General features: G+C 39.7%; 3 protein-coding genes and 14 long non-coding RNA genes across 20 annotated transcripts; 9 read left to right on the top strand and 8 right to left on the bottom strand.

Annotated features, from left to right (window-relative positions):
* Window positions 1-3,355: 3,355 nt before the first annotated feature.
* On the bottom strand, window positions 3,356-43,794 carry LOC124121422 (integrator complex subunit 11-like). The gene is made up of 17 exons (XM_048385180.1): window positions 43,634-43,794; window positions 42,335-42,346; window positions 40,460-40,619; window positions 39,101-39,212; window positions 36,932-37,048; window positions 36,356-36,454; window positions 34,078-34,251; window positions 32,973-33,092; window positions 20,078-20,173; window positions 19,002-19,124; window positions 17,791-17,880; window positions 16,025-16,187; window positions 15,187-15,297; window positions 11,499-11,563; window positions 10,529-10,671; window positions 9,445-9,568; window positions 3,356-4,267 (listed from the first exon to the last, which is right to left on the bottom strand). Exons 1-17 carry the CDS (start codon window positions 43,659-43,661, stop codon window positions 4,208-4,210), a joined length of 1,797 nt encoding a protein of 598 aa, XP_048241137.1. The 5' UTR covers window positions 43,662-43,794; the 3' UTR covers window positions 3,356-4,207.
* A 19,030-nt stretch (window positions 43,795-62,824) lies between these two features.
* Window positions 62,825-70,904, bottom strand: LOC125374362. Its single transcript, XR_007218584.1, has 3 exons — window positions 70,774-70,904; window positions 63,881-64,007; window positions 62,825-63,081 (listed from the first exon to the last, which is right to left on the bottom strand). It is a non-coding gene; the product is annotated as an uncharacterized LOC125374362 (long non-coding RNA).
* A 15,083-nt stretch (window positions 70,905-85,987) lies between these two features.
* LOC124121432 lies at window positions 85,988-180,271 on the top strand. The gene is made up of 35 exons (XM_046484429.2): window positions 85,988-86,137; window positions 102,532-102,850; window positions 106,768-106,973; window positions 109,083-109,294; window positions 110,392-110,695; window positions 113,826-113,974; window positions 116,556-116,748; window positions 122,503-122,637; window positions 126,637-126,725; window positions 128,143-128,280; window positions 134,154-134,249; window positions 134,546-134,629; window positions 135,908-136,053; window positions 137,683-137,779; window positions 138,050-138,208; window positions 139,483-139,602; window positions 143,708-143,830; window positions 144,706-144,863; window positions 145,439-145,645; window positions 148,435-148,569; window positions 149,590-149,763; window positions 150,874-151,036; window positions 152,819-152,971; window positions 155,389-155,569; window positions 156,389-156,458; window positions 158,089-158,178; window positions 160,237-160,369; window positions 167,201-167,302; window positions 169,272-169,391; window positions 169,651-169,832; window positions 171,157-171,296; window positions 172,692-172,844; window positions 174,798-174,896; window positions 176,113-176,204; window positions 178,536-180,271. Exons 1-35 carry the CDS (start codon window positions 86,098-86,100, stop codon window positions 178,641-178,643), a joined length of 5,070 nt encoding a protein of 1,689 aa, XP_046340385.2. The 5' UTR covers window positions 85,988-86,097; the 3' UTR covers window positions 178,644-180,271.
* A 358-nt stretch (window positions 180,272-180,629) lies between these two features.
* On the bottom strand, window positions 180,630-197,075 carry LOC124121424 (phosphatidylinositol N-acetylglucosaminyltransferase subunit A-like). Of its 3 annotated transcripts, XR_006859030.2 has the most exons (13): window positions 196,752-197,075; window positions 194,506-194,662; window positions 193,892-194,014; window positions 191,745-191,920; window positions 189,255-189,370; window positions 186,883-186,990; window positions 186,656-186,762; window positions 186,380-186,462; window positions 183,559-183,644; window positions 183,097-183,280; window positions 182,380-182,479; window positions 180,987-181,159; window positions 180,630-180,956 (listed from the first exon to the last, which is right to left on the bottom strand). XR_006859030.2 is itself a non-coding variant. In XM_046484423.2 (12 exons), exons 1-12 carry the CDS (start codon window positions 196,766-196,768, stop codon window positions 181,100-181,102), a joined length of 1,317 nt encoding a protein of 438 aa, XP_046340379.2. In that variant the 5' UTR covers window positions 196,769-197,075; the 3' UTR covers window positions 180,630-181,099. The 3 variants fall into 3 exon arrangements, 2 of the variants coding, with proteins under 2 accessions (XP_046340379.2, XP_048241148.1); XM_046484423.2 differs by having other exon boundaries at window positions 180,630-181,159; XM_048385191.1 differs by lacking the exons at window positions 180,630-180,956; window positions 180,987-181,159 and adding an exon at window positions 181,828-182,335 and having other exon boundaries at window positions 182,370-182,479.
* A 2,378-nt stretch (window positions 197,076-199,453) lies between these two features.
* Window positions 199,454-204,197, top strand: LOC124121431. Its single transcript, XR_006859033.2, has 3 exons — window positions 199,454-199,547; window positions 202,780-202,968; window positions 204,040-204,197. It is a non-coding gene; the product is annotated as an uncharacterized LOC124121431 (long non-coding RNA).
* A 1,346-nt stretch (window positions 204,198-205,543) lies between these two features.
* Window positions 205,544-206,952, bottom strand: LOC124121417. Its single transcript, XR_006859026.2, has 3 exons — window positions 206,872-206,952; window positions 206,026-206,198; window positions 205,544-205,684 (listed from the first exon to the last, which is right to left on the bottom strand). It is a non-coding gene; the product is annotated as an uncharacterized LOC124121417 (long non-coding RNA).
* A 553-nt stretch (window positions 206,953-207,505) lies between these two features.
* Window positions 207,506-210,956, bottom strand: LOC124121435. The gene is made up of 3 exons (XR_007218580.1): window positions 210,810-210,956; window positions 209,233-209,415; window positions 207,506-207,637 (listed from the first exon to the last, which is right to left on the bottom strand). It is a non-coding gene; the product is annotated as an uncharacterized LOC124121435 (long non-coding RNA).
* Window positions 210,957-212,776: 1,820 nt separating this feature from the next.
* Window positions 212,777-217,699, top strand: LOC124121434. The gene is made up of 3 exons (XR_006859035.2): window positions 212,777-212,951; window positions 214,488-214,664; window positions 217,540-217,699. It is a non-coding gene; the product is annotated as an uncharacterized LOC124121434 (long non-coding RNA).
* Window positions 217,700-220,316: 2,617 nt separating this feature from the next.
* Window positions 220,317-223,133, bottom strand: LOC124121439. 2 transcript variants are annotated; one of them, XR_006859038.2, is made up of 3 exons: window positions 223,065-223,133; window positions 221,760-221,936; window positions 220,317-220,479 (listed from the first exon to the last, which is right to left on the bottom strand). It is a non-coding gene; the product is annotated as an uncharacterized LOC124121439 (long non-coding RNA). The 2 variants fall into 2 exon arrangements; XR_007218578.1 differs by lacking the exon at window positions 223,065-223,133 and adding an exon at window positions 222,539-222,607.
* A 2,593-nt stretch (window positions 223,134-225,726) lies between these two features.
* LOC124121416 lies at window positions 225,727-241,366 on the top strand. Its single transcript, XR_007218576.1, has 4 exons — window positions 225,727-225,843; window positions 238,909-239,054; window positions 239,855-240,027; window positions 241,229-241,366. It is a non-coding gene; the product is annotated as an uncharacterized LOC124121416 (long non-coding RNA).
* On the bottom strand, window positions 228,740-230,385 carry LOC124121428. Its single transcript, XR_006859031.2, has 3 exons — window positions 230,329-230,385; window positions 229,377-229,553; window positions 228,740-228,900 (listed from the first exon to the last, which is right to left on the bottom strand). It is a non-coding gene; the product is annotated as an uncharacterized LOC124121428 (long non-coding RNA).
* Window positions 235,397-237,099, bottom strand: LOC124121429. The gene is made up of 3 exons (XR_007218577.1): window positions 237,041-237,099; window positions 236,092-236,268; window positions 235,397-235,556 (listed from the first exon to the last, which is right to left on the bottom strand). It is a non-coding gene; the product is annotated as an uncharacterized LOC124121429 (long non-coding RNA).
* A 5,175-nt stretch (window positions 241,367-246,541) lies between the features above and the next one.
* On the top strand, window positions 246,542-248,130 carry LOC124121421. Its single transcript, XR_006859029.2, has 3 exons — window positions 246,542-246,618; window positions 247,152-247,328; window positions 247,976-248,130. It is a non-coding gene; the product is annotated as an uncharacterized LOC124121421 (long non-coding RNA).
* Window positions 248,131-252,404: 4,274 nt separating this feature from the next.
* On the top strand, window positions 252,405-254,245 carry LOC124121419. The gene is made up of 3 exons (XR_006859028.2): window positions 252,405-252,476; window positions 253,015-253,187; window positions 254,116-254,245. It is a non-coding gene; the product is annotated as an uncharacterized LOC124121419 (long non-coding RNA).
* A 6,493-nt stretch (window positions 254,246-260,738) lies between these two features.
* Window positions 260,739-263,526, top strand: LOC124121418. The gene is made up of 3 exons (XR_006859027.2): window positions 260,739-260,812; window positions 262,408-262,580; window positions 263,388-263,526. It is a non-coding gene; the product is annotated as an uncharacterized LOC124121418 (long non-coding RNA).
* Window positions 263,527-271,039: 7,513 nt separating this feature from the next.
* On the top strand, window positions 271,040-272,969 carry LOC124121437. Its single transcript, XR_006859037.2, has 3 exons — window positions 271,040-271,122; window positions 271,852-272,024; window positions 272,869-272,969. It is a non-coding gene; the product is annotated as an uncharacterized LOC124121437 (long non-coding RNA).
* A 6,724-nt stretch (window positions 272,970-279,693) lies between these two features.
* Window positions 279,694-281,252, top strand: LOC124121436. The gene is made up of 3 exons (XR_006859036.2): window positions 279,694-279,774; window positions 280,522-280,694; window positions 281,112-281,252. It is a non-coding gene; the product is annotated as an uncharacterized LOC124121436 (long non-coding RNA).
* The last annotated feature ends 7,106 nt before the right edge of the window (window positions 281,253-288,358 follow it).

Below are 288,358 nucleotides of genomic sequence, written 5' to 3'. Positions count from 1 at the left end.
CTGTACAACGAACATGACCCTGTATCAAACGACCTCTACATAACGGACATGGCACTGTGTCCAAGAACCTCTGCATAACGAACAGGACGCATACTATTCATCCATCCGGACATTTGTTAATTAGGGTTTTAGCGAGACAGGCCAGCCTATATGGTTTTAGCGAGACAGGCCATCCATATGGTTATAACAAGACAGGCCGGCCAAAATGGTTATAACAAGACAGGCCATCCATATGATTATAACAAGACAGGCCGGCCAATATGGTTATAACAAGACAGGCCATCCATATGATTATAACAAGACAGGCCGGCCAATATGGTTTTAGCGAGACAGGCCAGCCAACATGATTATAACAAGACAGGCCATCCATATGATTATAACAAGACAGGCCAGCCAATATGGTTTTAGCGAGACAGGCCAGCCAACATGATTATAACAAGACAGGCCATCCATATGATTATAACAAGACAGGCCAGCCAATATGGTTTTAGCGAGACAGGCCATCCATATGGTTATAACAAGACAGGCCGGCCAAAATGGTTATAACAAGACAGGCCATCCATATGGTTATAACAAGACAGGCCGGCCAATATGGTTATAACAAGACAGGCCAGCCAATATGGTTATAACAAGACAGGCCAGCCAATATGGTTATAACAAGACAGGCCGGCCAATATGGTTATAACAAGACAGGCCAGCCAATATGGTTATAACAAGACAGGCCATCCATATGGTTATAACAAGACAGGCCGGCCAATATGGTTATAACAAGACAGGCCAGCCAATATGGTTATAACAAGACAGGCCGGCCAATATGGTTATAACAAGACAGGCCAGCCAATATGGTTATAACAAGACAGGCCAGCCAATATGGTTATAACAAGACAGGCCGGCCAATATGGTTTTTACAAGACAGGCCTGTCCATATGGTTTTGGCAAGACTGGCTGGCCCATATGGTTTTGGCAAGACAGGCTGGCCCATATGGTTTTGGCAAGACAGGCCCGCCAATATGGCTTTAGCAAGACAGGCCAGCCAATATGGTTTTAGCGAGACAGGCCAGCCAATATGGTTTTAGCGAGACAGGCCAGCCAATATGGTAAGAACAAGACAGGCCGGCCAAAATGGTTATAACAATAAAATGTTAAAAGCATTTTAGTATTAGTTATCTGTTAAGTATTTGGGTAAAATAGAGAACAAAGAGAGGCTACAAGGCTCTGAAGATCACCTGAACTATGAGTGAGTGAGTATGGTTTTACGCCGCTTTTAGCAATATTCAAGCACTATCACCAGACACCAGGGGACACGAGAAATTGGCTTCACACATTGTACCCATGTCGGGAATCGAACCCGGGTCTTCGGCATGAGCGAACCCTTTAACCACAAGGCTACCCAACCGCCCCCTGAACTGTGAAGAACTTTAGCTGCCCATAAGTAAAATTGGAACAGAATACTGTGGGGTATTTCTAGAGACAACATATAACTGGGTCATTCATGCTAAGTTTAAGCTTCACAGGCCGTGGTGTTTCAGAGATGTCAAAAATGCTGTAACATTAGATAACCATTTCTTGATCCGAAAATATCAAAATGTGCCAAAAAACGTATTATATGTAATCCTGTATACTACATACTTCCGGCATATCAAATTTCATAATGAGTGAGTGAGTTGGGTTTAACGCCGCTTTTAACATTATTCCAGTTATATCACGGCGTGTCAGCTTAATGTGGGAGGAAAGCCCGAAGTGATGCAGGTCTCAGACGTTTACCACTTCGGTGAAACCCACGAGCACGGGTATGGTGCCGACAAAGCTAGAAACATAATCGGGGCGAACCGGGATTCGAACCCACAATCATAGGTTTCTGGCGTGCCCAAGGGACGCAATTTCATAATGATAAATGCAGAAAGGACAGAGTAATGGGCAAAATGGACATTTCAATATGGCCGCCATGATGGATGACAGACAACATGCCACAACACAAGGTCACTTGTTGCTCAGCATGAAAAACAGAAGGTTCATAAAATTTGAGCTGAGGTGAACTTCAAAATGATTGCATTCAAGATTACCGTATTCGACGTAATAAGCGCCCACGGCCATATTTGCTAATATGTTGGATCGTGAACAATCCCAATTAGCACCCTTTCTGATTGATCAATGTACACAATACTTATTGATTCGCGTATAATACGCACACGTGTGTTATATGCACCCCTAATTATGGGCAATTAAATTCTTGAAAAATATATCTCTCATATATAAACATTTCAGGCTGTCAGCATAAACCACGGAATTTATCTTTCAACTCTGTTTTTTCGACAACATATTATTCTAATAAGAGCCCCCTATTTCTAATTTTGAGAGCGCCCTGGGTGCTTATTACGTCGAATACGGTATTGGACATATTTTGCATGAACGTCTGTGTAGCAACATAGACTGAACTTTTGCTAGTTTTATGGTGCCAGCCCTCTGAGACACTTAACATGGATACCCCACACAGACACAGTATACAGACCCCGAGCCGACCAGTTATCCCTTAACGCTAAATGCCAAGCAAAGTAACATTAAGTCTTTTGTATGATGTGGCCAGGCTACACCGGCCTATTCTCTGGGCAGACGCCCTATCCACTACACCACGAGACAGTCCTCAAAGCATATACATTCCTATTCGTGCCAAGACAATCTCATAAAAATCAGATCTTAGTTCTCGCTATCGCTAAACAAAGATCTGAGGACATCCAATTACAGGTCACGTCAAAGCGACCTTTTATCCGACCAATCAAAGTGTCGCTTACCAGATCAAGAAAGTGACATTCGGAATGTGTTTACTAATCATGCAACCTCGAAAAAGTTAACACGGGGTATTCCGAACGACAGTTACGAGTGATTCCGTCAAAATTATCGTCTATCTCTTGCTTCCGTGGGATAAACATTTGAACGGGGGAGGCATTGCCATACAATCTCAACCATATATTAGACATTCCGGAATGTTCGTTTGTTCAGTTTTCAAATTTTTAATCTAGAACTGTGTCCGTACATTTTTGAAGAGTAGTCTGAAATAGAAGTCGCCAGATTGAAACGAGTGCCGTAAAGCTGCTTTCTAATTGGCTGATGTCGACTTCTTGTTAGTCATTTCCGTGGTCGGTCAAAGTTCGCGAAAGGACGTTCTGACTTGACCCGTAGGGGATGTCCTCAGATCTTTGTTTGGCGGCAGCGAGAACTTAGATCTGATTTGAATGAGATTGGTGCCAAGATGACCTGTTTCTCAATAATTGTACTCCGTGAAAAGGCTGCTTGTAAGTCGATAGCACCATACAGGCGTCGTAATTTTGACACAACATAAAAAAGACAAAGGCAAAAATATGAAAAAATAAGGTTTAATTTTCGATGGCTGTGTTTTTCTCAAATTACAAACTATTTATTTTATTTTTCATTCACAGAAGCATACAAAACCTGCTTTTCATTCAAAATAACCTCTGCAATTCTTGTTTTCAGCTCCTATATTGAGAAACCTGACATTAGAAACATGAGTGAGTGAGTATGGTTTTACGCCGCTTTTAGCAATATTTCAGCAATATCACGGCGGGGGACACCAGAAATGGGCTTCACACATTGTACCCATGTTGGGAATCGAACCCGGGTCTTCGGCGAGACGAGCGAATGCTTTAACCACAAGGCTACCCGACCGCCCCATTAGCAACATGATCTTCATTGAAAACGCATGCTTTTTCTTTGAAAGTTTCTGTCCCCTGACTAACCATTTGAACACCAGGGGAGCCTGTTGCTTTTTTTGCTTTTTCTCCCAGTTTTGGACACACATAATTTCTTTCAACTTATAGGAACCCGGGATAAATAGGTACGAAGACAATGAAGCCAAGCCGCAGATAAATACTGTCAAGCCCTCGAAATAACCCCAGCTGTCAAGAGTCACAAGCTCCGAGTGCAAAAATAGTTTTTCTAGAAGCACTCATAAAAACTCAGAAGTAAGTTCCATGTGACGAGCAGCAGCTGGTTATTAAGAATGTCTTGTTGAAGACAGCTCATTACAAACAGCAACTCGTCATCATATTTGTTATCCTGGTGAACCGCTGACAACAGTTAACTGTGCTGGGTGAGATGCCAGCAGATGTCTTCCAACTGTCTCCTCTCAGCTTGTCCAGGTATGTTTCTTATCATAATCATTTTCATAATCTCAAGAGTTGTCCCCCTTGTTTCATGTCGTCACAAATGTTGTACGTAGTGTCTGTAGTAAGTAACTCCCCAATTCTTCATCCTGCAAAAGGAAGAGTACATTGTCACTTAAAGCTACACATCTCATGGTTTGGCAGGAATATACTGAACAAAATAAATAAGTGACCATGATATTTATAGGGATTTTTTTAATGGAATTTATGCCGAGTCTTACTTATATATACACATAAGCATTAATTGAGCAACACCCACTTTTTCAGATGCGTGCTACATTAATAAATGGCTGCTGGAATTCATTGCTGGAAACACGACAAAAGAGTAGTTACTGACAAACAACGGCTGGCACTACCATCACACAAATAATGAAGCTGACACGAGCAACCAGACCTGATCTATTGGCCTTATGTGAAGTCTAAAAACGTTTATTTCAACTAAGCTGAAAAGCACCCAGCCCACACCACAGATCTGACTGTCACATTCTGCAGTGAATAACACTTATAGTCAATCAGGGGAGGCTCCAAAACATCTGACAGTCTCTCAGGGATGGTTATAAAAACTAATACACATATTTGGTGAAGTTCATGAAAAAAAGGGATATTTAATATTATTTTGCATTTTGTCTTTTCAGGGAGGGTCGTGAAAAAAGTGTTTAACCAATGTAACAGAAACCAACATGTGTTTACCTGATGTAACAGACACCAACATGTGTTTACCTGATGTAACAGACACCAACATGTGTTTACCTGATGTAACAGACACCAACATGTGTTAACCTGATGTAACAGACACCAGCATGTGTTAACCTGATGTAACAGACACCAGCCTGTGTTTACAGACACCAACATGTGTTTGCCTGAAGTGATGGACACCAGCATGTGTTAACCTGATGTGACAGACACCAGCATGTGTTTACCTGATGTGACAGACACCAGCATGTGTTTACCTGATGTAACAGACACCAACATGTGTTTACCTGATGTAACAGACACCAACATGTGTTTACCTGATGTAACAGACACCAGCATGTGTTAACCTGATGTGACAGACACCAACATGTGTTTACCTGATGTGACCAGGACACCAACATGTGTTTACCTGATGTAACAGACACCAACATGTGTTTACCTGATGTAACAGACACCAGCATGTGTTTACCTGATGTGACCAGGACACCAACATGTGTTTACCTGATGTGACGGACACCAGCATGTGTTTACCTGATGTAACAGACACCAGCATGTGTTTACCTGATGTGACCAGGACACCAACATGTGTTTACCTGATGTGACCAGGACACCAGCATGTGTTTACCTGATGTAACAAACACCAGCATGTGTTTACCTGATGTGACAGACACCAACATGTGTTAACCTGATGTAACAGACACCAACATGTGTTTACCTGATGTAATGGACACCAACATGTGTTTACCTGATGTGACAGAGACCAGCATGTGTTTACCTGATGTAACAGACACCAACATGTGTTTACCTGATGTGACAAACACCAACATGTGTTTACCTGATGTAACAGACACCAACATGTGTTTACCTGATGTAACAGACACCAACATGTGTTTACCTGATGTAACGGACACCAACATGTGTTTACCTGATGTGACAGACACCAACATGTGTTTACCTGATGTAACAGACGTCAACATGTGTTTACCTGATGTGACCAGGACACCAGCATGTGTTTACCTGATGTGACGGACACCAGCATGTGTTTACCTGATGTAACAGACACCAGCATGTGTTTACCTGATGTGACCAGGACACCAGCATGTGTTTACCTGATGTGACCAGGACACCAGCATGTGTTTACCTGATGTAACAAACACCAACATGTGTTTACCTGATGTAACAGACACCAACATGTGTTTACCTGATGTAACAGACACCAACATGTGTTTACCTGATGTAACGGACACCAACATGTGTTTACCTGATGTGACAGATACCAACATGTGTTTACCTGATGTAACAGACACCAACATGTGTTTACCTGATGAAACAGACACCAACATGTGTTTACCTGAAGTGACGGACACCAGCATGTGTTTACCTGATGTAACAGACACCAGCATGTGTTTACCTGATGTGACCAGGACATCAGCATGTGTTTACCTGATGTGACCAGGACATCAGCATGTGTTTACCTGATGAAACAGACACCAACATGTGTTTACCTGATGTGACGGACACCAACATGTGTTTACCTGATGTGACCAGGACTACAGCATGTGTTTACCTGATGTGACCAGGACACCAGCCTGCGTTTACCTGATGTGACCAGGACACGAGCATGTGTTTACCTGATGTGACCAGGACGCCAGCATTTGTTTATCTGATGTGACCAGGTCACCAGTATTTGTGTTTACCTTATGTGACCAGGACACCAGCATGTGTTTATCTGATGTGACCAGGACACCAGCATGTGTTTACCTGATGTGACCAGGACACCAGCATGTGTTTACCTGATGTGTCCAGGACACCAACATGTGTTTACCTCATGTGACAGACACCAGCATGTGTTTACCTGATGTGACGGACACCAGCATGTGTTTACCTGATGTAACAGACACCAGCATGTGTTTACCTGATGTGACCAGGACATCAGCATGTGTTTACCTGATGTGACCAGGACTACAGCATGTGTTTACCTGATGTGACCAGGACACCAGCATGTGTTTACCTGATGTGACCAGGACACCAGCATGTGTTTACCTGATGTGACCAGGACACCAGTATTTGTGTTTACCTGATGTGACCAGGACACCAGCATGTGTTTATCTGATGTGACCAGGACACCAGCATGTGTTTACCTGATGTGACCAGGACACCAGCATGTGTTTACCTGATGTGACAGACACCAGCATGTGTTTACCTGATGTGACAGACACCAGCATGTGTTTACCTGATGTGACAGACACCAGCATGTGTTTACCTGATGTAACAGACACCAGCATGTGTTTACCTGATGTGACCAGGACATCAGCATGTGTTTACCTGATGTGACCAGGACTACAGCATGTGTTTACCTGATGTGACCAGGACACCAGCATGTGTTTACCTGATGTGACCAGGACACCAGCATGTGTTTACCTGATGTGACCAGGACATCAGTATTTGTGTTTACCTTATGTGACCAGGACACCAGCATGTGTTTATCTGATGTGACCAGGACATCAGCATGTGTTTACCTGATGTGACAGACACCAACATGTGTTTACCTGATGTAACAGACACCAACATGTGTTTACCTGATGTAATGGACACCAACATGTGTTTACCTGATGTGACAGAGACCAGCATGTGTTTACCTGATGTAACAGACACCAACATGTGTTTACCTGATGTAACGGACACCAACATGTGTTTACCTGATGTGACAGACACCAACATGTGTTTACCTGATGTAACAGACGTCAACATGTGTTTACCTGATGTGACCAGGACACCAGCATGTGTTTACCTGATGTGACGGACACCAGCATGTGTTTACCTGATGTAACAGACACCAGCATGTGTTTACCTGATGTGACCAGGACACCAGCATGTGTTTACCTGATGTGACCAGGACACCAGCATGTGTTTACCTGATGTAACAAACACCAACATGTGTTTACCTGATGTAACAGACACCAACATGTGTTTACCTGATGTAACAGACACCAACATGTGTTTACCTGATGTAACGGACACCAACATGTGTTTACCTGATGTGACAGATACCAACATGTGTTTACCTGATGTAACAGACACCAACATGTGTTTACCTGATGAAACAGACACCAACATGTGTTTACCTGAAGTGACGGACACCAGCATGTGTTTACCTGATGTAACAGACACCAGCATGTGTTTACCTGATGTGACCAGGACATCAGCATGTGTTTACCTGATGTGACCAGGACATCAGCATGTGTTTACCTGATGAAACAGACACCAACATGTGTTTACCTGATGTGACGGACACCAACATGTGTTTACCTGATGTGACCAGGACTACAGCATGTGTTTACCTGATGTGACCAGGACACCAGCCTGTGTTTACCTGATGTGACCAGGACACGAGCATGTGTTTACCTGATGTGACCAGGACGCCAGCATTTGTTTATCTGATGTGACCAGGTCACCAGTATTTGTGTTTACCTTATGTGACCAGGACACCAGCATGTGTTTATCTGATGTGACCAGGACACCAGCATGTGTTTACCTGATGTGACCAGGACACCAGCATGTGTTTACCTGATGTGTCCAGGACACCAACATGTGTTTACCTCATGTGACAGACACCAGCATGTGTTTACCTGATGTGACGGACACCAGCATGTGTTTACCTGATGTAACAGACACCAGCATGTGTTTACCTGATGTGACCAGGACATCAGCATGTGTTTACCTGATGTGACCAGGACTACAGCATGTGTTTACCTGATGTGACCAGGACACCAGCATGTGTTTACCTGATGTGACCAGGACACCAGCATGTGTTTACCTGATGTGACCAGGACACCAGTATTTGTGTTTACCTGATGTGACCAGGACAACAGCATGTGTTTATCTGATGTGACCAGGACACCAGCATGTGTTTACCTGATGTGACCAGGACACCAGCATGTGTTTACCTGATGTGACAGACACCAGCATGTGTTTACCTGATGTGACAGACACCAGCATGTGTTTACCTGATGTGACAGACACCAGCATGTGTTTACCTGATGTAACAGACACCAGCATGTGTTTACCTGATGTGACCAGGACATCAGCATGTGTTTACCTGATGTGACCAGGACTACAGCATGTGTTTACCTGATGTGACCAGGACACCAGCATGTGTTTACCTGATGTGACCAGGACACCAGCATGTGTTTACCTGATGTGACCAGGACATCAGTATTTGTGTTTACCTTATGTGACCAGGACACCAGCATGTGTTTATCTGATGTGACCAGGACACCAGCATGTGTTTACCTGATGTGACAGACACCAGCATGTGTTTACCTGATGTGTCCAGGACACCAGCATGTGTTTACCTGATGTGACCAGGACACCAGCATGTGTTTACCTGATGTAACAGACACCAACATGTGTTTACCTGATGTGACCAGGACACCAGCATGTGTTTACCTGATGTGACCAGGACACCAGCATGTGTTTACCTGATGTGACAGACACCAGCATGTGTTTACCTGATGTGACCAGGACACCAGCATGTGTTTACCTGATGTGACAGACACCAGCATGTGTTTACCTGATGTGACCAGGACACCAGCATGTCCTTTGTCTCCTCATCCCCTGACACCTTGATAAGCACAGACTCTTGGATGGTGATGGAGCCATCACTGGAGTATTGAATGGAAGAGTCCTTCAGATCACTGCAACACACCAACACATCAATATACCGTATTCGACGTAATAAGCGCCCAGGGGCCAGGGCGCTCTCAAAATTAGAAATAGAGAGCTCTTATTGGAATATTATTTTGGTGAAAAAAACAGAGTTGAAAGATAAATTTCATGGTTTATGCTGACAGCCTGAAATGTTTATATACTACAGATATTTTTTTCCAGAATTTAATTGCCCATAATTAAGGGTGCATGTAACACATAAGTGTGTATGATACACGAATAAATAAGTCTTGTGTACATTGATCAATCGGATGGGGTGCTAATTGGGATTGTTCACTAGCAAATATATTAGCAAATATCGCTGTGGGCACTCATAAGAGCGGGGCGCTTATTACATCGAATACGGTATAACTACATGTCTGAAAGTCCTGATATGTCAGCTTCATGTGTAAAGAAAGTCCAAAGCAATGTGATTGCTAATCCCACAAGTATGATGCTCAAAACTAAGCCCTCGTGAAGAACCGGGTTAGAATGGTCTTCTGCAACCTAGGCTTGTCGTATGAGGCGACTAACAGGATTGGGTGGTAGGTTTCGCTGCTTTTGTTGATGTATGCTATCTTATCCCAATTGCATTGATCGATGCTCATGATGTCAATCACTGGAATATTTACAGACCACTGTCACATAGCTGGAGCTTTGTTGAGTCTGGTGTTAAACAGCATACACACAAGCAAACCAAGGATCATATTTAAGTCTTGGATTTAAAACCCAAATCAGCAAATTCTGACATAGTCATTTATTTTAGGGGAGGGGGAGAGGAATGGAGGCAGTGACATAAAAAAAAGGAAGGGATCGGCAAAATATGATACAGTCCTAAGACCAATCTTACCCCTCCTAACATACATTAATTCAAAAAAGCATCAGAAAAACAATTAGAACTTTGTGTTGAATTTAACACATATTTAAAGATATGACATTCCTTTGCCTACCTCTTCAAGAGATTATAAATCTTGTCCACAGTTTGCATGACGGTTCCCCCTTCATCAACAGATACAGTGCATGTGAACCGGAGCTGATGTTCCTCCAGGCCCAGCTCCCGGAACGCCTGTGCAGGCTCCACCAGCTGCAGCTTCTGAAACACCAGGTGTTCTTGAGGCAATGTGTCTGAGCAGGTGTTTGGTTGATGTTGTGTCGTAACAGGTGCTTGCTTGGGGTTATATCATAACAGGTGCTTGCTGAGGGCCTTGTCATAATAGGTGCTTGCTTGGGGGGGCCATGTCATAACAGGTGCTTGGTTGGTGCCATATACTAACAGGTGCTTGGTTGGGGCCATGTCATAACAGGTGCTTGGTTGGTGCCATATACTAACAGGTGCTCGGTTGGGACCATATACTAACAGGTGCTTGGTTGGGGTTATGTCATAACAGGTGCTTGGTTGGGGCCATGACATAACAGGTGCTTGGTTGAGGTTATATCATAACAGGTGCTTGGTTGGGACCATATACTATCAGGTGCTTGGTTGGTGCCATATCATAACAGGTGCTTGGTTGGGACCATGTCATAACAGGTGCTTGGTTGAGGTCATATCATAACAGGTACTTGGTTGGAGTTATATCATAACAGGTCCTTGGTTGAGGTCATATCATAACAGGTACTTGGTTGGGGTTATGTCATAACAGGTGCTTGGTTGGGACCATATACTAACAGGTACTTGGTTGGGGTTATGTCATAACAGGTGCTTGGTTGGTGCCATATACCAACAGGTGCTTGGTTGGTGCCATGTCATAACAGGTGCCAGTACCTTGACAGTGTCCTGACTGTGAGCGCTCCCCCAAATGACGAGCATCAGGCAGGGTAACAAGAAGTACCATTTTACAATGTCTTATGGTAGGACGCGTCAAGGTGATCTAACCACTGACCTTCCACCCTCTGATGATCACAGAAACCTGCATCACTTACATTGCCTTTCATCATCAGAGCTCCATGCAGGGTTCGGGGCTGTTTCGGATCATGAGGGTCGGAACCTGGAAAAGACATTGTCTGATCAACAACACAGTTTTATCCTCATAACATGAATATTCATAATGCGCCAAATCCACATCCTAAAGCATGCCCAAAGTGCTACATAATCACCCCCATAAATGTGCACTTGATTTTTACTTTCATCTCCCTTGAAAGGCACGAGAAGGTTTAGTCACATTAACATCTCAGCCTACCGGGTACCCATTCACTGCAGGTGAACAAAGAAACTCTCATGAGTGAGTGAGTGAGTTTGATATTACGCTGCTTTTAGCAATATTCCAGCAATATCACAGTGGGGGACACCAGAAATGGGCTTCACACGTTGTACCCATGTGAATCGAACCTGGGTCTTTGGCGTGACAAGCGAACGCTTTAACCACTAGGCTACCCGACCGCTCGAAACTCTCAGGAGTCAATCTGCCGATCAGTCACCCTTTCATCTTATCTTAACGACCAATGGTGTTTTACTTCCACTGATCTGTGACCTGTGCACTGTACACAGGGCCATGCGCCACCAAACCTGTCTCAAAATGATTCTTGCCCCAAGCATTAACCATTGTAAGATGTCAAAAATGGCTGCCATTATTTTGTAACTTGTTTTATCACGGATTCGGCTTAAGTCAGAGGAGAAAATAAATAGTAACTAGCCTGAACAAGGTACATTTGATTTTCAGACTCCATGAGAGTGCAAAATGTTTGTTTATTTGTTGTTTAACGTCACACTCAGCAATATTCTAGCTATATGACGGCGGTCTGTAAATAATCAAGTCTGGACCTGACAATATAGTGATTAATTGACATCATCGATCCATGCATTCGGGATTCGATGACATGCAATTCACCAATTCTGACCACCCGATCCCATTAGTTGCCTCTTACAACAAGCATAATCGCCTTTTGGGTTGCTGAAGACCTATTCTACCCCGGATCTTTATGGGTCGAGTGCAAATGATTCACCAAAGAGCAGAACTCCCAGATATACCATGCATGGAATCTGCTACAACTGATCAATTTGGAATAATATGCATATCAAATTGACTTTATTACTGGTGTTCTTAAATGATCAGACCGCCTCCGTGGTCTTGTGGTAGAGCGTCCGCCCGGAGAGCGGAAGGTCCAGGGTTCGATCCCGGGCCGCGTCATACAAAAAGACGTTAAAAGATTGTACTTGTTGTTACCCTGTCTGGCGCTCGGCATTAAGGGGCTAAAACAAGGACTGGTCGGCTCGGAGTCAGTATACTGTGTCTGAGTGGGGTATTCATGTTAAACTGCGGCATGGTATCTCAGTGAGCTAGCACTATAAATCGGCATCAGTCCGGACTAGTACAAGCAGCCACACACACACATACACGTGCATGCACGTCGCTATATAAGTGCAATAATCTTGGACGCGACGTTAAACCCAATTTCACCTCACCTCACCTCTTAAATGATCTCTAAAAACAGAGCATCCGTTATAATCGCCGACAGAAATGTTAAAAAATACATGTAAAGCAGTGTGTTTTATTGATTTTGCCGTTAAGTAAAATGTTGAAAAAAAACAAAACACAGTTATTGTTGCTATCAATAAAAAAAATATTTAAAATACTATGCCTAAAACCTGTTGAAATTGGATCTTAAAAACTTCCACGGCCCCATTTTTTTCCTACCTACAGAACATTTTGAAGAAATGAAAATAATAAAATATTTTTTTGTTTTTATATTTCTTCAACCTACCAACCTGAATTTTTGGACCAAAAATCTCTATACCCTAAAAAATAATCTGTATACTCATGCTTGTATACATAGACCAAATCCTAAGTAAGTGAGTGAGTATTCTTTTTCGCCGCTTTTAGCAATATTACAGCAATATCACGGCGGGGACACCAGAAATGGGCTTCAAAACCATACTCACTCACTCACTACAGGTATACATCAAAACTTTTTGCAAACTCTGACCAACCAATGAAATGACTAACAATAAGAAGACATTAGCTACTCAGAAAGCAGCTTTTTATGACACAAGTTTCAAACTGGCGACTTCCATTCCAGACTACACTTCAAAACTGTGGGCAGTATTTATTGCGGGCCATGGAAAGTCTCGCCCATTTCAAACGTTTATCCTGATGAAGCGAGAGAGACAACATGATTTTGACAGAATAATTCATGCAGCTCTTAACTGTCGTTCGGAATACCCCATATTAATCTTTTCGAGGTTGCATAATTAGAAAACACATTCCAACTGTCAGTTCCCGGATCTGGTAAGCTGTGCTCCAACTGGTCGGATGAAAGTTCGATCTGACATTGCCCTGCAGTGGGATGTCCTCAGATCTTTGTTTAGTAGTTGCGCGACAAGAACATAGAGGCAGTGAGTGAGTATGGTTTTACGCCGCTTTTAGCAATATTTCAGCAATATCGCGGCGGGGGACACCAGAAATGGGCTTCACACATTGTGCCCGGGAATCGAACCCGGGTCTTCACTGTGACGAGCGAACACTTTAACCACTAGGCTACCCGACCGCTCCCAACAAGAACAGAGAGGCCAAAGGGGGTGCCTTTTCTGTGTAGTCATGGCTGTTAAAATAGAAAAGTTATTTACGAAAGATACTTGTCATTATCGTAATTCTATTTAAAGATTATTATTCTTTGAACACATTTAACCCATTCTGTGCAAAGAACTAACAGATTCATGTCATAATTATATTCTCACAACAGCATTTATATAAAAATAAAATAATGTCAACAAAGAACAGTAAAACAACCAGTGACATATCACAGAAGTACATTCTAAACAGGTGAGAGAATATTAAAAACATTAACTATCACCAATGACACAAGGAAACTTCGGTTTTAGATCGCCAGGAGTGAGTGAGTGAGTGAGTATGGCTTTACGCCGCTTTTAGCAATATTCCAGCAATATCACGGCGGGGGACACCAGAAATGGGCTTCACACATTGTACCCATGTCGGGAATCGAACCCGGGTCTTCGGCGTGATGAGCGAACGCTTTAACCACTAAGCTACCCAACCGCCCTAGATCGCCAGGAACCAAAGTAAGGCAACCATTTCTTTATCTGATGAAATACACAATAATGCTGTCCCACCAAACATTTAAGCTTCATGTGACTCACACCCATCAACAGTAAATATTCAGATATACCTTGAACAGTTTGTTTAAATAAAACAATATGAAAAATAATGCCTTTCTGCCTTACATATTTTATATAATGGGATGAAAATCTAACATTTAATTTGTTGTGACCTAAGTGCTAATTATGTATATCCTTATGCCAGATCAGTTGAACTTGTCTACAGACCAAAGTTTGAAAACCTGTACCCCAAAAGTTTGTCGGAAACTATTTCTAATCATGGATTGCATTTTGATGTATAAAATTTCATGACAATACCGTTCTCTGCAATATTCCAGCTTTTTTATGGTGGCCTGTAAATAATCAAGTCTGGACCAGTGATTGACATCATGAACATTGATCTACACCACCAGGGTACGATGACTAGCCATCAACCAAGAGTCTGACCACTCAATCCATTTGATCGCCTCTAACGACCACCATAGGTTGCTGGAGACCAATTCTAACCCAAAATCCCCACAGGAACATAAAACATATTCAGAAACATCCGCTGATTACCTGTGAATGAGGCTTCTCTCTTCAGCAGGTTGAGAGCAATGTCGACGGGGATGTTGTGTTGCGTGTCTATATTCACAGTCTCCCCATTGGCTGGGTTGAAACAGCCGATGTCTGCAATAAACAGGCTGTGACAGTGACTATAATCATACCAAAATCAACTGTTTATTATGACACGTGAACCCCAACCACGCATTCGCGAGTGAGTGGGGTTAACGCCTCTTTGAACAGTGTTCCAGTTATATCATGGTGTGTGAGCTTAATTTTTGGAGGATCTCTTTAAGATGGGTAAGTCTCAGATGTTTAATCTTTGCCGAAACCCGTGTGCACAATATGGTGCCGAGAACCTAGCATCATAATCGGGTGAACCAGGATTCGAACCCATGACCACAGGATTCTGGCGTGCCCAAGGGACACAACTCTGCACAGCGAATTGCGCTGCCTCAGACAAGTGGGCCACCTGTGTACCCAGACATGCAACAATAGTACCCATGCCGTCCCGAGATGGCCCAGTCAAGCCTGGACCAGAGGTAACAGAGGCTAATTATGAGCGATAAAATAATCGTGTCTTGACCAGACAATCCAGTGATTAATCTCATGAGCATCGATCCACGCAATTGGGATCGATGGCATGCATCAACCAAGTCAGTGAGCCTGACCACCCGATCCCGTTAGTCACCTTTTACGACAAGCACAGTCGCCTTTTACGGCAAGCATGGGTTGCTGAAGACCTAGTCAACCAAGTAACCGCACATTATACATGTGGTCATGACATCGATACAGCCTGACCAGCAGAGTGTATGGGTGTGATGACAATGATGGTCATGATGATATTACGTACCAAACTCCTGCCTTATTTTCTTCTTCAGAAACTCCATCTTAGCAGCCTCTCCGTGGACAAGCATGACATTCCTGGGCTCGCACTGAGAGATCAGCTGCATAATGCCCTTAGCATCGGCGTGCGCACTGAACGACATGTACTGCACCGACATGCGCACATCAATCTGTGAGAAACAGGTACACAGTATTACACAAGAGACCTGATTGCCTGAATGCTACTTTGTAATGATGATAGTAATAATAATGATGATGATGATGATGATGAAAAATGCTATTTAATAATAATAATAATAATAATAATAATAATAATAATAATAACCTATTTGTATGGAGCTTTTCTATACTGGATATGATGCTCAAAGCACACAGAGAATTATTACTTCGGTCGACGGATCTGTGTGCACTCAATTTACATTTTCAGCTTCCTGGGGAGAATACAACCCAAGCTGCCCGTGAGGTGCAAGAAGGTTAACAGTCACATTGCCATCTCATCCTACCATTTCGCACATTTCGAACAAAGTAACTCGCTGAAGGAGAGACCACATGTACTACATGTGCCTAACTGCACCTGATTTGTGAGATTGTTTTAAACCAAAGTTCAGCATTATCGTAGCAGTTCACTGCAGTCTGGACCAGGTGATTCAGTGGCTGACACTATGATTGATGAGATTGTTTGTTTGTTGTTTACTGCCACACTCAACAATATTTAAGTAATATGACGGAGACCTGGAAATAATCAAGTCTGGGCGTATTGTTGCTGAAGACCTATTCTAACCCGGATCTTTATAGTTTATTAGTCTACACACATAGAGGATATTAGATTCGTGTTCATGTCATACTTTGTTTACGAATTTAGGCACGAGTGTTGTAAACATAGTATGACATGAACACAAATGTAATGTTCTATCTACATGTATTACCGAAGATGTCTACATACAGAGACAAATTTTAGTGTTTACCTGTGAGGAGAGCAAGTCGCAACAGCAGCGGAACCACAATTTGTCGAGTGACGTCAACAATCTTCAGCAATGACATTGTTTCGAGTTATTCGAATGACGTCAACAATGCCGTCCGGATGACGGAAACAATACACTGTCGTCTCGTGACGTGATATGACCCTAGGGCACATATGATTTTCATGAACCCTGATATGTTTGCCCTCGTAGGAAATAAAGGGTATTACTTCCGCTGTAAATGTTAATTTACAAAACAAAGTACTTTCCATGAATATGAATTCTTTTGATTATCTTATATGCTCTCATTTGATGCTATTCCTACAACATAACTTTGGCTTCATCGTTAAGCATCCACGGGGACTCCAGGTAAAAAGTGGTCGGCAGAAACCTATTTTGGTCATAAAAGATGTCTTAATGGTTTTGAGTGTTTGGACTTGGTTGATAGTGTGTCAAAGTACCCCAAATGCATTGATTGTTGCTCATAATATCTATCACTGGTACAGACTTGATTACTTACAGGCCACTGTTATAAAGCTGGAATTGTGCTAAGTATGGTGTTAAACAACAAACCAACAAACAATCACAGTGAACCAAATGACTAAATAGGTAAAATTGTTATATATATCTGATACGGTAAAATCATGTCAATCCAAACAAAACTACCAAAAAAAACACATCAGGATGAAATCCCTTCCATTATTTGCAGGTACAAAAAAAACAGCCAACAAAAATATCCATTACCCCTAATTTTTTTTGTTCAGTATATGAAACTGGGGTGGCACAACGACCACCAATATGTGTCTCAACCTACCATCTGTTTATTTTCCATCTCTATCCTCCGAACTCCGTTGAGGATTTTATGTCCCACAGTCCCTGCCACACAATACCCTGGCATGATCACCTGTGTAAAGACAAGACAGCTGTATGGTCACCTGGGAAACAACAGACAGCTTTATGATCACCTGGGAAACAACCACCACACAATACCCTGTCATGATCACCTGTGTAAAGACAAGACAGCTGTATGGTCACCTGTGTAAAGACAAGACAGCTGTATGGTCACCTAGGAAACAACCACCACACAATACCCTGTCATGATCACCTGTGTAAAGACAAGACAGCTGTATGGTCACCTGTGTAAAGACAAGACAGCTGTATGATCACCTGGGAAACAACCGCCACACAATACCCTGGCATGATCACCTGTGTAAAGACAAGACAGCTGTATGATCACCTGGGAAACAACCACCACACAATACCCTGGCATGATCACCTGTGTAAAGACAAGACAGCTGTATGGTCACCTGTGTAAAGACAAGACAGCTGTATGGTCACCTAGGAAACAACCACCACACAATACCCTGTCATGATCACCTGTGTAAAGACAAGACAGCTGTATGGTCACCTGGGAAACTACAGACAGCTTTATGATCACCTGGGAAACAACAGACAGCTTTATGATCACCTGGGAAACAACACACAGCTTTATGATCACCTGGGAAACAACAGACAGCTTTATCATCACCTGGGAAACAACAGACAGCTTTATGATCACCTGGGAAACAACAGACAGCTTTATCATCACCTGGGAAACAACAGACAGCTTTATCATCACCTGGGAAACTACACACAGCTTTATCATCACCTGGGAAACAACACACAGCTTAATGATCACCTGGAAACAACAGACAGCTTAATGATCACCTGGAAACAACAGCAGAATCCTTACTAACACAACATGAGGTGTGATTCACATGCCAATATTTGGATGGAATCAATCTTAAATAGTCCAAACCAAATGAATAACAATATAAAAATGAAATAAATACACTGAAACCATTAATTTTAAAGATCATTTAAGACTGTTAATCTATCTTTCAGGCAAGATCTTTCTCAGCATGGTGGTGGCACTAATATCGACATTTTACTGGTGTAAAATAAAGTAGATATGTTTATGTTTCCAAGGTCTTTGAGTTAACAAATTTTACTGAATTGTCATGATTACATGCAGTAAAATCCTACCATATTGTTTTCATTTGGCGCCCACTTCTTGAAGACCTGCAGAGAGAGACCGGCATGAAGCATCCCTGGAGTGGCAAACACCACCATCGGCCCCGGGTTCTCGATGTACGATCTGTCAAATGGCTGCAAATAATGGGTAGTGAGTGAGTGAGTGAGTGAGTGAGTGAGTGAGTATGGTTTAACGTCGTTTTTAGCAATATTCCAGCAATATCACGGCGGGGGGACACCAGAAATGGGCTTCACACATTGTACCCATGTCGAGAATCGAACCCGGGTCTTCGGCATGACGAGTGAACGCTTTAACCACTAGGCTACCCGCAACCCGCATATAATGCGGAGGACAGCATAGATACAATGACCTTTTATCATATAAAGGCTTGTGTTATCAACGCAATAAACTAATCCAATAAACTTGACACATAATGATCCGATGTATATGCAAATGAGGAACTACTTTCAAGCTCCATATATTAATGCCATTCCTTCTTTCTCAATAAATTATTGTTTGTTTGTTGTTTAATGCTGCACTCAGCCTCATTCCAGCTATATGACGGCGGTCTGTAAATAATCGAGTCTGGACCAGACAATCCAGTGACTGACATCATGAGCATCAATCAACGCAATTGGGATCGATGACATGTTTCAACCAAGTCAGCCAGCCTGACCACCCGATCCCGTTAGTCGCCTCTTACGACAAGCATAGTCGCCTTTTACGGCAAGCATAGGTTGCTGAAGACCTATTCTACTCCGGATCTTCACGGGTCCAATAAATTATTGACTTACGTTTGCAATATGCTTACGTTGGGCTTTTCCAATGTGTCACCATGGCGACAAACATGGCTGCAAGTCATTTATGTGTGCATGTGTGTTTGTTGTTTAATGCCATATTCAGCAATATTTCAGCAATATGACGGCGGTCTGTAAATAATCTAGTGATTAATATAACCAGCAACGATCCACGCCACCATCAAACAAGTCACTGAGCCTGACCACAAGATCCATTAAGTCGCCTTTTATGCATCAGTTGTTTGAGACCAGTTCTTACCCTGAATCAACATGGTTTTCAGAGCAACTACCTTGATGTGTTTGAACTCAAACATGTTCCTCTGAACAAAGGTCTTTTTGATTTTCTGACTGGTCCATGTGATGAACAGCTTGTAGTAGTGGTTTGCCTGTAGGGAAACAGTATCAGTGTTACAAGTAGTGGTTTGCTAGTTGGGAAGTAGTATTATTGTTACAAGCAGTGGTTTGCCTGTAGGGAAACAGTATCATTGTTACAAGTAGTGGTTTGCTAGTAGGGAAGTAGTATTATTGTTACAAGCAGTGGTTTGCCTGTAGGGAAACAGTATCATTGTAACAAGTAGTGGTTTGCTAGTAGGGAAGTAGTATTATTGTTACAAGCAGTGGTTTGCCTGTAGGGAAACAGTATCATTGTTACAAGTAGTGGTTTGCTAGTAGGGAGGTAGTATTATTGTTACAAGCAGTGGTTTGCCTGTAGGGAAACAGTATCATTGTTACAAGTAGTGGTTTGCTAGTAGGGAAGTAGTATTATTGTTACAAGCAGTGGTTTGCCTGTAGGGAAACAGTATCATTGTTACAAGTAGTGGTTTGCAAGTAGGGAAGTAGTATTATTGTTACAAGCAGTGGTTTGCCTGTGGGGAAACAGTATCATTGTTACAAGTAGTGGTTTGCCAGTAGGGAAGTAGTATCATTGTTACAAGTAGTGGTTTGCTAGTAGGGAGGTAGTATTATTGTTACAAGCAGTGGTTTGCCTGTAGGGAAACAGTATCATTGTTACAAGTAGTGGTTTGCTAGTAGGGAGGTAGTATTATTGTTACAAGCAGTGGTTTGCCTGTAGGGAAAAAGTATCATTGTTACAAGTAGTGGTTTGCTAGTAGGGAAGTAGTATTATTGTTACAAGCAGTGGTTTGCCTGTAGGGAAGTAGTATTATTGTTACAAGTAGTGGTTTGCCAGTAGGGAAGTAGTATTATTGTTACAAGCAGTGGTTTGCTAGTAGGGAAGTAGTATTATTGTTACAAGTAGTGGTTTGCCAGTAGGGAAGTAGTATTATTGTTACAAGTAGTGGTTTGCCTGTAGGGAAGTAGTATTATTGTTACAAGTAGTGGTTTGCTAGTAGGGAAGTAGTATTATTGTTACAAGCAGTGGTTTGCCTGTAGGGAAGTAGTATTATTGTTACAAGTAGTGGTTTGCCAGTAGGGAAGTAGTATTATTGTTACAAGCAGTGGTTTGCTAGTAGGGAAGTAGTATTATTGTTACAAGTAGTGGTTTGCCAGTAGGGAAGTAGTATCATTGTTACAAGTAGTGGTTTGCCAGTAGGGAAGTAGTATCATTGTTACAAGTAGTGGTTTGCCAGTAGGGAAGTAGTATCATTGTTACAAGTAGTGGTTTGCTAGTAGGGAAGTAGTATTATTGTTACAAGCAGTGGTTTGCTAGTAGGGAAGTAGTATTATTGTTACAAGTAGTGGTTTGCCAGTAGGGAAGTAGTATCATTGTTACAAGTAGTGGTTTGCCAGTAGGGAAGTAGTATTATTGTTACAAGTAGTGGTTTGCCAGTAGGGAAGTAGTATCATTGTTACAAGTAGTGGTTTGCCAGTAGGGAAGTAGTATTATTGTTACAAGTAGTGGTTTGCCAGTAGGGAAGTAGTATCATTGTTACAAGTAGTGGTTTGCTAGTAGGGAAGTAGTATTATTGTTACAAGTAGTGGTTTGCCTCTAGGGAAATAGTATCATTGTTACAAGTAGTGGTTTGCCAGTAGGGAAGTAGCATCATTGTTACAAGTAGTGGTTTGCCAGTAGGGAAGTAGTATCATTGTTACAAGTAGTGGTTTGCCTCTAGGGAAATAGTATCATTGTTACAAGTAGTGGTTTGCCTCTAGGGAAATAGTATCATTGTTACAAGTAGTGGTTTGCCTCTAGGGAAATAGTATCATTGTTACAAGTAGTGGTTTACCAGTAGGGAAGTAGCATCATTGTTACAAGTAGTGGTTTGCCTCTAGGGAAATAGTATCATTGTTACAAGTAGTGGTTTGCCTCTAGGGAAATAGTATCATTGTTACAAGTAGTGGTTTGCCTCTAGGGAAATAGTATCATTGTTACAAGTAGTGGTTTGCCTCTAGGGAAATAGTATCATTGTTACAAGTAGTGGTTTGCCTCTAGGGAAGTAGCATCATTGTTACAAGTAGTGGTTCGCCTCTAGGGAAATAGTATCATTGTTACAAGTAGTGGTTTGCCTCTAGGGAAGTAGCATCATTGTTACAAGTAGTGGTTTGCCTCTAGGGAAATAGTATCATTGTTACAAGTAGTGGTTTGCCTCTAGGGAAGTAGTATTATTGTTACAAGTAGTGGTTTGCCTCTAGGGAAATAGTATCATTGTTACAAGTAGTGGTTTGCCTCTAGGGAAGTAGTATCATTGTTACAAGTAGTGGTTTGCCTCTAGGGAAGTAGTATCATTGTTACAAGTAGTGGTTTGCCTCTAGGGAAGTAGTATCATTGTTACAAGTAGTGGTTCGCCTCTAGGGAAATAGTATCATTGTTACAAGTAGTGGTTTGCCTCTAGGGAAGTAGCATCATTGTTACAAGTAGTGGTTTGCCTCTAGGGAAATAGTATCATTGTTACAAGTAGTGGTTTGCCTCTAGGGAAGTAGTATTATTGTTACAAGTAGTGGTTTGCCTCTAGGGAAATAGTATCATTGTTACAAGTAGTGGTTTGCCTCTAGGGAAGTAGTATCATTGTTACAAGTAGTGGTTTGCCTCTAGGGAAGTAGTATCATTGTTACAAGTAGTGGTTTGCCTCTAGGGAAGTAGTATCATTGTTACAAGTAGTGGTTTACCAGTAGGGAAGTAGTATCATTGTTACAAGTAGTGGTTTGCTAGTAGGGAAGTAGTATCATTGTTACAAGTAGTGGTTTGCCTGTAGGGAAGTAGTATCATTGTTACAAGTAGTGGTTTACCAGTAGGGAAGTAGTATTATTGTTACAAGTAGTGGTTTACCACTAGGGAAGTAGTATCATTGTTACAAGTAGTGGTTTGCTAGTAGGGAAGTAGTATCATTGTTACAAGTAGTGGTTTGCAAGTAGGGAAGTAGTATCAGTGTTACAAGTAGTGGTTTGCCTCTAGGGAAGTAGCATCATTGTTACAAGTAGTGGTTTGCCTCTAGGGAAGTAGTATCAGTGTTACAAGTAGTGGTTTGCCTCTAGGGAAGTAGTATCATTGTTACAAGTAGTGGTTTGCCTCTAGGGAAGTAGCATCATTGTTACAAAAAGTGGTTTGCCTGTAGGGAAGTAGTATCATTGTTACAAGTAGTGGTTTGCCTCTAGGGAAGTAGCATCATTGTTACAAGTAGTGGTTTGCCTCTAGGAAAGTAGTATCATTGTTACAAGTAGTGGTTTACCAGTAGGGAAGTAGCATCATTGTTACAAAAAGTGGTTTGCCTGTAGTGAAGTAGTATCATTGTTACAAGTAGTGGTTTACCAGTAGGGAAGTAGCATCATTGTTACAAGTAGTGGTTTACCAGTAGGGAAGTAGTATCATTGTTACAAGTAGTGGTTTACCAGTAGGGAAGTAGCATCATTGTTACAAGTAGTGGTTTGCCAGTAGGGAAGTAGCATCATTGTTACAAGTAGTGGTTTACCAGTAGGGAAGTAGCATCATTGTTACAAGTAGTGGTTTACCAGTAGGGAAGTAGCATCATTGTTACAAGTAGTGGTTTACCAGTAGGGAAGTAGTATCATTGTTACAAGTAGTGGTTTGCCTGTAGGGAAGTAGTATCATTGTTACAAGTAGTGGTTTGCCAGTAGGGAAGTAGCATCATTGTTACAAGTAGTGGTTTGCCTCTAGGGAAGTAGTATCATTGTTACAAGTAGTGGTTTACCAGTAGGGAAGTAGCATCATTGTTACAAGTAGTGGTTTGCAAGTAGGGAAGAAGCATCATTGTTACAAGTAGTGGTTTACCAGTAGGGAAGTAGCATCATTGTTACAAGTAGTGGTTTGCCTCTAGGGAAGTAGTATCATTGTTACAAGCAGTGGTTTACCAGTAGGGAAGTAGTATCATTGTTACAAGTAGTGGTTTGCCTCTAGGGAAGTAGTATCATTGTTACAAGCAGTGGTTTACCAGTAGGGAAGTAGTATCATTGTTACAAGTAGTGGTTTGCCTCTAGGGAAGTAGTATCATTGTAACAAGTAGTGGTTTACCAGTAGGGAAGTAGCATCATTGTTACAAGTAGTGGTTTGCCTCTAGGGAAGTAGTATCATTGTTACAAGTAGTGGTTTACCAGTAGGGAAGTAGCATCATTGTTACAAGTAGTGGTTTGCAAGTAGGGAAGAAGCATCATTGTTACAAGTAGTGGTTTACCAGTAGGGAAGTAGTATCATTGTTACAAGTAGTGGTTTGCCTCTAGGGAAGTAGTATCATTGTTACAAGCAGTGGTTTACCAGTAGGGAAGTAGTATCATTGTTACAAGTAGTGGTTTGCCTCTAGGGAAGTAGTATCATTGTTACAAGTAGTGGTTTGCCTCTAGGGAAGTAGCATCATTGTTACAAGTAGTGGTTTGCCTCTAGGGAAGTAGTATCATTGTTACAAGTAGTGGTTTACCAGTAGGGAAGTAGCATCATTGTTACAAGTAGTGGTTTACCAGTAGGGAAGTAGCATCATTGTTACAAGTAGTGGTTTGCCTCTAGGGAAGTAGTATCATTGTTACAAGTAGTGGTTTACCAGTAGGGAAGTAGCATCATTGTTACAAGTAGTGGTTTGCCTCTAGGGAAGTAGTATCATTGTTACAAGTAGTGGTTTACCAGTAGGGAAGTAGCATCATTGTTACAAGTAGTGGTTTGCAAGTAGGGAAGAAGCATCATTGTTACAAGCAGTGGTTTACCAGTAGGGAAGTAGTATCATTGTTACAAGTAGTGGTTTACCAGTAGGGAAGTAGCATCATTGTTACAAGTAGTGGTTTACCAGTAGGGAAGTAGCATCATTGTTACAAGTAGTGGTTTGCAAGTAGGGAAGTAGTATCATTGTTACAAGTAGTGGTTTACCAGTAGGGAAGTAGCATCATTGTTACAAGTAGTGGTTTGCCTCTAGGGAAGTAGTATCATTGTTACAAGTAGTGGTTTACCAGTAGGGAAGTAGCATCATTGTTACAAGTAGTGGTTTGCAAGTAGGGAAGAAGCATCATTGTTACAAGTAGTGGTTTACCAGTAGGGAAGTAGCATCATTGTTACAAGTAGTGGTTTGCCTCTAGGGAAGTAGTATCATTGTTACAAGCAGTGGTTTACCAGTAGGGAAGTAGTATCATTGTTACAAGTAGTGGTTTGCCTCTAGGGAAGTAGTATCATTGTTACAAGCAGTGGTTTACCAGTAGGGAAGTAGTATCATTGTTACAAGTAGTGGTTTGCCTCTAGGGAAGTAGTATCATTGTTACAAGTAGTGGTTTACCAGTAGGGAAGTAGCATCATTGTTACAAGTAGTGGTTTGCCTCTAGGGAAGTAGTATCATTGTTACAAGTAGTGGTTTACCAGTAGGGAAGTAGCATCATTGTTACAAGTAGTGGTTTGCAAGTAGGGAAGAAGCATCATTGTTACAAGTAGTGGTTTACCAGTAGGGAAGTAGCATCATTGTTACAAGTAGTGGTTTGCCTCTAGGGAAGTAGTATCATTGTTACAAGTAGTGGTTTACCAGTAGGGAAGTAGCATCATTGTTACAAGTAGTGGTTTGCCTCTAGGGAAGTAGTATCATTGTTACAAGTAGTGGTTTACCAGTAGGGAAGTAGCATCATTGTTACAAGTAGTGGTTTGCAAGTAGGGAAGAAGCATCATTGTTACAAGTAGTGGTTTACCAGTAGGGAAGTAGCATCATTGTTACAAGTAGTGGTTTGCCTCTAGGGAAGTAGTATCATTGTTACAAGTAGTGGTTTGCCTCTAGGGAAGTAGTATCATTGTTACAAGTAGTGGTTTGCCTGTAGGGAAACAGTATCAGTGTTACAAGCAGTGGTTTACCAGTAGGGAAGTAGCATCATTGTTACAAGTAGTGGTTTGCCTCTAGGGAAGTAGTATCATTGTTACAAGTAGTGGTTTGCCTCTAGGGAAGTAGTATCATTGTTACAAGTAGTGGTTTACCAGTAGGGAAGTAGCATCATTGTTACAAGTAGTGGTTTACCAGTAGGGAAGTAGTATCATTGTTACAAGTAGTGGTTTGCCTCTAGGGAAGAAGCATCATTGTTACAAGTAGTGGTTTACCAGTAGGGAAGTAGCATCATTGTTACAAGTAGTGGTTTGCCTCTAGGGAAGTAGTATCATTGTTACAAGTAGTGGTTTGCCAGTAGGGAAGTAGTATCATTGTTACAAGTAGTGGTTTGCCTCTAGGGAAGTAGTATCATTGTTACAAGTAGTGGTTTACCAGTAGGGAAGTAGTATCATTGTTACAAGTAGTGGTTTGCCTCTAGGGAAGTAGTATCATTGTTACAAGTAGTGGTTTGCCTCTAGGGAAGTAGTATCATTGTTACAAGTAGTGGTTTGCAAGTAGGGAAGTAGCATCATTGTTACAAGTAGTGGTTTACCAGTAGGGAAGTAGTATCATTGTTACAAGTAGTGGTTTGCCTCTAGGGAAGTAGTATCATTGTTACAAGTAGTGGTTTGCAAGTAGGGAAGTAGCATCATTGTTACAAGTAGTGGTTTGCAAGTAGGGAAGTAGCATCATTGTTACAAGTAGTGGTTTGCAAGTAGGGAAGTAGCATCATTGTTACAAGTAGTGGTTTACCAGTAGGGAAGTAGTATCATTGTTACAAGTAGTGGTTTGCCTCTAGGGAAGTAGTATCATTGTTACAAGTAGTGGTTTGCAAGTAGGGAAGTAGTATCATTGTTACAAGTAGTGGTTTGCAAGTAGGGAAGTAGCATCATTGTTACAAGTAGTGGTTTACCAGTAGGGAAGTAGTATCATTGTTACAAGTAGTGGTTTGCCTCTAGGGAAGTAGTATCATTGTTACAAGTAGTGGTTTGCAAGTAGGGAAGTAGCATCATTGTTACAAGTAGTGGTTTGCAAGTAGGGAAGTAGCATCATTGTTACAAGTAGTGGTTTGCAAGTAGGGAAGTAGCATCATTGTTACAAGTAGTGGTTTGCCTCTAGGGAAGTAGTATCATTGTTACAAGTAGTGGTTTACCAGTAGGGAAGTAGCATCATTGTTACAAGTAGTGGTTTGCCTCTAGGGAAGTAGTATCATTGTTACAAGTAGTGGTTTGCAAGTAGGGAAGAAGCATCATTGTTACAAGTAGTGGTTTGCAAGTAGGGAAGTAGCATCATTGTTACAAGTAGTGGTTTACCAGTAGGGAAGTAGTATCATTGTTACAAGTAGTGGTTTACCAGTAGGGAAGTAGCATCATTGTTACAAGTAGTGGTTTGCAAGTAGGGAAGAAGCATCATTGTTACAAGTAGTGGTTTACCAGTAGGGAAGTAGCATCATTGTTACAAGTAGTGGTTTGCCTCTAGGGAAGTAGTATCATTGTTACAAGTAGTGGTTTACCAGTAGGGAAGTAGTATCATTGTTACAAGTAGTGGTTTGCCTCTAGGGAAGTAGTATCATTGTTACAAGTAGTGGTTTGCAAGTAGGGAAGTAGTATCATTGTTACAAGTAGTGGTTTGCCTCTAGGGAAGTAGCATCATTGTTACAAGTAGTGGTTTGCCTCTAGGGAAGAAGCATCATTGTTACAAGTAGTGGTTTACCAGTAGGGAAGTAGCATCATTGTTACAAGTAGTGGTTTGCCTCTAGGGAAGTAGTATCATTGTTACAAGTAGTGGTTTGCCTCTAGGGAAGTAGCATCATTGTTACAAGTAGTGGTTTACCAGTAGGGAAGTAGCATCATTGTTACAAGTAGTGGTTTGCCTCTAGGGAAGTAGCATCATTGTTACAAGTAGTGGTTTGCCTCTAGGGAAGTAGCATCATTGTTACAAGTAGTGGTTTACCAGTAGGGAAGTAGCATCATTGTTAAAAGTAGTGGTTTGCCTCTAGGGAAGTAGTATCATTGTTACAAGTAGTGGTTTGCCAGTAGGGAAGTAGTATCATTGTTACAAGTAGTGGTTTGCCTCTAGGGAAGTAGTATCATTGTTACAAGTAGTGGTTTACCAGTAGGGAAGTAGTATCATTGTTACAAGTAGTGGTTTGCCTCTAGGGAAGTAGCATCATTGTTACAAGCAGTGGTTTACCAGTAGGGAAGTAGCATCATTGTTACAAGTAGTGGTTTGCAAGTAGGGAAGTAGTATCATTGTTACAAGTAGTGGTTTGCAAGTAGGGAAGTAGCATCATTGTTACAAGTAGTGGTTTGCCTCTAGGGAAGTAGTATCATTGTTACAAGTAGTGGTTTGCAAGTAGGGAAGTAGCATCATTGTTACAAGTAGTGGTTTGCCTCTAGGGAAGTAGTATCATTGTTACAAGTAGTGGTTTGCCTCTAGGGAAGTAGTATCATTGTTACAAGTAGTGGTTTGCCAGTAGGGAAGTAGTATCATTGTTACAAGTAGTGGTTTGCCTCTAGGGAAGTAGTATCATTGTTACAAGTAGTGGTTTACCAGTAGGGAAGTAGTATCATTGTTACAAGTAGTGGTTTGCCTCTAGGGAAGTAGCATCATTGTTACAAGCAGTGGTTTACCAGTAGGGAAGTAGCATCATTGTTACAAGTAGTGGTTTGCAAGTAGGGAAGTAGCATCATTGTTACAAGTAGTGGTTTGCCTCTAGGGAAGTAGTATCATTGTTACAAGTAGTGGTTTGCAAGTAGGGAAGTAGCATCATTGTTACAAGTAGTGGTTTGCCTCTAGGGAAGTAGTATCATTGTTACAAGTAGTGGTTTGCCTCTAGGGAAGTAGTATCATTGTTACAAGTAGTGGTTTGCCAGTAGGGAAGTAGTATCATTGTTACAAGTAGTGGTTTGCCTCTAGGGAAGTAGTATCATTGTTACAAGTAGTGGTTTACCAGTAGGGAAGTAGTATCATTGTTACAAGTAGTGGTTTGCCTCTAGGGAAGTAGCATCATTGTTACAAGCAGTGGTTTACCAGTAGGGAAGTAGCATCATTGTTACAAGTAGTGGTTTGCAAGTAGGGAAGTAGTATCATTGTTACAAGTAGTGGTTTGCAAGTAGGGAAGTAGTATCATTGTTACAAGTAGTGGTTTGCCTCTAGGGAAGTAGTATCATTGTTACAAGTAGTGGTTTGCAAGTAGGGAAGTAGCATCATTGTTACAAGTAGTGGTTTGCCAGTAGGGAAGTAGTATCATTGTTACAAGTAGTGGTTTGCCAGTAGGGAAGTAGTATCATTGTTACAAGTAGTGGTTTGCCTCTAGGGAAGTAGTATCATTGTTACAAGTAGTGGTTTGCAAGTAGGGAAGTAGCATCATTGTTACAAGTAGTGGTTTGCCAGTAGGGAAGTAGTATCATTGTTACAAGTAGTGGTTTGCCAGTAGGGAAGTAGTATCATTGTTACAAGTAGTGGTTTGCCTCTAGGGAAGTAGTATCATTGTTACAAGTAGTGGTTTGCAAGTAGGGAAGTAGTATTATTGTTACAAGCAGTGGTTTGCCTCTAGGGAAGTAGTATCATTGTTACAAGCAGTGGTTTGCTAGTAGGGAAGTAGTATCATTGTTACAAGCAGTGGTTTGCAAGTAGGGAAATAGTATCATTGTTACAAGCAGTGGTTTGCCTCTAGGGAAGTAGCATCATTGTTACAAGTAGTGGTTTGCAAGTAGGGAAGTAGTATCATTGTTACAAGTAGTGGTTTGCCAGTAGGGAAGTAGTATCATTGTTACAAGTAGTGGTTTGCCAGTAGGGAAGTAGTATCATTGTTACAAGTAGTGGTTTGCCTCTAGGGAAGTAGTATCATTGTTACAAGTAGTGGTTTGCAAGTAGGGAAGTAGTATTATTGTTACAAGCAGTGGTTTGCCTCTAGGGAAGTAGTATCATTGTTACAAGCAGTGGTTTGCTAGTAGGGAAGTAGTATCATTGTTACAAGCAGTGGTTTGCCAGTAGGGAAGTAGTATCATTGTTACAAGTAGTGGTTTGCCTCTAGGGAAGTAGTATCATTGTTACAAGTAGTGGTTTGCCTGTAGGGAAGTAGTATCATTGTTACAAGTAGTGGTTTGCCAGTAGGGAAGTAGTATCATTGTTACAAGCAGTGGTTTGCTAGTAGGGAAGTAGTATCATTGTTACAAGTAGTGGTTTGCCAGTAGGGAAGTAGTATCATTGTTACAAGTAGTGGTTTGCCAGTAGGGAAGTAGTATCATTGTTACAAGTAGTGGTTTGCCTCTAGGGAAGTAGTATCATTGTTACAAGTAGTGGTTTGCAAGTAGGGAAGTAGTATTATTGTTACAAGCAGTGGTTTGCCTGTAGGGAAGTAGTATCATTGTTACAAGTAGTGGTTTGCAAGTAGGGAAGTAGTATTATTGTTACAAGCAGTGGTTTGCCTCTAGGGAAGTAGTATTGTTGTTACAAGTAGTGGTTTGCCTCTAGGGAAGTAGCATCATTGTTACAAGTAGTGGTTTGCAAGTAGGGAAGTAGTATCATTGTTACAAGTAGTGGTTTGCCTGTAGGGAAGTAGTATCATTGTTACAAGTAGTGGTTTGCAAGTAGGGAAGTAGTATCATTGTTACAAGTAGTGGTTTGCAAGTAGGGAAGTAGTATCAGTGTTACAAGTAGTGGTTTGCTAGTAGGGAAGTAGTATCATTGTTACAAGTAGTGGTTTGCCTCTAGGGAAGTAGCATCATTGTTACAAGTAGTGGTTTGCCTCTAGGGAAATAGTATCATTGTTACAAGCAGTGGTTTGCCTCTAGGGAAGTAGTATCATTGTTACAAGTAGTGGTTTGCAAGTAGGGAAGTAGTATTATTGTTACAAGCAGTGGTTTGCCTGTAGGGAAGTAGTATCATTGTTACAAGTAGTGGTTTGCAAGTAGGGAAGTAGTATTATTGTTACAAGCAGTGGTTTGCCTCTAGGGAAGTAGTATCATTGTTACAAGTAGTGGTTTGCCTCTAGGGAAGTAGTATCATTGTTACAAGTAGTGGTTTGCAAGTAGGGAAGTAGTATTATTGTTACAAGCAGTGGTTTGCAAGTAGGGAAGTAGTATCATTGTTACAAGTAGTGGTTTACCAGTAGGGAAGTAGTATCATTGTTACAAGTAGTGGTTTGCAAGTAGGGAAGTAGTATCATTGTTACAAGTAGTGGTTTGCCTGTAGGGAAGTAGTATCATTGTTACAAGTAGTGGTTTGCAAGTAGGGAAGTAGTATCATTGTTACAAGTAGTGGTTTGCAAGTAGGGAAGTAGTATCAGTGTTACAAGTAGTGGTTTGCTAGTAGGGAAGTAGTATCATTGTTACAAGTAGTGGTTTGCCTCTAGGGAAGTAGCATCATTGTTACAAGTAGTGGTTTGCCTCTAGGGAAATAGTATCATTGTTACAAGCAGTGGTTTGCCTCTAGGGAAGTAGTATCATTGTTACAAGTAGTGGTTTACCAGTAGGGAAGTAGTATCATTGTTACAAGTAGTGGTTTGCCTCTAGGGAAGTAGTATCATTGTTACAAGTAGTGGTTTGCCTCTAGGGAAGTAGCATCATTGTTACAAGTAGTGGTTTACCAGTAGGGAAGTAGCATCATTGTTACAAGTAGTGGTTTACCAGTAGGGAAGTAGTATCATTGTTACAAGTAGTGGTTTGCCTCTAGGGAAATAGTATCATTGTTACAAGTAGTGGTTTGCCTCTAGGGAAGTAGTATCATTGTTACAAGTAGTGGTTTGCCTCTAGGGAAGTAGTATCATTGTTACAAGTAGTGGTTTACCAGTAGGGAAGTAGTATCATTGTTACAAGTAGTGGTTTACCAGTAGGGAAGTAGTATCATTGTTACAAGTAGTGGTTTGCCTCTAGGGAAGTAGCATCATTGTTACAAGTAGTGGTTTACCTCTAGGGAAGTAGCATCATTGTTACAAGTAGTGGTTTGCCTCTAGGGAAGTAGTATCATTGTTACAAGTAGTGGTTTGCCTCTAGGGAAGTAGTATCATTGTTACAAGTAGTGGTTTACCAGTAGGGAAGTAGTATCATTGTTACAAGTAGTGGTTTGCCTCTAGGGAAGTAGTATCATTGTTACAAGCAGTGGTTTACCAGTAGGGAAGTAGTATCATTGTTACAAGCAGTGGTTTACCAGTAGGGAAGTAGTATCATTGTTACAAGTAGTGGTTTACCAGTAGGGAAGTAGCATCATTGTTACAAGTAGTGGTTTGCAAGTAGGGAAGTAGCATCATTGTTACAAGTAGTGGTTTGCCTCTAGGGAAGTAGTATCATTGTTACAAGCAGTGGTTTACCAGTAGGGAAGTAGTATCATTGTTACAAGTAGTGGTTTGCCTCTAGGGAAGTAGTATCATTGTTACAAGTAGTGGTTTGCCTCTAGGGAAGTAGTATCATTGTTACAAGTAGTGGTTTACCAGTAGGGAAGTAGTATCATTGTTACAAGTAGTGGTTTACCAGTAGGGAAGTAGTATCATTGTTACAAGTAGTGGTTTGCAAGTAGGGAAGTAGTATCATTGTTACAAGTAGTGGTTTGCCTCTAGGGAAGTAGTATCATTGTTACAAGTAGTGGTTTGCAAGTAGGGAAGTAGTATCATTGTTACAAGTAGTGGTTTGCAAGTAGGGAAGTAGCATCATTGTTACAAGAGGTAGTTGGCCTGTTGGTAAGTAGTATAACTTTTCAATGAAAACAATGTTACGGAAAACTTGGAGGGGGTTGGGGAGGTGTTTGGGTTATTTGTTTGAGACGGAGTATTTTTTCATTGCCTGAAAACACAAGTTTTCTTTTTTAGAAGGAAGAGCCAAACAATTATGTTACAAACAACCAGTACGTCAAGTGAACAATGTTTGTTTCTTTGTAAAACCTTTGTAAATCAGATCATATATTTTTTTGAAATCCTTGCTACAGAATAGGGCAGCCAGGGACATTAGTTCACCTTCTCGGTGAGTCCCAGGGAGAAGTAGATAGGGGCCTTGAGGTTCATGCGGTCCCAGTAGGTCTCCAGCAGGATACACAGCTCCTGGGCCCGGCCTAAGGCAAACACCGGGATCAGCACCTGGGGGGATCAACATAGGCTTCACTGTACTCAAAGTGTTGAACATGTAAAGAATGAGAATGAATGTACATAATGTGCACAGCATGTCACATAAGACAGAGAAGGATGGCTTCTAATTGTGGGTATTCATGTTAAAGAACTTGTCCTCTAGAATAAACATGAAAATATTTTTTTTCTGCCTACACTAGTTGGTTTACATGAAACAAGTTGTCTGGTAAATGATTTGTGAAATAGCATTGGTTGACAATGTCTTCTAGGCCAACCTGACCCTCAACTTCCCTCCTTTCTCCACACAATCATGAACTCACCTTCCCTCCTTTTTCCACACAATCATGAACTCACTTCCTTCTTTTCTCCACACAATCATGAACTCACCTTCCCTCCTTTCTCCACACAATCATGAACTCACCTTCCCTCCTTTCACCACAATCAAGAACTGACCTTCCCTCATTTTTCCACACAATCATGAACTCACCTTCCCTCCTTTCTCCACACAATCATGAACTCCCCTTCCCTCCTTTCTCCACACAATCATGGACTCACCTTCCCTCCTTTCTCCACACAATCATGAACTCACCTTCCCTCCTTTCACCACATAATCAAGAACTCACCTTCCCTCCTTTCTCCACACAATCATGAACTCACCTTCCCTCCTATCTCCTCACAATCATGAACTCACCTTCCCTCCTTTCTCCTCACAATCATGAACTCACCTTCCCTCCTTTCTCCACACAATCATGAACTCACCTTCCCTCCTTTTCCCACACAATCATGAACTCACCTTCCTTCCTTTCTCAACACAATCATGAACTCACCTTCCCTCCTTTCTCCTCACAATTATGAACTCACCTTCCCTCCTTTCTCCTCACAATCATGAACTCACCTTCCCTCCTTTCTCCACACAATCATGAACTCACCTTCCTTCCTTTCTCCACACAATCACGAACTCACCTTCCCTCCTTTCTCCACACAATCATGAACTCACCTTCCCTCCTTTCTCCACACAATCATGAACCTTCTTCAAGAAATCTCGCTCTCGGCATCGTTTGGAATCTCGTATTGTGGTAGCGTATGTTGACTCACTGATCAGCAGGTCCGGACGACATTTGTCAATCCAGGCCGCACCAAGATGGCGGTCCGGGGTCATGTTGTAGTCGCCCTGCAGCGACACGGAAGAGTGTGACATTAGCAACATGAGTGAGTGAGTATGGTTTTACGCCGCTTTTAGCAATATTCCAGCAATATCATGGCGGGGGACACCAGAAATGGGCTTCACACATTGAACCCATGTCGGGAATCGAACCCGGGTCTTCGACGTGACGAGCGAACGCTTTAACCACTAGGCTACCCGACCGCGCCCACGACAAGAGACAGAGTGAGGAAATTGATGTCTCACATTAGTGTTTGTTTGTTGTTTAACGCTGCAATCAGCAATATTCCAGCCATATGACGGCAGCCTGTAAATAATCGGGTCTGGACCAGACAATCCAGTGATTGATATCATGAGCATCAATCTTACGACAAACATAGTCGCCTCTAAAAACAAGAATGGGTTGCTGAAGACCAGTTCTAACCCAGATCTTCACGGATCCCTTACATTTGGGTCAATAAAATGTGGGGACAAAATAACATCTTAAGTAAAAATGAAATATGGTGAGTGAGAGGGTTTGGATAAATGCTGCGTTGAAGAGCATTTGTGATACCGATGGAGAAGGGTTTGATACTGACACACCAAGGGTCGTAATCAGGGCAAATCTGGGATTCAAACCCATGACCATCGGATCATAGCACATCTAGGGAATGTAACTCTGCAAGGCAATTGCAGTGCCTCAGATGACTTTGCCACCTGTGTGAACATACTAGGGATGAGACGAGTCCATATTTACTGCCCAGGTACCCGACCCCCTATTACCCGACCCTACCCAGGTACCCGACCCCCTATTACCCGACCCTACCTGGGTACCCGACCCCCTATTACCCGACCCTACCTGGGTACCCACTACAGGTCTCAAGTGTGTCTGATTGGGAATTGTTTTACCGCAGCCCTGGCCAAAATTATTTAGATACATGTATCAAACATTCAGATCATTTGACTGAAGCTTTATCTTTACTCAAACATAGACAAGTGTCGCACAAAAGGAATGTGTGCATCGTCAGAGTGAGTGAGTGAGTATGGTTTTACGCCGCTTTTAGCAATATTCCAGCAATATCACGGCGGGGGACACCAGAAAATGGGCTTCACACATTGTACCCATGTCGGGAATCGAACCCGGGTCTTCGGCTTGACGAGCGAATGCTTTAACCACTAGGCTACCAGACCGCCCCTTGTGCATCGTCAGAAGGAAATGGGAACATTAGCGACTTGTAGTGTAACCACTGAGCTATAGTGAGTTATTGTCATTAAACAATATAGCATGTGACTAACCACAGATCCGGGTAGTACTGTGGGTACCCGGGTCCTACTCCTGACCCGCCCGACCCGAGTACCCAAGTTACCTGTCCCAGCCCTTGAACATACAATACTGGGCAAAGAAGAGAAACTGAGTGAGTATGGATTAAGCCACTTCTATCAACACTCAGAGCTCCAGATAAGCTGCGTATCTGCGTAAAATACGCATCAGAAATGCAGAAATACACAGTAAAATAAAATCAAAACGTATCAAATACGCAACGAACATTACAGAAACGCTACAAAAATATAACTTGTGTGTATCATCAAAATATTGTGAAGTAACCCTGCGTATTCGATTAGCAAATCAGCAACTTACTTTGAAATTATAAACTGGCATTCCGTCAACCTTGCCAAATTCCAAGATGACGGTTACATCATGATCATTTGCCATCACACTTTCTTGTGGAAGTATCGTGGTAAAGCTCTCTAACCCACACGACATCTGTTTGCAGGGACTAGATGAATAGTGTTTTTAAATATTTAACTTAAATACCCACATGTGTAAAAACTAGTGGGTAACAGAAATTTGAATACCCAGATAGAATTACTGATACCCAATGATTTTAAAATGCATGGGTAAAATACCCACAACACCAAAAGATTATCTGGAGCTCTGAACACTACAGCAAAATCATGATGGGGACACAATGATGTTATCACATATGTTGTGAATTGAACCCAGGTTTGGCTAGACAGGAAAACATCTCAACCACTGGGCTACCTAAACAACAGAATGGCAAAAAGAAGACAGAATATGATGGCAACTTCATGATTTATACATCAGTCGTCAAGATGTTTGAGATTTACCTACCGTATACACAACTGACTGTTGTCCCACCTTCATGTGGAACATGGCCGCTCCAAGCACATGGCCTGCATAGTAAGCCTTGATCTCCAACTCATCATCCACCTGCAACAGCAATGATGATGATGATGATGATGATGATGATGAGGTGAGGTGAAATTGGGTTTAATGTCGCGTCCAAGATTATTGCACTTATATAGCGACGTGCATGTACGCATGTGTCTTTGGCTGCTTGTACTAGTCCGGACTAATGCCGATTTATAGTGCTAGCCCACTGAGATACCATGCCGCAGTTTAACATGAATACCCCACTCAGACACAGTATACTGACTCCGAGCCGACCAGTCCTTGTTTTAGACCCTTAATGCCGAGCGCCAGACAGGGTAACAAGAAGTACCATCTGTTAACGTCTTTTGGTATGACGCGGCCGGGGATCGAACCCTGGACCTTCCACTCTCCGGGCGGACGCTCTACCACTAGACCACGGAGGCGGTCTGATGTTGATGATGATGATGTTGTTGTTGTAAGGTGTTTTTCTTTAAAACAAGCTTAACCTTAATCCAGCCCATTATCAGACATCACCTGAATTGTCTGGTGTAGGTTGACGGCCACAACTTTCTTCATGCAGGACTTGATCATGTCCGAGGTGAAGAAATTCTGTTCCCCCTTCCTCTCCACTGCTATCTTGCGGAAGTCCTCCTGAAGGAACATATATATTTCAGGGATATATCGAGGATTTCAAACTAAGTGCCTTTGGCAGGAAGACTGGGGAAAAAAAAGTTAGTTTGTTCAAAATTGAGATTTATTTTTTTCATTTCAACCACCAACCAAAAGTTATGAAACAAGAAATCAAACACAACCAATAAAACAAGAAAGGCATCATGCTGTTCTAGAGAACTTTAAATTACCGGTACCCTATAATTGTGAGTATACTAATATTTCCCACGCCACAATAAATATACTATAAAGGCAGCATCGTATTACAACATCTACTCCATTAATAAAGTACAGTGCACTGAACGGACACTCATTTGTTTATGATAAGTTGCCGAAGGTCAGCAACAATCAAAGAAAAAAAAATAAGAATAATAAAAGAAAATACAGTGAAACCCCATTTATCCAGACCCCGATGTATGGGAAACTGAAAACCCAGGGCACTTACTGCTGGGTTTGTCTCCATAACATATGGGAAATTGAGAATGTGGTCCTTCAGTGTCCTAAGTCAGGATTGAATTAATGAAGGCCAAACAATTCGGCTGCAATGATAGCAGGAAGGTCACGATACGATACATATATCGATATTCTGGTCACGACATGATGCATATCTCGATATTCTGCTCACGATACAATAAGTATCTTGACATATCTCAATACGCAACGTTAAAAAAAAATCATATAACAGAACTCCAGCATTTATTTAGTTTCAAGTATTCAAGCATGACAAGATTGGACCTTTCATGATTTTGGAGTGAGTGAGTGAGTATGGTTTTACACTGCTTTTGGAAATATTCCAGCAATATCACGGCTGGGGACACCAGAAATGGGCTTCACGCATTGTAATCATGTCTCACGATTTTGGAACAGTCAAAATTATTTTTATAATAACAAGACTACTGAAGTTGTTATGCTTCAAAATAGAATTTTCTCTAACTTTCCTTCAAAACATTTCAAATTTGACCCGATCCAGATTCTGGCTCAAGTTGAAGGTTAATTTTTTTGGGAGGTAAAGTAAGCCTGTCCGTACTGCGACCTGACGTGACGAAGCCTGACAGACGATCGTCATCGAAAACACAACATTGAAGGCCTAACTTGTCAGCAATCTAAGTGTGCATGTCAGCTTGGTCGACACTATCAAAGCATTCCACGGCAATATTGGTGAATCAAGAGTCTCGGGAGGGCTCTGATCAGACATATCTCCCCAAATAAAAAAACGTCTCCACACCAAGGCGAAAAGAGAGAATGACTAAGCTGAAGATGTCATGTGACCAAGCAGCAGGGGATGCATGAGCATTGCACAGATCGCTGATGGTGATGGTAACCATGGCTACAGCTATGGTGTGTTCGGGTGAGGTGTTTTTTTAAAAGCTTGAAACTTGTTTTAAGATGTGTTACACCAAGATCAAAGAAGGTGAGGTGAGGTGAGGTGAAATGGGGTTTAACGTCACATCCAAGATTATTGCACTTATATAGCGACGTGATCTGATTTAAAAATCTTGACAACGTAAACCAATACTATAAGAAAAGTATTATTGTGCAGGTACCGAGGTTAGGTGAAGTGAAAAAGGGTTTTGTGTTCAAGATTATCATAGCGACGTGCATGCACGCGTGTGTATGTGACTGCTTGTACTAGTCCGGACTGATGCCGATTTATAGTGCTGGCTCACTGAGATACCATGCCACAATTTAACATGAATACCCCACTCAGACACAGTTTACTGACTCCGAGCCGACCAGTCCTTGTTTTAGCCCCTTAATGCCGAGCGCCAGACAGGGTAACAACAAGTAACAACATCTTTTAACGTCTTTTGGTATGACGCGGCCGGGAATGGAAACCCGGACCTACCTCTCTCCAGGCGGACACTTCACAACTAGACCACGGAGGCGGTCCCTCAAAGAAGGAGGATGAAATCCATAGTGTGAGATAGGATAAGTCTTCGAAATTGATAGCTTTGAAGAACCACTAGTCAGAATTGAGCTGCAGACTAATTTTATCTAAATCTTCCCCTTTACCCTTGATTCACTCTTACTTACCAGCAGGATTGGGCAGATGGCCTTTGTTGGGTGGGTCATGTAGATGGGCCCGTCGTACCCCACCATCTCCGACATGAACGGCAGTGCGCCACAGTGGTCAAGGTGGAAATGGCTGTTTTCACCAGAGTTAAAACATCTTAGTATTTCTTTTAATTTTGGTTTATTTGTTGTTGCCACACTCAGCAATATTCCAACTATACGACTGTTATCTGTAAACTGTCAAGTCTGGACCAGACAATCCAGTGATTGACATCATGAGCATCGACCCACGGAATTGGGATCAATGACATGCATCAACCAAGTCAGCGAGCCTGACCACCCAATCACGTTAGTCGCCTCTTACGACAAGCATAGTCGCCTTTTACGGCAAGCATGGATTGCTGAAGACCTATTCTACCCCGATCTTCACAGGTCCAACATACAATGAACTCTACTGCAGTGAATACAACATTACAAAGGTGCCACATCTTGTTTATTGTTAATAAGACATGTATAATCACTGTTGTCAGTTTATGCACATGTCACAGCAAATGAATAGATACAAATTAGAAGTCATCTGAAACTGCATATAAACAGAATAATTTCTAAAAAATGTCTACTGATTGGTGTATAAATACCCAATAACTGGATCCAAAGGAATAAAAACATATCAAAAACCAAACGAAAACTATCAATAACCAATGTGAATGATAATTTGTGAGAAAATACTCAATGCAGGGATTTGTCTAGGATTCCAAACTAAGTACCCTTGCAGTCAATTTGGGAAAAAATCACATGTTTTCTCAAATTGGTCAGGGAAAAAAAAAATACAAGTCGATTCTCCAAAGCTACAACACTACTTATTAATATATATACATGAATTGGGAAATTTATAATTCCAACTTGGGAATTCTTTTTGACATTTTCAACAGACTTGATGCCAAATATCAGCCTCTGAGCAGATCTAGATAAATAGATAAATCCCAACAGTGGCTAAAAAAATTATCTGGAGCCTGCACTCTAACACAGACCAGGGATCCGTTCCACATAGCTATCTTAGCGCTACGACTCGTAGGTCAGCGTTAATTTAACTTAAAGAATGGGAGTTACGACCGACTTATCGCAAAGATCGCTTTGTGGAGTGAGTGAGTGAATATGATTTTACGCCGCTTTTAGCAATATTCCAGCAATATCACGGCAGAGGACACCAGAAATGGGCTTCACACATTGTACCCATGTCGGGGATCGAACTCGGGGCTTGGGCGTGACGAGAGAACGCTTTAACCACTAGGCTACCCGACCGCCCTCCCTTTGTGGAACGGGGCCCAGATTGCACTTCAGTTAGCATGATGCACTGGGGATCTATACAAGTGGCCTCACCTGATAATGACACAGTCGAGATGCTCCGTCAGTTTCTCTGTGCGGGTGATGTAGGTGAAGTCGGGGAAGCGCCTCTCGTCGTTGTACCCCATGTGCATCCCGCAGTCCAGCATGATGTTCTTGCCTCCGATGGTCAACAGAATACAGCTACGACCCACATCTGAGAAGGGGGAATTATCGGCATCAAGTAACAGAGGACCGTGGTCTTATACCATGTAAACATAGAAAACACAGGCCCCCATTAGTTAGTACCAAACTTATTTTGGTGCTGCTTACCCACTATGTTGCTATTATGTTGACATAAATATTAAACTTTTGAAATCTTTTCATGTCAGGTGTGAGGTGAAATTGGGTTTAACGTCGCGTCCAAGATTATTGCACTTATATAGCGACATGCATGTACGTGTGTGTGTTTGTGTGGCTGCTTGTACTAGTCCGGACTGATGCCGATTTATAGTGCTGGCTCACTGAGATACCATGCCACAATTTAACATGAATACCCCACTCAGACACAGTTTACTGACTCCGAGCCGACTAGTCCTTGTTTTAGCCCCTTAATGCCGAGGGCCAGACAGGGTAACAACAAGTACCATCTTTTAACGTCTTTTGGTATGACGCGGCCGGGGATTTACAGCAACTGTCTCAGCCAGCATTAATGTCAACAAGTACAAATTACCATTACCCAATGAATTCTTGCTTCTTGTGTATAAATATGGATGAAGAATTTCTAAAATTCAATAGGACAACACAAGTCTGCGTAATTACCCAATGTATCCTTTTCAAATTTGTATTGAAATATCTTTACAGCGGGACACCGAAAATAAGACGGCGGATTCTTAACAGATGCTGGCATTTGGAGTGAGTGAGTATGGTTTTACGCCTCTGTTAGCAATATTCCAGCAATATCACATGGGGGACACCAGAAATGGGCTTTACACATTGTACCCTGGGGAATCGAACACTGATCTTCAGTGTGATGAGTGAACGCTTTAACCACCAGGCTACCCACTGCCCCTGGTATTTGGAAATCACCTCGATTGTCATAGTTTGATAAAAAAAAAGTACCCCCCCGTGAAACCTTGTGCAGATTTCTGATTGTGTGGAAGATAAGAGGACTGTGATAGACTGATCTTAGGGCTGAATCATATTTTGATATGATTACCTCATAAAGACTATGAAAAATATGCACATGTCAACTGTCATGTCATGACCCTCCTACCTCAGGTGTGTGTTTATTGAGATGATGGTGTCTTGGATATGTAGCAATAACTGGGTTTCACTTAGCATTTCTTGTCTCTGGGATATATCTTCAAACTAAGATTTAGCTATTAATGAAAGTCTATTGCTATTACCAGACTTGCTTTTTTGTTTTTATCAATTTGCTGTAGCAGTGACTGAGTCAATCCAGTTTTCTTTGTGAATTTCTTCCATTTGATTGTTTTCACATGCTTTTCGCTTACAGATATATAAACACAGGAAATAATAAGCAATGCCATGATGAAATCATGGGTTTGAGTTACTAAATCGTAAAAACTTCATCAACATTACTGATGCCTACATCTGATAATGAATTCCATGACAAAGTTTATTTCATTTTTGTTCAACATTGTTCCAAATTACTTCGCCAATTATTTCTTCTTGCTCGCTCCAGTATCTTGTGGAAAACTAACATTACCAAAAACAGACAGGCAATATCATGTTTGTAACACCCGGTGTGTGCACTGCTAAAAAGTGTGAGCATTGTCCATGATGTCATTAGTGAGAATGACACAAAAATCGCTCCGGCTACTGAATCTGTCACAACACATACATCCAGCGTGTTCAGCCCTGATTTGTCATGCTTATACTCTCTTTGGGAATGAAATAGCAGCTCACCTTGGCCAGCCCCTGAAACAGAAAAAATAAAGATAAGAAATAGGAACATTATGATCAAAATATATAGTATACAGTAAACTACGTTTATAACGAACACGCTTATAACGAACACGCTTATAACGAACTGACGGATATAACGCACTTATTTTTAGTCCGGACCATTTGTTGTATATATGCTGTTTGTCTGCATATAACGAACTACGGTTATTACGAACTAAAATTAGTGGTCCCCTCAAGTTCGTTATAACCGTAGTTTACTGTAATGTAAAACATCCACTAGACAGTCTACATTTGATTTCTACTAAGTGATGATTAACATTATTAATGGAGGGAGGGCTTTGTGCACACCATTACATGTTATTTCATGAAATGCAGTGAATTCATCATGTTCATAGACACAACTCGCAGACACAATTTACAAGAAACAAACACAAAACACAACTCGTCAAGAAACTGGGAGTGACTTCGTAGACACCTTTTAAGATGTAACCGATGTTATATTTGGGATAACATTTTCTTAGTAAAGAACAGATTCTCGTACTTTTTGGGGGTTGAGTCCTGTCCGGGATTCGAACCCACACTTGCCAGAGTGAGGCACCTTATCGCCAACAAACAAAGTCAGCGATCTAACCCACTCAGCCACCGAGCTATTCATAGCTTTTGGCCATGGGAGCCATGCCAATTGACACTTGTCAGAGGGGTACTCAAGTACGTGATCTAGACTACCAGTTGTCAGACTGTTTTTTGTGGAAGCCTCGGTGGCTGAGTGGGTTAGATCGCTGACTTTGTGTGCTGGCGATTAGGTGCCTCACTCTGGCAAATGTGGGTTCGAACCCCGGACGGGACTCATAGAGAAACAAATGCACATTATTCAGTTTCAATACAACAATAGTCAATACATTTCCAGTGATATTCTCTTTAGTCAGTTGTCATGCAGTTACATTTGTTTACAGCCCTACTTACTCTGCATGAAAGCGTCATATGGTACCATAATCACAATAATTGGTATAAAAATCACAGTAAGCTACTGAACAATAACATCAACTCTACCACACACGAGTTGTCACTATTAGCAGATAGATACCATCATAAAGAATAATGAAAACTTTAGTTTCAGTGTTGGAACCATTCTCATATTCAAGCACGTTACGTTATTCAACGTGCATATGATATTGTTCAGTATGACTCTGTTTTTTATTGCAATAGTTATCGTCGAAATTAACAACTATGTCCACAGGTCCACTAACTTACTTCTGCAGTGGACAGTTTCTAGGCCCTAGAATTTAAATGAAATCATACCTAGTGGAGTCACTCGGAGTTCAGCCATGATGAACCAATGACGACAAATATATGACAACAAGAGAGACAATAATTATGTCCAGTTTCCAGACACTGGCTCTATTTGTGTTTACAAACACTTTTCAACCTCGCGGCTTCTGGGCGCAGACATATTGGTTATTCAAAATTGCCATTCCTGCTGAAACGAAATAAGGATTTAAACGGTAGTTCATCAACTTGTGAGCATCTGTTGAAATAGCCAAAGACAATATTGTGTGAAGACATGTTTAATGAGCAAAAGTCCGTTGCCATGTGCTACACAATGCCAACAAATAATATGTGGCCAATAAAAAGTCAGATCGCCCTTTAAAATGAAAGTATCTGCCCAAAACTGAAAAGTTAAAAAATCACGAAAACAAATTCATTGTCGAAAAAAAACAACTCAGCAGCGCGTATGTGATCCACGTGATTCGATCACAGCCTTGCACCGCCGTCTCATGCTCCCAATAAGTGACTGGATGGTTGCCAAGGGAAGATTGTTCCACTCTTCAGTGAGAACATTGCCGAGTTCCTTTTAAAGACAGGGGGTCGTGAGAGGGTGATCTGCGGTTCGTTCCATAGGTGTTGGATAGGGTTGAGGTCTGATCACCGGACTGGCCAATCCATGCGGACAATTGTCTCCTGCTCTAAGTATAGGCATAAACGACCCTGGCTCGATGAGGTCGTGAGTTGTGGTCCATGAGGATGAAGCCCGGTCCAAGTGCACCAGGATACGGTCTCACGTACACATTCAGAATGTCATCCCTGTATCGCACACCTGTCATCGGGCCCCGCTGTTGCACATGGAGATCGGTTCTTCCAGCTCCTTCATAGCGGTCATGTTCGGCTACGTTGGAATCCCGAAATTCAGGACGATCTGTGAAATTTAGACAGTATCTCGATTCATCGATGAAAAGTACTACAACCCTCGCCCGGCCTGGCCTCTCCAACTTGGGGGCACGGGTGGCCCAGTCGTCTAAGGCGCCGCGATTCGCTGTGCAGAGTTGCGTCCCTTGGGCACGCCAGAAACCTATGATTGTGGGTTCGAATCCCGGTTCGCTCCAATTATGTTTCTAGGTTTGTCAGCACCATACCCGTGCTCGTGGGTTTCACCGAAGTGGTAAACGTCTGAGACCTGCATCACTTCGGGCTTTCCTCCCACATTAAGCTGACACGTCGCGATATAACTGGAATATTGTTAAAGGCGGCGTTAAACCCAACTCACTCACTCTCCAACTGACGTAATCTTTAGCCCAATTCAAACGTGCCTTCCTGCACGTGATGTCTGGTCAGTGGGATGCAAATGCATGCCCTCCGTGACCGGTACAGCCTCACGGAGACGATTACGCACTGTGTGAGTATAGAAACGCTAACGCCACTGGCGTTCCGCGTGTCATTTCTGAGTGTGGTGGAAGTCATGCACGAAGTGATGACGTCTTGCTACAGTCAGGAGAAATCTGTCTCCCCATTTTGTTGTGGAACACTGTCGACCACCTGCATGTCGCTAGCTATCGATTCCATGCCCTTCTGATCACACTATGGCTGACACCAAGGACGTTTGCAACGTGACGTTGTGTTGACCCAGTTTCAAGCATGCCTATGCATCTGCCTAATTCTTGAGTCTTCAAACGACGTCTTTGACGCTGAGGGGGTATAAGTGTTTTCAGTTGTTGCAATCCTCAGCAGCAAATATTTTGCTCTCTGATAACGATCACTGGATTGTCTGGTCAAGACTCGATTATTAACAGACCGCCGCCATATAGGTGGAATATTGAGTGCGGCGTTTAAACAACAAACAAACAATCATAGAAAGAGCAGAGTCGATTTTTCCTGTATGCCGATTGTACCCAAGCTTATCCTACCATTCGAATGCCATGTGCTTTGAGTCGTAGGCCGAGCAGGCGCGCGGTGCCTCATGGGCGCATGTGTTGGGTTCTGTTGTTCTGCTGGAATATGACATTCCTGCATCTCTATGGTGTTAGTCTCCTGGTGTACCGCTTCATATATTTTATCGCCCTTGTTGGCGCTCCATCGAGAGCAGGGAACAGCTTTGCTGAACCACAATCAATACTACAATGGGGATAAATAAATAAATAAATAAATAAATAAATAAATAAATAAATAAATAAATAAATAAATAAATAAATAAATAAATAAATAAATAAATAAATAAATAAATAAATAAATAAATAAATAAATAAATAAATAAATAAATAAATAAATAAATAAATAAATAAATAAATAAATAAATAAATAAACTCATTCTGAACTTGATTCATCTGATCTTGATTATTTTAGATAACAATGACCATTCAACTGGCCAACCGCCTCCGTGGTCTAGAGGTATAGAGCGTCCGCCCGGAGAGCGGAAGGTCCGGAGTTCCATCCCCGGCCGCGTCATACCAAAAGACGTTAAAAGATGTACTTGTTGTTACCCTGTCTGGCGCTAAAACAAGGACTGGTCGGCTCGGAGTCAGTATACTGTGTCTGAGTGGGGTATTCGTGTTAAACTGCGGCATGGTATCTCAGTGAGCTAGCACTATACTAGTACAAGCATCCACACACACACACGTGCATGTACGTCGCTAATATAAGTACAAAAATCTTGGACGCGACGTTAAACCCAATTTCACCTCACCTCACCTCTTTCAACTTGCCAATACGACATCGTCTTTTGTTGCTTGCCCTGTCGTGTGGGTATGAAGGTAACCCAATGGCTTTTGCTTCTTATCCCATACAGTAAATTCAAACCTGTTTCATATGTTACATCCGAGATCTCATTCAAAAGAAGTGAGACACCCAAGTAGGTATAAATAAGTTACATAAAATCAAACCAAATACCTACTTGGGTTGTCAGTCCAGATTTGAAGAGGTCATTTTACGACGATGTCGTTTAGGCCATAGCAGATATACTGAGAAATATTTATTGAAAGGTGAGGCTTCTCCATTCTGTATCCCTTGTGATGAAAGAATCACGGTCAGGCATGCCCTAAGTGATAACGGTTCCATCACAAGGGATAAATATTTCAAAGCTTCATTCATAAATGATATTTTGAAGCAGATAATCCTTTTTAGTAGTGGGGTCTTTTTTTCCAAGAAATTTGGGTCTTTTTTTCAAGAAATTTAAATTTAATTAATTGATATATTTTATATGTGTTTTATAAATTGCTAGTATATGATTATAAACTGAGATTATTAGCGGCTGTGCCCTTGTTGGGAGTTGAAAGGGCATACAAATATTCTTTCCCTTATAATTGTAAGTCCACGTCATTCAAAGTATTTTTTTTATGTCTACCAGTGTTTTAATCGAAGAATATTTGTTTGTTTTAATCTTTGGCCAAACCTTGTCCACAATCACCAGTAACTAAAGTTATGATGTAAATCCTGCATGAGTACCATGCAGGAAGCAGATGTACTGAGTCCCCATGATCCCAAGTGTGGTGGCCCAACTTGGTTGCTGGTGATCTATAGCCCATTTTTTAAGTATATTGTTATGTTAAGTGATATCGTTTTATGGTTATATTCTAATTTTAATATTAATCTGTAATACTCTGTTTGTTTTACTGTCCTTTGTGGACAGGTTTTTATATGGTCTAAATGTATTTGCTATTCATGTATAAATTGTTCTCGTCACGATATGGCCGAAATATTGCCGATGTGACGTTAACATTTAACTCACTCACTCACTTAAATCTGTTATTATCTCGTTACATTAACCCTCTGGATGCCGAGGTTTTTTTTCTGACGCACATTTGCCTTAGATCGGAAAAGTGAAGGTTGTGCGAGAAGTACGCTCACGCGGCACTGGATCTACCTCTGGCTATAAAATTACGCAGAGATTGAGAATATTAAATTTCCTATTAAATGGTGTAAATTAAACTGCAAATATTAAACCGGTTTTAAAAAAAGACACTTCTACGTGTTGTCCGAGAATTCATTCTGCGTTGAAAAACAGTAAATGTCTCCGCTTTTTATCGTACACCGATAAAAGTACTGTGCGACGATTGTTTTATTTAGAAGCTTTACGGAAACTGTGAGCGAACAAAATACTGCCTAATATCTGAACGACATAACTACATATCAAATGCCAGTGGATGATATCACAGAACAGGGAATTTCCAACCTTATTCAAAACTGTCAAGTGTACCTGTGTGGGTGATGTATTTTGAATTTTATTCGACTTCAAAGTGAGGGTTGTAGAGGAGGGACATATATGTCGCTCTGGCATCCAGGGGGTTAATGTCCATCTATGACAGGTTTTTATTCAATGTAAAAATATTTATTAATAATCTAACTTCTCGTCACGATATGGCTGAAATATGGCCTATGTGACGTTAGCTGTTTACTCACTCACTGAAATGCCAATGCCAATGGTATCAGATCGATATAATGACGACCTGTATCACATCGTTGATCAACGTGTTTTGCTTTATTGTTTCTTACTTCTGAATAATGTATTTATTGGAATTGCAAATGTAAATTCTAGTAAGTATCCGACGTTTTGTGTGTTTTATCTGTTGGAAGTAGCTGGTGCGGTTCAAATGTGTTTCTATAAATGGTCCACGCCCAAAACACAGAACACTAGCCTGTTGATGATATTTCTTCCTGTCATTATGTCTGTTGGGTGACCATTACTAAACTCTTATCACCATGCATGTTTAATAGCAAGCATGAATGATTGACCGGCCTACGCCTGAATATCTATATCTATAAGTGAGTGAGTGAGTGAGTAAGTATGGTTTTACGCCGCTTTTAGCACTATTCCAGCAATATCACGGCGGGGGACACCAGAAATGGGCTTCACACATTGTACCCATGTCGGGAATCGAACCCGGGTCGTCGGCGTGACGAGTTAACGCTTTAACCACTAGGCTACCCGACCGCCCCTATATCTATAAAGATATAGTTAATAGTTTAACGTCGGCATATTTCTAGAGTTTGCTCTCTAACTAACAGGATACCATCTTCCCGAGGCAAGAGAAGAGACTACAAATGTCCAGATTCCACCCTTGCCGATCTAGGCTGGTATTATGGAGTTACATTTTGGCTTGACTAACGAGCCTATGCATAGTCCAATCAAAATCGCGCACCGAAATTGAAATCCGGTTCGTAAACTGTCGTGCAGATTTCGGTCGATTGCAGAACTTGCAAAGCATGTGCACCACCAACTCGTTGTCAGCAGATATTTTCCAATTCTCCTCATGTTTTTAATCACGTGTATTTCGCGATGTAAGACCCGTTTTATCACAATATAGATCTTGATTATCGATCAGATCTTCCTGACCGGGTGCAACCATTTTGTGGGAAGCAAACGCAAGTGATACGAGAGGTGGAATCTGATTGGTCCTTGGGAGAGGCTAAGAAGGGACATAACTGGTAATAGCCACTGCTGGCGCTATGATCGAGCCCAGTAATTCAAGCCTAGTTCGGCAAGGGTGGAAACTGGACTTTTAAAGTCAGTTAACTCTCTTGCCTCGGGAAGATGCATGGGCACTGCTTTAGTGCACATCTTGTTTTATGGTCATGGCCGCAAGAGGAGTTTGTATGGTTGTTTATGTTGGGAGACCCTTTGATGGTACACAATTAACTGTTTATTTGGTTACATACTAGTTACAACAAGCAACAACAAGCGTATAGTCGACGAAGTCATCTATATCCCCCGCCATTTTAACACGTTATGGTCCCAAACCAGGTAACTGACCCAAAATTTCTCTTAGGCCATGTCAAAATAGCTGCAATGGAAATTCTAAAATAAACATTTATAAAACTCCTTAATATCAAATGGCACCAGATCAGTATGTGCCTAGTAGACATGCAAAGTTTTGTAAGAAAGTATTTAATGGTTTTTGAGTTACGCTCCGGAAACGAACACAACCCTTATAGAACCTAAGTCCAACTTGTTGCCATGGAAACGTAAAAAATAAAACTCTCTTGCCTCGGGAAGATGACAGGAGACTGGCTGGTGTTTGAATCACTTTCGACATTTCAAACTTCTGGAAAGTACAATGGACTTCCGTTTGTGCATTACGGATTATATAGATCTGAATGCGCAAATGTTGAAAACGTGTATCCTAACATGTCAATAATGATACAAAGTATACCTTTTGTTAACTACCGTTTTCGACGTAATTAGCGCCCCGCTCTAATAAGCGCCCACGGCGATATTTGCTGATATATTAGAAGTGAACAATCCCAATTAGTACCCCTTCCGATTGATCAATGTACACAAGACTTATTTATTCGTGTATAATGCGCACTCGTGTGTTATATGCACCCGTAATTATGGGCAATACATTTTTGAAAATGTATCTGTCGTGTATAATACGCACAGACTTTTCTTTTGTTTCATTTCAGACTGTTAGCATAAACCATGAAATTTACGATATTTCAACTCTGTTTTTTTTTTTTCACCAAAATGATATTTTAATAAGAGCCCCCTATTTCTAATTTTGAGAGCTCCCGGGCGCTTTTTACGTCGAATACGGTAATCTTTGAATAAAGGCGCATAGCTCTCCTAGTCTCTACAAAGTGCCGCTTTGTCCTTTCCACACATAGCCTTAAAACAGTGGAGGTAATGCCTATGACCAATATCTGTTCACAGGTAATTCAGCCCATCTTTTCACTGTTCACAAGTAATTTTTCCACACATGTCACAATAATTCACATTTTACTGATAATTGTCGTATAAATTAGTTCATAATAATAATCAGGAATAATACATTCTTACTTATCAATCTGACAGTGACTTAAGCCGTATTAAAGGGGCGGTTGGGTAGCCTAGTGGTTAAAGCGTTCGCTCGTCACATGTCGATTCCCGACAAGGGTACAATGTGTGAAACCCATTTCTGGCGTCCCCCGCCGTGAAATTGCTGGAATATGGCTCAAAGCGGCGTCAAATCAAAGTCACTCACTCACTCACTCCGATGCCTGCTTAAGCATGCTACCTGGTTGTGTATCTGGTTCCAATACAGACTGTAAACATGTAAGTGTTTTACTTACCGAATTTCCTCTATTAGACGCTCGGGATTCTTTGACCCAGCGTCAATTAGAGGCCCGGCGTCTATTGGAGGCCCGGCTTCTTTTAATACCCCCATTTCAATATGAAAGGGATCATTAATTGTATCAATTGATCGACCCGGCGTCTATTAGAGGCCCGTCTTCTGTTTTTTGCACTGAACAATTGACGCGGCTTCTGTTTGAGGCCGGCGTCTATTATAGGCCCGGCGTCTATTATAGGTCCGGCGTCTAATAGAGGTAAATACGGTACATGCAAGCTGTTAATGGTGTACTGTACATCCTTCGTAGTTAGCCAAGGAACATTTTGCAAACCCTCGTAGAGTGTACTTATAACATTACCAGCGCAAGTTGCGAAATATCTTTCAATATTGTAATTTGATTATATCTGTTTCTACAGTTTGAAATTTTAGATATGGAATACTCATTAAAATTGCAAGACTATAAAACGTCAATGCTAGATCATACATAACCAGTCTCAATTTTCCAAGGAAACAAATTCGATTGGCCTTAGAACGCAAAATAGAGGCGAAAATTATAGGAATGGAAAGGCAGGTCTTTAATGCTTAAAGACTTATTATATTGGAAATATCTATGATTTGTAGCCAAACGATAATCTATAAGCCTTCTGGTGCCTTGTAACAGTAACATATGTATTTCAATAATATGTGCATGACAGCTGACTTTGTCGTTGTGTGCGGCAAAATACGATTTCTTAATCATTGGTGTTGTCGCTGCAGGCTTATCAAACTCCTCAAGGGCACAATGTGTGAAGCTGGAATAAAGAATGCGTAAAACCATACGCACTCACTTGTGTCATTTTGTGTTCGCTTGCGGCAGTAAATATAGTTAAATATGTGATTAATATAGCCTATAGATTTGAAAAAAATTTAATGATGTAAATTGACATTCCATAATTGATGTACATTCATATATGTAGATATAGTATTGTAGATTTTCATCCTGGTAGAATCATGTGCACTTGATGTATATTCATGACATGTACTTGCTGTATATTCATGACATATCCACCAGTGTCATCAAGAGAGTCTTTGAAGGCGTTTCAATTGAAAATGACATGATGCATGTAAAGAGAATTCACGATTAATGAACGTTTCAAATTCCTGTACCACACACCGTTGGCAGTGTGTGGTATGGTACTCCGGGCCATGGGGCCTCCAATACTGAAATATGTAAATATCTGTGTGTCAATCTCTCTTCATGGTGGTAAGCCTATATAAAAGAATAGGAGTAATTGTTATCATACCGTAGAACCCTTAATGTAGGTCTTCGGTAACCTACACTTGTCGTGGGGCGGTCGGGTAGCCTAGTGGTTAAAGCGTTCGCTCGTCACGCCGAAGACCCGGGTTCGATTCCCGACATGGGTACAATGTGTGAAGCCCATTTCTGGTGTCCCCCGCCGTGATATTGCTGGAATATTGCCAAAAGCGGCGTTAAACCACTCACTCACTACACTTGTCGTAGGAGGCGACTAATTGGATCAGATGACGAGGCCCGGTGACCCGGTTGATTGCATGTCACCGTATGCCAGTTGCATGGATCAATGTTCAATGGATTATATGGTCTAAATTCGATAAATTACAGATCGGCGTTATATAATTGAAATATTGCTGAGTGGGGCGTTAAACAAGACACAATCAATCAATCAAAGGGCTAAGTGCTGACCAATGGTGATTGCAGCATTCAACAACACAAGCATCTTCATCAACCAATGTCTCCCATCAGGAAACCAATACGCGATAGTATGATGAACAACACTAGTTGAAATAACGACTGTGACACAAAGAAGTACATCAAAACGTTAACTCCAAAGTGAGCCATAAGTTGCCCTGCACAAAAAGGCAAGATTGCGAGCCCAAACGTATCTGCAAAGCTGCACATACCTAAGACTAATGGGGTAAGATAGATATGACTTCTTGCCCAACTGAACATAGCTGCAACTAGGGGACCTGAAAACAAAGCAATTAACACTGACTCTACCCATAGACCTATCTCTCCAAGAGAAGGAATACACAACATTATTCCTGAAATCAGTTCTGCCCCTAAGCAAATGTAGATTAATTGTGTCTGAGAAATACATGTACTTGATACAGTGCCCAATATTCGTCCTATGAAATGGTGCAGCCAGTACACTGATGTCATCACTGCCATCCTTTGAACACTGAGCCTCAGAGAACTGTCAACACCATACGTCGTCAAAAGGCTCCCATAAGCGAATGGCAGTCCACAAAACGATACGTACGTTAAAAGTAGGGTACTAAAAAATACCAGGAACTTAGGAGAATTCTTATTTTTATCCACGACTTTAAAACCACCATCTAATGATTCATTCACCGTTTCGTTCTTATTAAGCTTAACGAAAATTATTTGTCCAATAAAAGCTGGTACATTTAACAAACCTAGCAATACATAAAGCATGCGAACGTCCGCCCTAAAGTATGAAGGTCGATGAGTGTCAGTTGTATCCTCCGTACCCCCAGAGGAGGATGAGAGACGACCAGTGACTGTCATCTCGTTGGTGCTAAATGCTGAACTATGATAGCCAGTGGCATTTATTGAAGGTTCATCGGTAATAGACGGCTCGGAGCCATTCAATGGGAATGGATTAATTTTCTCAGGAATTGAATATGAGTGGCCGAGGAATGGTTCCACCAACAGTGGTGTCACATAGGCCCCAAAAGACACTGCAGTCAGTAGAAAGTGGAGGAGGATGGGCGACTTGGGGAATGTGATGTTGCTCTGATGAACGATCACTGAAAGAAAGATGTATGTTGTTTAACGCCACCGTCAGCAATATTCAAACAATATACCAAAAGCATGTAAAATATCGAGTCTGGGCCCCGTTCTACAAAGCAAGTCATTGTATCCCAATTGTGTTGGTCGATGCTCATGATGTCAATCACTGGATTGTCTGGTCCAGACTCGATTATTTACAGACCGCCGTCATATTGTTGAAATATTGCTGAGTGCGGCGTTAAACAACAAACGTACAAATATTATTTTTATTGTAGTTCCATTAAGATATCGTGAATTAAAAACATGCATAAAGACTTTCAAGATTGTCTAAGAGTTCAAAACAATACATTTGGCTTCTTAATTAATGATTAATACATTGTGTGTTTGTAATTAATTATTGGGAATGTTATATAGAAAATAAAATTCGGGAATCCTGGCTAAGATTCATTAGATTGATGGCCTACCGCCCAGCAGATGTGATCATATCATTTCCATTTGTCAACGCCAAGAAATGTCATGATGATTCCCACTATTTCTTACATTTTTGCAAAGTATTTTTAAATCAGAAGGTTGAAATTGACTATTTAACAGAGAAGGTGGTGAGGTGAGGTGAAATAGGGTTTAACGTCGCGTCCAAGATTATTGCACTTATATAGCGACGTGCATGTACGTGTGTGTTTGTGTGGCTGCTTGTACTAGTCCGGACTGATGCCGATTTATAGTGCTAGCTCACTGAGATACCATGCCGCAGTTTAACATGAATACCCCACTCAGACACAGTAGACTGACTCCGAGCCGACCATTGTTTGATTTAGCCCCTTTAATGCCGAGCACCAGACAGGGTAACAACAAGTATCATCTTTTAAAGTATTTTGGTATGACGCGGCCCGGGATCGAACCCCGGACCTTCTGCTCTCCGGGCGGACGCTCTACCATTAGACCACGGAGGCGGTTGTATTTAGTACGGGTACCATTGTTGTGTTTTAGACCTCACGTCTGCAGTGTTTCGGCGACTGTTTTCAGCCTAGTAACGTTTTGATAACGTTTGTAATTGTTTGGTCACATCCAATTTTCAAGTGTATACTTTCTTTGCCTCGCTGATTATACAGTTCCGGAGCAGATCTTGAAAACCGTACAACATTTCTTGCCTTGCACACAATCGGACATGTCATATTGGCTGGGAACATGAGTGAGTGTGAGTGAGTGAGTGTGTTTGGTTTTACGCCGCTTTTAGCAGTATTCCAGCAATATCACGGCGGGGGACACCAGAAATGGGCTTCACACATTGTACCCATGTCGGGAATCGAACCCGGGTCGTCGGCGTGAGTTAACGCTTTAACCACTAGGCTACCCGACCGCCCCTATATCTATAAAGATATAGTTAATAGTTTAAGGTCGGCATATTTCTAAGTTTGCTCTCTAACTAACAGGATACCATCTTCCCGAGGCAAGAGAAGAGACTACAAATGTCCAGATTCCACCCTTGCCGATCTAGGCTGGTATTATGGAGTTACAGTTTGGCTGGACTAACGAGTCTATGCATAGTCCAATCAAAATCGCGCACCGAAATTGAAATCCGGTTCGTAAACTGTCGTGCAGATTTCGGTCGATTGCAGAACTTGCAAAGCATGTGCACCACCAACTCGTTGTCAGCAGATATTTTCCAAATCTTCTCATGTTTTTAATCAAGGTGCCCACGTGATTTGATGCATTTCGCGATGTAAGACCCGTTTTATCACAATATAGATCTTGATTATCGATCAGATCTTCCTGACCGGGCGCAACCATTTTGTGGGAAGCAAACGCAAGTGATACGAGAGGTGGAATCTGATTGGTCCTTGGGAGAGGCTAAGAAGGGACATAACTGGTAATAGCCACTGCTGGCGCTACGATCGAGCCCAGTAATTCAAGCCTAGTTCGGCAAGGGTGGAAACTGGACTTTTAAAGTCAGTTAACTCTCTTGCCTCGGGAAGATGCATGGGCACTGCCTTAGTGCACATCTTGTTTTATGGTCATGGCCGCAAGAGGAGTTTGTATGGTTGTTTATGTTGGGAGACCCTTTGATGGTACACAATTAACTGTTTATTTGGTTACATACTAGTTACAACAAGCAACAACAAGCGTATAGTCGACGAAGTCATCTATATCCCCCGCCATTTTAACACGTTATGGTCCCAAACCAGGTAACTGACCCAACATTTCTCTTAGGCCATGTCAAAATAGCTGCAATGGAAATTCTAAAATAAACATTTATAAAACTCCTTAATATCAAATGGCACCAATTCAGTATGTGTCTGGTAAACATGCAACGTTTTGTAAGAAATTTAACGGTTTTTGAGTTACGCTCCGGAAACGAACAGCACCCTTATAGAACCTAAATCCAACTTGTTGCCATGGAAACGTAAAAAATAAAAAATTTATAAAATTCCTAAATAGCAAAAGGCACCAGTTCAGTATGTGCCTAGTAGACATGCAAAGTTTTGTAAGAAAGTATTTCATGGTTTTTGAGTTACGCTCCGGAAACGAACACCACCCTTCTAGAAGTCCAACTTGTTGCCATGGAAACGTAAAAAATAAAACTCTCTTGCCTCGGGAAGATGACAGGAGACTGGCTGGCGTTTGGATCACTTTCGACATTTCAAACTTCTGGAAAGTACAATGGACACGCGCATGTATATATTATTGTAAAGGACTTCCGTTTGTGCATTACGGATTATATAGATTTGAATGGGCAAATGTTGAAAACGTGTATCCTAACATGTCAATAATGATACAAAGTATACCTTTTGTTAACTACCGTTTTCGACGTAATTAGCGCCCCGCTCTAATAAGCGCCCACGGTGAAATTTGCTGATATATTAGAAGTGAACAATCCCAATTAGTACCCCTTCCGATTGATCAATGTACACACGACTTATTTATTCGTGTGGTTACATCCCATTAGTAAGACATCCCATTAGTGAGACACCCATTGTAAGACAGTGGAGTAGGTGGGATTAGTTAAACAAACACAACCAGTCTACCCACTTAACAATGGTCACAGCCCATGATTAGTTGATTAATTAATAAGAGTAGGCCAGTAATTCTGTTTGAATATTCTCAGGAAATAAATGAGTTAGGAGCTAGTAGGAGCTTACTCAAAAAGTTGAGATGCATGTTTTGTTAAAACTTACTTATTACACATATAAATTCCCCCCTAGTCTGTGAACATTTCATGCACAATCATGGCAGGTTTGCAGGAGGTTGAGTTCATTACCAGTCAAAGAGGTACTCTCTAGGTCCTCTTTCAGGGATATCTCCACTACAAGAACAAAGTAAGACAAACTGGTACTCATTGGCGATGTACCGTTAAGACCTGCATTGGCAAATGTACAACAGTTGGAAATTTTGTCAGAAATTTCACTGTACACAACCACCCACCAGAAGACACCAGCAGAATCCAGTTCCTTGGCAGCTGAAGGAAGAGAGCAAGAGAAAAACCAACCACTCCTATGCCAGCCCTCTACAACGACGAGGTCTTGAGACATGATCCGGAGGCTGCAGCTATATTTCCCTCCTTCAGCTCAGTCGGCAGCGCCATGTACAGACACCGCAGTCACACCATCCCGAAACTCCCTAAAACCAGAGCTGAAGTCGACATTGCAGAACCCTGGAGAGAGACCCATGATGGTGAGCGGTTTCTGCTTTTTGCCGACGGTGAAGAAGACGGTGCTGGTATTTACAACTGATGATCAGCTTAGAGTCCTCCAGTCAGCTTCCATTGTCTACAACGTCTACATGAAGCTAGATTCCCTCTTTCGCTGTGGAACCATCACCAGACATTCGGCCCAAGGACTAACAACAACCTGGAGGGTTTCCACAGTTGCCTCAATGCATCACTGAATCATCGTCATCCTAATCTCTACAGGTTCATCGAGATCATCAAGAAGATTGAGAAATCTGAGAAGACCAAGCTGAAGGATCAGCTATGCCAGGGTGTCAAGACACAACTCCAGTTCTTGGATGCTGTTCGCAAACTTCTGAAGATGGATTAAGGTTGTGTCAGTGTGACAACCTCGATGTGAACTGTGATGTGAACTGTGATATTAACTTTAACTGAACTCTAAGTGGCGAATATGTTAAAACAATGGATTTAAGGGATGGATGAATTAAAATGTTGAATGAAATAAAGTAAAAGAGGGTATCAAGCATCTTGAGTCAATCCTTTTGTCTATAATAAGACAAGTCCATTTTCATGATAGGGGTTAAATACCTGATTAACATGTGCAACCAGGTATGACATTGTTGTTTTAAGGCGTCTCACAACTGGGCTGTCTTACTAATGGGAGGAGACCATTCGGGTATAATGCGCACTCGTGTGTTATATGCACCCGTAATTATGGGTAATTTATTTTTGGAAAATGTATCTGTCGTGTATAATACGCACAGACTTTTCTTTTGTTTCATTTCAGACTGTTAGCATAAACCATGAAATTTACGATATTTCAACTCTGTTGGTTTTTTTCCACCAAAATGATATTTTAATAAGAGCCCCCTATTTCTAATTTTGAGAGCTCCCGGGCGCTTTTTACGTCGAATACGGTAATCTTTGAATAAAGGCGCATAGCTCTCCTAGTCTCTACAAAGTGCCGCTTTGTCCTCACCACACATAGCCTTAAAACAGTGGAGGTAATGCCTATGACCAATATCTGTTCACAGGTAATTCAGACCATCTTTTCACTGTTCACAAGTAATTTTTCCACACATGTCACAATAATTCACATTTTACTGATAATTGTCGTATAAATTAGTTCATAATAATAATTAGGAATAATACATTCTTACTTATCAATCTGACAGTGACTTAAGCCGTATTAAAGGGGCGGTCGGATAGCCTAGTGGTTAAAGCGTTCGCTCGTCACGTGTCGATTCCCGACATGGGTACAATGTGTGAAACCCATTTCTGGCGTCCCCCGCCGTGAAATTGCTGGAATATGGCTCAAAGCGGCGTCAAATCAAAGTCACTTACTCACTCACTCCGATGCCTGCTTAAGCATGCTACCTGGTTGTGTATCTGGTTCCAATACAGACTGTAAACCTGTAAGTATTTTACTTACCGAATTTCCTCTATTAGACGCTCGGGATTCTATTTATTTCGGACAATCCTTTGACCCGGCGTCAATTAGAGGCCCGGCTTCTTTTAATACCCCCATTTCAATATGAAAGGGATCATTAATTGTATCAATTGATCGACCCGGCGTCTATTAGAGGCCCGTCTTCTATTTTTTGCACTGAACAATTGACCCGGCTTCTGTTAGAGGCCGACGTCTATTATAGGCCCGGCGTCTATTATAGGTCCGGCGTCTAATAGAGGTAACTACGGTACATGCAAGCTGTTAATGGTGTACTGTACATCCTTCGTAGTTAGCCAAGGAACAGTTTGCAAACCCTCGTAGTGTGTACTTATAACATTACCAGCGCAAGTTGCGAAATATCTTTCAATATTGTAATTTGATTATATCTGTTTCTACAGTTTGAAATTTTAGATATGGAATACTCATTAAAATTGCAATGACTTTTAGCCAATGCTAGATAATACATAACCAGTCTCAATTTTCCAAGGAAACAAATTCGATTGGCCTTAGAAGGCAAAATAGAGGCGAAAATTATAGGGATGGAAAGGCAGGTCTTTATGCTTAAAGACTTATTATATTGGAAATATCTATGATTTGTAGCCAAACGATAATGTATAAGCCTTCTGATGCCTTGTAACAGCAACATATGTATTTCAATAATATGTGCATGACAGCTGACTTTTTCGTTGTGTGCGGCAAAATACGATTTCTTAATCATTGGTGTTGTCGCTGCAGGCTTATCAAACTCCTCAAGGGCACAATGTGTGAAGCTGGAATAAAGAATGCGTAAAACCATACGCACTCACTTGTGTCATTTTGTGTTCGCTTGCGGCAGTAAATATAGTTAAATATGTGATTAATATTTTTAAATAAAATGTTATTTAAAAAAAAAAAATTAACCATAAGCTGTCACTAATGATGTACGTAATATGAAAATAACACATGTTAATATGTGATCTATGTATTGGTCCCTACACTCACACCATAATGTATTCATGCCTCCCACTATTTTCACTAGCTATGACGTCATATGCTTTATGGCGTCAAAAGCATACCGTTGGCTGTCGCGTTTTGACCGCGGTGGGAAAATTATCATCGCGGTGGAAATAGTTTTCTGTATTTTCATTTTAGTTTTTGACATTTTCGTTTTGTGTTTTTGACATTTTCATTTTAGTTTTTGACATTTTCGTTTCGTTTTTCAGCGATTCAATATCTTCTTTACACATGATTTATCACATATTTGTAAGACAAATCGTGTTAATTTGCAAAAGGTTACGATAAAAGTAAGTGAAATATCAAAATATGGAAAAACAGACTCCATGTCCCTTATGGGCCACCGTATTCATCGTTATCCATCAAGACAGAAGCCTATAGATTTGAAAAAAATTTAATGATGTAAATTGACATTCCATAATTGATGTACATTCATATATGTGGATATAGTATTGTAGATTTTCATCCTGGTAGAATCATGTGCACTTGATGTATATTCATGACATGTACTTGCTGTATATTCATGACATATCCACCAGTGTCATCAAGAGAGTCTTTGAAGGCGTTTCAATTGAAAATGACATGATGCATGTAAAGTGAATTCACGATTAATGAACGTTTCAAATTCCTGTACCACACACCGTTGGCAGTGTGTGGTATGGTACTCCGGGCCATGGGGCCTCCAATACTGAAATATGTAAATATCTGTGTGTCAATCTCTCTTCATGGTGGTAAGCCTATATAAAAGAATAGGAGTAATTGTTATCATACCGTAGAACCTTTAATGTAGGTCTTCGGTAACCTACACTTGTCGTGGGGCGGTCGGGTAGCCTAGTGGTTAAAGCGTTCGCTCGTCACGCCGAAGACCCGGGTTCGATTCCCGACATGGGTACAATGTGTGAAGCCCATTTCTGGTGTCCCCCACCGTGATATTGCTGGAATATTGCCAAAAGCGGCGTTAAACCACTCACTCACTACACTTGTCGTAGGAGGCGACTAATTGGATCAGATGACGAGGCCCGGTGACCCGGTTGATTGCATGTCACCGTATGCCAGTTGCATGGATCAATGTTCAATAGATTATCTGGTCCAGATTCAATTATTTACAGATCGGCGTTATATAATTGAAATATTGCTGAGTGGGGCGTTAAACAAGACACAATCAATCAATCAAAGGGCTAAGTGCTGACCAATGGTGATTGCAGCATTCAACAACACAAGCATCTTCATCAACCAATGTCTCCCATCAGGAAACCAATACGCGATAGTATGATGAACAACACTAGTTGAAATAACGACTGTGACACAAAGAAGTACATCAAAACGTTAACTCCAAAGTGAGCCATAAGTTGCCCTGCACAAAAAGGCAAGATTGCGAGCCCAAACGTATCTGCAAAGCTGCACATACCTAAGACTAATGGGGTAAGATAGATATGACTTCTTGCCCAACTGAACATAGCTGCAACTAGGGGACCTGAAAACAAAGCAATTAACACTGACTCTACCCATAGACCTATCTCTCCTAGAGAAGGAATACACAACATTATTCCTGAAATCAGTTCTGCCCCTAAGCAAATGTAGATTAATTGTGTCTGAGAAATACATGTACTTGATACAGTGCCCAATATTCGTCCTATGAAATGGTGCAGCCAGTACACTGATGTCATCACTGCCATCCTTTGAACACTGAGCCTCAGAGAACTGTCAACACCATACGTCGTCAAAAGGCTCCCATAAGCGAATGGCAGTCCACAAAACGATACGTACGTTAAAAGTAGGGTACTAAAAAATACCAGGAACTTAGGAGAATTCTTATTTTTATCCACGACTTTAAAACCACCATCTAATGATTCATTCACCGTTTCGTTCTTATTAAGCTTAACGAAAATTATTTGTCCAATAAAAGCTGGTACATTTAACAAACCTAGCAATACATAAAGCATGCGAACGTCCGCCCTAAAGTATGAAGGTCGATGAGTGTCAGTTGTATCCTCCGTACCCCCAGAGGAGGATGAGAGACGACCAGTGACTGTCATCTGGTTGGTGCTAAATGCTGAACTATGATAGCCAGTGGCATTTATTGAAGGTTCATCGGTAATAGACGGCTCGGAGCCATTCAATGGGAATGGATTAATTTTCTCAGGAATTGAATATGAGTGGCCGAGGAATGGTTCCACCAACAGTGGTGTCACATAGGCCCCAAAAGACACAGCAGTCAGTAGAAAGTGGAGGAGGATGGGCGACTTGGGGAATGTGATGTTGCTCTGATGAACGATCACTGAAAGAAAGATGTATGTTGTTTAACGCCACCGTCAGCAATATTCAAACAATATACCAAAAGCATGTAAAATATCGAGTCTGGGCCCCGTTCTACAAAGCAAGTCCTTGTATCCCAATTGTGTTGGTCGATGCTCATGATGTCAATCACTGGATTGTCTGGTCAAGACTCGATTATTTACAGACCGCCGTCATGTAGTTGAAATATTGCTGAGTGCGGCGTTAAACAACAAACGTACAAATATTATTTTTATTGTAGTTCCATTAAGATATCGTGAATTAAAAACATGCATAAAGACTTTCAAGATTGTCTAAGAGTTCAAAACAATACATTTGGCTTCTTAATTAATGATTAATACATTGTGTGTTTGTAATTAATTATTGGGAATGTTATATAGAAAATAAAATTCGGGAATCCTGGCTAAGATTCATTAGATTGATGGCCTACCGCCAGGCAGATGTGATCATATCATTTCCATTTGACAATGCCAAGAAATGTCATGATGATTCCCACTATTTCTTACATTTTTGCAAAGTATTTTTAAATCAAAAGGTTGAAATTGACTATTTAACAGAGAAGGTGGTGAGGTGAGGTGAAATGGGGTTTAACGTCGCGTCCAAGATTATTGCACTTATATAGCGACGTGCATGTACGTGTGTGTTTGTGTGGCTGCTTGTACTAGTCCGGACTGATGCCGATTTATAGTGCTAGCTCACTGAGATACCATGCTGCAGTTTAACATGAATACCCCACTCAGACACAGTATACTGACTCCGAGCCGACCAGTCCTTGTTTTAGCCCCTTAATGCCGAGCGCCAGACAGGGTAACAACAAGTATCATCTTTTAACGTCTTTTTGTATGACGCGGCCGGGGATGGAACCCCGGACCTTCCGCTCTCCGGGCGAACGCTCTACCACTAGACCACGGAGGCGGTCTTAACAGAGAAGAATTTGTGATTTTTTTCAATAGACACGAATGAATACTTACTGTTAAAAACACATCCATTGAAGATTCCTGATCCAGCAATTGCGAGACACGCTACCCACAAGTAAGGCGTGATTGTGACTGTGCTTATACACACTCCCTCCAGCAGTAAGCACACTGCAAGCACTTTTGATGGTTCCAGGTACTTCATAAGAACTACAGACACCAAGCACCCAAAGCTAAGAGATAGTCCCAATATGAGAAACAGGCTTGATATGTCATCCAGACTTGTCCTAAAATAGTCCTGAAGGTCAGGCAATGTTGGTCCAAGAATGGTCATAAAGACACCCTGCAGAAAAAGTACCGGAGATAGTACAAACAGTAACATATTGTAAAGTATTTAGTTTGGAATCCTTAAAGTGTACATGGAGGTCCACAGAGAATATTGTATTAAATTGAGTCAGTGTGTTAAATATATGTAAACATATATCTCACACGACGGAAGATTTTTAGGGTCATTTGTTGTTTTCATTTTTTTTGAAATTTGAATATGAATACTAAGTTGAAATTTCAAAATGCTAAGTTGAAATTTCAAGATACTATGTTGACATTTCAAGATACATAAGTTACATCTTTTTCTTGAAATTTGAACTTAACACAACATCTTGAAATTTCAAGTTAGTATCTTGACATTTCAAGTTAGCATCTTGAAATGTCAACTTAGTATCTTGAAATTTCAATTTAGTATTTTGAAATTTAAAGAAAAACAGCAAGAAAAGAAATGGCTCTAAAAGGCTTCCTTATCACACGGAAAAGCAGATAAACAGATAAAAAGATATGAAAAAACGGACAAAAGTAACAGTAACAAAACAGGAAATCGATCTCGGATTCTGCATTTCAATATTACCATTCTATTTTGTAAACAAAATAAAGTGTTTCGCCAATGAATGAATACAGAAATACGATTACACAAAATGGCTAGTTTGTATGAAAATATGTAGAATTATTAAAGTGGAATTTAACTTTTTTCCCACGTGGTTTCTTAGCAACAAGACAAAAGATAGTGTTAGATATATATCTTATGACACTCGGTGACTTTCTCAGTGTGTTAGCAAGCGTGGCACCAACGCCAGAAGTGAGGCACCTACCAACAGAAGAAGCGAATAACACCACAGTGACACTCGCAATATAGTCAGCTTGTTTGGCATGGTGGTCTTGGTACGCAACGATGTCTTCTTGTTGTGCAGGCAGTGTCAGGTTCACAATGAAGTCGATCTAGAAATGACAAGACCATAGATCAGGTATCACTTCTTGAGTTTTGTATGAAGTCTTCAGATTGGAGTTAGCCTCATGTCTTGCAAGCAAAAACATACATACTCAGTCTAATGGGCAACGTAAAAATATAGCAACATGACCCCAATGTCTCAAACAATAGCCAATGACACACGAGGCAACTTATGTCTGGCAACATCGGTCGACAGACCTGGCACACCACGGACAAAAATCCTCTAACTTTCCTGCCATCTGAGTTGTTTCCTAAGAAACGCTACTGACGTCACCCTTCCAAACCAACATGGCGGGAGAGAATGAATATTTGACAAGACTTTTCAGCTCATGTAATGGTATTGACATTAAGACGAAGGAGAGCAAGACAAAGATTACAAAACAGACAAATATCATGTGACGAAAATAAGCGGTGATGGTGAAATGGGTTGAACTTCGCTTTCAAGATTGTTGCACTAATAGCATGCACGCGTGTGCGTGTGCGTGTGCGTGTGCGTGTATGTGTGCCTGCCTTCCTTTTACTTGTCCAGACTGATGCCGATTTATAGTGCTAGCCCACTGAGATACCTGCCGCAGTTTAACATGATTACCCCACTCAGACACAGTAGACTGACTCCGAGCCGACCATTGTTTGATTTAGCCCCTTAATGCCGAGCACTAGACAGGGTAACAACAAGTATCATCTTTTAAAGTCTTTTGGTATGACGCGGCCGGGGATCGAACCCCGGACCTTCTGCTCTCCGGGCGGACGCTCTACCATTAGACCACGGAGGCGGTTGTATTTAGTACGGGTACCATTGTTGTGTTTTAGACCTCACGTCTGCAGTGTTTCGGCGACTGTTTTCAGCCTAGTAACGGTTTAATAACGTTTGTAATTGTTTGGTCACATCCAATTTTCAAGTGTATACTTTCTTTGCCTCGCAGATTATACAGTTCCGGAGCAGATCTTGAAAACCGTACAACATTTCTTGCCTTGCACATAATCGGACATGTCATATTGGCTGGGAACATGGGTGAGTGTGAGTGGGTGAGCGTGTTTGGTTTTACGCCGCTTTTAGCAATATTCCAGCAATATCACGGCGGGGGACACCAGAAATGGGCTTCACACATTGTACCCATGTCGGGATACGAACCCGGGTCTTCGGCGTGACGAGCGAACGCTTTAACCACTAGGCTACCCGACCGCCCCGGTGGGGAACATGACTATGTTATGTAACATGTAATGTAAAGTATTTTGAAAGTTCATTTTGACTATGAAATGTATCAGTAGATTTTACAAGATATATATTTAACAACAATTAGAATCTTGGTCATAAGCTAGAAATTGAAACAGATAATTACAATAACACTGCAAAACATCGTCGATTGTGTGATTAACGTCAGCAACAAAAAGAATTTAAGAACCTGCTACATGGAAGGGGAGACAATTGTATAAACTGGGATTTAAATGTTGGAAAAGGCTTTTGTCAAATTATTCTCAGTCGCCTCAGGCTTTGCTGCAGCGATCTTAACGCAGATCAGCTTCATGGACATATTTTGGATACTAAACTTTGTTCCTGTGGATACCCATCTTCCCGAGGCAAGAGAGTTAACTGACTTTGAAAGTCAAGTTTCCACCCTTGCCGAACTAGGCTGGAATTCCTGGGCTCGATCGTAGCGCCACGAGTGGGTATTACGAGTTATGTCCTTTCTATGCCTCTCCTATTGACCAATCAGATTTAACCTCTCGTATCACTTGCATTTGTTTCAAACAAAACGGTGGCGCCCAGTCAAGACGATCTGATCGATAATCAAGATCTATATTGTGATAAAACGAGTCTTACATCGCGAAGTGCATCAAATCACGTGAGCACCTTGATTCAAAAAATGAAAAGATTTAGAAAATATCTGTTGACGACGAGTTAGCGGTGCACATGCTTTGCAAATCATGCAGTCGACCGAGATCTGCATGACAGTTTACGAACCGGATTTCGATTTCGGTGCGCGATTTTGATTGGACTATGCATAGACTCGTTAGTCCAGCCAAAATGTAACTCCATAATACCAGCCTAGTTCGGCAAGGGTGGAAACTGGACTTTTATAGTCAGTTAACTCACTTGCCTCGGGAAGATGGTGGATATCATACCGGAGATGTTTTACATTTCTTTTTTTGTGTGTACAAATTACTGTATTCTTCGATATGAACTGCAATTATACTCTTCAAAAAAAGATAATTTGGGTCATAAAAGCAACATTAGCGGATCAAGAGGTGCAAAATAAAGAGGTTTAAGGCGTTATGGTGTTATGACAAATTTCCCGGATCAAAATGATCCCAACAAGGACATGCAAACCATTAGTCGGGAAACGCGTACGATTCGGAAAAACGCAACCAGTGCATTAACAAAAGGGCCATGCATGGAGCTGCACGTACTGCACGTTCAGCAGCACTATGAACGGTATTAAAGTGCAGGTTTTTTTATTGCCTGGCATCTGCGTCAATCGAACAGTGACAGTTCAACAACATGCCAAGATTAACACAAATGCAAAGATACAACGTCAAAGGCCGCTTGCAGGCAGGGGAATCCCGATCAGCTGTCGCCAGCGTTTTCAATGCAGCGCCCAACATCATCACAAGGCCATGGGATCGGTTTTAACAGCATGGGTCAACACACGTGATCGGCCAAGGTCGGGACGACCAAGAGTAACCATCCCCGCCCAAGATCGCTGCTTCCGACTGTGCCGCCTGCGAGAAAGGACGACAACAGTCACCTCAACCGCATCCCAAATACCCGGAATCTCCGACCAGACCGTACGAAACCGTTTAAGAGCAACATGTCTTGTTCGACGAGTCATATTGAGTCGACAACATCATCAACAACGACTGTATTGGTGTCGTCAACACAGGATATGGCCTCAACTGCGATGGAGAGATGTCTGGATCAGCGACGAATCAAGATTTCTGCTCCGTCGAGTGAATGGAAGAGCACTGGTCTACAGACGTCGGGGCGAACGTTACTCCGGAAACTGCATACAGGAAGTGGACAGGTTTGGAGGGGGGAGCATATCGAGGGCAATCTTACGACTCAACGACACATCAACGAAATTCTCCTACCACACGTCCTCCCAATTGCTACCAACGGCAACGATGTATTCCAGCAGGACAACGCTCGATCGCATACAGCACAGATCACAAGAGCCTCTCTACATAACAACGTTGATGTTCTCCCCTGGCCCTACAGATCCCCGGATTCGAACCCGATAGAGCACCCGTGGGATGAATTGGATAGACGGCTACGCCGACGTCGACCACAACCCCAGACGTTGCAGCAGTTGGCTTTTGCGTTGCAGGCCGAGTGGGCTACCATTACCCAGGATGTGATTCGTATACTCGTCTCTTCAATGGGCAGGAGATGCCAGGCCGCTATCTATTCCAAAGGGGGACATACGCGTTATTGACGGTAGCTGGACTTTTCCTATGTACCGATAACTGAGATGACTACAATCACCAAGTGATCCACATAAATTTGGATCAATACCTTGTACGGTTCCTCGTATAAATGCATTGTCCTACCTCACACAAATCTGGCTTGCGTTTCTTTTTTTGAAGAGTATATATTAATCATATATATATATATATATATATATATATATATATATATATATATATACGTCTTAGGCGCCGCAATTCGCTATGCAGAGTTGCGTCCCTTGGGCACGTCAGAAACCTATGATTGTGGGTTCGAATCCCGTTTCGACCCGATTATGTTTCTAGGTTTGTCAGCACCATACCCGTGCTCGTGGGTTTCACCGAAATGGTAAAAATCTGAGACCTGCATCACTTCGGGCCCTCCTCCTACATTAAGCTGACACGCTGTGATATAACTGGAATACTGTTAAAAGCGGCGTTAAACCCAACTCATTCACTCACTATTATATATATAGCTTGGCATATATAATTCATTTGTTCCATTCAGGTTGGTGAGGTGAAATGGGGTTTAACGTCGCGTCCAAGATTATTGCACGTATTGAGCACGTGCATGTACGTGTGTGTGTGTTTGTGTGGCTGCCTGTACCAGTCCGTACTGATGCCGATGTATAGTGCTAGCTCACTGAGATACCATGCCGCAGTTTAACATGAATACCCCACTCAGACACAGTATACTGACTCCGAGCCGACCAGTCCTTGTTTTAGCCCCTTAATGCCGAGCGCCAGACAGGGTAACAACAAGTACCATCTTTTAACGTCTTTTTGTTTGACGCGGCCGGGGATCGAACCCCAGACCTACCTCTCTCCGGGCGGACGCTCCACCACTAGACCACGGAGGCGGTCTTGTCCCATTCAACCTTAATGGAGCGGTATTATAAGCGATTCACTTGGTTACTGATCCATTTTCATATTTTTGTGAAAATAAATGTTTAAATCAATAAGTATGCTCTCAACGTAAGGGTGCAGCAATTAAGTGGAATAGCCCGTCAATTAGCTCTGATCGAGGATTTTCAATTTACGTCACAGCTGGCTCAGTCATTACAGATTTGATGTTAAACCCAGCTCCTATGAAGGTTAATCCTAAAATCGATATCTGAAACAGTAATGATAGTAATACCCCCGTGCGTATAAAGTATAGTTTTGGCCTGAATTGACGTCAAAGCACTGGGAAGCAAACGTCTTCGTACTTTAACTATACTAGTTCAATGGTGAGGTGAAATTGGGTTTAACGTCGCGTCCAAGATTATTGCACTTATATAGCGACGTGCATGCACGTGTATGTGTGGCTGCTTGTACTAGTCCGGACTGATGCCGATTAATAGTGCTAGCTCACTGAGATACCATGCGGCAGTTTAACATGAATATTCCACTCAGACACAGTATACTGACTCCGAGCCGACCAGTCCTCCAAGTCCTCCAGTCCTCCATGATTTTTGTACTTATATAGTATGTGTGTGCCTGCCGGTATTAGTCTGGACTAATCCCGATTTTATAGTGCTAGCCCACCGAGATAACATGCAGCAGTTTAACATGAATACCCCATTCAGACACAGTATGCTGACCTGAGTCCTTGTTTGCCGAGCGCCAGACAGGGTAACAACAAGTACCATCTTTTAACGTCTTTTTGTATGTCGCGGCCGGGGATCGAACCCCGGACCTTCCGCCTTCCGGGCGGACGCTCTACCACAAGACCACGGAGGCGGTCCTAGTTCAATGGAAAACTATACTTTATTACACTACACAGAGGGGTGGAGCAAACCTCATTCCTTAAAACACGGGTTTGTCTGCAAATATCATTAATGAAACGGGGGCACGGGTGGCCCAGTCGTCTAAGGCGCCGCGATTCGCTGTGCAGAGTTGCGTTCCTTGGGCACGCCAGAAACCTATGATTGGTTCGAATCCCGGTTCGCCCCGATTATGTTTCTAGGTTTGTCAGCACCATACCCGTGCTCGTGGGTTTCACCGAAGTGGTAAACGTCTGAGACCTGCATCACTTCGGGCTTTCCTCCCACATTAAGCTGACACGCCGCGATACAACTGGAATACTGTTAAAAGCGGTGTTAAACCCAACTCACTCACTCACTCACATTAATGAAACTGACATATGGCGGTGCCTAGGCCCCGTTACACAAAGCGATCGTAGCGTCACGTACGACTTTCTCAATCCTTATTTCACGTACTGAAGAGGCCACAGGCCTATAGTACAATTTGAAGAATATACAATTTTATACAATTTATGTACATATCTCACCAAATCACCTCACGTCATTCCACCTCGCATCTCAACGCAGTCACATAATTTCACACATACAGTACAATACCATACCCTGTAATTTCATAATTTCTATTTTACCATATCACAACTTGTTATATCATACAACATATTCTATAACATCATATCATATTGTATCATTATTTTAAGATCATACGATATAGTATTATTTCATATACCATTATCATATCATAACATACCCTCGTACCATATATCACACCTATATTATATCACATTACAACATGTCATATCACACAACACATTAGCAATGTCATAGCTTGTCCCATCATATCTTATCATATCATACCATATACGACTATCGTAAGTCTATGTCAAAGGATGGGAGTTACGATCGTCTTAGCGCTACGATCGCTTTGTGGAACCGGGCCCTAGTTTCAGATGCGCACACTTTGATCACCACGAAATTGAATTTAAACTAAATTCGCCTTTATGATTAAATTTGCGTATTCAGTTTGTCAAAAGAATAGGAATTCATTGGTTTGATGAATCTTTGAAATTCAATACTATAAAAAGAAGATGTTTATGGTATACATTTCCAAACAAAGTTGTGTGTGTGTATATATATATATACAGTAAACTACGGTTATAGCGAACATGCTTATAACGAACTGACGGTTATAACGAACTTACTTTTTTGGTCCCGACTATTTGCTGTATTTATGCTGTATATATGCTTATAACGAGCTTCGGTTATAACGAACTAAAATAAGTAGTCCCTTTGAGTTCGTTATAACCGTAGTTTACTGTACAGCAAATATTAGTTGAAACTTGATGTTTTGTGTAACACCCTACACTTTTACAGCATGAAATATTTTGTTTCAATTATTCTTTTGAGGTGAGGTTGCCGCGCAATGTTACACCGATCATTGATCCAAATTCTCATCCTTCGCATTTGGTATAGGAAACACGTAATTCCCTTCTTGGAAGAATGGTGTTATTGTAATCCCCCAAACACCACCCATCATAATCAGTATGCTTACAAGCAGAACGGTACTTACGATCTGGTAAGCCTTTTCACATCTGAAAGCCGAAGAAAGCCAATGTAGGTTCACGTTACAGGCTACTTGCAATCTTTGTAATCTGATTTAAACGGGATTCTACGTCCGCTGTAGTTAGGCTACGCCAGTTCCTGTGTATATGCAGAGAAAGTGCAATATACGCCAGCTGGTATCTGCCCTGCGGGAATACGTGTCATGTGACGTATATGACTTGAGGGAAACCAAACGCTCCCTATCCGAAAGGGAATGGTATTTTGAAATTGCAACTTAGTATCTTGAAATTTCAACAAAAAAAATAAATAAAAAAACAAACAAATGGCCCTAAATGGCTTCCGTATAAATGACTAACAGATTCAATAGCTAGCATAATATTATTGTTTCCAAATTGTTTATCATTAATATTGTTAAATCTATGTTATATTTGGGATAACATTTGTCACATTTGACCACTTTCTAAATGGCGTGAAGTGGGGTTTAACGTCGCGTCCAAGATTATTGCACTTATATAGCGACGTGCATGTACGTGTGTGTGTTTGTGTGGATGCTTGTACTAGTCCGGACTGATGCCGATGTATAGTGCTAGCTCACTGAGATACCATGCCGCAGTTTAACATGAATACCCCACTCAGACACAGTATACTGACTCCGAGCCGACCAGTCCTTGTTTTAGCCCCTTTAATGCCGAGCGCCAGACAGGGTAACAACAAGTACCATCTTTTAACGTCTTTTGGTATGACGCGGCCGGGGATGGAACCCCGGACCTTCCGCTCTCCGGGCGGACGCTCTACCACAAGACCACGGAGGCGGTTTCTAAATGGCATTGTGTGTTCGTATGGCTTTCGGCCAGGGGAGCCGTGCCAATTTACACTTGTATCATAGGCAGTTTGGCAGGGTATATAGGTTTTAACAGGGAGTCTATATATTTTAACAGGGAGTGTATATACGTTTTATATATTCCCTTAATGAAGTAAGTTGATTATAATATCTATTTAAATAAACAAAGTGCTGCCAATACAAATTATAACAGCAGCTGGGGTATCATTACCATGGCCAGCAGCACAGAGTCATGTGCGGGTCAGCGGGTTGTAGTTAATGCCAGAGAATGGCCGGTTGGCCACTGAAGCTTAACTTTGTGGATGAGGTGCGGGATACTGCAGGCTGGCCATGTATGTAACGTAACACGATACATTGCAGTCTGAGAGTGAGGGTTAAAGATAGTACGCTTTCTGTAAGTCGGGACTTGACCCTCGGACAGCGGCTAGGCAGGTCGGCTCTCTTACGCCTCAGAGATTCTGCTTGGCCATACTACTATGTAATTATATAGACATATTAAGATCACGAATAAACGTTGTGGACCCACAGACGGACTTGTGTGTTGTCATAAGAGAAATATCCGGTAGAGCAACAACGTCTACCTAGGATATATTGGTGGAGCTTCGATCCTCGGTACCTCAAACCCAATGCAACACGATAAAGAAGTTAGTCAACACAAAGTGAATCGTTATTTCGTCTGGGGTCCACAACAATCACGACAACAACCAACAACCAGCATTCTGGATCGTCTATCCTCAAGCTATTCTGTGCTCATCATTATTGTCATCATTGTTCTTACTCGGAGACATTGTTACCACCCTAAAAGGCCAACCCCTTCAGCCGTCCCGGGGACCAGCAACTTTTCCAGGATACAACAGAAAAAGAACCCAGGATTCCTTGTTTCGTCATACCCCTCCCTCAACCATCAAGAGGTGATTTCGAAGACTGACATTTTCATCGACGACCACTGTGTTAACAACATCAAGTTCCACTTAACCAAAACATTTGTTTCATTCCGGTAATTCCTGTGTGTTTGTGCCAGCCACTATCTCAAAAGAAACAGTCCTCAAAGGCATTGTGATTTGCAGTGAATATTTGTTGTAATTAATGTGCTATAGCCCTTCATATTTGTGACATTCGTAGGAACAGTTTTGGTAAGCATTATTTCATATATTGTATTACAATCAACAAGAATGACTTTTTACGCTCTGAAACGTCTTCCCCTTTCCTCCCCCGAAGTCTTGAGTCCTCCCATAGCATACCAGTCCTTACTGTCTAGAAATGGTTCAACCCAACAAGAAACTCAATGTATGATGGCAAGGATTCCATTGCTGCTGTTTCATGGCTGAAACGCTTTGAAAACTTTGCTTCAGTACAAAAGTATTCTGAAGAAGACCAAACAAAAAAATTCCCCCTTTATTTAACTGATCTCGCAGCTGAATGGTACGATGGTATCAACAATATTTCACTTATGTCTTGGTCTGAGTTGAGACAAGCCTTTTTACGGAGAAATGCACCTTCCGCAGTAGGTCTTGTAACTCGACAAAATGATTTATTGGACAGAAAACAGAGGGAAGGTGAACCTTTCCGATCTTTCCTCCAGTCCATAAGACATGAGGCAGAGCTTCTACAAAGAAATGAAGACATGTACATCAAAGATCTTATTATCCGTAATGCTCTTCTCAATATCCGCGTGTTCATCCTGACACGCCCCCTCACCTCCTTAGAACAGGTCACAGATAGTGCGGAGATAGCCGAGGCCATGTCAGGGTGGATTGACTCCAGATCTGATGAAACCATGACCGCTATAAATGAACTCACAGTTAAAGTCAATACTCTCAACACCCATCATGTCAATGCAATAGGATCAGATACTGGGCCAAAGAAAGAGCATTCATGTCAGTCAGGATCCATTCCATCACCATATCCCCAAGCACAACATGTGAACCACGGGTCTGAGCCCCCAACTCATCATCACAATACCGACCTTGCATGTATAATCAAGGACCCCAAACTGCGCCCTTTAACGACTCCATGGGATTCCAATGTGAAGATAACGCTCGTTCTCTTGACCAGTTCATGTGGTATCATCAAAACCTCTTGCTACGATGTCTTAGTATCGCTCATATTTTCACCACCCTCATTTTGACCATGTACCCTTTTGTAAACCTGGTGCTAACGAAACTCAACCCATACCTATCAACAGTCTATTAACGCTCATAGGATTTAATGTTCTTGTATTAAAGTGTACCCTTGGTGCGAGTGTGTGACAATGATGTCGATTTGTTGAAGTTAATTACATCATTAAAAACAGTGTATTTTATGCAAGATGTCTGATTGTTTACGTAATATATGGATTATGACTGTAAAATAGTGCATCATTTTGTGAGTGTTCAAATATCATTATGTAATGTTCACATGTCTACTAGCCATTAACAGGTGTTCAGACGTATCATCTTTCATTTGGTGTTCCTTAGTAACTGCTCTTACCCATTATAGGCCTTTGCTAGCGGGGGTTGGAAATGAGTAGTTACGATTATCTGTCCCTATGTGATTCTTAATGCATTGAAAATGAATGCATTTATATTCCCTATGTGAGCTGTTGTCTATTTATGAAAAATGTCAATCCTGTTTGAAGTATAAATGTGTGTTGAAAGTAGGTTTAGAATAGGCTTGTCTTATGTACTGTAAAGTGGAGAGAGAGAGTGAAAGAGTAAGATAGCTGCTGATAGGATAAATGAACAAAGAAATGACAGAATACAAAAGAGAGACTGACATGTATGGTAGATAGGGTGGGTCAGAGAGAGAGAGAGAGAGAGAGAGAGAGGGAGGGAGAGAGAGAAAGGAAAGGAGAGAGAGAAACAGAGAGTGAGAGGATATAGCGTGGGTGCGAAACAGAGACAGACAGAGGTGAAGTGTAAGCGCGAGAGAAGGACAGATGTAGAATTGGGTGAATGAAGTGTTTGTCCGCATGGGAATTATGAACTGACAAGAAAAATAGAATGAAAGAAAGTGAGTGAAGCAGAGCATAAGTGAAAGCGTTATTTGTGAGGAGTGGAAATAACGAGAAGAGGGAATAAGAACAAGACAGAGCAACCGCTGTTATAGTCATCAATGTCTTTGTTCATTTTTTTTCATTGTACATATTCATGTAATGGTATATTTGTAACGCGTAACTTCCTTGTCTGTATGGATAGCAATGCATCGATGTAACCACTGTATTCATTGTACGTATGTAGTCATATTGTCGTTACTGGAAATATTTCTGTGTGAAATTGTATCCAGTTCGACAGCAGTGTTTGTAGATAAAAAAAAACGTGGTCCACACACAAAATGCTGTACATTACATCAAATTCTCAGTTTAAATTTTGTCCAGTTAAAAAAAAAGAAAGAAAATTGCTTTCTGTACTTTTTGCTTGTTTATACATTTCATATTGTTTTAAATATGTGGTTATATTGATTGATTGTCCACCGTACCTCATTCTCAAAGCAGAAGAAAGCCAATGTAGGTTCACGTTACAATCCGCTGTAGTTAGGCTACGCCAGTTCCTGTGTATATGCAGAGAAAGTGCAATGTACGCCAGCTGGTATCTGCCCTGCGGGAATACGTGTCATGTGACGTATATGACTTTAGTGAAACCAAACGCTCCCTATCCGAAAGGGAATGGTATCTTGAAATTGCAACTTAGTATCTTGAAATTTCAACTTAGTATCTTCAAATTTCAAGAAAAAAACCAATAAAAAAACAAACAAATGGCCCTAAATGGCTTCCGTATAAATGACTAACAGATTCAATAGTTAGCATCATATCATTGTTTCCAAATTGTTTATTATTAATATTGTTAAATCTATGTTATATTTGGGATAACATTTGTCACATTTGACCACTTTCTAAATGGCGTGAAGTGGGGTTTAACGTCGCGTCCAAGATTATTGCACTTATATAGCGACGTGCATGTACGTGTGTGTGTTTGTGTGGATGCTTGTACTAGTCCGGACTGATGCCGATGTATAGTTCTAGCTCACTGAGATACCATGCCGCAGTTTAACATGAATACTCCACTCAGACACAGTATACTGACTCCGAGCCGACCAGTCCTTGTTTTAGCCCCTTTAATGCCGAGCGCCAGACAGGGTAACAACAAGTACCATCTTTTACCGTCTTTTGGTATGACGCGGCCGGGGATGGAACCCTGGACCTTCCGCTCTCCGGGCGGACGCTCTACCACAAGACCACGGAGGCGGTTTCTAAATGGCATTGTGTGTTCGTATGGCTTTCGGCCAGGGGAGCCGTGCCAATTTACACTTGTATCATAGGCAGTTTGGCAGGGTATATAGGTTTTAATAGGGAGTCTATATAATAGGGAGTCTATGGCCGGTTGGCCACTGAAGCTTAACTTTGTGGATGAGGTGCGGGATACTGCAGGCTGACCATGTATGTAACGTAACACGATACATTGCAGTCTGAGAGTGAGGGTTAAAGATAGTACGCTTTCTGTTAGTCGGGACTTGACCCTCGGACAGCGGCTAGGCAGGTTGGCTCTCTTATGCCTCAGAGATCCTGCTTGGCCATACTACTATGTAATTATATAGACATATTAAGATCACGAATAAACGTTGTGGACCCACAGACGGACTTGTGTGTTGTCATAAGAGAAATATCCGGTAGAGCAACAACGTCTACCTAGGATATATTGGTGGAGCTTCGATCCTCGGTACCTCAAACCCAATGCAACACGATAAAGAAGTTAGTCAACACAAAGTGAATCGTTATTTCGTCTGGGGTCCACAACAATCACGACAACAACCAACAACCAGCATTCTGGATCGTCTATCCTCAAGCTATCTGTGCTCATCATTATTGTCATCATTGTTCTTACTCGGAGACATTGTTACCACCCTAAAAGGCCAACCCCTTCAGCCGTCCCGGGGACTAGCAACTTTTCCAGGATACAACAGAAAAAGAACCCAGGATTCCTTGTTTCATCACACCCCTCCCTCAACCATCAAGAGTTGATTTCGAAGACTGACATTTTCATCGACGACCACTGTGTTAACAACATCAAGTTCCACTTAACCAAGACGTTTGTTTCATTCCGGTAATTCCTGTGTGTTTGTGCCAGCCACTATCTCAAAAGAAACAGTCCTCAAAGGCAAAATGATTTATTGGACAGAAAACAGAGGGAAGGTGAACCTTTCCGATCTTTCCTCCAGTCCATAAGACATGAGGCAGAGCTTCTACAAAGAAATGAAGACATGTACATCAAAGATCTTATTATCCGTAATGCTCTTCTCAATATCCGCGTGTTCATCCTGACACGCCCCCTCACCTCCTTAGAACAGGTCACAGATAGTGCGGAGATAGCCGAGGCCATGTCAGGGTGGATTGACTCCAGATCTGATGAAACCATGACCGCTATAAATGAACTCACAGTTAAAGTCAATACTCTCAACACCCATCATGTCAATGCAATAGGATCAGATACTGGGCCAAAGAAAGAGCACTCATGTCAGTCAGGATCCATTCCATCACCATATCCCCAAGCACAACATGTGAACCACGGGTCTGAGCCCCCAACTCATCATCACAATACCGACCTTGCATGTATAATCAAGGACCCCAAACTGTGCCCTTTAACGACTCCATGGGATTCCAATGTGAAGATAACGCTCGTTCTCTTGACCAGTTCATGTGGTATCATCAAAACCTCTTGCTACGATGTCTTAGTATTGCTCATATTTTCACCACCCTCATTTTGACCATGTACCCTTTTGTAAACCTGGTGCTAACGAAACTCAACCCATACCTATCAACAGTCTATTAACGCTCATAGGATTTAATGTTCTTGTATTAAAGTGTACCCTTGGTGCGAGTGTGTGACAATGATGTCGATTTGTTGAAGTTAATTACATCATTAAAAACCGTGTATTTTATGCAAGATGTCTGATTTTTTTACGTAATATATGGATTATGACTGTGGAATAGTGCATCATTTTGTGAGTGTTCAAATATCATTATGTAATGTTCACATGTCTACTAGCCATTAACAGGTGTTCAGACGTATCATCTTTCATCATCTTTCATTTGGTGTTCCTTAGTAACTGCTCTTACCCATTATAGGCCCTTTGCTAGCGGGGGTTGGAAATGAGTAGTTACGATTATCTGTCCCTATGTGATTCTTAATACATCATTGAAAATGAATGCATATATATTCCCTATGTAAGCTGTTGTCTATTTATGAAAAATGTCAATCCTGTTTGAAGTATAAATGTGTGTTGAAAGTAGGTTTAGAATAGCCTTGTCTTATGTACTGCAAAGTGGAGAGAGAGAGTGAAAGATTAAGATAGCTGCTGATAGGATAAATGAACAAAGAAATGACAGAATACAAAAGAGAGACTGACATGTATGGTAGATAGGGTGGGTCCGAGAGAGAGAGAGAGAGAGAGAGAGAGAGAGAGAGAGAGGTGTAGTGTGGGTGCGAGAGAGAGAGAGGGAGGGAGAGAGAGAAAGGAAAGGAGAGAGAGAGAGAGAAACAGAGAAACAGAGAGTGAGAGGATATAGCGTGGGTGCGAAACAGAGACAGAGAGAGGTGAAGTGTAAGCGCGAGAGAAGGACAGATGTAGAATTGGGTGAATGAAGTGTTTGTCCGCATGGGAATTATGAACTGACAAGAAAAATAGAATGAAAGAAAGTGAGTGAAGCAGAGCATAAGTGAAAGCGTTATTTGTAAGGAGTGGAAATAACGAGAAGAGGGAATAAGAACAAGACAGAGCAACCGCTGTTATAGTCATCAATGTCTTTGTTCATTTTTTTTCATTGTACATATTCATGTAATGGTATATTTGTAACGCGTAACTTCCTTGTCTGTATGGATAGCAATGCATCGATGTAACCACTGTATTCATTGTACGTATGTAGTCATATTGTCGTTACTGGGAATATTTCTGTGTGAAATTGTATCCAGTTCGACAGCAGTGTTTGTAGATAAAAACAAACAAACGTGGTCCACACACAAAATGCTGTACATTACATCAAATTCTCAGTTTAAATTTTGTCCAGTTAAAAAAAAGAAAAGAAAATTGCTTTATGTACTTTTTGCTTGTTTATACATTTCATATTGTTTTAAATATGTGGTTAAATTGATTGATTGTCCACCGTACCTCATTCCCAATTCCTTACAAGGACGTGGGACACGTCCTTCTTTACAGAAATGGCATATATCACAGGCAGTTTGGCAGGGTATATAGGTTTTAACAGGGAGTCTATATATTTTAACAGGGAGTGTATATACGTTTTATATATTCACTTAATTAAGTAAGTTGATTATAATATCTATTTAAATAAACAAAGTGCTGCCAAAGGGCAGCACTTTGTGTACAACCCGCTGACCCGCACATGACTCTGTGCTGCTGGCCATGGCAATGATACCCCAGCTGCTGTTATAATTTGTATTGGCAGCACTTTGTTTATTTAAATAGATATTATAATCAACTTACTTAATAAAGGGAATATATAAAACGTATATACACTCCCTGTTAAAACCTATATACCCTGCCAAACTGCCTATGATACTTGTCAGAGAGGTACACACAAAATACCTGATCTAGACTTTCATTGTTGTGGAAGCATCGGTGCCATGGCTGAGTGGGTTAGACCGCTGACTTTGTGTGCTGGCGATAGGGTGCCTCACTCCGGTAGTGTGGGTTCGAATCTCGGACGGGACTCAACCCCAAAACGTTCGAGAAATCTGTACGTTACTAAGAAAGTGTTATCCCAATTATAGCATTTGTTACATATGACCAATTTCTAAATGGCATTATGTGGTCATAGCACATGGGGGCCGTGCCAGTTGACTTGTCAGAGAGGTAGGCTATACACAAAGTATATACCTGATCTCGACTACCGGTTGTGGAAGCCTCAGTGGCTGAGTGGGTTAGATCGCTGGAGTATGTGTGTGTGTGTGTGTGTGTGTGTGTGTGTGTGTGTGTGTGTGTGTGTATATATACAGTAAACTACGGTTATAGCGAACACGCTTATAACGAACTGACGGTTATAACGAACTTACTTTTTTGGTCCCGACTATTTGCCGTAGGTATGCTGTATATATGCTTATAACGAACTACTGGTTATAACGAACTAAAATAAGTAGTCCCTTTGAGTTCGTTATAACCGTAGTTTACTGTACAGCAAATATTAGTTGAAACTTGATGTTTTGTGTAACCTCCTACACTTTTACAGCATGAAATATTTTGTTTCAATTATTCTTTTGAGGTGAGGTTGCCGCGCAATGATACACCGATCATTGATCAAAATTCTCATCCTTTCGCATTTGGTATAGGAAACACGTAATTCCCTTCTTGGAAGAATGGTGTTATTGTAATCCCCCAAACACCACCCATCATAATCAGTATGCTGAACGGTACTTACGATCTGGTAAGCCTTTTCACATCTGAAAGCAGAAGAAAGCCAATGTAGGTTCACGTTACAGGCTACTTGCAATCTTTGTAATCTGATTTAAACGGGATTCTACATCCGCTGTAGTTAGGCTACGCCAGTTCCTGTGTATATGCAGAGAAAGTGCAATGTACGCCAGCTGGTATCTGCCCTGCGGGAATACGTGTCATGTGACGTATATGACTTTAGTGAAACCAAACGCTCCCTATCCCAAAGGGAATGGTATCTTGAAATTGCAACTTAGTATCTTGAAATTTCAACTTAGTATCTTGAAATTTCAAGAAAAAAACCCAATAAAAAACCAAACAAATGGCCCTAAATGGCTTCCGTATAAATGACTAACAGATTCAATAGTTAGCATTATATCATTGTTTCCAAATTGTTTATCATTAATATTGTTAAATCTATGTTATATTTGGGATAACATTTGTCACATTTGACCACTTTCTAAATGGCGTGAAGTGGGGTTTAACGTCACGTCCAAGATTATTGCACTTATATAGCGACGTGCATGTACGTGTGTGTGTTTGTGTGGCTGCTTGTACTAGTCCGGACTGATGCCGATTTATAGTGCTAGCTCACTGAGATACCATGCCGCAGTTTAACATGAATACCCCACTCAGACACAGGCTTTCGGCCAGGGGAGCCGTGCCAATTTACACTTGTCAGAGAGGTACACACAAAATACCTGATCTAGACTTTCATTGTTGTGGAAGCATCGGTGCCATGGCTGAGTGGGTTAGACCGCTGACTTTGTGTGCTGGCGATAAGGTGCCTCACTCCGGCAGTTTGGGTTCGAATCTCGGACGGGACTCAACCCCAAAACGTTCGAGAAATCTGTACGTTACTAAGAAAGTGTTATCCCAAATATAGCATAGCCCGAACATCTACGAGGTAGTGAAGCTATTTCAGCGAGAGCAGTCACTCAAAGAGGTTGCAGTCCTGAGACTCTCTCACCAGTGGTCAGAACCTTCACGAAGAAAGAAGTACACGGCAAACGATGCACGTATTGCGTCCCTCAAGATCCAGCTCCTGAACCAACACCTGAGTGAGATGGAATATGCTGAGCACGTGGGCGACCTCCTTCATCTGCAGTAATGACATTAAATCCATTATGATATTCATATGCTATTCATATTCAACAATGTAAAGTTTTGATGAATATGTTATCCTTGTTGAATAAAAAATGAGAAAACAAGACTTGTTTTGTTATATACGGTAACCTGTTAGAATCACAAAGCATGTTTTGACAGCATAGCCGCGAGAGCCACATTATACACTCACGCAACCATAACCATTGCCTCGAGAGCCACATCAATTTGGGCTATCTATTTTCGAAATGTGGCTTTGCCGGCCTGTAACCCATAGCACATGGGGGCCGTGCCAGTTGACTTGTCAGAGAGGTAGGCTATACACAAAGTATATACCTGATCTCGACTACCGGTTGTGGAAGCCTCAGTGGCTGAGTGGGTTAGATCGCTGGAGTATGTGTGTGTGTGTGTGTGTGTGTGTGTGTGTGTGTGTGTGTGTGTGTGTATATATACAGTAAACTACGGTTATAGCGAACACGCTTATAACGAACTGACGGTTATAACGAACTTACTTTTTTGGTCCCGACTATTTGCCGTAGGTATGCTGTATATATGCTTATAACGAACTACTGGTTATAACGAACTAAAATAAGTAGTCCCTTTGAGTTCGTTATAACCGTAGTTTACTGTACAGCAAATATTAGTTGAAACTTGATGTTTTGTGTAACCTCCTACACTTTTACAGCATGAAATATTTTGTTTCAATTATTCTTTTGAGGTGAGGTTGCCGCGCAATGATACACCGATCATTGATCAAAATTCTCATCCTTTCGCATTTGGTATAGGAAACACGTAATTCCCTTCTTGGAAGAATGGTGTTATTGTAATCCCCCAAACACCACCCATCATAATCAGTATGCTGAACGGTACTTACGATCTGGTAAGCCTTTTCACATCTGAAAGCAGAAGAAAGCCAATGTAGGTTCACGTTACAGGCTACTTGCAATCTTTGTAATCTGATTTAAACGGGATTCTACATCCGCTGTAGTTAGGCTACGCCAGTTCCTGTGTATATGCAGAGAAAGTGCAATGTACGCCAGCTGGTATCTGCCCTGCGGGAATACGTGTCATGTGACGTATATGACTTTAGTGAAACCAAACGCTCCCTATCCCAAAGGGAATGGTATCTTGAAATTGCAACTTAGTATCTTGAAATTTCAACTTAGTATCTTGAAATTTCAAGAAAAAAACCCAATAAAAAACCAAACAAATGGCCCTAAATGGCTTCCGTATAAATGACTAACAGATTCAATAGTTAGCATTATATCATTGTTTCCAAATTGTTTATCATTAATATTGTTAAATCTATGTTATATTTGGGATAACATTTGTCACATTTGACCACTTTCTAAATGGCGTGAAGTGGGGTTTAACGTCACGTCCAAGATTATTGCACTTATATAGCGACGTGCATGTACGTGTGTGTGTTTGTGTGGCTGCTTGTACTAGTCCGGACTGATGCCGATTTATAGTGCTAGCTCACTGAGATACCATGCCGCAGTTTAACATGAATACCCCACTCAGACACAGGCTTTCGGCCAGGGGAGCCGTGCCAATTTACACTTGTCAGAGAGGTACACACAAAATACCTGATCTAGACTTTCATTGTTGTGGAAGCATCGGTGCCATGGCTGAGTGGGTTAGACCGCTGACTTTGTGTGCTGGCGATAAGGTGCCTCACTCCGGCAGTTTGGGTTCGAATCTCGGACGGGACTCAACCCCAAAACGTTCGAGAAATCTGTACGTTACTAAGAAAGTGTTATCCCAAATATAGCATAGCCCGAACATCTACGAGGTAGTGAAGCTATTTCAGCGAGAGCAGTCACTCAAAGAGGTTGCAGTCCTGAGACTCTCTCACCAGTGGTCAGAACCTTCACGAAGAAAGAAGTACACGGCAAACGATGCACGTATTGCGTCCCTCAAGATCCAGCTCCTGAACCAACACCTGAGTGAGATGGAATATGCTGAGCACGTGGGCGACCTCCTTCATCTGCAGTAATGACATTAAATCCATTATGATATTCATATGCTATTCATATTCAACAATGTAAAGTTTTGATGAATATGTTATCCTTGTTGAATAAAAAATGAGAAAACAAGACTTGTTTTGTTATATACGGTAACCTGTTAGAATCACAAAGCATGTTTTGACAGCATAGCCGCGAGAGCCACATTATACACTCACGCAACCATAACCATTGCCTCGAGAGCCACATCAATTTGGGCTATCTATTTTCGAAATGTGGCTTTGCCGGCCTGTAACCCATAGCACATGGGGGCCGTGCCAGTTGACTTGTCAGAGAGGTAGGCTATACACAAAGTATATACCTGATCTCGACTACCGGTTGTGGAAGCCTCAGTGGCTGAGTGGGTTAGATCGCTGGAGTGTGTGTGTGTGTGTGTGTGTGTGTGTGTGTGTGTGTGTGTGTGTGTGTGTTTCCTCAATCACAGTTTTCACTTTTTAAGAGCAATCACATCTACAAGTTCTCAGAAATATTTCATGATCTCAAAGGCGAATGGTCATAGTCTTCCAATATTTCATCCTGTGAAAGATTTGAGGTCTTGGACCAATGCAGCAATCGTGGAAGTATCAGCATGATATATAGACATGTACAATAAGAATAACATGATTAATGTTACAGGTTCACATTCTTTGATAAGAGAATCCAAAGGTCATGGAGGACACCCCGTCTCAGTCATGTTAAGGAATATAACATAAAACTGAATAATTATCGTTGGGAATTTCCGGAATGAATTATTTCCATCCATGCTTTTCAAATATACAAATACGCACGCACGCACGCACGCACGCACGCACGCACGGGAAAGGGAAATGTGCGTGCGTGCGTTTATGTTTATGGTATACATTTACAAAGTTGTGTGTATGTATGTGTACAACCTTACAAATGCTTTCTTTTAATTAATATTTAATTATTTCACACAAAAGATTGTATTAAAATATATATAGATATATAACCTTACATATGCTTCTTTTAATTAACATTTAATTATTTCACACAAAATATAATGATTTAATATATACACTGTGCCGTATTCGCAAAGCTGCATGCTCAATCCGTTATTTGTAAATCAATATTTGGTGACATTTTTGGCTATTACCATTGTCAGGTTAATATATTATGCAAAAATACAAGGTTTTTTTTTCGGCCAATAAATTATCTTAGTTTACAAATGAAGGAAACATTGTGTAGATCTACTCCTTATTCGTAATAGCTGTGGGTACAACTCATCTCATGTATATAGTGCTTCACAAAACATTTCCTGAAAATCCCAATAAGTTTGATTCATACTGGGGGGTACACAAATATGTATTTTTCTTGTTTTATACATTTTATTTCACCTTTCCCCTGTTACATGAGGAGGATGGCCATCCAGGGCAATGGTCACCCTCACATTCTGAAGACAATGTATGTATACATTTGGGGAAAATTAAATACAAGTATTGGAAATGGTGCCAAGGTGATTTTTAAGAAATATAACAAAACATACACACAGTCAAGCATTCAAAATATTATTCAAACACTGATCCTGGCAAGAAACAAATATGAGAAAGAGATACATATGTTATTGCTGTTCTGCTTCTTCAAACAATATGGGATAAAAGATCCATGATTTATAAAATGTTGCTACATTACCATTTGTAAAGGCTATATTCTTCTCGATTTTGTATCTCAGACAAACATCCTTTTGAAACATTGCGAAGCAAAGATTTTTTGATTTTTTTTGAATCTACAGAAATATATAAAAGATTTAGCTCTTAAAATAAGAAGATCAAAAACTTTGTCAGTAACAATATTTTCTTTAACACCAAATAATACAAGTTCATGTGATGTATATGGTTACATTTATTTATCCAATCTAAGAAGGTTTTCCAAAATACTTGTACAAGTTCACATCCCCAAAAGAGGTGTACAATAGTTTCATCATAACATTTGCAAAAAGAACAAAGCGTGGTATCAGAAATATTCATTTTAAACAACAAAGAATTAGTTGCAAGTATTCTATGTATGATTTGATACTGAAACCAACGCAATTTCACCTCTTGTGTTGCATTAGAAGGCTTAACACAAATAATATTCCAATTCAATTTTTCATAACTGTAACTCCTTCTTTTCCTGGCCTCTTGTTTTCATATCAACAAATACACGAATATTATAAAAATATTTAGTGCCTGTACTTTTAGAGAAGATCTTTTTAACAGCACAGCGATGTTCTTCTACAGGGTCAGTATAGGGAGTTTAGTCCAATTCAAAATGGTCAAATATCTCTTTATACCACAAACAATACCATAAAAAGCCAAGAAAGTTGATTTTATCTTGTACATGTCTTTGAATTCTTCAAAAGATATGAATTCATGATTATGATTTACAATGTCTGCTATTTGGGTGATACCTTTATCAACCCAATCTTTCAAGAATATTGGTAATTTATTAACTTCGATGTTGCGATTGAAAAAAATAGGTTCAGCTAAAAAACAACTGAAAGTATCTGGTACAATCTTCTTATCAAAATCTACAAAAGCTTCATAACAGTTTTTCCAAAATATATTTTAAAACAAACACAGCTTCTTTTCTATAAAACGAGATCCAAACTCTTCGAGTTCATTAACAAAAGGAAATGCAACCTTGTGGATGTCTTTCCACTTTTTGGTATCTCCACATAATAATCGCCTTATCCAAGTAATCTTAATAGATTTTATGGTACACAAATATTTAATCTCATGAACGCCATCAGCGCTGCGATTGCTCCATGGAATTAATATGTACTGGTACAAACTCTTGACAAAATGTGAATATGAGGCTCCATTGTTTCCCGCCACAATGACCGGAAATGACGTAGGTTCAGCACGTGCGACGTTCAGAGGACGTCGCGTCTTGCTTGCCGTCACGGGATATTGATGATAAAAACAACATTTGGCCATGTTGTAAAGATTTAACCAATACAATGATTACTTGGCAAGTCATTATCTTACACCTTGCCTGTGGTAAGTAATTAAGAACATATTTGTGAAAGGATTGGTATGTTTGTCAAAAGTTTGTCAACTTCTCTCCATGTTTTGTCGTCTGCGTGCAAGCTGTAAAGGACAAACCTTGATTTACAAGTTCAGTAGTCGTAAATGTACAATACACAGAGAGTATTGTATGGTTGATGTGTAAAAGCGGTTGTAATTTAACTCTTTCAACACCGTAGGCCGGTTTTCCGGCCAAGAAGCATCGCGTCCCCAGACACCGTAGGCCGGTTCACCGGCCAAGCCGTAGTCACGTCAAAATAGTATATATTTTTATGGCCCTACCTGTAATATCATTCATTTATTAAATCTATCACATTTCATAATGTCTGAAATACATATTCCAATTCAATTTATCATTTTTTATCGATAGATTAAAAACATATTCACTAATTCCCGCGATGTTATTGAAAATTCTCGGACACACATTTCGACAACGGGTCCACATCGAACATGTCAAAGAGCAAAATAAAGAGGTTTTAAACAAATCTTTAAATATATTATACAAAGTAATAAATAAAATCAACAAAATATATCTAAAAGTAATCAAACTTACATCTAAGTTATTATTTCCATCTTTTCGTGCGATAGCGTGTAATGTAAGTCAAATGACATCTCGGCTTTCGTCGCCTTGAATCCACGGCTCGGACACGATGTTTAATGCAAAAATATATGCATGAAAAATCTTTGTCACAGCTCGTAACCTAGCACGATACGTTCACGAAGTTCCATATATTTAATACATATCGTGATTTCCTGCTTAAAACGTTCAGAATAGCACGATTTAACAAAAATCTTTCGCCAACTTCTGAAATTTATCAAAGACGAGCTTGGTATCACAGCTGTAATTTGATTGGCTGCCTTAAGGTCACGTGCTCAAAATTAACCAATCACAAAACGTGTAGCAGATTTCGGCAAGAAAGCGTCATTAGAAACGGGGGTATTTTACTGAGCGGACAGCCGCTGTTATCGGGAAATGGGTGATGACATAATTCTTTTTTTAAAATGATTTTCCATTTACGTAAACAATGAAAATAAAACAGAAATAGGTAAGTGGATTTTATGAAATCTTATATTTGCGGAAAATCGTCAAGTTTTCACTTCCTTGGTCCTTAATCTGGATGTTAACAACGTGTTAGCTTACATTTTTTTATTTACAACGAACTTAATTAAGTTGTAAATGCATTATTTTAAATAATGTGAAAAACATACCTTTCATATATAAAAACCATAGGATCAGACCCTTCAAATGGTGTATAACATGTAGTGGCAAATATGTATTACAAGCAGATATTTTCTTTGATAAATGTTGGCTTCATCTATCACACAAGAGTCTCTGGGAACTAGGTGTCCCAGCAGTAAACAATTCTGGTTGACTGGTGTTGAAAGAGTAAATAACTGACATTAATCCCTACACATTTACAGCGTTAGAAATTGGCACTAGTCCTGTAGTCCTTACCAAACTGCCCAATAGTAAAGGTATCCTAAGGACTAGTAGAAATTTGCCATGTTTAGGGGTTTTGCTATATGTTCTCATTATAAGGACTAGTGGACAAAAACTGTTAGTTTCTAACCCTGATTTACCTGTTTCTGGGACTAGAATACATACATGCTAGTGAGGCTACAGTGTTTGAGTTGTGTTTCTTTCTTCACTTTTCCGTCTCACAACACCCAGTGTCCTCAATGTATAAGTGTCGTTGTATACATAACAAGGGTACACATCACTGATCTTTTCATTCGCCTTCCCTGTCCCCAGTCCCTTACCCCTCCATTCGCCTTTCCGGTACTACTGGTAAATAGATTTTCGACTTCCGGCCCGACACCGCCTACACCTCATCTGGCCTACACTACTATCAAAACAAATTTATGGATGAGTGCACATCACACTTGTACCGTTATCCCTTAAGTAAAATGAACTTTTCCAATAAGATAACAAAGAATGTAAATGACTTTTGATACTGTAATTTCAATTTGTATATGAGATCATCTTCACAACTCAAATGTTTTCACAACATCAAATATCATAAATACACATATATTATCATAGCACTGTACATTTATATCCATCATCTTCATGTTTTAAAACATTAGCACTTCTGAGCATAAATAAATGTGTGGTAAAAATCTTTAAGTGTCAGTAAATGTTAGTCTAGTAAAACATCTTTGCAACTACATGTTATACACCATTTGAAAGGTCTAATCCTACTGTTTATATGTTCATCACTATTTAAATAAAGCATTTTCAACTTAAGTAAGTTGTAAATAAAAACAAATGTAAGCTAACACATTCAAACGACCAGATTGAGGACCAAGGAAGGGAAAATTTGACGATTTTTGTCAAATATAAACAAACATAAAATCCACTTACCCATTTCATTTTTATTTTCATTGTTTACCTGATCGGAAAAGTATTTTATAAATAATTGTAAATAGTATCTGTCATCACCAATTTCTCGATACCAGGGGCTGTCAGTAAAATGAAGAAATACGTTAGTTTTCGATGCTTCGTATTGGAAAGTTTATTTTTTCATCTACGCTAACCTCGCCCAGTCTTTTCGTAGCTGTAACGTGCTTTCTTGCCGATATCTGCTACGAGGGTGGTGATTGGTCAAACTAGAGTACATGACCTAAGGCTGTCAATCAAATTACAGCAATTGCACATGTGTAATGAAAGATTTTGACGAAAGTTTTTAGTTATTCTGAACGTTTCAAGCAGGAAACTCGCGATCTAAATTAAAAACATGGAACTTCGTGTATGTATTGTGCTAGGTTAGGAGCTGTGACAAAGGTTTTTCAGGTATATTGGAAACATCGTATCCGAGCCGAGAAATCGAGGCGACGAAAGCCGAGATGTCATTTGATTTACATTACACGCGATCGCACGAAAAGATTGAAATAATAACTTAGCTGTAAGTTTGACAACTTATAGATTATATATTGCTTGATTTTATTTATAATTTTGTATACTAGATTTAAAAAATTCCTTGAAACGTCTTTATTTTGCTCTTTGACATGGTCGATGTGGACCCGTTGTGGAAGTGTGTCCGAGAATTCTTTTTTTCAATATCATCGCGTGAAATTGTGAATCATTTAATCTATCGATAAAAAATGATAAATTGAAATGGAATACGTATTTCAGACATTGTGAAATGTGATAGATTTAATAAATGAATGATATGACAGGTAGGTTCATAAAATTATATAGATCTACCATTTATTTTGACGTGACTACGACTTGGCCGGTCTGACTCTACCGGCCTGCGGTGTCTTGGGACTCGAGGCTTCTTGGCCAGTGTACCGGCCTACGGTGTTGAAAGAGTATATTGGCTCATCAAGCAAACTTTCTTGAAACCTATTTTTCATTTGACACAGTTTCGGCGATGCCATACGGAACTCTCATATATTTATGCATAACTCCGCCCACTGAATCCAAAACGAGGCTGACCCGGCGCGCGACCGACCAGGAAGAGCGAGTCTAAAATGGCGCGACTTTCGAGTAACTTTCACTGTTGTGTCCCGCAATGCTCAAGCTATTCGCGCTACGAAGCCAATATCATTTTTCACGCGTTCCCCAAGGCAGAAGATCGGCGGAGGAAATGGATTATATCTATTCGAAGAGAAGAGGGTCCGTTTTCCAAGGTACTTTGACAGTGACCTGCATACCTCCTTGACCTACGATTATGTAATTCAATGCGGAAGTGTTTTCTATCGTCCAAATTTAATAACGTGAACGTTGTTGAACGAACTGAATACTGATAAATGATTACATAAATAAGTAATTTATAACATGTATCCAACTATCGAAATAATCACCAAATGTCTTGGGGACATATTAACTACCAACTTTGATGATTAATAGTTTGTGTGTAGCATTGAAATTACATCTTGTGACTATTACTGTGTTCATCGAAGTACATTCTTGATAATGTGGTTGACGTGCATTTATTCCAATTTCAGATATCAAAATGCACTGTCGTTTGTGGTAAACACTTCAGAGAGGAGTAGAAAAAATATATCTGTAAAACACCAGGTATTCTTTTAATGTTAATCTTAATTACCATCTAATTTAATTTATAGGCTAGATTTATGTGTGTGTTATAGTTCCGAAGTTGTGTCTGTTTCAAACATATATATTTTAATGATTTAATCTCATTGAAATTAATGTTTCCTTTTAACATCATGCACATATGAATTTGTTTTATATGTTTGCACTGTATAAGATTTTCGACTGATACTTTATAGGTACTCTGCCCTCTATTTTCGCATGGTCCAACCCCACCCCACAGCGGAAACCACCTGTCCAAAGGTCACACCTGCAATCCAGCCAGTCCAGGAAACGTTTAGCAGAAGTCCTCACAGATGGGTAATTACAATGATTCTCTTTATAAAAAAGTAAAATTGATCACTTTTTGTTGATTTATAATGAATATAATTATATTGATATATATAATATAATCTTCCCATGAAACTCCAAACATCTTCTAAACAGAACTATTGTTGTTCTAATTTAATGGAGAAAACAAAATGCATGTCAGTCATGAGGCGTGTGTTGAAAACATAAATGATATATATGAATAATATTACCAATCATGTTGATATTACAGGCAAAACATACCAATGGGCACAGATGATGCTGACCAGGTTGATCAGCTTGATGAACTACACAGAAAACTCAAGGAAACTGAAGAAGCACTTCGCAAGAAAGAAGAGGAAAGTTGTGAACTTGAAAAAAAACCATGTAGAACTTAAAGATGAGATATATTTTGAAAAGTTTGGAGTTAACCGATTTAGCACTGATAATTCTTTGATACGATTCTACACTGGTTTTCGAACATATGCTCTGTTTTGTGCAAAGTGCATACTATGTTCCAAGTGAAATTGTATCTCTTGCTGGTAGACCAAGGTCAATGCTGCTCATAGATGAGTTTTTTTATGTTTTTTTGTAGACTGAGAGCTGGTCTGCTAGAACTGGATTTATCTGTACGTTTTAACACCCATATCAGTACTGTGAGTAGAAAATTGATTACATGGGCGAATTTTGTGTACATTGTACTGGGTAGCATGCCCAAATGGCCCTTTAGGGTTTTAATTGATAGATATATGTCGTCATGTTTCAAATTAACTTACCCATCTTCACGAGTAATCATTGATTACACAGAAATTAAAACACAGTACCCATCCTCTATGAATCTAAACTTATAAGACTACAAATACATTTAAAGCTCTTTTAGGTATTGCTCCACACAGTGCAGTCACTTTTGTATCTTGTTTATATACTGGATGTATGTCTGATGTTGAAATTGTTCAATTGAGTGGAATATTAGATGTACTAGAGCCTGGTGATAGTGTCATGGCTGACAAGGGATTTACTATAGGCAAAAAGTTAAGTGAAATCAATGTTGGTCTCAAGATCCCACCATTCTTACATTACCATGGTCAGTTTAGTAAGAGCGAGGTTGAACAAACAGTAATGATTGCCTCCCTCCGTATCCATGTTGAGTGAGCCATCCACAGGGTAAAAGAAAATCATATATTTGACAGCATTATTCCCCTTAATCTTGTTGGATCCCTCAACCAACTTTGGACAGTAGCTGCTCTTCTTACCAACTATGAAGGTCCACTTGTACAAGATAGGTTAAAATAGTATCAGTTGCTACTTGAATACAGCACCATAAAACTGTTATATAACTACAAAGTCAGAATGAAAAGAATTTGTTTATTATATTATTATAATATTTCAAAATACATTGTATTGTGTATATAATTGAAGAAAGTTAGTACATGTCTCAAACAGTGTTAGCAGTTAAAATAGCACACTGTTCACCATAATTAAAGATCCATGAAGATCCAGGTTAGAATAGGTCTCCAGCAACCCATGCTTGCTGATTGGGAGGTCAGACTCGCTGACTTGGGTGATGCATGTCATCGTATCCCAATTGCATAGATCGATGCTTATTATTTCAATAACTGTATTGTCTGGGCAAGACTTGATTATTTTCAGACTGCCGTCATATAGCTGGAATATTGCTGAGCGTGGTTTAAACAACAAACGACAAATATGAGGTTACTGTGTTGTACACTCCTGAAATCTGCTTCATTACATTTAATTACTTCAGTAGTTATTGCAAATATTATCATGGTTAGATACAAGTATCTACAATAGATCCGTATCCTTATGTCATTATAAATGTCGACCCGTGAAGATACGTGGTATAAAATAGGTCTTCAGCAACAATGCTTGCCGTAAAAGGTGACTATGCTTGTCGCAAGAGGTGACTAACGGGATAGGGTGGTCAGACTCAATGACTTGGTTGATGCATGTCATCAGTCCCAATTGTGTGGATCACTGGATTGTCTGGTCCAGGCTATTGTCTACAGACCACCATCATATAGCTGGAATATTGCCGAGTGCTGCATTAAACAACAAACAAACATCATAAATGTCAGTACCCCTGTAATTATTAGACCCTTGGGCCGTAATTTTAGACCACAGAAGTGGAGAAAGTTTCTATACAAGTATAACTCTGACAGATACAAAAAAGTCTATATCATTCAACTTGCAACTGTTGATGAACATGTTGAATACATGACAAGTATATATATATATAAAATGAATATTCCACATGAGCTATCAAGAGAAAATCAGATTGGATCATCTGTCTTGGATCCTTATTGTTTTGAATACACACACAAAGTTTGAAAATATTTTCTGCAAAATGCAAATACATAGTGTAAGCCATCCCTCTACATTTTTATGATAATCCTTGGAGGATAATCTGGTCATTATATTAAATTCACTGTGGTCTAATGATCATGATGACAATAAACTTTATGTTGACTGACCTTATCTTGTTCTTTATGTTTCAGTTTTATGGTGATTCTAGTATTACTATGGGAAATTGTAAAATAGCTGCAGAGGAAAGATAATTTATTATTCCTTGTTAATTTTGTATAAATTAATTTAGGTAATACTAAAAAAAGAATGCATCTAAATTAGCTTGAAGTTTACACCACATTTCAGAATTAAATATTACTCTTTCCAAATGGGTTTCCTGCTGAGACCAAACAAAAAAGTCACACCATGTTAAACCTAAAACAGCAAGTCGCATTTGAACCTGAAAATAATGGTTATGATTTTCCTTAAGGGACAACACACCATCCTTCCTCTGCAGGTAAGCTACATTATTTAAATTTGGAGCTACTACACTTTTGATCTCTAAGAGACCAAAAGGAGGGTCAGCACTTGGGTTGTAAACTTTCCTATCAGGGGATGCGGCAAGCCAGTAGCAATGGGGATTCACTATAACACCACATGGCAGGGTATGAAACTCCCAAAAATTTCAGCCAGACCACAGGACTGGCTAGCTGAAATACTTGCCAGCCCTGACCAAAACCTGCCTGCCCACTATAATCATATGTTTCTCAGGATAAGCTAACGGGGTTTCTTTTTGGTTACATTTTATCATTCATCTTTACATGTGAATTAATGCTTATCATCGGGAAATATTTTTAATATTTTCACATATGAAATATAACCCGACCGTCAGGCAGGGGGATTTGAAAATCTGGCAGCCCGAGTTGAAATCAACCCGTCTCGGACGGTCGGGCAGGTAGGTATTTCGAACACTGCACATGGGTAGATATTTATTTCCTTATTCTTGAGAGTACTATAGGCTTGGGCAGCAACAGGCTCATTATCAAGTCCAAACTGAAGATTGGTACCATGTCTAGGTAGGGTAGTCTTCAGGTGCTCAGCAAACGATTCTTGATCTGCAATGGTAATGTTAAAAAATGAATTATCTCACATAGAATGTGAAATCAACTTCATAGTATTGTACAGTTTAACTTCAAACTCTATTGTAGACATTTTCTGTAACTCATTTGAAATGAAACTGTGGCAGAGAAAAATTTGGTCAACAATTGTTTTGTCAATAAAACACAATTAAGGGATACTTTACCTAATTAGATTTATGTGGTACAAATTCACTTTACAAAACTGAACACACCATGCTTTTTGAAGATTTCTCCTGCATGTGAAGCGGTGACTGTGTCTCCTCAGTGCATGCCAATTTGGTTCATCGGACTGGAGGCGGGTGCTCAGTTCAATCTCTGTTGACTCATCCTGTGTCACACTCAAAGCAGATAGAGATACAGACTGACTCTCCAACAGCACCCTGTTATAGGTTGGCATCATGTGGTCAGATAAGGGTAAATCAGGAAAAGGAATAGGGTTGAATATGTTCATAACAAAATCACTGTGAAGTATCTGTTGATAACTCAAAGGACTGCCTTTAGGAAAGGAACCAAGATCTGTCGCTACTGTTGGTTGATGACAAGGAAACTCAGGAAGAACTGTCAATAATGATATAGAACTATCAAGAGAAAGCAACGATGATGCATGCTCTGCAAGGTCCGGGAAAGGTGTTCGCAATGGGTTGTAGAGGGTAGACTTCAATGGCCTTGACTCTTCCTACCTAGTGTGTCCTCTCACCTGCAGGGAATGTACCGTCTGGCCTCTGATCTTGTCGCCTCGTGGGATGTGCCAAGTCTGGGGTAGTGATGTCTTTGCTACATCTACTGGTACTGACTCTCTTCCTAAAATCTTGTAGTTAGCCAGTTGATACATCAGGCCCACAACATGACCACAGGATCCACTGTCAATAGTACAGGAACAGCATGCCTTGAGAACTTTCCCACTGTTGGCATCATCATCAAGGAATACCTGAACAAATATTTAAAAAGTTAGTTTTAAACTGAAGTAAATACATGATTTGCAGAGAAAAACTTAATCTTGCACAGTGTTAGAGACCTAATATAATTCACAGAGGAAAAAAACATACCATAAACATTAGATTATGTATACATGATATGATCCCTGTTTCAATGTGTGGTAAGTAATGATGGTATTTATATTTTAGTTAAGGGGTGCTAATACAGAGCATTACAAATTATCGATCATGAATATGATGATTCAGCACATACCTGGTTTGCCAAATAGAAAATCTGGTGATAATTTTTGTCTTACCTGAAGTAAGTGGGAAGACTCATTCTTCCTCTCAGTGGTAGCATCTGGCAGTGATCCGAGATGATCCATCATCCAGCTTGAAGGCTTAAAAACATACATTTTAATTACTTATGAGGAACATCACTTGAAAGTAGCATGATTTAAATATTATTGCAATCACTTAATAAGATATCTATAGTCCTATATGTACATTTCATATATTTAAAAAGAAATATTTGGCACTAAATTTACACCAATCACAGTCGATGGACTTAAAGGGGCACTGATCTAAAGCAATTCCCCGGGACTGGTTGTTGCCTTTGTTATTGTTTTTTCCCAGTGAGTACCCGGATGTATAGCAGAAATCTAGACTAGTTCGCGACCTCTGCTGCACCATTCGTAAGCGCATTAGTCGCTTTTATGGGTAGTAATAAGGGCGTATGGTCACATTGATGAACAAAATGAAATACAGTTTTCGAGATAATAAGGAAATGTAGGTATCTTTGTGGGTAGCATCGGTAATGGTGACGAAGTTTTGATAAGTCACTTGCTTGGTAATTTTGCGATTTTCGTTTGCACTTTTTTGACTTGCAACACAAAGTACATATTTCACCTGAGCATTGCTTTTTTTATAGTGTGTATTTTTTTTTACTGTCAAATGTGTAACAAATTTATTAAACGTCTAAATATTCAGTTATTTTACAAAGTGACTGAAAAACATTTCCATCTGTATTATTATGATAACGAATTCCAAACATTTGGATGTTTAATGTCATCACCAAGAGACTGAAAATGTTACGTTGAAAAGTACATTTCTGTGTTGTTTGGCTTCTAATCCTACATAATAATCTGTTGTGATGTTTTTAGGCCCTTTTGATCGTCTTAATCAATTTTTAGTCAATCTGGACAGATTTTTCAATCAAAATGACTGAAATATTTACACATTTTATAAATTGCCTGAGAGAATCACATTTTACAAATTGACGGTAATTTATACACGCTTACAAAGGAAAAGACTTGTGAAAACAATGTCTATCGCGCATTGAAGAATTTCCCAACCAAGACATAGAGAAACAAGAACGAATCGGTTCAATGCTACAGCAAATGAAGGAAAACAAAATGCAGATACCATAATTACAACCTACCAAATTTATGTGTATAAATATTAGGCAGCTGCCTTGTTCGAGGAATGTATCTGTGAATATCCACACAAAGGAACAATATCCCAATTGTCTGCAGCTGTACAAAGAAACTTATTCGATGTCACGTGAGAAAGCCCACGTGACAACTATTTTCATAACGTCCACTGTTCCTAAAAAATCCATTGAGTGATAGATAACAATGAGCAATCAAGTATGTTGTTTTTACATCGGCACTTCACGCCATGATATGAGTGTATTCCCTTTGTTTTAGTAAACCTTGACATGTAAACACTCACTTTTGACATATCCACTGTGCAAGATAACAGTGATTAATCAATCAACATATTTTCTGTTAATCCGTTGATGACTAGGAACATTCCGTTGATTTACAAAAAAGTAAATCAACTGATCATTCACCTCTTGCTGAGCTGCCACGTGCATATTACATAACACACATTTCACCTTTCTTCAAACCTGGATTTAGATTGAATAATTAGCCCAGACACAATAAATGCCAAATGGGAACCTTTGTCAGGTAATATAAGTGGTGCTACCACTAATTGTACCTGTAATAAATTCATTAACTGAGCATCAAGTGAATGATGACAAATACACAAGTGTAGGGTTATACCAGAAAACGGAGTAGTAATCGTATTATCGACGCAATCTGAAATCCGAAAATGCTTTCACTGCATGGATACTTTTTTTTAATTATTAAACTATAACCATCTGGGGTATTTCCAAATGACGACATCCGATGAGCTCCGCCGTTCTTTTCGTCTGTTTGTTTAGGCTGAAGAAATTAATTAACATGCGCCCTTTGTCGAAATCTTTATAGTTTTACAGTTAACCAACCAGTGTTCAAAAATGCGTAAAACAAATATTGCCTCCAGCTTCCAAGTTTATTTAGCTGAACAAAGGCAACAACCAGTCCGGGGAATGGCGTTAGATCAGTGCCCCTTTAATTATATGTACATAATCTGGACTGATAACATAAGTGCTATTTTTACCCTCTTATTGCGATAGCGTTTTTTTTTATCTCGGTGTCTGAGATTGTCATGCTTGCATGAACTTTTTCCGGATGGGAACTGACAAGTTGTCTAGGCATATTACGTGCATCTGCCCCCTTCCCTTTCTTTGGCCTATTGATTGTGTTCAAAGTTACTTGTAACCGAGATTTGCCCCTGCCTCTGTGATACACGGGATACATTTCGATGACATCGGTAAACTTTGAACGAAATGATCAGCAGATGACCGGTTAAAATTAATTGAATACACAAATAGCTCAGGGGCATCACTCTGATTTCGTCGTTTACAGTGAACCCAAAGTCGCATATGATGGATCTTTTCATAAAATTCGATGTTCCTAAACGTAGAATATAATTTTAATGATATTTAATCGAATCTAGTGAGTTTGATATAATTTTATAGCTATGTCGATCTGTTTTAAGGTGAAATATAAATAGCTGTCGAATATTGCCTAACCCATACCGTGTCATTCGCGATTTCACAGGTTGATTTCAGAATAATACTCACTGCTCTCACTGTAGTACATAAAACCTTTCTCGAGGTGTCTTTTTCCCGAATTGGTGCTGTTTCTTTCGGCGTATTTCTACACGAAGGAGAACGTCAGCTTTGGAAGATGCCGTAAATCGTTCATGTCCGATTGCGAGCGCGCCATATTTTGAACTATTTACTTCCACGTACCCGCCGGGTCAGCCTCGTTTTCGAATATTAAGACTCCCTTTTTTGGACCTTAGTCCTTGACATTGACAAAATACTGTTAACAAGGTCTGCGATTGGCTTACGTTTCTATTTCCGTTTTGTAAACCTATCAGCGATGCCATTACGGACACGGCATTGAAGAGAAACGTCATCGGATAAGTTTCCCGCGTTCACACCGAAATCTGGCTAGCACCGCGAGAAACGCGAAACAAAACAACAATCAGTTATGCGTGAAGTGAACTTTTTTCAAAAAGAAAAAACGCGTAAGGGGACGTGTGAAGGTTGTTTTTATGGCGTCCTATTTTTTTTCAGTGCATACTTTTGTATAAGGGACGCCGTGAACGCAAACGACCAGGATGACGCCGGTTTAGAGCGAGGTCTGTCGAAAGACGGCGGCAAGACATGTTGTATTCTGTCAATGTTATTGGACATTTGTTTTGTTTTTGATATGAAACTAATAACGATGTGCCACATATTATAGTTATACATATTCAACATATTGTGTTTGAATTTACCAAAAATGATTGCATTTTGTCGTTTGAAATTAGCCGCTAAGTGATCGCAAGAACGTTAGGTATAGTTGTACAAGATCAAAGCTAGGTAAAAAGAAATGTGTTCCACACCTAGGCCTACTACATAAAAGGTCTGACTGTACCGTTTGGTTTAGGAGTGCCTACTGAACATTTGTGTAATCTCAAATAATTGGGCAGGTTAGATAACTTGGCCAAGAGGACTAGGTACCTATTGTAAAAGGTTCATTTAATAATTATATCTGCATGGTGGGACAGAGTTAATTGAGTGACCAACAGAGATTTCTTCTGGTAGATTTTGTTTTAATTAGGCCCATGACAGTCATATTCAAAATGGCCGAAATTTGACAAAATTGCCAATCTAAAAACAGAATGATACATATATGGCTATTTTCAGGGAAATTCGCGTTTTTGAAAAACAGTAGTCCTCGGAAAAAATCATCTTCCGCGTAAAAATTTAATTAAAAAATTAAAAAAAACACTCCGAAAAATATGATCGAAAACCGGACAGTCCTGTTTTCGATCAGGGCTTTCACCAGCATAGGTTTTCGGACATCATACGTTTTCTGTCACGAATACTTGTACTATAACGTGGGGTGTGGCGTCACACAGAAATTGTAAATACTCAGAGTCAGCTGATGGCTTGTTTTTAAGATAAAGTTGTCTTTTAGCCTGTAAGTGAATGAGATGTTTTACAGTTGTTCATGTGATAAGCGAAAAAACTATGAATGCTTCTTCAGCGTCCAAAACCCCATGTCATGGGGATATATGTTGTATTAATGTCTTATGTTTGCAATGTAGTTTTGTTTTTTCCATCAAAAGGTAAGTACAAGGTAAGTTTTTTTCAATATGCTTCAACATGGGGAAAGGGTCAGACATTGCACGCTTGTGACAGTTGTCCTTGTGTCTGGGGATGGGGGTTGAAGTTTATGGCAGTATTGCTCCAAGACATGGCCAGGTGCGCGAAAGATATGCCCGATTTTTTAAAAGTACTGATTTAACTTCGAAATTTTACTGCATCTGCCATCTTGTTTATTTGACTTGTTGACTTTTGCCATTGACTTGTTACATTTCTTGGTGTGAATGTTGTCCAAACTGCACGAAATTGCTTAAAATGCAATCAAATGTTTTAAAAATTTCTGGGGGGGGGGCATGCCCCCAGACCCCCCCTAGACTTTTCCTCTTTTTTTTTCCGGTAAAATCTGCTCACATCCCTGTATTTTAACTAATGATTGCTTTGACGTGTTTCATTCACACATAAAACTGAGCATATATTAGTGGCTTATAATAATTCCTTGATGTTAATCCATTCAATTAAGGATTGAAGTTGTATTTGTTGATGTTCATCAGCTGATGAAGACAGTGTCTCATGTGAGCAAATTCCATGATTGACAGAAATATGAATCATAACAAAACAATCCATTTAAACACCAAACTTTAATTATTTAAAGCGAACTATATTGTTAACACTGAGAGTTTCTTTTGGTGTGATGTCATCTGTCCCAAAAATTCCTAAGCTGGTTTGCCTGTCTGAGAGTGATTGCCCTCATTGCTGCACTACTTTGTGCAGCCATTAGGAGGTGAAGGGTACCAGTCTACAAAAATTCTATTGGAAGTTATGTCCCTTTGGTTTACAGAAGTCACAACATTGAGGCTATGGCAATGTCATTCACTTGAAATGGAAGTTTTACACAGATAGCCAGGATTGCAAAGACATCCCGACCTGATTGATGGTGAAAATCGGATAAATATGAATGTTCTGTGAACTTTGGGTGGGTGCTAGACGTAATCACACATCATACTGAATAGCATTTTGGATAAAAAGCTGCCATGACTGTCATTGGCTTAATTAATACAGTTTCTACATTAGAAGCCTTTGTTGGTCACTCACTCAGAAGCAACTCTTTGCCATGTTAAAAAACAGGGTCCTTCAGGCTTGAAGGTCTGTAATGTTATGGTCCTTTATGAAAAGCCTTGATTATTAGTGTTAACTTTGAAAAGCCTTGAAAATCACCAACTCAGCTTGAAAAGCCTTGAATTTGTACACATGACATATTCTGGTTAATCAAAGTATTAAAACACACATAAAAATGAACCAAGGATGTTTAAGTGAGATTTATCACAGTGAAAGGTTTGTGTGGCAAAGACAATGAAGAATTCATGACAAACTTAATTTAATTTTGTCGGGTGTGAACATAAATCTTGTTGGAAAATGTCTGATTGTCATGCTCCTTTTGATAGTATAATGTAATAGTATAGAATGCTGGATTTAATAAAATTTTGACAGACTAGGGATAATAATCCAACTATAAAAAGTCTCAAAGACTTGAATTTTATAGCGTTAGAAAATAGCACCAGTCCTAAAGTCCTTGCCAAACTGCCCAATAGTTAAGGTATCATAAGGACTAGTAGACATTTGCCATTTTTAGGGGTTCAGCTATATGTTATCATTATAAGGACTAATGGGCTAAAACTGTGGGCTAAAACTGTTAGTTTCTACTGTTGATTTTAGTGTTACATATCTATATGAACCTTGCATAAGTTCATGACTTGTGTAACAATTACTGTATACAAATAATGCCTCTATCTCACCATGCAGATATAATTTTGAAATAAACCTAATTTTTACAACAGGTAACTGGCATTAGACTGCCTCTAGTTTTTTACCTACGCTATAATTTGGGATTATGTAGTCTCAGTATCAAATTTCTTTAAAGCTATGAGTAGATAACTGTGAATCTTTGTACAAGTAATCCTTAGGCTAGATGCTGACCTTTTTGGTGATTTTTTATAGATGGTTGGCACCCTCAGTCTATCATAGGTGTACAGAGCTCCAGATAAGCTGCGTATCTGCGTGAAATACGCATCCGAAATACAGAAATACGCAGTAAAAAATAATCCAAGCGTATCAAATATGCAACGAACATTACAGCTACGCTACAAAAACAGATTTTGTGCGTATCATCAAAATGTTGTGAAGTAACCCTGCGTATTCGATTAGCAAATCAGCAACTTATTTTGAAATTATAAACGGGCATTCCGTCAACCTTGCCAAACTCCACGATGACAGTCACATCATGATCATTTGCCATTACACTTTCTTGTGGAAGTATCGTGGTATTTTTGAGTCCTATAAAGCTCTCGAACCCACACAACACCAGTTTGCAGGGACTAGATGAATAGTGTTTTTAAATATTTAACTTAAATACCCACATGTGTAAAAACTAGTGGGTAACAGAAATTTGAATACGCAGATAGAATTACTGATACCCAGTGATTTTAAAATGCATGGGTAAAATACCCACAACACCAAAAGCTTATCTGGAGCTCTGGGTGTACCAGTGTTAGAAATTACGGTAAGCATGAAACTAAGTGCTCCTTGTCATAAGACGATAAGTTCAAGATTTGGGGGGGTCCAAGATCTAAATATCACAGAATAGATATATTTGTTTTGGATAAACATGTTTAGTCCACTAGTCCTTATATCTATGGCAAAGCCCTTAAGAATGGCAAATTTCTACAAGAACATCAGGAATAGTACTGGAGAGAGCTTTATTAGCTGCTGTTTAACATTGAAGTTGAGGTGAAATTGGGTTTAACGTCGCCGCCAAGTTTTTGCACTTATATAGGTGTGTGTGCCTGCCGGTATTAGTCTGGACTAATCCCGATTTTATAGTGCTAGCCCACTGAGATAACATGCAGCAGTTTAACATGAATACCCCATTCAGACACATTATGCTGACCTGAGTCCTTGTTTTAGCCTCTTTATACTGAGCGCCAGACTTGGTAACAACAAGTAGCATCTTTTAATGTCTTTTGGTATGACGCGGCTGGGAATCGAACCCTGAACCTTCTGCTATCCGGGCGGACGCTCTACCACTAGACCACGGAGGCGGTTGTTTTACATGTGAAACAAATGTTTTTATTTTCCAAAATTGTTCAGAACTAACTGTATCCTGTATATTTCAGTATTTGTTCATGGAAATATGGAAATAAGCTTCCTTACGGACCGGTCCCCACCCAGTACCATCCCATTGGATGCCAACAAGATATACAGTGTACCTCTTAACCAGAGGATAAGTAAGCCAGTAGTAGCTGTCATCAAGAACAGTGGGGTGCAAGTAGAGACAGGAGAATTGGCATCAGCTCTTTGGTATGTGGAGACAATAGATGTAACAACAGCAACGACACCTACCACACCAGATCAGTGGAAAGCCAATGGTGGAAAATTATGTCAGTGGGCATACAATGTTCCTTACCCTTTAAGAATGGATAGAAGATTTTGCACGTAAGTATGCAGATTATCAACACCTCATGACATTAAACCTTAAAGGGCAAGTTCACACGGAAATGAACCTATTTTTCTTGTACTTTTTCCACATTAAAAGTGTTAACCTAGAAGTGTCATAGACAAAAATATAAAAATATCACAATTAATTAACATATTTTTCGCATTAAAACGATTTATATTTTTCACATTTACCAAGTGTTCTATTTCCACAACAAAAACACCATGGCTTATGCCCCTTGCAATATGACGTCATTGGTGCCAATTGATAAACATTATGACGTCATCATGCTTTGTTAGAGCCGCTTCACGTGGTGTAGGTACAGGTGTGTGATTCTAGCGTCTCAGATGCCAGCCAGCATAGTGTTATGCTGAGTCACCACTGCGCCGGAATGTGTCGTAGGCCATGTTGTTTTACCACAAACTGGTACTTGATATCTTTTGCGTTGAGAATAGACAGGGACCCAGTTGAATTGGCACCAATTACGTCATAATCTAAGGGGGATAACACAGGCCTGTTTAGCTCGAAAAACGAAGGCCTCATAACGGCATATCATTTTCCCACTATTGTGAGCTTCCTACTTTCACTGTGAAAAAAATGTGTGTATATTTTCAAACACAGATACTAATTAATTCTAAAATTGCGTTTTGTTTGGAAAAAGATAGAAAGTGATTTTTGCGTGTACACTTCCCCTTTAATAAGTCTTTGCATTTCTGCAATATATTCAATAGGGACGTCATGATACGACTATTTATATGTGGTATGTATTGCAATACCTTGTTGCTGATATGTTACATGTCTTGATACTTTTTTTTAACACAATCTGATTATACACCCATTTACTTAACTGCATCAGGGCTAAACAAAATTCTGTAACCATCTGCAGGGCAAGTAAATATTATTTTGTACTCGTTCTGCAATATTTTCACTTGCCCTCGTAAAGTTTCATATTCTCAGGTTTTATTACTATTCTCTGTAATCAACCTTTAAGTTGAGAAAATTTACCACAGTAAGTACAAAATAATTTAGTCACCCAGTGCCTGCCATCCAGAGCTCCAGATAACCTTTTGAGCAATGGACTTTTTACTCGAAGATTTTTATTTTACCTGGGTTAACAGTTTCGGTCCACTAGTCCTTTTAATGATAGCATATAGCAAAACCTTTAAAAATGGCAAAATTCGACTCGTCCTTGGGAAACCTTTACTATTGGACAGTTTGGCAAAGACTATAGGACTGGTGCCAATTTCTAACCCTGTGTTTTTGGTTGTAAATAGCGGTTCCAAATATAGGCTTGACTTGGAAAATAAATTTATAGCTTGTAATTGTGTTTCGGAAATTAGCTCTGTTGTACACATGCTGTTAAAGCTTCATTGAGCATTTACTTGTGCTGTTTTCAAACAATTGAGTTTTTCATATAATGCATGTGTTTCTGTTCGCAAATTAATTGAAAGTAATTGGGTTTTGAAAAGTTTTGGGGGGTATTTTACGCAAATATGCGGCTTATCTGTATTTGTGGCCATCTATATTCATCTTTGCTCTTTCAAAGTCACTCATCCACAAACATTTCATTTTCAATTTTTACAGTCCTATTTTTTAAAAAATAAATTCATTTTTGGGCCTGTTTGGTAATCAAATCATGTTTTTTTCTCATCAACCCCACCATTCCTGATTAAAAACAGCAATAACCTTTACAAAATCTCTCACTTTCGCTTTGATATTTGAGAATCAGTATTATAAAGAGTGGCTTACAACAAAAATAATGAATATCATTGCCTCCCTAGTCCCTTATCAAAACTAGTTTGCTAGTCAAAACTAGTTTGCTAGTCTGCTCTTTCTTTGAGAACGCACTTTCAGCGGACAGTTGCCAAGTATACCGTCTATTAAGTATGATTATTGATATAAGCAACATTTTTTTCATTATTACTACGAATGTACGAGAAATGAAACCTTTGATATTTTAGGTTTGAAATTATCCTCCATATTGCATTGAAAACGATTAGAAATGAATTGATTCAATTCAAATATATGTACACGCCTGGAAGGACAAGCATTTTTTCACGTCTTTCTCGCTCTGCACAAGCTGCCACTCGTTAATACAAACAGAGGAGTGGATTTTCCAAGCCCTGGTCCTCCAGATGAGAAAAATATATCGGATATCACACTCAACAAAAATATTCCATTAGAACAAATTACCCCAACAAAAATTAGCACACTGTTGCAATAGTCTAACCTTGAAGTGACAAAATGCATGGATATATGCTTTGTCCACCTATATCTACTGATTGGTCTGGTATTCCTTATCTGAATCAGATGGTCTGTGTTTTGGCAGATGTTATTAACATGGTTTCTCAAACTTAATGTTGAATCAGTGATCATGCCTTAGCCTAGATTTCTTGCATGTCTTCTTGCATGTCTTGGGTGAACAATACCTGTTCTCGCTTGATCTCCAAAAATGTGGACCATCCAGTACAAATGGTGGTCATTCAGTCTTTGAATGGCAGATTGCAGGAAGGCAATCACATCGAGATGAAGCCAAACAATTTGGGATGTCCAAAAAAAGGCTATATCCATGCCTTGATACAAGAGTGGCAAAACTTCCCCCAGCAGTGTTAGAAATTGGCACTAGTCCTGTAGTCCTTGCCAAACTGCCCAATAGTTAAGGTATCTGAATCATAAGGACTAGTAGAAATGTTTAAGGGTTTTGCTGTATGTTATTATAAGGACCAGTGGACTAAACACTGTTTCTGCCACTGCCCAGTGCAAGAAAATTTATTTTTAGAGACTTAATACCATATTCAACGTAATAAGCGCCCCACTCTAATAAGCGCCCACGGCGATATTTGCCAATATATTGGCTAGTGAACAATCCCATTAGCACCCTCCCGACTGATCAATGTACACCATACTTATTTATTCGTGTATAAAAATTAATACGCACTCGTGTGTTATATGCACCCTTAATAATGGCCAATTAAATTCTGGATAATATATCTGTCGTGTATAATACGCACAGACTTTTCTTTTGTATCATTTCAGGCTGTCAGCATAAACCACGAAATCTACGATCTTTCAACTTTTTTTCTCACCAAAATTATTTTCTAATAAGAGCCCTTTATTTCTAATTTTGAGATCACCCTGGGTGCTTATTACGTCGAATACGGTAACCAAAATGAAATGTTGAAAGTTATGTTGAAAGAATTGAAACCAGGTTAATTTCATAAGTGTTTTTATTTCTTCAAATTTGGGGTTGACAAAAATTGTAGGGTCCTGGTAATTTTTAAAGTATGAGAAGGTCTGTGGTTTGAATCCTATCACAGGACTTGAAAATTTTGTGGCTGCTTCAGTGGCTACACCCAGAATACTGTTTTGTAGTAACCCAGATAAAACTCTTCTTGTCATTGACTCATTTGGTGACCGCTACTCTTTGTCGATTTAGACCCGTGAAGAATCAGTCTTCAGCAACCCATGCTTGCCGTAAAAGGTGACTATGCTTGTTGTAAAAGGCGACTCACGGGATCGGGTGGTCAGGCTCGCTGACTTGGTTGATGCATGTCATCGATCCCAATTGCGTGGATCGATGCTGATGATGTCAATCACTGGATTGTCTGGTCCAGACTCGATTATTTACAGACTGCCGTCATGTAGCTGGAATATTGCTGAGTGCGGCGTTAAACAACAAAACAACCAAACAAATCTTTGTCGATTTAGTCATGACTGGGTTGTTACAAAGACCACTTGACTTGATTTTTAGTTATAAATGCTTTTAACAGTTGTCTTGACTTTCCTCCTATGTCATTTGCATCTACGGACCCCTAAATCTTTACCTCAAATCAATGACAAGGACCCTGGACTTTCAGGATTAGTTTCCAACACTGGTGGTATCAGGTGATAATTATGTTTTTCTACTTCCTTATAGATTTTCTTGTGGAAATGCAACTGGACTTGGAGCTACAGTTCTTGGTCCTCTGGAAGCACACAGTGGACTCATGGTTGCAGAGGCTCTGTATCATCAACACGATAATGACACAGTAATTCCAGCTACAAACAGAATCTTTCGCTTTTCAATGCGTCTTCCGAATGGATCCATGTTGACCAAGGACACAAAACCATTTCAGATCACAAGTAAGCTTTACTAAAAAAAATTCAAAATCATGACAATCGATAACCCATCTGTACTCATGCCGCCACCACCGGTCCACCGGTCTTGACTATACCACTCACGATCCACCAATGGCAATTAGCTCCACCGGTCCACCGGTCCACCCCTGCCGATAGACTACCCTGGTACTGCATCTGGAACACAAAATGTATATAAGGAGCCCCCCCACCCCATACACAACAGTCTGATGAGAGCATACTCGCTCGAAACTAGTCACATAGATTGCTCTTGGGTTTTAGCCCCAAACCTTTTATTATAAAAAAAATTCAAATTATTTCTTTTGATACATGACTTTCCCCCAAACTATGATCAGTCGTAGGATCATTTTACTGATTGTTACATTGCTAAGTTGCAATAAACAAAATATAGCTTCTTTTTTTTCGTTATTCATTTTTCTTGTACAGTCTTTGACTATAGCCTATAGCATCTGGGATACACATGGCCACAATTTCGTTATTTTGACATTAGTAATAATCTGATTCTGAATCAAAGACCAAAAAACTTCAATCATTAAATCAAACAGTAAATCAGCCATCTCCGCAACTTCCCCAATCACAACATGAACTTGGAAATCCTCTCCAACAACCACCATTCATTTGCCTCAAGTTGATTTACAGTGCAGTATTATGGCAATGATGATGATCAGCGGTAGAAACTAACCTTTTTGGTCCACTGGTCTTTATAATGAAAACATATTCTAAAACTCTTAAAAATGACAAATTTCTACTAGTCCTTATGATTCCTTAACTATTGGGAAGCTTGAAAAGGACTACGGGACTAGTGCCAATTTCTAACCCTGATGATGTAATAGAGGTTGTATTCTTAGAATTATTAACAATGTCTATTGTTCCTTTGTCTGTATGATATACACTACTGATCTCCAGATTCGCGTCAATAAGCTATTCTAGCCGTTAATAAGTTTATCATGAAAATGCCTGCTACATGTCAAACTGGTGCAAAAGAATTTTGTGCAGAATTATCGAAATTTGGTTGCAGAATTTACAAATATTCAGATTTTTTTTAAGAAGAATTCCGCGGGGACTGGTGTATACATGTGATTGCTATATCTGGCTTCATTCACAAGACAAATACACTAGGTGAACTTAATCTCTGCATATAAAACAATGTCTACAGCGTTAGAAATTGGCACTAGTCCTGTAATCTCTCCGAAACTGTCCAATACTTAAGGTATCATAAGGACCAGTAGAAATTAGCCCTTTTTAAAAGGACTAGCAGACTAAAAATGTTAGTTTCTCCTGCTGTGTCGGCATAACACGAAATACAATTGAAATGGTAAATCATCATGTAGTGTGATGTTCTTTCGCATATTTCCCATTTTCATTGTCTACATTTGTTATTTCCTGCATGTTCATTCATCTGAAGCCAGTTGTAGATTTTAACTGCGCACAATACATGGAAATCCTGCGTAATTGGATTGTTGCAGGAGGAATTAAAAATCGAACGAGTTTGCATGAATGAGTACTGTAAGATGTCAACAAATCGGCAGTCCATATGTTTTTGATGATGAAATGAAATTGTGATATGTCTGTCAATGTAAACTGATACAAAAACTACTGTGCTTGAAGGACACTTTTTGAAAGAAATTTAAGTGATAGCCAAAAGTAATCTCATCGTTAATCAGACCAAGGTTGCATATGACTCCCTTATTAACTTATCAATATTTAGGTGAGCAGTCTCTAACTGCCGTATGCATATGTTTTCTGACTTCATCAGATGAAAAGGGTATATAATTTCTCATTACGTTATCTTGAGGGGTCCTTGAAGCCATCTCCTACGACAATTAAGTCTATGGACCCCTGTGATTTTGAACTTTTAATATTAGTGTTATGACACAGGGTTAGATCTTAACACTAGCCTGCTAGCCCGAGGCAAGTACAAATTCCTGTGTACTCCTATTCTTTTAACATTACAAGGGGATTTTATTTTTACCCTGTGACAAAAACCACTTCATGTTGATTTCAAACACTGTGCAATACAACCATTTTTCTTGATCTAAGTTTCTATATTAAAGGGAATTTAGATTATATTCTTTGTTTCCATCTCCATTTTAGCTCCTGCCAAGACCTTAGTCATAACGCAACAACCTCCAACAACCACATCTGCGAATAGTGCATTTGTTGTAAAGGCACAAATTGTTGACTCAAGAGGCAGCGTTGTTTCTACAGGACTTGACTCCACAGCATTTGTTGATCTTCAAATATCATATGAATACAAACAGTTTTATCACTCTGTTGGAAAAGAAATGTTTCTTTACAGCACTGCAGTAAGTAATACTTACCAAATTTAATCAAATTAAGTGATAAACTTAATCAACCAAGATTTCCAAAGGTTACTTTTTTTTAAAAACTATGCTGGAATCTGACTTCAACCTGAAATGAATGAAAAAGGGTTGTTTCCTTCGATCATACTAAAGGAAAATGTATTAAAGTTGTTGCTTTGAATAGATCAAAGGTGCAAATATCCTGATATTGATTAAATCATACGGTTGATAATTGATTGCGTGCTGAAATATTGCCTGCGCACGCTGATGAATATTTGATATACCGTAATCGACGTAATAAGCGCCCGGCTCTAATAAGCGGCGATATTTGCTAATATATTGGCTCGTGAACAATCCTTATTAGCACCCTTTTCGATTGACCAATGTACATAATACTTATTTATTTGCGCTCGTGTGTTATATGCACCCTTATTTATGGGCAATTAAACTCGTATATAAACGTTTTGGGCAGTCAGCATAAACCACAAAATTTATCTTTCAACTCTGTTTTTTTTCGACAAAATAATATTCTAATAAGAGCCCCCTATTTCTAATTTTGAGAGCGCCCGGGGCGCTTATTACGTTGAATACGGTAATTGTATTTTGGTGCATATTACACAACAATCAAAGATGTAATTCCTTGTGAGGCGATGTTAAGTTCTATGTCATCATAATATGAAGTACTATAAGGCTAAAAGAAATAATAGTCTTGGTTCTCAGGCACCACCTGTATCATCATAAAGTCTGCAGCACGTTTTGTTTTTATTTTCATTTAAAAAAAAAAGAAAATTCCTAATTCTTAAAAACAATGCGATCCAATATAGCACACAGTTACTTCCCTTCACATGTGCACTGCTTTACTGCACATCTCGTGTTATGGTTATGGCGGCAATAGGAGTTTGTATAGGGAGGTCCTTTCCCAGATTGATGGTACACAGCTGTTTATTTGTTACATACTAGTTTAAACAAGCAATAAAACCAAATAAAACCAACCGCCCGCCCACCCACACTATATTTTCAAAAGTCATTGCCTGAGAACCAATTCTTTTATTTTTTTAAGCTTAAAACCTGTTTTTACTTTTGATGTGTTTCATTTTCAGGTTCGTATGGAAAGTAGTGAAGCTATTACCCATGCAAGTACTTATGACAGAATAATCCGAAAGAGAGCTGTAGGTGGAAATGTCACTTTCAGTGATATCAAAATCTTAGATGTCCATGCGAGTGTACGATTCAATTTGACAATGACAACAGCGCATGACCCCTGGATCAGAACACCAAATGACTACTCAGATCTCGCAAGCAAGTTCATCACTACTTTACCGAGTGGAGTATTAGTATTTTCAATTAACACATCATACCCATTGAGTGATGCAGTCAAGTTAAGTAACTCTTTTGCTGTTACAGGTAAGTTGAGTTGGTCAAAACATCTAAAATGTTCATATTCTACCCAAGAATTGTTTTCAAATGGACTTTTATTATTCACTCACCTGGTCCTAAGGACCAAGGTGAGCTCCGTCGTCCATCCGTCATTTGTACGTCAACAATATTTGAAAACGACTTCTTCTGAACCACTGATTGGATTATGAAATTTGTCTGGAAGCAGCCCTGGGTGGTGGGGATTAAAAATTGTACAAATGGTAGCACTATATCCCCAGGGGACTGAGGGGCAGTGCCAAATAGTGGTTATTTGGCTATATAGAGAATCTCACCCGAGGGTCTTTTGATATCAAATATATCAACACGAGTTGATAAAAGTGGAAAAATTCCGAGGCTTGCCGAGGATTTTTGCCACTTTTATCAACGAGTGTTGATAAGTATAGAGAATCTCACCCGAGGGTCTTTTGATATCAAATATATCAACACGAGTTGATAAAAGTGGAAAAATTCCGAGGCTTGCCGAGGATTTTTGCCACTTTTATCAACGAGTGTTGATATATTTGATGTCAAAAGACATGAGGGTGAGATTTTATTTATCATCCAACATCATTCTTCCAACTTTTTCAATTTGTAGACAGTAATTAGCAGTGTCTTCAGTGTAAAAAGTACTGAAAACACCTTCAGTAGCAGAGCTGTTAGTGATGTCATTTGATTGTGATGTCATGGTAACCAGTGACGTCACAATGGTCTGCAAAGCATTGTGATGTAATTTCACTGCAGCAATATCTACAGTGTAGATATCGCTTGATCTAATCCAAGCGATATCTCCTGTGGGAGCCAGTTTTGGATGATAAATTGCTTTAAACGACTTCTTCTCTGGAACAAAGGATAGATATCGACCATATATGGTTGGAAGCATTCTCAAGTGGTGAGGATTTAAGATTGTTCAAATAGAGGGGCTGACTCCCAAAGGGGCTGAGGGGCAGGGCCAAATAAGGGTAATTTGGCTATATTGCTTTAAGCGACTTCTTCTCTGGAACTAAGAGATAGATATCAACCATATATGGTTTGAAGCATTCTCCGGTGGTGAGAATTCAAAATTGTACAGATGAAAGGGCTGATCACCCCCCAAGGAGACTGAGGGGCGGGGCTAAAAAGGGTAATTCTGGAGTGATTTTCAGAAACTTAGATCCTGGATCATAACATTGAAACAGTTCAGATCTTTATGCCACATTTGTATCTAGAGAAGTACACGTTCATGCTGTCCGATTTGCCATCCAACCCTTTTAAATGCTGACAGTCAAAATTACGAAATATTTGCAGTATTATATACATGTACAATGCAAATGTATAGTTTGTCATGATTGTGTAAATATCCAGGTGAGCGATACAGGCCTCTTGTTTATTATGTTATCTTGAAACAGATAAAAACGTTTAACTGAATTCTTGTCTCAGTATGTATTGTTAGACTGAGTTACAACTCAAATTGTGACAAGGAAGAGTTATTTGTTGAAAAAATATATAATTTCTTTATTCTAATTATAATGATTATCATCTTGTAACACATTTTACGCTTTCTGTACAAAGAACTACTTATGGCAATAATATATGAATTAGATTTATATTGGGTATAAGATTTTTATCCCTTCCGCCTCACTACCTAACATCCAATCTTGTATCTTTTAATTGTCCCCAGCACTGCAGATGAAGAAAATCTGCATATGTGCTGCTTTTCTTTACTGCATGAGTGAGTGAGTTGGGTTTAACGCCGCTTTTAACAGTATTCCAGTCATATCGCGACGTGTCAGCTTAATGTGGGAGGAAAGCCCGGAGTGATGCAGGTTTTAGACGTTAACCACTTCGGTGAAACCCACGAGCACGGGTATGGTGCTGACAAACCTAGAAACATAATCGGGGCCAACCGGGATTACTTCATGAAATACACCCCATATTTTGTCATGGACTGTCAACAGTTGGTTAAGCTAGCGTACACCAGTACGAATTTTGAGGGGTTGCTGGTGTCCTGCCTCTATAGTATTCAAATCTAGGGACACCCCTCGCCCTAAATCACTTTTGAAATAGACTTTATAGGTTTATGACAAGGACCTCCTGACTCTCATGCTTAGTTCCCTTCCTCACAGTCATGGTATCCCAATTGCGTGGATCGATGCTCTCGATATCAATCACTGGATTGTCAGTTTCGATTATTTGCAGACCGGCGTCATATAGCTGGAATATTGCTGAGTGCGGCGTTAAACAACTAACGAACAAAAGAAACAGTCAAACATAGGTTTGAAACATTCTCAGTATTTTTTCTCTGTGAATAGTTTACAAATGCTGGGAATGTTCACATCTAGGTCTTGTGCATCAGGGCAAGTCCAACTGACCGCTCATCGCCCATTTTGTGTCTGGGATAGGTCTTGCACCGTCTCAATGCAGAGAAACAAACAAATATATCCTTCCTCAAACGTTTCATAACATGGGCCAAGATTCCCTGCTCAAAATTAAGGTTTATTCTGTGGTACTAAAGTTTTTCTGCTGTCATACTTGAATCTGGGACCTTCTAAGGAATAACTTTTAATACTGAGATCATGACATGGACCCCTTGCCTTTCTTGTTTAAGGACCCGTGAAGATCCGGGGTAGAATATGTCTTCAGCAACCCATGCTTGCCCTAAAAGGCGACTTTGTTTGTCGTAAGAGGCGACTAACGAGATCAGGTGGTCAGGCTCGCTGACTTGGTTGACATGTCATCGAATCTCAATTGCGTCGAGTGATGCTCATGATGTCAATCACTGGATTGTCTGGTCCAGACTTGACTTTTTACAGCCTGACGTCATATAGCCAGAATATTGCTGAGTGCGGCGTTAAACAACAAACCAACTTTCTTGTTTAAGTTTGAACAGTGTATTTGATAAGTTTGTACAGGGAGCAACATGAAAGAGCTTTGAAAATATTTCCAAATGGAAAGTTAGTTTTTATTTAGATCTTGAAAATTTATGCATATTGATTAAAATTAAAAAGCTTCATTTATTTTGCACTGGAATTTGTATTTGTCAATATGCAGATACAGTATGACAGTTACCTGTCAAACTTTTTACACATGAATGGAAATTGTTATTGTTTGAGATTGTGGTTATGAATATTCCTGTTCCCAGCACAAGTTGCCAGTACCCTGCAGATGCTGACACAAACTGCAAACATAAAAACCACGGTTGGAGCCAACTTTCCAATTACTGAGGAATTAATAGTTGAAGTCAGGGATGCAAGTGGTGCAAGAATCTACTCAGGACCTGACTCAAGCTTGGTAACTTCATTTGTGTTATGCATGAGCACTTCCATCAGTAGGGGGCACGGGTGGCCCAGTCGCTGTGCAGAGTTGCGTCCCTTGGGCACGCCAGCAACCTATGATTGTGGGTTCGAATCCCGGTTCGCCCCGATTATGTTCCTAGGTTTGTCAGCACCATACCCGTGCTCGTGGGTTTCACTGAAGTATAACGTCTGGGACCTGCATCACTTTGGGCTTTCCTCCCACATTAAGCTGACGCCGCGATATAACTGGAATACTGTTAAAAGCGGCATTAAACCCAACTCACTCACTCACTCACTTCAATCAGTAAGACTGCACGGTATTAACGGCATATTGCAACAGTGTTTGAAATAATTTAAAAACCCAACAAGACAGTCGGGCCGGTTACTCATAAATGTTGCCTGCCCATCTTCAAAGTTACCTGTCCGCATTCAGACATTATAAATATTGAAACATTGCAAAAATAAGAGAAAAATCTTGTCTTGATTCTGTGTTCCTGTATATTGGATGAGTGAGTGAGTGAATAAAACGCCACTTTTAACAGTATTCCAGTTATATCATGGCGTATCAGCTTGATGTGAAAGGAAAGCCCAAAGTGATGCAGGTCTCAGACGTTTACCACTTTAGTGAAACTCACGAGCACGGGAATGGTGCTGACAAACCTAGAATCATAATCATGGCAGACTGTGATTTGTATTGTTTAACCTAAAATCTGCCCAGAAATTCATTCTAAAAAAATGTTTCACTTTGATAAAACCATAGAAACACGGAAGTGACTTTTCTCTCATGTTGTTATCTCCCCTGTATCCATGACTACAAAATGGTGGCGACTGATCATGCTGACTTTAGTATTTACTTAAGTGTGTAGAAAATAGGGTCTGCATGAACAATCAGTGTCGATCACTGTCAAACACTTTGGCTGCCAATTTGCAATACAGATAAAGGTATCGCAATATATTGCAATACACTTTGTTTGCCGATACACAGCCCTTCAGGTGACAAGAACAATTCAGGAAGGACTAGAGAAAATAGGTAAATTGCAACTCTGAAGTGAATTATTCATAAAAAAAATACAAATTAGTTACTTACGCTTATAATTCATAAGCGATCATAGAATACCATTTGAATCTCATATCTAACAGCATTTGAATATTGTTAATATGAAGCAACTAAAAGGCTTGTGGGGTCAGGTTTGGTGCCTTGTTTGATTGCTTGTACCCAAATGGCTTGGGATGCTGCTCATAATATTATTCAGTATGTTTGGTCAAGGTTTGATTGTTTATAGCTGAAATGTTGAGTGTGTCTCTCTCTCCCCCCAGGGGCGGTCGGGTAGCCTATTGGTTAAAGCGTTCGCTCGTCACGCCGAAGACCCGGGTTCGAATCCCGACATGGGTACAATGTGTGAAGCCCATTTCTGGTGTCCCCCGCCGTGATATTGCTGGAATATTGCTAAAAGCGGCGTAAAACCAAACTCACTCACTCACTCACTCTCTCCCCCCAAAAATAAAATAAACAAACAAAACAAAACAACAATCCCCACCCCACCCCAACCCCCAGACCCCACCCCAACCCCCAGACCCCAGACCCCATCCCCATCCCCATCCCCATCCCCAGCCCCACCCCCACCCAAAAAAACAAAAAAAAGCCAACAAAAAACAAAAAAACACAACCAAAAAACAAACAAACAAAACAAAACACAACCACCCCACAAAAAAACCATCTGACATTGTCTGCCTGTTCAAAACAAAACATGCTTTTCAAATCTAATCTGGTAATGTAGCAGGTTCTCTTCAGTTGTCAGTAGAGCTTGTATGATACACATCTAGTAGTGACTTTGCTGGAGACAAATGTCAATAGAACATCTTTATTATTGTAGCATATTTTGAAGGGACAATCTTCTATACCATCATCAAAATTTACAAATGTATTCAGGACATTTTGGATAACAATCTAGTCAATGTCCAAGAAAATGAACCAATCTGAAACCATGCTCAACTGTGGCATAATTAGTCTTGAGTGCACCATGTGTGTTTTAAGAGTGAGGTCATAGCTGACCCAGTACATTAAGGCGCCACTATTTGATATTCAGTTGCCTCTCTTAGCAATGCAATGATAAAAGTATCTGGCCCTTGAAATAAGTTAACGTTCACGGTTTTAAAGGCAGAAATACACTGAATGCTTCTCACGACCTTTCATCACTCTTTGAAAGCAAATTTAAGACTCACAATATGAATCCCCCAATGTGTATTTTTGTCTTTATAACAGTGGTTCAAATAGCCAGTTTAACGGTCTTTGATATGTGACTGTGAATCTGAAGTCTCTGTATAGTTTTCTTACCTTTCGTATTTCCTCCTGCCAAAATTGTGATGGCTCCTGAAATATTGCTTTTGGCGACCACAAACAAAACTTAGGGAACCAAGTGGTTACCTGCTGAGCTGCTGCTAAAAGTGTACAAAATATGCTGCAAGTATTCTGTATGGTACGTTTTTTACACAATGATGCCAAGCACATGTCTGACAAAAAATATGTTTAGAAAGTTGTTTTTGTACTGCAGTGCTCTTTTAACCTTCCTTTGCAGACTGTCACTGCTGTGGCTCATCCATCAACTGCATGTTTATCAACAGATGCAAACTTCGTAACAACGGACGGCCAGGGCACATTTGTTGGATCTATTTGTGAACCCATTGTTTCAGTAACTCTTCGATTTAGGATTGTCTCAGCTGGAGGATTAACCTTGAATTCTGCACCGACTCCAAGTATGGCCATCAATAGTAAGTACTCAGTTTGATGCAAAACATTTAAACGTACACACATGCATTCCTCAGTGAAATTGTCGTGTTACTGGGGTAGAATATTGTTAATGAATTAACTCTTTCAACACCAGTCAACCAGAAGTGTTTACTGCTGGGACACCGAGTTCCCAGAGACTCTTGTATGATAGATGAAGCCAACATTTATCAAAGAAAATACCTGCTTGTAAAATATATTTGCTACTACATGTTATACAACATTGGAAAGGTCTGATCTTATGGTTTATAAATATGAAAGTTATATTTTTCAAATTATTTAAAATAATGCATTTACAACTTAATTAAATTCGTTGTAAATAAAAAATGTACGCTAACACGTTGTTAACATCCAGATTAAGGACCAAGGAAGCGAAAACTTGACGATTTTCGGCAAATATTTATATTTCATAATATCCACGTACCTATTTCTGTTTTATTTTCATTGTTTACGTAATTGGAAAATCATTTTAAAAAGAATTATAAATAGTTTCTGTCATCACCCATTTCCCGATAATAGCGACTGTCCGCTCAGTAAAATGAAGAAATACCCCCGTTTTCGAGGGTTCGTATGAATAACACGTTCGTCGAAGAATGGCATATGACACATCGCTGGAAAGCTTATTCCTTCATCTACACGCTCGTAACATCGACTGGTTTTGTTTCGTAGTTATAACAAGCGATTTCATTGGATTAAAATTGGTTTCTAATGACGCTTTCTTGCTGAAATCTGCTACAAGTTTCGTGATTGGTCAATTATGAGCACGTGACCTAAGGCAGCCAATCAAATTACAGCTGTGATACCAAGCTCGTGTTCGATAAATTACAGAAGTTTACGAAAGAATTTTGTTAAATCGTGTTATTCTGAACGTTTTGAGCAGGAAATCACGATATATATTATAAATATGGAACTTCGTGAATGTATCGTACTAGGTTACGAGCTGTGACAAAGATTTTTCATGCATATATTTTTGCATTAAACATCGTGTCCGAGCCGAGAATTCAAGGCGACGAAAGTCGAGATGTCATTTGACTTACATTACACGTGATCGCACGAAAAGATGGAAATAATAACTTAGATGTAAGTTTGATTACTTTTAGATATATTTTTGTTGATTTTATTCATTACTTTGTAGAATATATTTAAAGATTTGTTTAAAACGTCTTTATTTTCCTCTTTGACGTGTTCGATGTGGACCCGTTGTCGAAATGTGTGTCCGAGAATTTTATTTTCAATAACATCGCGAGAAATAGTGAATAATTTTTTAATTTAACGATAAAAAATGTTAAATTGAAATGGAATATGTATTTCAGACATTGTGAAATGTGATAGATTTAATAAATGAATGACATCACAGGTAGGTCCATAAAAATATATACTATTTTGACGTGACTACGGCTTGGCCGGATAACCGGCCTGCGGTGTCTGGGGACTCGATGCTTCTTGGCCGGATAACCGGCCTACGGTGTTGAAAGAGTTAAAAGGATTGGGTGGTCAGTGGGGATGGATATTGAATGTTTAAAGTGTTTCACAATATTTTGCAATGGACGAGGCCGGATTATTATACATATCATGATATATTGTATAATTAGGAGATAAACATACTGTGTTTTCAATGTTGAGCTAGGTTACCTGTAGATTTAACCCTGCTAAATTGAATTTGGAACCGAACGCGCAGCGTGATGTTTCAAATGTTAAATTTAGCGCGGTTAAATCTACAGGTAACCTAGCTCTACATTGAAAAAACACAGTATGTTTATCTCCATTCTACCATGACTAAATAAAACGCACAGTTTGGTGTTAGCAAATATACTGAGTGAAGCGGCATGTGTTGAGTTCAGTCTTTTGAGTGGGTTATCGATCTGAATTACGGAATCACCGAACAAAATATGGTGCTGTATACACCTTTATACTTCACTCGAACATATGACAGGCATTGAAAGCATATAAGCACGGCAACTTGGTAAGCTAACATGAGGTGGGCATCCCTAAAGAAAACAAAGCAAGCTTTGCAAAGCTTTCGCTCTACATCGCACGTCTATTAGCTTCTGCGGTGATGCGGCCGTCAAACCAGCTGTTTCAATCAGAGGGGGTTTATTGTGATTTAATAGCCTCTGATTGACCAATCAGAATTGAGTAAATTCCAAATTCATGGTAGAATTCTAAATTTAGACCACTGCCACTGACAAACTCCAGAATGCAAACTTGATTTTGGAATTACGGAAACATTTCGAAAGCATTTGGCAAGTGTATGACATTAAGCGATTGATAAAAATGGCTGTTTTGAAATCACCCGATATACCGAGCATTCAAAAATGATATTGTGATACTTGTCATGGAAAGAATGAACTTCAATTTACTGAGATACCAGTCATACCGGACACCATTTGTGGTCAGTTAAAGGGACTTTGTATGTGAATGTGGCCCTGCTGGTGGCACTTTGGCAGGTGTTAGGCTTACACCTGGCAAAGTGCTAGGCCGGTAACCTCCCAAAACCCCGACATCCCATTTCCCCTACCGCTTAAGACAACAAAGTTCACGGTCCATGGCACTGCTAATCCCTAGTCAGTTACCTATATCATACAATGGAACAACCCAAGAAACTCGAATAGATTGAGATAAATATTTAATTACGATTACGATATTATTCAAAATTCATAATACATTATAATAAAATGTTCATTTTTCAAAATTCATAATACATTATAATAAAATGTTCATTTTTCAAAATTCATAATACATTATAACAAAATGTTCATTTTTCATCTCAACTGTAAATCGTCTCATCTCAGTTTCTCAGTGTAATAATTGTTTCTTCCCATTGTTATTTTTGTAATTTCTAAAAATTGTCTTCTCATCATACAGGCATCTTTCATCACACTTACATTAATTCTTTTTTTTTTAAACTTTCCTTTAAGTCCCCTAATCCCCTAGAGCTCTACCCCTTTCATTTCTACTACCTCTACTCCAGACCTTAATCTCTCCTTTAGGTGAGTTCATAATGCCAGACAGGTAAATGCCGCGTGTTGTTTTAACTAATTGTAGGGGAACTGGGTTGTAGGGGAAATGGGATGTAGGGGTTTTGGGAGATAACCGCTAGGCCGCCCCATCATAAATGGAAATCGCACCACAATTGAACTAATAAGCAGCTTCATTGATGGTGGTGTTCTTGCTGTCTTTTGAAACTGCCAGTCCTGGCAACTTTAAAAACTTCAAGTTCCCCCTATTTTTTGCCAGTCCCAACTTTCAACAAATAAAAAAACGTATGAAAATTATTTCGTTTTAACTCTTTCAACATCATCTTAAGTGCAAAGATGTCATCTCAGAAGTAACTTAGATATATATGTCATTCACACAAACTTCAGTCACAATTTTCTCTTTTTAAAAAAAATAAATATTTTAAGACGAAGTCGCTCTAAATGGATATTTAACCTAGAAATAGACAAGAGGAAACCCTGATGGTAACAGACAAGCTGACTTTGTTCGAAAAAATGTACTCACTGGGTCCGAAGGTACGCCTAGTCATCAATGTCAGCAGCGGTAGAAACTAACAGTTTTAGTCCACTAGTCCTCATAATAACATATAGCAAACCCCTTAAAAATGGCAAATGTATACTAGTCCTTATGATACCATAACTATTTGGCAGTTTGGCAAGGACTATAGGACCAGTGCCAGTTTCTAATGCTGGTTAGACATCACATGCCCACATTAAGGACACCAGGGCTTACAAATAAATAACTTTGATCCCATTCCAATGGTCTGTCTTGTATGAGGTCCTCTGACCTAAGGTAGACTCCTTAATCTTAGCTTAATCAACATCCTGCCCCAGCAATATACACCTACAACTGCATCTTAATGCACATGGCCCATAATGACATCTGTGATTACAAACATAACACAAAAACAATCAGTTTAAAGATACAAATTTATTGAAGCGATCTTTGCATCATGATCACCGGAAATTCACCCGTTTTCATCCCGCCTTTGTTACTCTAAGTCCCGCCACTGGTCCATGGGTTCTTAGAACACCACTCACCAGCCCACCGGTAACAGCCAGATCTCCAGCACCCATTCTGGAAACACTTACCACTTGATCACCATTTCACTGGTGAACTCCACAGGTATCGCAGGGAACGCCTGGAACACAAATTGTATATATGGAGCCCTCTAGTATGGCAAGCCGTTTTCACATTTATTACGGAATTACAGATATCTTCAATTGTTTTTAAGATATCGGTATTTTATTTAAAGATATCAATGTTTTTAAGATATCAAAAAATAATTAAAGATATCTTAAATTCATTTCTGATATCCATAATATAATTACTGATATCTTAAAATGTTACGGTGATATCAACAAATTAGTTTGAGATATCTCTAAATGTAGTTACGATATCATTAAACAATTACCATCCTACAGTACATAAATATATTAGAAATAAATTCAAGATACCTTAAATTCAGTTCAAGATATCTTGAAATAAGCTATACATATCCACAAATGCATTACAGATATCTTTAATTCAATTAGAGATATCTTTAATTCAATTAGAGATACCTTTAATTCTGACCGTTACTGATATCAAAAATCCAATTAAAGATATCATTAATAATATTGATGATATCTTTATATCAATTATTGATATCAGTTATCTAATTTAAGTAATATAAATGTAACATCTTTAATAATGGCAACAATTGAAGATATCAATAATTAATTATTGATATCTGTATTTAGTTTCAAGATATCAGGAATTGAATTATTGACATCATAACATAACATGACATTTTGATATCTTTAAATCATATTTTGATATCAATAATCGAATTTAAGATATCAGCAATTATTTTCAAGATATCAGTAATACGCTTCACCATATCCTTAATTCATTTCGTGATATCTTAAATTTTATTGCAGATATCTACAATTATCTGCATTTAAGATATCTTCAATTCGATTCAAGATATCTTTAAAACAATTGAAGATATCTGTAATTCCGTAATAAATGTGAAAACGGCTTGCCATACTCTAGCTTGAAACTAGTCACCAATACTTGAGATTACTCTTGGGTTTTAGCCAAAATCTCTTCTTATCTACTGGGCAAGGTTTGAATGACTGTAACCAGTAACTAGTAACCAAAAGAAAAATACATACTTTGGGCATACTAGGAGTGCTTTTTATATATTTATTGTTGACTTTTAACATTTTTCCATTTTGTGACAAATTATTGTCATCCAATTTTTTTTTAAATATCATTTCTGATATTTTGATGTTGACTTATAAAAATATTTTTCTCTTACTTTTCGGTAAATATGCATTGAATACCTATTGCTGATAACACATTTAGAATTTTACTTGTGCTGTCTTTGCACTTGTCTGGACAAATCACTGATGTCTGGCATGATCATACCAAGTGGTTGGTAGAATTATGTCCTTTTTTTGTCCAATTTGGACCTCCATACACAACTTTTCTCTGTACCGCGATACGATGGAGTTCTCTCCCTTGTCAAACTGAGCGCGAGGCCCGGCTTTTACTCGGAGCTACTAATGTAAATAATGCATTGTTTGATAACATGAATGATATCTGATACAGAGAACACGAATGAACATAAAGGTTAGTGAGTGCATTTTGTTCCGTTTAGCGTACATGACAAGCACCGCGAACCCCGAGGTTGCAGGCTAACTATCAAAATATTTGATATTATGAACTAAACTGTGTAATCTCTTTTGTTTCAGATGAAATCTACATCGCTTCCTATATAGATAACTACCACTCAGGGTCCAGTTCAGATGTGCAACCTCATGTGGAATCTTTCATTCAGTTTGCAGTGAATGACATTAACAGTAATGTCTTCGCAGGAATACTTGAAAGTGAGTTGACAATATGCATTGTCTATTATGCTTCATACTAGTTTCATTTTGGAAAACAATGTCCATATGACTACGCATAATGCATTGTCAGTACTTTGAATACACTGCATATGTGCTTGACTTGTGAATATGTATAAGCTATGTGGTATACACAATTGATGTCAGGGATTGACTTAGGTCGCAATTCCGCAATCGCCTAGTTATCACATTAATGTGATTGAAAATCACGTACATCTTATGGTCAGCATGCTATCTCTTTCTGTGTATAAATGATTCCTTTATCACTGCATGAAGCTTTGCCTCCGCTGACAATGGTGGTGTGCGCAACAAACTCTCTACAGCGAGCAGATATCTGATCACTGACATCTACCACTAATTAGTGACGTGTATAGCGATCTGAGAAATCTCACCCAGTATCAAGTGTCAGGGACAACTGCGGCAAATTAACACAATCGCAGCGAATCGACAGTCACTGGTGACGATTCAACCTTGTTAAACTTGCATTATGTTAATCTTACCTTTACATGTAATTATCCCCCGCCCCAACGAAGTTGGCGGGGGATATAGAAATCGGTTACGTGTGTGTGTGCGTGTGCGTGTGCGTGTGCGTGTACGTGTGCGTGTGCGTGTGTGCATCCCGAAATCAGAAACCGTTAAATATTTCTCTGTGAAACTTTGCATGTCTATCAGACTCATGCTGAACTGGTGCCTTTTGCTATTTAGGAGTTTTATAAACTTTTATTTTTTACGTTTCCATGGCAACAAGTTGGACTTCGGTTCTATAAGGGTGGTGTTTCGTTTCCGGAGCGTAACTCAAAAATCATAAAATACTTTCTTACAAAACTTTGCATGTCTACTAGGCACATACTGAACTGGTGCCTTTTGCTATTTAGGAGTTTTATAAATTTTTATTTTTTACGTTTCCATGGCAACAAGTTGGACTTAGGTTCTATAAGGGTGGTGTTTGTGTCCAGAGCATAACTCAAAACCCATTCAATACTTTCCAACAAAAACTTTGCATGTTTACCAGACACATACTGGACTGGTGCCTCTTGCTATTTAGGAATTTAAGAAATTTTTATTTTTCACGTTTCCATGGCAATAAGTTGGACTTAGGTTCAAGAGGGGTGGTGTTCGTTTCCAGAGCGTAACTCAAAAACCGTTAAATACTTTCTTACAAAACTTTGCATGTCTACCAGGCACATACTGAACTGGTGCCTTTTGATATATAGCACTTTTAGAAATTTTTATTGTTTATGTTTCCATGACAACAAGTTGGATTTAAGTTTTAATATAGGATTGGTTTACTTAAGGAGTATAACAAATAAAATGTTAAATATTTCCTTGCCAAACATTGCATGTCTATATATAAAGCGCATACTGAACTAGTGCCATTTGATATTAAGGAGTTTTAGAACTGTTTATTGTAGAATTTCCATTGCAGCTATTTTGAGATGGGCTCAGAGAAATGTTGTGTCAGTTACCTGGTTTGGGACCATAATGTGTTAAAATGGGCGGGGGATATAGATGACTTTGTCAACTATACCCTTGTTTCAACTAAACTTGTCTGTAAAACAAACATTGCTGATATGTAAAAAATATCTGGCAATAGCAATCACCTGTACCAAAGTGCTGCGCTTATGGTTCTTATAATTATGTCTCCCCCAGAATGGAGGGAGACATATTGTTTTTGGCACGGTTCCCGTCGGCGTCGGCGTCGGCGTCGGCGTCGGCGTTCCCACCGTTTCCGGACCATAACTCAGAAACAGTTTAATATTTTTTCGCGAAACTTTGTATACACATAACCCAGCACTGAAGTGGTGCCTTTTGCTATTTAGAGATTTTTGACATTTTTATTTTTTCTCGTTTCCATGGAGATAACTTGAACATAGACTCTGAATGGGGGTAAGCTTGGTTTCCGGACCATAACTCGGAAACCTTTCAATATTTTTTCGCGAAACTTTGGATACACATTAACCCAGCACTGAAGTGGTGCCTTTTGCTATTTAGAGATTTTTGACATTTTTATTTTTTCTCGTTTCCATGGAGATAACTTGAACATAGACTCTGAATGGGGGTAAGCTTGGTTTCCGGACCATAACTCTGAAACCGTTTAATATTTTTTCGCGAAACTTTGTAAACACATTAACCCAGCACTGAAGTGGTGCCTTTTGTTATTTAGAGATTTTTGACATTTTTATTTTTTCTCGTTTCCATGGAGATAAGTTGAACATAGGCTCTGAATGGGGGTAAGCTTTGTTTCCTGACCATAACTCAGAAACCGTTTAATATTTTTTCGCGAAACTTTGTATACACATTAACCCAGCACTGAAGTGGTACCTTTTGCTATTTAGAGATTTTTGACATTTTTATTTTTTCTCGTTTCAATGGAGATAACTTGAACATAGGCTCTGAATGGGAGTAAGCTTTGTTTCCGGACCATAACTCAGAAACCATTTAATATTTCAACATTGACCTCAATACAAACAAAGCGCAACCTCTTCTGCAGGAACCCTTCACGCAGCTGATTGAAGTGTCCACTACCAGGAAAGAAACTGTTATTGACCATATTTATGTCAAGGATCTTTCACATCAGAGAGCTGGTGTGGTGCCTTGCTATTACAGTTTCCATGACATCACATATGTCATTGTGTAGAGACCTGCAGAGTCAGATACACGGGCAATTACATCACAGAGACTTTCCTTTGTGCCATATAACATTGCTACATCATTTCTGATATGTTGGGGATATTAATATATTTGTGTCCAAACTCTATTAGTACTTTAAGTGGATTTTCTACAAATACTTCAGTAATAAGAAAACTGTGCTACTTAGATGACTACACTGTCAGGTGGGTAAATGATTGAGGGATTAGTGGTGTTGATTAGACGCTGAAGTGGTGCCCATTAGTTGTTTGAAATTTCTAGTTCTATTTTTGTCTCTGTTATTTAGTAATGGAGGGTGGGAATGAAGAGATGGGGTTTAACGTGAAGTAAACCAATGAATGGGGGTTAGGGGGGTTGGGGGGAGACATATGTTTTTACGAGTAAAAACACTTTCTAGTTTTAAATATATATATAGTTAAAGCTGTAACTAAAATAACACGATATTGGAATATATTATTCTGATAAAATAATAATTTCAGATACAATTTCTTCCTTCAAATGGATCAAAATGTTTTGAAGTTGTATCATTGGGAATAGTTCTGGTATTTGACCAAAGCAAGTCAAATACCAGAACTATTCACGAATTTCATAAAATTGGTATTACACGGGAGCTCGTTTAGTATTTTATTTATTACTTGCCACTGTCACGTATGAATAGGCAGACACCTACACAATCCACAACGTAATCCAATTGAGTTTAACAGAATAATACTTCAAACGTCAAACATTGACACATATTAATTTAATACCATACAACGGTCCACCTTTAGAATTCAGGCGTCCGTTCCACAAAGTTATCGTAGCGCTAAGGTTATCAGTAACTCCCATATACCTAGACGTACAAGTGTCGTGGCGTTACAATTGCTTTGTGGAACGGAGCCCTGCACCACAAAGTTTACAATCACGTCACAATACCTGATGACGTAATTTGTGGAATTTTGTAGCAAGATCCATCAGCGAAACAATGCCATGTGATGTCAGCCTAGCAACAAGGTTGCTGGTGCCATCGAGTGTGCATAAACTTCTCTCAGTGATCTATCATCTCCACACGCAATGTCGTTGAATAAGCCAAGGGATGTTGAGAGTTTCATTATTTGTTCGTGAAACTTGTTCCGACAGTACATAAGCACACGTGTTGGTATTACACAATGTGTAATACAGCTGTATGTTTATTAAATGGGTGATCTCTTCATGGGCAAGTTATCATTATTGTTCTTGTATGTGTATCACTTTGATGTAAGAACAATTCCTTTATAAAACTGATGTACTGTACTGTTCTTATCAGCATTAAACTCAGGAACTCACTCACTCACTAACAACTCCCATTTGCAGATCGAACTCTACATCTGCAGACCTATAATACTTGGAATGATATCACCTCTACTGTCAACACGTACAGAAAAATGATTGATGCTGGCAAGGTAACGAAGTGTACCTGTTTTAAATGTCTGTGAGTCGCGTGTGCGTGTGCGTGTGCGTGTGCGTGTGCGTGTGTGCATCCCGAAATCGTTTCCGGAGCATAACTCAGAAACCGTTAAATATTTCTCTATGACACTTTGCATGTCTATCAGACTCATGCTGAACTGGTGCCTTTTGCTATTTAGGAGTTTTATAAATTTTTATTTTTTATGTTTCCATGGCAACAAGTTGGACTTCGGTTCTATAAGGGCGGTGTTCGTTTCCGGAGCGTAACTAAAAAATCATTAAATACTTTCTTACAAAACTTTGCATGTCTACTAGGCACATACTGGACTGGTGCCTCTTGCTATTTATGGAAATTTAGAAATTTTTATTTTTCACGTTTCCATGGCAATAAGTTGGACTTAGGTTCTATTAGGGTGGTGTTCGTTTCCGGTGGCAAGGTAAAGAAGTGTACCTGTTTTAAATGTCTGTGAGTCATTAGAATGTCCAAACACAGTTGATGATAATATACCTTTCTCACTGAAGCCTCTGCTGCCTGTGTAATTTTGAATTTGGCTGTCTAACGGTCCATAAGCATTTATATTAAATTATTGGCAGAATTTTTGTTTGTTTAGTAATTGCAAACAGATGAAAAGTGGTAATTCTTGTGTTGATATCAGGCTTATAGCCAATCTCATTAAAATCAGATCTAAGTTCTCGCTCCTGCAAAACAAAGATGTCGACTTCTAGTTAGTCACTTCAGTGGTCGGTCAAAGTTCGCGAAAGGTCGTTCTGACGTGACCCGTAATGGGATGTCCTCTGATCTTTGTTTAGCAATAGCAAGAACTAAGATCTGATTTCAATGAGATTACCTTATAGCGTGCTCGTAATGGGCTCTAATAACCTTTGAATCACATTGAAAACCAGTATGCTAATTTTCTTTTAATTCAAAGGAGAAAGAATTTTCTTTATGAATATCACAATAATTGAGGTAAAACCTTGTGTAGATAATAATTATTATATGTTCTTTTTGCACCATTGCAGTTGATGTTGCACAAACAAAGAATCTCAGAAACTGATGTGCCAAATGTTGTGATACTGGAGTGTTTGTTACCATAACAAGGCTTTCAAAGATCATACTGTCCTCTCACATCTGAACAGCCAATAAAATGCTTTTCCGTTGGCTAAAGATTTCACTGCATATGACTCCAGGGCCCACTTGCACAAAGCGATCTTAGCGCTACGACTATCGTAAGCCTATGTCAATCATGGGAGTTACGATCATCTTAGCGATAAGATCGCTTTGTGCAAGTGGGCCCAGGTGACTTCCCTGGTGAGCAAAAGTGATGGGCATATCTCTGTGTCTTTCTAGGCTCAAGGTAGTTACCAAAACCAATTTAGAACTTTTGATAATTGTAATGATTTTTTGTTTATCAGGCAGAACCAAGTAAAATGGTGAGAGGAATAATTGGATTTGGACATAACGCACTGACACAGAGTATTACCCCTCTCCTGAATGGTGACAAGATGCCTGTAATATCAACCAGGGAAAACAAGATTGAATTTGGAGACAAGGTAATGTCAAGTTTCTACAGAAATCCTCTCAAATTAACATATTTTCAGCCTCAGAAATTGGCGCTAGTCCTGTAGTCCTTACCAAACTGCCCAATAGTAAAGGTATCTTAAGGACTAGTAGAAATTGGCCCATTTTAAAGGTTTTGCTATATGTTATCATTATAAGGACTAGTGGACAAAAGCTGTCATCTCTAACCCTGATGTTAGGATGGACCCTTAACATATTTCTTGCCTCTGGTCTGTGAACAGTAGGTAATTATTAAAAGTACCTAAGTTATCATGTGAATTTTAGCTCTTGGAATGTCAGGTCAATTAACATTTTAATGTCTTTCCAATGTTTCCTAATTTTAACACTAAAACTTTGCTGTTTGCTGTTTAATGCCACACTTAGCAGTATTGTGGGGGTATGTAAATGATCAAATCAAGTCTGGAACTTACAAACCAGTGATTGATATTATGAACAACAATCAATACATATTGTCAGGTATGATGACATGCTCTCAACAAGGTTACAGAACCTGATCATGCAATACATACGTTGCAGCATATGACAACAATAGGGGGACTGGAATCACAATGGGGTGAACTTATGCTACTGTTAATATCAAACTTAATGATATTGGGAAGTTCATATGACATCATGTGACATGTTTGACAAAGTGGCTGATGTTAAAAACAATGTCATAATGCCATCAAATGCTATATGATACTGTAAAAACAGACATTAATATTGTCATGATTGTCCATGAAGATTTGACTTTTTTATCAGCTTCTCCGAAATGACTTGATGGTTGAAGTGTGTGGATGTTTGTTGCTATAAAGGGGTTCAAGTTTGTTCAAGGCATTCAAAACTTAAAGGGCCAGGAGCCCTTTGTTGGGTTACATCTTGATCGAATATCAAATCTGTCTCCCAGCAGCCTCGGAAAACATAAAAAATCATGAACTGTCCGTTGTGAACATCTTCTCTCCAGTAGCCATTGCAGCGATGAAGCTGAAACTTTAAATGCGTGTGCCCACTAATGGTGACACCTGAATTTGTTCAAGAAGTTTGAATCTGATTTTAAATACTGCATTCGATGTAATAAGCGCCCAGGGCGCTCTCAAAATTAGAAATAAGGGGCTCTTATTAGAATATTATTTTGGTGGAAAAAACAGTTGAACGATAAATTTCGTGGTTTATGTTTATATACGACAGATATATTTTTCGAGAATTTAATTGCCAATAATTAAGGGTGCATATAACACACGAGTGCGTATTATACACTAATTTATAATTCTTGCGTACATTGATCAATCAGAAGGGGTGCTAATTGGGATTGTTCACTTGCCAATATATTAGCAAATATCGCCGTGGGCGCTTATTAGAGCGGGGCGCTTATTACGTCGAATACGGTAGTCACAGCAGCCATAATGAAAGAGCTAATTGTGGCCATGACTCATTCAAATATGACATTTGGTATACTGTATTCGACATAATAATATTATTACGGCGATTTATATTATTACTCAGTGATATTTGCTAATATATTGGCTCGTGAACGATCCCAATTAGCACCAATTAGCACCCTTCCGATTGATCAATGTACACAAGACTTATTTATTCGTGTATAATACGCACTCGTGTGTTATATACACCCTAAATTATGGGCAATTAAATTCTGGAAAAATGTATAATACGCACAGACTTTTCTTTTGTAGCATTTCAGGCTGTCAGCATAAACCACGAAATTTATGATCTTTCAACTCTTTCACCAAAATAATATTCTAATAAGAGCCCCCTATTTCTTATTTTGAGAGCGCCCTGGGCGCTTATTACGTCAAATACGGGATGTGTAGGAACTAGTGGGTGTGAACTATGTTATTCCAGCAAATATCATCTGTTGCCTCATTGCAATAATCCTGTATTTAATCCAGAAGTTCTCTTCACTGTCAGCTGACCCTAATTAGTTGTGTGGGTAATAGTCAGCACACTTTGGTGGTTTGACACTGATAGTTAATCTCTAGTTTTTCAAATTATGTCATAAGATTCTTAAGAATCTCATATTTGGTTGATTAAGTTGAACTTGGTCATGAAAGTGCATTTACTGATGTGTCTTTGGGACGATGGGGACCCTCTCTGTCCACTGGCGACAATGACGTGCATCAATGTGGCAAGTACAAAATCTCTTGAGATCTGCATGCCACCAAACAACTGCTGCAAGAGCAGAGATGCTCTTTGCACATGTGATAAGAGATGTTTGATGTGGTCCTCTCTCTCTGAGGCTTCGTTCAACATGTTGGTAGACACTTGGGATAAAGAAACAGGAGATGAAGAAAGCCAGTGATACTGCTTCTAAGAAAGCCAGCTACTATGTCATGTACCACACCATCAAAGAAACAAGCCAAATTGAGGGGAGTCTTTGACTACTTCGACAGAATCTCAGGCAACACGTCAACCTCAAAGCACCACTAAAATCACATTTGGGGAATTGTATTATTATTTATTTGCCAGATCTACAACCCAAAGCTTAAGAGGAGCCTACATCCCAGAGGCAGGCCTCAAAGTTGCGACTAAATTGGTCGCCATGGCGATCTAGTTTTGTATTTTGCCACTGGTATTTTCATTTCAGTCGCCAACTGGCTCCTTGTCTTTAATTAAGTTTGGTGACTAAGTATCTCTTGTCATAAGATATTAAAAAAGATCGTTTTTAATATAAGTGTGGTAACTTCAGAAAAAAAAATCAATATCAGAACATAATAACATCGACTAGATCACTGCTAGGCTATGTGTACTGTTTTCGCTTTCGATATGAAGCTCCATACCTTGAATGAAGGAAGCGCTTTTCGTTATTAAGCAATGAACTAACGATGTTAAGAGTTTAGTACCCATACATGCACTGTATGACATCCGCCCAGGTGACAGCTATGGCGGTCGTTTCGCCGTTCAAAAACACGAAGTATTTTTCCATATTTGCGCAAGTCAAAACAACAACAAAACGTTGTCAATCGGCAAATGATGACGACTGCGCTCCTCCAAAGGGGAATGCTTTGAATGGCGAAGCTGACACGGAAGTTTAGTCGTCTAGCAATTCTTGTGTTAATTCGTTTGTTGACTCGTTCGATAAACCAAAACCTGCCACTGGCACTGGTAAACGAACATTCAAACAGGACTGGCTGAAATATGGCAAGATGGCACCATCTAAAAACATTATATTTTTAATTGACAGGAAGATAAATTAATTAATTTTAAATGAACTTTGAAATTAAAAATAAATAAATTTCATGAAACCATGCATTAAAATCATTTGATGATCTGATGTAAATAAATTTGGAGAATGAAACATGATGTTATAGATTAGATTTTATTTTGAACATTAAAAAAATGCTGAATTTGTAAGATACACTACATCAGTTGAAATATAACATAATTATCAGTATTGTTATGTCCTGAAGCTTGTCTGATGATGTTACTGACACAATGTTCTAAAGCTTGTTTGTTCATGATTTAAAACTGATTATTCAAACTAATATATTTTGTTATGTATGGCTCCTTACATTTTGCCTTGGCTCCTTGAAAACAAATTAAGGAGCCAAGTGGCTCCTTTGAAAAAAATGTAACTTTGAGGCCTGAGAGGCTAGAATGTCCGAGGTTCTACTGTCCATCATCATCAGATCCACTACAAAATGTCATACCCTTCAATGGCCGAGCTTCACAAAGCAAATCATCAAATGGGCTAATGAGAGCCTTTGATGACGACAGGTTACAGCAAACCCAATTGAAAAAAAATGAATATTCCAGAATCATGATATTTAGTTCCCAAACCTTCCTTCAGTTGATAAGGGTTATGTTAAGTTGGGGAAGTCTCCCAGCAACTAGGCCATGTGCCAGATGTTAAAAGTTAACATATTGGTACCGTCTGGAAGGACCAAGAGATATACTGAGTTGAGATTGCTACACGTTTATAGATATTAAAAAAACATGATGGACTTGTCAGTGGTAGCTTAGTCTCAGAATGAGGCTCAATCCAAGATGGCCACCAAAAACAATACATTTCTTTAGAAAATAACTTCACATTGGTTACAATGACAAATCTACAGCACTTAAATGCTGTGTCACGCAAACATTATTTAAGTTGATAAATACACAAAAATCTGGCTGTACTATTGATGGTTTATTTATATATTTTGATATCATAAACTTGTTGCACTTTTATGTTTTCCACATAATGACAAAGTTCCTCTGAAATTATACTCACATTTATATTGCCATCATTTGTTATATGACATGTTAAATGCATGGATTTTCATAAACAAGATGTCATTGGATTTGGAGTATCGCATGTGATGCCACAGACAGTCTGCTGATAATCTTTCGTTATAAAATATTACAGTAATTTTGGAAATATTACATGTTTCACATCAACAGTAAACACAAATCAATACATGTAGGATTACACGATGTCATACCGCTATTCAGGAATCGTACAATGGCATGCTGATGCATCCTTCTCGATGGGGTTGGACCAAAATGTCTACCCAGATCACAGACATCTTGTCAACACTGCTTTCCTAGAAGAATCTCTCAACCAAAAGGGCAAGTTGGGAGTCAAGGTGTTTTGGGGGTGGACATAGAACTAAGAAGCTCTCTACAATTCCTTGTCTCTCCAGGCATGGAGGTCACGTTAGACCTTTGACCGTGGGTTCCTAAGTAGGAAGATATCCAGTCGTCAGAGAAGAACTTGCTTCTCAATATTTTGAGAAGCCAAGCTTTGACAAACATTGTACGGGGACCAGACGGCACCGGGATAGGTACTTCTAGTCGATACCTAACTGCCTGTGCCATACATGCTAAACTGTACATCACAGGTCTGGGTTCAAGTTTGGAAATTGGAATCCTACGGTCACCGACTTTTTAAGCATCCGGGAATCTTACTGTGACTGGGGTAGTTGGATCTGACATCTATACCCATCATCCAGGACATCATGGGAAGAGACAGATACAAGAGTGGTTCCACTGGCGCTGTACGGTAGCCAGGTAGACTCAAGAGAGTCATGAAAACTAGGACAAACAGCCATTTACTTTGTTGAAAGTACATCATGACCGATCTCTAGTCTTTTTTCCGAGCCATTCTGTAAGATAGAGACCGTAAGCCAGGGCTCGATTTGAGGAATTTGATTTAACCTGCACCGGTCATCATCTGGTCTGTTTATCCATCCATTTTTTGTTTCTGGAGCTTTGCTTGAAAACAGTTATAGATTTTTCATTCAAACTTGTTACATGTTTTAACCAGGGGCTAAAGTGGTACCATTTGCTATTTCGGGATTTTTAAAAAAAAAAAATTTTCCATTTCCGTAGCAACAAGATTGACTTTGGTGTGTTTGTCAGGACCTTATCTCTAAAACTCATGAAACTTTGCACACACAAAGACCAGGGTGACATACAAAACAACCTTAACGCTACGAGTCGTAAGTCTGTGTTAAGGTATGGGAGTTCTGATCACCTTAGCCCTAAGATCGCTTTGTACAACGGCACCCTGGTTGTCAACTGGTGCCTTTTGCTATTTAGGGATTTTTTTCCAAGGCAAAAAGTTTGATATTGACTCTGTTCATATTTGTGTGCACCTGACAGAGAAATTCAAAGTTCCAGTCCTAGTTCCATGGTATTGTTGTGATAGCTCAATAACTACTCATGTATACGAACAGACAGATAAGATGGAAATCAGATGATTTGTTCTTTCGAATTTTAGAGGGACTTGGGGATTTGTCATCTTCTGATAACTCTTGTTGTCTCAAGGCTTCAAAGAATAAAGTGTGTTTAGGGCTAGTTTATTGACAAGTGGTTACACCCATATTTGCAATTTCAATGTCTGAATTCCTGTTTTGTTGCCAACCAGTCACTGTACCCATACTACAACAGACTGGCTTGGAATGAGGGCGCTGCAATTCACAGTGTGTTTCTTGCTGCAAAATCAAGAAAATGGACCCATATAGTAAGTACTGGTATATTAGCTGGTATTGCGTACTGGTATATAAACATCAAAACAGCAGTGTCATGTTTGATCATTGCACAAAATGTAAGTGTATGGATTCTAAAGTGGTGTTTTAACATGAGGTACTATGCCATAGGGCAATGATAGGGTGAGGAGTGTGTGTGTGTGTGTGTGTGTGTGTGTGTGTGTGTGTGTGTGTGTGTGTGTGTGTGTGTACTCATTTTACTGTCTATGCAATCTCCCATTATAGTTGTTTTCATCAAAACTGTTCATCACTTTTCCGTTTTCTGTTACAGTTGATTATACGATCTGCAGGATACGAACTTAACAATATCATCTATGACAAAGCTCAAAGCAATGGAATAAGAATTATGGGAGAGGTAAATATTCAGATGCATGTGTTTTCGCTCTTAGTTACATCGTTCTTATCTTCAGGTAAAATACCTGAGACCAGTTTTCATAACAAAAAGCTTTAGGTGTGATCTGCTTAACTGACATAAGAGTGAGTGAGTTGGGTTCAACACCTCTTTTAACAGTATCATATTTATATCACCATGTGTCAACTTAATGTGGGAGGAAAGCCCGAAGTGATGCAGGTCTCAGACCTTACCACTTTGGTGAAACCCACGAGTAGGGGTATGGTGCTGACAAACCTAAAACATAATTGTGGTTAACCGGGATTCGACCCACAATCATAGGTTTCTCAGGCGTGCCCAAGGGACGCAACTCAGCACAGTGAATTGCGACGCCTTAGAAGACTGGGCCATCCGTGTCCATACATTCTTCCAAACTGTTGTTAAAATAATATAATAATTGTTCAGCAAATACTGAAAATTCACTAGATAAAAATAATCATCTCCTGTTGCCCAAAATTATCCCTTAATTCTGAAAGAGTTGAATTCCTGAGTTCAGTGTCCTTTTTTGTCATGTATTCTCGTGTTTTATCAAAAACGTTCAGAAAGTATACTGTCTGAAGTTTATTTACTAGGTGTTGAAAATCATTTATAGGGTTTTATTTAGATCATCTCTGCCTTTTCACATTGTACTGGAAGGACTTACCTCGATTGCCGGTGACCCCAAAAACACTGCGTCCTGGAAAGACTAGATGTATTTAATGACAACTTCTAACAGTATATGAATGAAAATAAGATAAATGTTTTTTGCTTAGTTCAGTTACTTTATTTTTAAAACAATTTAATCAGTTAAGTTGATTTTGTTGGATAGAAAACTTCAGGGCCATTGAACCCTCAACCCCTAAACTCAAGCAATTAAGATTTTTTATCCAACATCAAACTTTTGAACTGGTCCCTCAGAGTTCACAATCGTTTCTGATTTTTCCTTTGAAATACTTCAATGTGACAATTGATCACCACGACACAATCAGTTTCAAAATGTGAAATGCGAACAGTGTCATTTGTGACAAGCAAGTATGATATATCCGTACAGGCTAACCATACGACTTCCATGGGGTGTTTTTCATGACATTGTATCGCCAGTCAGAGAGCTGGGTTCTTTGTTTATGAAACCCCTGTGTTGTCATGGGCAGGACTGAAATCGTACCTAGTTCTGAGTCAAATTAGGTTGAATTATTCTAAATGTAGTATATTCTTGATTATGGTAATAAAACATTTCATCAATCAATGTTTTTTCATATTCAGGTTGTAATTCCAGAATTAAGACCTGAGGATTGGGTAAGAGGTGATTTAGATTATACAATGGCAAAAATGAAAAACTTGGGAACAAGGATCATCTTTTCGTATGTCACAGCTCCACTCATCTACCATGTCTTGAGAGAAGCTTACAAGTAGGTATAAAGTTGGGAGATGATTATGGATAAATAATTATAAACGAAACAAAAGTTTACATGTGGTTTATGTGCAATCTCATTAAAATCAGATCTAAGTTCTCGCTGCCGCTAAACAAAGATCTGAGGTCATCCCATTACGGGTCACGTCAGAATGACCTTTCACAGACTTTGACCGACCACTAAAATGACGAACAAGAAGTCAACATCAGCCAATTAGAAAGCAGCTTTCTCGAGCTTTACGGCACTCGTTTCAACCTGGCGACTTCTATTTCAGACTACGCTTGAAAAATATGTTGACACAGTTATCAATTAAAATTTTGAAAACTGAACAAACGAACATTCCGGAATGTCTTATGTGGTTGAGATTGTATGGCAGTGCTTCCCACGTACTGTGCAATACCTCCTCCGTTCAAATGTTTATCCCACGGAAGCGAGAGACGGAATCAGTCATACAGGCCGTTACTGTCGTTCGGTATACCCTGTGTTAATGTTTTTGAGGTTGCATGATTAGAAAACACATTCCGACTGTCACTTTCATGATCTGGTAAGCGACGCTTTGATTTGTCGGATGAAAGGCCGTTCTGACGTCACCTGTAATGGGATATCCAGTGATCTTTAGCGATAATGAGAACTAAGATCTGATTTTAATAAGATTGGGTCTATGTGGTATCAGATGGTGACAGAGACTTTTGGACAGTGCTTTGATAAGTCACCTCCTTAGAATAATAGTGTTGTTCAGATTTAGCAGTTTGAGCATTGTCCTTATATTGTTGTGTTTTATTTTATGACATTCTTGGTGACACAATAGCTAGACTCTTAATGATGCTTATGATAATCAGCTTGGATTTTTATAGAATTATTTCCTATACTATATATTAGAAGGGGGTCAGTCCATCCATGTAAGATATCGTTTCTGGAGCAGATCTTGACCATATTCCTTCACCAAACTAGGCACACAGATAATTCTACTGGTGAACTGGTGCTTTTTGATTGTTTGGGATTTACAAAAATTATTTTTTTTAAATTGAGTTTCCATGGCAACAAATTTGACTCAGGCTGTAAAATGGTGGTAGTGCTTGTTTCCGGGGCCGATCTTGATGACCGTACAATATTTCTCCCAAAAAATGGCACAAAGATAGGTCTCGTGGTGAACTTGTGCCTTTTGATAGTTTGGGATTTTCGAACAATATGTACAAACAAACAAACTGATCCATGGCAAAGGGAACAGGTGCTTCAAGATTTCTGTCGCTGGCGGCACCAGCGCCTGGCTCCCCAGCGTGAAAGTCAGGTTGTCACCAAGAGAATCTCAGACTCTCTTGCGACTGCCTTTTGCATTTTGTCTCTTTAGGGGGTGTCATGAAAAGTGATGTTCATGGGGAGGGTCATAAAAAATATGACAAGCATTTGGGAAGGGTAAATAATTTCTGTATATTAGTGCATCAATTACTTCCAATAATCCAATGAATTCCTTCTCGTAAGAAAAATGCACAATTGACATCTAGAATCCAGAGTGCAAGTAATATCACTGGACTTGAAACATTATGTATGAGGATCAATGGGAATCTGATGTAATAGAGGTAAGATATTGGCAGGAATTACATGTGTTCAAACCATCTTGATTTCTAGCTACGGAATGTCTTCCTTACATGGATACCAATGGGTCTTTGTCAGCATCTTTATTTGGCAATTCCCCTGGGGGAACCAGCATGCAGAATGTATGGAGGTATGAAAAAAAGAGGAGTCTTATTTCATAACTTTGATCATCTGTGTTTTGTAATAAAACTGAACTTCTGGACTAACAAATGAATAACAGTACAAATTTTACTGTATATATTTTTCCCAAGCAACCCTATTTTATGGTCATATTTTTTAGAGCCTTTTAGGAGTTAGTCTAATATTAACTGATTAAAATTGCAGTTTTTAAGAACATGTGCAGCAGTCATTGAATGAAGAAACTATATATTTGTGGTTACTTTAAGTCTTTGTTTTTTAGACACCGATCTGTACAGTAGCTTATAGAGGAACACATGGATTTGCGTCAACGTACGATCTAACAGCCTACACGTCTGACGACTGGTTCAGAGTCATGGGTTACCACATGTATAGTGATCGATCAGTTTACCATGGCCGAGTCAAATATGTCATCCATGAGGTAAATTTTCATTTCACAACCCATGCGGAGATTCCAGGTTTGAATTGGTTCCCAGCAACTGATGCTTGGCGAATAAGGCGACTTACTGAATCAGGTTGATAGAGAGTACCCTGAGGGCATGAATTGTTGCTCAACATATCAATCAAGTGGGTTTTTTTCTGGTTCAGAGTCAATTATTTACAGGCCCCTGCCATATAGCATATTACTAAAGCATTTATTGCTGAGCAGTGATACAAAGTAACCTTAAAAGATTAAATATCCATAATAGTGATTTTACTTGCAATGAAGCCAACTGAAAATCCTTACATTCTACTGGCCCCTGGACATCTTCGTCCTCTATGTGTCCAGGGATAGCATTTCGGTAAATGACGTGTGAAGACCTGGGTTGGAATTGGTTTTCAGCAACCCATGCTTGCTGCAAAAGGCGACAATGCTTGTCGTAAGAGGCGACTAACAGAATCGGGTGGTCAGGCTTGCTGACTTAGTTGATGCATGTCATTGTATCCCAAATGCGTGGATCGATGCTCATGATGTCAAACACTGGATTGCCTGGTCCAGACTCGATTATTTACAGACCGCCGTCATATAGCTGGAATATTGCTGAGTGCGATGTTAAACAACAAACAAACAAACATTTCGGTAAACCTAAACTAACCCCTGGATCAATGTCCGTGGTTCTCACAATCTCAAATTACCCACGCTTGATTTCCGTTTAGACAGTTTGATTGGCTACGCTACTAGGTCTAACATACCAATCAGAATGCGAGTTACAGACCAGCCTCAATCTTGGGTTGGCGAAATCAACAACATAGCGGCCAGTCCCATTGATTACGACAGACTTTGTGATAAAGTTCAACGTTTGAAAAACTCACTGATATACAATAGAAAGCCTCAAAAATCTTTTTGATGGAAAGGATGTCTTCATATCCATCAAAACTGGCGGCGGCTTTGGTTTTTTAGGCAATATGAGTTACCTCCCTTAACCGTTTTCTTTTTCCTTATTTGGACGTTTGATTGGTCGGTACAATGTTATTGAAATCAAGGGCAGGTAATTTAAAATCGCTAAAACCTTGTGAATGGACCCGAGGGTTAGTGTAGGTTAACCAAAATGCAAGCCCTGGAGATATAGAGGATGGGGTGCCTTTAACTTTAGACAAAGTGAAGACAAATGAAAGTGTATGTCAGAATGGAGCTGACTTTATTACATGTATGTTAATGCAAAGACAGATTTTCCTGACCAATACCTAAAAATATATTCCATGTTTTCTTTCTAGGTAGGAGCAGAGTTTGCTTTGGGCTATGATGCCGTCAGGGCAATGGCAACAGCAATGAGCGACTTGATTGATCAACGACAGACAATCACTGGAGACAAAATTGCACTGGCAGTGAGAAATGTACGACTTTGAGATAAACTTTTCACTTTTGTTGAGCTGAAAATGTACATGAAACAACTTTGGTTGTGACTTGTGAGAAATGGTTCAGAATAACATTGGGGATACAGGGATAGAAACTAACAGTTATAGTCCACTAGTCCTTACAATGATAACATATAGAAAAACCCTTAAGATTGGTAAATTTCTACTTGTCCTTATGATACCTAAACTATTGGACAGATTGACAAGGACTATAGGACAAGTGCCAATTTCTAACGCTGGGATATTATGTCGTCATTCATTGTCACTCGTGTTGTGTCAGGACATTCATAAATTTCTTTCCTAACTGTACATAACAACTGTACATTACAACACCAGTGAAGATCCGGGGTAGAATAGGTCTTCCGCAACCAATGCTTGCCGTAAAAGGCAACTATGCTTGTCGTAAGAAGCGACTAATGGGATTGGATGGTAAGACTTGCTGACTTGGTTGATGCATGTCATTGTATCCTAGTTGCATGGATCGATGCTTATGACGTCAATCACTGGATTGTCTGGTTCAGACTTAATTACAGACTGCCGTCATATAGCTGGACACGCCGCGATAAATTGGAATACTGTTAAAACCTAACTCACACACACAGATATAGCTGGAATATTGCTGAGTTAGGCTTTTAAACAACAAACAAACAAAGTACATTACAAATGTACTAATTTTCTTTTAGGGAATCAATAAGATTCGTTCAATCATGAAAGCAAGAACTGTTTGAGTGGTGATTACTTTTAGCACATGGGAGTGTATGTTGTTTGAAGTCTCCAATCACTGTTGTCTGTGTTATCCATAATCTTTACATTTTGAACCTCTTTTCCGAAATGGCTTGGATTCAGCTGAAAGTTTTTGTTGACAGATGTTTATTATTTTAAGGGGTTTCAAGTTGGTTCAAGGAATCAAAATTGAAATTTAGCCATTTGGCAGACAGCAATCTTTGATCTATTTTTTAAGATATCCCATTTGTTCATCATGATTGATATACATGTGATGGTTTTTATTTTTTAATGCTTTTTTTTTACTAAAAACAAGCGATGTGTGATGGCAGTCTTGTTCACAACATACTTGATAGTCTCATTGTTTTCTATTTCTCATTGCTGCTACTCTTTTTCAAACTACTTGACTTATATTCAAAAATTCTCTCTTCATTTAAAGGGGAAGTGTACACACAAAAATCACTTTCTTTCTTTTTCTAAACAAAACGCAATTTTAGAATTAGTTAGTATCCGTGTTTGAAAATATACACTCATTTTTTTCACAGTGAAAGTAGGAAGCTCACAATAGTGTGAAAATGATATGCCGTTATGAGGCCTTGTTTTTCGAGCTAAACAGGCCTGAGTTATCCCCCTTAGATTATGACGTAATTGGTGCCAATTCAACTGGGTCCCTGTCTATTCTCAACGCAAAAGATATCAAGTACAAGTTTTCGGTAAAACAACATGGCCTACGACACACTCCGGCGCAGTGGTGACTCAGCATAACACTATGCTGGCTGGCATCTGAGACGCTAGAATCACACACCTGTACCTACACCACGTGAAGCGGCTCTAACAAAGCATGATGACGTCATAATGTTTATCAATTGGCACCAATGACGTCATATTGCAAGGGGCATAAGCCATGGTGTTTTTGTTATGGAAATAGAACACTTGGTAAATGTGAAAAATATAAATCGTTTTAATGCAAAACATATGTTAATTAATTGTGATATTTTTATTTTTTTGTCTATGACACTTCTAGGTTAACACTTTTATTGTGGAAAAAGTACAAGAAAATTAGGTTCATTTCCGTGTGAACTTGCCCTTTAAGGATAAAGTATTTTAGTCTGGAGCTTCTGCACTGTTTGTCAGTGAACACTTTTGGGTAGAAAACACATCCTTCAATGGGAAGTCCATGTGATTATTTGATCTTCTTCCCTGTTTGCCTCACAACCAAACAGTTTCACCCCTCCTCACAGACTTTTTGTCCCTTTCAGTGTTTGAAATAATTTTGATACCCAACAAGACAGTTGTGCAAATGATCCATAAATGTTGCCTGTCCATCTTCAAAGTTACCTGCCCGCATTCAGACATTGTAATAAAATTGGAAAAAATAAGAGACAAATCGTGTCTTGATTCAGTTGATAAAATGCACACAATTAATTGAGAATCTACAAGGAGTTGTAATAAAACTGAATACAGAGCTGTGAATACGCGGTGTTGCCGCGATATCTCAAGAACTAAACCTCTCGATTGTCTTCATATTTGGAACTATGGTGTATATACAGACTCCGCAGACACCAGTCGGTTTTGGTGACCTTGATCCCATTTTCAAGGTCACAGCAGACAAATCTGCTTTTAGAGTTGGAAAACGGTGTTGCCGCGATATCTCAAGAACTAAACACTGGATTGTCTTCATATTTGGAACTATGGTGTATATACAGACACCAGTCGGTTTTGGTGACCTTGACCCCATTTTCAAGGTCACAGCAGGCAAATCTGCTTTTGGAGTTTGAAAACGGTGTTGCCGCGATATCTCAAGAACTAAACACTGGATTGTCTTCATATTTGGAACTATAGTGTATATACAGACTCCGCAGACACCAGTCGGTTTTGGTGACCTTGATCCCATTTTCAAGGTCACAGCAGGCAAATCTGCTTTTAGAGTTGGAAAACGGTGTTGCCGCGATATCTCAAGAACTAAACCTCTCGATTGTCTTCATATTTGGAACTATGGTGTATATACAGACACCGCAGACACCAGTCAGTTTTGGTGACCTTGACCCCATTTTCAAGGTCACAGCAGGCAAATCTGCTTTTGGAGTTAGAAAACGGTGTTGCCGCGATATCTCAAGAACTAATCGCTGGATTGTCTTCATATTTGGAACTATAGTGTATATACAGACACCGCATACACCTGTCAGATTTGGTGACCTTGACCCCATTTTCAAGGTCACAGCAGGCAAATCTGTTTTTGGAGTTGGAAAACGGTGTTGCCACAATATCTCAAGAACTAATCGCTGGATTGTCTTCATATACAGTGTGTATATGGCGGGGGATATTTCGTCACTCTGTGACAAATACTTGTTTAAATCTTAAAATGTTCACAAATTTGGGGAAAAACCCAATAGAGTGATGAATAGATGAGTGAAAAAATGTTGGTTACCCAATTAAAAATGTTGGTTACCCAACTAAAATAGAAACCCTAGAGTTAAAACTCAATTGCTCAAAAAGTTATCTGGAGCTCTGTGAATACATATGTAGTCTTAAAATTATTAGCAAGACAGTCTGGCAGGAGAAGGAAAATTTCATGCAGCCCCATAGAAAAGTTACTAGCCATGGGCAGGCAGTTATTTCTGACAGTGGTCTCTTGACATGAACTTTGACCTATGAATTGGGATACGATGACATGAATAAACCAAGTCTGACCACACAATACCGTTGGTCACCTATTCTCCAAAATGTTGTCCCAAATGTCCTGAAGATATGTTTTTTATCCCCCGCCCAACAAAGTTGGCTGGGGATATAGAAACGGGCTCTGTCCGTCCGTCACGTTTTGTTTCCGGAGCATAACTCATAAACCGTTCAATATTTTTTCATCAAACTTTGCAGGTCTGTCAGGTACATGCTGAACTGGTGCCTTTTGCTATTTAGAAATTTTAGAAATTTTTAATTTTATCTTATCCTTACTCATACTTATTACTCATTTGTATGAGTCAGGATAAGTATAAATGACATTTTTACTCTAAAAATACATTTATTTTACGTTTCCATGGCAGCAAGATGGACTTATGTTCCAAACTCTTCTTTTTTTTACAATTTCCGTGACAAGTTCCACCTCGGTTAAAAAAGATTAGGGTTTGTTTAGATTTAATTATGTCATAAATTCTGCAACAGGGGCGGGGGATATAGCCACGTTAGTGGCAAACTCTTGTTATATTGCTGATCATGGTGATGGTATTGAAAAATGTCCTATGAAAATGTCGTTATAACATTTGTCGCCAGCAAAGTCACTTCTTAGATGGAGCTTGAATAAGCTATTTGCATTTTTATACATTAACAACATGCACTCGCTCAGTCTGATTTGTATTTGTTCCAGGTAACTTTTGCAGGATTAACAGGAGGTGTATCATTTGACGTTCAGGGCAACAGACCTGGTTATCGAGGATTTCTTGTACATTGTAATCCTATTCCACCACTGTTTGGAATCCAGCCAACAAATGCAAGTATTTGTGTTCGCTCGTTGATGTTATAACAATCAATTTTGAGTGCAAATAAGCCTTTCACAATGCGGTGAGCATTTCTCCAAGATATATCAAATACCTTTCCTCCTCACACTTCTAACATCACTGAGGGGGCACGGGTGGCCCAGTCGTCTAAGGCGCCGTGATTCGCTGTGCAGAGTTGCCTATGATTATGGGTTCAAATCCTGGTTCGCCCCTATTATGTTTCTAGGTTTGTCAGCACCATACCCGTGCTCGTGGGTTTCACCGAAGTGGTAAATGTCTGAGACCTGCATCACTTCGGGCTTTCCTTCCACATTAAGCTGACATGTCGCGATATAACTGGAATACTGTTAAAAGCGGCGTTATACCCAACTCACTCACTCTAACCTCACTAAAAGTACCGAGCAATTTGAATTGATTGTTCAACAAATTCTGTATTTACCTCTAATCCAATTATAAATGGTATTCTTTATTGACATAAAAAACATGAGCAGACATGAGTATTAACATCGCGGCACTTTCTGTTTATATCAAAAGGTGCTAATCAAATTCAGCTGCTTAACACTACTCACAATATTCAAGTAACAAATTAACAAGCTTGAGGTGAGAATGACATTTTCGTAATTCAATACGGTTTTGTTAATATTCAGTTTCTGATGACTAATCATGACGAGGTGATGTAGGTAGGTTGACTTATCTACCAGACGTACCATTTGATACAGGTTTCTAGGATGAAGTTAATACCTTGGCTAAACTAGGAGGTCGGCTTATCTACGGTCATATATGGTACATATTGATACATATTGATACATTGGTTGAAAACTTGATCAGTATCACAGAATTTTATGTTTCAAAATGTTCAATGTTTCAGGTAGCCATCTTTGTACGAACTATGATAATGGACAGTGAAGAGGCAACTGAACAATTAGAAGTTGTAATGGAGGCCTTTTATCCTCTCTACTTGCCGCCATATAATTATACGCTTGGACAGACTGCATATCCTAACACAACAAAAATGAACACACGATAGTAAGTACTATATACATTTACATCCTTGCTTCCAATAAAATGGAGTTATTTCAAGTTACCACCCACTTGTCAAAAACTTAGAGCATATGTCCTACTTAGATGTAAATTGTAGAGATTGAACATGACCATTGGGCCATCAGCTCATCCATCCTGTGATAATGATAGATGACCCTGGCACTTGTGCTTCTTCACCTTCTCAATTTTGACTTCATTTGGGCGATTATTCACTCCTATGAGGTCTGTCATTCTCTTTGTTTTTACGTAGCACCATATGACTTTAGCCACAAGTCCAAAGTCAGAGTCTAGTAAATTGTCTTCTGGTCTAGAAAGATCATCTTATACTATTCCATATTAGGCTAAAACATATTAAAAATACCCAAATACCCAAATAGACATCTCACAAGTTCTTGGCACAGACTGAAGTAGTTGCTTGTCATTTAAAGCTGCCAAGCGAGACCAATCCTGATCTGTTTTGTTGCTTGCACATAACCAATCTGTTTGTCTTTTGAGACAATAAAATATTTGGGACCTCCAACATTTGACTAATTTTCATTCAAATTTGATTTAATTTACAGCTACAACTCTACAAGTGGTATGCTTTCTAGAAATACACAGAATATCGTACCAATCCCTCCTTCTACAGCAACACCCGTTCCTATGCTTCGATCAGAACCTGCAGTGGCACCGTTCTTCTGTTCTTCTGGATGTGGGGGACATCTGCTAAATCCCGCAGACATCAATTTCTATACATTTGGAACATGCACAGCCATGGAAACTTGCACGTGCGTTGTCCTTTCCTTTCTTTTTTCCTGTTTATCAATTAAACTTAAGTTAAAGCTGTGTCCTGTGCCCAACCGCCGTCCTGTTGTGGACAATGGTGTCTACTTTGGGGTTTCTAGAGGACATAAACAAATATTGGTATTTATGGGTATGCCCAACCACCATCCTGTTGTGGACAATGATGTCTACTTTGGGGTTTCTAGAGGACATAAACAAATATTGGTATTTATGGGTATGCCCAACCACCATCCTGTTGTGGACAATGATGTCTACTTTGGGGTTTCTAGAGGACATAAACAAATATTGGTATTTATGGGTATGCCCAACCACCATCCTGTTGTGGACAATGATGTCTACTTTGGGGTTTCTAGAGGACATAAATAAATATTGGTATTTATGGGTATGCCCAACCACCATCCTGTTGTGGACAATGATGTCTACTTTGGGGTTTCTAGAGGACATAAACAAATATTGGTATTTATGGGTATGCCCAACCACCATCCTGTTGTGGACAATGATGTCTACTTTGGGTTTCTAGAGGACATAAATAAATATTGGTATTTATGGGTATGCCCAACCACCATCCTGTTGTGGACAATGATGTCTACTTTGGGGTTTCTAGAGGACATAAACAAATAATGGTATTTCGTAGTCAAAGGTGACATCCAATGTCTAGAATGTGCTCGGCAGTAGTATGTTGTTAATCCCTTGAAGTCAACATAATTATGGTCAGTCCCGCGTCCAATGTGAATTCAGAGTCAGTGACGACCACAACACTTTTCCACTACTACCCATAGATAGTCAGATATTTGTGAACAGAAAATTTCATGTTTGTTTTAGTTTTCAACAGATATATATGCTTTGTGTACAAACTAGTAAGAATCCAAATCCGTATATCGATGTGTATAAGGCAAGTTTTTCAAAACTAGAATTAGGAGGCTTTTTTTGGAGTGGGGTGGGGGGTTGGGTGTCATCTTTTACACAGGTTTGAAGAGGTTTTTTTAATTTTCTTTGTCCCCAACACTAACACATTACTGTGAGCACGTAGCACTGGAAATACCAAATCTGTGCTGAAGTACGCAAATTTATCATGTAATTACACTGTCTGGTTGTAAAAAGAGTTCATAATATTTCTGGACTTATATTTGTAATCTATTTTATTAATTTTATTCAACATTTCATTCAATAGTGTTTCAATTCATTTTGGCGAAATCGTATGTGAAGTGATCGGAAGATCACACAAGTCACCGTTATTTACAGCAACCATGGTCATATTACCGCTATTGAGGCCTTGAAACGAACTTTAGTGGATAGAGAATGGATATATATATATATCATAAATGCCATACATTGAACCCCTGAAAGTCTTATTTGTTGTAGTTTGACTATTATATGTCAACATAAAGTTTTCGCAATCGCGGCCGCGGGAGCATTGGCGGTGATTGGTCAAATTCTTTCATACGAAAAATATCAGCCAATAGCGATCAGCTAAACCAAAGTGCTACGCTTATGGTTATTAATTTATTTCACATGTATAAAGTAAAGCTGCAACTAACATGATATTGGAATAAATTATTCCTGATAAAGTAATAGTTTCAGATACAATTCTTCTGCTCATTGTATCAAAATTCTTTAAAGTTATATTATTGGTAATTGTTGACCGAATCACGGGTAGGTTCCGAGAAACGTGTGTACAGCTGATTGCCACTTCCGGCTTAGTTTACGAGACAAGACACACTGTAATCTTAATCTCAGCATATTAACAATGCCAATCAGAACAGGAAATACAATTTAATTGGTAAATCATGTCTAGTGATGTTTTATCTCAAATTTCAAATTTGTATTGACCAAGTTTAATTGTTATGACCTGTTCATTTCCCTGAATTCGCTGAAGGGATAGGATGTAATTTTCTTTCTGCGGAAGACAAACACGTTTTTATTGCAAATGTAGGTATGTGTATGCGCTGGTGGCGTGCTTCTTTCCTATTCGCTCTAAAGACGGGGTATATAAATTAGCATCGATTTCTCGCTTATTTTACGAGACATAAAAATATGTAAATCTTAACCTCTGCGTATGAAACATTGTCCCGGATACAGTACACGGATACCATTGAATTAGTAAATCATCATGTCTAGTGATGTTTTATTGCAAATTTCATATTTTCATTGACCAAATTTGCAAACGGCAAAACAAGTACACTCCTATTGCCACCATGAGATGCGCAGAAAAGCAGTGCGCATGAAAAGGGAAGTAACTGTATGCTATATTGGATCGCATTGTTTTTAAGTATTGTAGCATTTCACTGTAGGGGTCGTATGTCTGAGACGCAAAATATTTAAGGTTTGTTTTTTTATGAAAATGGAAATGAAAACAAAACGTGTGGCGGCGGCCTTTATGATGATGCGGCCTGTGCCTGAGAACCAAGAATATTGTTTTTTAGCCTAAGGGTCAATCTCAGTAGTCACATACGATAGGAACCCGTGAAGATCTGAGTTTGAATAGGTCTTCAGCAACCCATGCTTGCCATAAAAGACTATTATGCTTGTCGTAAGGGGCGACTAATGGCATCGGGTGGTCAGGTTTGCTGACTTGGTTGATGCATGTCATTGTATCCCAATTGCGTAGATCAGTGCTCATGATATCAATCACTGGATTGTCTGGCACAGTGCATTATTTACAGACCACCTTCATATAGCTGGAATAGTGCTGAGTGTGGCGTTAAACAACAAACAAACATACGATAGCTAGATTTAAACACAAATGCAAAAGGATATCTGTGTTTGTTTGCAGATGTGAACCTGGATACTATGGAGATGATTGTAGCAATATGATCTGTTCCTGCAAAAACGGCAGATGTGATATCCCAAGTGTTTGTATCTGTGAAGCTGGTTGGCGTGGTGCTTTTTGTGAGCAGGCTATTTGCAAGTAAGCACCAATTTCAAGTGGACATTTTTTATCAGTATTACGTAATTACAATATAAGCAGCCTAAATTCCTCAGAAGTCCACATTTTCAAATCTAAATCCTGCTACAATGATAGAAATTTGACAGTGACTACAGTCAATATAGTTCCAACTGAAGCTTGCATTTGAGACGGTGCCATAACTATCATGCAGGGTTAGAAATTGGCACTAGTCCTATAATCCTTACCAAACTGTCCAATAGTTAAAGTATCATCAGGACTAGTAGACATTTGCCTTTTTGAAAGGTCTCAATGTAATCATTATAATGACGACTGGACAAAAAGTGTTAGTTTGTTTCGCTGTCCTATTATTTCAGGTCTCTGAAAACTTGTCCCCAAATATTGTAATTTATTACCTTGTCTATGAAACCAGTGTTAAGGACCAGAAACCTCTATATGGCTGTTGTATTCATCAGAATAAATGTATTGATCTACACATCAAAAGTGATGTAATGCAAAATCTATTAAGAATATGTTTGTGTAAGAAGGGCTTCAGAGTAATTCTTTATACAGTTGAACCCTGTTGTCCTGAACTCCTGGGTACCAGAGAAATAGTTCGACTTACCCTGGGTTCAACACATCCGACTTGACCTTATTACCATATGTCCATGTTGGTTTGACAAAACCGTGAATTTGACACATCCATGTACGAGACGAAGGGGGTTCTAAAGTCCATATTACTGTTTGTAGGAAACACTGATGTATGGAAAGAATCTGTTTTTGTTCACACAGAATTAGTGTTGAATGTGTGTATTTGCACAGTTTTCACAATGAATGTGATGTATAGTACTATACAGGGATAGAAACAAAGAGTTTTCGTCCACTAATCCTTATAATGATAACATAGAGAAAAACCCTTTAAAAGGGCAAATTTCTACTAGTCCTTAGGATACCTTTACCATGGGGCAGTTTGGCAAGGACTATAGGACTAGTGCCAGTTTCTAACGCTGCTATACAGGCATTTATACTTATTGTCTTTTGCAGCCCTGGTTGTGGTGCAAATGGGATCTGCAAATCCCCCGACACCTGCCAGTGTAGTGATGGATACACAGGGGGAACATGTGGCACAGTTTTAGCTGTGGCTGTAATTCTGCCATTACTATTTGGAGCAGCTTTGGCTGTTGGACTTTTCTTTCTCATCAGATTTCTCACCAGAAGGTAATGTATTTGATCATTTACGTCAATGGAGCCACTTTTATAAATAATTGTTCATAATTTTATTATTCTGTTAGTCTTGTCTATGTAAAGACCTGGATCCCTCTTGCCCTCGAATCTTTGAAAATTTGTTTAATTCAGCTAACCAATACCTAAACCAAAAATCGTCACGCCGAAAACCCGGGGTCGATTCCCGACATGGGTACAATGTGTGAAGCCCATTTCTGGCGTCCCCCGCCGTGATATTGCTGGAATATTGCTAAAAGCGGCGTAAAACCATACTCACTCACTCACTAAACCCAAAAAACCCAGTTAGCTAATGTATCTTATGGCCCAGTTTATCAGCATACCGTATTCGACGTAATAAGCGCCCAGGGCGCTCTCAAAATTAGAAATAGGGGGCTCTTATTAGAATATTATTTTGGTGAAAAAAAACAGAGTTAAAAGATAAATTTCGTGGTTTATGCTGACAGCCTTATATGTTTATATACGACAGATATATTTTTCCAGAATGTATTTGCCCATAATTAAGGGTGCATATAACACACGAGTGCGTATTATACGCGAATAAATAAGTCTTGTGTACATAGATCAATCGGAAGGGGTGCTTATTGGGTTTGTTCACTAGCCAATATATTAGCAAATATCGCCGTGGGCGCTTATTAGAGCGGGGCGCTTATTACGTCGAATACGGTATATCCTCTTTATTAATGTAACCTTGATTGGTTTAATGGGTTGAGTGAGGCTCAACTGCTGTATTGCACCATATAACCAAGTTTTTTCCAGTGAAATTTCTTCTGGTCTGTCATAAATGGACATCTTCAGTGAGTGAGTATGGTTTTACGCCGCTTTTAGCAATATTCCAGCAATATCACGGCGGGGGACACCAGAAATTGGCTTCACACATTGTACCCATGTCGGAAATCGAACCCGGGTCTTCGACGTGACGAGCGAACGCTTTAACCACTTGGCTACCCGACCGCCCCAAGATAACTCAGAGATTCGTCAGTATTTATGTCATGTTTGGTCTGTTACATAAGGGTGACCATATTATTTGTCATATTTGATGTGTCAGTAATGGATGCCTTCAGTGTTCGTACCATGTTTTGACAGGCATGCTCGTTTGGCGTCTCTGCAAAACCTTGATTGGTTGGTAAAGTGGGATGACATAACAGCAGCTGATCGGGCCATCAGTCTGCTCTCCACAGCCAGTGATACTAATGACAAAGTAACTGGTAATGTCGTTACCTGGAGACATCAGAAATGCCATGCACAGGTAATATCAGTGTTCGAAATACCTGCCTGCCCGACCGTCCGAGACGGGTTGATTTCAACTCGGGCTGCCAGATTTTCAAATCCCCCTGCCCGACGGTGGGGTTATATTTCATATGTGAAAATATTCTAAATATTTCCCGATGATTAGCATTAATTCACATGTAAAGATGAATGATAAAATGTAACCAAAAAGAAACCCCGTTAGCTTATCCTGAGAAACATATGATTATAGTGGGCAGGCAGGTTTTGGTCAGGGCTGGCAAGTATTTCAGCTAGCCAGTCCTGTGGTCTGGCTGAAATTTTGGGGAGTTTCATACCCTGGTAATATATACAGGCATAAGCTACTAAGTCCATTTATCTTCATAAAGATAATATTTTTGATTGATTAAGTATTTAAATAGATGTTATCATACGAATAAACATTGTATTTAGCAAACATTGGTGAGTTAAATACGTAGGTTTATTCCTGATACAGGATATTTACCATCCTAAAACACAAGCGGGATAACCCCTTTATCATATAATGTCATTCTTAAATTCTACCATCAAAATCAGCATCTTGATCTCTCACAAACAGTATCTCCACATTGAAGTTTTCCTGGAATGTACGCATTAATATATGACATCGCAGTGTCAGTGAATTGTCAGTTTGACAGTGACTACAGTCAATATAGTTCCAACTGAAGCTTGCATTTGAGACGGTGGCATAACTATCATACAGGGTTAGAAATTGGCACCAGTCCTATAGTCCTTGCCAAACTGCCCAATTGTTAAGGTATCATAAGGACTAGTAGATATTTGGCATTTTTAAGGGTTTTGCTATATATGATCATTATAAGGACTGGTGGACCAAAAACGTTAGTTTCTACCGCTGTCATGTAATAGTAATAGTAATTTGTCTTGGTCCCTGATTGTCAATTCTGACTCCATCGCTAATAGGCAAGGGTAGCACCATATTTGTTTGTAAACTCTGAAAGTATTACCTACCAATCGAAATGGATACCATTTTTAACCGTTAGCTTTTTGCTGCAAGAAAACATACCCATGATATGATATGAATGTTAGTAGATAGGTTTGGGTTTTTGTACTTGAACTTGACATCTTATAAATATTGATCAATGTTAGAATCTAAGACTAGGTCCTTATCAAAGTCTGTATGTTATGATTGATTATTTTAGGGATCAGGGTATCCCAAAAACTAGCTTAACTCCTTGAGGACCTCGGGAACTTCTTAATTCTTTTCGCTGCTGATGATCCATTTACTCCTCTGTATTTGAAATGATATTTACATATATGAAATCCATGAAATTATGTTCATTTTATGGTTTACTTCAACCTTTCTGAAGGTCAACCCATGAAGTTCCGGGGTAGAATAGGTTTTCAGCAACCAATGTTTGCCATAAAAGGCGACTATGCTTGTGGTAAGAGGCGATTAACAGGATCGGGTGGTCAGGCTCGCTGACTTGGTTGGTGCATGTCACTGTATCCCAATTGCGTGGATCGATGCTCATGAATCAATAAATGACTTGATTATTTACAGACCAACCTCATAAAGTTGGAATATTGCTGAGTCCGGCGTTAACAAACAAACAAAAACAAAACAATCTGAATCACAGTGTTAATATCTTTAAACATTGATGGATCATTGTGTTACAGCATAAATGTAAGTGGTTAAATAGCCATGACCACTTAGCCTGTTTTAGAGAAGCCTTCCTTTGTCACCTTGGAAACATTTATATATGATATGTTGTATGCCAACTCTTTTTGTCTATTTCATCCATAGGACTTCAACATCGACTCGCTTGACATTAACAATGAAATTCTAAGATTAGAGATAGTTTTGATGAAGGAAGTGCGTCACAACAATATCTTGACTTTCGTTGGTGCCTGTTTTGATGCTCCACATGTCTGTCTTCTCACAGAGGTGACACCAAAGGTAAATGTGCTTTTTTATGGAAATCAGCATCAGGTAAAATACTTATTGTTTTCCCTAACAAAACTAGAGTCTATCATCGAAACTCTAGGAGCTGAAGAACGTCACCATAACTTGACATGAGAGAAGCAAAGCTTAAAGTGTTGATATTTCTATGACTTCAATGCTATTTTTGCACAATGATTGGTGTAGAACATGAAGATGGCTTTATGAAATATTAAAGCTGTATTGATAGAAATATCCTGAAACAATTCATAAGTTGATATATGATGGCATAGCACTATTGCATATTAATGTAAACAAACATGGCTTCTGACTATCAGTATGGATCTGTTGACTCTCCTGATTGACTGAGTGCCTCATGAGGCTACAGACAATATTCTGTAAATCTTGAAATTAACGCGAGCGTGAATTAAATGCGAAAAATGCGGGTGGTCTTTGCTCGCATTAATTAACTTCGCATTTATGTCTCCAAATGACTATCCAACAATAAGACGACCTCACTGCACACTTTGGATAGCGGAAATATATACACAAACACGGTTTATTGAGCCGCAGTTGTAACAAGTATATAACAATGTCAGTCAAAAAGTAGGAATTACACAATAGGCATCATGTATCATTCCACTGGAAATGGGGTGGGGCAGTCGTATTTCTGGCTAGGGGTCAGCAGTCATATTAATTTAAAGACGCATTAATTTCCAGAATGCGTCAATGACGTTCTGTACATATATTTAGAAGAAAACAAAAGTGAACACTTGACAATCCAAATCCAACACTACGGCAAAGTGCAACATTTAGGCTGTAGTCTGATACTCTGAATTTCAACTTGCTGGTGCCAGTATCAACCTTGTCCTTTGCACTGTCAATCATTCCATATCAATTCCAATGTCAATGTTCCACAAACGCCAAAAATTGATGTTTGAATAGCTCGCAAAATTGACTCCCAATGTTGACGGAATCGAAGGCCAAGTTCAAATCACATCACAGGACTTGTGGTGATGCAATCCATTGTTGATGACATATGTCTAGGGCTAGTGTCACACTTAACTCTTTAGCATTTCATGTGCATAACTTCTTACCATATATTGATGTTTTTACCTCTTTTTATATTCATGCTGAGCACAAATTCTAGCCCTTTTATATAAAATAACATATTGCTTTTTTCTCAGTGTGTCACCTTTTGCAAAGCCCTCAGTATGTTCAAGTAATGATAGACCTCAGGGTCCTGCAAATGATAATGTCCTGGAAAGTAAACTTTCAAACTCTCAGGGGAAATGTGTGGGAGGATTTCAGTAAAAACACCTGTCCTTAAAAAAAAGTCATCTGCCTGCACAAATCCTCCATGTTCCTTGTATGTTAAATGCCCAGATTTTACTTCCATGCAATGGCAATATCACTCCCAGACTGTAAAGAGATAAAATGATATGTAAGATTTTCAATTATTTACATTCAGTGGGAATTCTGGGTTTAATAACGTCCTGAGTAAACTATGACCAGGTGGTCAAACTTGGATGCTGATTTGGTTGATTGTGTGTCATCATCTCCGATGGTGTGGAACATACTATCACTCACTGTTTTGTTTGGCCAAGGTTAAATTAGTTTCAGGCCATCATTATATATGGAATACCGTATTCGACGTAATAAGCGCCCACTGCGATATTTGCTGATATATTGGCAAGAGAACAATCCCAATTAGCACCCCTTCTGATTGATCATTGTACACAAGACCTATTTATTCGTGTATAATACGCACTCGTGTGTTCTATGCACTCTTAATTATGGGCAATTAAATTCTGGAAAAATATATCTGTCGTATTTAAACAGTCAGGCCGTCAGCATAAACCACAAAATTTATCTTTCAACTCTGTTTTTTCCACCAAAATAATATTCTAATAAGAGCCCCCTATTTCTAATTTTGAGATCGCCCTGGGCGCTTATTACGTCGAATACGTCGGTATTGCTGATTTTGACATAAAGCAACAGAGATGATTTACTGTCAGGGTTTTATCTACACCTGCTCAGAGGTCTGCAGCAAATGTCATTTCCCAAGTTTAAAGTTTTCAGGTTAATATCACTCATAACTAATTTATGGCATTGTAGAAGTAACTGAAAATACGACCATTAAGAGCAAGAGGTTTCAATACTTAGTTTAACATCACTACATTGAATGCAATCACAAAATAGGATGTCAACATTCCTCTGAATAAAAGTAAATAAGAACAAAATAAATGTTTTGTTCTCAGTTTGCCTGCCAAAGGAACTGACTAGATGTTTGACTTGTTGGTGTGACTAGATCAACTGGCTGTGTGCTGACTACTGGCCAAACAAACAGCAGTTGTTCGACCTGTGATATGGATGACAATGCAACATTTCAGAGATATTTGGGAAATTTTAAAACTTTTCCCCTTTTTTTCCAGGGAAGTTTAGAAGACCTACTGTCCAATGAATCTGTTAAACTGGGCTGGGATTTCCGCTTCTCAATACTGAAAGATGTATGTAGAGGAATGGATTTCCTACACAGATCAGAAATAGGATCTCATGGTCGACTTAAATCCACCAACTGCTTGGTTGACAACAGGTGGACTTGCAAAATTGCAGGTAAGGCCTTTAAGATGATTGTGAAACATCACTTTCAACAGTCTAGACTCAACCAGGAACACCCCATGAGTACATAATGGCAATCTTTCCCCTTCTTAGTGCTTTGATTGAGAAGAACAGCTCATAAAAATGAGATCTTTTAATACCCCCATAGGTCATGTCAGGTGCTACTTGAGCGAACGGGGGCACGGGTGGCCCAGTCGTCTAAGGCGCCGCGATTCGCTGTGCAGAGTTGCGTACCTTGGGCACACCAGAAACCTATGATTGTGGGTTCGAATCCCGGTTCGCCCCGATTATGTTTCTAGGTTTGTCAGCACCATACCCGTGCTTGTGGGTTTCACCTAAGTGGTAAATGTCTGAGACCTGCATCACTTCGGGCTTTCCTCCCACATCAAGCTGACACGCCGTGAGATAACTGGAATACTGTTAAAAGCGGCGTTAAACCCAACTCACTCACTCACTTGAGCGAACATTGACTGTCAAGTTAAACACGTTGGTTGTTGAGCCTGTCTCAGTCAGATGTCATCATTAAGTGTTTTGAAGTGGTAAAGCTGGAGTGTGGCGTGGCTTTCATTTCACTTGTACTTTAAAACATTTACTTGCCTCAGACTCACAGACAAGCAGTAATTTCCAATTCTGCCTAATGAATGACATAAGGGATTTAGTCAGGAACATATATTGTTGAAAGTAACCCACTCTGAACAACCTATGAACTATCATATGTTCTTAAATCCATATTCACAGATAGACATAAAGCAAATAGAAGGACATTAGATAATATCAAAAAAATATTTTTAATTCCAATGTTCTGTATTCTAGGGTTTGGAGTCCCAACATTGAGATATGGGGCAAAGAGATTATCTGAGAATGAGGATGCGAGCAAGCCGAGGTATATGTATGGTCTAGTTGAGTGTCCTGGCATATAGACAATTACATTTTTGCTTGTTATGTGTTTTATAAAAAGTTTTTATCATGATAACATCATGTCTGATACCGAAAATTAATAGAAGTAACATTGTTGATTAAAACACTATGGGTACACATGCACATTACACGTATAGTAGGGCTGGGACGATATACCATCTGTGCCATCAAATACGAATCATGATGCTTTGTTCATGACCCGATATGTATAATGATACTTGCATGAGCTCTTTTCTGAGGTGCGCAAGTCATCTTTTTCATAGACAGGATGGGCAAATACTTGCACACTGACAACTTACAGATGGCAGTGTCAAGTATGTAGCAATTGATGAAAATGTTTACGTTTTTACTACCAATTTTAACTACTAGTTAGTGTTTGTTGTAACAGTTATCAAAGCAAACATTTAAGGTAAAAAATAATAATATATATATATATATTAATATAAAAAAAATGTGAGACCCGTGAAGATTCCGGGGTAGAATAGGTCTTCAGCAACCCATGCTTGCCGTAAAAGGTGACCATGCTTGTCGTAAAAGGCGACCAACGGAATCGGGTGGTCAGGCTCGCTGACTTGGTTGATGCATGTCATCGATCCCCATTGCGTGGATCGATGCTCATGATATCAATCACTGGATTGTCTGGTCCAGACTCGATTATTTACAGACCGCCGTCATATAGCTGGAATATTGCTGAGTGCGGCGTTAAACAACAAAGCAACCAACCAACCAATCCTACAATGTGAGGTGTATGTTCCTATTTTTATCCCCCCGGCATATAATGCGGGGGGATATAGCGATCAGCCAGTCTGTCCGTCCGTCTGTCCGTCTGTCCGTCTGTAATCATTTCCTTTTCCGGGGCAGAATTCCAAAACCATTCAGTGTATTTGATCGAAACTTGGCAAATCTATCAGGCACATACTGAAGTGGTGCCTTTTGATATTTTGGGATTTTTCTAATTTTTATTTTTTTAAATTTTTATGGAATGAAGTTGGACATAGACTCAATTGGGGATGGGGTTCGTTTCCGGGGCAGAATTCGAAAACCATTCAGTGTATTTGATCGAAACTTGGCAAAGCTATCAGGCACATACTGAAGTGGTGCCTTTTGATATTTTGGGATTTTTCTAATTTTTATTTTTTAAATTTTTATGGAATGAAGTTTGACATAGACTCAATTGGGGATGGGGTTCGTTTCCGGGGCAGATTTCGAAAACCATTCAGTGTATTTGATCGAAACTTGGCAAAGCTATCAGGCACATACCAAGGTGGTGCCTTTTGATAAAAAAATTTTACGAATTTTTATTTTTTACAATTTTTATGGAATGAAGTTGGACCTAGACTCCATTGGGGAACGGGTTCGATTCCGGGCCAGAATTTGAAAACCATTCAGTGGGTAAACAATGTATGCTTCTTAAAGAACATTCAACTGTTGACTCATTACATACAGAATTGCACATTTACTAGTGGTTACTTTACAGAAAGCTGCCGGGGGGATATGTCATCTTTCTGATGACTCTTGTTTGTTATGGATTTTGTTGTTGTTTTTTGAAGATCTATGACAACTCTCTGCATAAAATTCCCATTCTGTTTTTCTAGTGCCCTATTCTGGACTGCACCAGAGTTTCTGACTACCTGTTCAACCCTTGCTGAAGTTGAGTGTGGATCAAAAGCAGGGGATGTTTATTCGTACGTACATGTAGTAATTTTCTAGGAGTAAGTTAACAGAGAATATATCGTAGGTTGATTGTCACAACTTTTACCAATAACTGACAGTTGGTCTAATAATATTATTGTGCAGAGTGAAATTGCCAAATTTCAGAATAAAACATACACATTTGTAGACCCTTAAATGCAGATACTTCCAAGTTGCACATTGAAACTGGCAATGTATTGGGGAAAATTTGACACACCTATCATGCGAATATTCAGGTTCCTGATTTGGTAACTATAAGATACTTCTTGTAAGTTGTCGCTGTCACATTTTGGCGTCAATGCAGCCTTAGAATTTGGCACTATTACTACAGTCCTTGCCAAACTGCCTTACAGTTAAGGTATCATGAGGACTAGTAGAAACTTGCCCTTTTTAAGAGTTTTGCTATATGTTATCATTATAAGGACTAGTGGGATAAAAAGCTTAGTTTCTAACCCTGCATTGAGAAGGGACGTGGGTGGAAGTTCCTCCTTTTTCAATGGTTTGAGAATCCTTGAACTTGCTTGCTTTGAAAAATGACTGTAAATAGTTCTACTGATTAAGTAGGTGTGCCTGTTTAGTAGGTATTGACATCAAAAGAGTATCACACTATTTTGCGATGCACAAGGCCGTATTGCGATACGTATCACAATATATTGTATCATTCTAAATTTTAAATTCAGAAGCATACATTAAGGTATGAATTGAAGTTCATAAATGAAACAAAACAAGATGCTGGTACAACATGATGTTTACTCGTTCAATAAATACGCAGCCATCTTGCGGCCCTGGATGCATTTGGTATTTGGCTAGTATATAGCATTAAATTCATGATAAAAATCGCTATTTGAAACCACCCGATATATCGAGCATGACAAAAAGATATTGTGATACGTATTGTGGAAAGAATGAACCTCAATTTACCGATATACCGATTATAAATACCGCACACCCTTACTGTTTAGTAATTTCACTGCCTTACCTTGCTATTGGTTTTGACACTTGGAAGTGTTTCATTGCAGAAGTAACTGATGTAACGGTGAATCATAGCACTCCTACCATTAGCTTCTGATTTTGTCTGTCCGAACTTGTTAATTAATATTTAGTAAGGATGGCATTGCTTTTGTATTGATGACTACAACATAAAAGAACATTGACTCACTGTGACTTTCTCTCCTTGCACCAGGTATGGTGTTTTGCCTCGTGGGGATTCCAGGTTAGAATAGGTCCTCAGCAGGGTCATCTTCCTGAGGCAAGGGAGTTAACTGACTATATAGTCCAGTTTCCACCCTTGCCGAACTAGGCTGGAATTCCTGGGCTCGACCGTAGCGCCACCAGTGGTTATTACAAGTTATGTTCCTTCTAAGCCTCTCCTATGGACCAATCAGATTTTACCTCTCGACGTATCACTTGCATTTGTTTCAAACAAAATGGTGGCTATATAAACGGGTCTTACATAGCAAAGTGCATCAAATCACGTGAGCACCTTGATTAAAAACACGAAAAGACTTGGAAAATATCTGCTGACAACGAAATGGCGGTGCACATGCATTGCAAATCCTGCAATCGACCGAAATCTGCACGACATTTTACAAACCGGATTTCGATTTCGACGCGCGATTTTGATTGGACTATGCATAGACTCGTTAGTCCAGCCAAAATGTAACTCCATAATACCAGCCTAGTTCGGCAAGGGTGGAAACTTGACTTTATAGTCAGTTAACTCACTTGCCTCGGGAAGATGCAGCAGAGTATGCTGGTTGTAACAGGCAACCAAATGAATCAGGTGGTGAGGCTCGGGGACTTAGTTTATTGCGTGTCTTTGTACCCTGACAGCATGGATTGTTGCTCTCATTGTCGATCGCTGGATTGGCTGGCCCTGACTGGATTATTTACAGGCCACCATCATAAAGCTGGAATATTGCTGAGTGCGGCAGCAAACAAACTGCTTGAAATGACATGTTTTTAATAGCAAATATATGTAGGAAAAAATATACATTATGTTGAATTTATATAAAACTATATGAAAATTTCTTTAAAATGTTCGTTGGCAGCTTTACTATCATTGTGACTGAAGTATGCACCCGAGAACAACCTTTCACATATGAACTTCAAGTCATGGAGCCCAAACACATCATCCAGATGGTTATTGACAAAGATGATCCACAGAACAGAGAAGCCCAATCAGTAAGTTCAAATTTGTAGTGTGGTTCTCAGCATAAACAGGAATTTATGGCTATGATGTTATAGAGGTAGGGTATTCACAAGAATTATATACTTTCTCTAATAGCTTTTTTAGCCTTTAGATTTGTGTTGCTATGAAGAATAGTTACTTGGCTTGAGTAGAGGTGTAACGGTGCAGTGGGGTCTTGATACGATACATATCCCAATACTATGAGTGTGAGACTGTTCGTATCCCCGATACAGTACCTTTCTTTCATAAGTTGATATTCATCTTTCTGCAGGGGAATCACAACCATGAATCATTTGTTTTTAAATTTTAGAGATTGAAAATGTTGTATTGTAGGGCAGAAAAAACAAACAATGGTTATCATTGTGAATAATTCTAAGAATACCACCTCTATCACATCAGTGCCATAAATTCCTGTTTATGCTGAGAACCACACTATAAATTTTTTTATAAATTTTCAACAGACGTCCACTACACTGCCAACATATCCATAGTTGTGAGGGAAACCCTATCCCTTGCCAGAGGCGCCACTGCGCATGCGCAAGGCGGGAATCTAGTCACTTCTTTCAACCCATACTCTCATCAACTAGATACAGATATTTGGGGAGGTGGGAGGGATTAATTCCTGATGTGATAGAGGTGGTATTCTTAGAATTATTCACAATGATAACTATTGTTTGATAATTCTTGTGAATACCTCACCTCTATCACATCAGTGCTAGTATACACCAGAGGGACCGGCGGGTTCTGGTATCTAGCATCCCATAGATATTTGGCTAGTGAAGTGGTAAAACCAAGGATTATATGCCAAAAGGGGTCTTAAACGGATGTGTCTAATAGTCTACTTACAAGACTTAGACGTATAGAATTTTCAAGGCATCATGTGAAGGGTATATGTATATTCCCTTGTGATACTTAGACTTTTTAGTGACGTCGTTTCCTGTGATGACGTCATCTGTGACGTCACTTCCGGTGTCACTATTCTCCTGTATCACTTATGACGTGGTTTACTGTTATGCCCTTTTGGATAATGATATTTAACGTATCTTAACGTTTCTCCAGTGTGATGACTCCTATGACGTCACTTCCGGTGGTAGTACATTAACCTTCCTATCATGTAGATTACCGTATATCACTTAATCCTTCGATCTCTGATTTCAGTGTTGACATTTGCCCTGTTTTACTAACTCAATAGCGCAGTCCAGTAACAAAGTACAACTTACCCTGAGTTCCTGAGGTACTTCTGAAATCTTCACCCCCCACTTTTTTCCCTTTCCTGGAAGAGGGAGGGAACAGGTTACTTTACTTGGTAACTATCACCTGGGCGGCCACCAAAGGCCCCAGAGTGTATAGTCCATTTAGATCGGTCTGTATGTCTCGTAAGTAAAAGTTTGAAAAAGTGTTGTGGGACTTCCACTGGCAGCTGGCCGCGATTTGTTCGATGGATGCAGTATTCCATGTGGCTAGGCTTGTTGCCAGTGCTCTGATTTCGTGGGGTCTGCAGCTACCCCAAATCGGAGTGGAGATTTGTGCCGTTTTATAGCTATCTGTGATAACTGTTTTTAGCCATCCCCCTACAGTGCCCTTTGCGATGTCCTTTTCTGACGAGGGCTTGCAAGAGATAAATAGGCGTTTTCTCTGCTTTCTGTGGGGTTGAGTCGCTGTGATAAAATATCTCAAGGCTCTTATGGGGCAAAGCAATCTATCCGGGAAGTCCACACTTTTACTTACAGCTGGTATTGTGTATTGCCGATGTCCGAGTGGGCCGAAGGTTGACGACTGTTTTTTGGCAATAAATTCAGGGAGCGATCTGAACGACACTGCTTTCCATTCTTTGGTATGGGTTACAGTGGAGATATCAATAGCTTGTAGTTCTGACACGCGAGCCGCCGTAGCCATGGCTAAGAGAAAAGCAGTTTTCTTGGAGACTGATAGTAATGTCGCACTACTCATGGGTTCATACGGTGCTTTCATCAATGCCGACAATACTATAGATAGATCCCATTTGGGAAAAGTACGTGGTACTTTTATATCTTCCAGGGCAAAAGACTTCATAAGTCGATTTAGTACTGGATGGGTACCTATAGATAGGTCATCGTGTTGTAATACTGATGACAGGGCTGATCTATATCCTTCGATAGTGCCGTGTCGTAATTTCTTGTCGTTTCTGAGATGGATCAAGAATTCGGCTACTATAGGTATCGTTATATCTCCATGTAACTGTTTCCCTCTTCTCCATTCGACGAACTTGTCCCATCTGTTATTATATAAGGCAGATGAGGCTGGTCTCCATGAGCTAGCCACTCTTCGTGCAGCTGATTTAGAGTAACCGGCGGCTTGCATCTTATGCGAGATAATTTCCAAGCGTGAAGATGGAGGTTGTCGAGGCGGCCGTAAAATATGTCCGTCTTTGGTTGTCTCAATAGGTCGTGACGTACTGGGAGTTTCAGAGGTACTTCTAGCTGGAGTTGTAGAAGTCTCGGAAACCAAGCCCTTTTGGGCCAAGCCGGGGCTATGAGGATTATGACACAATCCGTTTCCTCTATTTTCTTCAGTACTCTGTCTAGGAGAGCCCATGGGGGAAATGCATAAGCAAACATTCCCTTCCATTCCATGGAGAGCGCATTGACTTGGAGTGCTAGTGGGTCTGGTACTGGGCTGACGTAGACTGGTAGTTTGTTGTTGAGACATGTGGCGAATAGATCTATGTTTGGAGTGTCCCATACCTGGGTTATCCACTTGAACACCTCGGGATGTAGTGACCATTCTGTGGGTACTATCTCGTTTTTTCGGGATAGGTAATCTGCTAGTATATTTAGCTTCCCCGGAATGTGTCTTACTTCGATCTTGCAACTCACTGAGTCTACCAAGGCATATAAACATGTAACCTCCTTCAGTAAAGGCTGAGACCTTGTGCCTCTGTAGGTTAAATCTTGGATAGATGTGAGCGGGCATAGGCGAGACATCCACCAGCGTCTCGACTTGACGGCCTGATCGAGTGGGCTTTGTTATCATGTGCTCTACTCTTGCATATCTGTCCTCTGGTGGTGCTGCTATGCCCTTGTTGAGTAGAATCTTGCGCCTATGTAGGTGATGCCTGTGTGGGTACTAGCTCTGTTTTAGAGGGTGAACAAGGAAACCTAAGAGTGGAATACTGGGGAGTAGAACCCGTGAGTGGTCTCTGACTCTTTTAAGATGCTGATAGCCCCTTGCTGAACTTGGGTAATCTTGGGTCGATGTCTGTGAGACCGGCTAGTTCGACTGGATTCGATGTGGTCGTATCTTTGATCTTCTGTAGTTCTAAATCGTTGTCCATTGGGCAAGCGATGTCGGTAGGGTCTGAAGGCATTTCCAGTGGTATCCCCTCCTCTGCGAAGTGGGATGATCATCTTTAGCAGGAACTGTGCTTCTTGACGTCAGTCGGGTTGCTGATTGAAGATCTTCCTGCATCTTCAGTATGTGTTCCAGTGAGCTGTGGATGAATCCGGTCTGCTGTAGTGTCATCTCCGTGGGGTGTCTAAGTGTAGGCCTACGTTCTGATTGTTCGGGGTATGACGTTAGTAGAAAAGTTCAACGATGCTCGGCTGTTGTGCGCAGGGGCAACTTGTGTAATCACTCTTATTAATGGCAGGCATACCCAGTCTAACATTAAGTGCCGAATGTAGCATTTAATGAATATTCGATTCTTGATGACGTCATCAATATATGACGAACAGGGAAGGGTAAGGAATTCTAGAATCAACTGACCGGTACCTCCTACCCGTCACGTTCTAACAAGGTCATCTTGGTATTTTGTCCTTGTATCTGTTTTAAAGGGCGGGCATTAGATTTATAGAGTTCTGCAATGATATGTTAATGGCATAATTATTTGGTCTATAATTAACCTCCGTAGTAGAATCCCCACTGTATAAAAAACAGTATTAGCAATAGATCCGCACCCCCTACTCGGGCTGTGCTGAGACTGGGTCATATGGCTGAGGGTAGCGTAATCCCGGTCGTCTGATCTACGGCTGGCCGTGCGGGAATCAAGTGTTCTATAACTGTGTGATAGTGACGTAACATCTCCCTGGCTTCTCCACCCGTGTAACTGGACTGTGTGGCAGTATGAGATGGCGTATGCTTAGGAATTCTATCCTGATTAGCACGAGCTTTTTCAGTTCGTCTATCTTATGGCTAGAGGGTGAATGGTGTGTATTTCTGAGCATACTGCGATGCAATGTCCGTGATTCACGATCTGCCCTATGGTGTACGTGGTAGGGAGGTAATCTATCTCTTTTATGTTCTCCTGTGTCCTCATAATAATCAGATACAGCGTAGGCTTGCATTGTCTGCTGTATGAGGAAGTACTGCCATATTCAGCCTTATATCTCCCTCAATCTCGTGCTTATCAATCCCCGTTTGGTCATGCCGGGTTTGTGCAATCAATTCTTTTAGAGTTTATTCCTGAGCCCTTGATTGCGTGCGCTTTTATCAATTATTACAACATTGAGTTGGTTAATTTCTCCGAATCCCTTTAGTTAAAAACCTGTGAGGTACATCTGCTCCTCAACTTTATTGGGAGATCCTTAGGTCTCTTGAATTTCGTGATCGACCCCTGTTGGCCAAGCCCGGGTTGTGCGACAGATTCTTTTGGATATGAGATTTCCGGAGACATTGATTGCATGTGCTTTTATCAATCTGATTGACCCCTGTATGGCCAAGCCGGGGTTGTGCGACAGATTCTTTAAGATATGAGATTTTCTGAGACATTGATTGCATGCGCTTTTATCAATCTGATCGACCCCTGTATGGCCAAGCCGGGTCATAGATTGCATGCGTGTGTCAATCATCATGATCATAACAGACATTGAATTTGTTATTCTTTCCGTGAACTCATTTAAGTTAAAGGGGGAAAATCGTTAGTTTCTGCCCAAACTCGATGATCGACCGTACCAGATGTTGCCGGATGCAAGTTAGAGGCACTTTCTGTTTGACCGGTAAAATGCATCTGCTCCTCAACATTATTGGGAGAGTGGGATGAGCGACGGGGTCTCTTCTCCTCATAAGGTGAGACGGCGCACTCGCGCGACACTCGCGTTTTTACGCTTTATACATCATTACAGACATTGAATTCCGAACTCAATTAAGTTAAAGGGGGAACGCGGCAGAGGGTGAAAATCGTTAGTTTCTGTCCAAACTCGATGATCGACCGTACCAGACGTTGCCGGATGCAAGTTAGAGGCACTTTCTGTTTGACCGTTAAAATGCATCTGCTCCTCAACTTTTGGGAGAGTGGGATGAGCGACGGGGTCTCTTCTCCTCACAAGGTGAGACGGCGCCCTCGCACGACACTCGCTTGTAACCCACGTGATTAATATGGCCACCAAGAGCTTAATCACTTGTTTTTACTTGATGCGCTAGTAATCTTTGTAATCAGGATTGTTGATACATGCCTTGTAGAGCTTGTCAATTTTCTCCTTTGACAGAGGCTCGCAATAGCTGCACCTTGACTTTTGTGTGCAGTTGCTTGCATGATAGACATCTAGGGTGAGGGTCACCAGGTATCTGGTGTTGCCCACAGCCTGAACAGACGGGTGTCTGTCCTTGAGATGAAGATCTCATCCCACAAAACGTTTCTAACTAATTACTTACTAGAACTTCCGATCTTCTTATACCCCCGTTCTCTGCTTGTAGACTGCTCACTGCTTGTAGCCTATGAAGCTTGAGAAGATCTAATGTGCTTTGTAAGTGTGGAACTCAATCACGTGTACGGATGTGCAACAAAATATTTTCCTTGTTGTCATCTGGACACACAGGAAAGAAGTGACTAGATTCCCGCCTTGTGCATGCGCAGTGGCGCCTCTGGCAAGGGATAGGGTTTCCCTCACAATTATGGATATGTTGGCAGTGTAGTGGACGTCTGTTGAAAATTTATAAAAAAAATTTTAGTGTGGTTCTCAGCATAAACAGGAATTTATGGCACTGATGTGATAGAGGTGAGGTATTCACAAGAATTATACAGCTTAGAGGGCATTGTATATGTTTTAGCAGGATCACTCGAGGTAGTGGGGTTGTATGCGTCCCGTATTAGCTTTTATACCACGAGCAGGAGGCCAGTGGTATAAAACCTAACATGGGATACATAAATCCCAATGTACCCCGAGTGATCCTGCTACTACAAATTTATCTTTCCGACATGTTTTAATATGACATTTTAAATGAATTAAAACAAATTCAAAATTGATAGAAAACAGCTGTTCGATTGAGTGGAGATTAGCTTGTGCTGTGTAACATGACTTTCCATTGACTCGGAAAAAGCGTGCAGCTTTTTTGCTTCGAAGCTGGGTAAAAGGGATTTATTCTGCCTCTCAGAAATCCACGTGCAGCCTGCCTTGCTCGTGGCAGGGTATAAGGGCTTTAATCTCCCGCTGAGAAATTTATTTCCCTCCTAGGCGGGATACATAGTATTTTATCAAGATCATGTGGACCAGTCAGACCTCATCATTCTGATATATCGGAGGTATGATAATGATTGTTACGCTATATATAGCCAAACGACAAATGCTGGAAAATCTCTGTGAGCTGGATGTTGAACAGTTTCTGTTAATATTTACATGTATGTATTTGTGTCCATCAGGCTTGCTAAAGACATAAGATCAAGGGTTCAGTTCGCAGAATCTAACTAATTATGTTTTTAGGTTTTCAGCACAACAATACCTGTGCTTGCACGTTTTACCAAAGTGGTCTTGACTTTTGGCTCATCTCTCACATTAGAGGGTGTGATGTAACTGAAATAATGTTCAAAGTGGCGTTAAGCTAAAATCCCTATTTCACTCTCTCTTTTTCAGTTGTGGAGAGAACTTAAAGCAGATACCATGAAACCGTTCAGACCATATGTTGAAGAAACCTTTTTACCAGAAGACTATGACGCAAAAGCCAATATGACAAAGGTGAGGCCTAAGAAAGAACACATACAAGATGACATAAGCAGTATTGCTTCCAAATTCTGACAAGATAGACACAATTTTATGGATAACAACTTCTTTAATACTGTAAAAGCTATTTCCAAATTCTGTTTTGTCAATGTCGATCCGTGAAGATTCTGGGGTAGAATAGGTCTTCAGCAACCCATGCTTGCCGTAAAAGGTGACTATGCTTGTCGTAAAAGGCGACTAACGGGATCGGTTGGTCAGGCTCGCTGACTTGGTTGATGCATGTCATCGATCCCAATTGCGTGGATCGATGCTCATGACATTAATCACTGGATGGTCCAGACTCGATTATTTACAGACCGCCGTCATGTAGCTGGAATATTGCTGAGTGCGGCGTTAAACAACAAACCAACCAACCAACCAAAACACTCTTGAAATTTATTTTTCTGAAAATTGTGTTCCTCCAAGAAACTTCTTTCAAAGTTTTCATGGGTCATTTGTAGCTCACCAGACTGAAAGTCAGGTGAGCTTATGTCGTGGATTTCCTCCGGAGCACAACTAAAAAAAACATTCAATATCTTTCAACAAAACTGAAGTGGTGCCTTTTGCTATTTGCTGATTTTGGGCATTTACTTTTCTCGATTTCCATGGAAACAATTTGGACTTTGTCTCTAAAGAAAGGTGGATTTCATTTCCGAGGCACAACTAAAAAAACATTTAATATTTTTCAACAAAACTTGACAAAAATATAAAACAGATACTGAAGTGGCGCCTTTTGCTATTTGCAGATTTTTGGCATTTATATTTTTCTCGATTTCCATGGAAACAATTTGTACTTCATCTCTAAAGAGGAGTGGATTTCATTTCCAGGGACAACTCAAACAACGTTCAATATCTTTTGAAAGAATTTAGACTTAGTCTCAAATGGGAGGGGGAGGTTTCGTTTCCGGAGCACAACTTGAAAACTGTGAAAGAGTTTTCATTCAAACCTTTTGCTATTTAGGAATGCAACATGCAACAGTTTGACCCACATACAAAAAACAGTTTGTCAACTGGTGCCTTTTGCTATTTGGAGATTTTTAGAATTCATATTTCTTCTGTTTCCTTGGCAACAAGTTTGATTTTGACTCTGTTTATAGAGGTGTGTACCTGACATAGAAATACAAAGTTCCGAATCCCAATGCCATGGTATTGTTGTGACAGCTCTTGTATACGGACAGACTGATAACATAGAAATTCTCTCATTAAGTCGGACTAAAAGTAACAGTCAGATGATGTGTTCTTTCAAATTGATGGATTTGTCATTGAACAGAAGGAAACAGTTGTTCTTGGTTGGGTTGGTATAGCTCGTCCAAATACACTCGATTTATATGGAAGTGCTCGCCCAAACACACCCGTTGCGCATGTTCTTTTTTTGGGAAAATCTAGTGCGTGTCATGCTGATGTGACGGACCACTACGTTGAACGGGGTAACATGTGGAAGTTGATGTTTATTCGTTGTGGGACGAAGACGTCCTTAGAGCTAAGGTCAGGAGATTGCCTTTGCTAATATTAGAATTAACTTCCATTATCCACTTTGGTCAATTATTCACTTTAGATGAATATATAGACACATTTGATTTTGGGGCGATTTGGTTAGTGTGGCAATGAAGGTTTGTGTTTCTGTCTTCTGTTTCTGTTTAATTAAAATGTCTGACATGATATGTTTGACTTGTTGTTTACTTAACGGGGAATAATGTGCCTCATTCCCAGTCATCTTCTGATGACTCTTGTTATATCTTTGTTGACAACATATCCAGGTAAGCTGCATTGGCATGGCACTATAATTTCTTGTGTTACTTTCTCCCCCCCACCCCTCTCCAGGTTTTGGTCAGGGGTCTTTCTCTTCCCGGTAAACTGGGATTTACCTCAAATTAAATATTTTGAGCACAATGAGGTGAGTTTTGCTATAGGATCAGCAAAATGATGTTTTTATTCTGGGTTTCAGTTGTTGGAAGCTGGGTCACATCCAAATCCAGAATCAAGGCCGGTTTTTAAGGAAATGTTAATGAGGTTAAATGAAATTCATCCTGTCAAGGGTGAACTGATAGACAATCTCGTCAATATGGTAAGTTGATTGCACAACAGGATTAGGCATTACTTTTTTGTTTGCCCGATTTACGGATTCACCAAACCATAATTCCACAAATGTGGAATCTGTTCATTTTGTTAAAACTTGCAGTTTTAAAATCTTCTGAGTAGGCCTAAAGGGGACCGTGGAAAATTCCAACCACAATAAGTAGGCTTGGATGACTCTAACTTACTTCCTGTACAGTTTATGAGACGGCTGATTGAGCGTTTGATAAAATATGAACTGACGTTTTCAGCTAGAGAAATACTCCAGTAACCTGGAGTCAATTGTAGCTGATAGGACAAAGGAGCTACAGGTGGAGAAAGCCAAAACAGAACAACTTGTCAGTCAGATGTTGCCCAAGAAGGTTGTTGAGGATCTTAAGCATGGCAGAAAAGTTGATCCAGAGAGCTTTGAATGTGTCACCATTTTCTTCAGGTATCTCATTATTTCTTTATTTGTGAAGATTCGGGGTAGAATAGGTCTTCAGCAACCCATGCTTGCTGTAAAAGGCGACTATGCTTGTCGTAAGAGGCGACTAATGGGATCGGGTGGTCAGTTTTGCTGACTTGGTTGATGTATGTCATCATATCCCAACTGCGTGGATCGATGCTCATGATGTCAATCACTGGATTGTCTTGGTCCAGACTTGATTATTTACAGACCGCCATCATATAGCTGGAATATTGCTGAGTGCAGCGTTAAACGACAACCAACCAACCATCTTAATTTGTTTATAAATTGATTCTCGTCTCTGTGCATGCCATGTTAATGTAGGTCTCCAGCAACGTATGCTGGTCATGGGAGGCAACTGACTGGATCTTTTGGGATGTTGATCACTGATTTGTCTGGTCCAGTCAAATTTGTGTGCAGGTTGCCGTCATATACCTAGAACATGAGTGGAGCGTTAAAAAACAAACATAATTCTTGCAAGCCTAATTTGGCCTTTTCATTTCATTGATCAAGGAAGGAAATCGTAAATGTTAACCTCTGTGTGGTTTCCTTGTTATCCCCCGCCCCAACAGAGTTGGCAGAGGATATTGAAATAGGTTCTGTCCGTCCATCTGTGCGTGCGTCCCAAAATCTTTTCCGGAGCATAACTCAGAAACCGTTAAATATTTCTCTACGAAACTTTGCATGTCTATCAGACTCATGCTGATCTGGTGCCTTTTGCTATTTAGGAATTTTAGAAATTTTAATTTTTTACCTTTCCATGGCAACAAGTTGGACTTATAGGGTGGTGTTCATTTCCGGAGCATAACTCAAAAACTGTTGAATACTTTCTTACGAAACTTTGCATGTCTACCAGGCACATACTGAACTGGTGCCTTTTGATATTTAGCACTTTTAGAAATTTTTATTTTAGAATTTCCATTGCAGCTATTTTGATATGGGCTTAGAGAAATGTTGAGTCACTTACCTGGTTTGGGACCATAATGTGTTAAAATGGGCGGGGGATGTAGATGACGTCGTCGACCATACGCTTGTTACAATTGGGCCATAGCTACTTCTGCTTTTAATGGGTGATCAGGCACAGTGACTTGGTTGATAAACATGTCAAAGGACCTCTACAGCAGGGATCGTTGCTCACAGTATCAGTCACAGGATTGTCTGGTCCAGACTTTAGTTTATATATAGATCACTATCATATAGCTGGAATAAGGAGGAAAAGCATGCACGCACACACACGGAAGATGATTTGTCTATCGACTGATAGGGTTTGTGTTTGCTTTGACTGGACCATGTTCATTCCATGTTTCAGTGACATCGTGGGTTTCACAGCCATTGCAAGAAATAGTACTCCTCTACAAGTTGTAGATTTGCTAAATGATCTGTACACAACATTTGATGCCATTTTGGACAACTACGATGTATACAAAGTAGAAACAATTGGCGATGCTTGTAAGTTGTCAACTTGATGTCATACAGTATTACTATACCTAACCTTTAACCCACCTTTCATTTCATCCATGATATTGCCATCTGTAATATATACTTCTGTGCAAGGAAATTAAGTGTAAATAACCAACTTTCCAAGAAAGTTGTTTTTTTCAGGCGCTATGGCTATGCTGATTGAGTGTCATCACGTCCTGATGATGTGGATCATTGCTAATGCTCAGAGTCAGAGCTCAGAGCTTTTTTTCCAGCTCAGATTTATATACAGGCTGTTGTGATACAGCTGGAATATTGCTGACTGTGGCGTAGATCATTTACTATCTCATCATATTACTCAATCACATTCACTTCTCAGTTATAAATGTGTCGGTGCCTAATTCAACAAACTGTATGTATGTTTGTTGTGTAAAAATTTGCAAAATGTTCTAAGTTATTTTCATTAAGGACCCCTGTGTGACCGTTATCGTCAAATGGTTTACCTTTAATATTGCAAACATACCAGAGCATTCAGGTGAGCTAGGGCGGTTGGCCATTCAGGTGAGCTATTGCGGTTGGCCATATTTTTACATACAAATATGGACAATGTGTTGACGTCACTCGGGAGAGGGCGAAGTTCACTTTGTAACAAAAGGTATATTACATCATATCTCACCTCAATATTTTGTTTTGTACCTTGTTTCTGATTAATTTCAAAATTCACTGCAGACTTGATCGATATAGTATGTTTCACAGATGTCCAAAAGTCAGAATAGCTCTTCAGCAACCCATGCTTGCTGTAAAAGGCGACTATGCTTGTCGTAAGAGGCAACTAACAGGATCAGGTGGTCAGGCTCGCTGACTTGGTTGATGCAAGTCATCGATCCCAATTGCGTGGATCGATGCTGATGATGTCAATCACTGGATTGTCTGGTCCAGACTCTATTATTTACTGACCGCTCTCATATACCGGTAGCTGGAATATTTCTGAGTGCGGCGTTAAACAACAAACCAAACCAAACTAAAAGGTGACCATGCTTTGTCGTAAGCGGCGACTTACGGGATCGGGTGGTCAGGCTCACTGACTTGGTTGATGCATGTTAATGTATCCCAAATGTGTAGATCGATGCTCATGATGTCAATCACTGGATTGTCTGGTCCTTATAGCTGGAATATTGCTGAGTGCGGCGTTAAACAACAAACAAACAATCAAATATGATAAGCACATGATGATCACACAAATCATGTGATCAAATATGGTGTAGATATAGTTTCTGTGCAGAGCCTGTCATATTAATGAGCTTTGAAATGATACAGCTATATGTTGTACGTTATTTTTGGCCACCTGCTGCCCATTGCACATTGTTTCTGTTGTAACATGTTGTTTAGGATGGCTAAATATAGAATAACTTTTGTTAACTCTAGACATGGTGGTGAGTGGGTTGCCAATCAGGAATGGCAATCTCCATGCAGGAGAAATTGCCACCATGAGCCTTGACCTGCTATCCTCCATGATTGGCTTCAAGATAAGACACATGCCTGAGGAAATTCTACAGCTTCGTGTGGGGATGCACTCTGGTTTGTAGATTCTTTAATTGATAATATTCCCATACATTTTTATACCAAGGACCAGGGTAGAAATATATTTGTTTTTAGGTGTGCCACAGGCTACTCAAAGATGTCTAGAAGTGCCCTGTGGAATTTAAGTGTGCCAACAAGAATAAAACTGATCCATCGTCAACTCTGTGAATGTTTTTTTAGTTTTAGCTACATACAAAGCAGTCATTGACAAAGTTTGCCACCGTAATTCCTTTTCAATGAGGTTAATAAGTGCTTGTGTTAGAGAGGGAAGGGCACTGTTAGAATCGTAATGGCAGAGGTTCCCAATGACTAAAGACACACTTTGAAATAATTCTTTTCATTACCTTGTAGTTATGATTAAGATATGAAGCTATTGATAAATGTTCTTTTAAATGAGTAAATGACAAACACACTGAGAATGAATACATGAACAGAATTATTAATTAATGCACAGATCCTACACAAATTAGACCTGGAAATTCAGAAAAGTTTGAACTCTGAAAGAACTACCGTATTCGACGTAATAAGCGCCCAGAGCGCTCTCAAAATAAGAAATAGGGGGCTCTTATTAGAATATTATTTTGGTGAAAAAAAACAGAGTTGAAAGATAAATTTCGTTGTTTATGCTGTCAGCCTGAAATTTTATGTACGTCAGATATATTTTTCAAAATTAAATGCCAATAAGTAAGGGTGCATATAGCACACAAGTGCGTATTATACGCGAATAAATAAGTCTTGTGTACATTGATCAATCGGAAGGGGTGCCATATTGGGATTGTTCACCAGCCAATATCTTAGCAAATGTCGCCATGGGCGCTTATTAGAGCGGGGCGCTTATTACGTCGAATACGGTATATTTTTATTTCAGCATCATATAAATTAAAGCAGGGTTTTGAATAAATGAACTGAATTGATGATTGTATTGTCAACATACATTTGATGAACAAATGCTGAAATACACTGGGTACAGTAAAGAACAATTTTGTGAAAAAGGTATTTTTGCTTATGTAGCAAGCCGCTAGTGTAGCCCTTCCAATATCTGGTGTATGAAATTAAGGGGAGTCCTGTGGCCCTTGAGGTTTGCTCCTGTAGTATTGGAATCAATCAATCTCCAACAATCAACATTAAAATTATGACAAGGACCCCTTGAGTTTTATGCTTAATTTCGAACACTGAAGGTTTCCAACTTTCACTGCACATGTGAATCCCATGATGGTGATTTATTATCTGGGATTCCAAAGTAAATGACCCTCACAGGCAAATTTGGATTTTTTTTATTTTGTTCAAAATTGGGTTGGTTTTTTTAATACAACTATTTTAAATCTTTTGACTCATCTTTTTACTAAAACATTTGTGCGACCTATAACTTAAAAACTACTACAGTTTACATACTAATAGAAGAGGTGCAGTGCAAAGTTTTGATATGTGGATATTTTCTGACTTTGGGCCTTGGAACATCTGACTCAATGAAAGTCTGGATGAACATGTGATGGCAAATGGCAGTTTTTTTCACTTCCATATGATGATATCCATTATATTGCTTGCACCATTTGCAGAAAATTTCAAAATTTCAAATCACAAATTCACGGATTCATACAGTTTGCACATCGGTTTTTCAATTCATACCTCAATGGGTAAAAAATACAGTCAATCTTAAACTAAATTTGTGCAATATTCTGGGCCATGATAATACTGTCTTTTGCTTTTCTCAATGCTTCAGATCAATATAGAGGTTTGTTATCTGTCAACCGATATCGACATACGCCACATTGGCAAAACTGCAAACTTGTCATGGTTCTCTGAATGATTGGTCCCGACAGGTTCTCATGACGGACCAGTTCTATAAACATTTTACACAAGGACACCATATCCTACATTCGACCATGCAGCAGTATGCTTTAGATCTGACTGTACATGTAACTGGATGTTTGGTTAATTTGAAACCCTCAGGCCCTGCTGTGGCTGGTGTGGTTGGTCTCAAGATGCCCAGATACTGTCTGTTTGGTGACACTGTCAACACAGCATCTAGAATGGAGTCCAGCTCAATAGGTGAGTATGGCAAGAACGATATTTCAAAAGGGTCAAATTTGTTTTTTGTTTTGTGCTTGTATTGAAGGTGGAAGATGTTATGTTTTAAAACATTATTCAGAATGTTTAATTTTAAAAGCTGATATTTACAATAAGTTTTTAGCATTATTATTAATATTATTATACACTATTTATTTACATGCAAATTAATTGTTCGTTGATAACATTTTCAATGTCTTCATGTATAATTCACAAGTTGAGACACCCATGAAGATCCGGGTTAGAATAGGTCTTCAGCAACCCTTGCTTACCGTATGAGGAGTCAGTGGTCAGACTTGCTGACTTGGTTAATGCAAGTCATTGTATCCCAAGTGCGTAGATCTAAGCTCATGATGTCAATGACAGGATTGTCTGGTCCAGACTAGATTATTTACAGACAGCCCTCATATAACTGGAATGCTGCTGAGTGCAGCCGTAAACAAACAAACAAACAAACAAACAAACAAACAAACAAACAAACATAACATAAGTTGAGGATCCCGTCATCACACCTTTTAATCTGTTTATACTGAACAGCGTTTGAAATTGGCACTAGTCCTGTAGTCCTTGCCAAAGTGACCAATTGTTAAGGTATCAGAAGGACTGGTAGAAATTTGCCAATTTTAACGGTTTTTCCATTTGTTATCATTTGAAGGACTAGAGGACTAAAAATGTTAGTTTCTACCACTGCTGAACAGCAAAAAGAAAACAAATGTGTCGGTATCCACACCAAACATTGGGCAAATTTATGCTATTACTGTTTGACATTATTGATGGGGAGGTGAAATGAAGTACTTCAAGATTATTGTGATACAAGTGTGTGTCTGTGTCTGCTTGTAGTTGTACTAGTCTTGACTTATGACGTTTTTATGGTGCTAGCCCACTAAGATACCAACTTGCATTTTAACATGGATACCCCACTCAGACACAGTATACTGACTGAGCTGAGCCAAGCCGATCTGATCTTTTTAGGTCTTTTGGTATGAGCCAGCTGGGATTTGAACCTCCGACCCACTGTCCACTTGACCACAGTGGCAGTCTTTTCATTATTAATGACATATGAATATTATCAAAAAGATAGGGTTTTTCAATATCCAACTCTATTAGCAGCCCCAATATATTACTGATCTCTTGAGATGTGGACGTGTCTGACTGAGAATCAACACATCATTTTTTTCACATTGTATGTTATTTCCAGCCTTGAGGATCCACATGAGTTCGAAGACGGCAGATATCCTCATGGTGCTTGGTGGCTACAAGTTGGATTGTAGAGGAGAGCGAGAAGTCAAGGTACTCTCATGCATAATGTATACCTTAGTTTACTAAATGACTGAAGTTGTATTTGTTGACGTTCATCAGCTAATGAAGACAGTGCCTCACGTGAGCAAATTCCATGATTATTTCAAGACATTGAGGAATTCCCCAAAAGTAGTTCTGTATATCTCCGCTCAGCTGACGTTCAATGAAGCGACAGTCAGCTTGGTAGTTTCATCAAGGCGAGGTCACCTGCTACTGTCAATATATGAAAATCACATCAGCTTAAATAATTATCTGTCATTGGTGCAATGTCTGTTTTCAGTCCATTGGCTTAGAAAGATATATTTTTTTTATCCCCCCGGCATATAATGCGGGGGGATATAGGGATCAGCCAGTCTGTCTGTCCATCCGTCTGTTATCATTTCCTTTTCCGGGGCAGAATTCCAAAACCATTCAGTGTATTTGATCGAAACTTGGCAAATCTATCAGGCACATACTGAAGTGGTGCCTTTTGATATTTTGGGATTTTTCTAATTTTTATTTTTTAAAATTTTTATGGAAAGAAGTTGAACATAGACTCGATTGGGGATGGGGTTTGTTTCCGGGGCAGAATTTGAAAACCATTAAGTGTATGTGATTGAAACTTGGCAAATCTATCAGGCACATACTGAAGTGGTGCCTTTTAATATTTTGGGATTTTTCTAATTTTTATTTTTTTAAATTTTTATGGAATGAAGTTGGACATAGACTCAATTGGGGATGGGGTTTGTTTCCGGGGCAGAATTTGAAAACCATTAAGTGTATGTGATTGAAACTTGGTAAAGCTATCAGGCACATACTGAAGTGGTGCCTTTTGATATTTTGGGATTTTTCTAATTTTATCTTTTTTAATTTTTATGAAATGAAGTTGGACATAGACTCATTTGGGGAAGGGGTTCGTAGACTCAATTGGGGATGGGGTTTGTTTCCGGGGCAGGATCCGAAAACCTTTCAGTGTATTTGATCAAAACTTGGCAAATCTATCAGGCACATTCTGAAGTGGTTCCTTTTGATATTATTTTTTTAAAGATTTTTTTAAAGATTTTTTTATATTTTTAAGAATTTTTATGGAAAGAAGTTGGACCTAGACTCCATTAGGGAACAGGTTCGTTTCCGGGCCAGAATTTGAAAAACCATTCAGTGGGTAAACAATGTATGCTTCTTAAAGAACATTCAACTGTTGACTCATTACATACAGAATTGCATATTTACTAGTGGTAAAAATACTTTACAGACAGCTTTCTGATGACTCTTGTCTATAATGTTGGATTTGGATCATTGCCATATGTAGACACCAGCTTTTTATAGCCAGATTTCAAAAAGTCAATATTGGGTGGTCAGTAAATTGTCATGTGAATTATGGACAGATGATACATGAACACAGGTCAAACTTAGTAGCCAGTCAAAGTTGACTGAGACTGTTTTCAGTGTCAACTAAACATCAAGTGGTTGTAAATGTTTGAGGATACACACTGTATCCTCTCAACTCTTGCGGGACGGGGCGGGGCGGGTAGCCTACTGGTTAAAGCGTTGGTCAAGACCCAGGTTCGATTTCCGACATGGGTACGATGTGTGAAGCCCATTTCTGGTGTCTCCCGCCGTGATATTGCTGGAATATTGCTAAAAAACGGCGTAAAACAATACCCACTCACTCATAACTCTTACTGGTCACAAATCTGAAAGTTTTCCCTTTCTTAGTTAGCTTGTTTCCCACCATCGTTGCATATTCAGTGTTTGTCTACAAGGTTTGAACAGTCTTGAATTTTGCAGTGTGGCCTTAAATATTCCTTAAATCTGAATCTGCCTTTTTTTATGCCTAATATATGACTTAAAAGGTCTTGGATTCAGCAACCCTTGTTGACTTGGTAATAAATAAATGTATGAAATTTATCTTTTTCTTTCATAAAGCATGATATAATTACAGTAAAGTACGGTTATAACGAACTCAAAGGGACTACTAATTTAAGTTCGTTATAACCGTAGTTCTTTATAAGCATATATACAGCATAACTACAGCAAATAGTCGGGACCAAAAAAGTAAGTTTGTTATGTCTGTCAGTTCGCTATAACCGTAGTTTACTGTATGTACCAAAATATTCGTTCTTAACAGCTCCATTTAGATACTGGTATGGTAAATTAATAGTGTATTTGGATGGTCAAATAAGATTCCCCAAATAAATCTGTTTTAAATCACACTTGGATCTTAATTTTTGCTGTGGAAAGTGTGATCATTGCCTTGAAAGTCGTTATAAATGGGGCTCTGTATGAACCATGCTCAACAAGAAAACACACAAGTGTAATTGCTGTTTTATTTCACTCCTTCAGGGCAAGGGAGTGATGACTACCTACTGGCTAATGGGCAAAGACGACTTCACTAAACCTCTCCCTGACATGTCAATGGCTGCTTCACTGTCGAAGCATGAATTCAAATGAACTGATAAGAATCGGATGAACCTGAAGACATTCTTTCTCATGTGCCAGAATTCTCGGTGTAATTCTGATAACGTCATGATTTCCTTGATTTGTTCTCTCATATATTGTTAAGTTGACTAATGTGTCAATGGTTTCGTGAATTCATTGTGAATTCTGTGTCTAAGCAATGACTGTGATGGTGTAAAGGATATTGTTGAATTTCTTGTTGAAAGTTGTTGACATTGTGGTCTGTTGAAGTGGTTCTCATGAAATGTGTATGTCACTTCACATTTAATTCTCCAGACTTCCTGGAAACACAAGAACTTGCTTGAAGCAACATTTGTACCATTACATTTCTTGGCTACTCGTAGTCTCATTCTGTCCGAAGAAAGTTTAAAATCATGTGTAGGTGTAATGCATATATACATATACTGGGGTACTGTATAAAGTGACCTCACCAATAACATAACTCCAGCACACGGCAATGTGTGTTGACATGGTGGGACACCAAACGGGTGACCTTGAAAAAAACCCTCATTTCATTTGAAGTCCGAATATAAGTGAGACAATGGGAGTCTTATTTCTTGTAATTACATTGCATTTTAGCTTTCTAGGCTTAGTCTTTAACTATTAGCCTGTTTATTATATATATATTTTACAGAAATTGGGCGCTTCTGCAGTGGAATCTATATTATATAGGTTTTCCGTAATAACATTTCTGTCATTCACCTTGGGCAGCTTGAGGTTTCAGATGTATAACACAACAAAGGTGAACATGTCAAAATCAATTCAACTTGCACACCATATAAGTTGTGTTTGTAAATCAGACCAAGATTCTTTTGTATTTGTACTTCATGTTACACATGGACTTGGTGAAATGTCATCAGGTTTAGTATCTTCAGTTTGAAGAAGCAGAAGGTTCATCAATATCTTCACTATCATTACAGAATGTGCCTTAAACCACATGCTCTGTGCGTATGTGAAGTAAGTCTTTGTAAGTTGATGCGTGAATAAAATAACTATAGGCTATATAGACTGCTGTCAGAGAATATTGCTCGAATCTGAAGCCCCATTCTGGTAATCATAGCTTTAGACTCGGTCTGACAATCTGCTGAGGTTACATCAACAAAGAATCTCAAAGAACTGCTTCTGGCTGGTAGACACGTAAGGTTTTGGCAGGTGCAGTTCATTTCACCTTTCCGAGAAGACATACTGGGAGTACGACATTTGTAAGCAAGAATCTGACTTGTCACTTCTGCAACTGTTTCATTTTCTCGTCCTTTATATTGTAACTTCCTTATGAATATTGTGTATGTTTTAGGTACTGTTCCTTATTTGGATGTTCTTTTAAATGATATTTTTACTGTGAACATACACAAACTGCAAAAGTTTGGGGCCGTGTATTCAATTGAGACAGATTACTATTAACATTTATAAAATCTATGAACTATTGACCATTAAGGATGTAATCTCTTTCAGATTGAATACATATCCCTGTTTTCATGAGTACCTATATTTATCAATTATTTATTGTGAAGAAACTGTTCTTGTTTATTGCACGAGTTATTTTTGTTGAGGAAATCTATAGTGGATTTGTGATGAACTGCTCATTGGCAAGATATCATGCTGAATAAAAGGTTTAAAATTTGTCAGTGTATCATCATTTATATTAGCTTTAGAAATGTTCACCTTCATGATTGACTTCCTCTGTCACTCGAGCTAGTATTCCTCGATGTGATACCTTTTATGTACAGTTATATTATTATGAACATATTCTATCTGAAACAAATATGATCATCATTTTCATTGTCATTCGATGAGATGAACAAGATAAATACCATTTCTTTCTGATCATATTTTAAAAAGATTAGTCATAAAGGCAGCCTGCTATTCACTCTGTGAAATTATAGTTGTTTTTTTTGTTTTTTTTCAAAAGTTCACCAAGTACATAATTCAAATGTTTCTTTACAACAACAAAAACAGTCAAGAAATGAATATATATATATATATATATAAGAAAATAATAATTTATTGTATGTAACATATATACTGGTTTACATAAAAAAGATAATAGTACTGGGTGATTGCAATAGATATTAAGATAATTATCACTTTATCCATGCATTGCAATCTAGAGGTGACATGGGCAATATAACACCAATAGCCTGCTATCCAATAGCCTGTCATATAGACTCTGAAACAAATATATCCAACACAGCTCATGCAAGTCTATTATAGTGGGCAGGTCTAGAATATTGCAGTTTCTGAAAATGAAGAGTCTCTGGGCTTCTTTTTATTATATTTTATTAAGATAATTTAACAACTTTTTTTCTGAAAAAAGATGTTCATTTCAGAGACTAGATGTAAGTCTATAATGCAACATATGCATATCTTTATGTCTTGTTCGTACCAGTTTGTCAAACACCCTGATGTGATAACTTATATATACTTCAAATTTTACAATGACGGTTGCAATATCATCTTCTTGTCTTCTTCCATGGAACAGGTGTTGAAAATACAGGGGCAGGCTCTATTGTCTTGAGAGAAAAAAAAGGTATCCTGTTTATAACATGACAAACCTTTAGATTAAAGTTTATAAACATGATTCTGAAGGTGCCACAATCATGGCTAGGAACAACTTTCCAGAATTGCAAATATCTCATTCAAAACATCAAAAGTGGCATGTACATAAAGTTAATTTGCACTTTAGTCCTGTCTATCAATTTAAAAGACTTAAACTAAAATAGAGTCGACGTGGAGACTTAACATAAAAAGGGACCCCATGCCTTCCTCCAAAATTACACAACAAATCCGCCCTCCGTTCACAGTCAAAGTCGGCTGCACACTCTTGCAGCAAGTAAACATGGAAACTGACAGATGAAATCGTCCCCCAAATGAAAAAAATCTCTCACTGTCCAATTTCAACAAAGGGGCCAGTGCCCAGTCTGCTTGCTTCCGCCTCAGATCTTTTCATCGCATGACAGAGCTTGTCTGTTTGCTTACCAAGTCCAACTTATGCCAACTTTTGCCATATCTCCAAACAGATGCAAGTAATATCGGACCTGTAGAGATCTGGAGTAGAATAGGTCTTCAGCAACCAATGCTTGCCTAAAAAGGCGACAATGCTTGTCGTAAGAAGCGACTAAAGGGATCGGGTAGTCAGGCTCGCTGACTTGGTTGATGCATGTCATTGTATCCCAATTGCATGGATCAATGCTCATGATGTCAATCACTGGATTGTCTGGTCCAGACTCGATTATTTACACACTGCCATCATATAGCTGGAACATTGCTGAGTGCAGCGTTAAATAAACAAAGAAAGAAACAGCAAGTAATATCAAAACATATCTGTGACATCATTCATCTATTGTTCGAGCACTCCATTATTGATCAGGAATGGACAGTTGGTTTTCTTCTCTGCCGCTGTTGCACCTGCACCAAGCTCCTTGGTGTGTTGATCTTTACAATGCATGATTCATTTAGTAAACAATTCTAATCTTCTCAAATCTTCAAAGTTTTGATAGTTGTTCTACAATAGCTGTGTCAATCAGGGTTAAAGTGTCTGTTCAACAAACTGACCCTGGCATCATGATGATCATCGTCGTAACAGCCTGGAGTAGTTTATGCAGCAAGTTGCAGTTTACCACAATTAACTGTCTTCACGAACGACTGGTTAGTCAAAAGCCAGGTTTTCAGTAAAGATCATGTTTCAACACTCTTATCACAGATGAAATATGTAATATAAACTAACACTTACATTATCGGGCCACAACCACTGCAGAATCCACAAGACTGCTACATTGAGGACAGCAGCAATCACAAACAGCTTCCCGGACAGTGGGCCACACTGGTAGTACCTGCAATGCAACATTCCTTATAATTAACTTCATGATGCTGGAAATACGGTTTTAATTTTCAGCAATATAATGCTGGGGACACACATAATGTACCCATGTTGGGAAGCAAATCCATGTCTTCATCATGGGCAAATGCTTAACCACTAGGCTACCACACTGCCACAACTTAAAATATGACCTGTGAAGAACTTGGTCAGAATAGGTCTTCAGCAACCCATGCTTGACATAAAAGGCGACTATGCTTGTCGTAAGTGGTGACTAACGGGATCGGGTGGTCAGGCTCGCTGACTTGATTGATGCATGTCTTCGTATCCCAATTGCGTGGATCGATGCTCATGATGTCAATCACTGGATTGTCTGGTCCAGACTTGATTATTTACAGACCGCCGTCATATACTGGAATATTGCTGAGTGCGGCATAAAACAACAAACAAAACAAGCTGAAATGCTCATGTGCAAAACTGATTGGTCAGCTGAACTAATTTGACCAATTGTCAATATCTTTGGGGGGAGCTGGGATTTTATCCCCACAAAATTTCTTGAAAAAAATAATTATGCTTAAGACTTTTCCCTTATGACCATTAGAAATAAAACTAGAAACAGTATTGATTGTTAACCTCAAAAGTCGATCAGGAAGGTCTCGTGTTGGCTTCTGGCTAACTGTATTGTACACTACTTCTGTTCTCTTTGCAACATTGCGCCATGTGTAAAGGTCCTGAATTCTCTCGTGTGCTTCGTGAGGGGAGACAACTCTGCCATGTTTTTTGTCCTTGATTGCTCTTTCAAGTTCCTCGACCAGAGCTGCAAAAACAAGTTGTGAAGTTGGTAAAGAACCTTTCAATGACAGCAATCTTCAAAAACAAGTATTATCACAGTAGGTTTTAGTGATGGTTGATAGAATGACCACTATTCTATTTTGGTATATAATCATTGTAAGCCTATGTTAAATAGGAGTTACAATAGACTAAGATCATTTTGTGAAAGTGGGTCCCGTACTCTTGGGGTTTCAATTTGGTCATAGTTGCTCAACTATTGACATAAGTGATTCTACTTTCATTTTCAAAGTGCTCAGCACTGACCTTTGACATTGGGTTCTGCCAGGTAGATGAGATCAGGGGGCAACACCTCCCCAACACCCCCGACTCTCGTACTTACGACCTGAAGCCTACAACACAGAAATGAGTGAGTGAGTGAGTTAAAAATTAACGTCACATCGGCAATATTCGAGCCATATAGTGACGTAGATGTCACAGTTTAACCCTCTGAATGACAAATTAATTTTCTGACACACATTTGCAGGAGTTCTGAAAAGTGAATGTTGTGTGAGAATTGCAGTCGCACGGTACTGGGTCTACCTCTGGCTATAAACTTACGCAGAGAACTTACGAATGATATCTAAATTCCTATACTATACGGTCAAAAATGAATTGCAAATATAAGATAACTGTTGTCAGAAACTTTGTTATGTGTAAACAAATCCAGTAAATTTCGACACTTTTAATCACACATCAATAAAACTACTGTGCAACCCAGCAGTAGAAACAAACATTTTGGTCCACTCGTCCTTATAATGATGATATATAGCAAAACCCTTAAAAATGGCAAATGTTTACTCGTCCTTATAATACCTTAACTATTGGGCAGTTTGGCCAGGACTATAGGACAAGTGCCAATTTTTAACCCTGCAACCCCCAAAAATTATTTGACAGCTATATATAAACTGTAAGAGCACAAAATACTTCCAAAATCTGAACAACATAATGACATCAAAATTTTAACCCCTTGATGCCTACGTTTTTGCAATCATATGTAAAACGTTACATATACAATACACAAATAACCTTTCAGGGCGGGGCTACGAAAAGGATCAAACAAATGATTATATTATACAACACGTGTGGTGTAATTTCGTAAAAAATAAGTCTGACGAAAAAAGTGCAGCTGGTAAATCGTTAGACATTAAAGTTCCGTCAATCAAGTGCCCCAAATAATTTTTTATAAATTCCTTTCACAAATGTGTGCATGTGTATTTTTCAAAAAAATACCCATTTTGTTAAAGTTATATATTCAGCTTTTGTTTTGAGACAAGTAATCAGATACAATCTGACAATCTGAGTATTGCTGTTTGTGTTTATGTTTTCCATTGTAACAAAGAGAAATAGTCAGAAATGCAGTTAAATAATGCATGATTTTGCATTGGCATCATGCAGAAATTATGAACCTTCATAATTCATGTTAAATTTACCAAATCATTGAAATGTATCTATTTCTAATTCCCTTATTCTTCCCATGATACTCTTCCCATCCTTATTCTGAAAAATGAGTCATCGTATGCAACGAATAGGAGAGTAACAGTGTAACAGTGTAAGATCTGAATATGGCTTTGTTTGCTTTACAAACAAGTAGTTTTCCAAGCACAGCGTTCGTTTTCACACCTTGTTTATTTCGCTTGATTTCATCAGGAGCATTTGTGTTAGACAAACTAAATTTGTCATATGATGCTAAAATGTTTCAGGAATTCAGGCATGAATGTAGGGCATCTGAGTGTGAAATATATCTCAAAACCAGCATACAGGAAATGTGATCTTGTTGACACTATTCAATATGGTGGAAAGTTCACTTTGGCGTTCATGTCTGCATATTTTCTAAAACATGCTAAACGGTTCTTGGGTTATTTGCAACGTTACAGAATGATGATTGGTGACTTCATCAATAAAATACTAAATAACAGATACCCCTGATCACTAATGTGCTTGTTTGAAGTCTCCATGTAAATATCTGGGTCCTTATTCATAAAAATGATGTCCTGATTTCAAAACATACAAGAAGTAACACTGTGAAAGGTGATTTATAAATATATAACATAGCTACCCAATAAATCTCAAAGAACAATAAGGAACAAAGCATGTTTTTTTTTCAAGATAAAACCTTGTTCTATCTTGACTTCATTTCTGGAGATCAGAACATGTGATCGCAAATTGATGATGTCTTAAATTGGATGACGTTATTTTTTAGGGGAAAATGTCGAGTTAGATGTTTCCCAATGATGTAGCTGGGAGATGCAGATAAACGCAGTGGCCGAACTATCACACCCAAAAGTGGGAGAGATATGACAATCAATTGGTATTGGGAGGAAAGGTGCAGTTAATCGACAAATAATCGACCATTTTACATTTTATTGACATACATAAAGAGGCTGTACATATGTTGATGTCTCATATCAGAACTAAACACTAAACGACTCATGGTCGTTGTTTATCTTACAATAAAACAATGCAGGGTGAATAAACCACTCAGGGCTATTGTCAAAGTAGCAATAATTATAATGAACCTAATTTTCAGTAATTTTGCTTAACCACATACGGATGACATCATTAAGAGAATTTCCCACAGAATGGAAAGTGTTACTGTATGTGCGAGCATAATATGTTTTGAGATTTATTCAACTTCAAAGTGAGGGTTAAAAGACGAGAGACATATATGTCCGTGTGGGATCCAGGGGGGTAACAATGGCAGTAGTTTCAATGTGAGAGTTGAACATGAAGCTGTATCTGGATGATACTCATTACGTTTTAGGGACACCATCCAAAACACTATTAGTAAGTTGAGTGAGTGAATGTATTTCCACACCTCATTTTAGCAATATTCCAGCCATATCATCAAGGTCTACACCCAAAATGGGCTTCACATGTTGTGTGTGAGCCTTGTGGTTTTTTAACAATTCCTTAAACATGTTAAATATTTTCAAAGTTTGAAGTTTTTTTTTAACAAAGTATTGTTCATATTTTACTGTCAAAAACAAATCCTAGCTTCATGCTTGTCCTTCCACTCAGTTCAGACAAGTGGAAAGTTAACAGACTGGCGGACAGATGATCTACAGGCATACGATTTGTGACTCACCCACAGCATGCTGCCTCCACTATGGCAATACAGAATGCCTCAGTCAGGGACGTATTCAGCAATATATCCCCTTGAACAAGAACCTGAAGGAACAGTCATTTGTTATCATTGATAGATAATGTGTCACAGAATGAACCTTTTCATGGTTTAATTCCAGGATTAATCATATTTTTCAGTACGTTTGATAGTTTACCATGACAAAAGGGCAACTAGACAAGTTACTGAAATTACTAAATTTTGTAAAACTTTGTAAATGAGGAAACAGTTGCAGCTTACGCCCCGAACTTGGTCGTGTTTGAGTGGACCTAGCAGAGTGACCCGGTCGTGAAGTTCATATTGCTCTCTCACTTCCTCCAGAACAACCCGCTTCGGCCCGTCTCCCCCTGAAACATGATAGGCATAGACTCATTGGGACCTCACTTACAGGATCTCCTCAGGGGAAAGTTGGCTGATTAATCAGTTTAACAAATAAAAAGTACAGCAAAGCAATAAATAACTCTGACCTATGATAAACTGCACGTCTGGGTATCTGGCTGTGATCTGGGGGATGATACCCACCAGGAAGTCCATGCCCTTCCTATATACCAGGCGACTGACGACCACCACTGTGACTGAAACACAACACACATAGAGAATACTAAACCAGCTCCAGTGTTGTACCAAGTTTGAGAAACGAGTGAGTGAGTTGGGTTTAACGCCGCTTTTAACAGTATTCCAGTTATATCACGGCGTGTCAGCTTAATGTGGGAGGAAAGCCCGAAGTGATGCAGGTCTCAGAAGTTTACCGCTTTGGTGAAACCTATGAGCACGGGTATGGTGTGGACAAACCTAGAAACATAATCGGGACGAATCGGGATTTGAACCCACAATCATAGGTTCCTGGCGTGCCAAAGGGACGCAACTCTGCACAGCGAATTGTGGTGCCTTAGACGACTGGGCCACCTGTGCCCCCTTCATGAAACGAGGAAACAGTTCTGGTATCTCACGATACAGAGTAGACTTTGGTGGCCTAGTTGTCTAAGCGCCGCAATTCGATGTGCAGAGTTGCATCCCTTGGACACACCAGATACCGATGACTGTTAGGTTCCATTACACAGTTCACCCAGATTATGTTTCTGGGATTGTCAGCACCACACCCGTGGTCATGGGTACCTGCATAACTTTGGGCTTGACTCCCACATTAACTGACATGCCATGATATAACTGGAATACTGTTAAAAGTGACGTTAAACCCAACTTGCTCACTCATTCTCTTTGAAACAGACACACAGTAGCCAGCATTCATTCATTCATTCATTCATTCATTCATTCATTCATTCATTCATTCATCAAAGGCAGAGCAGTTAGACAAATAAAACTAATACAAACACATTTTTAACTGATTGTGCCATATTAGCTCCAGGTAGTCAAATCAAAAAGTTAGAGCTCCGTGCAAACAACAAGGTAACTGCACTGAAGCTTAAGACATTCAGAAAGCTGCTATCAGATAAACATACATTTTAAGTGATTTCAGTCTTGTGGGCATTACTAGACTTTCAGATAGCTGCTGTTAGATAAAGATACATTTTAAGTGATTTCAGTCTCGTGGGCATTACTAGATATTCTACCAAGAATTTTGAAAATACTCAATTTTGATTGGTCAATCAGAGGTATCAAATCACAATGAACCTCCTCTGATTGAAACAGCTGATTTGAGGTCCGCATTACCGCGAAACCTAATATTTTCAGAAGAGTACTTCTTTCACTGTCGGTAGGCATATATAAATAATCATATCTACAATTATAGGCTACAAAATGGAAAGTTGCAGTTACAACAATATTCAAACTTGAAAGGATGTGTGACAGTACATTTCGTGCAGAAAAAAGGACAGAAACCACAAAGAGAATGTATTTCAAGTTTTTAGGACAACAGAGAGCTTGCTTTTTTGTGATTTTCTATATCCAACTGTGACGTTATATCTTTTGTGTCACAGTGAGTGATATGACGTCATAATAGTGATATGAGGTGTAGATAAAAACCTTTGCAATGCTTGCTCAGTTTACTTGAGGGACTGGACTGGACTCGACCCATGCCATTTCACTCATTATATTTGCTAACACCAAAGAGTTCGTGTTTTATTTAGTCATGATGGTAGAAAGGAGATAACATGCTTTGTTTTCAATGTAGAGCGCATTTGGTCCTATATTCAATTTAGCGTGTTAAATCTACAGGTGACCTAGCTCTACATTGAAAACAATGCTAACCTCCTAAGTGTATGCCTTTAAAATTAATCTTTAACCTACACTGCTAAAGTACTTACACGTTGAAAAATACTGAATGAGTTCCTTTCTCTTCGAAATACTTTAAACAATCAAAACAATTATTGCCCAAAATCAATTTTTCGAAAACAGTTTGTTTAACTTGCTGTACATCCTTGATTCTCCAGTGCTTCATATTTTCATTCTGTTCACAAAGAACAAAATGGAGACAAAATACACTGGAAAAATCAATCACAGACGTTCCAGTGACATTTCATTTTCCTCATTGAAAGTATATGTCCATTTACTATCCAACTGCAGCAATAGAAACTAACATTTTTAGTCCACTAGTCCTTATATAAATAAGAAATAGCAAAACCCTTTAAAAATGAAACTTTTTTACAAGTTCTTATCATCCATTCGCCATTGGGCAGTTTGGCAAGGACTGTAAGACTAGTGGCAATACAATCTGATGATCTCTTTTTTTCAAAATAAAAAGTTCCTGAGCACTTTTTCACCAAATCTTTGCAAAAAAAAGGATTTGCGTTTATTTGACCTCAATAAACATGAAATCCAAGATAAAGTGGATATCTGGAAAAAGTCCAACCATTGGTAACTATGGTAGCAGAGTTCTTACTTTTATCTGGGTTCCTCTTGGTTGGGTCCGGCATAAACATGGTAGCATCCACCGCGTTAGGTATAACTGATACAAGTTCTGGGTTGATCCGAGCTCTCAACACTGTGTTCTCTTTACTACAACAAGGGTAAATCATACACTAAATATACATAAACAGAGGATCAGAGTTTGCAAACTTTTCATATACTGAATTAGAATCTGATTAGATTGTTTCAGACAAACATGTATCTTCCAAATGAGGGACTTATGTCACTGTATGTTGTTCTAAACCGTACTCAGCAATATTCCAGCTGATTTTAAACATCTAGTCTAAGCAAGCCAGTTAATATGTAGTCTACAGCCATTGGGGCACGATGATACAGTCAGGGTTTGTTTGTTTGTGTGTTTGTTTGTTTGTGTGTTTGTTTGTGTGTTTGTTTGATGACACACAGTTGGGATAAGATGACACACAGTCAGGGCACAATGATACAGTCAGGATTTGTTTGTTTGTTTGTGTGTTTGTTTTTTGTGTGTTTGTTTGATGACACACAGTTGGGATAGGATGACACACAGTCAGGGCACAATGATACAGTCAGGGTTTGTTTGTTTGTTTGTTTGTTTGTTTGTTTGATGACACACAGTTGGGATAGGATGACACACAGTCAGGGCACAATGATACAGTCAGGGTTTGTTTGTTTGTTTGTTTGTTTGTTTGTTTGATGACACTCAGTTGGGATAGGATGACACACAGTCAGGGCACGATGATACAGTCAGGGTTTGTTTGTTTGTTTGTTTGTTTGTGTGTTTGTGTGTTTGTTTGATGACACACAGTTGGGATAAGATGACACACAGTCAGCGCACGATGATACAGTCAGGGTTTGTTTGTTTGTTTGTTTGTTTGTGTGTTTGTTTGATGACACACAGTTGGGATAAGATGACACACAGTCAGGGCACGATGATACAGTCAGGGTTTGTTTGTTTGTTTGTTTGTTTGTTTGATGACACACAGTTGGGATAAGATGACACACAGTCAGGGCACGATGATACAGTCAGGGTTTGTTTGTTTGTTTGTTTGTTTGTTTGTTTGTTTGTTTGTGTGTTTGTTTGATGACACACAGTTGGGATAAGATGACACACAGTCAGGGCACGATGATACAGTCAGGGTTTGTTTGTTTGTTTGTTTGTTTGTGTGTTTGTTTGATGACACACAGTTGGGATAGGATGACACACAGTCAGGGCACGATGATACAGTCAGGGTTTGTTTGTTTGTTTGTTTGTTTGTTTGTGTGGTTGTTTGATGACACACAGTTGGGATAAGATGACACACAGTCAGGGCACGATGATACAGTCAGGATTTGTTTGTTTGTTTGATTGATGACACAGCGATAGAAACTAACAGTTTTAGTCAAATAGTCCTTATAATGATAACATACAGTAAAACCCTTGAAAAGGACAGAATTCTACTCGTCCTTAACTATTGGGCAGTTTGGTAAGGACTACAGGACCAGTGCCAATTTCTAACGCTGTGACACACAGTCGGTGGATAATGACACACATCAGTATAAAATGATACAGAGTCAGGGCTTGCTAGTGTAGCGGCCATAAAATTTCCGAGTCCCGTGATGGGATTCGAACCACGGACCTTCTGATCCGAGGTCAGACGCCTTGTCCACATGACCGAAGAGGTTAACCCCGTCAGCAAGCTGACAAGGTAAGGATGTCATCTGTGGGATGACTCCACGACCTGCTACACTAGGCTTCAAATTTGTCTGTTTACAGTCATATAATACTGCCTGGTGTGTACTGATCACACATTACTGATCTGCTGTCAGTATTATTACACAACATGATCCTTCTAGACAGGGACCCTTTCTGCGAATTGCAATGGAGTATGTTATAGATATTAAAACCTGTCACATGAAACACATTTAATTCAGAAAATGTCCTTTATTGTGTTAATGATGCCATTTTCTTTTAATATCATATTAAAAACCTGAGTGAGTGAACGTTGTGTGAGGCTGTAGTCAGTAATATTACACCAATGTCAAGTCTTGACCAAGCAGTCAGTGCTATAAGCAACAATCCATGCCATGTAAGCACTCCCTTCAATCATCTCTTCATCAGTTGGGATTCTGGGAAAGAAAATAGGTCCCCAGGTACTTGACGCAAGTGGTGACTATATCAGCGATAAAAACATTTTGAGTCAACCAGTCCTTACTATGATAACATATAGCAGAATCACAAAAATGGCAAATTTCTACAAGTCATTATGATACCTTAACTATTGGGCAGTTTGGTAAGGACTAAACTAGTGCCAGTTTCTACAGTTGCTAAATGGATCGAGTAGTCAGGCTCACTAACTTGGTTCATTGCATGTCATCGTAGCAGTGATAGATGCTCATGATGGCAATCACTGGTTTGCTGAGTTAGGCGTTAAACAACAACAAAAATCTCAAAAATCTCTTTCAACAAGGTTACTGAGGACCTGTTTCCCCGATTCCATACACCCACCTGGTGTAGGAGACACATATCACGTGGTTGCAGTCAGCTAGAGAAAACTTCAGCACTTTGTTTGTAAGAATTGAGCTGGCATCTGCGAACCCAAACAGCGAGTGGTCGGTGAACACGGTCTTCAGCCCCAGCGTGCGTGCATGCAGCATGGCCTCATGCGCCAAGGTGGAGAACGCCTGCAGCAACAATAAATGAGATATGTTACAAACACAGGCATCACCATTGGGTGCTAAATCATCCTTTGACAATACTTTCTTTATGTTTGGTTTATGTATTTTCTGATTCTAGAACAGAGAAAAGTGAAAACAATTCCAAAAGTTCTATTTATTGTAGTGAGTGAGATAGGTGAGCTTTAAACAATATTCCAGTTCTATCACTTTTATTTATTGTAATTATAACATGTCTGACGTTGTTCCCATGTAATTCATAAACACAAAAATAACATAATATTAATGCCAAATTTCACAAAAATGTCAAATGAAAAATAGAAAAATTTCAAACAAAAATTCTGATCCTACATGTCTCACAACCCTTTTATCATACTGGTACAAAAGATATAACAACGAAAGTAAGTATGATCAATTTTATTTTTTGTCCGACCCCCTACCAATTTTATGGAAAAGCCCAAAGAATATGATGAGTCAGACCAAAGACGTATATAGATATATATTATATAGATGTCTTTGGTCAGACACATGTTCTAATCCTGCACAATTAAAGGGGAGATAATTCTGTGAGCTGTGGCTGAAACCGTAAAATTCCTCTCAGGTCTCAGTCCCTCTCACCATTTCACGAGTTGTTACAAAACAAAACTAACTTACAGAGCTCCAGATAAGTTGCAGGATTCCCATGAACAATTACACAAACTTAAAAGTACAACTGCTGAACTAGAACAAGCCAATCCACATGCTCAACAAGTTGAGAAAATCTGCCTTAGGACAAATATATGCACATAAAAATGAATATAAGCTAAATAGTACACACACTCAAATTCCTTACTTATTAATATTGACAGCTGACTTAAAATAATTAACATAATATGGTATTAACTGAAAATAAACGAAAAGTGATCAAACATGATCAAAGGGAGATAACTCAGAAGCCAGATCCTTTGTAAAACACTCAAATCTTATCATGTCTCCCTACTGCCGAATTAATGATGGCAGAGTTGACTTATGGATTTCAACTTCTATATTGTTTCAATGTGACATTTGGGTACAGATGCTTGTACTTCATCAGGTAAGTGTTAAGGGCATCCTCACATCATTTCTATCACGTAATATACTGTAAATCTTGAAATTTATGCGATTCAAAATTAAAATGACTGCTGACCCCAAACCAAAAATGCAACTCAATATTAATGTGACAACCCCCATCCCGTCCCCAGGGGAATGATACATTTCCTTACCTTAAATAGCACCGCTTATTAGCGCTAAGTAAAACACTTCCGTAAAACCAATAAACAGTTTATATGTTTATTCTGTTGACTGGCATTAAGGAGGATTAAAGACAAAAAAATAATTTAACCAACAACAGTTGACTGATTGGTATGCAGAGAAGGTGTCAACAAACTTGAAGTGGAGTAGTCAATGATGCCTAGTTTGACTCCAGCAGTGATAACTCAACAGATGCCTATTGTGTAATTCCTATTCTTTGAATGACAATTTTATGTACTTGTTACAACTGCTGCTCAATAAACCGTGTTTGTGTTTATATTCAAGTTGGTATTTTTCTCATTTAATTCCCGCTTGCGTTAATGTCAAAATTTACAGTATACTGGGTATTGGCTGGTAACACATTGCTTGCAGTGGCATGGTAAATGCATCTAAAAAAGTACCATGATTGTAAAAAGAAAATAGAATAACAAGCTTGCTAATACACACAGTCAAAGTGAAGCCTTTGACATTCAAGTCAGTTTGGTCCATCAAAAACAGGTTATAATTTTATGGAAATGAAACTGAATGGCATATTTTAGTAATGTTCCATATTTTCTTATACCCTATGGCGAGACACAAAGCCCACAGGAAACACTGCTTCATATAACTAGATCATGTTTCCTGAAGCAGGGATACTTGTAAAGATGGTCTGGTGTGACAATCAGCTGTCATGGTGACTCACAATTGAAAACTGACTCCAGTGATACTTACGGAATGTCCATGAACTATTGAAATCTTTTCTCTAATGAATATATTCCTCAGTAAGGGGAAGGTGGTGTAGATGGTGGGCAGTATGCACTGGTTGTAGAAAGGGGGGAACGGCAAGTAGTACACCTGTAATCACAAAGAACAATCGGTCAGGAATGTGCATGAATCAGACACACATGATAATCTTTAGGAGTGTAACAATATATCAAACTATCGATGTACTGCAATTGTTTGCCCTACGACAGTACTCTATCGAGAGGAATTCAAAAATACCCATAGTGTTGCCGATAGTATGCATAACAATTGATAGGTTCAAAAGTTGCAAGTCGTTATAAAACATCAATTATGCAAATTTCTAACCTGTCTGTGTGGGGGTTAGCAAGGATTATGACAACTTGAGATGAGCATTACCTCTTTTTGGTTTGAGTAGCTACAGGGGGAAAAAATATCATAGAACATACACAAACAGCTAAAAAAATGATTCCTCTGCATATTAATATGATTCACTGACAATTACAGAAAATGCACAGGTGCCAAGCAATGACTTTTAATATCAAACAAACAGAGTGAGATGTTCTTGCAAAGACGATCCAAGACTGTTCTATCATCACACTTACCTTTAAACCACTGGAGAGATATCGGACTCCTCGTCTGTTGCCATAGAGATGGGTAATGACAATAACCTTGTGTCCACGTTCCAGGAGGCAGTGAGACAGCTGGTATATGTGACTCTCAACTCCTCCCATGTTGGGGTAGAAGAAGTCAGACACCATGCTGAAATAGTCACCAACAGTCATCTAAGACGATGGAGCCTTTGTTCCTCCCAAACATGCAAATGCAGCGTTAGAAATTGGCACTAGACCTATAGTCCTTGCCAAACTGCCCAATAGTTAAAGTATCATAAAGACTAATAGAAATTTGCCTTTTTTAAGGATTTTGCTATATGTTATCATTATAAGGACTAGAAGACTTAAACTGTTAGTTTCTAATGCTGAAAGGTTTGATTATACTGAAAAATAAGCAAATCTTATTTGCTCACCAACAAGACCATATAGCCCTTTTGTATGTTAACCATTGTTAGTCATCTGAAATACCAATGACACTACTTGCTGTATGAGTGTTCATTGTAGAATTAAAAAAGTTGGGGACTTTTAGTCATGGTGGCAATCAATGTAATAAAAAAAGTAATCACTACCATTTTTGGGTTATGGCTGGAACTCCCTAAGCGAAAAAGGCTCGATGTTATTGTATATATTCAAGAAAATTAAATGTAATTGATGAACTAAGTAAATTTTCAGAAAAGCAACATGTTCTACCATGTCTACTCAGAAGACCTACCATACAATAAATTTACATTTATTCAGCAAACCAATCTGGAACATGTAAAAATGTTTGTGCATCCTTATGTATATGCCGTTAATATTTTATGAAAAAAATATGTGCATAGATGTTTTATCATTTGGATTGAAACAATAAGATCAGTTTCAGTTGGGGACACTATATTCATATAAAAACCTTTCAGATTTGTTTGCTGATTTCATAACCTTTCTATATGAAGTTGTGGAAACCTATTCGAAACATATTCAGGGATTACAGCAGTAAGGTTTAATCTGATCATAAAGTAAACACATAATATGTGAACTAATTAATCTGTATACACATGACCAACGACTGCATGAATATACACAGTGAATTCCTGAACCTGATCCTTAACACTTGATCTGTATGGCATCTTCTGTCTTCTGACCAATGTTTAGTTATTAATAATGCACAATTCTTATTCTATACATGTACATGAAATATGTTTCGCTTTTTAAAAGGTTCACAAAGGAGAGTTTGAGACGTGTGCATATGATGATATTTTAAAATGATTTTGCCTTTTGTTCCATGCTATCTTACAACTACCGTATTTCCTCTATTAGACGCCGGCCTCTCATAGAAGTCGGGTCAATTGTTCAGTGCAAAAAATAGAAGCCGGGCCTCTATTAGACGCCGGGTCGATCAATTGATACAATAAATAATCCCTTTTTTGGACCTAAATTACATAATGAGGACTCCCTTTCTCTTCCGGTAAGTCAACGTGTGTCAGAAAACGGTCCTTGATGATCATGAATAAATAAGAACCAATTGCGAATCTGTTATGGAACATAGGAAGTATGTAAGAATTGATTACGATACAGCCATGACATTTCAATTTGTGGACCCTTCCAAGACAAACATAAAACTTTTCCACGATTTCCCGAACGTCTGCAAACTGCACGGATATCTGGGAATCAAATAAGATTCAACTACGGACTTCGAGAATTGATTGAGATTTATCTACGCATATCTACGAAAACAAAAATATTTCCATTTTGTGACGATTCGGGACATTCGTGGTCTTTGTGAAATGAGGGTATTAATAGAAGCCGGGCCTCCAATAGACGCCTCTGGGCCTCCTCTAATTGACACCGGGTCAAAGGCTTGTCCAAAATAAATAGAAGCCTGGGCCTCTAATAGAGGAAATACGGTAACTGAAATATACAGGGCTGTGAACAGTGGTTCCATTTTAGAAATAGGCTCTTTTAGCCACCAGCTTCAGCTTTAGAAACTGGCACTAGTCCTGTAGTGTAGTCCTTGTCAAACTGCCCAATAGTTAAGGTATCATAAAGACAAGTAGAAATTTGCCATTTTTAAGTGTTTCGCTATCATTATAAGCTAGTGGAGTAAAGCTGTTAGTATCTACTGCTGAGCTTGATATTTCTGTAAGCTCAATATGCAGCCTTGATCATGCACCATTTTTTTCTTCGGTATAGGAACTCCAATAAATGCATAATTTCTTGAAAACTGTCCCTAAAAGTTTAAGATACAGAAAATGTGTTACCATATGTTGTGCTTCATTGTTATTTCTGAAGGAACCAAACAGATCTACGATGAAAGCCCGTTGAAACTCCTCTTCTGCCGTCAACCACGGAAGCTGCCAAGCAGACGACTTCTGTATCAATCGTAAAGCTAAATTTACAGTCATGGTAGACCACGCCGCAATAAATACGACATAGTTCCCATCATTTCACTAGGGCTCCTGGAATCGAGGGAAAGTAATTTCGCGTAAATGCAAAGAGTCAATCTATCAGAAAAACAATATTAATTTGTGTACATGTTGTCAAACTCACAATCCGGAAACGAACACTTTATGCATTTCCCGACGCTGAAGAGCTCTAAAACCCGGACAATGTCTCCTACGGAACCAGGAAATACCAATAGTCATATACAAGCTGCAAAACAACTGGTCTTTTAAGAATAAATGTGCGGAATATCAGACAGATTACATTTAAGAATATTTATGTTCGAAATTTTAAAGGAAAGAAAAATGCGCATCCATGTTGTGTTCATCCGCCTATTCTACCCGGGTCACTAAGAACAGCTAAATACTTAGTCCTGCACAATGACTGCGGAATATTTTATTTTATCAAAGCCAGTTTATATTAAAAAATATAAAAGCAAGTCTATCTAGCTTGAAACCAGCATAAGAAAATCCAGAGAAGAGAAAAGCATTGTCTAATAAAAAGTCATGTGTTTGTCTACTGAATGCTTATCATGAACCAACAATTCATTTTTTTCAAAAATGTTAGTATGGTTACAGATAAAGTATTTTTTTCTTTTCACTGATTCAAAACTTGCATTATTACTGCGGGTTTTTTTCAGTACATCACTGAACAAATTATTAGAAGTAAAACCTGTGGCAAAATTATCTTTCCCCCTTTTCCTCAATACTCAATTTCACTGAGCAATGTTACATACATCATAAAACAGAGTGCAAAATAACTGTTATTGGAAATTAGTATCTAAATTTTGTCAGTCACCTGATTGTACGGTCCAGGTTCGATTTTTTACAGACCGCCGTTATATAGCTGGTATATTGCTGAGTGCAGCGTTAAACAACAAACAAACAAAGCAAACATACAAACAAAAACGTATTTTCTTTTCTCCGAAAACTGAAATACACACGAATAAAACGCCCTTAACGATATTCATCGAATATATTTTTATTTTACGCGCTATCCAAGGGACCAGATACTATTAGCAGATGTAATAAAGTCACTGTAAGAGATTGTGAATTAGAACGCCGAGCAATGCTAAGGGAAACTGACACGTGTGTCAATATTTCAAAACAGAACATGTTATTACAAACAAACAATAATCCAGATGGTCTGCGGTTTACTTTTGAAAAGGAAATTCGGCGAAAAAGCGATTGGTTGAAGTCTATTTGCGTTGTTAAATTATTGTAAATGTGTATTTTCATATTTCAGTTACCTGGTGTAATAATTGATCGTACTTCAGGTACCTGGTGTAATATTTGACTGTACTTGAGTTACCTGGTGTAATATTTGACTGTACTTCAGTAAACTGGTGTAATATTTGATTGTACTTCAGTGACCCGGTGTAATATTTGACTGTACTTCAGTTACCTGGTGTAATATTTGACTGTACTTCAGTTACCCGGTGTAATATTTGACTGTACTTCAGTTACCTGGTGTAATATTTGACTGTACTTCAGTTACCTGGTGTAATATTTGATTGTACTTCAGTTACCCGGTGTAATATTTGACCGTACTTCAGTTACCCGGTGTAATATTTGACTGTACTTCAGTTACCTGGTGTTTTATTTGACTGTAATTCAGTTACCCGGTGTAATATTTGACCGTACTTCAGTTACCCGGTGTAATATTTGACTGTACTTCAGTTACCTGGTGTAATATTTGACTGTACTTCAGTTACCTGGTGTAACGTTTGACTGTACTTCAGTTACCCGGTGTAATATTTGACTGTACTTCAGTTAACTGGTGTAATATTTGACTTACTTTCGTGTATTTATTCGTAATACAAACAACCTTCTTTATTTCTGAAACGGATATTAATGTTATCATTTGTGAAAGCTGAATGAAAGAACCATGGTTTCTTCTCTTTTTCTCCCTAAATCTGTCGGTCTTTCATCTCCACCATGGCGTATTGCTGACACTTTTTGTCCATTGTCAGAATTATTAGAACTCTTATTAACTCGGTGAAAACCCATCTGACTAAAGTTGGAGGACGATAAACAAAAAACACAAACATGTACATACATAACAGACACATAAACGACCAGAGGAATACTAGTATATTAATTCAAGAAACAAAAACATTCAATAGAAATATTAAAGCAAGGTATGTCAAATTTAAATGATAAACAAAAACACACACACATGTAAATACATAACAGAGACTTAAATGAACGGTGGAAAACATTAATTCAAGAACAAAAACATTTAAAAGAAATATTTGAAAAAGTTATGTAAAATTTAAAAAAAGTAACATTCACCGATTAGCAGCTGGACTTTCCTAATTCATATATATTCCTTAAAAAACAGCAGGTTTTGACATTTAAAGCAGACCTCCACTGTGCTTCCCACGCCAATCTGCATACGGTGCACCATGCATCCCCAGCATGCAGGGGTTGCAACTGTGCAGCGACACAATGACAGTTTACATAACGCTAATACCAAACATTGCTCGATATGTATATATACCTGCTTGTTTAACGTAGTCAGCATATTCCCGTCAAGTCAAGTTGCCAGCCACGCCGAATACCTTCTAACTTTTACCATGAAGCTGATGTGTGTCCTCGCCTTTCTTCTGTTTGGTGAGTAGAATTGAGATCAATTAAAGGGGGGCTCCGCTCTACTAGTGTTTTTCATGTCTAAGTCTTGACGGTGTAAACTTAAATGCTCTTTGATGGCATGATTGGATGAATGCTGTTTGTGGTCGTAGTCGACAGTGTTACAGACGTATTAGGTCTGTGACCGCCTCCGTGGTCCAGTGGAAGAGCGTCCGCCCGGAGAGCGGAAGGTCCGGGGTTCGATTCCCGGCCGCGTCATACCAAAATACGTTAAAAGATGGTACTTGTTGTTACCCTGTCTGGCGATCTGCATTAAGGGGCAAAAACAAGGACTGGTCGGCTCGGAGTCAGTATACTGTGTCTGAGTTGGTTTAACATGTTAAACTGCGGCATGGTATCTCAGTGAGCTAGCACTATAAATCGGCATCAGTCCGGACGAGTACAAGCAGCGACACACACACACACACACACACACACATGTACATGCACGTCGCTAAATAAGTTCAATAATCTGGGACGCGACGTTAAACGCCATTTCACCTCACCATTAGGTCTGTAGATATTCAAGTATGGACCAGGCAATCCAGTGACTGATTGCGTTGATTGGGTTGAGCATCACTCCACCCGTCGGGGCACGATGATACACAATCAGTACCCGTTCAGGGCCCCCTTCCTCAAAGCGATTTTACCGCTAAGACAGGCGTAACGGGCTCACGCCTCGCCCAATATTTGTTTGCCAAGCTAAGGGAGCGACCATTTGATTTCTATGGGGCGGGGGGGGGGGGGGGGGGGGGGGGGAAGTTGTTTTCTCAGCAAACTATTTTTTTCTGAAGCCTTTTCTAACAAACTATTTTTTTGTAACATACAGCTGAACAAACTGTTCATTTCAGATGGTAATTTTGCAATTTTATTATAGAGTAAAATATGCAATCATATTTCAGCAAGTGCAGCCTGTGGTGTATTATAACATGAACAGCTATAGAACACCCGTTATAATAGTCTTTTTCATTCCCTGACATAAATACAGTAGTCCTGTTTGTAGCCTGGTGGAGGACGCGGTAATAGCTGTTTCTTTAGTCCCGGCCAGTATTGGTGGTATACTTCCAAGCCATCGTAACTGTACCAACCTTTGCCTGGCACACACACACATCCCACGAAATGACCCCCATTGCCATACACTAAAGCAAATAGTGTATATACTCGTTCATTCATCTGAATAACATTGGGGTATCTGGTGAGAGGACAATTGTCTATCTCTGTAATATGACCAGGTCATATCCAAAGATCATATAATATAGTTTTATTTGAAGGATTTTGGTGAAAATTGTTCATACCGATACCTTTTCATTTAATACATATGGTTTATTTGTATTTCAAACCATTCCTCAAACAAACCACAATATAAATATGTTCAACATTTATCAGTGAATAATGTGTTCTTTTACAACATTGTAGCTTGGTTATTTCTTTTTGGAAATTGTTAAATTGGACGCCTGAATATTTGTACATACATTTCAATAGCAAAATGTGCTGAACTGAAGCCATTAACTTCATATACAGAAATAGCAACAAATAAGATTAAAGTAACAGTGATGTTGCGCCGAAGGCGGCGGAAATTTTTTACGTTTATAATGCTGGAATAATTCTTTAATTTAATAGATAAATGTTGCAATGGCACGCAAAATTATATCTGGAAACAAACTATTCATTTTTCTCACAGTAGTAAACATTCTATTTATTTTACTGATTATCTCCAACAAACTATTCATTTGTAAATACTTCCGCCCCCCCCCCCCCCCCCCCCCCCATAGAAATCAAATGGTCGCTCCCTAATATGACACCGTATACGGCAACTGAAGACACCATAACTAATATTATTATGATAAGTGCCCTGCTTCCATTTGCAACCACAGGGGCGGTCGGGTAGCCTCGTGGTTAAAGCGTTCGCTCGTCACGCCGAAGACCCGGGTTCGATTCCCGACATGGGTACAATGAGTGAAGCCCAATTCTGGTGTCACCCGCCGTGATATTGATGGAATATTGCTAAAAGCGGCGTAAAACCATACTCACTCACTCATTTGCAACCACAGCTTCATATTGAGCCCGATTCGAATGACGCGGCGCTAAAAATAGCCGTCCAATGAAATAACTCCGAGAGAAATTCTGTGCTAAGACGAATGGAAATGGTGACGTCATTTCTTTAACGAAGCTATAAGGACAAAAGGGTCCAGGGTATTTATCGTTATAGAAAAGGGACACAATACACTGGGTTATCGAGTGTGGTGGTAGAGAAATCGCACCTAAATCAATGTAAAATCACTCATCATACAAACAAAGGAATCACACAGTTGCGTTTCCGTGGAAATCAAACACATATTTTGTTTGTTTGTTGTTTAACGCCGCACTCAGTAATATTCCAGCTTTATGACGGCGGTCTGTAAATAATCTAGTCTCGGCTAGACAATCCAGTGATTGATATCATGAGCATCGATCTACGTAATTGGGATACGATCGATGACGTGCAGCAACCAAGTCAGCGAGCCTGATCACCCGATCCCGTTAGTCGTCATATCTTAAAGTGTTCAAACCCATATATAAGCATGTATACCCTCAAGTCCCCCTCAGTATACCCGACCGCCTCCGTGGTCTTGTGGTAGAGCGTCCCCGGCCGCGTCATACAAAAAGACGTTAAAATATTGTACTTCTTGTTACCCTGTCTGGCGCTCGGCATTAAGGGGCTAAAACAAGGACTGGTCGGCTCGGAGTCAGTATACTGTGTCTAAGTGGGGTATTCATGTTGAACTGCGGCATGGTATCTCAGTGAGCTAGCACTATAAATCGGCATCAGCCCGGACTAGTACAAGCAGCCACATACATGTGCATGCACGTCGCTATATAAGTGCAATAATCTTGGACGCGACGTTAAACCCAATTTCACCTCACCTCACCTCAGTATACCCCTGGGTATTCCGGTTACAATTTGTTCCCAGCAACCTATGCTGGGCGTATTAAGAGGAGTCTGTGACTTGGTTGATAGCCTGTCATCGTACCCCGATGCCTGGGCCTTTCCTCACTGGTTTGTCCGCATTGTTTGTCCGCTGTAACCCGATTGTTTACATTTACCTCTACTCGTAATATTGCTGTAATATTATGTTGCTGTCTTGCACTAAACAACAAACAAACAACAATGTATATACAACACTATCATCGCTGAAATGTTATCTCCTTAATAATCATTCACTCCCTATCAATTTAGCTGGTCTTGTGACCTACTCCGAAGCCAGCTGTTGCTGTCATCACGGCAGTCACAAGAGCCACCACAGCAGGCACGGCATCCCCATCCCCATCCCCTACTCCATGGGCGGCAGCAGCGGCGGCAGCCACTCCTCCAACATCCCTCTCGTCATCACAACGGCTGGAAAATAGTTACAACGATATGCAACAGGTGAGCTACCATTAAAGATCATTGACACAAATACTAAAAGATATATATTTACAAAATTGGTCTCAATCTGTGTCTGAATCGAACAACTTTATTTATTACAAAATGGTAAAAAATGATTTATATCCCGAACAGTATTTATCTTGTTTCACTGTAAAAAAAAGTCCGGGTTTCCTTAGCAAGATTTCGATGTTGTTCACGTGATCTATTTATTGAAACTGGACGTTACACGGGTATTAAAAGAGAAGAACGCATTTGTCAGTTGTGCGCCCTGACTGACATTGAAGATGAATTTAGCTTCCTTTTCATATCCCCATTTTATGCAACATCAAGGGCTAAGTATATACCTGAATATTACTATCTCAATCCTATGTCAATTTCTTTAAATTCACATCTCTGTTAAGCAACTCTAAGTACATTTTTTAACAGTTCGTTGTATCCGTTTGTTCGCTATATCCGTGTTCGTTATATCCGTGTTCTACTGTACTTACTTTTACAAAGTTTATATATGTACATTTATCATGCAATGGGACACAGGAATAATATTATGTTAAGACTCTGCTGCTCTGAATGTACAAATTAGAATAGGTCAGCAACCCATGCTTGCCGTAAAAGGCGACTATGCTTGTCGTAAGAGGCGACTACCGGGATCGGGTGTTCAGCCTCGCTGACTTGGTTGATGCTTCTCATCGCATCCCAATTGCGTGGATCGATGCTCTTGATATTAATCACTGAATTGTCTGGTCCAGACTCGGTTATTTACAGACCGCCATCATGTAGCCGAAAGACTTAATTGACACATGTATTTGGCGTTTACTACTTTGGCGCTACCCACGAGCACAGGTATGGTGTTGACAAACCCAGAATCAAAGCTTGACGCATTTGGGTATGGAACCCATGATCATAGGATTCTTGTCCTTCTACGGGACGTAACTCTGCACAGCGAAATGCGATTATTTATGATTATTTGTGAAAGGCTATAATATTTCAATCCATGCACGCAACGTTTGCCGCCTTAATACAATTCCTCGAATTGGGAATCACGGTCTCTCATCATCTTCGTATTGTTTTCAGATTTGCAGCCTGCTCCTTTCCGTGAATACTACAATCCTTGCTGCGCATGCCCAGCATCAGTCGACTCTGGCGGGATGTGATTGGCAACTTATGACTGTATACTTATTCATAGTAATATTGTAACAGTCAATACTTTACAATATATTCAGTTAAAGGTGTTTTAATGATTTGAAGCAGTGTGAATACGCAACTGTTCAAAGCAAACGTCCTTCCATCGAGACGGGATGGGCCATTTCGCCTGAACGTTGGGTCCGATGGAGCGTTTGTTTTGACTGTGTGTAAAACGTCATTCCAATCTCCCCAGTGACTGGTCTCGAACACTTTTATCATTGATAATATATCTGTGAAACTTGAAATTAAAATCACCCATGCATCTAAATGACACCTACATTTTCTCACTTACAATAAAGGTTACAAAATACGTTGAGTTATATTTCATTGTATGTCAGTTTATTGCTCTTAAATGTACAATGAGTGAGTTGGGTTTAACGTCACTTTTAACAGTATTTCAGTTTATATCACGGCGTGTCAGCTTAATGTGGGAGGAAAGCCCGAAGTAATGCAGGTCTCAGACGTTTACCACTTTGGTGAAACCCGGAGCACGGCTGACACACATAAAAGTATAATTGGGGACGAAACGGGATTCGAAACCAAAATCATAGGTTCCTGGCGTGCCCAGGGGAAGCAACTCTGCACCGTGACTCTGCACAACTATGCGGCGCCTTAGGCGACTGGGCCTCCCGTGCCCCCTCCCCCTTTCAGGGGGTAAGGCTTGATGATTGCGTCACACAGTGATTTGAATAGAAAACAGGCCATGAAGCATGGTCCCCTCTTTAATGCTGTTTTGGGAGCGGTCGGGTAGCCTAGTGGTGAAAGCGTTCGCTCGTTAAGACCCGCGTTCGATTCCCGACATGGGTACAATGTGTGAAGCCCATTTCTGGTGTCCCCCGCCGTGATATTGCTGGAATATTGCTAAAAGCGGCGTAAAACCAAACTCTCTCACTCACTTAATGCTGTTTTGAAAGGTATTGTTTATTGTGGTGTTTGTTTATTGTGTGAAGCAAGCCCAAAGTTTTCCATGGCTAAATGTTATGTTATTGACAAACCAAGATCCTGTCACTCGAACCAATAATCTTCGGATCCTGTCACGGCTAACAGACGCAACCCTTACCATGGTAGGATACGAATCGTATTATTCAGGAATGAAATAATACGTTTATCATATGAGTATATCTTCTTATAACAACTTAATTAGATTTCACAACCGCCCGGTGAAATGTGGTCTCACGCCGCTTTTAGCAGTATTCCACCAATGTCACAGCGGAAATGCGCTCCATACATATACCCATGTGGGAAAGTGAACTCGGGTCTACGGCGTGACGAGCAAAGGATTTAATCATCAGGCTACCCCACCGCCTCTGTACCACGAGTACTTGGGTCGAATGAACAAAAAGTGACTTATTCTCATGCGGAGCCAACTGCTCAGGTAAAATAAAACGTTCGTTGAGGTATTTAGAATTTATTATACTCAGCAGTACATTAAATAGTAACTGATCTTCGTAGCTCGAAATGCGTTGAATTCCTGTCAAAAGCAGTTTCCTGAAGGGGAGGTAACCGCCTAGGATTTTTACCACCGTCATCTGTGCTGAAAAAGTAACATGACTTTAGAGTTGAAATTAAATGTATTAAGACTTAAATACTAATAGAAATTAATCATTTGGAGTTGTTTCGCTGTAAAATAGCTTTCACTTAAGGTACTTGGGTACATGACTTAAGGAACATGCGTGGTATTGAGACACGTGATTTCCATCACTTTTACAATGGCAAAGCATACTATCATGTTACATCAAATGTATTTTGCGTTCCGTTTCTGAGTTCAGGTTTTGTAATTTCCGAGCAGAGTTATTGGCCCCTTTTACTTTGGATGTGACTGGAGAGAAATACAGCTCTTATTTCAGTTGGCATAAGGTATACGAAATGACTTACCCGTGTTTATTTTCCTGTTGTTGTGATGATGAGGGGGATGTTGGCGGAGTGGCTGCCGCCGCTGCTGCCGCCCATGGGGTAAGGGATGGGGATGGGGATGCCGTGCCTGCTGTGGTGGCTGTGGTGACTGCCGTGATGACAGCAGCAGGCGTCGGTGTACGTTGCCAGGAAGGCTGGAATAACGTTTGCTTGTTTATTTTTTAAATTAACTTTTTAGTAAAATCAAAAGGTCTAAAAAGTTGATATCGTGAGTTATGGGGACGCTTTGTTCGTTGTTTAACGCCGCACACAACTAATATTAATATTCCAGCTACATGGCGGCGGTCTGTAAAATAAACGGGTCTGGACCAAACAATCCAGTGATCGACAGCATGAGCACCAATCCACGCAATACTGGGATATTTGCATAGGAGAAAGAGTGTGACCAACCGGTCGATATAGTCATAATTATATCTAAATATGGATATCTAAATATTCGTACCAGGAATTCCTTCAGTTCGGATCGTAACTCTGTAGACCTGGCAGAATTCTATCTACGCTGTAATATATTGTCCCCAGGACGTGGCGCTAACAAGGCTTTATTGTACATCAAAACCTTAAGCGAATACACACCTGTGTTACTAGTTCTAACGGATAACGCTTTAATGCTAAGGTTTAACAAGATGTTACTTACATATACCTATCTTTTCACAGACCAAAGGTTTGATTACTCGGTAACATTTAATATGATTTTACATGTCTCAAGCATATGTTAAAATATATAATATGTATGTTCTCATACGGACAGCATTTAAATATACACAAAGATTTTTTAAAAATGAGAGAAATATTTGAGGGGTTTCTTACCCATAGCTATGAAAACGAGGCAGATAGCAAACTTCATGATGCGTTGTTTCAAATTGTTGTCGATTGGAATCTGATGCTAAGCCTTAACGGAAAGGCTTTTTATATCAACATAAAAAAACACTAACCGCTGTCATAATCCGATGATAAACAATTTCTTGCTGTGGTCGCCCTAACTCGCCGGAAAGGGGAGATAACTCAGCGGGAGACTGGCCACTGTGGTTAAACGCGTTAATTTGCGTCACGCCCTTAGGCAGTCTTTTCCTGTAGACAGAGAGTTAAGTGATGTGCTGTTTAACGCCTAACTCAGAATACTGTGATTGACATCATGGGCATCGATCTACGCAGTTGGGATACAAGGACTTGCTTCAACCAAGTCAGCTAGCCTTACCACCCGATCCCGTCAGTCGCCTCAAACGACAAGCATGGGTTGCAGAAAACCTATTCTAACCCGGATCTTCACGAGTCAGAGTGAGTGAGTGGACCAGTATGGTTTTACGCCGTTTTATCAATATTCAAGCAATAATCAAGCCATATTCAAGCAGTATTCAATCTATATTCAAGCAATATTCAAGTGTCATTCAAGCCATATTTAAGCAATATTCATGCTTGTGTATGTAAACAAAATAACAAAATCAACGTTTTATCTTATTTATTTTTCTTTTATCAGACACATGTACATGGAAAATGAATAATAATTGGACCAATTCGTTTTCGGGTTTTGTCTGTAGCTGTGTGTCTGTAAGTCTGATGGAGGCTTTGTGTACATCTGAAACATTGAATAAATACTATTAGATAACACGGAGAACATAGGTATTTTGAGTTTTATACACACAGGGAACAGTTACACATAATCTTATAAACGTATCCTTGCCTTTTATAATCACTATTGATTATTTCATTCATTTGTCAAAAGTGAGCAAATTTTGACAAATTGTTTGAAATGGATTTTAAAAAAATGAAAAAAAACCTCTTGACATTGAATTAAAACGGTGTTTATATGATAATGTATTTATCGTCTGCCTATTGTTTCAAGCTGTACTTAAAGACGGGTTATTTACACACAAATATACGCAATGAACAGTTCCGTGTTTGCTATATAGAACCATATTTGGCCAGACTTTGTTCATAATTCCATCAACTCCCTAACATTGAAATGTCAATTTATTTTTGAAGCAGTTTAACAAACGAAACAAATTCATGTACCATTGCTATTACTGTATATAAATTATTTAAATAATAGTTGAAACCTGTTAAATATTTATCTTAGAAAATTCAAAACACAACGAAAACGTCGAATTATGCCGAATCCCGTTACCCCGCCCGTAGTCTTTTCCCCTACCAACTTACCATTTTGACAAAATATTTTGGAACGTTTTTTGAACATTTACATATTTTTTCTTTCGAACTACTGACCTGAATTATTGGACCAAGAATCATCCTCTTTAAAAGAACGGCAATCTTTAACCGCTAGATTGACACACATAATATATTTGAGCTAGCAGACAAACAAAATGGCGCTGGAATAAACCTTCCGAGGACTTTTGTTGTTCGTTGTTTTACGCCGCACTCAGCAATATTCCAGCTATATGACGACGGTCTGTAAATATATCGAGTCTGGAACAGCCAGGCCAGTGATTGATATCATGAGCATCGATCTACGCAATTGGGGTACGATGACATGCCGTCAATATGACCGAGCGTAGAAACGATTCCACACTCTATAATGACCCGGTTCAGATAATTACCGGAATGGATTTGCGGAACGGACCCCTGGTCTTAGATGGTAGCTCACCTGCTGCAACACGTTGTAACTACGTTGTCGCCTTTTACGGCAAGCATCGGTTGCTGAAGACCTATTCTAACTTGTACATTCAGAGCAGTAGAGTCTTAACATAATATTATTCCTGTGTCCCATTGCATGATAAATGTACATATATAAACTTTGTAAAAGTAAGTACTTAGAATTGTTTAACAGAGGTGTGAATGTAAAGAAATTGGGATTGACATAGTAATATTCAGGTATATACTTAGCCCTTAATGTTGCATAAAATCGGCATATAAGAAGGCAGTGGTATTCACCTTCAATGTCATTTTGGGCGCACAATTGACAAATGCGTTCTTCTCTTTTAATACCCGTGTAACGTCCAGTTTCAATAAATAGATCATGTGAACAACATCGAAATCTTGCTAGGGAAACCCGGATTATCTTACATTGAAACAAGATAAATACTGTTCGGGATATAAATCATTTTTTACCATTTTGTAATAAATACATTTGTTTGATTCAGATACAAATAGAGACCAATTTTGTAAAGATATATCTTTTAGTCTTTGCGTCAATGATCTTAAATGGTAGCTCACCTGCTCGTTGTAACTATTTTCCAGCAGTTGTGATGACGAGAGGGATGTTGGAGGAGTGGCTGCCGCCCCCGCCGCCGCCGATGGGGTAGGGGATGGGGACGGGGATGCCGTGCCTGCTGTGGTGGCTTTGGTGGTTGCCATTGTGACAACAGCAGCTCGCGTCGGCATAGGACACCAGCATTGCTGAGACAAGAAAAACACACACTGTTCATTCGACATGAGGCATATAAACAAATAAATTACAATGTTTATATTCTTTTTACAAAGAAATCTTTCTTATACGATCCGGTCAGTGCTATACACGTGGGTAACCTGATAATGCTGAATTTTGTTATGGTTTTATTGAAACAAGAAACATAACTTGGGTGGCTCTTTAGGTGGTTCGTGTATTTGAAACTTCAGTTTTCCACATTTATCACAAAAGATTCGAAAGCTCAACATCGCTCTCGTATCCTTTTAACTTTTGTTTTGAAAGATGAAAAGCTCGAAATATCAAACTAGCTGTCGTAATTTCAGCTTTTTAGCGCCCGTATTGAAAGTATGATTTTAATGCCCCAAACCCTTTCAACAACTTTCTGTACTTTATTTCATAATGTCGACATTTAGAACTGTATGAATCGTTTCGAAATGGTATCGTCCTCGTATAAAGGCAACTATCGCGACTTTCACATTTACCACATTTATTCGAGAGATCGTTTGTGGCAAATCAAAGCCATATTGCATTTTCCAACTGACTGTTCAAAGATCTCGTCATTCTGCATCTTTAATTCTTTATGCATTTGGTTTTGTTATCCGCTTTTTGAAATTTAGATTAATAAAAAACATCGTTAGTTTAAGACTGTTTAACGTTTAATCTTATATCAAAAGATACTGCATTCGTTTGTTTGTTTAAAGCCGCAATATTCCAGTTTTACGACGGCGGCCTGCTAATAATGATATCTGGACCAGACAATCCAGTGACTGACATCATGATCGTGGATCAACGCTTTGGATATGATGACATGCATCAACCAAGCCACGGAGCCTGACCATCCTTCGTCGACATGGGTACAATGTGTGAAGCACATTTCTGGTGTCCCCCGCCGTGATATTGCTGGAATATTGCTTAAAGCGGTGTAAAACCACACTCATTCAACGACAAGCATAGACTACTGAGAGCCTCTCTCCTTCCCCTGAAGACCGCCTCCGTGGTCTAGTGGTAGAGCGTCCGCCCGGAGAGCGGAAGGTCCGGGGTTCGATCCCCAGCCGTGTCATACCAAAAGACGTTAAAAGATGGTACTTGTTGTTACCCTGTCTGGCGCTCGGCATTAAGGGGCTAAAACAAGGACTGGTCGGCTCGGAGTCAGTATACTGTGTCTGAGTGGGGTATTCATGTTGAACTGCGGCATGGTATCTCAGTGAGCTAGCACTATAAATCGGCATCAGTCCGGACTAGTACAAGCAGCCACACACACACGTGCATGCACGTCGCTATATAAGTGCAATAATCTTGGACGCGACGTTAAACGCCATTTCACCTCATCTCACCTTCCCCGGGAACCCAGGGATAGAGGAGCTGATTTAGAGTAAGAACTTACCCATGACAATGGCGAAGAAACAGATGGCGCTCGTTATGCTGATACCTTTCATGTTGTTGTTGAACTTGAGAGTGTATCGTCATGGTTGATATTGTCGTTTATATACACAATTACACTCGTATCTACCTGCACATGCTGTTTGGGTGTGGCGAGAGTTATTACCTTTTTTAATAGAACTCTGTGTGCATGGTGCTGTCATACATTTATCATTTATTATGCGTGCATATTTTCTATATTTTTTTAAAGGGATTACGTATTAAAGCTGGTTTATACATTCCACGTTTATATTTTATTTTTTACATTTCCCTTTTAAAAACAAGTGATGATAATCGCTTAATCTGCCGCAAAGTGCAAGATTCGTTTCCACAACCATACTTTTTCGGATGAGAAAACTGGAGTTAATAATGTACTTGTACATGGTAATCTGGTCTCATTGAACAGTATATTTCACTGTATTAACCGCCGTCATATAGCTGGAATATTGCTGAGTAGGGCGTTAAACAACAAACAAACGCAAAGTACTGGCCATGTTTTAGATCATGAACAGTGATGTTTAGATACGTACTTTTTAAATATTGTGAAAATGTTTATATATTTGGGGTGGATGAAACTATGATTTTCGGACAAATACGGTTCGGAACCTCTATACATAATCAGACCGCCTCCGTGGTCTAGTTGATAGAGCGTGTCCCTGGTGGACAGAAGGTCAGGGTTCGATCCCCGCCCGCGTCAAACCAAAAACACATTTAAAGATGGTACTCTTATTATCCAGCGTCACGCTCGGTATTATATGATATTATATATTTATAAACCGCACGTATCTAGGTACTAGTTTTTGCTCAAATGTGGTTTATTTGTCCCCCGACAAGTGGATCCGTCTGCATTCCAGATATTATTCTCAACTCCCTGGGGAGTATACAACCTTAGCTGCCTAAAGGCGCTAGAAGGTTTTTACATTCACCTCACATATCGGGTACCCATTCCCTGCTGGGTGAACAGAGGCACAATTGAACTATGTCACTTGCCCAGGGTGACACCACAAGTTTTGACACTTGTGTTTCGGGTGTATGTACGTATTCGTGTTCCCACCATCTGGTCATCTACCAACGGACGAATGGGTTCTTTTTAGTGCACATGGTGTATGTACTGTACACTAGTGACAACACTGTAGACCTATAAACATTGTTGGTCCATAGGCTGAATAACAACCCGGTCACTAGCGGGATACGACCTCAGCACCTGGGACTTGCTTAGAGGGCAAAACAAGGACTGGTCGGCTTGGAGTCAGTGTACTGTGTCTGGGTGGGGTATTCATGTTAAACTGCGGCATGGTATCTCAGGGTTCTAGCACTATAACACCAGCATTTGGCCGGACTACTAAAAGCAAGCAAGCACGCACGAGCACGCACGCAAGCACGCATACACACACACACACACACACACACACACACACACTCTGTGTCTACCCAGGGTCTACAGCATGGCTCTGTCATAACACTATAAGTGAAGTATACTTAAGTTTATCAGCCTCAATGTGGGTGGACTTACAAGGAAATTAGAATACTGGCAATCATGAAAGCTTTAATATAATTCATGTTATCGGCGTATATTATATATAGGTCCTGTCCACACACACACACGCACGCACGCACGCACGCACGCACCCACGCACCCACACACACACACACACATACACACCATATAAGTGGATGAAACCCCATTTCATACACCCCACCAATACATAATTACGTCAATAAATCTGCTCATCCACGATTTATTTTCACTGCGAACTGTCGCGACCAGATTAGCGGTCTCACTATCTTTCACATAAATCTTTATGGATTTTAAAATAATATTTCATGCATGTCTAAATAGCTTATATATTTTTCGGGAAATACATTTTATTGATAATCCTGTTTGAAAATAGCATGTCATCCATTCCACGGCCAGGCGTGGCAGCTATGAAAGCCATGAGCATTATGCACAGGTGCATTCCGCGTACTGCATGAGGACATCGACGTCCGAGCGACCACACACTTCCTCCATGCACGTTATATAAACACCGTGCAAGATGCTTCATCAATTCAACGCCAACGACAAACATGAAGGTTCTTGCGTGTGTGTTCGCCTTAGTAATGATCGGTAAGTTACATTTGAGACAAATCCGATATTGTGATTAACGTCTTTATGTGATTTATTAACGTGTTGAAAGCTTTAGATTAATACACTTATGTTTGGTATTGTTGGTTGGTTGGTTGGTTGGTTGGTTGGTTGGTTTGTTGTTTAACGCCGAACTCTGCAATATTCCAGCTATATGACGGCGGTCTGTATATAATCGAGTCTGGACCAGACAATCCAGTGATTAATATCATGAGCATCGATCCACGCAATTGGGATCGATGACATGCATTAACCAAGTCAGCGAGCCTGACCACCCAATCCCGTTAGTCGCCTCTTACGATACGTATAGTCGCCTTTTACTTTAAGCATGGGTTGCTGAAGACCTATTCTAACCCGGATCTTCACGGGTCGTTCGGTAATGTTGGTTGGTTGGTTTGTTGTTTAACGCCGCACTCTGCAATATTCCAGCTATATGACGGCGGTCTGTATACAATCGAGTCTGGACCCGACAATCCAGTGCTTAATATCGTGAGTTTGGTAATGTAAACAGTTCGGAAAGTCTAAATGAAATTCATTTTAGAGCAGTTCATTAATATATCATTGCAGGCCAAAGAATCCATTAATTTGATTATAGGAATTTATTTATTTCATATATTCTCATTATTTGATATTACGTTTGTAAATACATTGTCTTTTCTATATGTTTATGATGATTATATGTTTGCTGTATTTATGAAGAGGGTCCAGTAAGTTTTCCCAGTCCAGCTTGCCATGTCAATAAAATATGTTTAAATCCACGTCTTCAGAGAGTAAAGTACATCCAACAACTTATCTAATGTATAATTACAGAATAACACGCCTTGGCGAGGGACTTTGAAAGCTATGTTCGGCTTTTTTTATTGGTTTACGGATGCGTCGACCTTAAAAAAAAAAGAAAATATTCAAAACAAAAGGTTTTTTTTATACCGCCGACGGTAACGATCGTTTGACCAAAAATATAATCCAAGATATTTTTATGTGTCACCAAGCCTGACCACCCGATCCATTGTGACTGCCCTAACAGCGAGCAGAGGTTGAGATTACAAATACTGTCCCACTGTTGATTGTCAAAAAGTCAGATATTAAAATGCATACAGGTTATAAATTTAACTGACCCGAACCGAAGCTTAATGTAATGTTTTCCCGTCCATCGACAAATCCAATATGTCTGACTCCAGAATCAAATGGTTCATGGAGCTGGCACTTTGCATATTTGATCCTATCTCCTCCTTTCCACGGGTTCTTAATCGATCTCTAACATGGCCTCCAAACCTCTCTTATTGTAAACCACGTATCAATGAAGCAATTTCGGAGTTATGTATTCGTGGATGAATGTGCAATGTGATTGGGCGAGTTAATTTTTAAAACGTACACGATTTCTCGTTAATTGTAGTCTACATGCGTAAGATTTTATACTAATATTCATTGGCCCAGACAATAACCTTGTCATACGCCACGAGTCATTGACCTCGACGTCTTTGTTGGTTCAGTGGCTTCATACCCCCTCTGGTATTGCAGTGTGCTTGGTGTCGTCGACGACGGCGTGTGGTTGCAGCAGCAGTAGTAGCCACAGCAGTCACCATCACTCTCACGGCATCATGATGCCCATCCCTTACATGGTGGGCGGCAGCGGCGGCAGTCACAGCCACTCCAACTACCTCCCCATCGTCCTCACAACGGCTGGTTAAATCCGTGGTAGGAACGCCTTCAAAAGCTCACGTTTGATAAAAAAATTAAAAGGGACAAAATTCTTTCCATAATCACAACAAATGTCTGCCAAAGGCAGCATCAGTTGTATCGGACTATATTATGAGCATGTGTTTATGAATCAATATCAAATAGTTATGATAAGAGGTTCGCAAAAAAGGTGAGCGTATCATGGTCTACCGGTGTCACCCGTTACAAACACATGCACAGGTAAGTTAATTGTTCATCTGAAAAACACATGGTACAAATCAAAATAGAAAAGTGCATCGGACATCATGTTGGTCACTGTTGGGTAAAAGCATCATATGAAAACACTTTTTAAATTAGCTTCATGAATCTTGCATTTTCCTTCATAAAGTAATATTCGTGAAAACATATTCTCTAAAATATTATTTTTGTGATTTTTAAGAAACACATGACTCCTTTTCTGTTCCGTAACGATCTAAGGGGTTATTGTACTTCTTGTAATGAAGAAGGATTGAAATATACTGAACAACAAAAGTTCGTGTGACATTGAATAAGATTTAATGCAAAGTTATGTTTTTTACCAAATCTGAAACAATTATGGTTTGCAACAGATAAGAGTGTTCAAAAGGTTTAATTTGCCATACTGACTTCAGAAAATGCGTGATTTCATTAAAAAAACCATGAACATGTCAATTTACAAATCAATAGCGTGTGTGTCCACCTCTGGTTGCGATGCAAGCAACACATTTTCGTCTCACGGAATGGACCAGGCGTCGCACAAAGTCGTGTGGGATTTCTGTTCAGATCTGCTGGAGTTTCGAAGTTCCTGGAGTGTCTGTGGAACGCGTGGTTGACGTCGAAGGCGCCGATCCATCTCATCCGACATGGGCTCGATTGGTGAGAGATCAGGGGAGCGAGCCGGCCAGGGGATGACATTCACGTTGTTTTGTTGAAGAGAACCCTGAAAAAGTCGAGCAAAATGAGACCGGGCGTTGTCATGTTGAAAGGTAATGCCTGGGCCATGAGGGCGCAAAAACGGTAGAACAACAGGACCGATGATCTCGTCGCGGTAGCTCTGTCTACTGAGATTTTCACTCTACCACTATCAAACGGGTGCTCTGTCTTGCTGTAGTCCCACCCAGTACCATAACGCTGCCGCCCCCGAACCGATCTTCATCCATGACACAATGATTGACGTAACGTTCACTTCGACGTCGGTACACTCGAATCCGTCCATCGCTGTGGCTGAGGTGAAAACGAACTTGTCTCCACTGCATGGCCGTCCAGCGTAGACGCTGTCTGCACCACTGCAGACGTGCTTGACGGTGGTTTCCTGTCAAAATGGGACGTCTGGCGGGTCTTCTGGCGACAATCCCTGCACATCTGAGGCGACGACGTACGGTTTGTGAAGATATTCGTCGAAGGCCAGGGATGCTTCTTGCAGTCACTGTTGCTGGCTGGAATCGATTTCGTAGGTGTGTTGTTCGAATCCAGTTGTCTTGTCGACTATTGGTTACGCGTGGCGTGCCACTCCGAGGATGGCCTCTGACTGCATTCGTCTGTTGACAACGTTGCCATAAACACCAAATGGTGTTTCTGTGGACGTTTAATTGTCTTGCAACACCATGTTGACTCGATCCTGCTTCAAGCATACCAATGGCTCGCAGACGCTCATTTTCGGACAGGCGTGGCATTTCGTAAAGTTGAATAATTGCGTCATTTTGTTGTTTTTCTGAGTGGTTGTTGTCAGCACGATGCTAAACAATGCATATGGAATCCCGTTCACGCACATGTTTTTATACCCATTCGTGGATAGTGAAATGCATGGGGCTTGCACAAAAGTCAACTTTTGAATGGAATACATGCTTTTCTGTAGCAGTTGCGTTTTTGTGACTTGATTCCATAAATTGTACTACAATATTGAAAACCAAACTTTACTTGTTTGAAAAATAAACTTTTGTTGTTTTGCAATTTCGAATTGAATCCTGTCCAGTAACGTGTTGGTTCTTTACACACACCATGGTGAAATGTCTGGTGATGTCGTTCCCCCTTTAAAGATGTACAACTGTTTGAAACGGAGAGAAACTGTTTGACCCCTGATGGAGCTACCCAGAGCCCGTCTGCACAAAGCGATCTCAACGAAGACCATCGCAACTCCCACACGTTAGCCCAGATTTTCAATTGTCTTAGCGCTGAGATTGATTTGAGCAGGTGGACCCTGCTTATCTATCATTTGTTTGATCGCTGGTTAACGCCGCACTCAGCAATAGTCCAGTTATATGACGGCAGTCTGTAAATAATCGAGTCTGGACCAGACAATCAAGTTATGGACATAATAAGCATCGATCTACGCAGTTTGTGGTCGTCTCTCATGAATGGTGATTTATTGTGTATTTATTCAATATGGAAACCAATATATTAATATCCATATGATTAAGTTATTATATACAAGTTTCTGTTAATAATATATGTATATGATCACAATTCTTTTGATAATTTTATTCATAGATATTGCGATATATTACATATGTTTCAGACGTTTGCATACATATAAAAAAAACACTGAATTTTTTCTTGCTTCATAAAGGATCATAACGATAGTTTCTATAGCACGACTGGTCGAGTAATGTGCAGAGTTGCGTCCCTTAAAGATACAAGGGTCCGTTAATCGTGGGTTCGAATCCTATTATGGTCCTGATTATGATCCCTGACGTCGAAATATAACGGAAACACAGTTAAGACGTTAAACCCCAAATTACTCACTCGAAACTTGAGCACGAAGCACTAGCTTAGAAGGTTTACAGGTCATTACGTATATTTACGTAACATATGCATTGAAGTAAACATTGTTGAATAGTTAAAACAATGAAATGACTGATGTTATTTTCTTTTCAAGGTGAACACGATATGTACAGCTGTATCAGCGCACACCATTGAGAGTTTCATCGACCTGCTGCAAACACAGCTTCGCCTTGATACCCGCTCTTCATCACCCCCTCATGCTAATACGCTGTTGTTTGTTTATAGCTCTTCACATCATCTCACACTGAATAAAAATTGACAATTTGTCTCTTTGTAATTTGCTTCAAAGCGGTGGCCCCTGCAATATAGTGCCAATTACCGTGTCCCTGCTGTGTTTGTTTGTTTGTTTGTTTGTTTGTTTGTTTGTTGTTTAACGCCGCACTCAGCAATATTCCAGCTATATGACGGCGGTCTGTAAAATAATCGAGTCTGGACCAGACAATCCAGTGATTGACAGCATGCGCATCGATCCACGCAATTGGGATCGATGACATGCATCAATCAAGTCAGCGAGCCTGACCACCCGATCCCGTTAGTCGCCTTTTAGGACAAGCATAGTCGCCTTTTACGGCAAGTATGGGTTGCTGAAGACCTATTCTACCCCGGAATCTTCAAGGGTCTCCCTGCTGTGATATTGCTGGAATATTGTTGACTTCGGTGTAAAACCACACTCACTCACTCACACTAAGAAACGATGAGTCGGAAGACAACGTGTAAAAAATTCGAGTCTGGACCAGGCAAACCATGACTTCATGACAAACCAGGAGTAACTGTCCACGCCGTCGGGGCATCCCAGATTGGCTCTGGAAGTGTTTCTAGGATTGTCAGCACCATTCCCGTGCTCGTGGGTTTCGCGACAGTGGTAAACGTCTGAAATCGCATCACTTCGGGCTTTCCTCCCACATTTAACAGTCGACACGCCGTGATATTACTGGAATACTGCGCAAAGCGGCGTTAAACCCAACTCACCCACTCATTATACATCTTTTATTGTAAATATGTTAGTATCTTGTCATAAATTAATGCTATAGTTGCCAGCTCGTTGTACAAATAAGGGGCGGCGCGGTAGCCTAGTGGTAAAAGCGTTCGCTCGTGATGCCGAAGACCCGAGAAACGGTTCGCCCCGATTATGTTTCTAGGTTTGTCAGCACCATACCCGTGCTCGTTGGTTTCACCGAAGTGGTTAAAGTCTGAGACCTGCATCACTTCGGGCTTTCCTCCCACATTAAGCTGACACGCCGTGATATAACTGTAATAATGTTAAAAGCGGCGTTAAACCCAACTCACTCACTCACTCACTCAACGTGCATGTATTTCAAATATCATCAATAAATGAGAATTACTAGCAGTTCAATTCCAGTTCATATTTAAACAACGCCATTGTACATACGATACACCATGGCTTCACAAAACAGTTGAGCCAAATTCGAGCTGACAGAAAGTTCAATAATGAAAGTAAGTTCCTTGTGTAGTAAATGCTGGTAGGTTGGGTAGCACAGTGGTTTAAGTGTTCTCTCAACACGCCGAAGGTTTCGAATCCCAACATGGGTACAATACGTGATGGTATTTCTAGTGTCCCCCGCCTCAATATTGCTGGAAGATTGCTAAAAGCGGCGCAAAACCATACTCTCTCACTTTGTCTCTTCACCCGAAATCAGAACATAACATTATGTATCTATTTAAACATTTTATTGTTATATTTATCTGAAAAATACAAGAGTGAAATAATATTATATCATACCGGTCAGCCAAATAGAATATTTGTTCTTTCTGGCCACGAATAAACATGTCATTTTCTTTAGGTCACGAGATGAGACATATTTGTCATTTGACAAGATATATCCTCTCAACCTTGTATTTACTTAGCCACCTGTCTTCGTAACCATCGGACCCGTGAAGATTCGGGGTAGAAGAGGTCTTCAGCAATCCATGCTTGCCGTAAAAGGTGACTAACGGGATCGGGTGGTCAGGCTCGCTGACTTGGTTGATGCATGTCATCGATCCCAAATGCGTGGATCGATGCTCATGATATATATCAATCACTGGATTGTCCGGTCCGGACTCGATTATTTACAGACAACAAACAAACAAACAAACACAGCCCTTGTAAACCAGTCCCAGAATGGACAAGAACATTGAAAACAACATTAACATCAACCAAATAGGAGTCTACGAATTTCTCTCACATATCATTAGCGTCCATCGTGAAAAATGGCAACCATCTTTTCTCAGTACACACACCCAATTTGTTTAAAGAGTCATGCCTTTATCATCTTTTTAACACTTCCCACAAAATGTTTCTTTTCATCTAGATCTGTTCCATTATTTGAGCCTCACTGTGATATGATTTATGTTTTGTAAAACCCCACTCAACCACTCACCCGGGCGATGCTCAATGTAATAAAGGGACGTAACTCGCACGCGCATGTAATGTTCTCTTGTGAGCAAGATTTCAGGAAAGGACAATTTCCACAAACTACCGGGGCCAGGGATGGCCCAGTAGTCTAAGGCGCCGCGATTCGCTGTGTTGCCTCCCTTGGGCACTCCCTTGGGCACGCCAGAAACCTATGATTGTGGGTTCGAATCCCGGTTCGCCCCGATTATGTTTCTAGGTTTGTCAGCACAATACCCATGCTCGTGGGTTTCACCGAAGTGGTACACGTATGAGACCTGCATCACTTCGGGCTTTCCTCCCACATTGAGCTGACACGCCGTGATATAACTGGAATACTGTTAAAGGCGGCGTTCAACCCAACTCAGTCAGTCAGTCCACAAACTACCTTTAGAATATGTAAAACCTACCACAGTTCAATGTTATATTACAGGCTCCAGTCTCCCCCTTGAATACAACTAAAAAGCAATGCATTTTCACGAAGAGTTTTTTATTATGGAAGAAAAACAGTAACAGTGTTACAGATATTGTATTACATGTACAACTGTTGTCTAGCAGACCGTCATCTTAACACTCTTAGGAACACGTGACCAGCATCGTGTTGACAGCCAAACTGGACTGATGGTTGTCATGGAGTATATTCTGTAACAAAGGAAAGTCGAGATTAAGTCGACGACAGGGTCAGTGGTTTCAAATATACGAGCTTGATTTAATAGATATGTTTGTTTGTTTGCCGCACTCTGCAATATTCCAGCTATATGACGGCGGTCTGTAAATAATCGATAATCGAGTCTGGACCAGACAATCCAGTGATTGATATCATGAGCATCGATCCACGCATTTGGCATCGATGGCATGCATCAACCAAGTCAGCCAGCCTGACCACCCGATCCCGTTAGTCGCCTTTTACGACAAGCAAAGTCGCCTTTTACGACAAGCATGGGTTGCTGAAGATCTATTCTACCCCGGACCTTCACGGGTATGATAGATATGTGTAAAAGTAAACACACAAAATCAAAATTCACTGAAATTATATAAATTTAATTATACCTGAAAACTATAATAATACTGATTACATGAATTATACGGCTCTCCAGTTTGATCAATCATCTCACTGTTCTTACGACAAATCACTTGTGATAGCAGGCCAGGATAGCTTGAATCAGCTTGATAGAAAGCATTTTGAAAGTCCCATCTGAAAGTTTCCCTCTCTTTCAAATTGTATCTTTCCGAGGCAAGGGAGTTAACTGAGTATAAAAGATTTTTATAGTGTGTTCCACGGGACTTTCAAAGTCAGTTAGCTTCCTTGCCTGGGGAAGATGTTAAATCGCTGTTCATCTCCAATGGGAATTAAAATAAGCGTTCACCAATAATTGCGTAAAGAGCACACGTAATGCTGGGCAGAATCACGTTAAGTCGAAGTCCAGCGGACCGTCGAATATTTGTCGAGTTAACCGTTGTTCGATACAAACGGAGTGATGTTAAATCGTAATGCTGACACAGATTCTGAGGGACTATCAAGTAACATTTTTAAACGATATGTTGAGACGATGGAGTTTGATGTTTCGCACAAAACTTGTTTCGGGTGCCTTAGTGGCAGACTTGGATACGATTTATTTTATGGGAACTATGAAATATAACGACATCCCCCATCGTGATGTTGTTGCAATAGTGCTTAAATCGGAGAGAAACTATACGTTGTTGTTGAGTGTTGTTTTGCGCCGCTTTTGGCAATATTCCAGTAATGTCACGCCGGGGACACCAGAAATGGGCTTCAAATATTGTACCTATGTGGGGAATCGAACCCGGGACCGGCGTGGCGAGCAAACGCTTTAACCACCAGGCTATCTGACAGCCCATAAAATACTGTTGACTGGCAACATCGTGGTTGGGTGCGTGCTCTGGTTGACGGGCGTACCTACCACGGTGGATTTAACCAGTCGTTGTGAGGATGATGGGGAGGTAGTTGGAGTGGCTGTGACCGCCGCCACCGCCGTGCATCATGTAGGGGATGGGCACCATGATGCCGTGAGAGTGATGGTGACTGCTGTGGCTACCACTGCTGCAACCACACGCCGTCGTCGACGTCACCAAGCACACTGGAAAACGAAGAGCATGGGTTGTGAGCAAAACACGGAATTATGCCTGAACATGTAATAAAACGGACAGGACTTTAATATCATATACGCCAATAACATAAATTATATTAAAGCTTTCATGATTGCCAGTATTCTAATTTCCTTCTTAGTCCACCCACATTGAGGCTGATAAACTTAAGGATACTTCACTTATAGTGTTATGCCAGAGCCATGCTGTAATGGAGTAGACCCTGGGTAGACACAAATTCTGTGTGTGTGTGTGTGTGCGTGCATGCGTGCGTGCTTGTGTCTGTGTGTGTATATATGTGTGTGTCCGTGCGTGCGTGCGTGTGAGAGAGAGGGGTTCTAGGTAGGGTAGCCTAGTGGTTAAAGCGTTCGCTCGTCACGCCAAAGACCCGGGTTCGATTCCCGACATGGGTACAATGTGTGAAGCCCATTTCTGGCCGTTATATTGCTGGAATATTGCTAAAATCGGCGTCAAACCCAACTCACTCACTAATACTGAAGCAACAATGTTATTTACATGTATGTTAATCATAATTGGAAATTACATTGTTTCCCTTCAGATAAAAAATAAAAGAAAGAAAGAAATGTTTACAGACCCAACATGATCACGGCAAAAATGAAAGCGAGGCACTTCATGTTTCGATGACAACAGAATACTGAATGATAAACCAACCGCAGCATCCTACTTTTTTATACTACTTAGTTAAATTCCGGGCCTCGCTGGGTTAAGCCGAAATTGATACGGATTAAGCCGAGGGAGGTCTCATTGCGTTAATTCACAGACAGACAGACAGACAGATTGTTTATTTGTCTCACCTCACAGAAATAATAAACATAAATACATATAAAAGGACATAACAGTGAGCCACCCGTTAAGGGTTACGAGAGACTTAAAATGTATCACAGTATGTACAGCATAAACATATTGGTGTACCGTTTTAACAATACAAAATAATATATATTCTGCGATATATTGCAATATGCGCCAATACCCCAACTCTAACAATTAACCATGTCTCTTTTGCAATTAAGTACTCAAGAAACAAGCACATATTTTATATTTATATTCATTTCATTTGTATTCGCTTTGTTTGTCAAATAAAAAATGTGAAAAATACTAACCAAACATGACCACGGCAAAAATGAAAGCAAGGCACTTCATGTTTAGATGACGACAGAATACTGAATGATAAACCAACCGCAGCATCCTACTTTTTTATACTACTTCGTTAAATTCCGGGCCTCACTGGGTAAGCCGAACTTGATACGGATTAAGCCGAGGGAGGTCTTATTGCGTTAATTCACAGCAGTGGCTCATGTGGCGTTATACTGCGATTACAATGTCAGAAAGAATTTACACCCAGAAACCAGGAAATGTTTGGTTTAGATGTGATGTAAATATCATCAGTGTAACGCAATCACAGTAATAACACGGAAGCCTAAATGATAGTTATTCATATATATTATACCATAAGATATATCAATATTATTTTTCTTAGAGAGTTTTACAACAATGGCCCCGGCTTAGACTTGGTCCCAAGAAACCTTTCGTCGGCTGGTCGTAAGAGGCGACAAAATGGATCGGGTGGTCGTGCTTGGTGACTTGGCTGATTTGCGTGTCATCGTACCCGTACATGGTATTCACAATATCATTTCACTTGATTGTCTGGTCCAGTCTCGATTATTTACAGGCCGCCGTCATAGAGCTGAAATATTGTCGAGTGCGTCGTTAAACAACAAACAAACAAACTACAAACACTAACCACTAAAACGAAAGTAACAAAACCTGGAACCTGAGTGAGTGAGTGAATTGGGTTTAACGCCGCTTTAAACAGCATTTCAGTTATATCACAGCGTGTCAGCTTGATGTTATAAACATATATATTTCATGTGTGAATCTTGATTGATTAACAAAGTAAAGATTTATAATAATACCGCTCCTGATGTCATCAGTTTTAATTTAAGTCAAGGGGACATAATATGTAATTATTTTGAATAAAAATACAGTTGTCGACTCTGAGGTAAAGAGTTGTCAGCAAACATCAGACATATAAGCGTTAAACGATAGTTTGAACTCAGATATTAGATTGAAACCTGACAGATGTGAGGTGAGGTGAAATGGGGTTTAACGTCGCGTCCAAGATTATTGCACTTATAAAGCGACGCGCATGCACGTGTTTGTGTGTGGCTGCTTGTACTAGTCCGGACTGATGCCGATTTATAGTGCTTGCCCACTGAGATACCAGGCCGCAGTTTAACATGAATACCCCACTCAGACACAGTATACTGACTCCGAGCCGACCAGTCCTTGTTTTAGCCCCTTAATGCCAAGCGCCAGACAGGGTAACAACAAGTACCATCTTTTAACGTCTTTTGGTATGACGCGCTCGGGGATCTAACCCTGGACCTTCCGTTCTCCGGGCGGACGCTCTACCACTAGACCACGGAGGCGGTGAAATCCGCCAGAAGGTGATATAAAGTCATGAACGGATTTCAATATTTCTAAATTAATCTTTGCTGTAACATTTCCTTTTCCTAAAGAAGAAAAATACGATCACAATAACACGATTTGGTTTAAAACAACAACATGTTTCTTCTTTTGCTAGATAGTTGGGACACAAGTAAACAAATAGTGACGCGCATCGTCTGGTAGCCACCAGAACAATTTGGATGAGGATGAGTATGGTTTTACGCCGCTTTTAGCAATATTCCAGAAAGATCACGGCGGGGGACACCAGAATTGGGCATCAAACATTGTACCCATGTGGAGAATGGAACCTGGGTCCGCGGCGTGACGAGCGAACGCTTTAACCACTGGGCTACCCGACCGCCCCAATTTGGATGACCTGTCAGTGTATAGAGGTCACTGGAGCCAAGTCTCGCGCCACAGTGCACAATTTAGTACAGTCTAGATCCATGCTTTAAATCGAGCTGCAATGCATTGTATCACCTTTGAGGGAGAATCCATTTGATTTGTATTCCGAGCCGCATCCAACAAATTTAATTACTAAGCACCTTGAAACAATCTATTAATTTTCACTAGTATCTTTTTAACACAAAACATTTGATGTTTTGGTATTTTCTACGAAACAAACTGTTCAATTTTTCACCTCAGCAAAAGACATATTTCTGAAAATAAATCCTCTCCAGACCTCTCCTTCCCCCTATCGCCAACACAGACACGCCAACCCCGTTGTTCTAGCAGCGGTGAAAAAAAATGCCACATTCCAAATCACTGGAATGGTGAATTCTGGAGTAACGTGTTCAACAGTTTACAAGTGAGTCAGTTTGATTTTACACCGCTTTTAGTAAACTTCCAGCAATATCACGGCGGCGGACGACCGAAATGGGCTTAACAAATTGTAACAGTATGGGGAATCACTCCCGGACCTTTGGCATGACGAGCGACAGCTTTAACCACTGGGCTACCCTCGTAAATAATAAGACACAAGTACGTAAGTTTTGAAATATTTACAGATGAGTGTAGAAATACAAACTACGGAAAGACTTCCGCCCGTATCCCCACCTCCAAAAGTTATATATGTGTCCATTGTCGCTCAATCCTTTGAATTATATCATTATATTTTTTGAGGGGGGATACGGCCGGAAGTCTTCCCCTTTTTACAACGGTAAAGTAGAAGAATGATTATAATCATCATTTAAGAATATCCAAAATGGGAAGTTTTGACACCATGAACTATTTTCTATGCTATTATATCAACAAGTGTTTCTCGTAAACATCACAGCAACTGAAGTTCCGGTTACATTTTACGAATTCACAGGTTACGCGTGTAGCACGTGCTGCACGTTTTGCTCGGTGTACATACAAGAAGCTGTCACTGAGATTTGTCTATTTCACTGAGCAGAAACGTCACCTTTGGACCAGTGGATTTCACTTCCAGTGAGTTTTTGTACATTAAATTATTTCACAATATCTTGTTCAATTATTTCCAACAGTTTGAAAACAAAAATGTAGTTAGCTGTAAATACTTAAATCCATGAAAATATAGCGTTTGTTAAATGCATCCGTCGGGTTTTTCATCACACCCGTGTATGTTATACTACTGGAACTTGTTCAGAAGTAACTTTCCATGCAAGCGACCTTAACCTATTAGCTTCATGTGGGGGAAGAGCCCGAAGTGATGCAGGTCTAAGACGTTCATTACTTTGATGAAACCCAAGAGCGCGGGTATGGTGCTGACAAACCTAGAAACGTAATCAGCGCAAATCTGGGATTCGAACCACTATCACGAGGTTCCTGGAGCGGCTTAGGGACTACTGGGCCAGCTGTGCTCTCTCACAGTTATTGCTATCAACAGGTTATATATCATGGAATATGTTACTCTATGTTCACCTTGGGTTGTTTTAACTAAGAAATCAAAATAAATTCGTTGTTTTCATCTCGAGTGAACACTTTATGCCGGAACTACGGCCACTCCGCCTCACTATGGCTTTCAGTGGTATTGTCATGCGCACACTCCAGCGCAGTGGTGACCACTGCCACAGGCTAATTTGCATATGACGTGACCGGAATTTCTCTTGTTTGAAAATAGAGAATACCACACTCATTCTCGTCAGATGCATTTTGGTATTATATTTATTATCCATGTTAAATATGTATTTTAGTGTAAATACAAAACAACTTTCGTTCGTTAACAGACAAAACTGAAACCGGTTACAAAATCTGGTTGCGCATGAATATTGATATATGCCCAAACATGGGCATTGTTGATATTTCTATTCATACGCATGAACAACATGTTCTTGCTGTTGTGTGTGCAAACATGACAGCACCGACGCTCAAGATCTTAGTTTAAGAATTTCTTCAACTTATGGTAATTCAAGCGCATTGTTGTTAGTACGGAGGACATATATAAGAAAATTTTTAAAATCACATTTGAATATCGGACGAACAGACGGTCACTCGTACCGCCGGGGTCCGGTCTGTGCAATCAAACTGGTTCGGTTTCCTTGATCTATCAGCTGATTTTATATCCTGTCCGTACCATTTTGGAAGAGGAAAGTCAGTTTGCCATGTTAACTGTACAACCATACACTGAAGACGTTAAAATCAATAAATTCACGTCTGCAAGGTCACCATCGGAATGAGAAAAGACAACCTTGACAATGTATATATATACCTAAAAAAGTTCCCTCGCTGTTCGTGTGGCTGCGATGACAGCACGCGGAGTCGCACAAAAATGTAAACAAAGGATAACGACGCAAATGTAAATAGTTTTTAAACGTTTGGGATTGTTTCGCAATGAACTTTTACCATTCTATAACATATATTTATCTGAATGTGTAGAATAGTCTAAAACGAAACTGATGAAAAAAAATCCATATCTTGAATGGACTGTGTAAGATGTGACGAATCGTCACATGGCGCTAGCCTGTGGTAGAGGTACGATGCTGGCCGCATGGAACTCTGGGTAGGAGAGAGTTTCGTGCGGAGGTTTTCGCTTGGTCATCGATAGTGTTGTGTGAGGGCCTCCCACCTTGGTGAACTATCCCTTCATGGTTGAGGCACCTGATTCAAATGGGGGTGCGGGATCGGGTGGTCAGGCTCGCTGACTTGGTTGATATATGTCATCGATCCCAAACGCGTGGATCGATGCTCATGATGTGAATGACTGGATTGTCTGGTCCATACTCGATTATTTACAGACTGCCGTCATATAGGTGGAATATTTCTGAGTGCAGCGTAAACAAAAACAAAAACAAAAAACATGGGGTTGGGAATACAGAGGTACAGGGATGAAAACAATCCCCAGGGTCCGAAGTCATCTCCCAATCTGACGGTGATTCCGTTAAAAATTACCTAATAATGTAACTTTAAAGAATTTTGATGCAATGATCGGAAGAATTGTACCTGAAACTAATATTTTTTCAAGAATAATATATTCCAATATCGTGTTATTTTAGTTGCTGCTTTGCTAAATATATTTAAAATAATAATAAGTACTACTAACTTTGGTTCAGCTGCTCGCTATTGTCGGATATTTTTCCACGTTTGGAACATTATAACCACTGACCGTCGAGGCTCCCGCGCCCCGCGAAAACTCTTTTTTGACAGTACAGACTTGTTCACATGATATTTCCGGTGTTACGTGCTCACGGTCATGTCTTTCCGTTAGGGGAAAAAACCCATCAAAACTCACTATGGCGTGTATAATGCACACCCCCTTTATACAGCTGCATGTGTTTTTAGGAAAATAAAGTGCGCACTATACTCAAGAAAATACGCTGCTTGAAGTCAGAATATATGTTTTGCGAAATACGTCAATAAATGAATGTTTGACCGTACATGTTTGCTGTGATGCGTATCTTATATGCTTTTAACATTATCATCACCGCATCGTGCATATTGATGAGTGCGGTGTGAAACAAACAAACATGTGATGATTGTGTCATATGTGGCCTTGTCAGTGGAAACAACTAAAAGGTTTTAATGTCGGGCAGCCAGACATTGGATGAGTGCTGGCTGGGATGTATACTTGTCAACTATACTTTGTACATCACTTGCTTGATAACGGTGCGAAAACCTACACCGAAACATCGCTCCTAATTGTAATATAGAAGTAGTTCATCCATATATCTTATCCTTACTTCTGACATAGAAACTAAAGGGGGACAACTCTCGCGATCTAGACTCTGAGGTCATAATGTGAGCCAGATTTCAGGAAGGCCAATTTTCTCCGACTACTGTGAGAATATATACAACTAGTTCAATGTTCTATAGACGGTTCCAGACTTTAAATTCTCCTTTGAAGATAATACAAAAAGCAATGAATCTGTTTACCAACAGTTTTATTTATGGAATAAATAGAAATAATAACATTATGTTGAATATTTCAACGTTTCTTGCAGCCCGACAGCTTTTTCATAGACTCGTTGAAACACGTGACCAGCACGTGGTGACAGCCAAACCGAACTGTGGGTCGTCATGGAGTTTGTTCTGAAACAAAGGAAAGGGAAGATTAAGACAAACCATTAAGATATTACGAGCATCGTCGGGGTGCGTTGACACCAAACATTCTATTCATCGAGCCAGATCACCAGATCCCAAAACAGTTTCCTCTTACGATTAGTGGGCGGTCGGGTAGCCTAGCGGTTAAAGCGTAAGCTCGTCACACAGACTACCTAGGTTCGAATCCCGACATTGGTACAATGTGTGAAGCCCATTTTTGGTGTCCCCCGCCGTGATATTGCTGGAACCATACTCCCTCCCTCCCTCCCTCCCTCCCTCACTCACTCACTCTTACGATTAGTATGAACGACTGGGACCTACACTAACCACTGTGTGGACTCGAACCAGGGCCTTCGGCGCGGACAGCAAAACCCTCAACAACCAGGCTATCTGACAGGCCCTAAAGTACTATTGACTGGCAACATCGTGGTTGGGTGCGTGCTCTGGTTGACGGGCGTACCTACCACGGTGGATTTAACCAGTCGTTGTGAGGATGATGGGGAGGTAGTTGGAGTGGCTGTGACCGCCGCCGCCGCCGTGCATCATGTACGGGATGGGCATCATGATGCCGTGAGAGTGATGGTGACTGCTGTGGCTACTACTGCTGCAACCACACGCCGTCGTCGACGTCACCAAACACACTGGAAAACGAAGAACATAGGAGTGTTAGTTAAACACGGTCATCTGTGAAAACAGATAGGGCCTAAAGATCATTTAGGCTGACAATATTACTTGAAATTAGTGAGTAGAGCTCTTCGCAGATATTCTAATAATCCAGCAATACCAAGCCGACTGGAGAATTGAAGTCCTGTGAGAAATCGAACCCGACCAGCCAACCACTTTAAACGTTAGGCAGCTCCACCGCCTAGAATAAGGAGCAAGTTGGGGTTAACAATAAATCAATAAATCAATAATAATTTTCTGATATGCACAATTGATAGGGATGTGCAATGGAACTGGTATACAAATATATTGCAACACGTCCCTCAGCAATACACGTATCGCAATACAACCTAAATACGTATTGGTATTTTCTAATGCAGACACCAAGGAATTAATATATAATTATATGAATTATTTCTACTATCTTGAGGCATCTGGGTGGACTGGGTTACAATCTAGATCATTTACAACATAATCATTCCATATTGATGACGTCAAGGTAGTCTCGTTTATCCATACCATCCATCTCGCAATCAGAAGTCTGGATTATTGAATGAAGAAGTACCGTTTTAACAATACAAAATAATATATATTCTGCGATATATTGCAACATGTGCCAATACCCCAACTTTAACAATTTTCCATTACCCTTTTGCAATTAAGTACTCAAGAAACAAGCACATGTTTAATATTTATATTCATTTCATTTGTATTCGCTTTGTTTATCAAATAAAAAAAGTGAAAAATACTAACCCAACATGATCACGGCAAAAATGAAAGCAAGGCACTTCATGTTTAGATGACAACAGAATACTGAATGATAAACCAACCGCAACATCCTACTTTTTATACTACTTTGTTAAAATCCGGGCCTCACTGGGTAAAGCCGAAATTGATACGGATTAAGCCGAGGGAGGTCTCATTGCGTTAATTCACAGCAGTGGCTCATGTGGCGTTATACTGCGATTATACAATGTCAGAAAGGCGAATACACACCCTGAAACCAGGTAGTTTTGTACCTAATTATCACTGTTACGTTATAATTAGAAACATTTAATAAAATTAATGCAGCCGCTATCAAAATAAATCAAACAAAACAATAATAGCTCTTCATAAATATCTTCATTGTTTTATATATGACTATTACTACGAATCAGAAAGACCTTTTCGTCTAGTAACCAAACAATACTAATAATAACCGCGAAAACAATATCAATAACACATATAGTCTGGAAGTTAATTTAAGGTACCGACGTTTACTACAATATCTGAAAAACTATTGGACCTACTCCAGTCAAAGTTGGTATGAGATTATTAAACAGTCATACATAACTGGACATACATTTAAAGACAATCGGTGCATGAATAAAAAATCTGTCTATTTTTTTATAGCAAATACAAACTGACGGGCAATAGGAAAGTATCTTCTTGAAAACTGGATTTGACCAAAACATTACAAACATTATCAAAACGTTACTGGATTAAAAACAGTTGCCGAAACACTGCAAACTAAGGTCCAAACTCAAGCTTGATATCTGTATTCAATACATACAGACGTCAAAATCAATAAACTCAAGTCTGCAAGGTTACCATCGGAATAAGAAAAGACAACCTTGACATTGACAATATATTTTTATGCCTAAAAAAGTTCGCTCGATCATCGTGTGGCTTCGATTACAGCAGGCGGAGTCGCACAACCAATGTAACCAAAGGATAACTACGCAAATGTAAATAGTTTTTAAACGTTTTGGGATTGTTTCGCAATGAACTTTTACCATTCTGCAACATATATTTATCTGAATGTGCAGATTCGTCTTAAACGAAACTGATGAAAAAACATATGCAATATCTTGAATGGACTGTGTAAGATGTGACGAATCGTCACATGGCGCTGGCCTGCGTAGACTGGTTCCCGGATCCTCCGCTTGGTGTCGCTGCTCTTGCTCCGCGTCCCAGTCTGTCCCAGTCTGTCGCAGGAACGAACGGGAACCAGTCTATGGCCTGTGGTACTTTGCTGGCCGCGTTGAACTCAGGGTAGGAGAGAGTTTCGTGCGGAGGTTTTCGCTTGGTCATTGATAGTGTTGTGTGTGGGCCTCATGCCTTTGTGAACTATCCCTTCACGATTGAGGCACCTGATTCAAATTGGGGTGCGGATCGGGTGGTCTGGCTCGCTGACTTGGTGGATATATGTCACCGATCCCAAACGCGTGGATCGATGCTCATGATGTCAATGACTGGATTGTCTGGTTCAGACTCGATTATTTACAGACTGCCGTCGCATAGGTGGAATATTGCTGAGTGCAGCGTAAACAAAAACAAACAAACAAACAAACATGGGGGTGGGAATACAGAGGTACAGGAGTGAAAACAATCCCCAGGGTCCGAAGTCATTTCGACAACTTAATGATATATCATATCACAAATGCTTTCAGAATATTTAGACAATATTGTTTTCCTGACCTCTTTATGAAATTAAATCTTTATTTGCTAGAAGATGTTATGTATCGCCCTCGTGGTGCACGTGAAACGTGTTCTCATGGCGTTTTCCTTTTGGCATCCTAATCCCTGTTGACTTCGGAATGTGTATATTTGTTAAAAGAGTGAAACAATACATTTGAATTCGAGTATTATGAACAGCCAGAATTATAAGGCATTGTTTGATATGCAGAGATTAAGATTACCGTGTGTATTGTCTCGTAAACTAAGCCGGAAGCAGCAATCAGCTGTACACGCGTTTCCTCCAAGTCTGTCGGTGATTCCGTTAAAAATTACCTAATAATATAACTTTAAAGAATTTTTGACACATATATTTTTTTCAGGAATAATATATTCCAATATCGTGTTATTTAAGTTGCCGCTTTACTAAAAATATTTAAAATAATAATAAGTACCACTAACTTTGGTTCAGCTGATCGCTATTGTCGGATATTTTTCCACGTTTGGAACAGTATAACCACTGACCGTCGAGGCTCCCGCGCTCCGCGAAAACCCTTTTTTGACAGTACAGACTTGTTCACATGTTATAAACCTATTCATTAGGATCTCTATTAAGTAAGAGAGTTCTTTCTATAGGCATTAAAACCTATTGTGAGGTTTTACTTTCAAAGTAAAACCTATTAAGAGGTTTTACTTTCAAAGTAAAACCTATTATGAGGTTTTATTTTCGTTCTGGAGGTTTTACTTTGAATGTAAAACCTCAAATCCCAGGTTTAACCAAGTAACTGAAAAAATGACTACAAGTAGCAATTCAAATTTTAATTCAATTAAAATTGAATGTCATGTGTACAGTGAATGAAGACTGGGTAACAAAATGAAAGTCGTCGTCGCTAATATTTCCACTTCAGAGTCTCTGGTGAAAGGACAGCGAGGTTTCAAAACACGTGCTTTTAAACAAGTGCTTATCAATGCTACACAATTTGCACATGAAGTAACTGCTAGCCGTTACGTCACAACTACCTCTGTGTAACAGTTGGATTGTTTAAAGTCGTAAATCTTGTAAAGCAAAAGACACCTTTTAAATTTGCGAATTTTCGTTTTGAAAAGTTTAAAAGAAGTGGAATATTGCAACACAAACATTTAAAGACCAAAGATTTCACTTTCATTTAAAAGTAAGTAGTTTAGTTGTGTTTTGTTGTTGACACATCCAAGTGCTCTTGACCGCCTGGCAAGTCAGCGAATTTCACGTGCAAGTTATGATATCACGTCTTCAAGGAAGCGCTATATTGAAGCGCCTTATTTATACATGCTCGTTATAACATTTAATCAATTTAGACGGTTTATAAGTATGGAAAAACACTTTCCCTCGGTTTTGGTAGACAGAGCATGCCCTGGGGGTCGGGAAAAACCGCGGGGGTTTCGCCCCCTTGTTTTTTCCTTCTCCCTAGGGCATGCTCTGTCTACCAAAACCCTGTAAGCGTGTTTTCTCCAATCCATATTTCCGGTGTTACGTGCTCACGGTCATGTCTTTGCGTTGGGGGAAAAAACCCATCAAAACTCACTATGGCGTGTGTAATGCACACCCCTTTTATACAGCTGCTTGTGTTATTAGGAAAATAAAGTGCGCACTATACTCAAGAAAATACGCGGCTTGAAGTCAGAAAATATTTTTTGCGAAATACGTCAATAAATGAATGTTAGACCGTACATGTTTGCTGTGATGCGTATTTTATATGCTGTTAACATTATCATCACCGCATCGTGCATATTGATGAGTGCGGTGTGAAACAAACAAACATGTGATGATTGTGTCATATGTGGCCTTGTCAGTGGAAACAACTAAAAGGTTTTCATGTCGGGCAGCCAGACCTGGGATGAGTGCTGGCTGGGATATATACTTGTCACCTATACTTTGTACATCACTTGCTTGATAACGGTGTGAAAACCTACACCGAAACGTCGCTCCTAATTATCCCCCGCCCCAACGAAGTTGGCGGGGGATTGAAAATGGGTTCCGTCCGTGTGTGTGTGTGTGTGTGTGCGTCCCGAAATCGTTTCCGGAGCATAACTCAGAAACCGTTAAATATTTCTCTACGAAACTTTGCATGTCTATCAGACTCATGCTGAACTGCTGCCTTTTGCTATTTAGGAATTTTATAAATTTTTATTTTTTACGTTTCCATTGCAACAAGTTGGACTTAGGTTCTATAAGGGTGGTGTTCGTTTCCGGAGCATAACTCAAAAACCGTTAAATAATTTCTTACAAAACTTTGCATGTTTCCGAGACACATACTGAACTGGTGCCTTTTGCTATTTAGGAATTTTATAAATTTTTATTTTTTACGTTTCCATGGCAACAAATTGGACTTAGGTTCTATAAGGGTGCTGTTCGTTTCCGGAGCATAACTCAAATACTGTTAAATATTTTCTTACAAAACTTTGCATGTCTAGTAGACACATACTGAACTGGTGCCTTTTGCTATTTAGGAATTTTACAAATTTTTATTTTTTACGTTTCCATTGCAACAAGTTGGACTTAGGTTCTATAGGGTAGAGTTTGTTTCCGGAGCACAACTCAAAACCCATTCAATACTTTCCAACAAAAACTTTGCATGTTTACCAGACACATACTGGACTGGTGCCTCTTGCTATTTAGGAATTTTAGACATTTTTATTTTTCACGTTTCCATGGCAATAAGTTGGACTGAGGTCCTACAGGGGTGGTGTTCGTTTCCAGAGCGTAACTAAAAAACCGTTAAATACTTTCTTACTAAACTTTGCATGTCTACCAGGCACATACTGTACTGGTGCCTTTTGATATATAGCACTTTTAGAAATTTTTATTGTTTATGTTTCCATGACAACAAGTTGGATTTAAGTTTTAATATAGGATTGGTTTACTTAAGGAGTATAACAAATATACTGTAAAATATTTCCTTGCCAAACATTGCATGTCTATATAATAAGCGCATACTGAACTAGTGCCATTTGATATTAAGGAGTTTTGGAAATGTTTGTTTAGAATTTCCATTGCAGCTATTTTGACATGGCCTAAGAGAAATGTTGGGTCAGTTACCTGGTTTGGGACCATAACGTGTTAAAATGGGCGGGGGATATAGATGACTTTGTCAACTATACGCTTGTTGTAATATAAAAGTTGTTCATCCATATTTCTTATCCTTACTAAGTTCTGACGTAGAAACTAAAGGGGGACAACTCTCGCGATCCTGATTTTTTTCAGGAGGTTTTTATGTGAGCCAGATTTCAGGAAAGGCAATTTTTCTCCGACTACTGTGAGAATATAAACAACTAGTTCAATGTTCTATAGAAGGTTCCAGACCCTTAATTCTCCTTTGAAGATAATACAAAAAGCAATGAATCTTTTTACCAACAGTTATATTTATGGAATAAATAGAAATAATAACATTCTGTTGAATATTTCAATGTTTTCTTGCAGCCCGACAGCTTTTTCAAAGACTCGTTGAAACACGTGACCAGCACGTGGTGACAGCCAAACTGAACTGTGGGTCGTCATGGAGTTTGTTCTGAAACAAAGGAAAGGGAAGATTAAGGCAAACCAGTGATTGATAGTACGAGCATCGTCGGGGTACGTTGACACCAATCATCCTATTCATCGAGGCAGATCACTAGATCCCAAACAGTTTCCTCTTACGATTAGTGGGCGGTCGGGTAGCCTAGTGGTTAAAGCATTCGCTCGTCACACAGACGACCCGGGTTCGAATCCCGACATTGGTACAATGTGTGAAGCCCATTTCTGGTGTCCCCCGCCGTGTTATTTCTGGAACCATACTCGCTCGCTCACACACACTCACTCACTCACTCACTCACTCACTCACTCACTCACTCACTCACTCACTCACTCACTCACTCACTCACTCACTCACTCTTACGATTAGTATGGACGACTGGGACCTACACTAACAACTTTGTGGACTCGAACCAGGCCCTTCGGCGCGGAGAGTAAAACCCTTAACCACCAGGCTACCAGACGACCCCTAAAATACTGTTGACTGGCAACATTGTGGTTGGGTGCGTGCTCTGGTTGACGGGCGTACCTACCACGGTGGATTTAACCAGTCGTTGTGAGGATGATGGGGAGGTAGTTGGAGTGGCTGTGACCGCCGCCGCCGCCGTGCATCATGTACGGGATGGGCACCATGATGCCGTGAGAGTGATGGTGACTGCTGTGGCTACTACTGCTGCAACCACACGCCGTCGTCGACGTCACCAAGCACACTGGAAAACGAAGAACATGGGAGTGTTAGTTAAGCACGGTCATCTGTGAAAACAGATAGGGCCTTAAGATCATTTAGGCTGACAATATTACTTGAAATTAGTGAGTAGAGCTCTTCGCCGATATTCTAATCCAGCAATACCAAGGCGAGTGGACACATTGAGGTCCTGTCAGAAATCGAATCCGGGTTTGTGGAGACTAGCCAACGCTTTAAACGTTAGGCAGCCCCACCGCCAAGATTAAGGAGCAAGTTAGGGTTAATAAATAATAAAATAAATAATAATTTTCCGATATGCACAATTGAGGGGTGTGCAATATTACTGGTAAACAAATATATTGCAACACGTCCCTCAGCAATACACGTATCGCAATACAACCTAAATACGTATTGGTATTTTCCAATGCAGACACCAAGGAATTAATATATAATTATATGAATTATATCTACTATCGTAGGGCATTTGGATGGACGGGTTGCTGTTCACATTAACATTCCATATTGATGACGTCAAGGTAGTCTCGTTTATCCATACTACCCATCTCGTAATCAGAAGTCTGGGTTATTAAATGAAGAAGTACCGTTTTAACAATACAAAATAATATATATTCTGCGATATATTGCAATATGTGCCAATAGCCCAACTCTAACAATTAACCATGTCTCTTTTGCAATTAAGTACTCAAGAAACAAGTACATATTTAATTATTTTATATTTATATTCATTTAATTTGTATTCGCTTTGTTTGTCAAATAAAAAAGTGAAAAATACTAACCCAACATGACCGCGGCAAAAATGAAAGCAAGGCACTTCATGTTTAGATGACAACAGAATACTGAATGATAAACCAACCGCAACATCCTACTTTTTTATACTACTTCGTTAAATTCCGGGCCTCACTGGGTAAGCCGAACTTGATACGGATTAAGCCGAGGGAGGTCTCATTGCGTTAATTCACAGCAGTGGCTCAAGTGGCGTTATCCTGCGATTACAATGTCAGAAAGGCGATCACACACCCTGAAACCATGATGCTGTGTACCTAATTATCACTGCTACGTTACAATTTGAAAAATCTAATAAAATTAATGTCGCCGCAATCAAAATAAATAAAACAAAACAATAATAGCTCTTTATAAATATCTTCATTTTTTTATATATGACTATTACTACCAATCAGAAAGACCTTTTCATCTTGTAACCAAACAATACTAATAATAACCGCGAAATCAACAACAACAACAACAAAAATAATAATAATAGCAAATACAAACAGACGGGCAACAGGAAAGTATCTATTTGAAAACTGGATTTGACCAAAACATTACAAACATTATCAAAACGTTACCAGATTAAAAACAGTTGCCGAAACACTGCAAACTAAGGTCCAAAACGCAAGCATGATATCCGTATTCAATATATAACCATCAAAAAACTATTTCTTATTTTTTTGGGCCTCTATCAACATGGGTGTATGCTTTCTTTGGCCCGACAGTAAAGCTAAGGGTATCAATTATTTGTATATCACAGTACGTAACAGTATAGCCCAGTCTTCAACAACTATTAGGGACGGTCGGGTAGATTAGTGGTTAAAGCGTTCGCTCGTCACGCCGAAGACCGACATGGGTACAATGTGTGAAGCCCATTTCTGGTGTCCCCCGTCGGAGACCGCCTCCGTGGTCTAGTGGTAGAGCGTCCGCCCGGAGAGCGGAAGGTCCGGGGTTCGATCCCCGGCCGAGTCATACCAAAATACGTTAAAAGATGGTACTTGTTGTTACCCTGTCTGGCGCTCGGCATTAAGGGGATAAAACAAGGACTGGTCGGCTCGGAGTCAGTATACTGTGTCTGAGTGGGGTATTCATGTTAAACTGCGGCATGGTAACTCAGTGAGCTAGCACTATAAATCGGCATCAGTCCGGACTAGTACAAGCAGCCACACAAACACACACACGTACATGCACGTCGCTATATAAGTGCAATAATCTTGGACGCGACGTTAAACCCCATTTCACCTCACCTGTCCCCCGTCGGAATATTGCTAGAAGCGGCGTAAAACCATACTCACTCACTCAACAACTATTAGTGGGTCACCCATTATAAATGTGAATAATTGTTGAATGCCCTGAAACGAAATGAGTGGTGAAAGAGAAAAGAAATGCCCGTTTGAGAGAAACAATGTACACTTTGAAGCAGTGACTGTAAACTATCCTGTCTCTAACAACAACAACAACAACAACAACAACAACAACAACAACAACAACAACAACACCCCTCTTCCCACTCTGCGATAATAAATAGCAGGTCCCCAAGAACAAAAAAATACATGTAAAACATGTCTTTTTTAAAATGCATCTTCTTGTGTTTAGGACAATTAACTGTTATATTTTATTTTATCTGCATAATTATTTTAACGGAGAAAAATAAAATGAACACATTTATGAGATCGAGTTTTAGCCAAATTTGACTTCAATTTCTCATGAAATATAAACATTTTGTTCATTCTAATGATTAACTGTCTTCATTGACCTTCAAGTGACCTTCAAGAGACCAGGCAACCCAAACCACATGTACTGTTTACAGACCACCTGTATTGTTGACAGACCACCCCATGTTGTTTACAGACCACCCCATGTTGTTGAGTTACAGGTAGCTGGGCGTCGTTTTTGGAGGTCCAGCTATATAAACCCAAGTGACCATTGAGGTCAACAAACAATTTTTTCTTCTGAAAAGAAACAACACACACAACAACTTTGAAATGAAGGTGTTCGCTGGTTTGGTCGCCATTGTTCTCGGTAGGTAACCAGTAGCACGTGTTTTGTCTTCAGTTTGTCTGAGGGAGACTTTGTTTGTTTGTTTGTTTGTTGTTTAACGCCGCGCTCAGCAGTATTCCAGCTATATGACGGCGGTCTGTAAATAATCGAGTCTGGACCAGGCGGTCTACTGATTGACATCATGAGCATCGCTCTACGCAACTGGTATACGATGACATGCATCAACCAAGTCAGAGAGCCTGATCACCCGATCATCTTAGTCTTATCCGGGGCGGTCGGGTAGCCTTGTGGTTAAGGCGTTCGCTCGTTACGCCGAAGACCCGGGTTCGATTCCCGACATGGGTACAATGTGTGAAACCCATTTCTGGTGTCCCCCGCCGTGATATTGCTGGAATATTGCTAAAAGCGGCGTAAAACCACACTCACTCACTCACTCACTCAGTCTTATCTAACGACAAGCATAGTCGCCTTTTACGGCAAGCATGGTTTACAGAGGGAGACTGGTCTAATTGACCTCTAAGCATGCTGTTTTCACCTGATCAGAAATCTTGCATTAATGCTACTCGCGTAATTCGAGATTTTGCCAGTCACCTGAGTAGTAAATTCTAAGCTTTGCAGATGATTTTGTGATAGGTTTTATATGGCAACCCCAACCAAATGAATTTTAGAATCATCATAAAAATACCAAAGTCATAGTTCGGACGAACAAATAATAGGGTTATGGGTAATTGTTATCGTGCGAATAAGCCAATGAGTCATACATGTAGGTTAACGTTAAAATGTCATTTACCTATTTCCTTTCTTAACTTTATTTCATCTAGGTATGCTGGTGTCGTACTCCGACGCCTGTTGTTGTCATCACGGCAGCCACAGCAGCCACCACAGCAGGCACGGCATCCCAATCCCCATCCCCTACCCAATGGGCGGCAGCAGCGGCGGCAGCCACTCCGCCAACATCCCCCTCATCATCACAACAACAGGAAAATAAACACGGGTAAGTATATAACCCTATACATAAGTCAATTATGCCAAATAAGTGTTGTGTTTCTCTCGAGCCAAACCCGAAGTAAGTACAAGAAAAGGGGTGATAACTCTTAACTGACTGATAACAGAAAATTGCAAAACCTGAACTCACAAACGGAATGAAAGAACAGGTGTCATATCAGTATTTTTGTCACTGTAAAGGTGACGGCAAATGAGATGTACGTTGTAAAAACGCGGTCGGGCGATGTTCACACTGTCGACCACTAGTTCGCATGTTTTAGAACGAACCAGTTTATCGCTGGAATAGTGCAAGAGGGTTGCGACGTGAAGCTGTCCTTGAGGCCCACGTGCGTATTCACGCGTAGTTTGTGTTAATCCGAATGCACTGCAAGGTACACATGGCATAGTGGTGTCGTTATTCCCGTGTTTAAAATCACGTTTTATCCAGGGTTTGAATCCCAAAAGCGCCCTCATGTTTCTAGGTTTGTCGGCACCATACCCGTGCTCGTGGGTTTTTCACCAAAATGGTAAACGTCTGAGACCTGCGTCCCTTGTTCTTGCGGCTTTTCTCACACATTAAGCTAACACGCCGTTATATTACTGAAATACGGAGCAAAGCGGCGTTTTATCAGCTCTCTCTCTCTCTCTCTCTCTCTCTCTCTCTCTCTCTCTCTCTCTTCAGCGGTGTCGGGGGCGACGGAGTAGCCGAGTAGTTAAATCGTTCGCTCGTCACCTATGTTTGATTCCCCATATGGGTACAATGTGTGAAGCCCTTTTCTGGTATCCCCCGCCGTTATATTGCTGGAATATTGCTAAAAGCGGCGTACAATCATACTCAATCATTGAGAAGTGTCGAAAGCGATTCTCAGCATGGAATTAAGTAGTGTCTTTGTTTCAGGTGATTGTTAGTTAAACTGATAAAAGTTGTCTAAATGCGTCTGTTTCCAACACATTCCACAAACACATAATCCTGAAATAACGTTATGTATAAATTTAAAAATAAATGGAACCTCCGAATATTAAGGAACCCTCAAGTTTATTTATTTATCAAGAGTTGAAAAAGGGATGGGTATAGGCTGGTAGAACTCGGAAGGGGTGAAAGTGGAATTGGGTGAATATTTTAAGAAACTTTTGACAAACTTGTAAGAATCGGTTACACTTTACAATGTTCATTTTATGTAAAATTGATGATTTGGTTCTTTCTGTTTCAGGTATTCCTGTTACCATGGTTACTGCATGTACCGAAGTTCTCAGGTCCATACATACAGACCCGGGTATTTCCATCTAGAGCTATGCCGTTTATTTTATGTTGTTTGTTATGATCTCGTGAATAAACTACTTAAAAGTCACCACAAGACGAATGTTATATCCCAGTCACAAATATTATCCTGCCATGTGCACCATGAAACCCCTGTAATCCGGACTGTACTTTTCTCTGTGAAATCATTCTGATTACAGATGTCTGAATAAACGAGTCATGGGTTCTGAGTGACGGCATTGATACCTTGCATTTAGGTACTCGTTTTGGATCGGTTACTGAATGGCCATTTTTAGAGATGCCGAACCTTTTATCAATGCATTTGCAATAAATTATGATTTTTATCTCGAAACAGAACATCTATCAAATGCACTTGTGCGAACATGACCGAGCATATCCCGATTGTAATGCAAGGACGATAACTCTCGATATGTTTATCGTCTGCTTGCTGTCAAGATGTCGGTGACATGGTTCGCAAGCGGTAAAGTGATAAAGATATTGTAGATAAACAGACTAACATTATGCTGGTAAGGTAAATTCGTTGTCAACCGTTCCCTCGTGGTATATGAAATGTTATCATACCTCCGTGTCAGAATGATTAGATCTGACTGGTTCACGTAATCTTGACAAAGTACCATGTACACAGTGTGCACTCCTATGTACCCCATCGACTTTGGACAGAATTTCTCGCTTTTCTGAGTCATCGTTCACTCGTTAGTTCATGAATTGGGTTTAAAACCGCTTTGAACAGTATTCCAGTTATATCAAGGAGTATCAGCTTGCTGTGGGAGGAGAACCCGAAATGATGCAGGTATGGTGCTGACAAACCAAGAAACCAAGAAGGGATATAAAGAATACTTTCTTTGCATTTTTTGAAAACGAGAAAAACAAACCTTAGTTCTTCGAGTGCAAAATTGTAACACATATCTGGAACAACCTTACAAAATGGATCAAAGACAAAACTGGAATAGAACTAGAATTTTCAAAATTGACAAATTTATTAGGTGACAACAAAAACGAAATGATGGATTAAATCATATTCTAACTGCAACAAAGCAAAACATATTCAAATCAAACTTTTCCGACTCAATACCAAATTTCCCACACATCAAAAAAGAAATAACCTATTCATATTACATCGACAGAAATATATCATATTCACAATGTAAATACACACAGTTCATGACATTTTGGTCTCTCTGTCACCACCTGTTCGTTTAAAACCACGAACTTGCACAATCCAACAATATGACACTGGAATAGTTTTGTTTGTTATCATCTATAGGTATACTTTGTAACATGTATGTATTTAAGTTTGCATGTGAACTATAGTCTGTAAACATATTGTTTGTGTACTCAAAAAAGAAAAAAAAAGAAACCAAGAAGCTTCTTGGATTCAAACCCTGGATAAAACGTAAATTTAAACAACATTATCAATGCTCCTCGGCGCTTAGGATGAACATGCAAATAACATATTTTTTTGCGCCAGTGAGCTTTAACGAAGGGATGACATAGATTCTATCAAAAGTTTCGAACAAATATTATCACACACAGACATAAACATAGCGTGACCATTTTCCATGATTATGTATATGACAGTTTTATCCAACTTTCACTATATCTGCGTGCAAACCTATGTAAAATAAATGAAACAAAGACGACATGGCTATAACGATGTGATGTAGTGCTGTATTTTGGGCCATAGATTATCAATGTTTCGGTGACTGTTTTCAGCCTATTAACGTTTGTAATGTGTTGGTCAAATCCAATTTTCAAATATATACATTCTATTCCGACATTTAGTTTGTTTGTTTGTTGTTTATAGCCACATTCAGCAATAATTCAGCGATATGACGGCGGTCTGTAAATATATCGAGTCTGGGCCAGACAATCCAGTTATTGATAACATGAGCATCGATCTGCGCAATTGGTATACGATGACATGCATCAACCAAGTCAGTGAGCTAAAACACCCGATCCCGTTTGTCGCCCCTTGCGACAAACTTTGTCGCCTTTTACGGTAAGCATGGGTTGCTGAAGACCTATGCTAACGGGTGTCGACATTCAGTAGACTGCTTGAAAAGCTAGGATCTTCAGGGGAGTAGTTATGATAATAAGCTGACACAAGTTCATGAACGTGCCTCTACAAGTAGGTGTATTTGGAGAAACTGATATGTTAAATACAAACATACAGTATACACAGTGGGTTAATATGAGTTGTCTTAGCAATATTCCACCCATATGTCTGGGGACACTACAAATGGACTTCACGCATTGTGCCATTGGCGGAATCGATCCCGGGTCTTCGGAGTGACCGTCTCGGGTTAAATATGAGAAAAATAAACGACGAGGTATTGAGTTCACAGATCCATTTTCTTGGCTAATAGTTTTATACAAGTGTGTATGGCCTGATAAAGCTCGTAAATGAGCTGAAGGTAATAGCCGAGTAAATTGATTTTCACTTTATTAAATCAATCAACCAATCAATCAAAATATCGAAAGTTGCGATACTAGCTTCGTCCAAAATTGGCTTCGACAGAAGATATCGCTTGGGTGAGATCAATCGATATCTCCTTGGAGATTTTGAATTAATTCAACTGATCCGCAAATAGGTGACATTATTAATTATATATGAATTATTTCCCATAAGTACCGTCCGTTCAAAGAGTTGTACAGAGATGAGTAACATGGGAATAAGATAATTTCACGCTCGTGGCCTCCGAGATCAAATATATCAAGACAAGTTACAGTCAAACATTGTTCTGTTGAAGTTGAAGGGACCCACATTAATACTTCGAGTTATCCGAGGTTCGACACGACCGATCTACCGATTCGCGTGAATGAATAACACGAACCATCTGCGACAAACAAAGAACCAGAAAATGAAATTATTATTTTATCAACCAGTGTTCAAACATTTTGATCTTGGAAGACGTGAAGGGTGAAATTCTATTTACCACCCAAAGTCCTTCCAATATTGTCAGTTTGTAAACAGTAACGTGCAGTGTCTTTAGCGTAAATAGTACGTACAGCTACAGCTTCAGAGGCTGAGAGATTATTGATGTTTGATTGTGACGTTTTGGTAACAGATGATGTCACAATGATCTGCAAAGTATTGTGGTGCAATTTCATTGCAGCGATTATATACTAGGAGACATGGCTTGTTCTCGCCCAAGCGATATCTCTGGTAGAGGCCAGTTTTGGGTGATTAATAGAGGTTATCACGCGAGTGTGTTTGGGGATATCCTGTATGAGACTTTAATACATTATCTGTCTGTCTGCCTGTATTAGGAATAAACATTGTATTTAGCGAGTCTTGACGATAATAGTGTTTATTCCTTTTGAGCTGCCCTTGAGAAAAATGCACTGATCACGACCGCCGTCTTTCAAAACCACATTTGTCGAATCTTCATCAATGACGTCGTTTCTAGTGTGACGTCATTCCGACCTTACGTCACAATACGATTCGAACGACGTCAACAATGCCTCCTAGATCATGTAAACAATGCACTGGTGCGCTTGAAGTGATATTTGTACCATGGATGCACAATTTGCTCTTCAGAATCATCTGAAGCAACACATGTATTCAAATGACGAGAAAGGTCTGTTAAGAACTACCCCAGTTAGTCACACAATGACAGTGCGTCGTAATACATTTACATCAAGTACCCGTGAAGATCCGGGGTTGAATAGGTCTTCAGCAACCCATGCTTGACATAAAAGGCGACTATGCTTGTCGTAAGAGGCGACTAACGGGATCGGATGGTCAGGCTCGCTGACTTGGTTGATGCATGTCATCGTATCCCAATTGCGTGGATCGATGCTCATGATGTCAATCACTGGATTGTCTGGTCCAGACTCGATTATTTACAGACCGCCGTTATATAGCTGGAATATTGCTGAGTGCGGCGTTAAACAACAAACCAACCAACCAACCAACCAACCAACATCAAGTACACAAACTCTGACGTTTCTCAATATATACTGCAACGCTGAGTTTAAGATTAAAGGATCTAAATGATCAGAAAGAAAGCTTCTGTACGTATTCATGCTTGGGAATTCCCAGTGTTTTTTCCCAGAAATGTGGAAGTAGTCCGTCAGTGTTTACGTCATTTCAAGAACACGGTCTCGCGAAAAACGTATGAACGTCAAATGGAGTTCAATTTCGCGGTAACAGGTGACCAAACTCTCGTCCAATTAAAAAGCCGAATATCGTGTAAACTTCAAACTAAAATTAAAATCATACGGTTAGACGATTAAGCTGGCATGTGCGGGTGTAATGACGTCATAATAGGTGATGTCAATTGGTCGGTACGTCATAAGTCATCGTGCACGCGCTGAAAATCGCATGGCGAAGTTTCTAACAACCCAATGGTAGCTGGAACAAGCATGCCATTATTTGTGACCCGTAACTCACATTATCATGAGGCGTTTACAAATCGAGCTACCTGACTGACCACTCGCCTTCTTCACCACTCGTCGTCAGGGAAACAAAATGTTCAAGGTCGTGAAAAATACTTCGTCGATGAACGTTTTATCTAATGCTTCTACATGATGTTTTATTTCAATATTGGTGCTCTGAACTTTTAAAGTGCGAAGACACTTGCATTTCTACAATACAAAACTGAGTCCGTGCACACCCACTCTCAAACACTACTGTGTATACTATCATTTTGCTGCTTTAAAAAATCAAATCGATGTTTGAATAGCTTCGTTTGGGTGCTCAACAACTGGTAGTCACGTCGTATTAGGACCCGTATCCGAAATAAAATACAAATTAAAGATTTGACTCGGCTTTTGTGTGTATGAACGGTTTTGCTCTCAATGAGGTATCATTATTTTTCTTGGGCCTTCTGTTCATTTTGTACGTTTGCAAATACCACAAACATCTCAGGAATCAACGCGATCTGTTCAGGTCACATTGCTCAGAAATTTGATTTTTTTTTAAAAAAAGGACACTGATTGGGTTTCCATTGAAACTTGACGATTAAGAAAAATGCGGCCAATCTTTAACTTTCTAAACATCCAACATCCATAGTTTTGGTCACCAGATGGTCTGTGTGATGACCGCATGTCACACAGATGCAGGAAATAGGGGTGTTTTAATTAATCGTTTTAAAAGCCAAAATCACTTAAGCTTAGGAAACAATGCAGCAAAACAAGGACTTCACTAACCAGACCGATTGGTAATCGGCTTAGACTGATTAAAGGCGGAGGTAGATAGGTATATAAACCAGGTGCAGTTGCCCGACCATCATAACAAGCATCTTAGTCTTTGTTGTCTCACCAGCGATCAACACCCCAACATGAACATCAGCTTCAGCATAGTCATCGCCTTCTTGGGTAAGTCAACTGAATATTTATAATTCTTTATTTTAATTTGTTTCGTCCAATACTCACATTGAGAAATGCCTTATGCTGAAGTATATAATTTCGTTAATTCTTGCTGACTTTTATACTCTGACTTCAGTAAAATCTTTAAAAATGCGGATTTTGTTTAATTTACGAATACAGCATGGTTCGTTGTTTGAGGGCGCTTCTGATCCGCAGTTAACGTGTTTTCCTATGTTCGTAGTAAATAGGTACATAAATTACGATCGGATGGACAAAAAATCTTTGCCAACCATCCATGGTACACGATCAACATTGAGATTAAGTAATATCACTATGTAATAGAACACGATATGGTCTTTATTTTAAAACAGATTCAATAAGGTTGTACCTTGACACGCATAGAATATCTTATCTGCTCTAATTTATTCAATGGGTGAATTGAGCGCATTCCCCTGATTCATCTGCAACAGCACTGACATCGTACACGGCGACAACACATGACTTCATACACGACTACATGTACATTACTGTTTGTGTTCCAGCCATGTTCGTGACCTACTCCAACGCGTGCTGCTGTCACAAGGGCAGTCACAAGAGCCACCACAGCAGGCACGGCATCCCCGTCCCCATCCCTTACCCCATGGGCGGCAGCAGCGGCGGCAGCCACTCCTCCAACATCCCTCTCGTCATCACAACGGCTGGAAAATAGACACGCGGAAGTGAGTGACCCAAAACATAATGATACGTTGTGTAGAGTTGCGTCCCTTCGGCACGCAAGAAACCTATGATTGTAGGTTCGAATCCCGGTTCGCCACGATTACGTTTCTAGGTTTGTCAGCACCATATCCGTGCTCGTGGGTTTCACTTAAAAATGGACTTAAAAACAACAAGATTAAAAAAAACCTTTTATCTGTAAGGTTGCGACAAATGTGAGTTGGAGCCAAAGTTACAATTATTGTAGTTGTGTCCAAATCCACCACCACAGTGTCTAGAAAACATTGTTTTATCAAGTGTTACAATATATATCCACATATACATTAGGGCGGTAGGGTAGCCTGGTTGTTAAAACGTTCGCCCGTCACGCCGAAGGCCAGGTTCGATTTTCCAAATAGGTACAATGCGTGAAGCCCATTTCTGATGTCCCCCGCCGTGATATTGCTGGAAAATGGCTAAAAGCGGCGTAAAACAGAAGCGATTTTGAAATACAGGTATTAATAATTAAGTTACTAATTATTCCGTTAAGCCAGGGTACGATGTCACATTATAGAGCGGACTGGGGACATGAGGGTGTATGGTATTAATAAATATACATGCATGTATTGAGACAACGAGTTTTCCCTGACGTCATCATTGGCTGTCTTTTCAGACTATGCTGCTGTCACGTGATGTCCTGGTCAGTCATTGTAACGAACAAAACTTGTCACGCAACGCGGAATGTTCTTACAAACACATACCTCCACTTTCTATTGCTTATGTCATTAAATCTTCCTGAAAATAAATACATTCGAGGATTTTGTCAAATGTGGTGTGTCTTTTTATCAATTATGCCTTTCATTTAATATATTATTTCATATTGTCGGCATTTCGTAGCAAGCAAACAGTCCCAATGTATGCCACTAAAAAGAAGTTACAGCAATTTACAGAGCAATTAGGGAGCACGGGTGGCCCAGGCGTCTAAGGCGCCGCGATTCGCTGTGCAAAGTTGCGTCCCTTGGGCACGCCAGAAACCTTTGATTGTGGGTTCGAATCCCGGTTCGCCCTAATTATGTTTCTAGGTTTGTCAGCACCATACCCGTGCTCGTGGGTTTCACCGAAGTGGTAAACGTCTGAGACCTGCATCACTTCGGGCTTTCCTCCCACATTAAGCTGACATGCCGCGATATAACTGGAATACTGTTAAAAGCGGCGTTAAACCCAACTCACTCACTCACTCACTACAGAGTAATTGGAGTCATATTATAAAGTCGAGTGTTGACTTCTTTTGAGTAGTGTAGAATGTCATTGTGAGATATAGCTGAGCTACATGTATAGCAGGACCAGATCCCCGACCTCAGATTAGATTGATCAATATACCAACTGTTCTATAGCTAATGGGGGCAGTCGGCTAGCCTAGTGATTAAAGCGTTAGCTCGTCACGCCGAAGACCCGGGTTCGATTCCCGACATGGGTACAATGTGTGAAGCCCATTTCGTGTGTCCCCCGCCGTTATATTGCTGGAATATTGCTAAAAGCGGCGTAAAACCATACTCACTCACTCACTCACTCACTCACTAGAGGTAATGTTGCCTCTTCCAATGTGATCGACCCGTGAAGATCCGGGTAGAATAGGTCTTCAGCAACCATTGCATATGCTTGCCGTAAAAGGCGACTATGCATGTCGTAAGAGGCGACTAACGGGATCGGGTGGTCAGGCTCGCTGTCTTGGTTGATGCATGCCATCGATCCCAAATGCGTGGATCGATGCTCATGATATCAATCACTGGATTATCTGGTCCAGACTCTTTTATTTACAGCCGCCATCATAGAGTTGGAATTTGCTGAGTGCGGCGTTAAACAATAATAATAATAATTTAAGCATTTGTATAGCGCAGCATTCACTGTGCATAAGTGCTCAGTGCGCACAAACCAACCAACCAACCAAATCCCATGTGATCCCCACTATTGTGACGCCTGGAGCGCCTGAATTCGATGTGCCGAGTTAAGACCATCAATCGTGCCAGAATCCGATGATCGTGGGCTACATCCCAGATTAGGCCTGATTATTAATTTTGTGTTTACCAAAATGGTAAACGTCTCACGCATTGATATAATGGACGTACTGTTCACAGCAGTACCAACTCACTCACTGCCAGTCACATGAATGACATGAACGAGTCAACGTCGTCGGGGTCGACGAAACGCTAAGCCAGCCAGCCGAGACAATGTCGTCAGATGACGCTAACAGTCGTGTGTTCACACGGGTTAATCCGTTGTCCGTCATGCGTTTACGCACTCAGGTGGTCCTGTTCTGTATGGCGGCATGATTTGATGTGCAGAGTTACGTCCCTTTGAGTCTGAATCTCAGATGTACCCAGACTCGATTATTTACAGGACCGCCGTCATAGAGCTGGAATATTGCTGAGTGTGGCGTTAAACAACAAACAAACAAATCATATGGAAATCGATAAATACTTGGACCAAGTCTATTTCGTAACGACCAATACATTTCTGCCCCAAGCGTACACACGGTAACGTACACTGATGACTGGTGTTGTCATGACAACAGTCCCCCCTTTTACGTCCTCCTGCCCTCATCCTAATGTGACACACTAACTCATAATACTCATCGATAGTTGCGGAGTTACGACAATTAATTCAATTTTCTGTGCATCCGATGATCTACAAATTTGTATTTTTTACTCTTGATGATCGAGTTGGTCTTCTTTCACATGAAATTCTGTTCTGTGTGACATTTGTATCTACCATTAATGTGGCCACTTGGTTGTATTGGTGTTCTTTTTAAATTATAATATAACATGCATATGAAAAAGTAATCATACACGTATTTTTATTCCCTGTTATTTTACCATGAACAATGTATTGCGATATATCGTATCGTGATTTCGTTGTAAATTTAAGCTATACTCGCGAGATCATTATAACAATATGATGCCGTATCATTTACATACAACAATGCGTTGTTGTTTTCACACTCTTATCATATGAGCAACGGAAATATGACCAAGCATATTTCTCTGAACTATAAGGCTTATAGTATATTACAAAACGGGTCGTCCTGGAGAAATTAAAACATCACAAACCATTGTATACGGCAAGCGTGAAGGATTTTTGTGTTTCATCTTATACATTTTACGATGTGCTTATGAATTTTTATCCCTTTTTTAGGTAAATGAGGAATGGTTTTATATACACACCAAGATACAAACTATGGAACTCAAACGATTTGCATTGGAAAAATCCGAGCCGACAGTTGCCAGACAATTGCTGAAACATTCACACATGTATTTATGGTAAATTATGGAATAAATATATGATATACTCGGGACTAATCCTCCGGGGGCAATCCAAATGGACAGACAGAGTGAACTTAAAAAACCCCATAGTCATCTGAGTTATTGCTATCAAAATTTACGACAAAAGACGCATAGTTATATACTTACACTCGCTAACTTTTGAATGAAATATACAATCATGATTGTTGGGATTGTTGGGGTTTATAACCATGGCCCGTTCCACGAAATGGTCGCAGTGGTTTGACTATAATATACCCCGTTCACTTGCGCCTCTATACATACGTGTGTAGAAATACATACGTTGGTATACTTGTCATGTGAACGCGGTAACTCATGTGTGTATATTTACACAAGGAGCAAATTTGCATCATGTCTGGAGCAGGTGCAAATGTAAATGTAAATTTGCACTGTGTGTATACATGTATGTTGCAATGTGAACGTTTATGTCAACGTAAGAGGATGATCTAATTAATATCTGTTCGTTTGCCAACACCAAACAAATTGTCAACTTTTTTGCGTACATACAGAGTTGAACGGACGGTGTTTTCTTTTGGTTTCAAGGAGTCAAAACTTTGTGTACAAATTAAATTAAACCCATGTTGCTTCACGCGAAAAGTTTCGGTGAAGTAACTCACTTCTCATTCAACTTTGATTGGAAAACAACTTGTTTTGTGTTGAAAATCGTGAACAGACTGACGAATATGTGTGCCTTACATAATTTCCACACTTTATTTACACACCTAATACCCCGTTCACATGCGCCTCTATACATATGTGTGTATATGTTCACTCGTGTGTAGAAATACATAGGAGAAGTTAAACCATGAACAATACTAGTGAGTGAGTATGTTTTACGCCGCTTTTAGCAATATTCCAGCAATATCGCGGCGGGGAACACCAGAAATGGGCTTCACACATTGTACCCATGTCGGGAATCGGTGACGAGCGAACGCCCCCTATAAACAAAACTAAAACATTCAAGTCAACACATGGGTACAATGTGAAAAACGCATTTCTGGTGTCCCCCGCTGTAATGTTGTCAAATCGCCTAAAAGACAATGAGATGGACCAATATGACTTTTATCTCACCATGCCCTAACACATGGTCCAGAGGCAAGAGCGTCTACTGCCTATTTATAAAAAACTAGGCTTTGATATAGCCTAGTGGACACGCTTGCCTCGGGAAGATGGGTCTTATACAAAATGATAAAAACCCTAACAAAGGAATAGTAACACAAACAGTATGGATGTAAAGTTTTCCTTTGCAATTTTAATATCGTCGATTGCAACAAATGTATCAGACATACTCCTCATTGTACACTAAACTACATTTTAATTCAATTTTCACAATGACTTTCAATTCTCAATGAAAATCAGAAAAAAAATCAAGAAATATAAAAAGCACCTGTTGTGAGATGTACTTTCTCCCGCCATGAAACCAAAAGACGATGAAAGACTAATTGCCGGGGATCAATCGTGATCATTCGTGTCATTCCGGGGCCTGCCGAATTGTTTCTTGTTGGTCACGAACAGGTCGAGTGCTACCGACAGGTCGTGGAATGCGCATTTACAACGCGTGAAAGAAACTACCGATACGAACTCGCTGGTATTTCATTGAGATATGCATCTTATTTGCTATACAGCTTCCACGTGTGGTTTACATGTGGTCACAGCAGCTTGACGTAACAGCGACACACACAACTAATCCGATTACAGGCGTCTGATCTTGGTCCTCACCGACTATATATACCTTCCCTTAATCAGCCAACATCATTACAATCTAGTGAGAGAAAAATTCAAGACTTCTTCAAAATATGAACACCTTCATCGGACTGTTTGTAGCACTGCTAGCTGGTGAGTGTATAACTGTGAATTTTTCATTTCTACATTATTTTTAAAACACGTCAAACAAAATGAAAAATCTAATCAATTTCTTCAAGATTTCTTGAGTATAATGTTTTCCACTTTAGAAATTTCTTTTGGGGGATGTTACACTGATTGGGACGCTTCTGGTGCTGATGAAGCGTCAGTGTATTATTTAATATATGGAGCCGAGAAAGTTCTGCATTAAGAAATGATTGAATATTTAACCGGATTTTAAGGATGAGATGGTGAACCTACTAGCCGCTTTGGTATTATACTCCAAAAGGGGGCTTAGAATGAAATTTGAGTGAAATCTTTTTTCAGAACTCTTACTTTTTACTCTCGGGGCGGTCGGGTAGCCTAGCGGTTAAAGCGTTCGCTCGTCACGCCGAAGATCCGGGTTCGAATCCCGACATGGGTACAATGTGTGAAGCCCAATTCTGGTGTCCCCCGCCGTGATATTGCTGGCATATTGCTAAAAGCGGCGTAAAACCAAACTCACTCACTCACTCTTTACTCTCCGTTGCAGCGTGCCTGATGTCGTTCTCCAACGCCTGTTGTTGTCATCACGGCAGCCACAGCAGCCACCACAGCAGGCACGGCATCCCCATCCCCATCCCCTACCCCATGGGCGGCAGCAGCGGCGGCAGCCACTCCGCCAACATCCCCCTCATCATCACAACGACTGGAAAATAGGAACAGGTGCTCCTAGCGTTGCTCATTCATTTTGATGCTTAGATAATGTTGAAATTGAGATAATGTTATTGTAAGATAAGCCACAGACTGTTGTCAGCAAGTCAAGCTTGCAATGTGACATTCTTACTTGAGATAAGGGCGGTCGGGTAGCCTAGTGGTTAAAGCGTTCGCTCGTCACACCGAAGACCCGACATCGATTCCCGACATGGGTACAATGTGTTAAGACCATTTCTGGCGTCCCCCGCCGTGATATTGCAGGAATATTGCTAAAAGCGGCGTAAAATCATACTCACTCTCTCTCTCTCTCTCTCTCTCACTCACTTGAGATAAAACATATATTGTAGGATCTGACAATAGCCTAACAGAAATAATTACTATAACTGTAATAAAAAATCATACTATTAAATTCGGTCACATGAGCCCTAGTTGTTGGGTTGCTGTATATGTACAAGCCAACATCCACTGATCACGGGTTTGAATCCAATATTTGCCCCGATTATGACCTTTCGTCGGTCAGAAACCATGCAGGTGGTCGCAGGTTTCAACCAAGTTGGGAATGTGCATGTACATGAACGACCTGCATCACTTTGGGTTCTTGACCCGTGAAGATCCGGGGAAGAATAGGCCTTCAGCAACCCATGCTTGTCGTAAAAGGCGACTTTGGTTGTTAAGGCGACTAACGGGATCGGGTGGTCAGGCTCGCTGACTTGGTTGACGTATGTCATCGTATCCCAATTGTGTGGATCGATGCTCATGATGTCCATCACTGTATTGTCTGGTTCAGACTCGATTATTTACAGACCGCCGTCATATAGCTGGAATATTGCTGAGTGCGGCGTTAAACAACAAACAAACCCACTCACTCACTCACTCACTCACTATTTGAACTGGTCAATATGGATTGATATAACAAATGCATCTTTTTCTGTGACAGGTGCTGGTTCCTTCTTCCTGTTAGTGGAAGCATGTACACGGTGTCAACATGGGACGACAAATCAACTCTACAAATGCCTGACACCTGATACTGTGTTTATGCTTGTGATATTAAACAGATGTACATACTACAAATCGAATTATGCTTTTCCTTGGATATATTTACGACGCTTTTAAACAACTCCCTCGGTTTATAAGAAAGTGCACTGCTCGTAGGGAGAAGAATGAGTGAATTTAATTTAAAGCCGCTTTGAACAGTATTTCAGTTATATCAGAACGTGTCAGCTTAATCTAGGAGGGAATAACACCATAAGAACTAACGAGTACGGGCGGACGGACACAATTTTAAGGATCGTAAGTATTTGAATCCAGGTCAGAGAATCCTGGCCTCTAAGGTAGATAACTCTGCACAACGAGTTCCGGCGTTATAACATAGTGACAAAAGGAAGTCCTTTATGATCATTATCGAGGCGATCTAGGATTCGATCCTACAACCAACGTCTAGAAAAAGGAGAATCAGAATTGAAAGGCGTGCTTTGTAAAATATCTGGAAAAGTAATGTATTATATGTATGCCGTTTTTGTTTGATATCAGATACGAACTGACTCTGATATGTATTTACATTTATTGACAGTATTGTGGGTGTTAGAATACAGATATTTGTCATTTTATACAATCTGTTGCTTTAACGAGAGAGTACAAATAAAAATAACGCCGTTAATTAAGAAATATATACAGATAAATTGGGTCAAATTACAGAGTAAACGTTACATAATGAACTTAAAAAGGTATATCACTGTCTGTCAGTACTGCGTATTCAATCTGCACTAAATATACTCAGTAAGATAAAGTTACTGTGATGCTCAATTGGACCATAATCTTAGCGGGTAGCAAAGACGAATTCGAGGATCTGTTTTACTGATATCGGAGTGTGATCCAATTGCGGACCCAGCATTTCTAAAAGGAAAGGGTCCAAAATAACAAAATCCTCTCTCTCTAATTTTACTGCCTACAGATACTACTTTGGGGATGGGTGGGTTGAGGTTCAGACCCCCTGGACCCCCACTCTGGATCCGCCAATGTGGCCTGAGGCTACAAAGGAGTACAGACTTACCTCCCTTAGATCCGGTGATCGTGGTTTGAATCCCAGATTAACCCTGAATGTGACCCTTGGTTTCTAAACACCATATCTGTTCGTGCATTTCACCAGAGTAGTAGACTATGGCATTGTCTTTAAACTGACACGCCGCGATATGCCTAAAGATACCAACAGAAGCGACGTTAAGCCAAATTCACTATAAAAGTATCAAATTAGGTCTCAGATATCGAGTCCATCGCGTTACACAACAATGCTTGCATAGCATGTGCTTTATTTACAAATCAGGATTCAAATATAGGCGTTATGCTGCAACTTAAAACATTCCAAAGCGGTATTGAACGTCATCTCAACGCGCATCCTTGCCCCATCTGGCGTCCTCGTAAACAATTTTGTAGCCCGTTAGTTGCATCCGGACTTCACAGTTTCGACCTTCCGCAGTGACATCTCAGACCTGTTCCGAGTTCCTCTCACCCCGTGGGGATTCCTTGCTAGGATTAGTCTCCAGGTACTTTTGTTTGTCGTTAGATTCGACCAAATGGATGAGGTGGCCATGGCCAGGCTCTGTGACTTGGATGATTGCGTGTCAACTTGTCCGCCAGTGTAAAACGTTGGTCATGCTTTCAGTCAGTTTTTCTGGTCCAGATTCGATTCTTTACAGGCCACTGCGATGTAGCTGGATTATTACTGGCTGAATTAAACAATGAAACAAAGGGGCGCGAGATTGCAGAGCCTTTAACAATTGGACTCACTTGATTTTATTTCGTTCATTTGTATATTTAAATATTCTTGCACAGAAATGCATGGCGCCTACAAAGTTTGTTTTGGCAACAACAAGGAATATCTGGGCGTGAGTGCTCTGACATCGTTATCGCCCGTTTAGCTGGCAATAGTTGTTGATCTGTAGTTGATTTATGATAAATCAATGGCTTAAGAGATATCATGTAATTTTATTTGTGTTTATATGACTCGAGGCGTGCACATGCTTGCCGTAAAAGACGACTATGCTTGTCGTAAAAGGCGACTAACGGGATCGGGTGGTCAGGCTCGCTGACTTGGTTGATGCATGTCATCGATCCCAATTGCGTGGATCGATGCTCATAATATTAATCACTGGATTGTCTGGTCCAGACTCGATTATTTACTCGATTATATGACCGCCGTCATATAGCTGGAATTTTGCTGAGTGCGGCGTAAAACAACAAACCAACCAACCAACATAGGCGTGCACTGGCGTTTCGGCATGTTTGTTTCACTCTTGTATTGTTGAAAAGATTATCATACATAAATTGAAGTACTTGTGCCTAAACAGATAATGTTGACGTGTTTATAGTTAAAGGAAGGTTTGAACTGCGGGATGCACACCATACCGAAAATATTTCATATACCTTGAAACACTATCATATTCTAAAATCGGCTCTCTCGAACTACGGTTACCAATGATAGTTATCTGTTATATTATTATTGTTATATTATTCATGTTAGTTATTTAAAGCTTTCTGTACATAAAAAACTTCTAATCAATATTTTCTTGGGTGTATTGAACTGTTCAACAAAGGATCCTAATTGGGGTAAATCTGAGATTCAGACTCAAAGGGACGTAACTCTGCACATCAAATCATGCCGCAATATAGTGAGTGAGTGAGTTTGGTTTTGGACAAACCTAGAAACATAATCGGGGCGAACCGGGATTCGAACCCACAATCATAGGTTTCTGGCGTGCCCAAGGGACGCAACTCTGCACAGCGAATCGCGGCGCCTTAGACGACTGGGCCACCCGTGCCCCCCGCAATATAGAACGGGACCACTTGAGTGTGTAAACACATGACGGACAACGGATTAACAGGTGTGGACACACGGACTGATAGCGCCCTGTGAAGACATTGTCTCAGCTGGCTGGTTTAGGGTTTCGTCGAACCCGACGACGTTGACTCGTTCGTTTCCGTGATATGACTTGCAGTGAGTGAGTGAGTTGGGTTTAATACCGCTTTGAACAGTTCTCCCATATCAAGGCGTATCAGTTCAAAGTAGCAGGAAAGATGCTACAACGCTTACCATTTTGGTAAAACACGCGTATTTTATTGAAAAAATAATAATTAATCAATTATTTATAATTAGGTCTAATCTGGGATTCTAACCCACGATCATCAGATTCTGGCATGACTAAGGGACTCAACTCGAATTCAGGCGCTCTAGACGACTGGGCCACTCGCCCAATCACAATACTTGGGAAGTCAGGCAACATGAGCTGCAGCTCAGTGGGTATATTGATCAATCTGATCTGAGGTCGGGCATCTTACAACTGGTCCTGCTGTACACGTAGCTCAGCTATATCTCACAATGAGTGAGTGAGTGAGTGAGTATGGTTTTACGCCGCTTTTAGCAATATTCCAGCAACATCACGGCGGGGGACACCAGAAATGGGCTTCACGCAATGTACCAATGTCGGGAATCGAACCCGGGTCTTCGGCGTGACGAGCGAACGCTTTAAACACTAGGCTACCCGACCGCCCCCATCTCACAATGACATTCTATATTACTCAAAAGAAGTTAAAGAACACTCAACTTAAAATATGACTGTAGTTACTCTGCTAATTACCGTATTTCCTCTATTAGACGCCGGGCCTCTAATAGAAGCCGGGTCAATTGTTCAGTGCAAAATATAGAAGCCGGGCCTCTAATAGACGCCGGGCCTCTAATAGATATCTGGGAATCAAATAACATTCAACTAAGGACTTCGAGAATTGATTGAGATATATCTACGGATATCTACGAACACAAAATATTTCCATTTCGTGACGATTCGGGACATTCGTGGTCATAGTGAAATGGGGGTATTAATAGAAGCCGGGCCTCCAATAGACGCCGGGCCTCTAATTGACGCCGGGTCAAAGGCTTGTCCGAAATACATAGAAGCCTGGGCGTCTAATACAGGAAACACGGTACTGTAACTTCTTCAGAGTGGTTTACACTGGAACTCTGTACTTGCTACGAAATGCCGACAACATGAGATAAAATATTAAATGAAAGGCATGACAATATAAAACACAACATTTGACAATATCCTCGAATGTATTTATTTTTAGGAAGATTTAATGACATAAGCAATAGAAAGTAGAGGTATGTGTTTGTAAGAACATTCCGCGTTGCGTGACACGTTTTGTTCGTTACAATGACTGACCAGGACATCACGTGACAGCAGCATAGTCTGAAAAGACAGCCAATGATGACGTCAGGGAAAACTCGTTGTCTCAATACATGCATGTATATTTATTAATACCATACACCCTTATGTCCCCAGTAGAATACCTATCGGCTCTATAATCTGACATCGTACCCTGGCTTAACGGAATAAATAGTAATTTAAATCTGTTATTATTACCTGTATTTCAAGATCGCTTCTGATGTTATTGTATATGTGAGTGAAGGAGTGATTATAGTCTTCCGCCGCTTCTAGCCATATTCCAGCAGCAATATTCCAATAGGACATTGAGCGCATATAAGCAAGGAAGATTTATAAAAAAGTAATTTCAATGGTAAGACTTCCGCCCGTATCCCCCCTCAAATATATATATATATATGATTAAAAGGATCGGGCGGAATTCTTTCCATTTCATTTTCCTCTCACATCTGAGTGCAGTGAAATGAGAATCTCAAGTGTTCGGTCCGTTTTGCCGGGGGCGATCAACATCAATTAAAACAAAACATAATATGGAATATGTTAAAATCTACAGACAAAGAGATAATTACCCAATTACTTCTTTAAAAGATCACTGTAAATCGTACTCGTCAAAGTGAAACTTAGAGTTTCCTTTCAACATCAACTTACACGTCACAGACGTATCATGGAATGTGTTTTAATATAAAGAAGACTAATATCCACTTAAGTGCAACTTTATCGTGTCACAGATCGTGATATTTAAAACACGTTGGTTATGTTATTAAGTGTTTTCGAGGTTGAACCAAACATTTGTGATTCTTGGAATACATTCTATACTCTATACTCCATATGTTAATGACTCTATACTCCATATGTTAATGACTCTATACTCCATATGTTAATGCCTCTATACTCCATATGTTAATGCCTCTATACTCCATATGTTAATGACTCTATACTCCATATTTTAATGCCTCTATACTCCATATTTTAATGCCTCTATACTCCATATGTTAATGACTCTATACTCCATATTTTAATGCCTCTATACTCCATATTTTAATGCCTCTATACTCCATATGTTAATGACTCTATACTCCATATGTTAATGACTCTATACTCATTTTTTAATAGCTTCGTACTTTAATGACTCCTCACTCCATACTTAAATGGCTTCGTACTTTAATGACTCCGTAATCCATACTTAAACGGCTTCGTACCTTAATGACTACTTACTCCATACTTAAATGGCTTCGTACTTTAATGACTCAGTACTCCATTCTCAAATAGCTTCGTTCTTTAATGACTCCGTACTCCATAATTAAATGGCTTCGTACTCCAAATGTTGATGCCTCCATGCTCCATATGTTAATGCCTCTATACTCCATATTTTAATGGCTTCGCACTTTAATGACTCCGTACTCAAAACTTTATATGGTGTGTACTCCATACTTCAGTGACTCCGTACTTGAATGACTGTGTACTCCCTATTTCAATGACTCCGGACTTGAACGGCTTCGCAAAGTCGAAGCTCGGTTTTCATAATATCCCCCGACTTTTAGAGGCTTATGTGTTTCCTCATACTTTGTTGACTGCAAATAATTATCAACCCCAAAGAGATAATTATAAAGCAGTGCGTGCGTGCGGTGTGCGAGCGTGCGTGCAGTAGTGAGGGAATGTTTTTTCCGTTCCAACTATAATACAACAGCCTGTGAATAATCGGGTATTCTTCAATCTAACCAATGGTTGATACCATGAGCGTCGACCCACGTCATTCGAGTAGAGTGATACATTACCAGCCAAGTTACACAACGTAACAATCCGATTATCATTACGAACTATTCAAAACATTTTAAAATGTTTTATTTACAATAAACGTGGACCTTCTCTCTCGGAAACCAACAGGGAGGGACGGTCGGGTAGCCTAGTGGTTAAAGCGTTCGCTCGTCACGCTGAAGACCCGGGTTCGAATCCCGACATGGGTACAATGTGTGAAGCCCATTTCTGGTGTCCCCCGCCGTGATATTGCTGGAATATTGCTGAACGCGGCGTAAAACCAAACTCACTCACTCACTCACTCACCAACAGGGAGACGACAGGGACTACTCATGTCAGTTCTGACCCAGAATCCGCACCGTGCGCAGAACACGTGGCTACATAACATAATGCCATTCTTGCAATTTTTTATCAGTTATGCATTTGATATTTCATCCAGGTATTTCATGTATTTATTAATTAACTTCCACGTGTGGTTAACGTGTTGGCACAACAGTGGGTCGTCACAGCGAGACAAAGACTTAACCCGATTAAAGGCGTCGGACGTTTGTCCACCGACACTATATAAACTTATTGAAGACAACCGAACATCACATTATCTTTGGATAAAAAAAATATTCAAGATGAACACCTTCCTCGGCCTCTTTGTGACGCTCCTCCTGACCGGTAAGTTCTTGACAGATATAATACTCAACATTTATAGAGATGCTGATATATTTTATTTTGTTACCAGGGTGAGGTGAGTTGAAATTGGGTTTAACGTCGCGTTCAAGATTATTGCACTTACATAGCGACGTGCATGCACGTGTGTGTGTGTGTGTGTGTGTGGCTGCTTGTACTAGACCGGACTGATGCCGATTTATAGTGCTAGCCCACTGAGATACCATGCCGCAGTTTAACATGAATACCCCACTCAGACACAGTATACTGACTCCGAGCCGACCAGTCCTTGCTTTAACCCCTTAATGCCGAGCGCCAGACAGGGTAACAACAAGTACCATGATCTTTTAAGGTCTTTTGGTATGACGCGGCCGGGGATCGAACCCGGACCTTCCGCTCTCCGGGCGGACGCTCTACCACTAGACCACGGAGGCGGTCTGTTACCAGGGAAACAACTTATGTTGATTTATTGAAAAGAATCTGATAAGCGTCAATATAAAATACTACCTGCATGAAACATCTCCCAGCAATTAGTCCCTGTCTGGACGAATATCCTTATACAGTATACTTCCATAGCTCTCAGATTAGACGCTACTCAACAAAACAGTAAGAACCTTCCACAAGCTAAACACATAGTATACTGTTAATAATAGTTGTATAATAGTCGTAATATCATCTAAACCTTTCTCCATTTCTTCCGTTCTTTTCACTTAAGTTATTTTTTTATGCAAATTGTATGAATGACGGGTTCTGCCGGTCGGGCAGGACATGCTTATCGATTCCGCGAACACCTGGTGTGTGGTCCGTTCATTTAATTTCACCTATTGTCCTTTACGTCAAGTGTAATCTTTTTCAGCAGAAGACATTAGCTGGTTATTCTCTTGCATTGCAAATTTATATCTAATAATGTGTATGTTTATAAAAATGAGACACCAAGGCACTCGTTGGCTTCTGCATTTGGACCAAAGTTTCGAAGTTTCGTCATGTAAAAATAATGTAATTCTATCATAAACATCAGTCATTTCTGTGAGGCTGGGGACACTGAATTGGAAGCTAAATTATAGAATCGTGCACCATATTATAGAATGATTAAAAACACATACATGGAAATCTGACACTCTGTACATTGTCATTTAGGTTTTATGTTTATATCAGTGTGCTGGTATGAGAAAGAGAAGGTCAACCTCCAACTGGACTAACATTGCACCATACTTTAAACTCACTGCGTATACCATTCGTCAGTGCTCCGACACAATACAGGTAGACTGCTGAAGGCGGATGACAACGCCTAACGACATTCATTAATTTTTTTTTTGCTCCTTTCAAATTCGGATTCTTAACACTAGCGGTTTGAATCCCACTTCGCCCCGGGAGTTTATAGGTTTGTCAGCACCATACCAGTGTTCGTGTGTTTTACCAATGTTGTAAACGTCTGAGACCTGTCACTCGGGCTTTTCCTCCCACATTAAACCGTGATATAACTGGTAATACTGTTAGGCGGCGTTAAACCCAGCTTACTCACTCACTCATTCTCTTGACATTAACTGTACGATGTTAACAATGGTAGTATATTCAGATGCACTTTTTATGTTTTCTTTCAGTATGCATGATGTCGTTCTCCGACGCATGCTGTTGTCATCACGGCAGCCACAGCAGCCACCACAGCAGGCACGGCATCCCCGTCCCCATCCCCTACCCCATGGGCGGTAGCGGCGGTGGCAGCCACTCCGCCAACATCCCCCTCATCATCACAACAACAGGAAAATAGACACAGGTACATCACAAACCTTTCCTAACCAAATCAAAATCGGCGACATGGATGATACAGTTATGTAAGCAACGATTTAAGTTATGCTGTGAAGAGTTGCTCCCCTTAGTCTTGTCAGGTTCTGCTGATAATGTTTCGAATCCAGGATTTACCTCGATTACTGTCAGCATGATACTTGATATATCATGCATATATATATATATATATATATATATATATATATATATATATATATATATATATATAAAATTGGGTATATGATCTTGTTTTAAAGGTAGGCAAACTCTGTGTGTGTGGCTGTTTGTACCGGTCCGTACATATGTGCTTGCCCACTGAGATACCATGCGACAGTTTAGCTTTCTATTCCACTCAGACACTTACTTTCTTCTAGCCGACAAGCCCTTGTTTTATCCCCTTAATGCCGAGCGCCAGGCATGAAGGTTAGTTTTGAGATACGAGGGGGTATCAAAAGGTTTTGAGCCTAACATAGTTTTGAGTTAAAATGCTTCTGTTCTTCCGTTCTGTCGTTCCATCTGGTCTGCCAGTTAGTTGTACCCCGTCTGTAGACGGCCATATCTTGGTCCCCAAACTACACAGCAGTAAGTTCGTTATGATCGCTAAATCTTTGGCCACGCAAGTGCTTTTCCAAATTTGGAAATAGATGATACTCACTTGGTACCAAGTTTGGAGAATAGGGCGGACGAGGCAAGACGTTTAACCTGCATTCGTTAACAGCAGAAATATTGGTAAAAGCGGCGTAAAATATAAAACCATACTCACTCATTCACTTATTCCATATTATATTTTATACAGGTGTTGCCCCTCCTGCTGGCGGGAGAGAGTCTGCTACATCAACACGAGTCGTCGACGAGATGCTACATATTCCAAACACCAAGGCCTGATGTTTACTGCTGATGTGCTATTAAACAAACATATATACATATTCATCTTTGCTTTTTTTCAATTAAACCTGAAGTGAAGACTTGTACAGGACAGGGCGAGCTCTATTTCTCTCCTTGGCAGACACGAATGTTGTCGGTGTCATGTCTGCCTGACTTGTATATAGTTGATACAGTACACACACTGGTACATGCATGTATGCTTGTTCACACACTGGTACATATGCTTGTTCACACACTGGTGCATATGCTTGTACATATGCTTGTTCACACACTGGTACATATGCTAGTACATATGCTTGTTCACACACTGGTACATATGCTTGTTCACACACTATTACATATGCTTGTTCACACACTGGTACATATGCTTGTTCTCACACTGGTACACATGCTTGTACACACACTGGTACACATGCTTGTTCAGACACTGGTACATATGCTTGTACACACACTGGTACATATGCTTGTTCACACACTGGTACATATGCTTGTTCACACACTGGTACACATGCTTGTACATATGCCTGTTCACACACTGGTGCATATGCTTGTACCCACACTGTTACATATGCTTGTTCACACACTGGTACATATCCCTGTACCCACGCTGGTACATATGCTTGTACCCACACTGGTGCATATGCTTGTACACACACTGGTACATATGCTTGTACATATGCCTGTTCACACACTGGTACATATGCTTGTTCACACACTGGTACATATGCTTGTTCACACACTGGTACATATGTTTGTTCACACACTGGTACATATGCTTGTTCACACACTATTACATATACTTGTTTAAACACTGTTACATATGCTTGTTCAAACACTGTTACATATGCTTGTTCACACACTGGTACATATGCTTGTTCAGACACTTGTGCATATGCTTGTTCAAACACTGTTACATATGCTTGTTCAAACACTGTTACATATGCTTGTTCACACACTGTTATATATGCTTGTTCACACACTGTTACATATGCTTGTTCACACACTGTTACATATGCTTGTTCAGACACTGGTACATATGCTTGTTCAGACACTGGTACATATGCTTGTTCACACACTGGTACATATGCTTGTTCACACACTGGCACATATGCTTGTTCACACACTGGCACATATGCTTGTTCACACACTGGCACATATGCTTGTACACACATTGGTACATATGCTTGTTCAGACACTGGTACATATGCTTGTTCACACACTGGTACATATGCTTGTTCACACACTGGTACATATGCTTGTTAACACACTGGCACATATGCTTGTTCACACACTGGCACATATGCTTGTTCACACACTGGCACATATGCTTGTACACACATTGGTACATATGCTTGTTCACACACTGTTACATACGCTTGTTCACACACTGATTATTATGCTTGTTCACACACTGTTAGATATGCTTGTTCACACACTGTTACATATGCTTGTTCACACACTGTTAGATATGCTTGTTCACACACTGTTACATATGCTTGTTCACACACTGTTACATATGCTTGTTCACACACTGTTACATATGTTTGTTCACACACTGGTACATATGCTTGTTCACACACTGGTACATATGCTTATTCACACACTGGTACATATGCTTGTTCACACGCTGGTGCATGTGCTTGTACACACACTGGTACATATGCTTGTTCAGACACTGGTACACACTGGTACATATGCTTGTTCACACACTGGTACACACTTGTTCACACTCTGGTACACACTGGTACATATGTTTGTTCACACAATGGTACACTCTGGTACACACGTGTACACACTGGTACACTCTGGTACACACTTGTTCACACCCTGGTACAGAGACAGTCATACATCATTGTAGCACCAGATAATATCATGCCTCTCACTGTCGGTGGCCATGCCTGAAAAACACTCGCCAACATTAACAGCATGGTTGAAACCGTTGCGAGCTGTTTTCGAATATATCCAGTTATAATGTATCGTGTCCAAATATTATGCACATATACTTTGTACAATCAAATTCGTGTTTGTAGCTTCCATGAATTTCTGTGAAATATTTAAGATTTAGTGAAGTTAGTGAGTATGGTTTTACGCCACAATTAGCAATATTCCAGCAATATCACGGCGGGGGGACACCAGAGTGGGCTTCACACATTGTACCCATGTCGGGAATTGAACCCGGGTCTTCGGCGTGACGAGCGAACGCTTTAACCACTAGGCTACCCGACCGCCCCGTTAAAAATAAGAAGTTTGGCCAGGTTAAATATTGGATTAGCAACGATCAAGCGGGCCTAAGTTGAAAAACAATCACCCAGGTCACACATTGTGTTTATCGACAAGAGGGCCACGTCGCCTACATGTATATTCAATTTAGTTGTGGGTTTGTGTTTGTCACGGGTGCCACTGGTGGAGCAGGATACGCTCAACTTTTTGCGAACATCTGGTATCATCACTATTTGATAGTGATTCATGAAGACATGATTATGATATAGAGATTTAGCATGTTTTTTAATGATAAAAGAAAGGGCATTGTCACTATAAATGTATTTCACATGTGACGCGAAGTTTCCGATTGTGTTTGAGTGAGATTTTCTTTTTCAAATTAATACAAAAGGTAACTTGATCAGTTTGTGAATTTACAATATTTGACAATGAAGGATTCAACTGTATTTTCATGGGGGATTTATACTATTGACATTGATCGGGTTGTCAGGCTCGCTGACTTGGTTGATACATGTCATCGGCCCCGATTGCGTGGATCGATGTACACGATGTCAATCACTGGATTGTCTGGTTTAGACTTTATTATTTACAGACCGCAGTCATAGAGCTGGAATATTGCTGAGTGCGGCGTTAAACAACAAACAAACAAACATTTAATAATGCTTGGTAATGGTCAAATGTTTTGAGCTGCACAATATATTTGTCATATAATATAATCATGCTTATGACAAACAAAGGTACTGTAGGTCTACTTAAGCTTAAGTTCGGACCTCTGGGGTTTAACAGGTACTTACCATACAGTATATAATACTACACGTACATTCATCACAAACTAAACACTTCAAGAAAACAACTTAAATTTATATAAAATAGAATTAAGACCAGGACATGATATGAAGTAGATATATTCCTGACAATCATATTCCCGACAATCATATTCCTGACAATCATATTCCTGACAACATTTCGATACAAACTATCAGTTCATATCCATTATTTATGAAAAACAGATTTTTTAACAAGAATAGCATTTCAGACATTGTGCGAATAACATCATGTACATTAATATGTGCATTGTGTGGATAGAAACTACCATTGTATTATAACAGTTATATTGCGTGAAAAAGGGAGTTATTTATGATGATAAGTTCCCCCGTCTTTACAGCACATGACGCCCATGACGCAGTATTGTGCTCTTGCTGTGTCCACTCGTGACCACTCGTGTCATTCCGGAACAAGCCGAGTTGGGTCTCGTGGCCCAATCGACGCCATTTTCCAAACTTTGCAAAGGAGCAAAGCGAAACATATATAGTTCAAAAGAAAAATATATATATACACACACACTCACACACGCACGCACTCAAACACACGCACGCACGCACGCACGCACGCACGCACGCACGCACGCACGCACGCACGCACGCACACACACAAACACACACATGCACGCCCGCACGCACTCACACACGCATGTGCATTCTTTGGCCAAATAAAAAAATATAATCATACACGCATTAAACGAATGTTCGCGTGTCTTCATTAACCATGGTATGTGGGTTCGCATGATCGTTATTTTGTTGGTGGTATGATGATCCTCAGTAAATACATGGACATGTATCATATGTTTGAATAATATGGAATAATCAACACGCTATGAAACTTGTCAAACACTAACGGAATGCCACACGTGGTGCAGCACGGTGTCATATGTCAGTCCAGCGTTTATCTCTGTCCTAGTATTTGCATATTGATCAAGATGCCACACACTAACATGTTAGGGTCAACGTTAGTGAATGAGAACAGTTGAATGTAAGTGAGTGAGTGAGTGAGTGAGTGAGTGAGTGAGTGAGTGAGTTGGGTTTAACGCCGCTTTGAACAGAATTCCAGTATATATCGCGGCGTGTTAGCTTAATGTGGCAGGAAAGCCCTGTTGATTAGACCTATCAGTAATGCTGGATGAGACGTATCAGTAATGTTTGTCGAGACGTATCAGTAATGTTTGATGAGAAGTATCAGTGATGTTTGATGAGAAGTATTAGTAATGTTTGATGAGACGTATCAGTAATGTTTGATGAGAAGTATTAGTAATGTTTGATGAGACGTATCAGTAATGTTTGATGAGAAGTATTAGTAATGTTTGATGAGACGTGCCAGTAATGTTGATGAGACGTATCAATAATGTTTGATAAGAAGTATCTGTAATGTTTGATGAGAAGTATCAGTAATGTTTGAAGAGAAGTATCAGTAATGTTTGATGAGAAGTATCAGTGATGTTTGATGAGACGTATCAGTAATATTTGATGAGACGTATCTGTAATGTTTGATGAGAAGTATCAGTAATATTTGATGAGAAGTATCAGTAATGTTTGAAGAAAAGTATCAGTAATGTTTGATGAGAAGTAGCTGTAATGTTTGAAGAGAAGTATCAGTAATGTTTGATGAGACGTATCTGTAATGTTTGAAGAGAAGTATCAGTAATGTTTGATGAGACGTATCTGTAATGTTTGAAGAGAAGTATCAGTAATGTTTGATGAGACGTATCAATAATGTTTGAAGAGAAGTATCAGTAATGTTTGATGAGAAGTATATGTAATGTTTGATGAGAAGTATCAGTAATATTTGATGAGACGTATCTGTAATGTTTGATGAGAAGTATCAGTAATGTTTGATGAGAAGTATCAGTAATGTTTGATGAGAAGTATCAGTAATGTTTGAAGAGAAGTATCAGTAATGTTTGATGAGAAGTATCAGTAATGTTTGATGAGAAGTATTAGTGATGTCGATGAGAAGTATATGTAATGTTGATGAGAAGTATCAGTAATGTTTGATGAGACGTATCAGTAATGTTTGATTAGACGTATCAGTAATGTTTGATAAGAAATATCAATAATGTTTGATGAGATGTATCAGTATTGTTTGAAGAGAAGTATCAGTAATGTTTGATGAGAAGTATCTGTAATGTTTGATGAGAAGTATCAGTAATGTTTGATGAGACGTATGAGTAATGTTTGAATAGAAGTATCAGTAATGTTTGAAGAGAAGTATATGTAATGTTTGATGAGAAGTATCAGTAATGTTTGATGAGAAGTATCTGTAATGTTTGATGAGATTATCAGGAAAGTTTGATGACAAGCATCAGCAATGCTTGATCAGGAATGTTTGATGAAAAGTATTTGTTATGTTTAATTAGAAGTATCAGTAATGTTTGATGAGACGTTTGAGTAATGTTTGATGAGAAGTATCAGTAATGTTTGATGAGACATATCCATTATGTTTGAAGAGAAATATCAGTAATGTTTAATGAGAGTGAGTGAGTAAGTATGGTTTTACGCCGCTTTTAGCAATATTCCCGCAATATCACGGCGGGGACACCAGAAATGGGCTTCACACATTGTACCCATGTCGGGAATCGAAACCGGGTCTTCGGCGTGACGAGCGAACGCTTAAACCACAAGGCTACCCGACCGCCCCGTTTAATGAGAAGTATAAGAACTGTTTTATAAGAAGTATCAGTAACGCTTAATGAGACGTATCAGTAACGTTTAATGAGACGTATCAGTAACGCTTGAAGAGACGTGTCAGTAATGTTATAACTATAACGTCAACACCAGTATTTTATTAAATGTACAACAGATGTTACATTTAGTAGATGTACATGAGCAATAAGTTTGACTTATGTTCGATTAAGCTGATAAACATTTGATTAATGACGAGTGGGATTAATATTTCATAAGGAGTACGAGCAATGTTTGTTGAAGGGTGTCTTTTTATTAGAGATTATAGCATGCCGGCGGTTTAATGATAATTCTATCCATTTTAGCTTTAATGGGACGTCATCTGGTTTGTTCTATGACCGTTTCCATATTTGTAAATGTGGGTCAGTGACATTCGTTGTGTGTTGACTGCAGTAAATGTTTTCCAAACCGATATTGTTATTTATATTTATTTGATAACAAATTCTATCCATTTTAGCTTTAAGATAAGGGCAACGCTATTTTTCAGGGTATTATCATTTGCAGAAGCCCGAGGTCTTCCATTAACTGCCCGACGAAGGAGGAAGGGGGAAGAGCCCTAAAATAGCGTTACCCTTATAATAACAATATTTAACTAATGAAGTTTTATGCATGTTTCTTTTGGCACACATAACATAAAGTGAATTCTCGTTTTTCTTATGAGTACGGACACGACGGTACAATTCTATCTTTAACCATGCTCACAAATCATAAGGAGGTCTATATTTCACAGTAACACTGCTGGCATTAAAACACAAACTTTCACGTTCAGGAAGGAGGATCGGTTCAATAAAAATACCTATATTCGTATTATTTTGGCGACCTCTGCTAACTTGGCGGAGTTTGTGGCGCATGTCATTAAAATTTGATTATATGTACATGTTGGAAGATAGGTCTAATGTAGTTGTTGTGGTCAATCTGCCAGCTGGAGTTTACATGTTTACACATCCAGCTGAAGATGTCATTCCGGGCCACAGATGACAAATGTCGTCCGGTTGTCTAAACCGCCGCTGTTAACTGTACATTATTGCGTTCTTTTGCTGTGCCACGACTCATTAGTATTGGGTTCGAATCCCAATATCCTTGACTAAGATCCTTGGTTTGTCAGCACCACACCCGTGCTTGTAGGTTTCGCCAAACGGTAAACGCCTACGATCTGCATCATTGTGGGCCTTCCTTCGGCATGAAACTGACACACCGTGATATGACAAGCTGTTCAATGCAATTTCCTCCATTATCAAACTGACACGAAGGGGTACGACTACTATATATTTTACTGTTCAAAAGGGCGTTACACTCACACTATGAATACGTATCAACGTGAAGATTCCAGATTAGAATTGATCTTCAGCAACTCATGCTTGTTGGAAGAGGCAACTAAGGGGATCGGGTGGTCAAGCTCGCTGACCTGGTTGATGCATGTCATCATATCCCAGTTGTGTAGATCGATGCTCATGATGTCAATCATAGGATTCTCTGGCCCGCTGTCATATAGCTGGAATATTCCTGAGTGCGGCATTAAACAACAAACAAACAATTTGAAACAAACACTGTACCTCAGTGTCTAGGGGGTTAAAATGACCCATATGCTTCAAAAAGGCACACCATTGTCAGTCTGATATTATATTCATCGGTTGTGCAAGGACATTTATTATACTATATGATCATTACTTTGCATGTTTAATTTCACCTGTCATCGTTCTAAGTGGTGTAATTTTCCTACCGCGAAGACAGCGGTAAGGCAAGCTTTTTCCGCATCCCCGTAGTTCGTAATGGGATTAAAGGCGTATTAAAAGACTTGTGGATCCTATAAAAAACATACCCACAAACTATCACAGTCACAGTGTCTTAAACTACAACACAACTACAAGATGAGAACTTTCCTTGGACTCTTCGTGGTTCTCTTTATAGCCGGTAAGCAACTATTTCTTTCTCACATTATGGACGACAAAGCTTTTAAATAATGACACCGTTTGTCAACTTGGTAAGTTGGTGTAAAAACGAGATTAATGGATTAATTGAAGACCACATTTAACCCCGATTGGACTTGTCCGACATTGTCGCGGTCGGATTCTATTATTCAGGGAGTCATCGTTATTAAATACGGGTTTTTATTCAAAGCGTGTACCTTTAACTAACATTCTTAAAAGAGTCTGTACGAAGTGTTGATATTTCATACAAGAAATAAACGACTCGTTGTTGATTATCGTACAATAAAACACTGCTGTATTTTGTTGGTATCATAAACAACTCCCACTCGTCGTTTATTTCTTAATTAATGTTTTCGCAAGGTAAATAGTCGTTCTAACCTACGCCATCACATCAGTTGCTTGAAGGGATGATGTTGGATACATTTTTCAACATTTCCCAAAATAACAGTGGGTGAAATATACATAATCACATCAACAATGACTAGTTAGTGATTATGTTTCTTTCACTGCAGGTTTGTTTGTTTGTTTGTTTGTTTGTTTTTTGTTTAACGCCGCACTCAGCAATATTCCAGCAATATGAGGGCGGTCTGTAAATACTCGAGTCTGGACCAGACAATCCAGTGATTGACATCATGTGCATCGCTCTACCCAATTGAGTTACGATGACATGCTTGGACTTTCACAAATCATCCTCTCATTCTTGTGTTTCCAGTGTGCCTGACGCCCTACTCAGACGCCTGCTGTTGTCATCACGGCAGTCACCACAGCCACCACAGCAGGCACGGCATCCCCATCCCCATCCCCTACCCCATGGGCGGCAGCAGCGGCGGCAGCCACTCCGCCAACATCCCCCTCATCATCACAACAACAGGAAAATAGAAACATGTACGTCTAGCTGTCTTTCAATTATATACTGACGGAACCAAAATAGCGGAACATGTAGTTTACATGCTGACGTCGCATGGCAGGACAAGGCCGTAGTTAACTTTTTTTGACAGGGGAAATTTATGCAAATTGTATGAATGGCTGGTGCTACCGGTAGGGGAGGACATGCTTACCATTTTCGCGAACACCTGGTGTCATCACTGATTTTCAGTTGTCCAGTCATATAATTTCCAAAGCTATTTGCCCTTTACGCCAAGTGGAATCTGTTTTGGCTGAAAATCTAGACTGGTTATTTCCATGCATTGACCATTTATATTGTTAAGGATACAAATGCTTAGTCAATACCATGTCTTAGTTTCATTATATCTCTCCATCAATATCATTCAAAGTGTTCAACATACAATGTGTATGCTGTGCCGGGGTGAACTGGGTTTCCACACTAACACAACTGTATTGTCACATGTGGCAGTTAAGCTGAAGGTTGATAATGTAACCATGCTCCAAGCTTTCGAGGGTCGGTGGGGTAGCCTAGTGGTTAAAGCGTTCGCTCGTCACGCCGTAGACCCGGGTTCGATTCCCGACATGGGTACAATATGTGAAGCCAATTTCTGGTGTCCCCCGCCGTGATGTTGCTGGAATATTGCTGAAAGCGGCGTAAAACCATACTCACTCACTTACTCACCCAAGCTTTCGAGGTACGATGAACTACAGCTGAAAACAATGGATTGTTAAAAGATTGGTCTGCTCCTTTCGAAAGTTTCCTGCAGATGTCTGCTCAATTGTGTTTCGTGATACAAATGACAAGCAACAGTTTTCACGTCAACCTTTTCATGATTTGTTTCAGATGACGTGGTCAACTTCGGCGAAGGTCAAGTTAATGGTTCCAGTCTTTTTCTTCGCCCTCCCACCTGTATGTCATTATGAATAAAATCTTCTTGAAAATCACCATTTCTTCGTTTTTGCATGTAATTAACACGCGCATGTGCACGCCTACTGATATAGCTTGAATTAAATCCGCGTAGAACACATATCTTTAAATAAAACAGTGCAACTCCATACACCTTGATTTAAGTTATACTTTAAGTATGACCTTGAAACATCATATACTTTGAAGTAGACCATGTTTCAACAAGACGACGTAGAACCATCTACTGTCGGCCTACCTACTCGGGCAATCAATTATTTTTTTAGAATTAAGTCCTGTTGCAAATAAAAGCAAGACAATCCTTTCCATAATCCTAAGAAATCTCTGCTAAAATTGTGTCCATTGTACGATTCCGATAATATCATAAGCCTCTTAATGAATCACTATGAAATAGTGATAATACCAAGTGTTCACGAAAAGGTGAGCGTGTCGTGCCCTTCCCATGGCACCCGTCACAAACACATGCAAAGGAAAGCGAATTGTTCTTCTGAAAAAAAACCCCCAAAAAACATGGGAACGTGTATTACAAGTCAAAATAGGAAATTAAAAAATGTAAATGATGCATCAAATTTGGAAATGTCCAACATGTGTCCGCCATAAAATGTTTGAAAAGCTTCACTATAGCGATGAATGTTGTTACCCTGATAACAAACAACCTTTGTGTATGGCGCTTTCGTCCTCCAAAGAAGGAGCATGCTCTAATGTACCCCAAAAGTTGTGAAATGAAGACACCGATGAAATATTTTTCGACATAAAGGGAAAGTTGACATGATGACGCGGTATCACTGGTCTTTTTTGTTTCTAGCCCAGGTGGGAATATCAGATCTTCGATATACCTGAAGCTTAATTTGAACATCTTTGCCCTATTCCCTTGAAATTCCGATTCACATGCATGAAGAGATCAACAAGATGGAACCACGCTTTGTGTCCAGGGTGATGTTCAATTCTTGCCCAAAATGTCATATCTCCAAATTCTATATACACTCTCCAAAAAAAGAAACGCACAGGTAGATTTTTAGTAAATCTATTGTGCCTAATGAAGTCGATATGTTTAATCTAATATCATAGATACAAATATGAAATGTTGGAGCGCGATAGTCACATGTTGTCGCTGTACAAAGGCATTGAAAAGTGTTCATTGTCATGTAACATAAGGCCACAAGGTGGCGCTGAACTCATTCCCCGCACAATATTCCATTTATATCACGGCGTGTCAGCCTAATGTCGGAGGAAAGCCCGAAGTGATGCAGGTCTTAGGCGATTACCACTTCGGTGAAACCCACGAGCAGAGGTATGTGCTGACAAACCTAGAAACATAATCGAGACGGACCGGGATTCGAACCCTCAATCATAGGTTCCTGGCGTGCACAGCGAATTACGGCGCCTTAGACGACTTGGCCAACCGTGCCCCCTGTTATCTGTAAGCAAGTCCAGCATTTCACATATCGTTTTCTCAGTGAACTTGTTTGACAAATTGTCCTGGATGTCGTTGTACAAAGCGATATTGGCGCTAAGGTGATCGTAACTCCAATGCATTAACATAGAGTTAGGGCTAAGGTTGTTCCGTACAACGGCAGCCAGAACCTTTAAAGATAGAGTGAGTGAGTGAGTGAGTTTGGATTTACGCCGCGTTCAGCAATATTCCATTAGGGGACACCAGAAATGGGGTTCACACATTGTACCCATGTCGGGAATCGAACCCGGGTCTTCGGCGTGACGAGCGAATGCTTTAACCACTGGGCTACCCGACCGCCCCTTTAAAGATAGAGATGTTACTATATGTATGGTCACGATGTGTAGTCACAAAAGCTGCCCCATGGTTCAAGGAATTGAGTTTTTCCTTCAGTTTGTCGTGTAGGGTAGTTGAGTAAAACTATAGAAATTGTAAATACTTTGAGTTTTGAGAATCCACACGGAACCAATTCCACTTGTGAAAATATAGGAAAAGGTGAGGTGAAATGGGGCTTAACGTCGCGTCCAAGATTATTGCACTCATATAGCGACGTGCATGCACGTGTATGTGTGTGTGTGTGTGGCTGCTTGTACTAGGCCGGACTGATGTCGATTTATAGTGCTAGCTCACTGAGATACCATGCCGCAGTTTAACATGAATACCCCACCCAGGCACAGTATACTGACTCCGAGGACTCCTGTCCTTGTTTTAGCCCCTTAATGCCGAGCGCCAGACAAGGTAACAACAAGTACCATCTTTTGGTATGACGCGGTCGGGGATCGAACCCCGGACCTTCCGCTCTCCGGGTGGACGCTCTACCATTAGACCACGGAGGCGGTCGATTGTATTAAAGATTATGGTTAATCTTTGAGGTTGGTTGGTTTGTTGTTTAACGCCGCACTCAGCAATATTCCAGCTATATGACGCCGTCTGTAAATAATCGAGTCTTGAACAGACAATCCAGTGATTGATATCATGAGCATCGATCCACGCAAGTGGGATCGATGACATGCATCAACAAAGTCAGCGAGCGGGACAACCCGATCCCGTTAGTCACCTCTTACGACAAGCATAGTCGCCTTTAACGGCAAGCATGGATGCTGAAGACCTATTCTACCCCGGATCTTCACGGGTTCTTTGTGGTAAGGAATCGGTGGATTCGCTGGACCCAGCAATATATATCACCTCGTTAGGATTTTTATGAAACTTTGGAACCCATTACAAAATAGGAATTTGCATGTCTTCAGGCTGTGGTGTTTTATGACAATTAGTGTCGTGATGTTTACACATAATAGCTATGTTATTTGAGTTTGTGCATTCTACCAATGACATATCACATGCTGGCTTAACATTCCATGTCGGACACTCGGCGTTTGGATGACAGCTGGCTAGGACAGAATGGCATATGACATATCACACACTTACTCAACCCACTCTGAAATACATTCCACAGCTTCATCTTTTATATTGGCCATTTCACAGTTTTATGTCCTTGCTGATGGGACCGCCTCCGTGGTCTTGTGGTAGAGCGTCCGCCCGGAGAGCGGAAGGTCCAGGGTTCGATCCCGGGCCGCGTCATACAAAAAGACGTTAAAAGATTGTACTTGTTGTTACCCTGTCTGGCGCTCGGCATTAAGGGGTTAAAACAAGGACTGGTCGGCTCGGAGTCAGTATACTGTGTCTGAGTGAGGTATTCATGTTAAACTGCGGCCTGGTATCTCAGTGAGCTAGCACTATAAATCGGCATCAGTCCGGACTAGTACAAGCAGCCACACACACACATACACGTGCATGCCCGTCGCTATATAAGTGCAATAATCTTGGACGCGACGTTAAACCCAATTTCACCTCACCTCACCTTGCTGATGGACGTTCGCAAGATAACATACATGGATGTAGCCACGCGCACAATCACGATCACAATGTATAACATACACCTGGATACATGAAATGAAATATATCATGAGGTAATATAGGGCCAAGGAACAGCATATAACCTATAGCAAGACCATGGAACGACCTATACCTTGAAGTATACCCTGAGGTAATACCCGGTTACCTTTTAGTAAGACCACGAAACATAATGAAACTTGAAGTAAGACCATGTAGAAAACATAGACCTTGAAGTAAGACCCTGTGGAAAACATAGACCTTGAATTAAGACCATGTAGATAACATAGACCTTGAAGTAATTAAGTAAGACCATATAGAAAACATAGGCCTTGAAGTAAGACCACGTAGAAACATATAACTTGGAGTAAGATCAAGTAGAAAACATAGACATTGAAGTAAGACCATATAGAAAACATAGACCTTGAAGTAAGACCATGTAGATAACATAGACCTTGAAGTAAGAACATATAGAAAACATAGCCCCTGAAGTAAGACCATGTTGAAACATATACCTTGAAGTAAGACCATGTAGATAACATAGACCTTGAAGTAAGACCATATAGAAAACATAGCCCCTGAAGTAAGACCATGTTGAAACATATACCCTAAAGTAAGACCATGTAGATAACATAGACCTTGAAGTAAGAACATATAGAAAACATAGCCCCTGAAGTAAGACCATGTTGAAACATATACCTTGAAGTAAGACCATGTAGATAACATAGACCTTGAAGTAAGACCATATAGAAAACATAGCCCCTGAAGTAAGACCATGTTGAAACATATACCCTAAAGTAAGACCATGTAGATAACATAGACCTTGAAGTAAGACCATATAGAAAACATAGCCCCTGAAGTAAGACCATGTTGAAACATATACCTTGAAGTAAGACCATGTAGATAACATAGACCTTGAAGTAAGACCATATAGAAAACATAGCCCCTGAAGTAAGACCATGTTGAAACATATACCCTAAAGTAAGACCATGTAGATAACATAGACCTTGAAGTAAGAACATATAGAAAACATAGCCCCTGAAGTAAGACCATGTTGAAACATATAACTTGAAGTAAGACCATGTAGATAACATAGCCCCTGAAGTAAGACCATGTTGAAGCATATACCTTGAAGTAAGACCATGTAGATAACATAGACCTTGAAGTAAGACCATATAGAAAACATAGCCCCTGAAGTAAGACCATGTTGAAACATATACCCTAAAGTAAGACCATGTAGATAACATAGACCTTGAAGTAAGAACATATAGAAAACATAGCCCCTGAAGTAAGACCATGTTGAAACATATACCTTGAAGTAAGACCGCATGAAAACATATAACTTGAAGTAAGACCAAGCAGGAAACATAGACCTTGAAGTAAGACCATGTAGAAAAATAGACCTTGAAGTAAGACCCTGTAACCACACATTCCTTGACCTAAGACCATGTAGCAACATATATCTTGAAGTAAGACTTCAGTAAACTACGGTTATAACGAACTCAAACGGACCACTAATTTTAGTTCGTTATAACCGTAGTTCGTAATAGACATATATGCAACATATACACCAAATGGCAGTGACCAAAAATAGCAGTTTGTTGTATCCGTCAGTTCGTTTTTAGCGTGTAGGAACATTTAACGTGAAGTAAGAACCTGTAACGACACATACCTTGAAATAAGACCATGTAGCAACGTATATTTTGAAGTAAGACCAAGTGACAGCACATACCTCGACGAAAAACCATGTAACAACATATATTTTGAAGTTAGACCATGTAGCAACGTCTACTTTGAGGTAAGGCTACGTAACGACATATATCTTGAAGTAAGGCCATGTAACAACGTGTATCTTGAAGTAAGACTATGTAACAACATGTATCTTGAAGTAAGACTATGTAACAGCACATACCCTGACGTAAGGCCATGTAACAACATATATCTTGAAGTAAGACCATGTAACAACATGTATCTTAAAGTAAGACTATGTAACAACATATATCTTGAAGTAAGACTATGTAACAGCACATACCTTGACGTAAGGCCATGTAACAAAACATTTCTCTTGAAGTTAGACCAAGTAAACATATACTAATATCTCGAAGTAAGACCATGTTACAGCACATACCTTGACTAAGGCCATGTAACAATATATATCTCGAAGTAAGACCATGTTACAGCGCATACCTTGACGTAAGGCCATGCAACAACATATATCTTGAAGTAAGACCCTGTAACAGCACATACCTTACGTAAGGCCATGCAACAACATATATCTTGAAGTAAGACCATGTAACAGCACATACCTTGACGTAAGGCCATGTAACAACATATATCTTGAAGAAAGAGAATGTCACAGCACATACCTTGACGTAAGGCCATGTAACAGCACATACCTTGACGTAAGACCATGTAACAACATATATCTTGAAGTAAGACCATGTAACAACATATACCTTGACGTAAGACCATGTAACAAAATATATCTTGAAGTAAGACCGTGAAACAGCAACATTCAGTACATGCCTGTCTTCATTCTATCACGACAAAATTAAGAACTCTTTAACGTTTGGGAACATTAAAAGTAAAGAGGCATGGGATGAGTCACCATTATGACGTAACACCGTTCATTGTGACGCAGATTCGACGTCCCAGTCAGAGGGAGTTCCAGACTTTCAAACTGTCTTTTGTCCGCACCGGTTGTAATACACTCGAATCCTATGGTGGATTCTGGCCAAAATGTTTTGTCACACAAAGTTTGAATATTGGATTTTGGTTTGGTTGGTTTGTTGTTAAACCCCGCACTCAGCAATATTCCAGCTATATGACGGCGGTCTGTAAATAATCGAGTCTGGACCAAACAATCCAGCGATTAATATCATGAGCATCGATCCACGCAATTGTGATCGATGACATGCTTCAACCAAGTCAGCGAGCCTGACCACCCGATCCCGTTAGTCGCCTTTTACGACAAGCATAGTCGCCTTTTACGGCAAGCATTTGGTTGCTGAAGAACTATTCTATCCCTGTCTTGAATATTGGAGGAGTAGTTCTGCATTTTGTATTGCTACAATTACACATATTGCTATCTAGATATACTAACAAATAAAAGTATTCTAAGTAAGTAAGCTTCTCTGTCCGTCAAAACGACTTCCCAAGGGGTTGTTAAAACCCCTGATTGACCAATCGGAATCGGGTAGTTTCTGAAGTCAAGCTAGAATTTTCAACTGTCATTTGTGTGGTTGTCTGACATGGTCAACCGTGTGGTTCTCCTGCGGTGAAGACAGCGGTAAGGCTAATCATATCGCGAACCCGTGGCTCTGAATCGGATTAAAGGCGTATTGAAGGACGTGTGGATTCTATAAAGGCATCGCCACAAGTTTTCATGGTCACAGTGTCTCAGTCAACACAACACAGCACAGCACAGCACAACTACAAAATGAGAACTTTCTTGGGACTCTTCGCTGTTCTCTTCATGGCCGGTAAGCAACTATTTCTTTCCTACAGTATGGACAGTATTGATTATTTGTAATGTCACGCGATGTCCGCTCTATATGTTGGCGTTTTAAAGATTAATATAACAAAGAACTGACTTTCCATTTAACGAATTAAGAAACACATGCTTAAGTTTCATTTGGATAAAAAACGTTAAGAAAGGTCCTTCAGTGCATAACACTGTTTTGACACAGTGAGTAAACACTAGGACTAATTATTCAAGGACACTATTGTAAATGATCAATTCATTTGTAAAATGTGTATAGACAGAGGTGTTTTAATATTCAGTTTTAAAAAAACCCAAATCACATCAGACGAAGTACAGTCCATAGTTTCCTGTTTTTTCCTCCTGAATATATTAATTTAAAATGAGATATGTTCGTTCAAGCAAAGCGTTTATATTTTACGAATATATTTTTTACTCTTGCAACTTTTGCCGGATCAGCCCAAGAAGTAAAAGTTCATTAAGCAATGCCATAACAGTTATTGTACAGCTTCTGATATATCATCGAGTTTCAAACAGCAGCTGGAAAACATTTGACTGTAAATGACAGGGTTATTCAGACTAAAGAATCTACGGTGATGTATTGATATAAATATTGGTTTATCTTTCTATCGCCGAAATCTTGGGATTTTCATCTTTTACACTGTAATAACGCACATGTAATCCGTAAATTCAACGTACATGATGTAGTTTACAAAAAAATAATCTGAATGCGCTCTTGTTTTAACAGTGTGCCTGACGCCCTACTCCGACGCATGCTGTTGTCATCACGGCAGTCACCACAGCCACCACAGCAGGCACGGCATCCCCATCCCCATCCCCTACCCCATGGGCGGCAGCAGCGGCGGCAGCCACTCCGCCAACATCCCCCTCATCATCACAACAACGGGAAAATAGAAACATGTACGTCTATCTGTTGTTTAAGTGTATACTGACGGAAACAAAATAACGGAAAACGTTGTTCTTAAGGATAAATTACAGCTACGTTTAATACAAATGTTTCATGTTAAAAGTACAAACACACAATCTGGTCTGCTTACTCAGGTTACATACAAGACTTGACATCAATTTAAGTAAAGGTTGATAGTGTAGCCATACTAAACGCCGTCGGGGTGTGATGAACAACAGCTAGGAGTCAATGGAATGTTACACGATCTGACTGCTACCTACAAAATGTTAACCGCACAAATTGAGATTTTACTTCAGATGTCTACAGAAATTCTGCCTTTTTCAGCCTTACCATTATATATGACCTTCTTTTACATGATGATAATGAAGATGAGCAACACTTTAAGATATAAATATTTTCATTTTTTTCAGAGAACGCGTTCAACGTCGTTGACGTTGACGTTGACGTCGCGCGACGTCTTCATATTGGTTCCAGTCTTTGTCCTCACCCTCCTATCGCTGTCTATCTAGCTTCGGCTGATGTCAATGCATTTTGATGAATAAAATCTTGCAAATCACTGTTCCTTATTTTTGTGTTCGTAATCAGACACATGAACGTGCGCATGTGCACACTCACAGATGGATGCCGGAGCATGGGTGGCCCAGTCTTCTAAGGCGCCGCGATTCGCTTTGCAGAGTTGCGTCCCTTGGGCACGCCAGAAACCTATGATTGTAGGTTCGAATCCCGGCTCGCCCCGGTTATGTTTCTAGGTTTGTCCGCACCATACCCGTGCTCGTGGGTTTCACCGAAGTGGTAAACGTCTGAAACCTGCATCACTTCGGGCTTTCCTCCCACATTAAGCTGACACGCCGTGATATAACTGGAATACTGTTAAAAGCGGCGTTAAACCCAACTCACTCACTCACTCACAGAGGACAACATGTTACAACATATACTTGGAAATAAGACATTGTTACAACATATACTTGTAATACATATATCAACATGTACTTGGAAGTAAGACTGCGTTACGACATATACTTGGAGGTATTACCCTGTAACAACATACAATTGGAAATAAGACCATATAACAACATATACTTGGACGTAAGACATTGTTACAACATATACTTGGAAGTTTACCCTATATCAACATATACTTTTAAGTATTACCATATGTCAGCATATACTTGGAAGTAATACCATGTAACAACATATTCTTGGAAGTAAGGCCATGTATCAAAATATACATGTACTTGGACGTAAGACTATGTGACAACATATACTTGGAAGTAATACCCTGTATCAACATTTACATTGAAGTAAGATCATGTTAAACATATACTTGGAAGTATTACCCTATATCAACAAATACATTGAAGTAAGACCATGTTAAACATATACTTGGAAGTATTACCCTATATCAACAAATACATTGAAGTAAGATCATGTTAAACATTTACTTGGAAGTATTACCTTATATCAACAAATACATTGAAGTAAGACCATGTTAAACATTTACTTGGAAGTATTACCATATATCAACAAATACATTGAAGTAAGACCATGTTAAACATATACTTGGAAGTATTACCCTATGTCAACAAATACATTGAAGTAAGACCATGATAAACATATACTTGGAAGTATTACCTTATATCAACAAATACATTGAAGTAAGACCATGTTAAACATATACTTGGAAGTATTACCCTATATCAACAAATACATTGAAGTAAGACCATGTTAAACATATACTTGGAAGTATTACCCTATGTCAACAAATACATTGAAGTAAGACCATGATAAACATATACTTGGAAGTATTACCTTATATCAACAAATACATTGAAGTAAGACCATGTTAAACATATACTTGGAAGTATTACCCTATATCAACAAATACATTGAAGTAAGATCATGTTAAACATTTACTTGGAAGTATTACCATATATCAACAAATACATTGAAGTAAGACCATGTTAAACATATACTTGGAAGTATTACCCTATATCAACAAATACATTGAAGTAAGACCATGTTAAACATATACTTGGAAGTATTACCCTATGTCAACAAATACATTGAAGTAAGACCATGATAAACATATACTTGGAAGTATTACCTTATATCAACAAATACATTGAAGTAAGACCATGTTAAACATATACTTGGAAGTATTACCCTATATCAACAAATACATTGAAGTAAGATCATGTTAAACATTTACTTGGAAGTATTACCATATATCAACAAATACATTGAAGTAAGACCATGTTAAACATATACTTGGAAGTATTACCCTATATCAACAAATACATTGAAGTAAGACCATGTTAAACATATACTTGGAAGTATTACCCTATGTCAACAAATACATTGAAGTAAGACCATGATAAACATATACTTGGAAGTATTACCTTATATCAACAAATACATTGAAGTAAGACCATGTTAAACATATACTTGGAAGTATTACCCTATATCAACAAATACATTGAAGTAAGACCATGTTAAACATATACTTGGAAGTATTACCCTATGTCAACAAATACATTGAAGTAAGACCATGATAAACATATACTTGGAAGTATTACCTTATATCAACAAATACATTGAAGTAAGACCATGTTAAACATATACTTGGAAGTATTACCCTATATCAACAAATACATTGAAGTAAGACCATGTTAAACATATACTTGGAAGTATTACCCTATGTCAACAAATACATTGAAGTAAGACCATGATAAACATATACTTGGAAGTATTACCTTATATCAACAAATACATTGAAGTAAGACCATGTTAAACATATACTTGGAAGTATTACCCTATATCAACAAATACATTGAAGTAAGATCATGTTAAACATTTACTTGGAAGTATTACCATATATCAACAAATACATTGAAGTAAGACCATGTTAAACATATACTTGGAAGTATTACCCTATATCAACAAATACATTGAAGTAAGACCATGTTAAACATATACTTGGAAGTATTACCCTATGTCAACAAATACATTGAAGTAAGACCATGATAAACATATACTTGGAAGTATTACCTTATATCAACAAATACATTGAAGTAAGACCATGTTAAACATATACTTGGAAGTATTACCCTATATCAACAAATACATTGAAGTAAGATCATGTTAAACATTTACTTGGAAGTATTACCATATATCAACAAATACATTGAAGTAAGACCATGTTAAACATATACTTGGAAGTATTACCCTATATCAACAAATACATTGAAGTAAGACCATGTTAAACATATACTTGGAAGTATTACCCTATGTCAACAAATACATTGAAGTAAGACCATGATAAACATATACTTGGAAGTATTACCTTATATCAACAAATACATTGAAGTAAGACCATGTTAAACATATACTTGGAAGTATTACCCTATATCAACAAATACATTGAAGTAAGACCATGTTAAACATATACTTGGAAGTATTACCCTATATCAACAAATACATTGAAGTAAGACCATGTTAAACATATACTTGGAAGTATTACCCTATATCAACAAATACATTGAAGTAAGACCATGTTAAACATATAATCCCTACTGTCGGTATACGTACATTGACTGTCCATGCATGTTTATGACTTCAGTCTTCTTGCAAAGAAATTAAACCCCTTCCATATTGATAAGAAATGTCTGCTAAAAGCAGAGTGCACTGTACGATTCCGACAAAATGATAACCACGTGTCTATGAATCACTATCAGATAGTGGTGACATCAGGTGTATGATGAGCGTACACGCCCCATTGGTTGCTCCCATCACAAACACATGCAAAGGCAGATTAATTGTTCTTCTGGAAAAAAACGTTTTGATAGCTTTAAATGACTTGGGCCTTGAATATGGTAACCCTGATCAAACATACTTTAAGCAAGAATGGTATGACGCTATGAAATCTTTGTAGAGAGAACATGCTCGATTGTACCTAAAATATTGTGAACTTTAGCCACCAACGGCCGGAGCTTCTGAACTATTGCTCGACATAAAGGGAAAGTTGACAGCTTGAAAGTTGAGGTCGATCTTCTCATCATACAGCCTTGTATGTTCACTCTGAATATTTATTCATAGATGTAAATATGAAACCGATGAGGCGGCCTCACAGGCCACGTTTATCTCTTTTTCAGGTGGGTGAACCAGTTGAGTGAGTGAGTGAGTTTGGTTTTACGCCGCTTTTAGCAATATTCCAACAATATCACGGCGGGGGACACCAGAAATGGGCTTCACACATTGTACCCATGTCGGGATTCGAACCCGGGTCTTCGGCGTGACGAGCGAACGCTTTAACCACTAGGCTACCCGACCGCCCCGTGAACCAGTTGAAGGGAATGAACTATTTGATGGTTATTGAACCATTTCAGACTATCGATATACCTGAAGCTTAAGTTATTAAACTTCTTGGCTAAAGTCACTTTTTTTACTTCCATGTGCACAAAAAACAGATCAGCAAGAAGGGAGGCACAATCGGTGCCAATGGGGATGCCTACTTCTTCCCTAAATAGTCTACACCCAAATTTCAGTGTTGACAAATTGTCCTGAACCCTTGAAGATTAAAACATCTCTGAGAACATCACGTTTAGTGATAAATGCCCTATGAATCTATGAATTGAGATTTTTCTTACCTTTGTCGTGTGGGAAAGTGGTGTACAATGTTGAAAAAACGGGTTTTTTTCATAACTGGCCTTAGTTCCTTTCTGAGATTGCAAAACTTCAAGCGAAACCTTTGAGGTTTTTTTAAACTCCACATGGAATTAATTCCACTTGTCGCAACTTTGTTCTGTGAATATAAAGGGAGCCATTCCTTGATTGATTTTTATAGAGCTTTGAAGTCCAGTGCGACAGTCAAGGGAAAGGTTGATAGTATTGATGTATGGTTTGGGCGGAACTGTTCCTTAGTAAAACATAATGATGAAGCCACTCTATTGTTGTGCAATTGATTCTGAGCCACTGGTTCTGCTTCTGAACGTGCATTGAACATGTAAAACTCTTGCAATCATAGGCCATTTATACAGAATTAGAAAGACATTATATATCAACGATGACATACTTTTAATCAGAGAAATCACTCGAATCATCGGATTCTCCATAACTTTATTTTACATACTGGCCTTACACGTGAATGTGGCATTTTTTCAACTTCATTTACAAAACCAGATATTGTTTTATTTAAAACTATAAACCTAAATTTTAAAAAGAAAATCATCTTGCAACAATGTAAATGTTGTGGCAGGAAATTTCTATTTCTTTCAAAAGTTTGAAGCTTAATTATTGTTTTCAAGAATTTCCCATGTAACAAACCAACCAGACCAGAATTCGTAAAAATCACAATGCATTGGCAAGACCCCTCATGACATCAGCAGATGACTTGAGTACCAAGCAGGCATCGATACCATCTCCACTGGCTCCCCATCCCTCAGAACCCCGCAACTAGCCCACCCCCATCCCCACCCCACCCCACCCCACCCCACCCCACCCCACCCAACAAGCAGCCCCTAAAGGAGTGATCTATAAGATTAGTTGTGAGTGTGGTGACTCGTACATTGGTGAAACTTCCCGCCCAGTAGACAAATAACAAAAGACGTCACCAGCCAAAGCAGACAGCAAATCAGCCCTCTCAGACCACTAGCCAAAATTCCCTAGCCATCAAATTCAGTTTTAAAAAGTCCAAATCCTCTCAATCAAACATCAGAACTTCACCAAAAGAAAACTCTCAGAGGCGGCAGAAACCCGCCGCCACAAACCTTTGATCCTCGGAAATCAAAGGTATTACATCTCGTCTGCCGATGAAGATCTAATCAAGCAATAGACTATTTTAATTAGGATCCAATCAGCTTGTCACAACTCTTTAATCTTCTTAATGCTTATCCTTGCTGTACGTCTGGCTTCATTACCTGTGTGCTATTTGTTATTCTTACTGTGCACTTGGCTTCATCCAGTTATCTGTTTGCTACTTGATATCTATTGCCTTTTGTTGACAATGTTCATCTGCTGCTTATCACAACATATCATGCATATATTCCTCTCATCACTTGGTTGTTCTCATTCCAGCTTGATAACGGTGAAGAGTCTACATTAATATTGAAACGTCGCTACATGAAAAAAAATAGAAGTTGTTATCTTTAAAATTGTACGTTTTCTTACTTACTCAATACCTTCTAGAATGCCAATTAAACAATTACCAATGAACAATCTGAACAAAGGTCATGTGACAACAAATATCTTGAAGTAAGAGTAGCTTATAACATATACCTTGAAATATGACCTGGTTACAACATATACCTTGAAGTAAGACCAGCTAACAACATATACCTTGAAGTAAGACCAGGTTACAACATATACCTTGAAGTAAGACCAGATAACAACATATACCTTGAAGTAAGACCAGGTTGCAAGATATACCTTGAAGTAAGACCAGGTTACAACATATACCTTGAAGTAAGACCAGGTTGCAAGATATACCTTGAAGTAAGACCAGGTTACAACATATACCTTGAAGTAAGACCAGGTTACAACATATACCTTGAAGTAAGACCAGGTTGCAAGATATACCTTGAAGTAAGACCAGGTTACAACATATACCTTGAAGTGAGACCAGGTTGCAAGATATACCTTGAACTAAGACCAGGTTACAACATATACCTTGAAGTAAGACCAGGTTACAATATATACCTTGAAGTAAGACCAGGTTACAACATATACCTTGAAGTAAGACCAGGTTACAACATATACCTTGAAGTAAGACCAGGTTACAACATATACCTTGAAGTAAGACCAGGTTACAACATATACCTTGAAGTAAGACCAGGTTACAACATATACCTTGAAGTAAGACCAGGTTACAACATATACCTTGAAGTAAGACCAGGTTGCAAGATATACCTTGAAGTAAGACCAGGTTACAACATATACCTTGAAGTAAGACCAGGTTACAACATATACCTTGAAGTAAGACCAGGTTACAATATATACCTTGATGTGAAAACATGTTACAACATTCAGTGCATGCCTGTCTTCATTCTATCATGACAAAATTAAGTACTTGATAGTGAGTGAGTGAGACAACATGCACTTTAAAGTAAGACCATGTAACAACCTATACTTTGAGTGAGTGAGTGAGTGAGTGAGTGAGTGAGTGAGTGAGTGAGTGAGTGAGTGAGTGAGTGAGTGAGTGAGTTGGGTTTAACACAGCTTTTATCAGTATTACAGTTATATCGCGGCGTGTCAGCTTAATGTGGGAGGAAAGCCCGAAGTGATGCAGGTCTTAGATGTTCCTCACTTCGGTGAAACCCACGAGCACGGATATGGTGCTGACAAACCTAGAAACATACTCGGAACGAACCGGGATTCGAACCCACAGTCATAGGTTTCTGGTGTGGACGCAAATCTGCACAGCGAATCGCAGCGCCTTAGACGACAGGGCCACCCGTGCCTCCAAGCACTTAATAAAACAATTATTTGCGAAGGTAAACAGTTAAGCGGCAAGGGCTGAGTCCAATGTTAAGAGTAGTTTGTCGTTTCAATTAAGCATCATCAATACCAGCCTTCAAGCAATAGTTCGCTATGTATACCTCAACATTTACTTCGATATTCTTGAAACTATAAGATGAGAGCTATAACAAATATGCGAACACCC

Source organism: Haliotis rufescens, unplaced genomic scaffold, assembly GCF_023055435.1.
Source record: "Haliotis rufescens isolate VD_foot unplaced genomic scaffold, xgHalRufe1.0.p SCAF_55, whole genome shotgun sequence".
Lineage (NCBI taxonomy): Eukaryota > Metazoa > Mollusca > Gastropoda > Lepetellida > Haliotidae > Haliotis > Haliotis rufescens.
Note: the sequence above shows the minus strand (reverse complement) of the source record. Positions and strands in the feature narration are given on the sequence as shown.

What these genes read in the sequence shown, in the direction of transcription:
- LOC124121424 (XM_046484423.2), bottom strand. An exon ending in CAATAGTTCATGGACATTCC is followed by an intron (nt 191,921 to 193,891) that starts GTAAGTATCACT and finishes TTGTTGCTGCAG; the next exon opens with GCGTTCTCCACCTTGGCGCA. An exon ending in GTGGAGGCAGCATGCTGTGG is followed by an intron (nt 183,645 to 186,379) that starts GTGAGTCACAAA and finishes TCTGTGTTGTAG; the next exon opens with GCTTCAGGTCGTAAGTACGA.
- LOC124121422 (XM_048385180.1), bottom strand. Translation starts at nt 43,661, where the DNA reads ATGGCTGAACTCCGAGTGACTCCACTAG. An exon ending in AACAGTCAGTTGTGTATACG is followed by an intron (nt 34,252 to 36,355) that starts GTAGGTAAATCT and finishes GTGTCGCTGCAG; the next exon opens with GGCGACTACAACATGACCCC. An exon ending in TTGAGTTCAAACACATCAAG is followed by an intron (nt 19,125 to 20,077) that starts GTAGTTGCTCTG and finishes CATTATTTGCAG; the next exon opens with CCATTTGACAGATCGTACAT.
- LOC124121432 (XM_046484429.2), top strand. Translation starts at nt 86,098, where the DNA reads ATGATTACTTGGCAAGTCATTATCTTACACCTTGCCTGTG. An exon ending in GAATAAGAATTATGGGAGAG is followed by an intron (nt 134,630 to 135,907) that starts GTAAATATTCAG and finishes TTTCATATTCAG; the next exon opens with GTTGTAATTCCAGAATTAAG. An exon ending in ATCAGAAATGCCATGCACAG is followed by an intron (nt 151,037 to 152,818) that starts GTAATATCAGTG and finishes TTTCATCCATAG; the next exon opens with GACTTCAACATCGACTCGCT.